We start from the raw sequence: 270979 nt of genomic DNA on the forward strand, positions 1-270979 counted from the left end.
TTGATTTAAAAATTCTCAATAATTTTGTTAAATACATACAATACAGGTGCCTCCAAAGTTATGCACACTATCGCTAAAAATTAAGACTCTGATCTGGGATCGCAATAGGCCTTAATGATCTAGGCGTGGCCTTTTTGATCTGCCAGCATAACCTAACCTAATGTTTGTATGTTTAATAATATTCATACTACAAATATGAGATGTCCAAATCTATTATGATTTCAAAGTTCTCTCAGTCTGAAATAAATCTAACCCCATGTAATGGAAATTAATATCTCAAATGATTTAACACAACCTGGAGAACAAATACTGTGAACTAATAACTGACGATTATTAAGTGTTTATATAATTAAAAGTGCATTTAATCCTATTAGTTTTAATAACTTTTAAGCAATTCGTATAAATTGGTTTAGTTAATAATATTATTGAATATTTAAAAAAACATTTTACAGTAAAACATTATTTAAATATCCCCATAGCATTCTTGGGTTCTGTTCCTTTCCTTTCTGTTTAATTTTTTATGTCGCATTTCAGTGCGGTGTCATTTTACTTAGCAGTTAAAAACTCAATGAAAATAAATATCTTTGATTTCATTGATTAAATGAAACTCAATTTTACTTATAAGATGGCTTAACCACATTGAAGTTCAGCTACAAAAGTCAACGCAACACTTTCAACCAAACGAGTTTTCATCCAAACCAAAAGATGAATAGAAATCCAAAAATAAAAACCCAGTTTCGACCTTTTTCCTTTATTTTCTCTTTTATGAGTAAAAGTTTAACAATTACAATAACCGCTGAGATAAAAACGATTTTCGTAGATATTCCGGACAATATTGACCAGACAATTTTCCGTAATTTATTGGCAAGTAAACAACATTAAAAGTGAACCAAAGGCACATGTGGTTCGAAGAGATTATCTCTCGCCGATCTAACATTGTTTTGATTGTTTGGTTTGCTGGATTCTTGGATTGTTGCTATGCTTTTGATGTTGATAAGTGAAGATATTTTAAAGAAACCGGTAAATTAGAACCTTGAAAGAGATGCAAGTAAAGTGAAAAAGAAACTTTGAAGAAATTAGTTTGAATGGAAAAGAACAAACAAACAGGAAATAAAAAATTGGAATATATTTTCTGTGCTGCTTAGATACAAAGCAGCAAGAACTTGTGAAAAAGATATTGGAGCGTGGAATGCAACTGCAAGCGAAGATTGGTGGCCTGCATTAAGATGCACTCATTGTTTTCTTTTCATACCACATACCGGTAACTTGATATTATACAATAAAGGAAGGCTACAATTTTTATATAATGGTCAGCAATGAAGTAACAAATTAAAAAGTTTTTAAGGTCAGTCTTATAGACATGAGTTTTTATTTTATTTAATTCTATAAAAAATTATCTAATAATAAATATTTATTTATATATACAGTCAAACTTCTATAACTCGAAGTACCATATTGCAAAGAAAAGGTTCTACAAAAGGAAAAAAGGAGACTTCGAGTTAAAGAATTTTTTATTTTTTTTTTAAATTTTAAAATCTAGAATTACAAAATCTAGAATTTACAGATTTATTTATTTATTTGAAATAAAATACAGCACAGAAGTTATAGTGAAGTTAAACATTCAGGAATTAGGGTTTGGGACTTGGGAATTTTTTTTCTTAATTTCAGAAAAAAGAGATCCCAATTTATTTCAAACTTTACAATGATCCTCAGTTGTAGTATCATTCGTTTACAAATAAAAATTAAGAATTTTGAATAAGTCTTCTACTTCATTCTTGGAAGGTTGATAAACAATTTCATACACCGAACCCCCATCATTACTTTCCGTTGGGCTTAGAATCGAATCAATTAATTTAGAGATATAATGCTCAATAATATCGTGATCTGTAGAAAAGCTTGATGTACAAATTTCATTGTCATTGGCTTGATGTACAAATTTCATTGTCAAGTACAATATAATCGTTAGAGTAGCATTGAAAGTTATTTTATATACTTTAAACCATGCTTAATAGTTTTGTTCCACCAATTCACGGTTTTCATTAATGTTATTCAAAAAAACTAAAGGAATGTAGTCCTGTTCGTTCCATGTAGAAAATTGGCCAAATCTAGCTTTTTTAGAACAGTGAGCTATCGTTTTACTACTTACATTAATATCTCAAGCTTTTGTTACATGATTTACGCAATCCATAAGTGCAATATCTTACTTTTTGTTTGCTTCTATACGCTTTAGTGCTTCTTCTACCAAAATACCGGCATATCACATTCGTGAAGCATGCAACTCAATTTTTTAAACATTTTAAGACCATAGTCAAGGCAAAATGTGACCTTTATTCACATCGAGCTACAGTGAATTGATTCTCAGATTTTGATTATATTCACCAATATTTGTAATATGAATCAATAAGAAATAATTTTACACAAAAAAGGATAGATAACTTTTCAATCGCTTAACCTTGTGCTATATCTTTTTTACAAACGATTTGTCATGAACTGTGAAATGAACTTTAAATGAATGCTTACTTCACCCAAGTAAAACCACTTACTTCTACTAACAAATAATTCTTCAAAAAATTTATTATATTTTATTGGAATAAAAGGAAGTCTTCGAAAATAAAGTAAGCAATTAGGATAAAGTATCTTATTAATATCACATTTGTGAGGTTCGTATCCTATCGGCATAATAACTGGAAACTGATTGCTCAGTTTTTAGGCAAGTTTAGGTAACTGGTTTCAGTTAGTCCAACTAAAAGGAATATTTTTCCCAATTATAAACAATTATAAACAAAAAAAGCGTCTACTCGAATAACCTCTGTTTGCTGCTGCTGCTTTACATTTATACGCAACTATCGGACTATAAGTTTTGATTGGAATCATTGTCGCAGATCAGAGTCTCGACAAATAAATAGCATTGGCTCAGTGTATTTTCTAAAAATATTATTATTGTCTTGAGTTCTAAGAAAACAACGGTAAAGTGTCGTTAAGATATTAGTTTGGTTAACTTAGCGCCAGTTTTAAATATTGCACTTGTCTAATGATTTTGCTGCCATGTAGATTTTCTAGAAAGTGCACAATACCCACGCAATGTACGTAGCTACTCAATAATTTACTCAGATAACAGAAGACATTGCGTTTCGTATCTGGAATAGAAGAGTTAAAAACGCTGTGCACACAATTGCATTATTTAGCATAATTTATGAAATATTTTATTTTATATTTCTCTAAATGTCTATAATTCTTTTTGTAATTCCTCTTTTTCGTTTTTTTTTTTGTGTTTTTCAGAATCTATTGTTTATTTATATAGTCACGGTAGGCAGCGAATGTACAATACAATAGCGGCAATGGTTGTTAAAATATCAAAAATAACTCACATCTAAATACCTCGAGGCGAATGTATCTAGAGCAAAACGTAGAATCAACAACAAGATACTTCAAATCTTTCTATCGTTTATTTGCATCTTAGGAATATTACTAACACGTTTTTGTTTTTTTTTGTTGTATTGAAGTACAAGTAGCGGGCGCACTATTTATGTAAACAATGAAGAGGTAAAACGGACACTGAGCGCACGTCATCCTACAGTCGACTGATTTGCAGTACCTGCTGGCGTTGCATGTCTGGATGAAAGTATCTTTGCTTGTTTGTCTGTTTGTTCTCTTGTTGTTTGTGTGTCAGTCTCAATGCAGTTAGCTGCAAATATTTGTATAAATTTATTTACGTTATAGTTACAAATATGCAAGTGCACAGTTTCAAAGTTAGACAAACTCGCAGATACTCGTACCTAATTGCCTTTGAATGTTGTGGCTATTTTTAGTCGTGTCGACCTTAGAAGGTTTAACATTGAATTCACTGTTCGTACAGAAGTCTTTTGAATTCCTCCTCTGAAAGTGATTTTGTGACAGAAATGGAAATTTATTTTGTTAAGGTTTAAAACGTTGCATAAATTTAAAAATACTTTAAGAGTCCTGCACTCGTAAGATTTACAAATTTTTCTTACTTAATTATTTTTCTGTAAATGTTTCCTAGTTATTCTCTACAAGTAGCGGTATAAAAATATTTCGATGATAATATACTCAATTACAGATTATTTGAAAAATTATCTGCTAAACCAAAATTATTACTTTTTTGCTCAAAAATCATTGCCAGGTTTCTGCTTAAGGCTAGCATTAACTTCAAATTCGAATAAAAAGTTGATATAAAATGCCTTATAAGAAAATGTTCCACAAAATTGGGATATTGCACAAATTTTTTTATACTAATTTTTTTATACAACAAAGAACTATTTTCCATGCACCTATATGTACATTAACCCATTAGGTACCAGGTAATTTCAGACTTGAAATGTTACGGTAAGATTTCTATAGTAAATAGGAAAATAACACAAGTTTAAGCATATGAAAAAAGTTTAATATTTATTTAAGTTTACTCTCACCTTCTTTTTACCTAAAATATATAAAATATTCTTACAATAATAAAAAATATTCAGAACTAGCCGTTGTCCGAAATGGGCTAAAAGCACATTCATCAATTGTGCTAATATAATAGCATAATATTTTGATAATATTAGTACCCTCCAAGCAAGCTAAACACTAGACTAACTATATTTTAGCTAACAAATGACTTACATAGAAACTCATGATGCGATTCTAATATCTTTAAATATCAGGTATGAAAAAAGATATAAAGAAAGGGTAGCAACAAAAAGTTGTCTAAACTCATATTTAAGTATATAGTTATCATCCTAACAATTTTTATTCTTAATATAATGCATGCTTTTTATATATGAGCATTTTAAAATAAAACTCAAAAAATATTAAAATAATTGCACATAAAATAATTATTTTATGTTCCTTTTATTTTTTCGCGCAAAAATAACTCTTAAAATTCTGCTTTTTATTTTAAAACGCATAAATAACTGCTATTTTTGCATTATAAATAAAAAAATCATGAATAACTGGCAATTTCTGCCGAATACTTTTAAAACGAAAATATAAAATGCATAATAATAATATTTATAAGGTGATTTTTATTTTTATTTTTTGTGATAACTGTTGCGGCCCCTGCTAAATGTATAAAAATTAGCAACATTATACCAGAAAAAGTTTTATAAAATAACACAAATATTAGACAGTAAATAAATGAGAATAATTTTTAAAAAGTAAAAACCATAAACAGTACGAAACTTTAAAAAAGCAATTATTTTTATTAATATTATAACAAATTTTTCAAATTTTGGGTTCACATATCCCAATCATATATATCATTTCGAAATTATTATAGGAATGCGGAAATGAAGCAAAGTTGTAAACTTGCAAATTATTTACATGCTATTTCTATAATCTAGCAACTAAAATATTCAGGTTGAAGAATCCGGCACTTTGTTCAAGTTTAATAAATTTTATAAAAATAATACATTCATTGAGATAACAAAATAAAGTAACAATCTTGATTTAAAATAAAACCTTCTCACAGGAACTAGAACTAAAACTCAAGCGTGGAGCAAAACCGGTACCGGAATCGAACTGATATATAATTTTTTAATTGAATCAGCACCAAAACATTTTAAGTTCCAAACTCTTCCTACTTATCCTATCTCTTCGAACGACAAAACGATTTAGTTAACATATACGCCCACCTATGTTAACTGGTCCAGTTGAGAACCAATTGTATTCAAAATCACAATATAAATGACGATAACAGTAGTAGCGACGAATGCTCAGAAGACACATCTTTAAATCGATTATTTAGAAACATTTTCGAGGATTTTAATATATCTTCTTTTACGACGTTTATTATTTAAATTAACATAAAATAATTATACAGTAAAAACAAAACTATTTCAAATTAAAAACAGTAAACATATTTTTATCTCGCCGCTTATAATAAGATTTACGGATTTATTTAAGATATTATATATTTTCTATTTTGTCCGGAATAAACAAAAATAAAAATTATTCATATTCATGCGTAGACATGTTTATAAATTATGTTCACCAATCGTTTGGGCTTAACGTAGAACTAGAAAGCTTGTAGCATTATAGCAGTATTTATACATCAATATACAATATATAATAAATTCAAAGGAATTGTGAAATTAATCTTTTGATAATAATTAGATCACTAATAACAGAAAAGATCTTGTTCGAAAGTAAGTTAACTGACACAGTTGGTAGCAATGCAGGAGTTAAGGCCAATAAAAGCAATTCTTGCGTTTAGTGAAACTACAGGAGAATCACTCCTCATCAGTCATAACTATGAGTCCAAACAGCTGATTTTGATCAAAACAACTTTGCTGCGCTACACACATTCCAAGCGATCCAGTAAAAATTTAGAGATTTTTATTGATCGAGCAAAAGTTGAGTAAAGTTCGGCATATTTACTTTTCAGAACTGTATGGATTATTGTATGTAGGTATATTCTAATTCCTGCAAAACTCTCTTTCTGATATACATAAAATCGATATTGGAAAAAACCTTAGAAAAGCATTGGAATTTTATGAAAAGAAATAATGATTCCATTCGAAATGTTGCCAAAATCGGTCCAGAAATAGACAATATTTTGATTAATTCTTTTTTTCTTACTTTTTATTTATTTGTAAATCTTCTATCTTCTAAAATTAGATACTACTTTTAATACATTCTCATAACAAGTTATTGTTTATATAAAGAAATAACTAGAAATAATTTACTATATAATAAGTAATTATTAGAAAAATATTTGAGATAATTGATTTTTGTGAGGAGCACAGATAATGAAATAGTAAGGCCACTGAAATAGTTTTTGTCCACTGACGCATCTGAACTTTCTGAAACGAAGAGAACTGTTGTTATAGCAATTTTTCTAAGTTATTGACGTGATCATTTAGATTTTAAATAATTTTTTTTAATTTTAATTTAATTATGTAAAAATATTTGCAGATATTTTTGTTAAAGTTGTGAACCGAATAAACATTCGTAGTGTTTCCGTGCAGTGTTCGATATTTTCAGTTATTAGTTTTGTACAAAAATTAGTATTCGTACTAGTGGTTTGGTTCCAACATGGTCTTGCTCAAAATATAGTCGGAGAAGGTGTTTTACAAGTTATGTTTTTTTAAATAAGGTTTCACAAATTGCAATATGTCGGTTCTTGGTTTGGTTCACATAACATAGATTATTAAGTCCCAAATTCCTACTCACGATTCTGTTTTTCATTTTGATACGCAAAAGATACTTTAATCTTTGTATTTATCATATATAATAAAAGTCTTTACGAAATAAGTTAAAGAAGATTTCGAAAAAAAAAATGTGTTTAACTTTTCTAAAAGATTTTTAACTGCATGGATATTATTTAAATATAATTTGCGGTCATTCATTAAACTAAGAGTTAGTTAACAAATGTGAATATCCGGATTTATCTACCTATATTCTAGAATAAGCAATAAAGGAATATTGAAATTTCTTACGAGCACTGAATATCAATACTGTTAAGGCAGTTTTTTAGTCAACTAAACATCAAATAATATTTTCGTATGCGTTTTATCCAAATAAATAGTAAAATAGAGTTAAATATCTAAATCGATTGTCTTCTTCACAAATATTTTAAACTGAAAAATGCTTTAGTGTTTTGATTTTTAAATATTTCACATTTTTTTGTAATTTTTTTCATTTTACTTTTTTTTTGGTTTAATTTTTTTTTTATTGCTTAAGTATTGTATTGGTTTTGTTTTTGTTTATAGTTATCATTAATATAATTTAATTTGAATATTAGTAAAAATATATTAATTTCAATGAACTAATCACTTTGCTAATATTGGACGCATAATTTTCTACATTTTAAATTTTAATTGAATATTGATTCACCGTAATCTCCTCAGCGCAGTTGCCCCGGTGCTGTTGCTCCAAAGATACTATTGTGTCCAATATAAAGAAACTATGTTAAATTAAAGCGGCAAAAAAAAAAATACATTTATTATGTTTATATAATACTAACCTATATTCGGGAAATCATTAAATTTTTCAGATACTCCGCGTCTTCGGAATCAACAGCCAAATCGAAAAGCATTGGTCAAAATGTTGGACACTGAACTTGGGGGTAGAGATTCAAAAATAAAGAATCAGTTATGTTTAGTAAAAAGACAAAAATTAATAACAAGAACTTATAAATTGCATTCGTTTATTTGTTACACGCTTTTAAGTTGAAAGCTGGGTAAGTTAAATCTAGAGTGGTGAACAGCCTAGTTACAAAAAAAATAAATATACCAGATTGAGAGATATGAAGTTATATAAAATGATATCTTGCCCAACAGTTTCTTGATTTCAGAAAAGAAATCTCAGGAAGATCATGCATGTACTTAGTCCGAACTGATTTAAGAAAGTTTTTAAAAATTTTTTGATTGCATATTATAAATTCTTTCAGATATTATACCTTAGAGACGAAGTTTTTTTTCGTGATGTGTTTTAAATGCCAATAATATAGACAGAAAACCTAATGTATAAATTGTTTACTTCATAAGGTTTTAGGTCCCTCTATATTAATATCCTACTCGTGTAGTATTAGTATTAGTACATTAAGACCGAAAAGTTTTCGGAAATTCTCATTTAAAATTCGCGCGCTGTATATTTTCCGATATTTTAAGTTTATGTAGTTTGGCAGCACTGTCCTTAATTACTATGCCAAAAATGAGCGCGATCTGTCAGACAGTTCGTTTACGGCAGCTGTTGAAACCAGTTCACCTCAGTAGGGCGTTGCGAAAAAAACAATGGAAAAAAATATTGAACAAAGAGTTTGCATCAAATTTTGTGTTTCGAACGAAATTTCGTGTGCAGAATCGTTGCGAATGCTACAAAAGGCTTATGGGGAATCAGTTTTATCGAAAACTCAAGTTTATGAGTGGTACAAAGCCTTCCAGGACGGTCGTACGACCGTCGAAGACATTTCGCAACGCACTACTGAGGTGAACTGGTTTCAACAGCTGCCGTAAACGAACTGTCTGACAGATCGAGCTCATTTTTGGCATAGTAATTAAGGACAGTGCTGCCAAACTACATAAACTTAAAATATCGAAAAATATACAGCGCGCGAATTTTAAATGAGAATTTCCGAAAACTTTTCAGTCTTAATGTATACTATTATCTAGCCGTGTCTTCTATATTACTTCAGATTTGAAGGAAAAATTAGATAAAATGTTAGAAGAATATAGATAAAATGTTAGAAGAATATGGATCAGAAATTCTACCGCATTGTACTTACATTGAAATTTCCTTTAAGTCAAGCAATGTGATTCATGTGATTTATATTTGATTAAATCTCTTAACCTGCAAAAATAATTAAGAAACCATTAAACAAATAGTCTGTGAAATCTTTTTTCATTATTAATATAGGTCTAGCGAGAAACAGAGAGCAATTGAGCTTATAGAAGAAATGGCAAATACTGATAGTCGAGTTGGTATGTTAAAAAGAAAATATGACTTACTTAAAAAATTTTCTGAATAAAAGGATATTGAATTGCATTCTTGAAACGTTTTTTAATTACTATTAATTTTAATTATCGTTTTTAATCCGTATTTAAATTTACGGATTAAAATAAGTAAAATTTATTTTAAAATGAAAATATTTTCGGATACTCAAAAGTTACTATCTTGATTTTTTAATTATCATAATTTTACTTATGTATGTATCAAACCTTCAGGTATATTAAACATCTATCACACCCACAGATATGTAGGGCTGGAAGTTATTAAAGAACTTCTCTACAACATTTGTCAGTTTTCTTTATTGACAAGTTTATGCTAATGTCACAATTTTTTTAATTCAAAATAATAATTTGTTCGACTGTTATATTCTGATAACTTAATTATTAATATTATGTATACCAGTTAGATATTTCATATTTTCACTATTTCTCAATAAATATATGATATTAAGTCTTGAGGTTAAGGCCTTTATATCAATTAAACGAGATCATATTTTCTAATTCGTAATTATTGACTTATTTAAAACATCTAAAAACACTTCAAAAATTATTCTAACAATATTTTTTAATATATTAAGACAGTTTAATTAATGTATGTAAATTACATTGTTAAAAATTTCAGTAACTTTAATGTATATTAAACTGTAGTATTCGCCTTTAAATCACTACACTTTGGTTCGAAAGGCCTGTTTTACTGGAAAAAATAATTTTCTTTATATCATAAATAATTTAATTTTAAAGACAACTTATTGACCTCATGAGTTCCGATTTGTCTGAAATTTTTTTTATGAGCTCCTTTTATAAAATAAGAAGACCCGTATCTCGGGAAAAAATCTTGTGATTTTTTTCCTAGGAGAAATGGACCCATGTGGTTTTGAGAATTGGCATAGTAGACACATTTTCAAATGGCTATATCTCAAATTCTATAAAAGGTAGAAACCTTTTATTTAAATTTACAGCGTTTCAAAGATAATTGATTGAACTTTTATGAAATTTTTTAAACAAACAAATTGTTAATATTTAATTACTAATATTAACCGTTAAATTTCAAAAAAAAAAATTTTCTTAAAATACGTTCCCATTTTTTATATTTTATTTGGATTCAGTTTTAAATTTTACTATGAAATTTTCAATATACCATCTTTTCTTGAAATTTTTTAATATTTTTTTTTTGCTCCCGCAAAACACATGAAACACATGCGGACTACATTTCCATTGAATGAATTTTCAAAGACTATACTACATATATTCTTATATAATATTTTTGATTTCGATTAGTAATAAAATTCTACATAAAACCCAAAAATATCAGAACGATGTTGTAATTAGAAGTACTTTTAAAAATTTATTTATCCTTCATATCACACCAAACACATACACACGATTTTTCAGTAAAAAAAAAAGGCATATATCACAAAAACTTTTTTTTTTATTTTTGATTCAAATTAATATACAAATTCTACTTCAAAAATAAATATTTCTACTGTGATACTCATTTGAGAAGTAATTAAAAAAAATTAATTAATCAGGTGTCCTTCGCGTTACTCATACGCACCAAAGTACCATGAAATCAATTTTCGAAGGAAAACGATACAAAAACTTTTACTTTTTATTTCTAAAATAAATGTATACATAAAACATAACATTTTAAATTAGTTCCGCATTATTTCTGTTTTTAAATTATGAATTTTAACAGATGAATTAAAAAGTTAATTAGTTTCATACTAGCCGATCTACCTAGAAAACTGCAGCACATAATCACACCTACCTTTTTCGGTAAAGTGTTTTTTTGCTACAGTTGGAAAAATACTCTACACAGATAAGAAATTTTCAAAAAAAGATGGTATCTCGAAAATTTTTATTTAAAACTAAATCTAAATAAATTATAAAAAATAAAAATTTAGGTTAAAGTTTTGAGAAAAATTTTTTTTTTAAATTTATCGATTAATATTAGTACTTATATATAAACAATTTTAATTGTTTAAAAAATTTCATAAAAGTACAATCAATTATCTTTTAACCCTGTAAATTTCAAGTTTCTAATTTTTATGGAATTTGAGATATACCCATTTGAAAATGTGCCTACAATCCCAATTCTCAAAACCCCATGGGTCCATATCTCCTAGGAAAAATATCACAAAATTTTTTCCCGAGATACGGGTCTTCTTATTTTATAAAAGGAGAACATAAAAAAAATTTCAGCCAAATCGGAGATCATGAGGTCAAAAAGGTGTCCGGGTTGTAAAGAAATGACCCATAAACAGTATTTCAAATCGCTTATAAATGATTAATAAATGAGGGGTTAGCATTCGTTTACAAAACAATCACAAAATAATTTATGCAAAAATAATGAATTACATCACACTAGAAAAAAATCGTTTTAATAATATTTCAGACGTATTGAATGAAATCATGGCCGCAACCAAACCTCTTAGAGATTTTCGATCCGGAACCGAAACCGGAACTATAACGTAAACTAGAAACCGAAGCGAAAACCGGACCCAAAGGATTAATTAAACCTGAATCAATAATCTTCAGTTCGTGACCTTGCCCTCTTATCTTATTTTTTCGAGATAATGGATTTGTTGAATGATAAAGATAATGTAACTACCAGTTCAGAACCGTTTGTAGGACAAAATGAATGTATGTACATACGATAATGGTACCCACGAATGTGCAGAAGATATAGCTTTCAATCCATCGTTTGTAAACATTTTAGAGGATAGAAATTTAACTGCTCTTATAACTTTTAGCAGTCTTATTAAAATGGACCTACTGTACATCAAAGAAAACCAAATTAAAAATAAATCTTGAAACAGAACTTCACATTTAACACCGTGAAAAATTTATTTAAACATATGTTTACCCGACCGCTGGTAGAAACTTATTGATTTGGTTGAAATGTTATTAATTGTCCATTTTATCTGGAATATAGCAATAAAAAGTGTTCTTAAACATGTGTGGCTATGTTCAATTTTCAACATATACCTAATAGACTTGTCATAGCTGCAACTACCTAGAAGAAATTGCAATTGTTTTACATTTTCTCTGGGCAAATCGCGTTTCAATAATTTTGGAGACCTTGCCGTCAATAAAATTAACGCCCTACACAGGTTCTTAAATTGCATGGACTAGATTTAACCAAACTGCCTACACAACCAACCGATTTAACTTTATCCAAAAGCCATGTATTTTTTTGATAAAAATGGGACATCATTTAAAGTTTAAATACTAATTCTATGAATTTTAATTATCTATGTTACTACTGTAGTAAATATATTTATTTTTGATGCAAACAACGTTTTTCATCTGTGTTTTACTCTATTATATATTATTACCAAAACAAAACAAAATTTATTATGATTTACTTTCCTGAGAGAAGTTTCATTAATTGTCTAGTGCAAGTCGAAACACATATAAATAACAATTATTTTTTACTGCAATAATTCATCATTTTTATTAAACACCAATAAATTTATAATCGGAAATATGTTTTAAAAATTATACAAAAATATATATAACTCGATACCGATTGTCTGCTATACCAGAAGTAATATTTCGAACACTTTAAATCAATTACATTAATAATATTAATGATCTGTAATTATGCAATGTCGAATATAGGATCTAATTTCGCAATTTGCTCTTACATGAAAACGACTGATCACAACAATTTACCCATCCCCAATCCACCCTCTCCCAAATAATCTACCCTCTCAGAGAATCATTATTAACCTTCATCCTAGACCATGTATTCGTCTGTAATGCCTTTCACGTTATTTGCGTTACAGATAACCATGGACTACAACAACAACATTAAAACCATATGCTATTTTATACATTGAGAGTCTCGACCATAAATCAGCAAAACTGATTTTCAATTCTTTTGTTGGTTCTTGTAGAATCTTAAAGATAACTTCTACTAGCCGATCGTGTTACTACCACAGTCATGTGTTCATAACATTTAGAAATATTGTTAGAATGGAGCCAACATTTATAATAAGAAAAATAATATTAATTCATTTGGTCATCCATACATAAATACATCAATAAGTCTCAAATACATCAACAAGTCTCAATCAGCATTAGGTTAGGTTATGTTTGAGTAGCGTCCTTGAACACTAAAGCCCATTTGAGCTTAAATAATTGCCTTTTTTGATACAGCTGTCGAAGTTTAATATATAAATGTTAGTAGAACCTATTCAATGCTACTAACATGATACTGCGACGATGGTGAGTTCTGGCCTGAATCACCAGCAGGAGATACTTTACTGAAAGAAGGTAATGGTAAAGTCAACTCTGTTCTAGAGGTTTTTGAGAGTAAACAAAAAACTTACTCCAAGTACATTAACCGGAACTGAAAATCGTTATTTACTTTCAGGGAGAAATAAACAAATAAAAGAAACTATTAAATAAAATATTAATTTTCGTACACTTTCTCTTCAATTGAAGCTGATGATTTTTTGTATAAATGTTAGGAGCAAAAGCGTCTGTAACAAACTCCAGTCGCTTTATTATTTGTATGGATAGTAAATTGTCATCACTGAAGTTGTAAAATTAAATATATATTAAATAAAATTATATATTTGCTTTTGAAAGCAAATTTTATTATAATACTTCATGGTATTATAATAAAATGTTATTTGTAACTCGAAAAAGCTACACCCGTAAAATTCTACTCAACACGGTTTATTCACGTTTGCTTCCAAATTTCATCATATAAACATTAACCAAGAATGATAAATTTAAAAACCCATCTACAATACACTATTCTCAATATTATATCCAAAAATTTTAACCAAAACTTTTTACGCGTCTGCATTTAAAATGCGAACAATCCTTAAGCCAGTGTTTCAATATGAAAACGAATAGAAGCATATTTGTAAAGTTTCTTAAAGGCAAAATAGAATTTCCAGAAACACTGTTAAATTTTTAATTTAAAACGAATAAGTATTTCTATTATTAAATCAAAAATACTTATACGGCCGTGTGCGAGTTCAAGTAAATTGAGGTAAAGTTAATTGAAATTTCCTAGGGATTTTTTGCACTGCACTTACGCAAATATTTATTCATTTATTTATTGCAATAATTTATTATTTTTGGTTAAAAGTTTTCAAATTAGTTTATTTATTTATTAAACATCTTATAACATTTTCACAATGGGAACACCTAATTTACCTAATTTTTATCTAATTTACCTTACTCGAAATTCTGGTAAATACCAACATTCGTTACCATACCGACATAATTTACTATTTCCTTTACTATTAACATCACAAAATAATTTTAACTTAACAGAATACAAAAATTGCTATCTACAATTCAACTAATATTAAGTATTTAAATAACTTTTAGTTATCGTTAATTCATAAATACTTTATGATCTATGTATTCACGCGCTTAGTACTAGACGCATCATAGATACTTCACTAGGCATTATAATCATCCAATTAAAACACACAGTTCTAAACTGCTTAACAGTAAAGAGTGATAATAAGAGGGATTTTTCTTCTTTCCGATAAGTGAAAAGCATCGAAAGCCACATTGTGAGTCTTGAACTCACTTAAACCACTTCATAGTAATGCGGAATAAACAAATTTTACCCGTTGGACCGTTAAGTTCAAGAGACGAAACCTAACCTCAGTAATCAAAGGAAAGGCAGACATTACAATACAGAAGACTTAGTATTTAACAGCAAATCAATCCAAGTCAAATTTGTGAATTAGGGAAAAAACGAAGAAATTATGTTTCGCTATTTAGTAATTGTTAAGAGTAAAATCTGTGCTAGTGGTTGTTGTAATTACGATTGTAGAGTCGGATTATAGCAGAAACGCTAAATATCCAATCGTAAGGTCCAACCAACCGTAATACCTGACACTTGACTTGAATGACATTACCCATGTCTCGCTTTTAAACTTGCTCTGTAATTGTAGTTATAATTAATCTTTATACTAAATTTACTCTTATATTGAGCCATATGGTATAGCTTCTGACCTAACTTTATCCAACTTTCCTTCTCTTTTGCTAGACTACTTATTTGGTGTTTAATTTGTTTGTGTTACCACACCTTAAAGTCGTTCTTGCTGCACTTTCAAGATATGGTTTTAGTGGACTTAAATCTTTAATTAGGGCTTTTAATAATACCACTTACCGAAAAAAATAGTTTTAAAAGACTGATTTACAATGCTCATCTAAGTACTGTTGTCACACTTAAGTATTGATTTCACACTTAAGTGACGTTATTGGAATTTTCTGCGGCATTTTAATACGCAGTATTGAAAACATATGCTAGGGTTACTTAAATGAAGTAAGCATTATAAAACCTACCATAAAAATTAATTTTTTTAATTTTTTATTTTATTTATATTTAATTAATGTTTTTTTTTCTTCTGCACTATAATGACTTTTTTTGCTAGTTTTAATTAATTAAATATTAATGTTTATATATTTTTATATTATAATACATATAAAATAATTTATAAATATTTATGTGAAATTGTTATACGCAAGAAAATTTTGTGTAATGATATAAATTTAATGCAGCACTATAAATACACAAAACTTGGATAATTACACAATTTTATACTCATTCTCTCTTTTAGTTTAAGTATACACTTTTTACCATAGCAAGAAACGGACATCAATGATTACGTACATATGTTTCTACTGTTTCGTAGCATGTTGATGCAACATGTTGCTAACGTTTTTTTTTTGCTAACGTTTACGTGAGTAGAATTATATTAATAAATAAGTATAGTTTGTAATGCATATTTACTTCTACTACAAATTATCATGCATATTGTTTATCAATAATTAAAATGTTTTGTTAATATATATTTATTTTATTTATTTTCTTGAACAATAAATAAACAGCTACATGTTCTTAGCTCTCTAATATTAATTAAAAATAAATTATCTATTAACACATATAAAATAAATAAATGTCTAAAATATGATTTAAATAATTATTTAATAATAAATTCTCCACATTAATTAAAATTTTTGCAGTTGTGTGTGTTATATATTTTTTTTTGTGTTTTTGATATTGTTACGTACTATCATTTTGAAAAATTAAATAAAAATTAAATTCGGTTGAATTTTAAGCCGTTATGTGAAGAAAACATATTTTTTTAATTTAAAATTTAATGAATAATTTAATATAATTTAATTTAATGATTCCATACAAACATTTAAAACATCCACTCGAAATTCGAAGAGTTAACGTATAAAACAGAATTCATCGATAAAAGAGTATCCTTAAACACTGATGATGACAATAATGTTGGTTATGAATATATTAGTGATAATTTTTAAAAGTAATAACAACAACGACGATAATAATGATGTACATGAACACGATAACTAGAAGATCTCCTAGTATAAATATGTAGCATAATATATATCGGCGCTGAATAAAGAGGTAAGTAGTTTAAAAGAAGGACTTCCTTACTTAGACTAATCCCTATATTAATTTAATTAGTTTCTACAAATACAGTGAATTTTTAAAGTATGAATTATGTCTTAAAAACAAGACCAGGGCATCGAACAGGAATTTTTTCCGTTCCGTTTCAAGAGATATGAAATAAATCGGTTCGGTTCTGATTTTCGTTCCAGCAACATTATCGGTTTTTTTCGGTTTTCGGTTCGGTTCCGGTTCGATGCCCTGGTTTGCACTTCAGAAACCAATACGCTAGATGCGCAGAAGTCAAAAAGTACTAAGTACAATAAAAGTGATAAAATAAATATATAAGATAAGATACTGAAGCCTACTTAACAGTATACATGTACCAACCTTTCAACATGATTTGATATGAATAACTTCTAAACTTATGTGCTAAGCTGTTTATAATTTCTATTGAAGGAAATTACTTTATATTCAATTAAAATTTTGATTAAAAATTTTTAATGCGATTTATTTAATTTTTAACGATATATGCCAGTGTAGTGGTTGAGTCATTGTTATATAAATATTACCACTGGCTTCCTTTTAAGTATCCCCTCTCACCATCTTCTCTTGATAAAACCGCTACTGCTTTTCTTTTCTATTAACTGCTCCTATTCTTACTGAAATTTGCTCCAGATAAACACTCACATCCAAAGAGTAACGATGGTAGATATTTGATAACCAAAACAGCTTTATGAAACCATCAATTGGTCCAAAGACTTGTGATGATGGACATGTCGTTTTATCTGAAAAAGTTGCACAATCAGACCATGAATTGCCTTTATAAAAATATACAAAAATTTTTGCTTTTAATAATTTTTTTAATATTGCACAATTTTTTGTTAGAAATAAATTTCCTGTGACAGGACAAAAATAGTTCTTAATTAAAATTATTTAATTAAATTTCAATTCTAATTGATTAAACTCTACTCTGTAATAATATCTTTAATTATTTTATTAGTCGACAGTACTTTTTCTAATACTAATTCCGTTTTTGATTGGTGAATTTGGTTTCAATATTGATTTACTCTTGATCTGTGAAATTTTGTTGCTCTATCGAACATTTTTAGAGTAATCAAACATTTTTGTAGAAGTGTTAGTACATATTTATATTTTTAATAAATAGATATGTATATATCTATTCGTGCTACTGTGGCAACATATGAAAAGTGTTATAAATTTATCTCGAGTGTTATACATTAATCTCGAGATTTACTAATCGAAAATGAAAATTGCACTTAGAGTAAATCTCGATTTAGAAAGAGTTATCGAAAACCGCATAAGGATCAATTTTACCATGTACACTTAACAATCGATTTGCTAGAATTTTAAGTATTCCTTTAGGAGCTAATATCAAACCCTTAAGTTTTTCTTCACTAGTTATTAACATTATAAATTTAATTTTTGTTTTGCTTTAAGCAAATTGTATTGTACTAACATTTGGAGGAAGGAAGACGGAGATATTGCTAAAATTAGCATCCAACTTGGTACAACTTTATTGATTCAAATTGATAAAACTCTAACTAATACTAGATTCATATGAGAGTTTTATTTTTAATTCTGTCAAAAATTATCAGTGAAAGCAACAACAATTAACACATAAAATTACAAACAAAACTCTCATAAGAATCCAGTATCAAATAATGTATATTAACTGTACCCTGGCTTTGTGTGAACGTGTGAGTCCATAGGTTCCATTCTTGACACATGCATTCCAGAAATTATATACAGATAATTTTATCAATAGATGTTTTCAAAGTCCATTGATAATGGATACTTGCGATATCCGAAACAGCTGTTCGATTAGATCCGTTTATAAAAAATAATTTCGGATTTGCAAATTCTCTCGCTACTCACTCTCACGTTTTTCTAATAGAAACAGATTTCTGGCTATAGAACAAAATTTTAAATTAAAAGTAAAGTATTTAACTAATTTAAATATTTCATCACAATATTGCACAATGTTTCTGAGGCTTCTTCACGTTCTTCATTGGGTGCTGATTTTACGTGACGGATGCCAAACCCAAAATTAAAAACTTTAGGATAGAAGTCACTATACCCACTATTAATTTTTCACGCAGCAAATGCCAAGATCCCATTTATGGATGCCACATAAAACCTTCTGCGACAACTTGAATTAATTTTTGTGCAGAAATGCACGTTTCTCGATAGCTAATGTTACTAACGGGTTATCTATTTCTTTAGTGCGAACATTTGTTTAACCTTAATATAGACACTATCAAGAGGGGCGCTAAGGTCAGATGTTTATTTCCATCAGAAAACGGAAACTACTCGATGAAAGTCTTTCTAGCCTTAATAGAGCAGGTAAGAATATTGGCTATAAGAAATAAAATTAAAATTAGAAGCGGAATTTTAAAGAAAGAAAGATATCCCATAATTCAAGTCGCCGTTTATCAGTTTTTTTTTAAATATTTTGACTTATTTTAAAAATTTATTATATATTTTTGAGAATTTATTTTAATAATATTTTATCATTTCACATTAAAAAATTTGCCACATTTAAAGTTGAAGTTTTTGGCAATAGTTTTCTGATAATTACGTTCAGTACAGTAAAAAAATTTGAATGTAAGAGCACGTAGTGTGGGTACTATCTAATATTTTTGAAAGACGAATTGGTATTTTGCAAATATTTAAGATATAATTTTTCACAATTCTATAATTAATCATTTCAATTCTATATAATTTTAAACAAATTTTTTTTTAATAAAACTAAGTTTAGCAGTAATTACCTTAAAGGATTGCGTACCCTGCAGTCGTCCTCCTGTACAATGCTATAGTGCGGCTTAATGTTGTGCCAGAACAGATGATGAAGATTTCTTATATAAGCATTCTTGTTATGCTCCTCATAGGTGTTCTTCATACACATTCTCATATACAGCATCATATACAACATGCTACAGCCCTTTCAGATTTTTTCTTAAAATACTTCAATATAAAGGATGGAGAATTTTTAGGAATGCGTTGCCAAAGTTCTTCATAAAAATATACTTCAACACCATCATTCTATACAACAGCTCATTACAGTGGTATTGTTCTTGTAAACTCTTCCGCCAAATATATATACTAGGGTATATGATGAAGGATTGTTATGCAAGTGTTTTGTTATTGTTCTCCACATAAGGTTCCTCTGTAACCATTTCACTATACAATATTAATTAGAGTACTGCTGTTATTGCAGACATTTCCTAAAAACATACCAGGTTTCATGATGAAGATATCTTATGAAAGCGTTACTGTTTTCCTCGATATTAGTATCTTTCAACACAATTCGTTCATACAAAATCTCCGTATAGCGCTATTGCGCTTGCAGACCTCTTCTCCAAATATACTAGTGTAGATAATGAATATCGCCATTGTCCTGGATATAAGTATGCTACATTACCATTCTCGCTTCAAAACATTTATATATTAGTATCCTCCAACACCATCCTCTTTTGCTGCATCTTGGTAAAGAGTTGCTATTGTTGCAAATCTTTACCCAAACATGCCAATGTGAATGTAAAAGTATTCTTATATGAGTATTACCATTGTCTTCTGTGTAAGTAAGCTTCTTCACCACCTTCCCTTTACAGTACCTGTGTATAGTGTTGCTATATTTACAGACCTTTACTCCAAATAAACCAGTGTAGTTGTGTTAAGCCTCCCATAACATTTTCCACAGTAAGCAGTAAGTATATAACACATCTCTATATGGCTCTTCATCAGATGTCCGGTATTTACCTAGTGAAACCTGGAATTTTGAAATAAAACTGATTGGCTCTTGCATGCGCTTGTAATAATTAACATAATTATAATTTTTATTGTATATTATTTTTAGTTTTATATATTCTTCTCGAATGTATATAATTAATATTAGTTAAAATTTGTTTAATTATTAGAATTATTATTAATTTTTTTTTGTTTTATTTAAATATTAAAGTAGAAAAAAACAAAAGTGCAAATATTGCATTGCCTACATCGTTTCATCCCAAATTTTACTCATATTATACTCATTACACAAACACTGTGTAATATTACTGAACTCTCTGTTGTGCTCTCTTGCGCGCTCTCATATTTGTTTATTTTCTTGTTTTTGCCGCTTGGCTGCTTGCACGATCCGGTAAGCAATTGCATTTGTTGACCAAAACAAACAGTTCTAGTTGTTAGAGTGTAGCGTGTGGTTGGGTTTTGTTTTGTCGCACAAAGACTTAAATTGCCCGACTTTTAAAGAAATAGAAAAGTTTACGTGCACTCAATATAAAAATTATTTTTAAGTTCAAAATTAAATTAACGAAATTTTAAAAAATATTTGACGAATACGTTAATGAATTTATTGTTTAAAGCGTATTTGGAATTAAATATAAATATAAAATTTATTTAATACGAAACGAAAGTAAAAGTGCAGCTCAAATACAAAAATTTCAATAAAAATTTCAACAAAAATAAAATTAAAAAAATTCGATTTTATTAAAACTAAACAAATTTGCTTATATCAAAATATGTTCATCTATTTTTTTAACAATAATTTAAATTTAATTTTAACAATAATTTAAAAAAGGAGAAACATTTTTTATAAAACAAAGTTGCTAAGCATGCTTCAAATCTGTTTTCCATTGATGCGCCTGTGCAGTGTTTTTCTTAACATTAACAAACAAAAGCAACAACAAACCGTATAAAAGGGAACACAAAAACGTGCAAAAGCAAATTCCCTTTAACCGAATCAAAGTCAGCGATTAAAAAGTGTACATCTGTGCTGTGGCTTGTGTAAGTGTGTGTATGTGTTGTGTGGGGAAGTTGATTGCGGCTGTTGGTAACTTGTTGCGCAACTGCTGTTGTCAATAAAAGCAAGATCGTTGCAGAATCTCACAAACTGGAGCCGCAACATAACAAAATAATTGCAATAAAAAAAATATTATTTGTGAACATTTGTGAAACTAAACATAAAAAGCCAAAGTGGATTAACTAAAGGAATAAAGTCGACAAAGTACGCGTTACTGTGTTGAGTTTATGCTTCAAAGGTGAAAAACAAAAAGTGCAACAACACAACTGCTGCATAATTGGTACGCTTATCTTATGTCTTCTAATTACCCCTTCCCCTACCCCCTTCAGTGTTATCATACTGTAGCCTGTAACAAGACTAGAGTTTAACTTCTTTTATGCTTTATATCGCAAAACGACCTTGTGTGTTATTAAGAAAAATAAATTCAATTAAAAGAAAAAATCCCATAAGTCATATGAAAAGTTGTTGTTGGCTGCCACTTACCTGTGTGTGCAACGGTATGAACATAGCGGAACAAGCAACAACAACAACAACAAAGCGTGCACGGAGTTCATAACAATTAAACAGAATCGTTGGAATAAAGAATCAAGAATTAAGAAAATTATTGAAAGAGTTAACTGGAATCTAATTAAAATAATAAAAAAAATTTACTGGAATCTTAACATACATAATTAAAGTTATTTAAATTTTGCAATAAAGTTTAATTGAAATTCTGTTGATTTGCATTTACGATAAAAATTATTTTGTTCTGATTACCAAAACAACAACAACAGCGTTCAGTGGATTTCATTCCTGTTTTTATTTGTGGATTATTATTGTTACCAAAAGGCTTACAAGGTGAGTTTTAGTTGTAAGAAAAAATGATCAATAAACCTAATTTTAACTCAACTCATGTGAGCCCTGTATATTAATTAACACTCTACGAACATTATCTGATTTATCACCAAGTCAATCCTTGGGCCCATCTTACGGCTGTTTCGGATATTACCAAATATCAGTTATCATAATCCTTCAATACAATCCTCTAATCTAATTCTTTTCTTTTCGGAATATGCCAGTGCATATGTTGGAGGAATCTTACAAAAGTTTTGTCGTTTTCATTCACATTTGAGTCCTCCAATACCATCCTACTCTTACATATCTCGGTAGAACGCTGCTATCCTTGCATATCATTATCCAAATATTGCAGTTTAGATGTTGAGAGAGCATTACCATTGTCCTCCATTTCAGTACCTTCTCTCACCACCTTCTTTTTACAACACCTCTGTATACTGCTGTTATTCTTGCACATATTTTCCACAAATATACCGAAACCGCTGTACAGAACCATTAAATTGGTCCAAAGACTAATTGTAATTAAAGCAACAGTACGGTTAGACCATGAATAATGAATAGACCATGATAATGGCAATGATGATAATGATATATTGCTAATATATTGCTGTATTGACAATATATTGAAATTGATAAAAATATAAAAAATGTTTGGTTTCGAAGTAGGTTACTGTTGTATGATTTTTAATTATAAGTATATAATTAAATTTTAATTCCAATTGAATAAAGTTTATTTTGTAATAATATCTGTAATAATTTTATTAGTGGGTAGTACTCCTTTAGCTACTAAACGTTTAATAAAATCTCAAATTTAACTTTTGTTCTCCTTTAAGCGCATTTAATAAAAGTTTTTGTGCCTAAAAATAGCTTCATTGTGCTTTTTGCATGTACAATTTCGATAACATAAGGTGGGCCGGGCCTTTCGACCTTACACAATACTTTTTGAAAGTAGGAAATTAAAGTTAAGCCATCTATTTGGAATCACATATGTCGTTAGGATAAACTTTTCACAAAGAGACTGTATTAACATTAGGAGAAAGAAGGATGGAGTTGTTGGTACAACTCTATCGATTCGAACTAATAAAACTCTAAATTTAAGTAACGCATATTAACTGTATTTAAGCTTTGTGTGTGAACACATCAGTCCACTGTTAAGATTTGAATAGCCAAACCCAGCAATAACATCATGGAATCAAACTTTTTTAAGAAAATTTTTAAAGAAATTGTTTCTGTTCTAATATTTTGGTATTTTCACTGAATAAAACTATATTTAAATTAATTTCCTGATTTTTAACTCCACATAGAATTTTTATCAGTTATAATTGGTAAGCTATCCATCCAAACCAATCGCATGTGTTGTAGAAAGTGGTTCATCTCAGATTCATTTTCCATATAATGAAAATACTCGTATTTTTTAATTTTGTTTTTGTTCTTAATTATAGTCTGAGAGAAGTTGTTTTTCTTCTCTTTTTCGCTACTATGTGATTTTAATAATCGTTCTGAGTATTGGAATTCGATTCAAATAAAAACTGCAATGATTCACAAATAACAATTAGAAAATAATTAAAAAATTGCCGCTTGTCTTGCCGGTTTTTCTTTTTTGAAATATGAAAGTTAAACAAAATTTACCAAGAAAATAATTGAAAACTTTTTTGCTTTTAGATTATTTGTTCTTTTTTTGTTTAAAAGAAAATTTTTGCTAAAAGAAAAAATAAATTTCAACTCAAATTATTAGTTACATAAAATTTTTAGTGTGTAAAGCATTAATAAACATTTTATAAAAATTACGTTTAAAAATTTATTAAAAAAGAAAATTAAAAAATTAAGAAAAAAAAAATTTGTCACAAAAAAATTATAAAAATAAAAATTTAATAAAAAGTTGAAAAAAAAAAATTACATAAAAAAATTATTAAAAAAGATATTGACAAAAAAAGTTAACAAAAGAAAACTAACAAGAAATTAGCAAAAACAAAAATAAAAAAATTTAAATATATATGTATGTATATATATATATATATATATAATATATATATATATATATATATAAATTAGTAAGATACCTATATACTTAAATTAACGAGTATTTCGTAAAAATGTTTTTTTTTTAATTAATTGAGTTTATTATAATTTTTTTTATTAAGTTTTAATTCTTTAAATTCGTAAAATTGATTGAAATATTATCTAATAGTACCTAATATGAATATTTATAATACGAGTAATATATTTCAGAATTTATTGCATCTACTCAGTTCCTATTATTTAAAATTATTGTATATAAAAACTTCATTATGTATGACTTTAATTAGTTAGAAACAATCAATTTTACAAGTCTTATATGGAACTCATATTGACATTACCAATCATCAAAAGCGAACCAGAAAGGTGCTAAGAGTATTCGTAAAAGTCGGTTGTTTGGGAATTAATGCAAACTAGTTTTATTAAATTGATTTAATATTTCAATTTTAAAAAGTATTCGTACATCTCTTGATTATATAAAATATTTTCTACATTTTTAACAAATAATTATTCTTTTTTTTAAATTTACTTGAACTATATACTAAATATCGGCATTTGGAATTTATTGATAAATTAAAGACAAAATTGCTGAAAAGAAATAAAAAAAAATTAGAACTAAGTTATAAAAACATATATAATTACTCACAAAACGAAGAAATGTACGTTATTATAAGTGATAATAATAATTGTACTTTTCTAATTGTGTTAAATAGGGGTATTGTCTTTGACTTTTGTCAAGTTCTGGTCGGTTGCGGTAAAGAGGCGTGGCGTGAAGCAGGCATTATCCTCTTTATCAGTTATACGCTTGATGTCAGCGAGAACACTCTCAAAATCACAAACTGATAAATCGCTTTTTGCTATAGTATCCATATTGGTACGCGCTACAAAAAAAATATGTAACTATATTAACAAATTAGTCTAATGTTATATAAAGAATATAGATTATCTGTAGTAATATACTAATTAATAAAAAAAAATTTTATATACATATATAGTGAAAGCTTTCACAAGTGAATATCTGGCTTAATCGTATAATGTCAATTAGATCCAAATTTTTATTTTTCATTAAAAGTATGGTTCTTGAAATAAAGACGTTTCGTTACCACGTAGAATTGCTGGTCCCGCTAGTCTTTGTTATTAAGAACTTTTACTATATAAATATTATGTACTGTGTGTTTGGTTAATAATTTTACTTAAAAAAGTTTAATTATCTTTTCTACTATATATATTCTTATAATGACTGTTGTTAGGAGTGTAGGGTTTTTAAATTTATTTTAAATCTTGTTTCTAAGTTTAATTACAAAATTCCTTGAACGTCGTACATATATTTTAAATATTATTTTAATGTTTTTTTGATAGTTTTAATAAAATCAAAAATCTTATGTATTTTAAAAGATCACCTGCTACTGTTTTCATAGCTTTCATATTCAAAGTGTTTTGCAGTAATTTGGTGGGATGAAAAAATTAACATATTTCAACAAAAATTCATTCATAAAGCACAAAATTTTTATTTAAATAAAAACAACTCAATAAGCCAAAAGATAAAGATAAAAAAGATAAAAAGGCATATAAAATGCCAAAATTGTTGAATGAAATTTTTTGTGTCTATGTCAAGTAGACTTGACTAACTGCTTTAATAGTAAATTGTCACCGCTTTTATGCCCTCTAAAAATTATGCTAATATATGCAATTTTAAATATGAAATTTACTTTGTCTTTATCGAAAATATTTTTAAATAGTTAAAAGTTAAAAAATATATACGTTAATATGTTTTACGTGCCATTAATATTGCTACTAAATGAGTGTCATTTAAAGGAATAGAGCTATTTTTAATTATGAAACTTAATTTTACAGTAAAATTAACAAAAATTCATTGACTGATGAGTTCAGAATATTTACAAAATCATTAATATCCGGTAAATATTCGTTATGCAATAAGTAAAAATCTAAAATCTCATTGATGAATAAGATTACAAAACCTTAAAGTGGGCTATGTAATCAATATATTTTTGTAATATTTATATTTTTATAATACATGCCATAATGTATGAGTAATGTTTGATTTATATTACATTACTCATAGCTTCTTTAGAAACGAATATGAACATCTTATCACAGAAATTTATCTAAGTCAATCGTTGCCAAAATAAAAAAGAAAAATCAATTTCCAACACATATTATTAAAATTAGAAACCTATGGATTTTTTTTAGTATTATAGCTATTGATGTTAATGTCCTCCCAAATTACCCTTTTTTTAGTTCAGAAAGTTGTGTCTATCCTTTTAGTGACCATTACTTCCCATTGAGCTATTGCAATAAATAAAAGTATCGTAATATACCAAAATATGTGTTCAAAGCTAACCATTTTAATTAATTAATTAACGAAAAGTCAAAAATTGTTTCTGTCACAAAAAAAGCTTTTTATATAATTATAGATCTCTTAAATATTTTCGCTAAGTGTACTCAGTATTTGATTCTCACAAACTTCAAATAGAATCCCGTGTTTTAAAGCGGTACATCCATTATTGCAATAGAAAACAACAATTATTGACAACAATTATTATTTCTATTTGTCTTTCAATAAATGTCATATACTGGAATTAATGCCATTAATTTTAAATTATTTTGCAGCTTGATTGGGCAATTGGGTGTCTTTCTGTAATAAGCCGTTTATATATTAACTTTTATATACACCAAAAATTTTTATGGAGATATTGATATTTATATTTAAATATAAACTTCTTATTATTTTACTTACTAGCAGTTCTTTAGGTTTCTTATAATTGCAATTTTTCACTTAATATCACAAAAAAATATATATAATCACGGTTTATATGAACCCAATAACGAAGTAATCTTTCTTCAGAGACGAATGTTCTTAAGTGACGTGTGAGTTTAATGATTGCCATGCATTAAAAATATTAGGACCCACCCTTGTTTTTACTCAAGGCTTGCCAAAGTTTTTGCAAAATTTTTATCTACATGTATATTTATATAAAGTGGAGGCTTTTGTATTTCTTTGAGATGTGAATACATTTACAATTGAATTTATTTTCATAGTATTCACACTTTCATACTATCTATAATTGAGTTATATCTAGAGTAGTATTTAGAATTATACCAGTACTTGAAAGGATAAATTAAACATGTAATAATGTAAACTATATACTGGTACATATTATTGCAATTACTATATTTCAGGTGTGATGATCCAGAATTAGAAATATTATATATATATATATATACATTATTTCACTATTTATTATTTCAAGTACTGGTATAACTCTAAATACTACTCTACGTCAGATATAAGCCATATATATATAAACTGGTGCGTGGCGTTCAAATGTTCTCTTTTTATAAAACCTTATGGTAACTAAAAATGAAGTAGAATAAACATAAAATAGTTGAAAAAATATATGCTTAATATTTCTAAATACTACTCTAGATATAAGCCATATATATATAAACTGGTGCGTGGCGTTCAAATGTTCTCTTTTTATAAAACCTTATGGTAACTAAAAATGAAGTAGAATAAACATAAAATAGTTGAAAAAATATATGCTTAATATTTTTTAACTAAATTAAATTTGTCATAAATTAATTAAATTCATTGTTTCATTATTATTTTTTGTCATTATTAGTACAGTGGTCGTCCAGTATAACGAACGCTCGATATTACGAATTTTCGATATAACGAACACCCAAAATATTTACATTGATTGTTCTATATAACGAACGAAAAAAAAAATTCTGCTCCATATTACGAACAAAAAATTTTTTTTTTCTTATTCGTTTTTGTTTTATACAAATTATGCTTTTGAATATAATTTTACTATAAAACCAGCATTATTCAGCTTAGAATATGCATGTAATTGTTCGTTTTTTTTTTTCTGAGAAAAATGCCTATATATGGCAAAATGCATATATGCAGGCGCCACTGATCTGTTGTTCACAAATTCAGTTTATCATATACGAAATACTATCTAGACATACATATAATATCCTATATCATATTTTCAATTTTATTGTTAGTGTGACATTAGTACATACGAAGTTAATAAATGGAATAATGCTGATAATACCATCGATGTCTCGGACGAGGATGATGGATCTGATGACGAAAATATAGAAGAAAATAATTTAGAAATTATTAAACATAAAGATGCCATAAATCATTTCGAAAAATGCATAAAGTGGGCGATTAACAATAATGAAACTTCAAAATTAGCTGTACTAAGAGAACTACAAGAAAAAGCTGTTCAGAAAAATTTTGAGTGTAGTAAAAAACAAACAAAAATTAATGATTTTTTTTACTCTACACTATGATTGACAACCGAATAAAAAATACTTTTAAATAAATATATACTCGTACGTGTTTATAAGTTAATTTATGAACTCAAATATATGAAATCTCCTAAAAATAACGATATTGGTAGGTAAATGTATAACATTCGATATTACGAATTTTTCGATATAACGAACAAGGGGTGCAACATAAAATTCGTTATATTGGACGTCCACTGTACTTGATAGACAACTCGTTCAGGATACCCTACCTAAACATTTTTGAATATTTTTGATTTTATAATATTAATTTTATAATATTAATTTTATAATATTATTTTATAATATTATTTTATAATATTAATAATAACTCATGTATATGATTTATTAGATGCCAATTAATTAATTAATTGATAAGTTCATTGTACTAAGATTAAGCAAATCATAGCATTGATATAATATATATTCTATTATTTATTATATAGTATACTATAGTATATATACTATCAATATGTAATATGTATTTGATTGAGCAAAAATCAAACTAATATTAGTTTCATTATATAAGATTGCTCTAAAAAGATCGAGAGTATAATATAATATTATTTCTTAACACTATCGATATATTGCGATCGATATTAAAACTTATTGAATACGTCAGCAAATATGTATCTATCCACAGACCTATATGCAACTTAGCGAGATATGAAATTTTTATCCACTGATAAATGATATCTAGCAAGTCATCATGAGAGAGCATTCTTTGTTTTTATATGAGAAATTGGAAGACAAGTGAAAAATAGTAATAAATATTAATATAAAAAAAATTAAAAAAACTATTTAAAAATTGAAAAATAATGTATATAAAAATAAAGTGTTGATCGATCTGTTGATTTCCAGAGGAAATAAAAGCTAATCAAAGGCGAGTTTTATTAATAATAATAAAAGAACTAAGAGTTAGTTCTTATGGTAATTAGTTAGATATTTAAATTTATCTATTGTGTTGTGTGAATCGTCGTTGTTAAATTGAATAATATAAGTTATTATATATCTGCTTTTACCTTATACGGCTCTATATCGATTTTAACATGTTTTCACTGTACCAACTTCTACATTACGTGTCGATTTACAAATGTTTTATTTTACTCATTGACCACTGATTATAATTTATAGTTTTATATATTTTTATATTAAAATCTTTAGCAAATAATATGAAATCAAACTTGTTTATTAATCCATTTATATAATTTTAAACTTATATATTTATATATTTTATATATTATATGTTACATATATATTTACAGTATATATCTTATGTTATAGGAAATATTCACACGTTTTGTCATAATAACAAAGAAAATGTTGAAAATTTAAATTATGTTAATAGATATAAGCTGAAGTTATGGGCATTAAGATATTTCAATTGCTTATAAACTCATAAATTAAAAAAAATAATATGAACATAATGTATACATATATACGTATCTATTTGCAAATTCCTATTTGAGTTTAAGGTTGTTTTAGTGGCACGTTTGATTATCGATATCTTAGATATTGCAAGTACAAATAATAACACATTTGTTTTTATAATTTATTGAATTCGGGTAATCTAAAAAGATTCAAATCTTTCCAAAATGGATTATAGATCTATAGTATTGAGTTATTGGAAAAATGTTGAGCTAATTATAAACAACTAATCTTGTCCCGTTTCTTTTAAAAAATAAATAATAAATAATATAAAAAATAAATAAATATATAGGTTTGTAAGATAGCTCATAATTGCAAGATAGTTCGACTACCTTATCTAGAACAGCGGTTGGCACAGAAATTAATCAAAAGTGTCGAAATGACAGCATCAACAAAAAACACAAAATCATATTTGCATCATTGCATATTTAAATTCTGCATTACTGAGAGCAAATTCATATATGCTACATATGCTTTTTTCATTTTTTTTTTCGGACCTAAATTTAAGCAAAAGTTGCTTTTGTATTTTCTTAGTACTTGTCGATGAGCAATCGTTCGCATGTTGCATATAACATACTGCTTGCCTATGCATACTGATAAACATTTTTTTTTTATTGAATGTCCATATTTAGTGTATCTGAACAGGGAGTTGCTGGAAGTCGAATAACAAATAACATTACCAAAATAATGGTTTAGTGATTTTAGTGATTTTAGTGATTTTCAAACAAAAAAGATTGAACCATTCTGTGCTCATCGCATATGTTGATGACATGACATACTACAAAGATTTTCAACTTGATCGAAAACTAAACTTGATCTCACTTTTCTTTCGCACATATTAATTTTTCTTTATTGAATGATAACTCATCAAAAAGTTGCAATAAAACTTTTCATGTTTATCTTGAAAGTTAGTTAGTTATAGTTATATTTATCAGTGAGGAACTTATTGATGATATTTGACTTATATTCTCATCTAATATACATACTGTGTTCAAAAAAAAAATTATTTCAATACTTTTTTCAACACATCTAGCTACATCTAGTTCTATTCAATATAACAAATGATCTTACAATCCTGAGTAAGCCTTCACACACTTCAAATTGGCCTCGTGAACTCTTTGGGTTAAGGTAACCAAAATTGCTTCTTACTGTTCTAAAAGTACACAATTAGTATTCAATTAATACTTAGTGATTATTAAATTTTATTAATTTTTTTTTAAAACTGTGATATCTCGTAAGTATAATCTCTTTGGTTTAATAAATTTGTTTGAACTTTTTGTATTATAGCTCAGATTGTTGAAAATAATTTACTATAACTTAGTTATTATATTTTGATCCTAAGAAATACTGGTAGTTCTGGAACATTTATTCTATATAACATTGATGATAATATGTAGATCCCTATTTATTATGTATAAAATCATGTTTTGAAAAATATTTATTTTATGCCATAGCTATGTACATAAGTAGATAGCATGCACATATGTTTGTATGTAATATGTATCTTTTTATATAGTTACGTATATGAAGTATCTAAAATAATTTTATTCGAAATGGTCAATAAAAAACAATGACCTTGTGTTTAAGAACTGTGAGCTCATTTGTAATTATGATTTACGTATTCCATATACAATTTTCTTACCAAATGACGATTCTTTTTCTGTTGTTTAGTGGATTGTTTTTGGGAACGGTGTATTTTTAATATTTTTTCAAATTAAAAAATTAAATACTGGAAATTGCTAACAGACGGAGAGACAGACAGATAAATATGTTAATTAAAATAAAAATAATAAAAACTAAACGCATTTCTTAAAACAATGGTAGATCCAACAATTTAACATTACGTTCAAAGCCTTCTGCCCTGCGACTACCGACTAGTGTAGCCTTCTGGCCTCAGAGCAAATATTTGAAATTTAAACTTGAACGCTAAGTCTAAGTCTAAGTCTAAGTTTAAGTTAACTTTCAACTATAATAAAATCTGAACTTAACTGCTTTAATGTTACTAAATTCACTATTGTTACTGTGACTGTATCTGCAGTTGTGACTGTATTTAAAACCGTGTGATGTTTTTTTGTATCTAATTTAATTTCAGTTTTAATTTTATTTTGTTTTCACTGAACTATAGCTTTTGCCATGCTTTACAGCATTTAAATGTCATTAATTATAATCAATTTTTTTATTTTTCGTTTGTTTAGCTTGGACAATGATAAAACGATTTTCTTATGAATACCAAATGAGTGTGAATATATATTTTTAAGAAAATTGCACATAACAACAACCTTAGGCAAAAATCTTTGAAACAAATATTTGCGCTGATATCATTAAAATATTTCAACTCAGATACATTTTATTGCAACTCTTATATTTTTGGCAATTTTTTTATGTTGATTTTTTTTTTGGTTTTAATGACAAGCCATGTCTAAGAGAAATTTTTAAAATATTCATATATATTATTAATAAATAGTAAGATTTATTGAAACACATAGCTTTAATTTCAATGCATACGTAAAGTGTTAATAATTTTGAAATATTATTCCTTATCAACTGTAATTGGTCTCTAATATTCTGTCATAAAATAATATTATGTTCACTTCCTTTTCTTTAAAACGAAAACTTTCAAGAATTTGTTGTTAACCATAAATCCAATAATATAGATTTTTCCAAACCAACAATTATGCTAAGTCGCCATTGACTTTCAAATATCTTTCCAATAATCAATCAATTTTATGCTCAATAATAAATTTATTTGCATATGTAAAAGCATCATAAAGTTTATAAATTACTGCTTCACTACTGTCATTTGTTTATAATACCATAAGGTCTGTATAGCCTGTACTTCACAGTTCCTGACACACCTATTCTTATGGTTTTTTTTCTTGCTTTTACGGTGTGGTTAAAGCCGTCTTGTGTTGCCTTACGCCCTGTTCCGGAACAATTACCGTCATATTTTCACGTTGGTTTCTGCTTTGACTTAACTGTTCGATAATAAATTTGACTTTGGTAAATTCTTTAAAATATGAAAATAAAATAATTTTTTGTCATAAATTGTGACAAAAATTGTAAAAAGAAAATTTTTTAAATCTTTTGTTATGCATAATTAAGCAGAAAAAATTAACATAAAATTTTTTGTCGTACGGATTTTTTGGCACGCTTTAATTTTTATCCAAATGATTTTAAATAATTCTTAATATTTAAATATGTTTAATTCCGTATTCTGATTGACATTTAAATAAAAATTTAAAATAAAATAAAAATTTAAATGTCAATGCAGAATTTTGAATAATATTTTATATACATATATACCTATGTATGTACCTATATAAAAAACAAAAGCATAATATTTTCACATTATGATTTATAGTTTCCGTTCTTTAAAAACTATATTTTATTATAAAGTTATGCAGAATATTTTTATATTTAATATATAAGAATATCCTACATAATAATCAATTTTAAATATAATTTTTTGTGCATTCGGCATTTCAGTATTCCATGGAGGGCAATCAGTGGGGCAACAGAGAAAGGGAAAGGAATATTTTTTGCAATTAAATAAATGAAATTAGTTTGTTTTGTGTATAATTGCAACAATTCATTTAAAAAGATATTTTAAAATTGCGTCTGTTGAAAGCTATAAGATCATTTACTACATATATAAATAATTAGGCCAGCACTACTGTACGGATGTGTTACATACAGCAAAGCCTCAAATACTGCCATAAAGCAATTACAGATAGCACAAAATCTGGCTATAAGAAGATTATTTAAGATTTCATGGTATATTAGAACAACAGACATGCACAGAGATCTAAGGATCGGTTCAGTGAAAAAATATAACAGGGACAGAGCCCTAAATTATTCACAAAAGTTGATGCGTTACCCAACCCCGCCCTAACAATCCTCAAGACTATCACAGGACCTACAGTAAGATATGCTAATCTACTATCCGTCATCAAGTAAAATAAAAAGAATCGATATGAATTCCAGTATAGTTAAAGCTTAGTGTGGGGCAGGGATAAGCCCCCTAGCCACAAAAGAATAAAAGTGTACAATAGTACTAACTCAAAAAACCACAACAACAATATACACACGTCATTATAAATTAAATTAAATTATATTTATTTCAACTTATTTTGTTTAATTTCAATTTTAATTCTTTATTTTATTTAAAAACGTCTTCAAAAACAAAATTATTTTCCTTAACTAAATCGTAAAACAGTTAAATATTTTAGCTCGTAAACAATTTTGTTTTGCTTTTAATAGTTAATTATTTTAAATTAATTAATATCTAATAAATTATATATATTTGCACATTTTGTTCATATATAACTAAGACGAAACTCAAGATTCTGTTTTCAACTGCTGTACAAGACACCATCAGATGATGGTGGAAGCACCATGTCTCCAAAGGTTGCCATTATTTTAATAATCTAGAATACGCAGTAATATTAGAAAAACAAATTATACCTATAAAAACTTAACCCCATACTGAATTATTGACTGCTAATATTATAATTATTGATTTTCTTTTACAATAAACATTTATAGTATCTTAGTTCCTAACGTTACCAACTTTTGTTGCTCAGACACTCTCAGAATTGTCATGGCAATTTTATGCTCTTCTTGATCATGATCCAAACACATTCTTTGCTACTATCCGTACTTGTGTATGGGTGCGAAACATGAAGGTTTACTAGATCCATTAATTCGCTAATAGAAGTTTAAATAAACAAGTGTCTAAGATGCAGCTTCAAAATAGGGTGGCCGGAACGCATCTTTAACGCGGAATTGTGGAAAAAGGCAAACATACAAAGCGTCGCGAGTAAAATCATAGAACGAAAATGGCAATGGATCGGACGTACGTTACGCAAGTCAAATTTATGCATCGCTAAGCAAGCCCTAAAGTGGAACCCGCAAGACAGTCGCCGGTCTGGAGCTACTTCAAGGCTATGGCGAAGAACAATAGGTGCCGAACTAACATCAGCGCGCTACGCATGGAACGACATCTGCTCGGCAGCTCCAAATAGAATGAATTGTTGAGGTTCTATGCTCCTCTGGGAGTTAATGGAACAAAGAAGAGGAAGACCACATAAATATTTAGTTCTTATAGGCGCAAACTCTGTCATTTATAACTAAGTAACATTGTTTTTTTTTAATGTGACGGGGCATAGGAAAGCCTAGTTAAACCTAGTCTCAATTTTATGATTTTCATTGAAAACAACATAACAACGTTAGAAGCCATATCCCAAATCTGTCGTATTTTTTTTTTGTTCAATAAAATTATCTTTCTGAGTATAATTGTACTTCCATATACTTTCATTCATCAATTATATGCTATATATAAACTAATGACTTTTCCTTCTATTTAACCAAACACCTGTTGTTAACACGGCTAACTAGAAAGACATTGGTACAAAATTAAATAACGAAAAAGTATCTTTATTAATATATGCATATGAAAGTCATTGATACGACTAACTTTTACGTCACTGGTATTTACCCATAATATTTATATAATGAAGATTATATATATTAAAGATATTTTTATATGAATTGATCACACTTTTAATATGCGTTAATTGAGAATGCAAAATAAATTAATAAATAATTTAATGCTAAATGTTATTCACATTAACCAACTTTTGCTTTTTACAACGAAAAAAAGTCTGAATCAGCATTTTTCGTGTTAAAAATAAATAAGAAAAAACCTGTAAGCAAAAAATGTTGCTAACAAGTTAAAGCCACAAAAATCCGTCAACGACTTGGTATGCCGATTGCTGTTTTATTGACTACTTGACGCTTGTTTTGCATGGCTAATAAGTTTAAAAAATGTGCTTTGCAAATGCTGGAGTAAGGCCGAATGGGGCCTAGTTTGCGGGGAGTACAAAACGCTTAAGACTCATTAGCACCTTTACGACTTGTGAAATAGTTTGTAAAATATGAACATGAGTAAGTAGCGCTCAGATAAAATATCTATAAAAAAATCTGTTGACTGCTGCTACTCTTGCTGTCATTCTAGCTGCTGTTGCTGCTACTACAGAAGTGTGAAATTGTGCTACTGACAGTGTGATAACTTCAAAGTAAATACTCGTATGTTTTAGTACTCATAATATTTGGTGATAAAAACGTGTTTAAATATATTCCCGGAATTTATTATCTAACATTAGCTGTAACGAGATATATGTAAAAGATCTGTTTCTAGTTAGCATTTTGTATGTCAATTTATTATCTAACATTAGCTGTTACGAGATATATGTAAAAGATCTGTTTCTAGTTAGCATTTTGTAAATCAAACATGCACGGAAGATGGTCACAATTTATGGCCAATCTTCAACGACTTTTCTGACCTGACAGTTTTAAGAGTTTTTGCCCTATACTTAAAACTATCTTGATGATAGATATATGCTAAAAATTTACTGCATCACTGATAGTAATAAATAGGAACTTATTTTAAGTACTATCAGGTATCTGCATTTTTAATTTATGCAGAGTATTATAGCACATTGGGAAGTAGTAAAGAGATTCTAAAAATAAAATTATGTAGGTCAGATAAAATTAACACATATTTTGTATAAAGAAGCTGTAGTTTGAAAAAAAAAATAAAAATAAATGTTGGCACTGGCACTCATATATCGATTTGTCATGACTCATGAATAACTTTAAGCTGACAATGATTTTCGAATTCGTTGTGTTGGACTCTACTGATGATAATTCAGAACCCTTTTATCTAAACTTAATGTTAAGAAATTTTAAATAATCAAAATACACTGAAATCTCCTAATGTAAATTACAAAAATATAGTTTGTTAACAAAAAACTGTATAAAGCAAAAAATATGCTTTATAGGTTGGAATGTGATACAGTTCGTAACAGAATGATTTATTCTTATTTATTGTATTTTGTTATAGTCTCAGAATGATTGAGTTAATCCGTTTTCTCTAAATAATACCTCTAAAATTACGGTAAACCTATAAATTACTAAACGTGAAAACTTAAGAATACATATTATAAACCTTTCACTTTTAAATATTTTAACTGGTGAAAAAAAATATAAAATATTATTTAAGTCTTTTATTAAATCATAAATCGTTTAAATATGCTAAGCAAAAAGTTCTAAATTAACAATATTTGCGAAGCTAATTGCTTCCTTTCAAAACTTTTATAAATCAAATATTTTTTGGAATAAAAAAATGCTCTTTGCTTTTAAACGAATTATGAATGAAGTATTTGAATAATTTTGAAAGTTCCATTTCCAAATCGATTTATTATGTAAATTTTCAAGCTTATAGAAAAATTTATTACATAGATTCTAAAATGAATAGATACATTTAATGTAGCAAAATTAAAAAAAAGTTAACGTGAAAAAAAAGTATTTGTAGAATTCAATATTTTTCCTAATAAATTATGTTATTTATTTTTAATATAAAATGCTTTTCTAATACAGAATACAAGATTGAAATATTTTAAAATAAATAAGCTACATAAAAATAATTATTAAAATATACCATAAATGTAAAATAAAATGATAATCAAACTTTATTTCAAAAATAATTAAAATATGGTAAAACTAAATAAATAATAATTAAATCATTTAAAACATTATATTATACTAATATTTAAATAATATAAATATTAATTAAAAATAAAAAAAATATAATTAAGTGATAGTGAAATTATAATAAAATAATTATCAAAACATGCAAAAATAAAAATAAAATTATAATAAAACAATAATTAAACCTTAATAAACTAATAATTAAAATATGTAAAATAATCAATCAAACTAAATAAAAATGTATAATTCAATAATAAATTGGCTTTTTTAAACTTATAATAAAAATATATTATTATTATTGAAATATAATAAAAAAATAAAATTATATAATAAGTAAATTATAATACAATAATTAAGATATTATAATAATTAAATAATTAATTATTTAAATATTAATTAAATGTAAAAAATATATATAATTAAATAATAATTAAACTTTACTAAACTTATAACTAAATCTTTTTAAAACAATGATTGAAATATAAACGAAGTATATAAATAAAAAAATCAATTAAACTATAATAAAACAATTCTTAAAATATATCAAACCAATTAAAATATATTAAAATAATAATAATGATTGAACAATAATTAAACTTTAAAGAAAAAGTGATATAACTATAAAAAATAAAATATTTTTAAATAGTAATTAAAATATTATAAAGATATATTATTAAATAATAATTTGACTAATAAATATAACTTTATAACTAAGTCTATAATAAAATTATAATAAAATATTTACTGAAATATAATTAAAATATATTATAAAAAAAATAATCAAGATATAATAAAATAATAAATAATATATATTAAAATAATAATTAAATAATTATTATATAAAAATAAATTAAAAACAATTTTCATATAAAACTGCCAATTTTAGAGATTTTGTCATTATGTTTAGGTTTTAAGTATGACTTCGAACTGAAACTGAACTGAAATTGGACCACTATTGAACCGGTACGCAAATTAGACAGAAATAAATTTCAGATAATTTTAATGTTATAGTTTCTTCACTTGACTATAAATCAGCATTTTATTATAATTATTACAATTCAATTTAGTTAATAATAAATTAAATCTGTCTTGGGTTTCTTTTATATATCAGGTTTTCTATATATAAGCATTTTTCCCAACTGTAACTAATAGATATATATCTAGAGCTGAACAAATAATCTTCTTAAGATATATTCTGAAACCAAAAAATCTATTGAATTGTCTTACAAAAAAATATAATTATAGTTTATTAGACATATATATTAAAGTGTTGACCCGCCCAAATTCAAATAAACATTAAATTTTAAGGACAGCATTTTGAGGGGATCTAAAAGACTTGCCGACGAATTCACAACACAAAATTTTTTTTCAAGTTTAATTAGTTAAAAGCTTCAAAATATTAATAAGTATATGTGAACAGATGTATATATAATATATAATGTTATATTAGTATGTGGACTTTATTCGGTAGCAAACGGCATGACACGAAATTAGAACCATGCCTTATGCCAAAATAATATAAAAAATGTATCTACAGACAAAATTCAAAGAATAGCTATCATAACACAAAGAGAAGGATATAAAACACTTCTTAAAATTATTTTAAGAGCCAAGAACGGCAAAGAAGAGCTGCACAAGTTATAAGCAGTGTAGTACGTTCAAAAATTAATAAGTAGATTATGCCAAAAAAAAGATATCAGAGTCGAGCAAGTAACTGTGTATATATGGTATAGCAAGCATGGCACACATTTTCTTAGAACTATCAATAATAAACGTTAATAAGTTTGCCAAAACTAAATGCTTATTGTAAGTTTTATAATTAAAAAAAATATGCCGCGGGTATATATGTTAGTATGTATGCGTGAATTTCCAAGAAACTGCAATATTTGAAGCTTTATGCACACTTCGTCGTTCGCCTACAATGTTTAATTACAGATAAGTTTGCTGACAATGAATTCGACTGCTACTGCATTGTGTGCGGTACCGCTTTAAATTCAAAGTCAAAGATATAAATAAAAATAGCTACTGCAGTGCTTTTGAGATACATTTTTGTTTCTGTTTTTGTTTCTGTTTTTGTTTTTGTGTTTGTATTTACTGGCGCGATACTTACACATGAGTTCTTGTGAAGATAAGCAAATCATGCGCTTGAAAATAATATAATAATTCATAGCAATTGTGTAAATAAATGTAAACATTTACTTGGTCAGTGAAACGAAGAGGCTGCCCATGTTATATTAGTAGATAAATAAACTTACAGCTATCTTTTTGTATTTAAATACCATTAAATATATTTAAGATTTAATAGCAAAATCGTTTCATTTGTAATTACACAAAAAAAAAAAAAGATTTGAGAATTACAATAATCGTATATTGGATTTGTTATCAAAGGTTTTTAAATAAATATAAATAACTTTTAAAAATTAAATATTTCATTATATCACAAAAGCCCCAGTTCAAATATTGGCTCTTATTTTCATTACACATTTTCCATCGTTGTCAACAATTAATTGATCTCCTCAAGCATTAATAATATTCAGTTAGTTCTTTTTAATTTTTTTTCTGTAAATAAATTAAAAAATCATTGAAATGCTTACAAAAGAATATTAAAAATCACCACTTGTTCCAATTTTGTTAAAATGATAAATATTTAAAAAAAAATGCGACAGTTTTTTAATTCGTCTGAATTGTGTTTCGTGTATGTGCCACGGAAGTGCAAACAATAGCATCAAAAAGATACAAATTCAAATTGAAACTAAAAATAAATGAATCGATAACAAAAATACATAGTAGAGGAAAATTATAAAAGCCGATATTTGCCAATTCATTGGACATTTACAATTCACTCAAACAATACGTGAGTGACTTTTTTTACCTTTGTTTGTATACAAACAAACAAAAAGTATGCAAACAATGTATCTGCACTTGTTTTTACTTACTAATGTTACTTTGTTTGTACACACACAAAAAGGTGGGAAATATGTAAGTTAGATACATTTTCGGGTATTGTGTTTATTGAAAATTTAACTGCAAATATACAATTCAAGTTTATATCCCATTAAACGATTAGTTAGAATTGTGTGATATTGCTATCAAATCTAATCGTATGTAAAATTAGTAACATAAATGTGAGAATAAGTATTTATTGATTTAAGTATGTTATGTAGTAGTAGTAGTATTCTACTATATATATTAGTAAAAGTTTAATAAAGTATAAGTATATATAGTAGTAAAACCTAACTAAATTGACATAGATAGTTTCTAATTTTTCCTTGTACGGTTATGGCTTTCACCGTCAATCGGAGGTTTGGATTTGTAGTTGTTGCTTTTTCTTCATTGCAGTAATTGTCATATAAGTGACACATTGAGAACTTCAGTCATAGGTGTTAAAATACTTCTAATATAATATTTTCTTTATAACGAATTGCCGTTTTCACATAGATCGATAAGATATGCCAGTTTTCACCATTTAACGTTTGTTTTCCAAAATAATGTACTGACATTAATTAGTAATGACATTAGTAATGACATTTACTAAGAAAATGTATTACATCTTTCTTTTCTCCAGTATTGCATAGTGTGCATCTAGGGTCTGACGAGTTCATATATGAAGCGCAGTAGAGCTTTAATAGTTCTCCTCCAGTTTTCAAAATATATCCAATTGTTTCAGCACTGAAGCGTTCGGCGAAGTAATTGTTGTTGCCTAAGTCAAAATTAAGTTGTCTGTGTAAAACACGAGTTAAGCTTTGCCGACTTTCTGCTACGAACTTTTCTCTATATATTTTGCTGCCACTGCTTCCACGATTTAAGTATGTTGCCTTGCTTTGCGGTGCTTCATACGGATTGAGCTATATAAGATGAGTGATAGTGCAGAAGCTCAGGGGACCATGTTCTTTTTGGAAGTTTCGTGACATATGGACTGGTCGATTAAACTAACCGGTGGAAGAGCAAATTACTCCTAATATCTTTATATACTATCTATTTTGAGTTCTATTTTTAATAGACAGTAAGTAATAGTGTGTAAATTTGCATAATTCAAATATTTTTAATCAAGTGAATTCTTGGACTGAACATACTGCCCTGACTATACAGAATACCACCAAATATTAGCTTACTTGTCTTAGTATAGTTTTTGAGCTAAAAAGTGATAATTGTTTTATCTGGGAAAGTTACTCTCTGCAGTTGACAAATAAAATAAGTGCTCGTATTTTTACTTGTAGGGAAAAAGTAAATATATCTCAAAGCGTTTCATTACAAGCATCGTATGTAAATAAAAATTTTTTGTGTGCTTTTTCCTGCAATAAATTAATGTTTATCTTTTGCCAGTTATTGCATATTAATTAAGTTTTCAAGTTTCAATTATATTTTTAGCCTTTTTATTTTTCAAAAAAAGTTTTTCATATTGCATTGAATAATAAACACACACTTTTCAATCTCATGTTTAATTAAATTTAATAACTCAAATACAAAAAATAAACTCATTTTTTTTCAAATAATAAAAAATTTAATTTCAACTAAAGCAATTCATGTCAGCTTATTCATTAATTTTGTATCTTTATTTTCATGGCTGCACGGTAACCTGAAATTATTTTTCATTCCTTTGAATTTCATTGTATTTTATTGCAGTTACTGCAGTTACTTGCACCTGAGTTAATGTAAATGACAAATTCAATTTGCGTAAAAATGTAGATAAAATTGTTCAACAAAAAAGAAAAAAACTGAAAAACTGAAAAACTGAAAAACTACACAAAATGTATAGATGCTGGTATAAGGAATTTTCTTCACTTTATAGATAGAACAACAACAAAAACTAGCTATAAAAATGTAAAGGAAATGACTTTGTGAAATATACTTCTGCATTGTAAATATATAGTGGGAAATTGACAAAGATTTTCAATTTTTTATATTTGTTTTTTTTTTTACAATAATAGCAATAAATAAATCGAATTCTTTTCATTTCAGTACTATTGAGTATAGTAACTTAAATGGTTAATATTATTTAAATTTCAAAGGAAGTGATTAACAGAAACTAATTATTGAACGGCATTGTTGAGATATAAATGATTAGTGAGTTTTATTCACACGATTTTCTAAAGAATTTATACACTATATGAGACATATAAGTTTTATAAAAAATATATTAGAAAATATATAACTAAAAACACTAAATAATGTTTGAATATTTTCTTATGACTTAGTGAGTTTAAGATTTTGGCTCAAACATTAAAATAGTCTGATTTTTGAATAGCGCGAATAATATTTGAAACTCTATTATTAACAATAATAATAGTCACTTATGTTCACGTAGAAGCTACAAACGATTATAACTTCCCGTTTTACGTAATATGAACTAAAACCTTTTTGTAATTCTTAAGTCTCAAAAAAAAAAATCTATGGTATATGATAAAAAGCTTAGCTTGTAAATTTTCTTTTTAACCATATAACTGGTGCAATCCTCCTCTGAGATTGTTAGCAAGTTATCTGATGGGTCATCTTGATATACGTTATCATCTCAACAAGATGGGTCTGTCTGAAGAGCCAAAATAGCGTCTCTGCTTGAAGGTGGATAAGACCTTTAATAACATTCCCTGTCACTGTTAGGTTTTCTTTTGGACCAGAAATAGATTTCTTACTCTAGAGTCGCTATCCTTGTCTAAAATTATGATATCTTCCACATCTCAAATTTTACTTTTCATCTAAAAAGCGTAATATATTCTGTTCAGATCAGTAGGTGATATAAAAAATGATGTTCGGCACTTTGGAAGCCAACAGCCAGTTTATTTTCTATTCTATTGTCCATAACATCGTTTACGATTTTATATTTTTTCAATAGATCGGTTTGTCTTAGTTTAAGTGTGCTTTCAAGTTTTTTTGCTATTATTATTATAACAAATCTATAAGTCAAATATCATTTTTGACGTTTTTCATCTACAAGCTTTTCTATACCAATTAATACCGATAATGTTAGTATGTTGGTATGTTGGTATATTTCTAGCAGAAAGAAGAATACGAGAAACGAGTAGTTTGTAAATATTTAAAATGTTTAGTGACAGGTCAGCGAATATCTTTCTGCTGTTCATAAAAACTGCTTTTCCGCTGTTTAATCCAAAAGTTTAGCTCTGAAAGAAATCGAGTTGTATAGATAATAGATAATAAACAGAGCTTTATAATCAAAATTGATTAAAAAACCATTTATGTTGCAACTCGTTCGAAACATCCTCTTCCTCTTCCTCTAGTCATCTCCTTTTCTTTCTATTTCTTAGTGACTTTCTCCATTATTCTTAAATGGTTTTTAGCTCTATCAATCTAACACGTACTTAGTGGTTTCGTTTTGCTTGTTCCCAGGATTTCACAATTGACTTCTTTCTGCTACTTTCTTTTGTTAGGCATACTGATTATGTGCCCCAGTCCAATGGTGCCTTCACACATAGTACACATAAATGCATGAAATAATGAAGAAACATTACTAAGATATGCTTATAAATTAATTTTTTTTATTATTTGTATTTCAATACTTTTTTATTTTAAACTCATATAATTAATTGTATACAATCACAAATTAATAACATTTGTTTTTAAGTTTCCTCACAAACAAATTAGTTTTTTTTGTTTGCTTTGACTTTAGTGCAGTTGAAAAAACCATAATTAGTCATAAAGTATGCATAAGAAAAATTTATATCCGCTAAAACCAAATAGTCAAACCAATAAAAACTACAACAGTGGAGTCGTACTAATGCTTGTTTTATCACAGAAATTACAAGAAAAAAAAAAATAAAAATAAACCAAAAAAAAATAATTAAAAATAATAAAACAAAAAAACTAAAAAAAAACTAAAAATTCATGTATTTAAAAAATGCAGAAAATTTATCTTGGCGCCTTAGGCATTTCCGATTAAACCGACAAATTTCCTAGGGTGCCTACTCCTAATGCCTATTACGTACAAACTCATTTACAATTGTATCTTTGTACGCTGGCGACCTTTAAGCATATTAAAAAAGTTGCTTTTATGATTGTTATATAAAAAAGAGAAAAATACTTAACCCAAAGTGAAAAGTATTTAAATTGTTTGAAGTCGAATTATTACAGCAACTGGAACAATCACTGAGCAGTCTATCACTCTGTCACTCTGTCAGTCCGTCAGTCTGTTTGTCAAAGTTTCGGTCCGACGGTTCCGGCGTTGCTTTATCTACATGCTTTTCTACACATGCGGCACATGATTACTTCATATTGACATGTTGAACTTCATAAATGTTTGTCGCTTGTTTGTTGTGAAGATACATTTTGTTGCGATATGCAACACAAACAATAATTTGTTTGTTGCAGTTGTTTCTATTTTTTTATTATTTTTATTATCACTTTTTTTTGTTATATTTTTAATTATTGTATATTTGTATCTTATGCGCTTTACTGCCTGCTGTCTGTATTGTGTGCAACTAATCGACACTTTGAATAAAAATTAATCTTATTCAAAATTGTTGCACTTAATATACTTCCAGTCCCCCCTTATTTGCTGTTGCGTCGCAAATGAAAAATTTTCATTTAATGCAAAGTATTTTTGAGATAAATTTCATTTACGTTTTAATGAAAGCAATTCATATTTTCATTAATATTTATTAAAACATTCACAGGCACTCGTACTAGTACTCGTACTCGTACTGGATGGTGATGGTATGTTTGTTTGTAACTGTTGTGTTCATGCACTAATGCCAAAGCGGATTATGTTATTTATGAGTCCACATTAACCAAACCCATTTATAGGCCCTTCGTACGTAATTATTATTGCAACTTTGTGCTGCCTGCTGCCTGCTTTCTGCACACAAATATGCTGCATTTATATGCCACTTAATTCGAGTAGTCGAAATATTATTACTGGCGCAAATATTATAAAGTGATTTATTTCAAATCTATGAAACAGCTGTTAAATTATTCGTATGAAATTGTATAGTGTATACTTCGATATGAACTTAACAGATGCGAGTGTTTGTGTGAAAATACTGCTAAGGTTGAGATACTAGAAATGCTTTAGACCATAATATATTTTATTAATGTTTAAATCAGTGACTGTTTAAATTGTCATGTGTTGCATATTGTATAAGTTATTGTGAGCAATTAACAATTAAGTCACTTTCTTCTACGTCCTGAGATATGAAAAACTCGAAGGCTAATTGCTTATTGCCTCACTAAATAGGGAACCAAATATAACCAAATTGTAGTTTGAAGAAGGTGCGCATCATAGAAAAAGTCTCAACTAAAGCATAATTAAGGGAAGTGTAAAATATAAATACCGATACATTAAGATGTCTTACATTATTCAAGACATTCGTATAGTTCTTACGTTGAACAGAGAGAATATTAAAATTTTTACTGAGTTGTCGACAAGGCTTCGCAGACTGAGTTAGTATCTTAACAAAACATATATATATTTACGTGTGACTTAAATATACTTTTACAAGTTACAATTATAATATACTTCTATAATGGAAAAGGTTATTATTGCTTTTCTACAAATTGAGGTTTTCTGTATAAATTATCTTTTAACACTAAATAAATAAATTTCAAATTTTATTACATAATTAATAAAAAGCAAAGAGAATATATGAAATTTATTTAAATTTGTTTACCTACAGTACGTTGACTTCGGAGTTGTAGCTACAGCATATTCAATATTTTAATAAAAATATTATTTAATTAAGATATACTTTGTGGTGCATTGTTTAGAATACAGATTTCAATGCATAGATTCGAATGCACGTACATATTTGCGTGTAGAGCTACGTACAATACTCGTATAACTTATGCGCTTCATAGATTCTATAAATACCACATATTCCCCATTGATTTACAGCGAATTCCGTTGAATATTTGGTGTCTTGTGTCGCCTGATAACATGCGAACAAAATCGTTTTTAATATTAAAACAAAAATTATCACAAAACAATGTAAAAATAGAAAAACCATGTCTTTTCCGTTCCTCACAAAAAGTATTGCAGTGAATTTTTTAAAATCCATTCGAAGTCTTCAATTTTTGTTTTATTATCTGTAGTTTTTTATGTACTTTCATACTTTATATTGCATTAATTTCCTGTACACGTTTAATACCGCTTAGTACCGCTTGCTGCACTGTAGTTCCCTTTTCCATAAACATTTTTCCACAATTTCAATTGTTTCTGAATGCTTGATCACGCTGATCACGTTCCGGTTTAACGCAACATTTTCAATTTGTTGTTTATAGAACGTTATGAATTTTAAGCACACTCATGGCAAAGAAAACTCAAAATGAGAAAATTACACAATAAAACCACACAGAATAGATTTTATTGAAGAAAAATGCTTTTCCCACCTGTTTACGGTTGGCTAATTAGAAATCAGGAAGTGTCCACAATAGCATTGATCTGTGTAAATTACCAAAGGACACGCTGTGCTATACTCCAATAATAGTTGCTTCTATGAAATGACAACAAAAATATCAATACATTAGATTGTCAAGAAACTAACTAGGAATAAGAAGGATCAAAATTATGTACAGGTACATTCTTGTACTACATTTCTGGCCAATGAAATTATTGACAACATTTTGCCAATAGCAGTAGTCGATATCTTAGCGCCGACAGGTACTCACTTTAGGATATCTTTTTATCTGTTCTCTGATGTGTTCTTAACCTGCATGCGTACTTAAGTGCGTTACGTGCTTAGACATTCCCAGGTTGCACTTGTCTTTAATCCTTGTATTGTATATTAATTCTGTCTTATATTATATATAATCTGGGTATTTTAGAACGTGAGTGCTTTACAATTTAAAACAGGATTTGAGGTTGACTCAATTCGTTATGCGGAACACGTTTTGTGTACACGATAATCGAACATTTATGTTTGAAAATTTCATTAAAGAGAATCTATTTTCGATTATCTGTTATCGACGGTTAAAGACAGATAGCTTTAATTTATGTTAATAACTGAAAATAGAGTTGCATTAAAAAAATTTTTGCATATTTAGTCGTTTGCAGGGATTTAAAAATATAAATCTTTAATTTAAATGTGGAATTATGACAATACGTTGAAAGATTTTAATGGTGTGCAATGTAATTAATGGACTTGTGTGCTTGTCTGAAACATACTAATTAACGAAAGTATTACCATCGAAGAGATTAGAATATATATTGGGTAAAAAAAGTGACTGTAGAGGTAACTGTAACCATTGAATAGATTGGAATATATAATGGACTACGCATACAAACTACATTCTGTTAGAAAAAGAACAATAAAATGTTATAAAAATGAATGACTATACATGAAATATTTATTGGATAAAAAAAAGAGTGTATATATTGTAGGATGTTGGAACAACGCACCGTCTAACAAGTGGTCCCACTGAAGTGAAGGATTAGTCAAGGTAAATCTAGACCATGAAACGACTTAGGCCCTTTATCGTTCTTTGAATTTTCTGATGTGGTTATTGAGTTAAAGCTAAAGTGGATTCTGTTCCCATAACTACATCTCTTGTTATTGCAAGCAGCTTATTTAGCTTGAGATTGCCTGCGAAATCATCACCAACCCAATGGTGTCCCAAGACTGTCATCCTCCTGAAGAGATAAAGAGTACGTTCCAGTCTATTCAAAGGTTTTGTCTCTTATTGTCAACATTTTCTTATTTTTCAGACATACATTTTAGTTTATTTCATTAAGTAATTTATTTTATTAAGTAAAGAACCGTGTCTTCCATATTGTAACAATTGTTTTAACAATTATTTTAATTGATTATTGGGTTTTTAATGAAGAATGTGAGCACCTTTAACGGCTCTGTATTATTCCATATGTTAAAAGAAGTGATAAATCTGATTTCCGACGCCTAAGTAACGAGTATCGTATAAAAAGTTTTTAAATAATATATCATAGTACAATACAATTGTATGAAGCTTCGTATCTACCACTCATATGTGGTATGATCTGTACTTTACTACGCTTTCGGGATATGAAAAATAATGCAAAAAAGCTTTTGCAAGAAATGTGACCTTACTGCATTAGTAATATTTGTGATATCTGTGTGAATATCAACAATTAAACATCTCCACCTATGAAAGTTTATAAGCTTCCTTATATGTCCTTTAGCTTATAGAAACCTTTAACCTTTAAGATGGAAACCACAAGGTAGTTGTAATCCCTTGTTTTATAAGCCTAACCACTTTTCAAAGTCTTCATAAATGATGCTATATATAATGATGCATTTATTTGCTGTCCGAAAGTGTCATACGTGTTAAATCTATGGACTGCACCGATATGCAGCAGTACGTTAGAACCCTATACAGCAAAACTAATTGCTCTATTAAGTACACTTCGTTTAATAAACACGTCAGTAGAGTATAGTTTCTAAATTTTTATTTAAGCTGATGGAACAGCTATAAATAAAATTAAATTAAGACTGAGTTTATACGTTTTTAGTTTTCAGTTTTTAGTTTTAAAAAGCTTTCGTTCCCAGTAACAAATTTTATTTTAGTTGTTCAAAATTAAATTAAACTATTTAAATCTTAATGCATTTTAACTAAAACTAAAACCAAAATAAAATTGGTTGCTTTTCCTGCTGTAGTTAAATTGCATTCATACCAATTTTTATCTAAATCGAGTTAAATTTATTTTAATTAATATAATTTAATTATGTGTATTTCGGTTTTGTGCGGCAGCACAATATGACTATTCCACTCAAGCCAATAAATTTATATATAATTGGTATGCTCTCTTAAATCGCCATAAAATATTCAAATTTGTATTTGAATATTACATCTTTCTGACCATTATGGTGTTTAACCGCTTTTGTTGTTGTAACGCATCTCTTTTTTTTTTGTAGTTGTGCTAGATTTTTTTCGAAACTATCTGTATCTGCATCTGCATTTGCATCTGCATCTACATCTGCATCTGTTGAGAAAAACAACTTGCTTTGATTTGTTTTTTTCTCTTTTTATATTTGTTTTTTTTCTTGAGGTTCATGGAAGTTTGAAACTTCTTAATGCTTGTATATATTGCGTATAGAATGCTAGATACATATATATATATACATATATTTACGTAAATGTTTTTGAGTTGGTGTAGGATATTGTTGACATCAAATAGGTGGGTGATTTTATTTCTTTAATTTACTTATGAATTTTAAGTGGTAAAAAATTGGAACTCATAACTTACTGTGGTTTTTGATTCTTTTTATATATATATTTTTTTTTAAGTTTATTTTATTTTATTTTAGTTTATTGTCATCATTGTCGCATTATAAATTTCTTGTTTAAGTGCATACTTCGATTTTATTTTACGTCATTGCCTCTAAAGCTGGTTGTGAAATGTGTAGGTGTTATACATTTTACTCCTTAGTTCATACAATTGGAAGAAACTCATAATTTGCATAAAATTTACATTAAAATGAAACATTTGCTATTATTTGTTTGTTTTAAAAAGTGTGCCAAAAGTCATTTTAAAAGCTTAACTACCCACAGCAGATACAGACATCTGAACTCTGTGGTTTATATATGTATATTTACATAAAAGTGCACAAATTCATTATGTCAAATGCTCATATTTTATTATACCTGAGCGCGTATCTACTTTTTTCATACTACATATATAAATATACCTATGTATATATATATTATGTACAATATTATATACGTTGTATGATGTATGAACTTCTGTATATGTATATCTATGAACTTTTATATTAAAGATATGTGTTTCAGTGCTTTAATTTTTAAATAAATTTACTTTATATAATTGTGTTTCTTAAATAAATTTTTTAATGTGTATTCCGATGCACAAAATAGTTTGTCAAATAGTTTATTCGCGAAATTTATAAAAGAAACAGAAATCACTTCAGCACCCAATAATTCGTCCGTCACTTCTATATGGTTGTGTAACGTTTAGCAAAGCTTCAAAAACTACTATTCACCAGCTACAAATTGCACAAAGTTAGAATCTGAGAAGATTTTTCAAAGTACCATGGTACATTAGGACGAATGACATCCTCAGGGACCTCAAGACTGATCCCATCAAAAAATACATAAAGAACATAGCCCTAAAATTATTTGCGAAAACTGACAGACTCACCAACACCGCGTTATCAAATCTCAGAATGTTTACAGGTTCCTCGGGGAGGTATGCAGATCTGAGGTCAATTATTGCTTAGTCTGATGAAGTGATAAACAATAATCCAGTCAAGGCGTAAAGAGGGGTTTTAAAAATACCTCGAGTTAAGAAAGAGTAAAAATGCTCAAGTGCACTGGCTCAAAGAGCTTCAACATAATATTAATTAATAAATATGTCTTTCAACTATTAATTCTTGCTCGTCTCCAATCTCCATTTTTCATACGACGTGTATAACATAGCACACCGAAACAAATAGTCGCTTGTTTTTTCGGAAAAACTGGTCATGTGTGGTCCGTATGGTATACAACCATTTGATATAACTAACCGAAAGTCTTCAGTCAAATACAGAAGACAAATAAGAGGTATCGTAACATTTTCCATCTTCATCAAGACTACGACTATTTGAACATTAAAAAAATGATACATGGAATTGATGGGTCATTCGCCTGATTTGGTACAGTCCTGATTTGGCACTGATTTGGTACAAACGTCAAGAATAAACTGCTTAGACAACGATTTTTGTTGAGAATATTTCGAGAAACAATAAAGCAATTTTCAACAAGTTTGTATTTTTTCATTATTGGGCTCAAAATATAAATAGTGACCCTCGTATCTCCTAAATAGTTAACATTTTGCAAGAGGGTTTTTATTAGATTATTTTAGCTTAATTCTTTCAATTCTTTCCTCAAATAATATAATTTCTAAGGAGTTAACATTTTGTAGAAAAATGTTCGATGTATAATATTTTTGGTTTCTTTTGATTTTAATCTACTACATTATCAAAATAATCGTATCTTCCTTCTAATTCTTATTTCTAATTTCGAACTAAATGCGCATGTAGAACAAGTGTATTTAGTGTGAGTGTATTTAGTGCCAGCAAATTTAGTGTGAGTGTATTTAGTGCCAGCGCATTTAGTGTGAGCGCAGATAGATGGCAAAGGAATATATAAATTCTACTTATGTTTTAACAACGAAAACTGTAATTTTTGATTTGTTTATTAATCAAACGACTCCAATTGCTCAAATCGCATCGAGTAAGTTCCATTCGTTTGATCGCTGCTCCGCCTGTTCCCCAACGAAACCTAATTCTAATATAAATTTAAAGTATAACACAACATACTATAAACATTATCCTTGATTTTTTTGTCCTCATCAATTATCACTCGCTGCAACCTATTAAAGTAATACAATCTTTTACTTACGATTGAACTTTTTATTTAACAGATAATAGGTTGTTTGAATATGGAACACCACAATCACCTGACATACTTTTGTGCAAAGTGGAAATACTATGAGCGCCAAATTTTCATGATGCGGAAGTGAATTTCATACATTTGTAGACTTTATTGATAATACTGTGTCCTTATCAGTGTGCTTAAATCCTCTTGCCACACCAATGCGAATATATTTCACACGCCGTTCTTCTTTTAGGAAACCATTAAAATTCCTTTATGTGTTTGCTGTTCAATCTAACGTTTATGACCGCTACTTTGCATAAAATTGCTAACCCTTTTTAAGTGCCAGAAAGCCAGGTTATGTGCACGTATAAAACTAGGTTAAAGAGGGTCATAAGAGGGTCAATTTGGAATGTAATCGATATTTTCACTTGCAAAATAAACTTTTTGTATAATTTTTGGGTGCCGGGCACCAACGTTAACTTGCAGGTTTTACACTCAATTTAAGCCCAAACATTTAACCAACCCGACTGCTGCAATTTTTAGATACAACAAACACTTTTATTTGCAACATTTTGTAGATATTTTTTCATGAATTTAATTTTTGCTTGGTGTGCTTAATAAGGCTTGGCAGTGGCGCTACTTGGTTGCAACTTCTTGTTAATGATAATTTTTGCTTAATTTTTTTTTTTTGTATTTTTTGAACTTAACACTTTTGCTGAATTTTTTATTGGATAATTTTAAATTTTTTCATCTGACAATACGTCTGCAAGCGGCTTCCTTAAAACACTTTAAAATATTACAATGTATATTTGTTATAAGTAAGCCGGAAAAAGGGACAATATCTGTGCAATAAAGTCAAGGTAGGGGGGGTCATAAAAGAAGTAAAAATAATTTCATTAAGTAATGTGTTCAAAAAAATATTTACTCATATTAAAAATGTTTTTTTTTTTTCACAAGCATTTTTTTGTATTTCATTTAAAATTAACTTAAATCGCTGCACCCTTCAGTTGAAGGAGTGACAGGTTGACAGTGTTGCAATGTTGTGGAAATAAACGCATAAAAAAGTTGTGAAACATGCTGTGCAGGAGTAGAGTTGCCACTGCGATTACGACTATCAACATTGTTGTTGTTGTTGTTACTGCACTTGTTTAATTGAGCGCAAATAAATGCTGTGTGAATATCCTGATTAAAGTTTTCATATATTTTTTCATAATTCTTTTATTATTTTTTTTTGTGTTGTTTTTAAATTATTTTAATTCCAACAACATGATTTTTTAATGATTCACTTTGATTATGTGGCAACTTTTGCATGCATATAACTTTTTTGATTATATATTTTTTTTTTTAGTTTATTTTAATTTTTTATCCTTTAACGTCGTTTGGTGGAACACTAGTTTATAAGCTCGTTGAATGCGATATGCATTTGACTGTTTTAAGTTTAAAGAAATTTGTGCATTTTGAAATTCTTGTACTATACATTCTGATGAATGAATATAACTATCACTACTTGATTGGATGGTTTTTCTGAGATGCACAGCTTCCTCTCATAGACCCCGTTTTATCATCGCACCGGATATGACTGTCTAGTTTTCAAACTTATCTAGCTTGAATGATATGGTCGTACAGTTTACGTATCCATAAGTCAAACATCATCTGTTTAGTTTAATACATTCTCCTATGCTAACATTGAAGGACACTTTTTCCCATACTTAGAAATCAAGTCTGTGAAATCTTCTTTCTTTCACTAGTACGACCGTCTCAAGTATTTCTTTTTGCTGATTTGGAATTTCAAATTCTTCATACAAAGAAGAAATTATTGGTTAAATATATTTGGTTGTACACTGCATTAGATTGGACAACCAAACATTATTGAAGGGACAATTATTTCGTCAAGGTAATCAATCAATCTAATTATTTAAATCCTACTGAACTTTAACTACCAATTAAAAAACACCAGTTAAATGCGACTTTATAGAGTCTCAATTGACTGTCACCAAAAGTGATCAAATTTTGTGAGGCTACTTATGGCCTCACGAATGTCTATATTTTCGTATGACCTCACGATCAATTTTTTTATTTGCTAATTATTTAATTAGAATAATTATTTTCATTAGAAACCACAATATTTTCTACTGGGCCGCATTCGTGTTAGATAGAAAGTTGTTCTTTTTGAAACTTTACTTTGAAATGGTTTTTATTGCATAGTTGTTCTCGATATGTTTAGCTGAAGAGCTATTTGTCGAGTCTTATTTTTCTGAAGCAATTCATCACAGATACGTTTGTTTTTTCGGAACACCTCTGCAATAGACTGCTATACTGCTAGGTTTGATAAGACACGTTAGTTTGGTACATTATATGGTGTTCTTAGGAGTGTTCTAAGAAAAACTACTTGTGGTTTTCAGTTTGAGATACAAGAAACTTATTCATATTAAGATGTTGGAAGGTTCTAGTAATAACTCTGTTGTCATTAGACGAAACATGCATGCAGTGCTGCCATCAGTTCGAAAGTTATAGCAGTTCAAAGTTGGTTGCAGTTCAGTTTGGTCACTATATTTATAACATTTTTCATTTAAAATGTCTAAATGTTGATATTTCAAGTTACTACATAATGAAAACGGTGTCTACGCTTGAGATATTAAATTTCAATTAAAGCATTAGTTTTTAGTTTAATAAATATGACTTTCCTTCTACAAGATAATGTCTATTTGTTGTAAATTTTTTGGTATATTTTGGTATATAAAATATTTTGGTATAAAATATTTAAACAAAATTTTTCAAATTTTCAAGAACCTGTTTTTAACATTTAACTTTTACCTACGTTAATTATTATAATTACAAACTATAAATTTCACTTTTTTAACCTAAGCACAAAAATTAAATAAAAATAAAAATAAAAATAAAAATTATTTAAATAGCAAGAAAAATAACTTTTATTTTCATATTTGTGGTTGTAACTAGTCACTGCCCAATAATGTATTGTTAAATGCTTAAATAGCTTGATTAATGCTTCTTTCTGAGTTTTTGAATAAATTGTGTTTTGTATCTTAACTCTTGCAATCCAATTATGAGTCAAAAATTTTAAGGAGAAAATTTTAAATTAGTAACAAGTAATTAAATAATTATCTTTAATGTTTAATGAAAGCGTACGTCAGTCACAAAAATTAAAATGAAAGGAATACAAAAATATTAAATTAAATAAACATTAAATAAATTAACAAAAATTCAAAATATAATTTATATTTGTCAAATTAGTTTTTTCTCCACTTTTTTGAGCAACTATTTATGGAATATTAACCTTAACTTAAGAAATTTATACTTTTTGATCGCAGAAGTAATGGACAGTGTTGCCCTTCTATAAATGTGAAGTATCTATTGCATGAATCCTATCGAAGTTCTGGAGATTATATAGTCTTAGATTGAATTTTATGTAGTTTTGTTAATTTTATGTTGAATTACCTATCTTTGACTTTTTTAAATAATCTTTTGTAATTAGTTTATCTTGAATTTTATTTTTAAAATTTTTCCACTGCTGTTACTCTTTAACATCTGATGCTCTGATGAATTTTTAGTCAAGTCTAATTTTTATTCAAATTTTGAATTTTCTAATTTTAAAATTCCAATTTAAATACATAATCAACAAATCTTAAGCCTCCGTTTGTTTATATAACAAGTTTATTTATTTTAAATTTTTTAATAAATTCAGTTGAATTGTGGAAAACTGTTGTAGGGAATTGGTAGAAGAAACTTAATTGCTTTCCCAGACAAAATTTCAATAAAACGTTTAAATAAATGCTTTTCTTATTAAGCGATTTTATTTATTTATTTCTTAATTCATTTTATTTGAGTTTTAGGTTATTCCTAAAAAAATTTATGAAAAATTGAAAAATGTTTTTATTGTCAAAATGTTTATTTTGATTTTCGTTTTGTTGTTTTACAACTTGAAAATAAAAGCACTAATTTTTTTCTTATTGACCAAATTGAGAACTCAACATGATAGCGAAGTTTTATTACAAAAACAGCTTGACGAACGGAGAACCATATAAATTTATCTATTTATTTCTAATAAGAGGGAAAAAAATTAAGAAAAATTTCAAGTCTAAATATTTGTACAGCTACATTTTTCTTGACCATTTTTTGTTTCATATTTTGTTTAATTTTTATGAACTTTAGATAGAATATTTTCTTTTTTGTTGAAAATTAGCGTTAAAAAAACAAAACTGGAGATTTACTACAACTAAAAAAGAAAAAAAAACAGACACAAAACAACAACTAAAACAAGCACAACAATAACAATAATAATAATCATAACAGCCATAATAATAAGTTAAATAAGCAGGCACTAGAACCCAAAAAAACTCGGAAAAATATCTAAAAAATGTTAATGATGTTTGCACAGTAGCTTTTGCCCAAGAGTAAGAAACCAAACCAAACGAAAAAGTAACCACAAAAGCAAAAAAAAATTATTATATTAATCGCTACCAAGTCAAGAATTCCCAAAAAATGATGATTTTAATATATGGTTAAGAGCAAAACGATTATAGTAATCAAGATTTCTGAATGGTAGGGTGCATTGAGTAAGTTGAACTTATGAAATTAAAGTTGCTTACTTTTAACAATGGAAATATCTTCAATAATATTAAAATAGTACGTGTTATAGTCTTTCTATAAGCGAAATCTCAAAACTGCACCCAACTCACCATCCTATCCAACGCAATGATGACAAAATGGCTGTAGAGCATCTGAATTACCTATAAGGCATTCCCTTAAAAAGTAACTTAGGCTTTAGTAAAGATTCAAAATAGTTTTAAACCCTTCTAATTTTATAAGGCAACACAATGGGAGATTATGCCTAATTGAGTTTCTGAAATTACGTTGATAAATTAAAACAAACATTTAAATCAAAAACTCATCTATCGAAAATAATAGCACAAAAGTTATTCGAATCTGATTTTTTTATACAAACCAAAAATATTTAAAGAAAAATTTATATATAATATGTTCTCCATAAATCAAAATTATACTCGCAATAAACTACAATTAAAAGCTATATTGTTAAATACATAAAACAATTTATTTATTTTTTTCTCAAATTTTTGTCCCATTAGGGATTAGGGATAGTCCTGTTAGGGAAAATTTTATCCAAATACATATTTCATCTTGATATTTTATATCTTAAATACTCTATTTTGCGACATCGCCGTAAATGGAACTTCTCTTTCTTGACTTACTCTAGTCGTAGTTACTAACGACTTTAAGATAAGTAAAAATTATTAATATTTTAGAATACTCTGAAATATTCAAGATTTAATTGTTTATCGTTTTTATTTCAAATTGAAATTTCTATACACTAAAGTTAACCAAATTTAAAATATTTAATACAGTATTGGTAGTGTTAAATACTAAAATATGCAGATAGTTATGCCTCTCTGCATTTATATGTACATATACATGACAATATAACTATATATACCTATACATATATATATATATATATAATATACGTATATAGTAGCTGCATGTGTACATTTTATGATACAATTAATCCAAAATGAAAGTGTAGTCAATTTCTTTATCATAAACCACCTATTCTCATAAATGTTGTGATTTCTGTTATTAGACATAAAAACTGCTTATTAGGTTAAAATATCAAAACTTACTTTCGGAGACAATTATTGACCATAGAGATGTTCCCAAAGTTACCCTGAAAAGGAGAGCCAAACTAAACCGTTGGTTTCAATACAGCTTCTTATTAACCCAAACCATTCGGCTTTTCAGTTGTAGCCTTTAAAATCCAATGAGTTTTCTTTAGTTATCTTAGACTGGTCTGTAAAGAAACACTCTTTATATAAGATCCACCTTTTCTGCAGTTTCAGGCAAAGATAAAGAAAATATTTGAAAGATTTTACTTCCTTTTAGAAAGTGTCTTTAATCTGATATACTATTTTAACTTTCTTTTATGTAAGATTGTACAGTAAAACTGTACAGGCTAGGTTACACTGTACAACACTATAAAACTAATATTAAATTATTTGTTTAAGAGTTACTACATTATTGATACTTTAAATCTAACTAAACCTTAATATTAAAACATTTATCTCAAAATATGTATGCCAAACATTATATTGCCGTAAGTCTACCCAAAAATGTAGCGCCGCATATACAGAATATGAGAGGCAGGCGGCCTGACAACATGCCTGCTTACCCATAAACAAGCGTTTCCTTCATTAGATACAAATTATTTGTTGATTATTGTTGAAACAACAAAATTAAACTTTGCTTGCCGGCGTACCGGCCTACCGGTCTGCCGGCCTGCCTGCCTGCCCATTACACAAATTCCTCCACTTAGCCATCAGTGAGGTTTAAAGGCAATTCTTTACGGTTGACTGTTTCTTTTTCTTTGTTTTTAACTAACGTCCATTACTTACGGGATTTAAACCAGTTTAGAATAAATTTCCTCAGAATTAAATTAAAATATGAGAAAAATAAAAATAAATTTTATACAATATAATATAATATATTATATTCCTTATATAAACATATTACGTATAACTTTTTAGGTAATATAATAAATTTTTAATTATGGTAAAAATTATGGTAAAAACCAAAAATAATGTTAATTATAACTAGTTCTTATATAAAATAACTTCGCTTAAATGTATAACAACTCGAAACCATAATTAAAATGAAATTAAATAAAATAAAAAATTAAAACAGGCTCACACATGGTTAAATCATAATTAACACCCTGCGGAAAATTAATTTGCGCAGATTAAAAATTAAAAAAGCACAGCAATTAAATCAACACCAAAAACTGTTTCCTATACTTTTAAGTCTTAATTTGATGAGAGAAGGTTGAATTGCTAGCCAAAAGATACAAAATTAATATTTTCTAGAAATATTGATAATTAATTTTGCACAAATTAAAAGCAAATTAAAAGCTGAGCTAGTCCGCTTTTATGTGTAGCAAAGTGTTAAGGTTAATTGTCAAATTTGCACTGAAATTATTCGTATTTAGTCAAAATTAAAGCAAAATTAAAGCAAAATTAATCAATTAATCAAATCACGCCAAGTGCAAAAAGGTTTAAAATTTCAGTTGTGGTTTTACTCGATTTTAAATGTGTCTTTAATTACTATCAACGCCAAATACGCCAAATATTAAATGCGGTGATTTCCCATAAAAATAAAATACACATAAAACATTTTTGGTGAAAAAAATTCGCCAAAAAACATTAAACATTAAATATCGCATATAATTTAAATCCAAAAAGATTGCTTATATGTATTTTATATATAAATATTAAATTCATGCATACTCGTACAATCTGTATGTATGTCTGTATTATTTTCTTAATATGTATTTTCCTGCTTCTCCATATAGAATTTTTAGCGCCTATAAATCATTTTGTTTTTAGTATTTTATTTTATTCATATGGACTCAAGTGTATAATACGAGTATTATTTATTTTTTATGTATATTATTTATGAACTTTTAAAACTTACCGGCACTTTAGCTTCAGCTATGGTAGCATGAATCTTTTGTTATATATGTAAAAAAAAAGAAAAGAAAAATTTAATTTTTAGTATATAAAATTACAGCAAAGATTTAATAAATTTACATAATTTTATTTTAAATATAAAATTAATATATTTCCGTAATAATATTTCTTCTTCCTTATATACAGGACACCTAAAAACTTATTTGCGCCCTCTTAATACTATAATAACATTATAATCTATAATAACACTTTTAACTTCCTTCTAAAGTTAGAAAAATTTTTCATTTGATAATGTGTGGTGACTTAAATGGTTGGTCTATCGACACTGACAACACCATAGCAAAAACATAGCATTCTATGTTTTTGACCATAGTTAAAGTTCTTTTAAGCAGGCGTTTCTAACAGAAGTGTCGAGTTTCTTATGAAAAAAAGATAACTGGGGATTAGCAACAAAGCACGGTTATGAGAGTTATCTGATTATAAGAGCGTCAGTGTAACAGAGATTTTCACTTCAGCATTCTATGAGGTTGCGTTAGGTTACAGTGACAGCTTTGTGCACCACTTTAAGCGCAAATAATGACCGAATCTGAAGTCTCAATATATCTCAATATATATATATATATATATATCTCAATATATATACAGTTGTGTTTTAAATCCAATGAGTTTTCTTTGGTTTTCTTAGACAGGTCTGTAAAGAAACAGTTTTTTAGCTATAAGAGCCACCTTTTCTGCAGTTCCAGGCAAAGATAAAGAAAATATTTGAAAGATTTGAAAGACGTCTATCAACTTAGGGACTTGGCTACTTCCCAAAATTTTAAAGGATATTCAATAAAAATAATATGCCTATTACTACTTGCTAAACTAAAAGCAATGCGAGATTTTTTATTTAAAACAATTTTGCTCACAATTTAGTTGAAAATTATTTGTTTCAAGTGAGACCAATTAATAGTGGTTTTTTATAGAATAAAGATATCCTTTTTATATACCTATATGGGATATATATATATATATATATATATATGTATGTGTAGGGAAAAAAGCCATTTTTTTGGCAATAGCACGTACTCGTGTTGACTCAATTTGTAACTAGAATATTATTAATTTTTCTTTGTAATTTTCTTTAAAACTAGAAAAAAATAACATAGCATCATCATATATGCATAATATAAGAAGTTTGTGCCATAGACAATTTTTAATAACATAAAAATCCAAGTTTATGGCTTTTACATACTTCTGGTCTAATAGTATTAACATACAATCCAAACCAAGTTTTTGCTGCCTTAACTTTCCTTCTTCTATAAAGATCTATTAATTGCTTTAACAAATCTGCCTATTTCACATATATGGTACATTCATTTAAAGGATGGACGCCAGCCTCTTCCTAACATTGGTAGAGGCTGGTGTGAGATAGTTTGCCTTGCACCCAATTTATTTAAATTGATTTTCATAAATATGAAATCCTATCATATAAAAAAATTTATTATTGTTTTAGTTAGCAAGTTTTTATTTCAAAATTACTACATTATTTATACATTATTTATATGCAAAGCTGCAATTACACATTATAAAAAAATTCAAATTTATTGCCTATTTTTTTTAAACTAATTTTAAAATTCATAACAATTTCAATAAGTTTTGTTTCATTCTCTTGCATATTTCATCTCATTTGTATATTTTAAATAGGTTTTAATATGAATGTAATAAAAATATATTGGTTGGAATAATATTTGTACACTAAAAAAATATCATCATTTATAATGCAACTATACTCGTATGGTATAGTTTGTGTTTTATTATACAATAAATACAAAAATTACTACAAAAAATAATGCATTTGGAAATCTTTAAAAATCATTTCATAATAGTACTAGCGCTATATGATATATTAAAACCACTAAACAATTAGTATATGTAACTGATAGAAAAAAAAAATTGGTGGTCCCCGCATATTTTGCTGCTGGAAATGAGTTTGCTGCCCGTATGCCTGTGAATGTGAGGTCCGTTATCGCATTTGAACGTTAGGTAACTTGAGGAGGATTACGGTTGGGGATATATTTAGTAAGACTTGTCGGAATCAACTAAGTTTTGATTGCACACCATACGAATAATCTCAGTAGTCGATTAAAGTACTGTGAAGCTTTCTTGTTAGCAATAAATATACGAAATAAATATCAACGACAAAGGAAAAAATTATCGAGTTGCTGTATTGGAAATATTATATTATATTTAATTATTTCATTCAAATAAATAATTTCATGAATTACAGTCGATGCCCTAACAACTAGTGCTTCCTTTATATTATGATAATTTAGCGATTAATCGCTTTATTTTCTTCTAAATAAATATATAGGTAGGTAGGTTGAAGTGGCGGCCTTATTTCCAAAAAGCCCACTTGAGCTTATATAATGGCCCATTCTAGTACCACAGGAATAGCATTGGTCTGTACATGAATTCAAATCAGTGTACAACCAACGTCGAAATAGGTAACGACTTCCCCATAAGGTAAAGGAAAAACAACATGAAAGTTCTATAAATTTGGCTAGGTCCTTAATATTACAGAATGACAGCTCGGTCAGGTCGGTGAGAAAAGGGGCCACAAAGATTTTTGATCTTCTCCTAGCTAAAAAAGGGTTAAAAGAAGGGTGACGTAGAGAAGCAGCACGGCCTAATAAATATATAAAAAAATTAGAATATGTGTTTTATATAAAACGAGTTTAAATATAAAGAATTATATATTTAATTATATATTAAATAGATCAGATTTATAAACTCAGCTTTAAAATGATTTAATTTTCACAGTGCCATTAAACCTATAGCACAAATATTCTAAGTATCTGTTATATTATTATGAATTTGAATTGTTCTTAGTAATACCCAGTAATATTAATATATAGTATCAGTAATATTGAATATATGGTATCAAATTTATGAATTGCATTTAGTCACATATGTATCTAAATTCGAATATACGTTAAATTAGTTTCGTGTAAAAAACAGTGCAACAAATTTAATTAATATTTGAAGGCTCAGTGGGCTCTCGTCTATTACATTGTCAAGTTTAGTCATTTAAAAATTTATTGCTACACTATCATGTTAAAGACTAATAGTGTATTTTGTAATGCATGTGAGTGATTTTAATTGAAAAAATTAAAACACACAACTTACAACATTTAGAAACCAAATGAATATTTAATTGAACACAAATATGTAATAATTTTATTAAAATAAAACTCTAACAATGAAATACACTTCAGCCAACACTGACTGCATTGCATTGTATATATGTAAGTAGTGATTTATTATATACACATATAGGGATGTATATATTATGGAGAGCATTTGAACAGTATTTAAGTTTAATGCGCTATTATTCATTTTAATTGGCATCAATTGTGTTCAATTTGTTGTAACTCAGATTTTTCTCTAATTTTCTTCATCTACGAAGTGAAGACAACTAAGATGCGATAAAGATCTTAAACGCTTGAGTGCCTATAATTAAAATTTAGTTACTGTTTTCTTCTCGTGTATACTATTCTGTATCTATCTAGCTTATCCAATAGTGGCCTTTAATTAATTGATAATAAAATAGAAGTTAAGTTGAAGAAACGAAAAAAATCTGAATTTATACAATTTTAACTGTTCCCAAGTGACCCACTGAGTAGCAGGGCAGTTAAAACAGAAGTTAGTTTCAAATTCTTGTTTATCTTTTTATTTGTTTATTTTTGTTTAATTATATACATCAAGATTTTATAAATTAAGTAAATAACAATCTCAGAATAAAATAGAATATTTCAAATGAAATTTAAAATAAAATAATACTTATGATTTGAGAAGAGGTGCTAAAATGATCTTTAAATCTTGTATAATCATACTTTTTAAATAGTTTTATAAAACAGCAACAATAATTGCAGTGAATTCTAATGACTCTTTAAGAAAATCGCAATGAACTGGAATAAAATATCACCAACGACGGCGAAGACAACTGCAATTCCCAAAGAATTAGCGGAAAGCTCTGGAAGTCTATAATATACAGAATAAGCTGAATAAATGCTATATTTTTTTTTGTTATTACTTATTATATAAACACAATCTGTAAAAGAAAATTCAGTATTACTTATGGATATAAGACAGAATAAAATGATATGTATAAAATGATATGCTATATATAAAATAAAATAAAACATTATGTACAGCTATTCGTTTTGTCAGTAACCTATACCGAAATTAGTTATAACATACAAGTTTCATAGTTTTTGTTCAATATTTTATTAAACATTTTGTACCATGTAGTAAGATCCTATTATGTGTACTATAAGTGGAGTACAGCATACAGAGCTATATAATTAGATGCATATAGTCAACATGACCAGATTTCTATTATATTATGAAATGTTCTGTTGCCTTCAAATGAGACCATTTCTAAGTAAAGGAATAAAGATTCCTTTGACTTTGACCCAGATTCTTTTTTAAAAACACTTACTGACAAATAAATAAATTGATCACAGAGCCACAGGTTACTGTAGTTTTAAATATCTTTAAATTATATTTAATTGTCGAGTTTCTGAAAATAGCTAATCAGTTTTTGAGTGTGTTTATTACAATGATTGATAATACTAGGCTCTTTCATAAAAGGAACCTAAAAGGAATAGTTATGAGTACATTGTAATAGATTGTGTTTGCATTCTCTCAACTGAAATGATAGTGATGTAACATTAATAGTAATTTCGTTGAGACGACCATTTGCGTACTGTTTCAAGTAAAACTAAAGAAAGTGGTTATTAACAGCACTAATTCTCAGAATCCCACTAAGCATTCACTATATCCTGCACATAAATTTTACTGACTGCTTTAGCAGTAATAAAACTCAATTTAATCTTACCAATACTTCACACTGAAAAATCGGCTGAAATAACACAGTAAAACACAATAACAACACTCTAGCAATTGTCAAAACAAAAAAAAAAAAATGTGTATATATATATATTGCCATAATAACAATAAGAAAATATAAAATATTAAAGCTGTAGGATATATTTAAGGCAAATGAAAAGATAACAGACACAAAAATGTTGACGAACAATAGCAACCAGTACAGACGTTAAGCAGCAGCAAAGCAAATTTTCGTTGTTGACAATAAAAGCAAATCAAGGGCTTAAGTCCATACATAAAACAGCGTGTAAAGCCAAACCAAATCTGAGGCAAACCAAGTTTATGTCAAGTAAATTCATCATCAACATCATCATACACATCATTGCCATCGTTGTCACCATCAACAACACCACCGTCGTCACCAACACCAACACCAACACCAACACCTTAAACTTTAACAAAATTACCAGCGGCAATGATAGGTAGCCTCTCTTTCAGCTTTAATCGAGACCAAAGCAACCAACCAACGACAGCCAACATATATGAGTACCTATAGGCAAAAGCTACGTCACAATTTGCTCCTACAACCAGAGTAACAGCACTTAAACGTATACTTCATAATACTTGTTATTGCTGTTACACTTGGCAAACAAATTGCAAGCGGCTTATACACACACTCACCATATACTATATAGTAACAATAGCAGTAACGAAATGCGGCTTGAAACAATCGGCAGCCAACCAAGTATAGGGCAAAAAGTATCTACCTTACCATCGTCTACTGAAAGTGGCAAATAACTTGTTGATTATTGTTGATTGCATTTTATTTTTTAATAATTTTGTTGCTGTTGCTGTTGCTGTTACTGGTGCTGGTGCTGTTACTACTGCTGTTGCTACTGTTGCTGCTACTGCAGTATTGAAATTGTATTGTTTATCTTCTTGTCTACTCGATTGGTTAGTCGATTTGCTTATTCTGTACAATTGCCCATACGTCTATTTGCTAATGCGCCGGTTAGTCTGAACGTCTTGGCATATTGCGAATCTTTTTTCTTTTTCGATTGTTCCTTTTTTCTTTAGATCGGATGCGGTATACTATATACGCTGTCATATAAATATGATACCAGCATGTGTTGTTGTGGTATGGCACAACAAGAAGAAAGGCTAATAATGAAATGTGCCGCATTTGTTGATGAGATTCATTAGTGAAGTGTTAATTAAGTAACGAAGTGCTAAGGGCATAAAAAAATGTACAAAAAAAAAAAAATATGTGAAATAAAATTCTTTGGTATTTCAAATATTTTTGCCCTTAACTAAAATGATTCCTTTTTTTGTGTAATATACGAGTAAAGTACATACTAAATTATGCGAATCCCAAACAGTTGTCAAAAACTTTTGAATGGTACTAATCCTTGAACCTCAGTTCATATAATTATTTGTCGAGAAGTGATTATTTTATGCACTATTTAATACTAATAAGCACTTATAGTAATATTATAACTTGGCTTGAATTGTGTAATAAATTTATACTAGAAATCAGTCAGGCTACCTAAAATTCAGATTGTATCTACAGCGATTTCTGACTGTTATACAGCTATGAAAGCTTATTGATGCAATGCAATATTGCTCTTCTGTGTATCTACACCATTAATCGGTCAAGCTGTTTTGAATTCAGCTCACATCTAGAGTGATTTCTAACTGTTTCGCATCTTTATTATAGATTTCGATGGAGTACAACATTTCTCTTTGATGGTATTAACGTTTACAAGGATATCTTAAACAATTACTAACCAAACCAAGTAATTAAAAGCGAAACTGACATGAAAAAATTTAAAAAATTAAACATACTAGAGATTGTTATGTCTAGAGTAACGTACAGAGCTACAGTATCTCTTCTTAGAGACCATTTTAGGTTTTATTAAAGGTTCGATACAGTTTATAATCTTACGGCCACATGCCTTAGTGAATCATTAAGATTACCATGATAAACTCATCTAACATAAAAACATAGGCTGTAAATATTTTACTAATAAAATAGTAAATAATAGAAAAGTTTTAATTTACCTTCCAAATCAAGTCGGTCGAACATGCTGTTTAATTTATATTATATATGCACACATTTTTTTCAATAGAGATTTGTATATAAGAGTGGATAAATTATATAATTTTTGTTTATAAATAAATATAAAATTTTTTTTATTTTATGTAAGATTATACTTTTCAGGATCTTATATGTATGTATTCAGTTTTTTTCGCTTCAAATGCAAACGTTTATAAATAATATATTAAAAAATATTTTTAATATATATTATAAATAAATATTAACAAGTTACATGGGTTGCTTTTCAACTTTTCACCTTAAGGCATTAAATTTTTACTTTACTTATTGCCTGTACAACTAGAAAATATTTACTTACTTAGTATATACTTACTTGCATTTAGATATTTTTCAGTTTAATTAAGCACATATCAGACATTACATTTTTTCTTTACTTTACTGTCCATGGTAACTCCTACAATTAGGTGCCTGCCTACCTTAAAATGATATACCAATTACCATTACTGCTCAATGTGGTAAGTCTCGAATGCCTTACATTGACACTTCAGTGCCACTAGGAAAATGGTCCAAAGTATTTGATTACAGAGTAACGAGCATTTACCAAAAATCACATTAATTTGGAATGTTGTGTTTTGTCAAGCAAATCATAGATACTTTATCTGGTTAACAGAATTCGTATTTTTCAGTCATTAACATTACAAGTAAATGATATTTTACTCAAATTTTATCCCTCAGTAGTCAACCTTTTTCTTTTGTTTTCCAAAAAAATAGAAAACACCTCACCTTTTCTCACACCCTACCATCTATGTTACTACATAACTACAATATAAGGATAAACGCATTTGGCCTGAAGAGAAAGAAAAAATAATAAATAAATATACGTAGATACATAATTCTGGAAAATATTATGGCTTAAAACAAGATTTTTTTTTGTTATTAGGTTTTGTAGGTGTGTCTCTGCTTGAAATATACATTTAAGTGGCAATCGAAAAATAAAGAAAAAAAAATGTGACTCTAAAGCTTGAGTAAACATTTTTAAAGACATAAATTTTCTATAATTCATTGAAAATTATTTTTCGATGTTTTTCTTGTAATATATTTAGTCACTAATCACTACAAATTAAATAAAACTACTAACAAAAATAATTCTAAAAACAAAGATACTAATTATCTTCACGAAGTTAATAATTAGAATAATTGTTTTATGATTATAAGGGAAGCAGTGAGTCTATAAAGAAGTTTTAGTAAGTTTAATAGATACAAATATAGTAGCGACTATTTTTTAGGCTATACATGTACAAAAGTTGAGTACTTTTTAAATAGATTCTGCTAACATGAACTACAGACGCCATCTAACGACATGTACAAACAGCGAATATAATAGACACGCTAACTAGCGCGTTGTTGCTAATTATATGAATGTAGCAGTTTCTAACTCTGAAGTCCAATATCTTGAAAACTAAGCTATGCTGACATGTAGCGCAGTGAAAAAGTAATTTAGAATATCTTACGTGGGGGGTTAGTCTGTTCCAAATGAGCTTACCCGAAATATCAGAATCTTGGAATTTAATTTGTTTTTTATTTAGTGCTTATACTTAACTGAATAAAAATTTACATAATATATATAACTTATATTATTCTATAAGTTTATAAGTGTCATAAGTTTCATATATGTTTTATATCAAAACAGAAGTTTATTGATTTATTCTATTTATTTTTTTTTGTGTTCTTATTTAATAATCTAAATAAATAAAAATTTATTTTACTCCACCTGAAATAGCGCTTATCTAGAACCAAGTTTTCACTTTTCTTAATACTCTGCTTAATTGCCTGTTGTATATATATACAGACTATAAACTTCAATTTCAAACATTTTTTCCCTTCTTAAAATAATTTTATTTTTATTTCTATTTCTATTTACCGGCATTCATTTTTTTATGTAGGCCGGAAATTAATTTTATTTCCATTTTCGTGAATGACCGAGATGCGCTATTTCTTCTTCAATAACAAACTCTGCTTATCAAAAAGATGTGCTACAAATCTTCGTATGCATATTTAAACATTTGTTTATGAGCTCATATGTGCACACAGTACATTAAGTCCATGTATTCTCATATGATTCGAAACTACACTTTAAGAAATTTTCACATATGTGGCACAGCTTAAACACGCTACCTGCTATCTCCCATGCTCATTTCTCTTCCAATGGTGCGATTTATCACTATACAATATGCACTGTTCAATGTGCAATGTGCAATGTGCAACCTTGCAACCTTGCAACCAATACCGCACACGGTATGCGCATATATCAGTGTAGGCACATCATATTCATATCCGTATTTTAGATCACAGCATGTGCAATAGATTTGCTGAAGATGCTGGAGTTAGCCTCATTTAGTTATTGACGAACAACAACAACCACCACTAATAACAGCAGGCAAACAAGCAAACACATTACCTTAATTTGGTTTGTTGATTTGTTGTTGAGATACATTTTCCCACACTTGACATAACTAACATCACTGCTGCTGCTGTTCCTGCTACTACTATCCTTACTGTTGCTGCTGTTGCTCTTCTCTGCTTCTGTGGCTGCCATATGCATACGAAATTTCACCAAAATTTGATTTCTACATATTTTCATTTTCACTATTCTGACGTACCACGTTGCCGTCACCAATGTATTCTACAGATACTCGTTGAATGCGATACGAGATGATTTCTCGCAACTAAAGCAATCATTTGCAGCTGCTATCCTTTTTACAATAGTTGTGGCTATAGTTATGCTCGTATTGCTTGCATGTAGCGGCTGTGTGGAATAAGGATTGCCACAGATATTTCTGAGTCTTCACTTACGGATGCCATATCTGTTGATATTTTTATGCATTTCGTGAAAATTCATTTCCACTTTGCATTTTCCTGCCACTTGCCGCATACACTTTACAAGCATTTCAAGTGAATATTATTGATGCTCGATTTTCCTTTCCCTTACACTATTTTATTTTATTATTATTATTACTTTTGGCAGATTTTAGTTGAATTTTTTTCCTTCTGATACAAATCGAAAATCAAAATTATATGCGCATCTGTCGTTGTCATTAGGTCTTCCTTGCTGGCTGATCCTTGTGAATACCAGTAAATTTGTAGGCGTGAGAAATTCAAAATTGCATATGTTCAAAAATTTTTTGTATTTTATTATCAGAATTTATTTTATTTATTTTTAATATATATATTAAAATTTATTTTTTTATAAAAATTTTGATACTTTTCAATTATAAGCCAATTGAACTATACTATAATTTTTAATGCTTCGAGGTTATTGAAATTTTTTTTTTCTTGAGGCTGACCTTGTTATTTCTGCTTCCCTGCTTTGATTTCTATAGACATTCTCATATTAATTTCTCAGACTGCAGATAGTATAGAGAAAAGAGAGAAGAAACAACTAGTAGGATATTTCATAGAACATAGAAATTCAAGGCTAGGAAAGACAGGCTCTATACTGTCTTTCATTACAGAAATCAAACTCGGAGAAACACTCTAATCTGACTAAGTGGCACAATAGATCATTTAGGTTGCAGTGTACTATCCCTTTTTCATAGTAATAATAATCATACTAACTTAGAGCAAAATAAGTACGTTTAGTGCTCGAAATGAAGCTTATGCGTCTGATTGTATAACTATGACATATGTTTTTAGAGTGTATTTGATAAAATTTGATACATTTTCTCATAGAATCCATGAGAATTATATCTTTTTCTTTACCCAAACATTCTTGTCCTAGTGTTTTGCGAATTTTGAACAATCAGTATACTATGTGTTTGTACTTTCTTTAAGAGAAGAAGTATAATCTAGATTGTTCAATTGTTTGTTTTACTTGATTACACCATAAATCAGTTTTCGAAGTAGAAGATCTTGAGGGTGTTATCCTGTGAACAGTTTATCTTCTTAGTTCCAGATTTTTACTAAAACATCAACTCTCAATCCAATACCTGCAAGAGTTTCTTTGGGTATAAGTCTAACAATATTTTTAACATTGCTATTGGACAGGCTTTTATTGCTCCAAGTATGTCAATACACTCTTATTCTTATAGTTATTTTAACTATATTTGAGTTGATGTTGAGTTCTGTCTTTTTCTGGTCCATAGGATAGCACACAATTTGATGGTCATTTTTATTTATAGTTTAAATCAAACTTACTTCTATGCAATAGAAGTAAGTAATATATCCTAAACAGTGTTAGAAGCGACGTCTTACTTATATTCTCATGTGTATATTTTAATCCGTATAGAAAAAAAATAACTCGTAATATATTTTGTTATGAAAATGCCTTTTAATATTATCATTAATTATATCACATAAGAAAGTAGTGTTCATTAGCTGTAATGTGGAGTTTTTTAAGACATAGTTTAATCGCTGGTTATGCATTCGACAAAAATTTCTCCAAAGTTTGGGAAGAGGAATTGTCATAGTTACATTTGTTTAATATTGTTTTTTGCTCTTTGTATTTCTAATTTCATAAAAAGTGAAGCCAAAAAACTAATATGGTTAGATACAATTAGCTTAATGGCAATACAATTTTCTCTTCGTAATTTGAATTTTTTGCTATTAATTTTTTCTATGTTTTAAGTAAATTTTTTGAAGATTTTATGTGATTTTGTTTTACATTTTAAAAACAAACTTTTTCTTTCTTTTTTCTCTTTATTTATTTTGAGTAATTTTAAAATTTAATAATTTTTGCATGATTTACACTTCCGTCAATTTCAAGTTGAAAGTTTAGTCAATTATGTTATTGTATCTTATATATATTTATATATAAAAAAAAATGTAATAAATCAAAGAAATATTTTAAATTTTTGTTTAATAATTTAATTGAAATAAAAAACATTCTATAACTGTAGTTTATAAAATTAATAAAAGTATTAATTTCAGTTTTCATATCTCTCAAACAAAATTTTCTCAACATCATAATCAACGCTGGTTTTACTATTTATATATTGTTTGATTTTGTTTAAATGATAAATCAAAATGTGTTTTATAAACTATTTTTTAATATTATATATATATATATATATATATATAATAATAACAACATTTAATTGTTTTTTTATTTGTGAGTTAATATTAAAATTTGCTGGTGGGATATTTAACGGGTCACCATGGAATGCGTTAACACCTTAAAAATATGTGTCTGTCCGAAGAGATGGAGTGTCGACTCTGCTTAGAAGCAGACGAGAGTTCCAGTTACATTCTCTGTGACTGCCCAGTCTTGATCTGGGCCAGGAGGAGGTTACTGGGAGGACATCTGCACTCCCCTTCTGACATTAAGAGATCCTCAACGGCCGACATTCTGGGTTTCATTTGGAAGGCGGAATGTCTTTTGTTCGGTAAAGGTCTGTTGCAGCACAAAAGATCAATCTGGTCGCAGTGCTCCGCTCCGCTGGGAGCTAGTAGCCCGTTCATTTCTATTTCTAACATTAAAATTAATTTTAAAGTTAATTAAGTATAAGGACTTGGAATAATAACGACGTAAAACTCGACATAAGAACGGCAAAGTCATATATTATATACACTGGATGCTAACATATTAGGACGGATTTGTTTTTTGTCTGTCAGTTCTTTCTAAAATATTCTAATTTCTGCTTTTGTTTTATTTTCTTTTAAAAATTAAGAAAATGCGAAAGTATTTTAAAAATGTTAATTTTAGTTGTAAATAATGTTTGTTTTGCGTTTAGTAATCCTTTATGATTGTTATTTTTAATTAATTTTCGATATAGCTATGTCATTATGTATTACTGAAAGATTGTTCATGTGATTTAGTTATTAAATTATTCGTACTTGAATGCAGTCATAGAAGAAAAAACAAATGGTGGTAGGGTGATTCCATGATTTTGTTAAGTTTGGGATTAACATACGTCTAAAAAACTATACAAACCGTATAAGAAACCGTTTTAATATTATAACCAGATTTTCTAATTATGACTATGAGTTCTCTAAAAGTTCTAATTTTAGAGCGTTCAATGTGTGACAAAATCAGACATTAGGTCTGTTCCATGAGCTACACGTAGTAAAACCACGTAAAATTTACACTCAGTGTTACTAACTCAGAGTTACTACGAGTAGCTCGTGGAACAGATCTTTTATTTTTTGAATATTTTAATTTTTAAGGCTACTAATTTCTAGGAATTCTAATTTTTAAGAGTTAATTTTTAAGCGTTTTAATTTTTAGATCTAATTTTTAAGACTTCAAATTTTTAAGCATTTGTATTATGTCTATACACCTCATTTTCTTTTAAAAAGATTTTCTAGACATATTATTGTCACAATAAACATTATATTTAGTATTTAGAAGCATATTTCTTATATTTCGAAATTAAATTATAAACAAAATATTCAAAATATATATTAAAGATCTATTTACGAGTATTTATTTAATATACATTCTTTTTTTTATTCAAACAAATCTAAAATATGTTCTTTTCTTTGTTTACTTTTAGGTAATTTTGAATGGCAATCGAACAGTAAATAACCATTGTTGTGCAATAAATATATGGAATTTTTTCCGCATATTTACCCTATACACGTATGTATCGTATGTATCGTATGTTTTATCTATTATGTTATGGTAGCAGTGGAAGGAAATAAAATTTTAAATTTGGTACAAATATTTGGATTTGTATCTACAACATAATTTTACTAAGAGCAAGGCAGCGTTAAGGCTTGTAATTTGATATATGCGGAACAGTTGTTCCTCGCTGACGCTCACGTCTTCTTACCAAAGGCAATACTTGAAAATGTGCTGCGAACGAACCCAACGTTCTAGTGGTTCTAGTGAATTCCTTTCAAAAGGGCACCAGCCTATGAGTTTGCATATACAAATAAATTTATAATAAGCAAAAGTAGGAATCTGAAGAAAAAAATGCGTAAACAAATAATAATTTAAATAAAATTAAAGCGGCAGTTTGTGCAGACCTTTTAAAGTACCAGTTTATGAGCATAAATATTTGTATTACAGCGGGCAACTACACTAGCAACCTAAGATAGTTTAAGGCATGTGTGGGCAAACGTGTTTAAAAGCGTGTTGTAAGGCTCAACACGCAAGGCATACTGAGATAGATTTTTATTACAATTCAAATAGAACCACGAGTATGAAAAAGTTTAAGTTGAGAAAAGCATTTTGTATTGCTTCGCTTCCAAGGAATCTTATAAAGCCAACCTTACTTTATTCCCGTTTCCGCATTGCTGTAAGCTGAACTCTTTTGCTCAACGTGTTAATAAAAATATACCATAAATATATATATATATATATACATATGTGTAACAATAAGAAAGACTTCAGTCGAAAATCGTTTAGTAGCACATTTGCCTCATTTTATTTCGATTTAATTTTATTGCAAATCCTCGATTTGTTTCGATTTGCTGGAACTCCAAATTCAATTGAATAAAATTTTTTCTCAATACTGCAATTTTCTTTCAATTTTCGTAATTGTTTGCTTTCATGCTAATTTAAAGCAAATAGAAACAATAAGTAAAATTATTAAACAACTGAAAATGTTATTATTAACAAGTGTATTTTTAATTTTGCATACAATTCTTTGCGGGCACGTAGCACGTACACGTGCTGCAAATACTGCAAATTTCAAATTGCAAAACGAAAATGAGATACTCAAAGTGCATTGCAAAACTTTTCATTTCATTTGCTATGCGATTGAGTCAAAGCATGAGTCTGAGACTGAGATAGAGATAGAGACTGAGACCGAGACCGAGACCGAAGCAAAAGTTACCACAATTTCTACGAAGAAACTACAAAAATGAAAAATTGTAGAAAGCTTATTCTGAAATAACTTTTAAAAATTGTGCAAATTTTAAATTATATTTAAAACTCATTAAATTCTAGAAATTCTAGAAATTCTCGACTTCTAGTGCATGTGAAGATTATTTGGCATTTAGCACCGACAGGCAGAGCGAGCACAAAGTGCTGCATATTTGCGTTGAGGTTGCAGTTTTATTTAATGAGTTCAACTTTTCGAACTGAGTTCATTAGTGCCAAAAAAGCGCGCACACTTAAAGGTTCTATGAGGAATGGAGTGCGCGACTCGCATCAAAAATTTACCACGTTTGTGAATAAAAAAAAATTATAAAAATCATAAAAATCATAAAATCTTAAAAGAAAATGCATATTTCTAAATTACGAAAATTTTTTTTTTTTTTGCAAACCAAAAGGATCACCTTTAAATAAAAGTTTTTTGCTTATATATTAAAAAATTAAAAATTATATCTTTTCGTCTAAATACCCTCAATGTCTACAATGAATCTCAAAAAGAAACACTTTATATCTCTGCTTAGATTCTGTATACCATAAAACTCAAGGATCTGATTTTATTATAAGAAGAACAGGTCGATCGGGTCGTTATACATATTGTCAGTGACTTCCACCTATCATCAGTACACCTTATATACTTTATATCTCTGCGTAGACTTCTATATTCTATATATATATATATATAGTGACGAGGACATTATCGTCGTCACTAAAACTCAAGGATCTGATTTTATTATAAGTAGAACAGATCGACTGAGTTATTATACATATTGTTAGTGACTTCCACCTATAATCAGTATAGGTAAATAATTTGTCTCTGAGAATTATCCAGGAAAACATAAGACAGTATACTTTGAGAAACATTCGTAGAAGCATCAAAGTGGATTAAAGCGTTTGATTTGTTATTCCCTTCAATGTTTCTATGATCTTGAACTCGGTTGAAACTGATGTCAGTAAGTTCATTTAGTCCGCTACCTTTGGTGTAGTACTAAAAGATTGAAGAGGTTTAACTTTCACGTGACTCTGATTTAACATTATCATTGCATTATTTATTAATCTGGTATACGATTAAGATTAAGATAAGATTTTAGTCTGAAATTTTATTTCTCTGAATGGCAAGAATACTTTTACATTAGGTGGTACACAATCAACAGCCAGTGGATCAAATTGTAATTAATTTGTAATTTATTATAAAATAATTCTGTTAATAAATGAATTGATATTTTTAAGTATAATTATTTTAAAATGTCAGAATCTTGAGCTTAGCCTCAGCTGGATATTACTTATAGCACATATAGTCAATATGACAAAATCATCAAAATTAATCAACTCAGCTATAAGTTTATTAAGCATTAACAAAATTAGTTTATTTTATGATAATACCTTAGTATGTCTGTAACCAAGATCAGAACCTTACGCGAAAACTAAGCTGGATATTACATAAAGCAGATATATAAGCAGTTGTCATGACAAAATAATTTTAACCGACTTTAAAAGTTTAAGTAAAATAAGAAAAATTACTTAAGTCTATGGCAACTAGCGTGAACCGAACATTATTGAATTATTGAATATTTAAATTTTCTTATTCAACTTTTGATTTGAATTGTATATAATTGTATGTAACTATTTGTCCGGAAAGGTATTTTGTTTTTTTTTTTTTTGTGTGGTGAGGAGGTGGAAGGCTTTATGTCATACCGACCGCCGTCGGATTGTGTGTTCAACCCCGTAACATTAATATGTAGTATACGGACTAAAACACTCTTAACATCCCTAACATTAATATGTAGTGTACGTACTAAAATACCCCAATTTTGGTACGACTTATTGCCCCTCGGAACCACTTTGGCATTACTTCGAGGAGGGTCTCTTTTATGTTGGCATTTCAAGCCACGCTCTTGTGATTTTCGATTTGCGTACAGACCATCACTTTTTAACCGCATTTTCTTAGTGTCTGCACTATTTATTATTCTAGTTTCTGGTTCTTCTTTCTTGGTCTAATATCTTCGTTTTAAGGAGAGGTGTAGCAACAGAGAAGTACGCTCACTTAGTAATACGAGTAAGAATATTTTCGATGTTTGATATAATCATAAAATCTGATATAATTTAAAAGTAGTACTTAAACGCAAATATATTATTTTAAATTGCGTCATTTAACTTACTATAATTTTACAAGTCTTCATCTCTAAAGACTTTCCTAAAATTTTTTTTTGGTTTTCTTTTCTATTTTCATGACCAAACTTTTCGCTTGCTTCCTACTTTCTACATAAATTATGTTTCTATCTTTTTTCGTTTTTAGAAACTTAAAAAACTTACATTAACTTAGCAAATATCGATTTTCAGTTTGTGAAATTATTTTACAAAATGCATATCTTTACATTGCTCTGCGTACAACCTACAACCTAACGTGTCCCAGCTCAACGCAGAGCAACGTACTGCAAGGAGCACAATTTTAGATCGCTTCTGCCTGTTTGCCTGCTTGTCTAGGAGACTGTGTATCTGACAGATTGCCTGCTCGCCTTATTGCTTGCTTGACTTCTAAGAAGGCTTAAAAGACTCCTTTGGCTTTTGGCTGCCGACGTATTCCGTTGGGTGTGCTGAGCAAGTCAAATACCTAAAAGCAACTGCGACAAATGCTAAATTTAAGAATTTTTTGCTGCCGATTTTACGCCTGGCGTACGCGGGTGAGTCGTGCTGCTGCACTGGAAACGAAACAACATGCTTCAAAATGTGCGGTACTTTACTTTATTGAAGTTCTAATATAATTTTTTCTTTCATTTGCTTCGTTTTTCACCCGTCGCCCTTCGCCTGTCACCCTTCGTCTTTTTGTTCAGACAAATAAACAAGCTTCTTGCTATACTATACTGTACTATACTATTTCAAGATGTATGAGGCAAGTTAAAAAATTGGCACTGCTCAGTTTGTCGCTTGCTGCTTTCAACATAATGAACTTTAGTTCTAAATTATACAGGCTTCAAGCTTCAGGCTTCAGTCAGTCATAAGGCAAATTGGTTTGGCACCGCACAGTACGCATTTGAAACAAAGTACAAAAGTGCAGAAAATTTAATTGAAATCAAATTTGCTCTGCCTTATTTATTTTTTCATTTGTGCTTCTCCAACCCCACATGGAAATGGATATTTACTTTCATTATGTTAATTTGATTTCTGCCACACCAAAAAAAAAATAAATTTAATAATATTTACGTTTAAGTATTTAAGTAACCTTCTTTGGAGCGCGATTTTTCAGGTTTCATTTTCTGGTGTTTTTGCTATTCCAACATTTGATTTAAATTAGAAACCTTCTTACTTTCTACTTTCTTTCAACGCCTTCATATCCCTAGAGCGCCTTTTACCGACGTATTCCGCTTGTGGAGTTTTGTGGCTTTATCAGTGCGTGATTATAGAACGTATTGAGGTGTGGCAAACTGCATTAATTTATTCCTGTTGTTTCCGTTACCACATTTCCTCAAAAAATTTTCGGCTCTTGGTGTGGCACAATTAGTTCACATGTGTTAGTTGAAGTTGAAAGGAAGTTAATGTTAATTTAAATTACGTTCAACATTTCCCATGATATACAAAAATTGATAGATGGGGCACATTTTGGCTGGTTTCAAAAATTCTAATATACATATTCGTTTATATGGTATGAAAAAATCAAAGAAATTATGTTGTAATTTTCCATATTGAAGTATAGTACAATTTAATGTATTTAGGTAGGTAGGTAGGTAGATAGGTAAAATGAAGATCTTTTCCTTCTCTATTACTTACAAATCATTTTATTATTCTACATATTTTCCAATTATGGGTATAGGGTTGAGTGTTTTACAAGCAACATTCGAACATATTGTTGAATACAAACAAAAAATCCATTTCGTGGTTCTAATTTCGCAAAACTGTGTCAGTGGCATATGTTAAACATAACTGTCACATAAGTCATCATATGTCACTAGTTAGTTAGTTAGTTAGTTAGTTAGTTACTTCTTTATTAATAATTTAAAAACATACAATCATTATCCATACTTTAAACATTATTTACTTAAAGCTTTGACTAATGTCGTCAGCTTTACCTAGCGATTGCCTACTCTTCTATTCCCTCTAATCTAGTAGTGAGTTTGATGTTATAATTAGTATATATTGTTGGTATGCATACATAAGTGCGGTTAAAAGATCTCATCTATAATTTGTTGCCTATATTTTATCGCTTGATTAATATACGCGCATAAATTCAGCCAGTTCATTCCATTAAGGATACCGTGCAATTCTGTTTGGCTCAAAGTCGTTTTCCCAAAATACTTGTATCTTATTTCCTTTAAAATTGGGCAAATTGCGAGAAAGTGTTTAACGTTTTCCGTTTCCTGTTTATTACATAGGCTGCAGACAGATAGTGCACCACTTACGTAGGGTAAATAATTGAGTTTGCTGAGTTCAGTACGAGATTTGAAAATTGTACGAATATTTTCCACAGTATATTTATCATTAAAATAATTCATTTTCCCCAGATTGTAAGTTAGTTCTCTGTATGTTTGTCTAGAGTAGCTTGTTTTGGCCTTAAAAACAAATCGGTCTCTATCACTTTGATCCTGTTCATATGTCACTATTAAGTTTTTTTTTCATTTTTTTTTTGTGACAAGGAGGAGTGAAATGCATACGCGCTGACCATAATCCGGCGCCCGACTCACACGGACTAAACCACTTCCCCTCATTCGTAGAGACCTTGTTCTACCCCGGAACTACGTTAGTATTACTTCGAGGTGGGGTTCCTATTAGTCATTTAAGACTTCCATCGGTGTGACCTGCGTTCAGGCCCCGTTACTGCTGCAGGTGATTAACCTTGCCCTTTATCTTGGTGTGATACATCTGTTTATTCCGGCTGTCTTCTGTCAAGGTCTACTTCTTTCAATCTCAGAATCTTTTCAGCAAACATTTTTGCCGTTGAACAATATTGATACCTCAAAACGTCTAACAATATTGATTTACTCCAAATAGGCATAAATTCTGAAATTTTTTTTTTATATATTTATTTTAAGAAATGCTTTAAGGATAAGAAACCCTTTTGTTGCATCATCTTAGAACTAATTTAAAAACTAACAAAAAGGAAATAAATATTATGTACACAATAAATAACAATTTACACATTATTAAATAATAAAGCAAAAAAGAGTATAAAACAAAAAATAAGAGAAAGAAAAAGAGAAGAAAAAAAAATTAAATTAAAAATTAAATTAAAAAATTTAATTAAAATAATATAAATTAAAAAAAAAAATTAAATTAATATTAAATTAAATTAAAAAGTAAAAAAAAAATTTTATTGAGGAGTACTGTTCTCACCGAAATGAAGAACTCGTAAACATGAGTAAATTTAAATCGAATCGAATGAGAGATCATTCTCAGTTTTTTAATTTATATTAAATACAAAAAATTTTAAATTTAATGGGATTATGACTTCCTAATAGATCAAGTTATCTGTTAAATTAACAATTAAGTTTTTATAGCGGTCTTGAACCGTATCAAAATATATATGGCTAAAGATACCTACTTACTTCTTCACATATCGAATATTGGGGTCCCTTAAGATGTTCACATTAGATGATTATTAATATAGTAGTGGTAGGGTGTTTTCAATATAATTCAATTATTTAGTAATGACTTTAGTAATTGATGTTATAATTTGTTAGAAATTATGCTACAAATATAAATCTTTGACTTTCTTAAATATTAAAATCTTAGTCGCTATTCTTAATTAGTCATGTTTATATCAAATATATAATTATATAGCATAACTATTATTATCATAAAAAAGAAGTGACTATTTCTTTAAGTGTTTGTTTTTATATAATTATTTACAGATAATATTTGTTTTTAAAATTTTTTTTTGTTATTGGTTAATTTTATATTTAAAGTATTAAAAGAGATGCATGTAGAAAACCTATCGTCTTTGTTAGGTGCAGCTTTTTATTGTATTGTATTAATTAAAAAAATATATCTTTTTGATGATTTTGGTCATTTCAAGTAAAATCTATATTTGTATCTAAATACTGAAAAGTTGTATTTAAGTTCAATAAATAATTCTTTTAAAACCCGTTGCATAATATGCATATAAAACTAATATCCGGTAGTTATGCATACTTCATTCTTTTCTTTTTCTTACTTATTTCCTTTCTGTCGTAATGTCATAACATTAAAGTTCTATGCTTTTTTTGTCTGACTGCAGGTTGCACCACCTGTGATCTGTGATTCCATGTGAAGCAATTTTGCAAATTCCTTTACTACGTTTAAGCCACTAAACCAGTTTAAAGTAATTTTATATGTGCTTTAGCCCAAAGTAAGTTATTTCACACATGTTGACAAGGCACACAACTGCATAGATACAAATATTTGCAAAAACACATTTACATACATATTTACTGACGTTCATGACGAAAATATCTGTGCAAGTAACTCATATTTAAATTAAACCATAACTGCAACTTAAACGCATGTGGTGCCTATGCCTTGCCGGATACGCAAACCAGTTCGTTATTGCTGTTCTCTGTTCTTGTAAAATGGAAAAAATCTCAATTACAGTTTTATGAACCACTAAGCTTAATCTTTAGGGTAGAATTCTCCTTACGTGAAGATTAGTGCAACAGCTCCTGCGGAATCTGCAAGAGTAGTGTCTAAAGATTATTAATTTTCTTTGGAACATAATTGTACGTTTTTATAATAATTTCTGTACTAATGAATCACATCTGTTTAAATCGGTATATTTGTTTTTACATCTTTTTATATTATTACTAGATAACCCGACAAACGTTGTTTTGCCTTAGAAATTATTTCTAGTTTCTAGATAAATTCTAGTGTAGACAAAAAGTAACTTACTTATTATAAGTGTGTAAGTATGTGGTATATGCATGAAATAGGCATGGAGCGCTATGAACGAAAAGGAAAATAAAAATAACAAACGCCAAACAATATTATTTTTAAGTTATTATAGTTTATTTATTAAATTGATAATTTAAAATCAATAGATTTGTATGATACCAAGTTCCCTGGCAACAACTGTTGTATCTTCAAATTTAAATTGTCTTGGATTGACTGTAAATAATAATAATGAAAATGGGCCGGTAACATTACCCAACAACAGTCGAAGATAAAAGCACTCAGTGTGTCTTGGATTAACTGTAAATAAGCGTTCGATTTAAATAAATTGAGACATGCATCAACTGGTGAAACTTGCTTGCGGGGCATCCATTTTTTTGTTTGAGCCCATGTGAAATAGCGTGGTACTTGTGAATAGAGTAATGTTCTTGCAAAGGCACCAAATCATCCGTACTATTACACAATTCAAAAAATGCAGTGAGTGTAGATTTAGGTGGATTTGTACCACGATCAATCAGTCTCGTTCGTGAAAATACACGCTGACCGTTTTCAAGATGGACGGCTAACTGAACAGCTGCTGGATCCGTTCATGAATTAGAAAACCGAAGATACGCCAAGCAGCTTCATTGGAGCTGATGTACCGACCAATTTGGTAAAGCGTAATTTCCACCGTTTTTGTTCATAGGAGGAGCATTTACATTAGTATTTTATACTCTAAACACAGTCATATCACTGCCTTTATGGACATACTTATATATTTGATGCTCTTCACAGAACTGCAAAACTCAACATTTATATGAGCATTGTATGTCTTGCTTAGCAGAGGCGAATACGGCACCACCCGCCATTGTCCCCCATTATCGGGATTTTTTCGACGATATATTGGATATCCGTCGGTATTTGTTATAGTATCATTAGTGAAATCTTTAGAAAAATTTTTAGTACATTTTCCATCTGCCATGCAAGGCGAAGACGAAGAAACGAAGTGGATGTAAATGCTCGATGTACTTGTTGGCGTAGTTACATAAAATATTAAGAAAAAAATTTTTCTTTTTCAAAAATATAAACAAAATTTATGTCAAAAAAATAAAAAATTTTTTCTTAAAGCAATAAGGATATTTTTGCTGGGTAGGGACACTTTAGCGGTATGAAAAATAGATAGTAGCCGATTCTCAGACCTTCTGAATACGCATATAAAATTTGGTAAAAATCGGTAAAGCCGTTTCGGAGGAGTACGGTAACTAACATTGTGACATGGAAATTTTATATATAAGACCGCAAACAGACATCCTTTGGCCTTGTGACTTATTGATGGTCTTTGCAAATGCCAATCTAATAGGAAATTGAACGCGTTTGAATTAAATTGGCTTGTCTGTGAGAATCATTGGAATTCGTGGCAATAAAACTTTTTCGTTTCGGAACTTGCCATTCAAAATGGTCGATAATGTTTTTCATCAATTTTTTAATTACCAATCGCGTACTATTGTACTATTGTATTGTATGTGTACATCTTGAAATACGCGGTCAATGAGAGCATTTTGGGAATCAACGATAGTGCAGAAATTAGGGGGCAGTTTTATGAATTCAGTTTTTTCATAGACAACAACTTTTCATATCATAGCAAGTTTTCTTTTTCAAAAATATAAAAAAATTTATGTCAAAAAAATTAAAAAAATTTTGTTAAAGCAATAAAGATATTTTTGCTGGGTAGGGACACCCTAATCACTTTAGCGGTATGAAATATAGATAGTAGCCGATTCTCAGACCTACTGAATACGCATATAAATTTTGGTAAAAATCGGTAAAGCCGTTTCGGAGGAGTACGGTAACTAACATTTTGACAATGTTAATTTTATATATAAGACTATATACTTATTAATTTTTTTGTTTACTTTATATATATATATATATATATATGAAATTCTCTAAATAAAACAAAATCTAATACTTGTAAATAACAACCACACCAAAAATATTTTATCTAAATAACGAACATTGCATTTACCTATAATCCACATAGGTACAGTCCTTAAAAGACCTAAATCTGTCATACGAGAGCCTCCATTCGAGCTGATTTATTTTTTTTTCTTTCCTTATTTTGTTGTTTTGGCTTAGCGTGTCATTAATTCCTCCATGTACCGATCGATTAATCGATTAATCCGAGAATAAATTTTTGACAAACACGTATTGGAAGACACAATTTTATGACTAATTTGACCTAAAGTTACCAAAAAAACCATGCGTCTAAAGTGAAATTTCAGTATGTTGGGCAAAAAGTATACAGCATTTTAAATCAATATGGAAACACTCTTTTTTTTTAATCTAAAAACGATTTCATTAAGCTTAAACATAACTGATAAAAAAATTACCAATTTATTCTTTATTTGGCAGAAAGTAGTTTATAATAGATCAGGGCTGTCCAAATCAGATGCGATCGCGGGCCAATACAAATCACTATACAAATTGGAGGGCCGCAGAAACAAATACATACGTTCATAGTTGTTTTCGCCAAAAATATGGTTATAATGATAAATTAAGGTTTATTTTTATATGAATTTAAATTCATTTATTTAGTATACCATAAAAATAAAATAATGTAGTTTTACCAGTATAGCAAATAAAAACTTGCGAAATTGTAGTAGATTAAAAACATGTCGCGGGCCGCACAAACATTAGTCGCGAGCCGCATGTGACCTACGGGCCGAACTTTCTACAGACTTGTAATAGATAGTACTCTTGCAGTCTCATCAGGCAAACATTATCACTCACAGTTTTGCCGTCGTAGTCTGCGAAATCTCAACTTTTTTTCACCGCAAACGTTTTCCTACAACATTATCGTATATAAATCACATTTTATCATTTGTTACCATACCCTTAAGAAATTACTCGATTTCTTTTAATTTCAGCGATTCACATATATAAAAATTTGATATATCACACTCTTTTCAGTGATTTCAAAAATAGAATTCTCTTTTCTAATTCATTTTATGCATATGCTTTAAAATATTATTCAACAATTGCCTTGATTGGTCATAACCACGATTTCTTGACAATTTTGTTGATGGTTTGTATTATGGAACTAACAAACCGATTAACATCCTCTACATTCATTTTTCCAAAATGAAAATGTGTGACATATTTAAAAGCCAATGCACTCCACTCCATTGAAATATTTTCACCATAGCTGATTAGTCCTTGTAGCTGCTGATCTTTCTCTTCTGTAGCAAGTAAGCACCATTTTAGATTTTGGAAATAGGTTTTATGTTCTAAATTAACCTCCGTTGATTTTTATTAGAAATACTTATAGTTGGTACGTCAGCCAGGTGCATTTGTTCGTTAACGTCTATTGTAGAATGCCTAGATTTTAACAAATCTGTCCATTTGTATAGAATATGTACAGTTCATATTTTTTAGTTCTGTGTTGCTAGTTAGCCAGTGATTCGTCAGCATCACAACGAATTTCTTCACATTAAGTTTAGGTCCTATAACATATAAACACATATCTCTAAAGACATCTATGAGTCATTGTTACCTTCTCTACTACGGCAGTAAAACTTGAAATATACTGAAATTTCTTTCGAAACAGTAGTCATCTTTAAATGTTGCAAGTATTTTTAAGACGAAATTAAATCTTAATGATCTCAATGATATAATGGTGTAATATATGTATGATATAATGATATGCCATCAACTTATCACATAACACAGTTTTCAATTGCAACTTACCATTTTAAAGGCATCGAACCTCAAAGTCAAGCAAACATAGAATTGAATAATACATTTTTGTCCAATCACTAACATTTGGTAGGTGCATGTGTTCTCAGCAACCGACCTTTTTCTATATTCTCCAGCCATCAAATTATTTTTTATCATTACCCTTACGCATATCTACTACTTCTATTTTTCATAAATAACGAATAGCGTGGCAATCGAGTTAGCGGAAATGTAAAAGTTCATTCTTCATTATTTGACTGTAATAAATATCATTGACATAACGTGTGATAAATATTTATAACCGTTAATGAGGGCGTTCTGCTTCCTTTACAGAAATTATTACAAAAACAACCAAAACTAAAATAATTTATAATTTGAATGCAAAGCCCAGAAAATAGAACCGCACCTCAAACGTGAATTAACCTCGACCGGAAGCAATGTTAAAAAAATTACGAGCGAATTGTCATAACAACTATTATATTGGCTGTGCTGGCAATAGTGCATATCATAACAACAAAAGTGATAGTTTTTGTTTGTGTAGTTGGGCGGTAAAACAATTGCTTACTTCCGAATAGTTGAGAACTAATGGCATTTACAGCATCCTTCCTATTGAAATAGCGGCTGCAGCAATGGCAACAGGCAAAAAATCATTTTTTTTTTATTAGAGTTGCTAGTTGGAAGCAATTTAAAGGCGACATACAAGAATGTTGCTTGTGCAACAAATACCAACACGCAAAGGAAGCTGCTTTATAGGCACTTCCTCTATGCCAGGCTTAAGATGGAAAATTGCTTCTTATGCACTAGTTGATGGTACGACGAAAGTTGCTGTCGCTGTAGCTGCGCTACTGCCTGGTGGTACCATCACTGATGTTGCTCGCTGTTAGTGATGTGATACGTGCAACATAAAGTGACACAACAAACTCATTAACTTACAGCATTAATGAGCACTTTGTGACTAACTTGCATGGTTCTAACGCAGCGCTAGTAACATTCACAAAGCTAGCAACTATGCGACTATGTGACTATACGAATGTTTGTGGTGGCTGCCGTAGGAGCAGTCACTGCAGCGGTGGTTGCACTTGATGAAACTTCTACTTCAACTACAGTAAACTGGTATTGTGGAGTGCTTATATTAAATCATGGAGCACAAAAACAAAAAGCAAGAAGTGCCGCATGCATGACAACTCATTGGTGTGTTTGCAATGGAACTACTTCTACTTCCTGCCACTTCCGCCACTTTATTATTATTTTAATTTTCTCCTTTACGCTGCGCTTCTCTACATGCAGTTATGTTATTCATTAAGTCGCATTATTTCATAGATAGCATATATGAAAATATACAACATTCGTGTGCACTTCTAACAGATACAGCAGTCGCTAGTCGGTAGTCGGTAGTCGGCAGTCGGTGCGTAGTTGCATAGTTCAACATAATAAAGTGCCGCCAGTAGCATCAATAAACGCTTTGTTATGTGGCATTTACTGTGATTTTCTAAAAGGCAAGCCATTCTCTATTATTCCATAGTATGCTCATGTATTTTTATTAAAATGATTCATGCGTTGCATTTAATGTTTTGTTACTTGTATGTCGCTGGGTAGGCTGAGATCTTATATATGGTAAAATTGTATGTACTTCCTTTCGTGCTCCTTAAGCTACAATTTAATCTAGCATACTTAAGATATTAGATAAGAGACAGTTGGATGGTACACTGTTATAGATTTGGAGATGCTGTAAGATATATGTAAGAGAAGAAGGTGGGTTAGGATGTTTACATAATTTATTATTAAGTAAGTAGAACTGGTATAGCAAGAGCTTTGCAGAGATATGAACAAGTAATTTAAGTCTTGTTAAATGAAAATTCCATGGAATGAAAATATTAATGAAAATATAGTACATTTTATACGGAGAACAATTTTAACACGTAGATTATTTATATATTTTTTAGTTATAGTAACAACGCAGAATTTATTAATAGAGAGAATTTTATTTATACATAAATACAATATGTTCAAATTTTAAATGAAACAATTTATCAATTTAATAATAATATTATAAAAATATATTTATTTGTTATTCTATTAACATTTGTAAGTTTTTTACACTTAATGAAATGTATATTTAGTTTGTCATTAATTAAAAGCGATATTCAATAAGTCATTAAATTTCTCACTTGCTTGCTTGCATACATATCTTTTAATATACCCTCACTAATATAAACTTTCACGAGAAAGCTTTCACTATATTCGAAATGTATTCGCTTCTTGCTATTCACAATTTATTTCAGTTTTTACATATTATGCAAGTGAAAACAATAATAAGATATATGTTATATAACACCTATATATAGTGAATAATAACTACTATTAGGTACAGTAAAAGCTCTACTATAGGAAGGCTTTCAAAAGCAGACATATCTCTTAATCATCTAATCTAGCCATTGCAAAATTTTTAGTAGTCATACAAAGTACACTCTTTAAAGAAGAAAGTGTTCTTTTAACTATACAGAATTGTTGGTGTTGAATTCCTCTAAATTAGATTGTTCACTGTATTATAACTTCTTTTTCACATATTCACTTATACAGAAACCATTCATTTGTTTGTTTTTCCACAAATGGAATACATTTATTTATTAATCATATTGTTGTGCTATGCAAATTGTTTATGTATTATTGAGTATTTGATGTACTCATATAATGCTTGAAATTCAGTTTAATCCATATGCTTCACAATCTATACGATTCACATTTTGGGAATTCATATCTGGACTTTAGTCAGTAGCCAGAATTTTGCTTTATAGAAGGGTGTTGTCAGCTAATTTCAATCATTTAAAATTTATGCGGTCTACAACGTTTCCTTCAAATCTATCTATATATCTATTTTATATTATTATAGTTTTCCAGTGGTTTTTATCTTGTGCTATTGCTCTCAACTCGTTAAACGATTTGCCCGTCTCCTGCTGAACTGTTCTTCAGATCATTCGTGGTCTGATATGTGATATGGGTAATTAATTGTAGACGGTTAAAACCATATTCAAAATTTATTGAAGAAAAAAAAATTTGTGTAGCTCTTCTGTGCTTTATATAGTAACAACTTAAACTAAAACTTATATATATAAAAAAAATGTTTTAATTTAGGTGAAGCTTTCAGTTTTATACTGAATGTATAATAATATATAGATTCTAACAAGATGTAGAATATATAACCACAGCTTTAACGCAAAAGAAGGTTACCAATACAAAACTGCTTACTTTATTAAAATTGTTATATTTTTAATAAAAGCAGATATTTTTAAATACATTACTATTTAAATAATTTATTTTTTAAAAATCTATGATACTTGTAGCTAATTTTACACATTAAAATAAATTAAAAAATTTGAAAAAATCACAAATGTTAGCCTTAGCTTAGCTCACATATCTTAAATTACTAAACAATCAAAATATTTTATTAAAATACAATTATGGAGCAAAACTACGCATACACCATACTGAGTTCAAGTAGTACGAGATAAAGGGACGAGATAAAGTATGTATCTTAAATGATATCGTTTCTCACAGGACTCTGAACGATAATACCACATGAAGCTGGGCTGAGTCTTCTCTATCGGAGAATTTATTGACCATGTTAGCTGGCGTTTGTGAGAGAGTCACCTGTATCACTATATATCTGTATCACAACACTAATACTAAGAGTTAATTAAATATCTTTCAACATTTTTATCTAAACAAGTTATCAAGAAATGGTAATGCCAATATAATGCATCAAACTTTTGCCATTCTGGTGTATTTCCAGAAATGGAAAATAAAAACCAATAATGAAACAACTAAGGCTCTGTCTATTACGCGTAAGTGGAAACAGAATTCCTCGAGGGTGAGAGTGGGTGATATGGTAATAAACTAGGAGGATAACGTTAAATATCTTGGTATCAGGCTGGACAAACGATACACATGGCTTAAACATGTTCGACTGAAAAGAATTAGTTGTGCCAAAATTCTTCACCACTTCCTCATCTCAATGCTGAGAACAAGAAACTGATATATAAACAAATAATTTGTCCGTCATTTTTATATGGTTGTGTAGCGTTTGGCAAAGCTTCAAACACTACTATTCGCCAGCTAGAAATTGCACAAAGTCTGGCTCTGAGAAGACTTTTCAAAGTACCATGGTATATTAGGACGAATGACATCCTCAGGGACCTCAAGATTGATCTCATCAAAAAATACATAAAAGATAAAGTCCTGAAATTATTTACGAAAACTGACAGATTTATCAACAGGCTTCTCGGGGAGGTGTGCAAATCTAAGGTCAATTATTGCTTAGTCTGATAAAGTGATAAACAATAATCCAGTCAAGGTGTAAAGAGGGGTTTTGAAGATACCTCAAGTTAAGAAAGAATAAAAGTGCTCAAGTGCACTGGCTAAAATAGAAATAAATAAATAAATTAATTAGTAAACGATGTCTATTCTCTAAAGGTTGATTTTTTTCACTAATTGCATACAAGTGAGCAAATTTAATATTATAGCTTTCTGTATGAGCTGTGCTTACTTTAACTATTGGAGTTAAAGTAAGTATAAAATATTTAAAACAATTTTTGACAGTTTTAATCTGCTTTTATTTTTTCAGAGCACATATGTATTATTATTTCACTCTACATTTACGTGTTATCATAAATCAAATGCAAACAATTACTTTACCACTCTTGAAAGAGTTAAGCATTTATTGTGAGATACTTCTTTTTGTGCTGCATACATTTCATACTTAAAATTATGTAGATTAATGTCATACTTTTTACTTTTAAATTATATATATAATCTATGGATCCATGTACTCATACATATAACAAAGAAGAATTATGAGTGTACATTTTCACCAGCAGAAACATTTCGGATGTGCGAATTCGCATTGCAGTGCATAACTCAAAATATGTACATATATACATGTGCGTATATGACTTATGGCATATATATTTAAATATTTATAAACCCAAAAGATATTCAAATATAAATTTATATACTGAAACATTTGCATTATTGTTTTAGATTAGTTATCTGTGCGGATGTGTTGCTTTTCTGTTGTGCGAGTTTCTTATTCGGGTATATGTACGGCGCGTGGAGTTGGCAACTTTAATGGCACATATGAAACGTGATTTGAATTAAATCATTAACAACAAAATACTTGAAATTTACACTGCACGTATCCTGTCTGTCTGTCTGTCTGTTACTTTGTCCGGCCACTAAAAACATTGTTTCACACATAAATACTACATAGGATTATTGCATTTTGCAATGTATTCTGCTTTCTGTGAAATAAATTGTTCATTGATCATTGTCCAAATATATCTGAATGGTGAATATGACAAATATGCAGAAATTAATTTAAATATATATACGAATGAGTTCGTCTCTTATGGATCTCCTTTAAACTATGTTATGAAATATTACTAATTTCAAATTTTTATATACATGTATATAATCCTTATTAATGCGTTAGAGCTGTTTAATCATATTTTTAAGATTGCTAAAATCTTATTGTTCGAAAGCCCTCTTCACAACTCAAGTTGTAATTACTGATCTGAGTAGAATTCTATGATGGACGAGCACATTTCCTAATAGTATTATGAAATCTTTAGTAGGTGGCATTTTGATCTTCATTTAAAGGTCAGCTCCATGTCTTCTGTTCAGTTAGGGTCAGTTTATAGCACGAAGATCTAAGATGGTTGCTTTACTTCGTTCTAAAAATGTATTTAAAATAGAATATTTTTTTTTTTTAATTTTTTCTTATTTTTTTATAATTTTTTCTATTTATTTTTATATAGTTTTCTATTTTTTTATTTTTCTTTATTTGTTTTTCATTATTATTTTTTTATTTTTTTTTACGTTATTTTATGTTATTTTTTATTTTATTTTATTTTTTTATTTTATTTTTTTATTTTATTTTACTTTTTTTTTGCTTAGTTTTTCTTTTTTTCCTTTATTATTATTCAATTTTATTTTGTGTATTTTTACGTTATTCATTTTATTTATTTTTTAACATCTTTTTTTTTTCAGCTGAATTTTAATGAACTTTTAATGCATTAAAATAAAATCTTTCTAATATTTTTTTAAAGTTAATTTTATTATATATTTATTTCTTGTCTATTGTTTTATACTTTATAATAAATTTGTGAGATTTGCTGTTTTTTATGTACATAATTTAGCTTTATTTGCTTAGTATTATATTATTTATTTTGTTATTTTTTCAAATGTAATTCATATTAGTTACTTTGTTTGATTTGATATATTTCAATAATGAATTTTGTCAATGAAGTTCCACAGCAAATTAACAAAACTTCAAAGTGCGAACATACAAGTCAAGTACGGCTTATGAACACTAACTGTGAGCTGCAAATTTGGCAGGGTACTAGTTCAACCCCTGGTACTTGCAGCCTTCAAAAAATTATTTACGAAGAATTAAATATGAGAAATAATTACAAGACCACTGATGATGGGTATTTGGCAATACTCGAAACAGCCGTATGGTCAGTCAATAATTCAATGAATTAAAATAATATAAAAGTAATTTTTGTTGTTGTAATTTACTACTACATCTCTATATTTTATAATATAATTTTATAAATAAGTTTTCTTTCCAATGCTTACACAAAAAAGAGTATCTGCTGACTACTGGCACATATGTTCGTCGCTCGGCTGCCGAACTGTTTACTGGCGACTATACTTTCAATGCTGTAAAGAATTTCTTTTATCTAAGCATTATCGTATTCAAAAAACAGTGATGTCAGTCTAAAAATCGGACAAGTAATTAATATTGCCAAAAAGACCGATAAACCGTACGTTTTATAAGTCGTTTATCTGTACTTTAGTACAGCGCAGACTTATAGACAATATTATAGAATGCTGAAATAGCATTGGTAGAATGATAGATATAAGGATTATTGATGCTCTATGAGTTGACGACGACTACGCATCAATTATAAATCAACTATGATCTATGCAAGTTTTATTATCCCATTGACATGATTCAGCAAATAATATTCATCAGGTTCGTTGCTTTGGTCACACCATGACCACAAAAAATGATACTTCAAGGAAAAAAAGGGAGAGGAAGACTGTGTCTCCAATAAAGTAATCAAGTCGTTTTAGCAGTATTGTGTCAGACATAAATTTTATAATGAATAAGTAGATCCAAGTATGTAAGTTTTTATATCTATTTTGAATGCTGTCAAATGTCCATTTCGATTGTCTTTGAAAGTCTCGTTGACTTAATTGATACTGTATATTATACTGAAAATTCCAGACAATAACTCCTTAGCTTTATTTGTTTTTATTTTGTATATTTACCTTATTTTATAATTTTTTATTATTATTAGTTTTTTATAATTTTATCTTATTATTACTTTTTATATCTTTCTTCTTATATGAATGCACATGTCATTCTTAAATCACATGTTTCTGTAAGAGACATACCTCATTCATACAGTAGTTATATTCCATATTATTCTATTCATGTTATGTTATGAACTATGACTTTTTAATATTAAATTACATATTTTCGGTAAAGTAATTCATTTAAAATGACTTGAAAATGAAGTCGTCCTTTTGAATTAAATTTAATCATTTTTTTTGTGGTTAAAAAATTGCTGATATTTTATTCTAAAACTTAATTCACAAGTGCATACATTAAACTGTTTTACAAATATTTTTATTGCATTTTTATTTATCTGTTTTTATGCTGTAATGCATATTTATAAAGTGGGGTGCAGACTATCATACTGGTGTGTCATACGAGTTGCGCTCTCTCTTGCTCAAATTTCTTCTAGCGACCGAATTTGAACAGGTATGACACACAAGAGTAGGCAAAATTTTTAAAGAGTGCTTTTGCGGGGAGTGCTGGGAAAATTTGTATGTTTAAAATAAAATTTTAAAATTGAAAAAATTGATAGTTAACGTATAGGTTGTGCTTTGCTTATAATTGATTATAATTTTGTATATTTTATATATGCCGCGTTTTTTTTTTGCGATCTTTATATTCACAGCTTTGGACATCCCACAAACAGCGATTACTTTTATTAACATTCGATGAAAGCATCTAAAAATGCTTTATCTGCATCCATATTCATATTTTTTTTAGGTTTATTGGTCATTAAGCACAGTAGTTAAAATGAAAAGATCAGTAAAGGACCGTAGTTAATTTCATTCACTACCTGTAAAGTTTCTTAAGAAATTTTTCATAAATAGATCATACAAATAATGTATATATATATATACATAAGAATGTATATATCTTCATTGTTTTTGAAGAAATTTGATCATTTCCATATATTTGTTAGTTAAAGGTTATTAACATTTAAAATTATTTTATTTTAATAACAAGTTTTAACAAAGAAAAGCATATTTAGAATACAAAGTATTATGTCTTAAATTTAGGTTATTAATTATTTGTTATTACGACCAATTTTCAATATGTTTTTTTATTACTGGGCTTAGATCATAAATTTAACGATGTTTATATTTAGATGTTTTTTTAAAAAAAATTTTACTTATAATCATCGTTTATAAATTAAAATAAAATAAAATAAAATATTTAATAAACTAAATAAAATATTTAATATATTACATAAAATATTTAATTGTATTTTAATTTTTTATAAGAATTTTATGTAAAAATTTATATTTTCTTTAACTAAGATACAATTAAATATTTAACACAAATTTATAAGTGTAATTTTAATAATAATAAATAATAATAATAATAAATACATTAATAATAAAATAATAAAAAAACATATTAAATTCATATTAAAATTTTACATATATCACCTGCTCACAATAAATTTGCAAGGCAAAAATGCTCTTGTATGACGTATGAATCGTTAGGGGTGACAGACTATCATACACAACACGTATGCGAGAGCTGTTCACCAAAATTTTGGTGAGCACGCCAACACGTTGGTAAAGGTGGCAGACTATCATACCTGTGTGTCATACGACGTTTTTCTCTCTCGTATGACATACCAGTATGATAGTCTGCACCCCACTTAAATCCTCCTCCCCTGCTCCGAACACAGAGAAAAGCGCAAAATTTATGACTGACCAAAAAATTTACATTTCAATGTAACCGCAACATAAAAGCTACTAACACATAAGCACATATTGGCCGCTATTGGCCGCGCATACAAAGACAAACAGCACCTAAAAATATGCTTCACTTTAATATATACATTAAAAATGTACATGGATTTATTTAGTTTTTAGTTATTTAGCTCTACCGACTAACAGTCAGACAAATACTTGGTATAAAATGTAACTGGCCAAGCTGGCAAAGGAAAAACAAATGTGTTTTTGAGCTAAAAAAACTTTGCACTGCATTTTAAGTAAATTTTATGTGACAACATTTGCAGTAAAAAACAAAAAAACCCACATTTTTACAAAAAATTGAAACCAAAATTACAAATTAAAAATAATTTAATTAAAAAATTGTGTAAACATAAACATTGCAAGCTTATTTAGCTTATTTAGTTGCAAAGAAAGGCAACACTAAGTGGGCTATTTTACTTTTTTACGAAATATTATAATTTCGTTGCTGTTATTACTCTTTCTGCTGCTGCTGTTGCCGTTGCTGTTGCTGTTGCTGTTGCTGGTGCTGTTAACAATGAAATTATCATCAAAAACATTGCAAGGATAGTGGTCGTCAACGTCAACAACTTTGCGCTGACATCGTCATCATTGTCATCAAGGGAGCAACATAAAGTCACTATTGCGATACTTTTTGGCTTGGATTTCTCGCCTTAAATTGATATGGCAGACGGCACATAATGTGGCGCTATTGTGTTGGCACGAGTTGTTAACATTTTTTATAATAAGCGTATAATGTAATAAGTGTTGGTGCCAGTTGTTGTTTGCTTAGCAAATGTTGTTGGCACTAACTTCTGTTGCTACTCCTCTTATCATCAAATGCATACTGTTTAACTTACGTGCGCGCCATATTTTTAGCCAATGCAATTTAGCTCATTTAATCACTAAAATTAGTATTAAAACTAGACAGTTTATCTCAGTGACAGTCACTGTTTTTTTATTAGAATAGCACAATGGCAAACAATTATTTTTATTATACTTTGCTTTATTATAAAGGGAAATAAATTCTATTTTGCAACCGTAAAAAATATAACTTGGAAAAATATTTACAAACAGTTCGCAGTACTAGATATTCTAGCTATATACAATGAATAATCTCAAGATTATTAAACGGTTACAATTAATTTTTAAAAAAATATCGTTTTCTAAAAAGAGTAAAGTGTCTGTTCAAGAGAAGTAATTTTTTTCCTTTATTTTTTTTTGTGGTTCACTACTGCTCGAAAACCTTTCTAGTTAAAAAATTGTTTCCTCCTCAGGTAATAATTTACTTTTTATTATATGTGTGTAGTTGTGAAAGTATGAATGTATAAAAATTAATCTTATAGCTTTAGGCGCTAAATAAATATTGAATATTGCAGATGAGTTTTATTTCCTTAATATTTATGTACCATTAATAGTAATTGTAAAGAGAAAAATAGAGAATTAGTTTAAAGGAAAAAACTTTTGAAAATTAAATTTAAGTTAGAAAAAATAATTTATATAAAAATTCATAAGCGAAGCTAATAAAAACTATCTTGTTATTCTTAAAATGTTTATTATAGCTAGCTGGTATTTATAACTTCAAACTTTAAATGAAAATGTTTATACGTTTTACACAAAATATACATTTAAAGCATTTTTGATAGATATACATAATCTGTAAATGTTGAACACATAAAATTTAAAATAATGTTCTTTCAATTCCTTTTAAATATTAATTAAAATTATATTAAATAAAAATATTTGAACTATTTTCCAACAAAAATGCATTGAAAGCGTGTTGCCATAAACTGCCCGCACCCTGTTCAGAAGACAAAAAAATGCAACCACTCTGATTTATTATGGCTATAAACTGTAGTTTTATATACCAATGAAGTTCTGAAAACAAAAAAATAACATTTAATTTAAACTTTGAATGCCATTTTATTCATTTTAATACTATTTTGTATATTTGTTGTTTTTAACTTTTTGACCACAGAGTATTTTTATTACGTTTCCTAATAAAATAAGCGCTCGTCTCAAAATGTTTTCGCTTGGAATTTTATTTTACATACTATTTCCTTCCATTTTATTTTTATTAATTTTTTTTATATTTTTTTTTTTTTTGTAACTCAACCATATAACTTTGGTTGAAACAAAAAATAGCAGTAAACTTTTGCGGTATTTGTGAGTTTAATACTTTTCTCACTTTTCACAACAGTACTGAAAAAGTAGTAAAAATATCCGACAGCGTACGGTGCAGGAGTATTCCGAAAAATAGGCAGGGATGGTTCAAAAACCAACCAAAAAAAGGACGGTAAACTACTGAAGAAATATTTTTTGCCGCAGGTGTGAAAATTAAATTTATTTATTTTTTTTTTGGTTTTTTTGTTACAATTAAATATAGTTGCATTATAATAGAATTGCTTAATAGAAGAAATTTTATTTTTAAATTTAATTATTTATTTTTAATAAAATTTCAAAAATAAAATAACATATTTCTGGTGCGCAATGTAGCACAATAATGCTATATTAAAACAGCAAAAATTATTGAAAATTTGAATTAATATGTAACCCCAAAAAAACATTAAATAGTTGTAATTCCATTTGTTTTGAATATTGATATATAATTTACGTTACGTGTAAATTATATACGTGTAAGCCCGAACGCTATTATATGAATTTAAAATAATTGTTATAATTAAAAATTATTTAAAAGTTAGACCGATTCGAATAGCAAAGAAAGGCAAAGACAAAAATTTTTTATTTAATTTATTGAAATTTGGCTGACCATGCAACGCTATTTCGAGTATTGCCAACTACTCTTCATCAGTGATCTTTGGAAATAATCGAATTTTATTTAATTAGTTTTTATAGTCCGTATATAATTTGTTTGGACTGCAACTGCCAGGCTAAGAACTCGTGCCTGTCAAATTAGAAGCGATGACTAATCGTGTTTATCCATAAATAGCCAAGGCTGCACAAACTTTCAATGCTCAAATTCCAGGTTTTATCACTTATTTTTATTTAATTAGTGATACCAAGCAAAGCACTTGTCGTGCTTTAAATTAGAACCCTGGCACTTGCAGTCCAAACAAATTATATACGGACTATAAACTAATTAAATATAATTCGATTATTTCCAAAGACCACTGATGAAGAGTACTTGGCAATACTCGAAACAGCGTTGTATGGTCAGCCAAATTTCAATAAATTAAATAAAAAATTTTTGTTTTGCCTTTCTTTGCTATTCGAATCGGTCTAACTTTTAAATAGTTTCTTTCGTCATAAAAAGACACGCCATTATCGGCAAAAAAAAGAAAAAAAATTTACCTTAAAAATTAGAATTATAGGAAATATGAACAATAATATTGTTCAGCTTTTCCTTAACGCGATTAGCGAACTTGTAGAGAAACATTTGCATAGCTTCTTTGTAAAATTGCACCCAAAAAAGGCGCTTTACATATAGTAAGTTAAAAAAATATGCATATCAGATGTCTCTACAAAAAGAATAGCTTTGAAACAAAAATAGGCAAGCTCAAAGATTAACTTTCAAATTGTTGAACTTGTGTTTCCAAATAAAGCTGTAGTTTATAAGCTCGTTCTAATTTAAAGCACGGCAAGTGCTTTGGTTGGTGTCACTAATTAAATAAAAATAAGTGTCAATAAAACCTGGAACTTGAGCATTGAATGTTTGTGCAGCCTTGGCTTCTTGTGGATAAAGACGATTAGTCATCGCTTCTAATTTGACAGGCACGAGTTCTAAGCCTGGCACTTGCAGTCCAAACAAATTATATACGGACTATAAACTAATTAAATAAAAATTCGATTATTTCCAAAGACCACTGATGAAGAGTACTTGGCAATACTCGAAACAGCGTTGTATGGTCAGCCAAATTTCAATAAATTAAATAAAAAACTTTTGTCTTTGCCTTTCTTTGCTATTCGAATCGGTCTAACTTTTAAATAGTTTCTTTCGTCATAAAAAGACACACCATTATCGGCAAAAAAAAAAAAAAAATTTACCTTAAAAATTAGAATTATAGGATATATGAACAATAATATTGTTCAGCTTTTCCTTAACGTGATTAGCGAACTTGTAGAGAAACATTTGCATAGCTTCTTTGTAAAATTGCACCCAAAAAAGGCGCTTTACATATAGTAAGTTAAAAAAATATGCATAACAGATGTCTCTACAAAAAGAATAGCTTTGAAACAAAAATAGGCAAGCTAAAAGATTAACTTTCAATTCGTTGAACTTGTGTTTCCAAATAAAGCTGTAGTTTATAAGCTCGTTCTAATTTAAAGCACGGCAAGTGCTTTGGTTGTGTCACTAATTAAATAAAAATAAGTGACAATAAAACCTGGAACTTGAGCATTGAAAGTTTGTGCAGCCTTGGCTTCTTGTGGATAAACACGATTAGTCATCGCTTCTAATTTGACAGGCACGAGTTCTAAGCCTGGCACTTGCAGTCCAACAAATTATATATCGGACTATAAACTAATTAAATAAATTCGATTATTTCCAAAGACCACTGATGAAGAGTACTTGCAATACTCGAAACAGCGTTGTATGGTCAGCCAAATTTCAATAAATTAAATAAAAAATTTTTGTCTTTGCCTTTCTTTGCTATTCGAATCGGTCTAACTTTTAAATAGTTTCTTTCGTCATAAAAAAAAAGACACGCCATTATCGGCAAGAAAAAATTTACCTTAAAAATTATTTATTCTTTTGCAATAAATACAGCGATGTGAATACAGTTCAATATAGCTGCTATTCTATTATTATAGAATGCAAAAAAAAAAATTTTTGGCTGAGATACATGGTAGGACATTAAAAATTTTATACCTAATACTTATTTAAAATTCTCAAAGTAAATAAATCTAATTGTACTACTGTTACTAATGAACCGGGACAACTGGTATATGATTTTAAAAGATATTGATAAATTTCAAACTACCTATCTCCATAACATAGATAGGTATATTGTTTAAATAGCCAATTTATTTACATTTTTTTTTTTAAAAGTCAAGTATTCGAACAGACATTATAGTTTAATAATATAACGGTTAATGTTTAAAAAGTAATTTTTTAAATTTAATCAAAGATTTTTATTTTACTATAAACTGATCGTGTTATCAAAAATGAAAGTTCAATAAAACATAATATTTTATTAAATTTTGAATTTATTTCTCGACCTGGTTTTAGTAATAATGTTTTTCATGTATTTTATATCCGGCTATAGGTTACTTTTTGTTAAAATTAAAATTAAAACTAAACGTTTGTTTAATATTTTTTAATATATTCTATATTTCGACTCAGGATCTAACAATGTACCTACAATATAGACAACGAAATCAAGAATATGACGTTTAGATATAGATTTTTTTATAATAATTTATGTTAGCTCTTGGTTATGATAATGACCTATAGACGGATGTAAAATATATAAAAAAAAATTATTATATTTTATTTTTATTAATTGCGTTTGAAAATATTTTTATTTTAAAATACTTGTATTAATATTTTAATATATACTTGTATTAAATATTTACTTGTATTAAAATATTAATATTTTAAAATACTTGTATCAAAAAAATTATAATGATTTGTTTATATAAATTGATTTAAATATAACTATTTTTGTTTATGTGATAATAAATAGACACTTCTCCTGTAAAAATAGGTAGGTCCTGTCCAGTTATCTGACATGACATTACAATTTGCGCTACCACAGCCGATTGTCTGGTGTTTGACAGGTGACAGTTGGTCTAAAAATTATGTGTTGGCCGTAGTGCTTCACACTTGAAATGACAATTCAGATCTCAGTAATTTATGTATATATCTGTGCTACTATATATTGCCATTTTTATTAGTGTTTTTTTTTCTACTACTAATGAACTACTTTTACATGCAGCTGGCACTCAGCACTTTAGTCAGTAAATTACAAATTGAATTAAATTATTGTTGTTATTTTAAATGCTTAAAAATATTGCCAAATCTGTGTTACATGTAAAATAAAATAATTTTAAAAAATAAATACAAGTGCACATTGAAGCATTGAATATTGTGTATTCTTTAAATACTTTTAAGACTTGTGGAAAAAACTTTTTTGACATTTAAATTAAATATTGTTGTGAAAGTTTTATGTAGCAGCAAAATGTTGCCAATTTCTGATTCCCGACGTTGTAGACATTTCGTATTATATTTTCTTCTTTTATATATATATACATATATATATATATTTTTGTTATATATTTTCTTCTGACATCATTCGCAAAATCTCATCATAGCGTCGCAAAACAAAAAAAACAACTTTAAAAAAATTAAATAAAATTCAACAAATTGAAACAAAAAGTCATAGTAAATAAGTTTTCCCGCCCATTTCTTGCCCTTTAAACATTGCAACCGGAAATGCAACACCATATTGTATGCCACAGATACGTATTTTTTGCATCACGATTTTTTCCTCTTTTTGTGTTGTACTTGATTTTTTTTATTTTTATTTTTTTTTGTTGTTTTGATTTAATTTTTTTAAAATTTTTTTTTAATTTTGATTTTTTTTTTAATTTTTTATTTTAATTTGTATGCTTTATAGCGTTTTTTTTGTGTACATAAAAGATTTAAATTGCTGCACACAACAACATGAAATTTTAATGCCGGTAAAATAACACCCAACATTACCGCCTCCGTGTAAGAGTTACTCTTGGGACACACGGCAAAGGCATAGCTGCACTTGCTGTCATACCCAGTTTGGACCAACCCAGCTGCCGCCTTACTTAATATCACTTACTACAGAAAAAAACAACTCTGCTTAACGTTTTTGTTTTCTTTTTGTGTGAATTGTTTTTATTTTGGCATAGAACTGTCTAGCATACGTAGTCTGTGTCTATTTGGTGCTTTTGAGTTTCCTCCTACGAGCTGACACTTTAATATAGTACTGACGAAATACAACAGTGGTTCTCGTGCTACTACTTTTGTGTCACTTAATGCACTTTTACCGCAATACTAAAACTGTAATGCACTTTTTGACAAATTTACTTTTGTAGGTTTTTTTTTAATGCTCGCATATATATTTTTTTTTTTTTGCTTTAATTTGTTTGCATTTAAACAAATTAAAAATGTTGGCAGCACTCAACTACTCTACTACTAATTGTTTTTTTTTCATGGTAGTAGAAAATTGACCTTTTACTCGCCCGGGCACGAGTTGTTGTTGCTGTTTAGTAATTTGACATATGTTTAGGTTGTTTTTTTTTTCAGTTCTGTTAGAAAGGTTGAATAAATAAATGTATAATATTTTATTTTTCTTCTTAATAAATATTTCGGTTGTCGTGCCGTGAAAAAAATTCATAAATAAATTTAATTTAAAATTATTGATGCGCATGGATGCAATAAAAAGTATATTAGCACATACTACTTTTTATTTTTCCCACTACTTTTTATTTTTATATGTAATGTAATTCACACTTTTTATTTTAGTTTGTTATACTTTTATTTTAATTTTTAAGATTTAAGATTTTTTTTTGTTTTGGTTTTTTTTAAGAATATAATGACATTTGCTAAAATACAAACAAAGTAAATCAAAATAATAAAGAATTTTTGTATTCAACAAGTTTTTCTTGAATTAGTTTTGTTGGTGCGCTATGGTTTGATGCATTTTCGAAAAGGGCGTCACGCATGGTTGCAATATATGAAAATAGAAAACATGAAAAAATTTTTTAATAAAAATCAGAAATGTTTTTTTAAAGAAAAAAGTAAACGCTTTAAGCTTGGGGTATTTTTTATTTAATATTTCAGCATTTGGTATTTTTCAAAAATTGTGGCAAAAGAAACTGCTTTAGGAATAAATACCGTAAGTGCAAAACGTAGTTTACTAGAACCCCAATATGATTTATCAATTGAAAAATAGTGCTAATAAAAATAAATGTTTGAGATATGGAAATTGAAGTATTTGGTACTATTCCCTGCCATGTGATCAATTATAAAAACTGGTATCCAAGCGTTTCAAGAACTGATAATTTTTATTGGATTGGGGTTATCAAAAAACAACTAAACAACAAAGTTGACTACGCGCTTAACAGACACCCTGTTCTAAATAAACTTATGGTCAAAAAAGTCAAAGTCCGGTTAAAATATCAGCTACTATCTAATAATACCTAGATTTACCAATGTTGACCGATGAACTCTTAAGTTCGAAAATATTGTTACTATTGGTCCTGTTAAAATTTGTTTCAATAAATCGAATGGAGTTTTTTTTTTTTAAGCTTACATTATTTTTACTCAACTAATTTTCAATATATTTTTTTCTTATAAAATTTTAATATATTTTTTTCTTATCTAATATCAACATAAGGTTATAAAACATAAGGTTAAAGCCGATAAAATGCTTTAGATTGATTTATCAATTTTTGTGCATTTTATTTACTTTTAATAAATTTTAATGGTTGCAGTTGGAGATCATTTTCATACGCTTAGTCTTTACATATAATTCTTCGAGTACATAGACGTTGGTTCAATGAGCAGTCCATAGAATGCTTGACACTGTTCTATAGACCTACATTTCGAAGGCCTCAATCTTCTGTCTGTCCAATTTTTTAATGGTCCATGTTTCGGCTGCATAGATTTTGTTATAGTTCTATCTTTCCATATTTTTATGTTTTGTTATTACAAGTCCTGCCATTGTTATACAATGAGCTATCGTATTCTTTGTTTCTTCAAAACTGCAGAGCTAGTGTTAGTTATGAGGGATCCTAAGTAGTTAAATTTATCTACTACCTTGACGCCTGCAAACGTCGTTACATTTGGCTGGTTGTTATATTGTAGGTCATGAATCCCAACTTTTGTTTTAAAAGTATTGATCCCTAGTTTATAGCGCCGATTAATGGATGTAAATTTTTTCATTAGTAGGATGAGCTCACTTTAATTGGATCCCAAAATGAGTGTGTCGTTCGCATAACGCAAGTTATTAAAATTACAACAATCTAAATAGCAAATTTAAAATAAACATTTATTTTATATAAACATATATAAACTATAATAACCGATTATAAAGTATATATACAATAAGTAAATACATGAATTAATCTATTAGTTATTTTTTTTTAACAGTTTTCCAAAATCAGTATTATTATCATAACTGTATCTGTAAGTAACAAGAGAACCCCTGTTTAGAGGCCAGTTTCCTTCTGTACGTTATTCGATAAATTCTATTTATTTATTTTTTATTTTATATGTTTTTTAATTTATTCATGCATTGTACACAGCAAATACAAAGTTTTCAAGAATTGTTTTTAGATTTTTTTTTTCTACGGAAGTTGTTCAAAGTTTTTATTATTTTTGAGTGTCTTTTTGCCAAACTCATTCATCATCAATCGTTTTTGTTATTTAAAATTTTGGGTTTTCAAGTAAAATTTATACTGAAAATTTTTGAAATTTATATACAAATTTGTTATTGTGTTTTATGTTTTATTTTTTATTTTTTATTTGTTTTTGTTTTTTGTTATATTTTGTCCCAGTCACAGTGTAGCCGTAGAGCCTCAATGATCATTCGACCAAAAATTTCTATATTTGATTTGTGCTTCAGTGGGTTATACTCGTATCTGTAAACATTTTCATGTGGGTACCTATGAATCTACAATAATACTCCCATCTACAATATGCACATGATAACATTTAGTTGTGTACTAGTACATTTGCATACAATGTTGTGGGAGATATTACAAGGGCAACGTACGTCACATGGCTGCTGACTGTGGCGAAATGAGTAATTTTGTAATTAAGTTAACTAATGTTTTTTACTTAAAAAAATTTTTTTTTGTTTTTTTTTTGGTATGTGGTAACCAAAATATGGTTTGTGATTTATAGTAATTATATTATTAGTTGAAGCGGACAAGTTAAATTGTTATAATTTTTCCTCAACTGTTTGAAATTTATTTTCTATAAATGATGTCCACAAACCTTTAGAGGGAACAAATTATATTATAAATATAAACCGAAAAATATAAATTATGTGAAAAGAAAAAATTAACAAAAATTTCATAAGCATTTAGTAAAGCTCTCCATAAACTGAATTTTTTTTAAGCAGTAATAAATAGTAATGAAATACAACAACAAAAATTCTTATTTTTAATTGAATTTACGAACTGTTCCGAATATACCATAAAATTGTTCCGAATATTGCCAAATAGCCACCATAATCAGTATTATCAATGGTATTTAAATAAATTTAGTACTTTAATTGTTTATATGCAAAAATATTTTCGACAAACAATAACGTTTTAATGTTAATTTTTTCTTACCGAGACTTGTTTTTATGACGAGAAGAGACTATTTAAAAGTTATACGGATTCGAATAGCAAAGAAAAGACAAGAACAAAAATTTATTCAATTTATTGAAATTTGACTGACCATAAAACTCTGTTTCGAGTATTGCCAAGTACTCGGCAATCGTCAGTGGTCTTAGGTAATATTCGAATTTCTTAATTAGTTGATTGTCCAAACAAATTATATACGGACTATTCTTTGCTAATTTAAAAGAAAACAACCATTTATAATAATGGAGTTAATTTATATAGCTCTAGTTTATGCGCTAGTATTGTAAATAGCAAAAGAAAGTGCATTTGTTGTACGTTATTTGTTTTGCTGTTTATTTGATGTGATCGTTCGTATATATGTAATTATTTGTCTTTAAGTAGCAATGGTTTAATTTGAATCTTTTCAAGACTCTCCATTTTAAGCAGCTAATCCAAATCCGTACTCAACCGTTCATTTCACTGTATCATATTTGACTTTTTTTTTATATATAGGTATTATATATTTAGTTTTCAACTTTAGCATTATCGCATTCAAAAATTAATTTGTTTTTTGTCTACAAAAAATAATCTTTTATCGCGAAAATTTGAACTTTTTCTTGCATTTTAAAAACGTTTAGCATATTTTGTCACATTTTCAACCAACCGGAAATTAAAAAAATTCAAACACTTCAGCTAAAACATACTCTTCATTGTTGCTGACTGCTGCGCAAGTTTGTTTGTTTGTAGTTTTAACTCTTCATAATGAAGGATACCACAAAACTCTTTTATTGTAGATACTTTTTAGCAGATACGTTTTTTATTCTTTTTTAGTAGCTTAAACTTTCGCACACAAAAATTAAAATTATGCATAAGTAAATTAAATGCATAATCGAGAATAAGCAGTTGTCATATACCACAGATTTGCATTTGACATCAGTTTATACGCCCACTACTTAAAATCGTACTTGCTTTGTATTTATGTGCAATGTGCAACAGCGTCTCATACATATTAAATAATTTAGTCACATAAAAGTACAGAATCTAAAAGGTTTGCTACAGTAAGCCAAGCTATGGTGAAATGAAGCAATGGGAGAGGGGCAAATGAATGGCGGCAAAAGATTTATGAAATCATAAAATGAACAATGAACACATGAGGAAGGATATAAATGACAGCTACGCACGTCTATGTTGCATTATGTCCAGTATTGCATGAAATTTATTTTCTAGCTGCAAGATATAAATATAATATCAATATAGTTAAATTAAATATATTTACTTGTGTCTGCACTTACTTGCAAAAGTGCATTTAAATATGTTAAAAATTTCATTTATGCTTAAGCTGAAATGAGAAGTTCAAGTTCTTGTTTTCCTATAGCAGCTAAAGATTAAGTCAGGCCACAATAAGAATGCTTAAAAAAATTGATAAAATGTATGGCAAAACTTTGTTCAGTGAAGCCTCTGTTAAAAAACTGAAGCTCACCTATATCACACCTCTTTTAATCTTGTAATATTGTTATAACACCGTTTTTATCTTTTTCACAATTACTGTGTTTAAATGGACAGCTCTTTTAATTGGAAAGAGTTTTTGAACACGTCTGTGTTCTCTTAAAAGAACCTTCTTATATAAACACAATTTTATATTATTATTTGAAAAGTAGTGTATTATTTAATGTTATTTTTTTTGGCGAAAGTGACGCATCTTATGACGAAAAGAAACTATTTAAAAGTAAGAAAGGTTCGAAGAGAACGGAAAAGACAACAACAAAAAATTTAGTTAGTTAGTTAATTAGTTAGCTATAGCTAGTTTGAATGTAGATTATATATTTGACAGGAATATTTGAGAACTTAAGAGCCATGTTATGTAGAGTGTCACGGACACGGAAAAATTGGCTCTTCCGTGCTATGACGAAAATGCATGTTATGTAGACTGCCACATCGATATTGCCAATTTCGTATTTTTAAGAAAAAAGAAAAAACTCATATACACTGTAACAATGATAATTTATTAATATATTATCTTATAATAATTGTTAACAGTACTTACAAAATTAGAAGCCTTTCCTTAAAATCGGAACCTGTAAGAATTAGATTATTAGCGGTTTATAAAATAGGTTTATGAAAAGAAGACGAATGACATCCTCAGGGACCTTAAGATTGATCCGATCAAAAAATACCTAAATGATAGAACCCTGAAATTATTTGCGAAAACTGACAGACTTAGTAAGACCACGCTATTGAATCTCAAAGCGGTTAACAAGCTCCTGGAGGAGGTATGCAGATCTGAGGTAAATTATTGCTTAGTCTGATGAAGACATAAATAATAATCCAGTCAAGGCGTAAGGAGGAGTTTTGAAGATGCTTCGAGTTAATAAAGAGTAAAAGTACTCTAGCGTACTGTCTCAAATAGTTTTAACTTAGAATACAACTCGCTGAGAAAACGTGTTCATAAAATAATTTCCATAGCAGAAATTACTGAAGATATGTGCTCACGGAATAGCTGCACTACTTAGATAAATCCTAACAGCAACAATCTTAGAGAAGCTAAAGACTTTACCATGCTCTACACGCCTACATATTTATTTATCCCTTGACATCCATTGAAAATATAGTCACACCTAAACTTGTGCAACTTTAAAATTAAATCGGAAAGCTCAAGAAAATTCTTTTCAATTTTACGACAAGGACACTTTAGTCTCATTTTAGCCTCAACAATTTAAGTTTTAACAATGAATTTCTTTTGTATGAAATTTTTGTACGAAATTGCATTACATTTTATATATATATATGTATTTTAATATATAAAAGAAATCACGATAAAAAGGGGCACAAAAAGGTTACAAAGGCCATTAACAAAGCCGCCAACAAATAATAAAAGAAATTGTATTACATTTTTCAGATTTGTATTCGTCTAGAATACAATGTTTGACGTTAACAATAACAAAACTTTGCTAATCGAGCTGCTGATTTAATAATTTGTCAAAAAAAAAGTAAAATAAACTTCTATAAACAAAATTTAAGTACAGCGAAGTATTAACATAAAATTTAAGTCCTAAAATGACGTCAAAGGATTCATACCAAAAAAAAGTTTCTATGTGTTTATAGGCAATTCACAAAGTTTTAAACTGCTTTAAATTTTTATCTCAAAATCCTTTTTACTTTTACATAAGAACTCAGATAAATCAACTGATTTCCCTACTGATTATTTTGAAATATTAACATAATAGTAATTTGGATTTATTTAAAAAAATAAAATAAAAATATTAAATAAAATTTTAAGGTTATTATAAATAGTATATAAATAAATAGTATTATACACAAAAAAAACAAAAACCGTCAAATTAAAGGTAAATAAAATAAAAAATAATAAATTCAAATACAAAATAAAAAATTAGCTATAAATTAAAATGAATTATTTAACTGGATTGAATGCATAATGCAGCTAACCATATCAATGTTATTAAAATATATAATATATTCATTATACTCAAAATTAAAATAAAAGCAATAAAAGCGCCGATTATTTTTTGCCCATCCTTATAACTCATTTAAAAGCAGTTATTTATAAAAAAAAAAATAAATAAATATAACTATAAAAAAATAGTCGAATACATAGGTTATTTTTAATTATGTTCATAATTTTATTTATTTGCCGTATGAAATTAGCTACACTTAGTTACTTACTTACTTAGTTGGCCATTACAGACATGAGTCGTCCTTGGCCGCATCGAGTAGTCTTCGCCAGTTGGTAGTACTGAGCGCCCCCAAATCGTTGGATACCTGGTCCTTCCACCGAAGAAGTGGACGTTTCCTGTCGTGTTTTCCACCGAATCAAACACCTATGATGATCAAGCTAGCGAAGCTGCTAGGTCTTTATGAGCTTTACTATGTTAATGTAGCGGTATAGCTCATGAAATTAGCTATACATAACTTAGCTATACAAAATAGCATAGAATAAAAACCATCAAAAATTTTATTAAAGAAAAGGAAATAAAATTATTAAAGCTTTAAAAAATACAGAAGAAAATGTTGTGAAATTTTAACATTGCGTTCATAAAGATATGTTTGTGTGATTCAAGTCACACTAATTTTAATAAAAAAATTAGTTAACAAATGGGTGCAGAAAGGTCACTGACATAGCATAAATCAATTTTATTTATTTTTGGTATAGTGGAATAGTTCAAGAAATTCATGTATAAAATTGTCTGAATATGCGTCCTCTTCTTGTCAGCTTTAATGGCCTTAAATGGCCTCATTAAATCTATGCATTAGAGTGTTTGATATAAATTTTACTTAAAAAATTATTTAATAAAAAATTTTTAGTTTTAAAGAATACGCATAGTATATATCAGAGCTGTCCAGACCAGATGCGATCGCGGGCCAAGAATAATTTCTATACAGATTGGAGGGCCGCAGACACAAATACATACATTCATAGCTGTTATTATAAATATATTATAACATTATAAATACGGTTGTAATGTTAAATTTAGTTTTCTTAATTTATCAAATTAAATTCATACATTTGGTAAACAGTAAAAATAAAATAATATAATTTTACCAGTAAACCAAAAGAAAATTTGCGAAATTGTAGTAGATTAAAAACATGCCGCGGGTCGCACAAACATTAGTCGCGAACCACATGCTGGCCGCAGACCGTTCTTTGGATAGCCCTGATATATATGATATAAGTGATAATTCAATACAAACTTATAACTAGATATAAGCTAAAAGCTAGCAGCTTGAAGAGTTTTCTATAAGTATTTCAACTGCGTTTGTTACTTATCTGCTTCAATTTAATCCATGTATGTTGTAATATAATGTTTTGTGAAAAAACTCATTCGCTTATAGCAACTTTTCTAATTTCATTTAATTGCAAAACATAAAAACTTTTAAGCTTTACATATTAGCACCACCAAATTTTATTTCTTCACAGCACATTACATATTTCTAGTCGGAGCGTTGCCTGATCAACTGTAGCGTTTCGCCTACTAATTTATTACAGTTTGCTTTAAATATTTTATCTTCTGCTGATATATTTATTACTTTCCGCTAAATTGCATGCGTCATTTTCACTTGCATACAACACACAACAAACGAGATCCAGCCATAGGAAATTTTGGAGTCGAGTTCTGCAATTTTCCATGGCACAACTTTAACTTTAACTTTCTTAATGCTGCCATTTGCAAAAAACATTCCCCATGGTCTTTTTTTAACATGTTCGGTGTCCTGTTTTTTTTTTGGTATTCAACATGGCAACGCCAATTCCTGCAAACACATAAAATTTAAAGTTTTCTACTAAATTTACATTCCTTACGCTTTTAGCCATGTTACACATTACACGTGAGTAGATACTATTATTTTATAACATATATATATAGATATATATATATACAGATAGATACGTTTGCACAAAATACAAGTACGACTTCTGAACGTTGAAAATGTGGTTTATTTTTCCCACCCCACACTGATTGTGAAAAATAGTGCAGTTGTAGTAGTGCAGATTATTGGTATATGTTTATATAGCAAAGTTCTAAAATTAGTCAAGATTTTATTTGATTAAAGTTTGAACTAATTGCACTCTAATTTTTAGAAAGTAAATAAAACAGGTACTCCTAAAAATGAGTTAATTTAGTAAAAAAAAATGGATATGGAGTTACTTATAAATATTTGAACTGTTGTGAAAGCCGTTTAGCATAGCATAGTATAAAAGTCAATATATGGTAGTCCTGGATTCTCATTGAAGTCAAACAAACACTGTGATTTTTTATGTTAGCAGTGGTTCGTTACTGAACAGAAGACAATATAGCTTTTTGTATGAAGTTTAGAATGCCTTCTAATATCAGCTTAGTATTCTGCCCCGAGCTGCTCCCAGCTTAGTATTATACTGCAAATCGAAAACAAGTCAATCAAATATTAGTGTTGAGGTAAATGGTGAGATGAGAATGGTCGTTGCTATTGTTCACTTGGGATATTATTATCCGTAAAGTACATTAATCTAACAATTCATGCATTTTTTGCAAATAAAACACTATTTCTATATTTCATTGCTCTAAACTGTTCCAATAGGTCGATATGAAATTAGTATTCGAGTTTTTCAAATCAGTGTCTTACATACGAGTATAATATAATATGGTTCAATCACAAAGCAACAATGGTTTGGTTCATAGTTATGTTAAAAATTGGGCGGGTTTACGCATTGTGTACCGTTAATATGAAACATGCTCCATGGCTTTTTAGATAACTTTTACAGAGGTTCGATTTGTCCATCTTTTTGCTAGAAGAATAAGTAGTAGGTAGTAGTAGGATAAAAATATAAATGTTAATCAAAATAGTAGTTTTTATTTTAAAGCCTTGTTTATTACACGTAAACACAGGCAACATCCATCGAGAGTAAGAGTTGGTGACATCCTGATTAATTGGGAGGATAGCATTAAATACTTAGGTATCACGTTTGATAAGCGATTTACTTGGCATAAGCATATACAAGTCAAAAGAAGCAGTTGCGCTAAAACACTGCAATGCGTACAACCACTTTTCAAACACAAAAACCTTAGTGTGAAGAATAGAAAACTGATCTATAGCCAGATAATTAGACCAGCATTACTTTATGGGTGTGTCGCGTATACCCCCAGCTATCAAAGAGTAAAAGTGCCCAGTTGCGCTTACTCGAAAAACAGGATCAACATATGTATAAATGGTGGTGAAATATTAAGAAATGCTATGCAAGCATTTTTTCTATTCGAATATGGAATCGATATAATCAGTAAGCTTTTAAACACTATTATGTTCAATGTTTATCTTTTGTATGCTTTCTCCGTCAAAACATACATATATTTATAGTTTCATAAAAATATCTGTTATCAAAAATACTAAAAATCTTTCACAAACGCTTAATATTATCTTGAAAGGTAATATGCTTGATTTGGAAAGTTCTTAAATCATTTTAAGAAGAATTAACAGCTTTTCAAAAAATTAAATTTAATCTTAACTATTTATATTGTATACGTGATTTTACTACAACTTCATCCATCCATTCATCCAACCGTATGTATACATCCCGTATGCGTACAGTAACAGAACACACAACATTTTGGATTAGTAACATTTTGGATCGTCTTCATTCAATTGGCGTGCGCCGGATGCGATGCTTTTCGTAATTAAAATTTGCATCCGGTATACAAACGCTTTAAGGTATAAATTTGTGCTTAAGCATAAAATCGCAAGGATAAGATTTTCTTTTACAAAATTGCATTTATGTGCAGATTGCACTTATAACAAAATGTTTTATTTATGAGTTTACTTATGAAAAAAATTTACTGAAATGTTTCAAAAGTGTACGAGACTCCAATGTGCGATGATTTAAGAGTGATGCAGAGCGAGGGGCTGAATTTTGTGGTATAATATTTTTAAAACACATTATGTATATGCAATTTTAGTTGCACTTAAGTCAAGTAAATGTGTAATTAAACGTCGGGATACTGTTTTTAATTACTCTGCCACTTTAAAGTCAAGGATACTAATTACATACTAAGAATAGCAGCAAATTACTAAAGTTCATAGTTAAACTTTCAAAATTTAGTAAAATTTTTCAAAAAATAATTAAAATGTGAAATAATTTTAAAAACGTAGTTGAGGTTTGTTATTATTACATACATAATTGCAAATTTACATACATATTATATTGTTATCATAAGTGTGTGATCCTTGCTTAACAAAACATCAACTATACGTCAGAAAGAACTTTATTATCAGCAAACTTTTCCTTAAAATAAATGAAATACAAAATTTTAAACATCCTACCTTCATATGCTTGTGCACTCATGATTGAACGTAATGAAAACTTCAGATAAATCCGATTTCACAGCACTTTCCAGAACTATAAAATTTGAAAAACAGAGTACATCATATACAGTCTTTTTCATTTGAATTAGAGCATATTTTACTTCTATTTTTTCTCCTTAATGAAATGAAGCAAGAAAATAAGGTGAAATTATAGCATGATGCTGTGACCTCATAGATGTTTCCTACTGCTTACAACTACTTAGGTCTAATAAAACTGTACCAAATATATATATATAAATAAAATTAATTTTCATTACCTCGAATACTTGCAATATAGATTGAATTGAATTGTTGTCGATATTTTAATGAGAACTCTTTAGCATGAACCCATAAACCTTGAATCTGTACCTTTCATGAAGTGAAAACAAATCTTTTAAATTTAAGAAGACGATTATTCAGTGATGGAAGTATATATCATTCGTGATTGTAATCAGTTTACATAATATCTATAGTTAAATTTTTAGAATTTCAACTGCTTTTGAGGCGGTTAGGTAGCTAATTAAAGTAAACCAATCACAGATTCTTAGAGTGCTATTTCTCTTACTCTGTTTTTTAGTACACACATAAGAGGTGTTTTTTGAGAGGTTTGATTTTTAACAGGAAATAAATTATTTAAAAATTTATGAAGAGGTTTTTCAAACAGTAGTGAACTACAGCAACAAAAATTATTTTATACTATTTTAATTAATTAAATTTTGGCTGCCCGTACAGCTGTTTCGAGTATTGCTAAATACCCATCATCAGTGGTCTTGGAAATAATTCTTGTATTTGATTATTCGTAAATAGTTATTTTTGAGACTGCAAGTACCAGGAATCGAACTCGGGTCCTGCCAAATGTGAAGCTCAGAATCAGCGGACCTTAACGAACTGATCCAAAGCCGTACTTGGATATTCTTGAATATCCTTAAAAATGATTTTAATGAAAGGATCAGTATATGCCGCTAATGTTCGAATACGATTTTGAGCAGATATCGAAAAAAACGCAATCTGAAAAACCGATATTAAAAGTGTAAAAGTCATATATCAGAAGTAACTCTGTCGTATTTAAAAATAATAGTGATATCACCGTACCAAAGTACACATATCTACATAAAATATACTCTAGAGGGTTAAAATCTCTGGATCATGTGCGTCAATTCATAGGTCAATTTTATAAAATATGCGCTAATAGAATGTTTAATGCAATAAAACTATTTAATTAGTTAATTTAATTAATTAATTTATAGCAGTCTTCGTTGACAGTAACTTTCTGGTAGGTACTTTTTACACGAACCCATGCAATAAACCAAAGTCAATTTATTTAAAACCGCAAAACATACTGAATATATATCTTCTGTTGATTGATAAAATTACATCAACTGGAAATAGTGTTACCAACTTAAAATTTAAATCACAAAAAAGCACCTTTTTCATCCAGCATAGCTTTGAACAAGGATTAATCCATCAAGATCTGGATCTCAATCAGTTAAATTCGACATATATGCAGCAAATGTTTCAATTTTTATACGAAATCCATATATGGTAAGTATATGTCAAAGAAGCTCGATGAGTCTAAGTGAAAATGCTTTTCAACATACCATTAGACGATGATGTTCCAAATTGAAAAGTACACTTCATATAAGTTATTCAAGTTTTGATTTTTTCACTTTGTATCCAAAAAAAAACAGCTGTGTTAGGTCTTTTTTGGGTTGCTAGTTAATTGTACCGATAACAAAAACATATTTTGAGCGCCGATGACGGCATTGTAAAGACCCACGTCACGTGTCTATTTGAAATAAATTGATTTTTATATAATATAGTATATTATATACTCCATAACATGAAAACCTAACAATCTTTTCTTTATAAAGTTTTTGTATAAAGTATTTGATTTGTTCAAGTTCTCTCATGAATTCTTCGTCTCTATTATTGGATTAAATTCTGTTTTGTTACAACAATTGAATTGGATATATTTATGTAAAATTATGATAAATCAAATGTTTCTGTGGTCGATCGGGTGATCTCTCTCTACCATTGCAGTCTTGGTCAGCCGCTGATTTTCCATTGTTTGAACATGCATATTCTACTTTTTCCATCATCGTCTACTCCATTTAATTATGTCCGATACCTCGTCATTGCGAACTGAGTCCCGACGAGTGAAGCTAGTTATCGAGCGCGGAGTATGCATTTAGTTTTGGATATGGCATGTACGGTGGTTTTCATATCGGCTGTTGTTTCAATAGCTTACGTTGATATATGTCTTATTTATTCGGTGTTTTCCTCTTACGCTTAGATATTTGTTTCCTACTGAATGTCCTGAATTCAATTGTTTTTATTAATTTTATTTTGCAATGCACAAATTCTTAACACCACTTTTGGGTAAGAATGAGACTTTTTTTCTCTCATTCTTATATTTTACTTTCAATTTTAGTTGCAAGAAACTTCAAATCTACAACAGTTGCTACATATCAAGGGATTCAGAAACGTTTATCAAGCACATAATTAAAAAAATGCCTGTGAAAATAAAAGAATGGTTTTATGGGGAAAAAAATATAATTTTTTGAATCTGTGCTTCTTCTTTTTACTTGTACTGCTTAATTCTTCAATACGGGTACACTCCTTTCTACTGCGCTCTTATCGCAAGCATGCAAAAGTAATACAAGCATGAAATCCATTATTTTTACTGTTTACCCAAGCCTATGTAAATTTTTTACAATTTTAATATAGTTTCGTCGGTCTTTTACACAATTTTTTTTTTGTTTTTTGAGACCAATAAGATAAGAGTTCCCACCCAAGTTATGCATGCATTGTCTTCGCTGACAATAATTCTAGCAAAACCAAATTCTCTCACTTACTACTCATGCCCACACGCTAGCAGACACACAGTCTTCTGCGAGGACTACATTGTAAGTGCACTTAGCTACGTAAGAGCGTACATATTTACAAATACAATAACTGCAATTATAACCGTTTCACACGATTAATTAGTCTGGCAATATAGCTGCAAAAGAACCAAAAAAATATCTTAAAAATATGTATATTTTTTTAATTTATATGTAATTTGTACATATAAACCCTTAAACACAATGCCAGACAGTTAAACATATGGATAGACAGCAAAAACTATAAACCCTGAAGACGTAGGGAGAATCTATCTACTGTACGGGCATAAGCAACTGCTCTACATATGCTTACATGAAAGTACACATATTATGCTTTGTATCTCGTATGTTGTGACTATCTGTGAGTGTGCTAAAGTTAATGTTTGTTAAGGGCTTAAGCTGCATTAAATAGAATACATGCAGCAAGCGTGCATATAAGAAATGTGTAAAAAATTCCAAGACTCAATTGTTGCTCCTGTTTCGAGGTTCATTTTTTTATCTTCTGATTTATCACATTCGCTAAAATTCATGTAAAACATTTCTTACGTTTGCAATTAATGCTTGAAATGAACATTTTTCTCAGCTGAATGAGTTTTTTTCTAAAGATTTTGATTTATTAATAGTGCAGCGGCGTGATAATTACCTTCAAAAGCAAAAAAAATAAGAAAAAAAAATATTCAAAATGCAACTATGCACAAAAATTGTAAGTAGATCACTTAATTACCAGCAAATAAAAGTACCTTTTGGCACGTAAATTTCAGTTACTCAACTACTTTCGAATTGAAAGGCAACTTAAACTATTGTCGATGGGTCTATGAATACGTCAGTCTATGCCGATGAGTACTTGTGCTCGAGATTCACACTCGTAAAATGGCAAAAGGTGATTAAATTAATTAATGCAATGCTGTGGGAATATTTTCAGTTTAATTAATTTTTTTATGCTACATACTTTTTATACTTTTCATACCTTACTTTTTTTTTCCGTACAATTTTTCGTAATACATTTTTTTGTCTTATCTTCCATTTTCATCTGTAATTTTATATAAAATTTTAATTTAAATTAACTTGCAAGTTTCGTTTTTTCATTATTTTCAGTAATTTGCACTGAATTCTTAATTTTGCTTCATCTTCTCCATCTACCCGTATACTTTTTTTACAGTCGCAAATGGCTTTTTGTGCGGATGGTCAACTTTGCGAATTGAAAGTTGAAAAGTCAATTTCTGTTTAGTGGAAATATGAAATACAGTGCAAACTCTGTTGAGTGGACATGGACATTTATCGGAAGCCAGCTCTTGTCCGTTCAAGCGCAGTGCCCAGCCTAAAGAAATGAAGTTCTTACGAAAAATTATGGGAAAACATTTCGTTTTAAAAAATTTTCCACCCAAGTGGAGTATCCTTTTAACAAGGGTGTCGGTTGAAGAGTTTTGATTGAGAAATTAAAAATATTATGAAAATGTTTAAAGCTCAATACACCGCGTACAAAAGTTTGTCATTATCAAAATTAACAAATTAAAATTCACAAATTAAAATTCACAAATTTGCTGAATAAATACTAAAAAACTTGATTAAAAAATAGCATTTATTAATGAATAAAAAATTTTATAAAATAATGCAAGAAGAATTTGTTTAATCGATTCATTCAGACAACACAAATCTTAGCAACTCTGAATTAAGTATATTAATTAATAAGCTACACTGACCTTTTAAATTAGCCATCAATTTTTTGTTTTTACAGAAATATTTTCTGATTTCCTAAATACAGTTTCTTGTCCTCACAGAATGAAAGTTATTATTGAATACAAAAAAAAGTGAATAAATATGACTCACTGAGAGCTTTATTATAAATAAATAGTAATTTTTTGTTCTAATTATAAGATAAAATTCAAACTAAGCAGCACTTTCTAAAAATATGTGTTTGTAGAGAGGACATTTATTGGCAGATATATGCATAGGTTAGATAGCACCTACTCTTTAGCATCAGCTATCTTTAATAGTGTGTTTTTGGAGGTTATTTGGTCAAATTTTCTTATAATTATAAAAAAATAAAAATCAAAATTAGTCTAAAGTCATCATAAAATCAAATCAGCTAACTTTGTGATACTCATTCTTATGCCTACCACACAGAAATACTGTAGTATAAGATGAAATCCAAAGTAAACAGCACTTTCTAAAAATATGTGTTTGTAGAGAGGACACTACCTAAATAGGTATTTGTATACGTATACGTTTATTGGCTATTACATGCATTGGTTAGATAGAACCTACTCTTTAACATCAGCACTCTGTTCAATAGCCATTTTTGTGCCGAAAAACACAAATATATTCTTAATTCCTTCATCTCCTTGTGGAGCATAGGGCCTCAACACAAACATATTGTCTTATCTTATGTTGAACCTTTTCCGAGTTAGTGCATCTTGGCACTTTTACTCTATGATGGCTGTGGGGTTTCTGCAGACTCCCACCCATCTCACTGATTAATTTGTGTATTCCTCATAAGCTTCATAAGCTTATTCAATGACTAGTCTAAGATCTGCGTACCGTCCCGTCCGGTTAGTGATTACTCTGAGATTAGATAGTGCTAAGTAGGGTAGCCTGTTGGTTTGCGCATTACAATAAGGCAGGAATATACATATATAGTAGTACAGTGGTCGGCATATGTCATCTGCTTCTCTTTATGCATTTCTTAATATTTATTAAAATATTTTGTGTTACTTTCTCTTGATTCTCTTAATTAGCAAGTAAGTTCTCTTGGTGGAGATATCGTTAAATATCCATTAAATATTAGCTTAATTGCGTGTTTTTTTGAATTTTTGAACTCTGCTAAATTTAAACTGTGAATTAGCGTGAAAACTCCTAAATACAATGTATACTTAAGAAAAAATAAATGAAATCCCCGAATTGAATAAACCCACTTCCACTTCCAAGAAACGAGTTTCTTGAACCAATCAAAGAAGTTATTGCACTTTAAATGAAACTCTTTGTGTATTGTCTAAATAAATTTGTAATATAATTATCTAAATTTAGATAACAGACTTTAAAACATCACACATCGATATATAGAATTTCTGTTATATAGAAATTTTTAGCAAATTTGAAGGAGTTCACCAGTTCCCCAAAAACAAAATTCAAATGTCAATAATATTTGTTACTACCGCAAATAAATTTGTATAATATATTGAATCCCAATATTGGCATGCCAAAATCGCTACATGATGTGAAGCTGCACTACGTGCTCTGATTAAGAAAACGTACACATACTTACTTGAGTAGCAAGTAAATTATTTTCGCATTCAATGTATCTAAGCAAATTGTACTGTGTATGTGCTCCTTCAACAATACACCGAATTCAATAGAATTTTTCCAGTAACATAAACTTCAAGCTCATCTCAACACATGCACACACATATCTGACTGCACTTCCGCTTCGATCCATGCAGTTCATGTGGTTTGAAATGCATATTTACCGTATGAGTAGCTGTGCACCTTAAAGAGTAGACACGCAGCGCCCTCTTGTTGCAGGAAATTGCTGTATTCAATCACTTAAAACTGCTTACCGATCTGTTAGTGCAACTGATAACAGTGGAAGCACTAACGCACATGCATATTGTTGACACACCCGTCGGTATGAGTACTCTGCGCTTGCAGTCATTAATTTCACGTAATCATTATTTTTTGAGAAGCTCACAAATTTGTTACTTTATTTCAACGAATTTCAACGAATTTTCATTAAAAATCTTCGGTTGAATGCTTGCCAATCTGAAACTGACTTTACAGACTTAACCGACTTTTTTAATATATTTTTATGTTTTCAATAGTTTTTGCATACTGCTACAGGTATTCCGGTATTCATGTTTTGACTACGAAAATTTTCCATCACAGCTTCTGTTCTATGTTCCAGCAGAGTTATAATTTTACCTATGGAACAATGGTCGATACCTTTCGCCTTTGCCGCTCGTGCTACTATTGTACCAGTCAAGCCAAGCCAAACCAAGCAAGCAGCATGTAATACAAAGGGCGGCAAGCTTGAATGGCAGCACTGCCAGAAACAGCACATGTGGCGGAACGAGGAACTATTTTTTATGTTACTACAATTTAATGTTTTTACATAAAAAGCAGACACCACACCAAAAACAAAATTAAAAGGAACCGAATTTTTCCTGCTATTCTTCCTTCATTAAAATATTATCTTTTTTCTGAAATGCGCTCCCCAGTTTTCAATTCGGAAATCAATGCAGGCAGTCATTCCATATATCACCAACGTTAAAACCGATGCGTTACACTGCGTAAGTACGTACTTATGCATGTAATTTTAATAGATTTGCGTACTCATAAGTATGTGAGGCTATATGCGATTGCCAGTGTATGAGGACAAGTATTTATATATATTGTTGGCTCCGTGCATATTTGATTGAATAAACCGGAAATTTCTTCTTCAATTTAAATTCTCTTTTATTTTGAACATCATATTCAATTGCTTGGAACAATGCAACCGCTTGATGTGATGCTGCCATTAAAATACATGTACATGTATGAACTAAAAAAACGAACCCAAATATATCTCAAAAATTTATTATAAAAAAAGTTTTACTATAAAAAACACTGATGAATCGAAGTAGCAATGAAAGGGTCACAAATGCTACAATTCCGGCAAACGAATCATGCTTCATCCATAAAGTACGTGTACACGAAAATAAGTGCATTTATTATGCCCCTCATCAACAATCGTCGATACTTGCTCTTAGCTGAAAGGTTTATAATATTTTAGTATAGCGTTCTTAGCACAACAAAATTCCAACTTAAAATTAATTTTAAGTAAATTTATATTTCGTATTGAACTTGACTGTTTTAAGTTTTTTAAGTTTTTATTTTATTTAAGTAAGATATTTCTGTAATTATACTCATCCTCTTTTCTTATCATCTTTTACAGATGCTCAAACACGTACAAATCTCGCCACTACGCAATCGTTCAGATTCAATTTCGCTGCGTTCAACCACATCGTGCGCTTCTTCAATGTGTGGTAGCCCAGAGCCACCAGCGGATTTGCAGCGTACACCCTCACGTGCTTCCAGCTATTCCAGCTTAAACGAACAATTGCCACAAGTGAGTCAACTAAAAATAGAATAACTTTCTATATATGTCAACAAAAAAATATCTATACTTGGGGTATAGATTGACAAAATTAATTATAAGTTCTCAAACTTTTTTTATATTAAATAAGAATATATAGAGCATATTTAGCTCTATATAACGCCAAATTAGTTAATATATACAACATATATATAACTATATATATACCCTATAAATATATGAAATATGTACTATATATTCAGGTTGAAAATTTTATTAAGTATACTCTTTATATAGTTCATATTTAGATTGAATATTTTGTTAAATATAAATATAAAATCTATATATTTATAAATATATATCGAAATCTATCTACCTATATATTAAAAATACATACAAAACTAAAGATTTAAATTGAAATGTGTGAAAATAAAAATTTTAAAATCACTACAATTGGTATATAATATATATGTATGTGTATATATCACATCATTTATCTTATCTTATCTTAGATATCACTTGTCCTGAATGGGCAGAAGTTGACTAATAATAAATAATATTTATGCAGTGCAATATCTCATTGAGTGGACACTCATTATCAGACAACTTTTGTCAATCCAAGAAAGATAAATTATACTAAAAATTGATGCAAAGTTTGGTTGTAGAGCAATAGTTCTCCGAAGAGTGATGCTTGTCTGAAAAATCTGAAATATGTATTGAAAAATTGATGGTATTCTGAGTAAATAAATAATATTTTTTATTTTCTTGTTGTGGTGAGGAGGTGCAATGTTTTATGTACCGTCAAACCGAGCGTTGTCGGAATGGTGTGCCCGACTTCCTAACATTAATATGTAGTCTACGGACTAAAACACACTCTCTTCAGCGATATAAATAGATAGATAATAATAATAACTATTGAATATATTGTCAATATTAAATTGTTATTATTAATTTATTGAATTGAATTAAAATTATTGTTAATTATAATATTATTATTATTCCATATACCTTATTATACTAACTTTTAATAAACGTGTTTCGTGAATGATCACTCGAAAATCTTCCAGCAATCTATACACTACTTTCAGTTAATATTTATTTCTATTGAAATATGGCTCCAAAAGTGACGTGTATCGTTATGGAGTCACTCGTCAAATTAAAACACCAAATCTTAAAAGCCAGTCTAAAAAGCGGAGCACAGTTATGACAATAAAAAACTTTGTAAACCTTATGAATGTATATAGTTACATTACTTCAATTTAGACGGCGAATATGCCATAGCTGTAAGCTTTATATATATAATATAGTTGTTATAAATTTATATCTAATACATGTTTAAAATGAAGTAAAATAAAGCTAAAACTACTACTATTATTTCAATTTAGAATATATATAACATACATATGTCGGGGGGATCAGTCATGTCAGGTTTTTGACACAAATGCCTCAATACTATTTGCGATCACCAATTGTATTATTCATATCATATGATTTGTGATATGTGATTTTTACATATGATTTTGTGAATTTTTGATTTCAATAACATTATTTGTATGTTATAAATATTAAAAATCATTATGAGTTATTTATGCTAAAAAACAATCTATTTGTACATAATATATGTGTATATATCTATAAATAATATAGGTATATATATATTAAACTATTTTTGTAGTATGTAACACTTAATTACTATAAAGTTATAATTTTTTAATTTCTTCCAGACAACAATCAAAATATTTACCAATTGCCTTAAAATTGATATAGAGTATAAAACGTTGGGTATACAATGGGACACCACAAGTAAAGAGGTTATAACACAGTTATTGAGAAGGTAAATTAATTAAAAAAAAAACCTCTATTTATAAAAGTTTAAGCCACATTTTTTGTTATTACTTCTCCAAAATAGATTAAAAATGCGTCATCGTGATCCACGTTTATTTTATCTAACAATGGAAGTTTTGGTACGTCGCGCGAATGTAAAAAACACACTGGTATTAGACGAAGATACTAGGCCAGCCATACTACAAGCTTGTCATCCAAAGGGCGAATCTAGGTTAGTTGTGAAAAAAATAAATTGAAATTCTTTTAAAATAATTTTAATACTAAAATCTCTTTCGGTACAGATTTTGTTTACAACTAAAACCAGGAGGACTAATACGTGTACATACATCAGCCTTGCAACCAACATCGCAATATAAATCACTGGTCATTTCGGAAGAGACTACGTCTGATGAACTATTGCAATTACTATTGTCATGCTATAATTCTATGGAACCTGTTGAACAGTTTTCCATATATGAGGTGAGTTTAATAAGTGTTCTGGATTATGAAGAGTCACCTTATGGGAATCTGAGTTTTTCATAATTTTAATATAAGATTTCATTATAGTTTATATTATTTTTCAAATCGTGAAAATAATACATTTAACATTTTATACATTTTTTTCTTAAAATTAATATGTTTCTTTGTTTTCAAACGATGAGAATAAGACATATAGTACATATATAGACGTAACGTTTTCTACTAAATTTTAAATTAATAACCTGCTAAATGTTGGATGATTATGGTGTCCTTTGTTTCTTAAACCTTTCCCATGTTACTTCCTATCTCCACGCTACTGATAATTAAAAATAGGCTCGAAATCAGATATTTACTATGAATGTTAAACCCAAACAGTCCCATGTGTTGCATATAAAAATTATTTTAATGAATTCATTTTGTAATAATTTGTAGCTGTAAATACAGTCACTCAGGTAATACTTTCAGATAATTGAAAATATGAAATTTGCTTTAATCAGTACTAAAATAAAAATCTTATTTATAACTTTTTTGGTACTTATTACGTTAGTTGTACTCTATTGCATTTTATCAACAAACCATAACTATAACTTCACGACTCTAACGAAACATAACTGCCCTAGCTCAAATTGAGACAAGTCTAAGTTAAACAGTCCTTTAACACGCATTAACGCATTTATTCATAATGTATTATATTCCTCAATCGATATTTTATTCCGTATAACAATAGCCCAACAGTACTACCAAACTGAAATCGATCGATTTTCAGCACATCCTTATTGATATAATAAGATTCCTGTACCTATACGCAAGATTCTCTTTAGTAAATATCTTCCAAATGATCTCATCTTCACATCCACATCTTCCTTGCGGATTATTATTATAACAACAGCAATATTAAAATTTTCTAGCACTTTCCTGTGTTTTTATTTTTAATTATTTTTGATATTTCTTGAAATATGAGTTTCTGAACATAAAAAACTTTAAATGAATTGTAGTTTAAAAATTAAGAAAAAAATATTTTCTCTGACTTAAATTTAATTTAAAGTCAAAAAAGTTTGGACTGAGTACTGGTTTCATGAGCAGTCGTGTCTACGTCTCGAAGCCACGAGGACCAATGGCTTCTGTCGCGGCGATCAATTGCAGCCCCATTCCCAATTGGGTTATAATAACACATTAAAGCAATACAACAACAAAATTTTATTCTTTTAATTAACCAGATTTTTAGCAGACCATACAACTGTCACACCAGTATTGTGAAATAGCCATCATCAGAGATCTTTGTAAATATTTCTTCTATTTAATTATTCGTGAATATTTTTTTCAGACTCAGAGTCATTAGTCTTTTTTATTATTCCATTAATATTACAACTATCATTATTTTTATTTTTTTTTTTGTAAAGAAAAGAATTAAACTTAATTTAATCTTTAATACGTTTTTTGTACCATGGTTCCAAGGCAGGGTCAGTCTTCTCATTTCCAAGTTTGTGTGCAGCAATTTAGATTTGTGAATAGCACTGCTTTTTTGAATTGTATCATGTATAGTAGGGATTTTCACGTCTTTGTGAATATCATCGTTTGTGATGTACTATCTAGCATATACTATTGCTCGCAGGATTTTTGATTGCAGTCTCGGAATATTATTTATATTTGTCTTACAGGTGGCTTCCCATATTTCAATTCCTTATTTCCAAATCGAAATAACAGTTTTTTTAAATTAGTAATTACTGTTACAGCAATTAATTACTGTTTTTTTTTTCATTCTAGGTTTGCCCTGGTCAGGAGTACCAGCGTAAATTGCATCCCGATGATATACCACTACGCGCACAAGTCGAACGCATGAAACGTGGTGAATCATGCCATTTTCTCGTGAGACGTAATCCGAACTATGCACGTCGCCGCCAATTGTTACCTACATTAAATGACGTAGTTCAAAATTATAGTACTTCAAGCACATCAAATAAGTCATTTGATGCTAATAGCACTTTGTCCTCATTAGATGACACAAATAGTTTACTTGATATGTCTATTGAATCTCTTTCGGATGATCTGCATAGTTTAACAGCTAGTGATGAAGATGAAGATTGTGCCTCCTCGACATCTGGTTCATCTGACACATCGTCAGAGGGCTCAACAACAGTGCGACGCATACCATCCCATTTGTCCATTGTACCAGTAAATGCAGCAACAAATATTTTACATGACAAATGCATGAAATGTCGCAACAATTACAAATCTTGCGAATTTTGTCATAAAAATTCAGCAGTGATGCAATGGCAGCGACAAGCCAAAGCGACAGCGACAGCAACTGCAGCAAGCAAACAATTGCTGCAAATGCGTTTACCAACGTATAATCCGGTTTATAATATACGTGAGATCCGTACAGTATCGCATTCGTTCTCATCGCTCGGCAATGATAAAAAATTGCTCGACATACAATTGAACGGTTGTTTCGATGCGGCAACAGCAACAATGCCCATGCCAGCCAAAGTTGCAACATCATCAAGTCCAACAACTACTCGTATTAGACCACAAAGTGTTTATATGGGTCGCACAACACAACAGGCCATGATTATGGATGATGTAAACAAAAATGTGAATATGAGTGACGTCAACGGCAACAATAATCCAAACACTATTACAAAATGCCTAGCGAAAGCAACAGGCCTGGCTCTAATGACTACAGTTGCCGGTGAAGCTGTTAATAATAATCCAGCAAAGGGTCTAGGACATTTTGTTTATTTATAAGTTCAATTATTCTCATAAGCATTTGATGATACACTGTAAAAATTTATTGTATATGTCCTTTGAAAAAAGATGCGTACTACAACATTTGTGTTATTGCAAATAGTTTCAACTTTAATTTAATAAAGAGAATTTAAATTCTTGCATATTAATAAGATCTAACTAATCCGAGAGATAAAACAGTAATTTATGGATTACTGTCATTTGTAAATGACTTCAAAGTGAATATAAAAAACTTTTTAAAATATTTGAGATTCGAATTCATTAAAATATCAATACCAATTACCAAAAATATAATTAAACCCCTATTAAAAAATTATACATACATACATATATATGTCTGTAAAATAATTTGTACATTTTGTTAGTAAGACTTATAAATTAAGTCTTTGTTGAATTACTTAATTGCAAACATTTAAAGTTTTTCTAATTTGTTGATAGCAAAATCGTTTCGATATTAAACGTTTCATAATTAAATTAAAAATTGAAATTACACAAGAAATTAACAAATTTTTACTCTCGAATATGTTGCAAATTTTTCTAAGAATTATATTCTATAATTAAATGATTTTATAACTTAAAGGAACTATTTCATAGACATCATAGTGATGATAATACTTGTAATAATCACATACAAAAAATTCCGAACTGTGTAGAAAATCATGTTCGAAACTCTTCAGCAATAATATTTAGTTTTTGTTTGATGATACACAAAAATATATATAATTTATAAATGAATATAAAATTAATATGAACCTATTTTTTTAAATAAACACTTACAACATATTGCTGTATCTCAGTAGTAACTTGGAAAGCACCGCCTAATGCATATGCTGAAAATTTTGGGTTTTTTAAATCCAAAATATATTATTTTAATTATTTTAATATGAATTAAGTAATTAAATTTTTTTTTTATTCATAATTAATTTTTATATTGCTTGTTCTCCGAAAGTTTATATAAAATTATAATATTATTGTAATATTTTCGGTCAAATATTTTGTTGCTCAATTATTTGTTTTGATTTTTTATATTAATTCGTTTAATTTATATAGCATATAATATTATTATAGAAAAAAGATTAAATAATTTTATTATATAAATTCACATTTTGTAGTGACAACCCAACCAAACCAAAGAGCTCTTAACACAAAATGACAATTAGTTGATACATTTTTTTTTATTTAATTGTAATTTTTTATTTACTTGGATAAATAGTTTTGGTTTAAATGCACTTTAAAAAACAAAAACATTTATTGCTTTAAAATATTTAATATGAAATATAATTATACTATAAATAAAGCATATATGTAATGCAAATTGCTTTTTGTAAAAAACTATCTTTATTTTGTTATTAAAAATTTATTGAATATTGCAAATTATCTTATATAAAATATCAGAAATGACGCGACGCATTCTTACTAAAAATACAAAGGCACTTACCACACAAGATTACGAATAAGTTATAATATATATATATGTATATATATATTTACATGTTTATAAATATATATATTTTTACTTAATTATATTTGAAATAATATTCTGCACGCTTTACATATATGTTTGCCTTAAATATGTCCACAAAATTGATTGAAAATATGTAATTGAAACTGTAAAGTATTTGTCAAAGCACAGACAGATAGTAAGCATAATTCCAGAGTCTATAGTTTGTAGTACATTTAATAATAATGCAAATTCCTTACACTTAAACAATTCAAAAATATTTAATAATATTTAATCTCTTATATATCTGGCCTAATTGCTGTGAAATTTCTTTCAACAATTTATATAAATGATTTTCAAGATAAATAAACTAACGATTTTCATAAACTGAAATTGTGTTTCTTTACTTTAATTATTTTTACAAAATAATTTTTATAAAATAATTGAAATTTAAATTTTAAACAAATGGTAAAATAAGTTTTAATAATTTTAACTTATTACAACAAATTGGCTTATATTTTAATCCAGTATTTTTACAAAAACAAAAATCACGCTCTACAAATGTCTTATCATGTTTGATCTGCTGTATGGTGCAGAGGCTTGGACAATTACCAACAGTGTTGAGAAGGCGTTTGGAGCATTCGAGAGAAAAATTCTTCGGAAGATCTATGGTCCCTTACGCGTTGGCGACGACTATCGAATTGGATGGAACGATAAGCTGTATAAGCTACACCAATTTAAATTAAATTATTGATAAAAGATTATAATAACACGCATCTTACTGTTCCAGAAACTGCTATAGATTCGCCACCGATAATGTTTCTTAAAAAGTTTTACTTTAAATGCTGCATAACATTAAAAATATTGGCAGCTATATCAGTGATCCCAACGACAAACCAGTGGCCATTAAGTACATTTTGGAGATTAAAAAATTATTTCAAATACACTTTTCAATATTCATAGAGAAGAATAGGTGTAACACCAAAGGAGGTCAAAATTCAAACTGATTTCCTTTGTTTTACAGGCAAAAATTTATTTCTAAAGCCTTCTCTCCATCCCATTTCAAAGTCCTGGGGAAGTTTATGGTGTAAATAAAAGTTTTCTAATAGAAAACTTAAAGATGATACAAAGATTATGTAAGGTAGTATTAAATAAAAAGAATAGCCGGCTCTTACTTGAAAACTTTGGAAACAGACAGAGTTAAGTCCTGTAAAAACTGTTAAGTTTAGAATTACAATGATTTCACATCTCAATATGTTATGTGACTGTTGTAGCCCTGAATGAACCTTTTGAAATCTTTCGGGGTTAAACTGTAACAGTAGTGTAACTGGATGGAAATTTTCACCTACATAAACATGCACTAAAGATAATAACAACACGAACTAAAACACATCAATACAATACAGATTTTTCATAAAACAATACATCTTTTTATATATTTACTAGATAACCCGACAAACGTTGTTTTGCCTTATAAATTATTTCTAGTTTCTAGATAAATTCTAGTGTAGACAAAAAGTAACTTACTTATTATAAGTGTGTAAGTATGTGGTATATGCATGACATAGGCATGGAGCGCTATGAACGAAAAGGAAAATAAAAATAACAAACGCTAAACAATATTATTTTTAAGTTATTATAGTTCATTTATTAAATTATTAATTTAAAATCAATAGATTTGTATGATACCAAGTTCCCTGGCAACACCTGTTGTATCTTCAAATTTAAATTGTCTTGGATTGACTGTAAATAATAATAATGATAATGCGCCAGTAACATAAACCAACAACAGTCGAAGATAAAAGCACTCAGTGTGTCTTGGATTAACTGTAAATAAGCGTTCGATTTAAATAAATTGAGACATTCATCAACTGGTGAAACTTGCTTGCGGGGCATCCATTTTTTTGTTTGAGCCCATGTGAAATAGCGTGGTACTTGTGAATAGAGTAATGTTCTTGCAAAGGCACCAAAATCATCCGTACTATTACACAATTCAAAAAATGCAGTGAGTGTAGATTTAGGTGGATTTGTACCACGATCAATCACTGTCTCGGTCGTGAAAAATTCACGCTGACCGTTTTCAAGATGGACGGCTAACTGAACAGCTGCTGGATCCCGTTCATGAATTAGAAAACCGAAGATATGCCAAGCAGCTTCATTGGAGCTGATGTACCGACCAATTTGGTAGAACGTAATTTCACCGTTTTTGTTCATTGGAGGAGCATTTACATTAGTATTTTCTACTCTAAACACAGCCATATCACTGCCTTTATGGACATACTTATATATTTGATGCTCTTCACAGAACTGCAAAACTCAACATTTATATGAGCATTGTATGTCTTGCTTAGCAGAGGCGAATACGGCACCACCCGCCATTGTTCCCCATAATCGGGATTTTTTCGACGATATATTGGATATCCGTCGGTATTTGTTATAGTATCATTAGTGAAATCTTTATATAAACAAAATTTATGTCAAAAAAACAAAAAATTTTTTGTTAAAGCAATAAGGATATTTTTGCTGGGTAGGGACACCCTAATCACTTTAGCGGTATGAAAAATAGATAGTAGCCGATTCTCAGACCTACTGAATACGCATATAAAATTTGGTAAAAATCGGTAAAGCCGTTTCGGAGGAGTACGGGAACTAACATTGTGACATGGAAATTTTATATATAAGACCGCAAACAGACATCGTTTGGCGTTGTGGCTTATTGATGGTCTTTGCAAATGCCAATCTAATAGGAAATTGAACTTGTTTGAATTAAATTGGCTTGTCTGTGAGAATCATTGGAATTCGTGGCAATAAAACTTTTACGTTTTGGAACTTGCCATTCAAAATGGTGGCTTCGATAATGTTTTTCATCAATTTTTTAATTACCAATCGTGTACTATTGCATAGCCGTGGTGGGTTCAAATTCCGAAGTAATATAATCGGTGACCCAACTTTCAGTCGTAAAATGTGTGGTGGCATGCCTGGCAAATCTAGTGAGTTTAAAAACTCTGCTGGATAGTTCACAACTTCGTTGGTATCACAAACTGTATCGATCGATTTGTATGATATTAAGTCGCCTGGCAATGTCTGTTTTATCTTGAAGTTTCATTCATCAACGTCCACGTTTTTTTGCTGCTAATGGCTCTTTCTGCCAGCCACCATGATTTATGTATTGTATGTGTACATCTGGAAATACGCGGTCAATGAGAGCATTTTGGGAATCAACGATAGTGCAGAAATTAGGGGGCAGTTTTATGAATTCAGTATTTTCATAGACAACAACTTTTCATATCATAGCAAGTTTTCTTTTTCAAAAATATAAAAAAATTTATGTCAAAAAAATAAAAAAATTTTTGTTAAAGCAATAAAGATATTTTTGCTGGATAGGGACACCCTAATCACTTTAGCGGTATGAAAAATAGATAGTAGCCGATTCCCAGACCTACTGAATACGCATATAAAATTTGGTAAAAATCGGTAAAGCCGTTTCGGAGGAGTACGGTAACTAACATTTTGACAATGTTAATTTTATATATAAGATATTTAAGTTTGAAAAAAGAACATTCACTGAGCAGAAGTACTCAGCGAAGGAATAATTATATGGAAGTACCAAGATACGAGAGGTCATTTAACGTCGACAATATCTGTTGTAATTCCCTATAGATAAACCAGAAACACAAGAGCCACCGAAGAAAGTCAAGCAATCCCGCACAAAGGATTTATATTTAGGACATCTCTATCTTTTATAAATAAATTCTTTAAATAACATACATATTTTGTTTTTGTTTACATGTTTGTTTCATTGTTTATAATAATATACGTAATTATACTTATATATATTATACTTAATTAACTTAATTAACTATACTTAATAAAGAAGTATAAATAAAAGAAATTTAAAAGGAAATGTAATTTTGAGTATTTTGGTCAAAATTCATAAATTTATTGTGACGATTTTGGAAAGGCTGACGATACGCTAGCACTAGCCGTTACAAGTGTAGCGAGGGAAATATCATGTACCGGACACCACTCGCAGATGGGCGCCAAATGCTTCTCAAGCTAAATAAAATTTTCTGAAAATTCAATTTTTTTTTAATCTATTACTGGAAAATGTATTTTAAAATAGCTCGACCTTCATGTCGAGGTTACCTTGATTGGGACTTTACTTCTTCCGTAGTATCAAGAGATCCGATTCTGTGTTGAGCAGAAATGAAGTTGACGTTCCCGAATCTTATACAGTGAAATAAGTTAGCGCTGTCTACTAATCGACTGGGCGTTGATTGAGACGTGCTAAGTTTCTTGCCTTTGCGATTTTTGTAAAGGCACATCGCTGGAGGAACTCACGAGCATGCACTCTAAACTGCAATGAAACCAGCAACAATCAGAGTGGGATAAGTTTTAAAAACTACTATCATAAGTTTGCGAAAATATTTAAATTTATCTCAAGTACAGATTACAGACAAATTACAGATACAGATAGTCAAAAAGCTGTAATAGTAATCGTATAATTAAAATTGGAAAACACTAACAATAATAATAAACACTAATAATGCTCACAGACCAGTTGCTTAGCACCACTTCTCTCTCGCCATATCATTGATACAGTACAATGTGCAGAGACATCTAACCAAGGATATAGATTATGCTGAATTCTAAGATGCTGCATATTTATGCCAAATGCTCTGGAAACTATAATACATATTCTGTAATGAATTTTATAATGAAGTCACATCTTAAGTTATCCTTCTACCCTTACAGCTTACAGCTATAAAAGAATGAAGCGAAATGATAGTTCCACGGTGAGGTTTTTGTGGGTGCCGTCAATTATTTCCGATGATGTAAATTTCTGTTTTCTCTTAAACTTCTTGTTATTGAATTTATCATTTATTATTAAAAACCTATTAACTTAATATCTGTTAATGAATATATTAAGTAGTGTTCTAATTTTTGTTTAATTTTTAGATGCTTAAAGTTCAAAAAAATACATGATTAAAAAACATATTTCTTATCAATAAAAAAGGTGTTTAAAAATTGCAGTTGTTTCATTCGATACTTCATTATCTGCTTCAAACGCAAGAAACCACGTGCGTTTCTTGAAAGTAGAATTTTAACGACCAATGAAACCTGAAACATTAATGGCAATGCTTGCGTCAGCCAAAATCAAGGAATGACATACATATGTCAAATGTATTTCAAAACTTTCCCAGGAAATTTTTATTTATTTATTTACTTGATTTATTATTATAAATACTACAAAACCCATTACTACTATATTAACATATTTTTTATGGCGACATATGTTAGGTGGGAAGTGACTGTAGCTCAGAAGCTTGATCAGTAATTTTGAGTTGAGTTCGGAGCGCGGAAGCTTAACAAGTGAAAAAATTTTTTTAAACTTTAATTTAACATCTTACATATAAATTGTAAATATTGTGATAAGTCGTAATTATGTTAATCATTGATAAGAAATAAATTATATTAGGTAGGTCGTGAAAATAACCTGTGAAAATTAACTTGCCTTCATCAAACCAATAATCTCTATTTGAACTAAAATATTGTTAGACATGTCATTCTAACCACATGACAAGTTGCACATAAATCTTGAAAATTTATGGTATATGTCGAAGCACGAACTGGTAAGAAAATACTATTTTAAATAACCCAATTAAAATCCTTAATACTCTATCGATCCTTAACATCACGCTCAAGTTCACATCGAAATCCATCGTTGACAAAATTAACATAAACCACTTGAGTAAAATGTTGAGCTACACCTTGTTAACTTATCCCTTAACTTTACTCACTATTCGCATTTACAACATTTTATATATTTTTTACACATATAGTATACTGTTGATAGATAATATGTATATTTCAAGTTGCTGATCAATTTTAGTAGCCTCGCAATTACTGATCTCGATATATGAAACTCGATTGTGTCGTGAAGTAAATACAAGTTTTGTTATTACTTTCATTTCGCATTAATCTGATAATATTCAAGTAAGAAAGCCGTTTACGTATCAATTACTTTAAAATGAATTGAAGTAACTGAGTTAATGATTTTATCATGAATACTTAATGTTTATTAGTCATCTATCATAATGGACTTATCTCCAACAACAACTGATGATCTTCCTACTGATTGTTCAACAAGTAAAGTGGAAATTTCATCAACTACACAAAATAATAACTCAACAATGTTGGAACCACCGTTTTATTGTTTCGAAACCAACTACGAAACCTTCCGAGAACACTTGAATGGTGAGCTGAATATTTCCACTTTATAGTATAGCAACTCCAGAAAGCTTAAACTGAGTGAATAAAACTTTTGGTTCTTTAAGGTACTTATCATTTAACAGGAGATCAGGATCTCATAACTTACACAGGATTACATGACACATTGACCCATTTTAGAAATACTAGAATCAACGAATCATTATCTTCATACTTAAGTAATATTTTGGAAGTAGCTGAAACCACAACTGTGAGTATTTTCTTGTAAATATTGGTTTCTTGCACAAATCGATTAATCCAATAACACTGGCTGACCAAAACATTTACAATACCAAGCATAAAATTCCTAATTCTTAACTAAATCCCATTTTTGAGATATATATAAAATCCATTGAAACCGACTGAACATTGAAAAAGATTTTAATCAGCTGTTGTGGATGAATTTTTAAACAAATCTTGATGAAAAACCCTTAATCTTAAGAGTTCTTAAAAGTTTAAACATTTTTAATTGGTTTGCAAAACTCTGAAGTAAATTTTCGAAATTTTACGAAAGGTTTTTCATTCTTCCTTCGGCTTAGGACATGTGAAGCAAAAACCACAGCAAACATGAATTTTACATTTGAGAATAATATTGAGAGAACAACACATACATATAAAAACATATTCTGCTAAATGAAATTGCAAATACCAAGGCTTTATTTTTTATAAATAAAGAAATTTTTAAATAAAATACTTCAATTTTACGTTCTGTTATTCTTCTTGGAGATTATGGTTCCTATATACTGGACTGAATTATACTGGTGTTTTCTTGTTTGGAGCACCCGAAGTCGTGCTTAAGTTTGTTTCTTTCGATATTGTGACTTTCTCTTGGTTCGGGAAAATATTTGTGGCTTGTTTGCATTTTTTATTTTTTATTATAAATAAATTATTTACAAAATTGATATTATAATTACTAATTATATTTACACGATATTTAACATTATACATTCAACATTGTATTATGTTATTATTATGCTTGTCAAAACTACGATGCTATGCTTCTTTTTCTATTTTGGTCGTTCTTCTATTAAGTTGGTTGTTGTGCCAATTGAAATTGTTTTTGATACTAGATGGCACTGGAGTAAGTGTTGCGGATTCGCCACAGTACTCCTCCCTTAGTAGCTAGACCAATGGACTTGCTTACTGATTGCTTAGTGGGCAACGCTACTCTAACTGGTCTTTTAACTCAAAAGTTACTTTCTTTGTTGCTCGGGTCAGTTGTTTTTTCTTCGTGGGTTCGCCGCTTACATCCATTTCGATGAAACTGACCTCACCATGGGCTAGAAGAATGCCGGTTTTAATCTGTTTATTGCTAGGTTTTCTAGGTTTTCGCGTACGTCAACTGTGAAAAGCATATGATTGATTCTTTTAATTATTTTGTATGGTCCAATATACGGTGGTTCTAATGGTTTCTTTAGATGATCTGCTCTTACAAACACATGGGACGCACTATCCAACACCATGTGAACGGAAACAGCTCTGATTGAATGAGTGGAAGTCGGAGTTGGTTTAACTTGTCGTATATGCTCACATAATGTTTTTAGGAATTTTTGTATAGGCGTCCGTTTATACGCATTCTTACGGTAGGCGCAGTGCTGTACCATACACTATTTCTGCTGCTGATGCGTTGATGTCTTCTTTGACACAGGATCGAAGTTCTAACAAAACTGATGGTAATAATCATATGCATGTGTTCTAATCTCGTGCCATGAGTGCTGTCTTCAAAGTGCGATGAAATCCCATTTGATTCCGAGTTCTACGGAGATATGCGTATTTTCTCTGTGTAAGCAGTTTGTTAACATGTTGAACAGCGTCGATTTAATTTGAGTTCCCTGGTCAGTTGTTACTGTTTTGGGAGACCCAAATTGCAATATCCAAGTTGCATAACAACTTTCTGCGACTGTGTCAGCGGTGATATCTTTGAATGGAATGATCTCTGGCTATCGTGTAAATCTGTCTATCATAATTAGTACATATCTATAACCATAGCACTCTGGAAGTATTATTAAATCCAAATGCACATGACCGAATCGTTGATCTAACTGCGGAGGGAGTTTGTTGTGTCTGCTTATATTTGTTTGTTAACAATTTTGGCATGATCGCACCCAGTTCGCAACATCTTTGCGGATTGACACCCACACATACTTACTACATAAAAATTCAGTTGCTGAATTCACACCTGCATGTGCTAAGAAGTGTACTGCATCAAATGCTTTGTAGAGCAATTTTTTTTTTATTTTTTATTACTACGACGAGTAGCTTGAATCTAATCAATACTATATGTTACAAGCATAAATAAGCAATTTTCTACACAAATTATTTTACATTCTAACTTAATGCCATGTCAGCGACATTTCGTCGTTTTAGTCGTCTTTGTTGTCCATACGAGGTTATGATGTTAACAGCTTCTGTGCTAACATGTTGCTGCAACCTCAGTTTATGACTTGTTGCTTTCTTTTTTATTTCTTCAGCGACTGTGGACAATTTTAAATCGCGGTGTATATCGCTGTTCCTAAATGTACCATGGCACTTTTAAAATGAACCTTGATCTGGAAACGTTGGGTTATTTCGATGTTACTTTGGCTAGCGCTCCCCCATAGTTCAGCGCCATATGACCATACAGATTTTAAAATTTGATTGTATAGCAGAATCTTGTTTTGCATAGTTAGTGTGGACTTGCTGCCAATCAGCCATTCCATTTTTCGCAACTTCGTATCAAGCTCGTCTTTTTTCTTTTTTATGTGTTCCTTCCAGCGAAGTTTTGCGTCCAATGTTATACCAAGATATTTTGCAGTGTTGGCATATGGTATCTGAATACCTTGAATCGAAATTGAAAAGTACTGTATTTTTTTATTTGTAAAATCCACATGAACCGATTTAGCAGAATTCAGTTTGGTACGCCATCTTTTTGTCCAATTGCCTAACGAATCTGTAGCTGTTTGTAATTTGATTATTGATTCTTCAACGGAGTCAGTAATCGCCAAAATAACAGAATCATCAGAAAATGTTGCAAATTTACTTTCAGTTGTTATTGGCAAGTCCACTGAGTAAAGCAGGTATAGTAGTGGACCGAGTACACTCGCCTGAGGTACACCAGCTTTTATCGCGGATAGATTTGAGTAACAGTTTTGATGTTTCACATAAAAAACCTCGTGGTAATGTAAGATTTCACAATCGCAAAACATGACGACGGCAAATATGTTTCTAGTTTATTCAGAAGACCTTTGTACCAGACTTTGTCGAAAGCCTGTGCGACATCGAAGAATACAACAGAACATACTTTTACCTTCAGCAGCCCTTTCAATTTCATCGATAATGCGGTGTACTTGATCTATAGTCCAATGCTTGCCATGAAAACCAAATTGGTAATTTGGTATTAGCTTTCCGGATTTTATTATAGGCATTACTCTTGTAGAATAACTTTTCAAAGAGCTTCGAAATGGTTGGTAAAATTGAAATTGGTCTATATGACGATATCCTAGCGGCTTGCCTACTTTTAGTAACATTTTCACCTCTGTGATCTTCTATAGGCTCGAAATATATTTAAGATTTATTACTGCATTGAATTGCATTAACAATTTGCGAACAGCTTTATCTGGTAACTGCTTTAAAACTTCGAATGTTATAAGGTCAAAGCCAGGCGCCTTTTTATTTTTCAAATCTTTTATTGCTGATTTTAATTCGCGCTTTGTTATTCGATCGATTTGCTGGTTTCTACTTTCTGTGGCAATCAGTAATTCATTACACTGTACATCATTAGGCTGAAATATGTTTGTCAGGTTATTTGCGAAAGCTTCGGTTTTTCCTCATTGCTTCTAGCCCATTTTCTATTGCTGTATTTGAATGTTGGTGTGAAGGTAATGGGTTTCTTTAAGTATTTTGTCGATTTTCCGATTTTTTGTCAACTCCAAGTGATGAAATATAATTTTTTACTGACTCATTTTTGATAAGACGAAGCTCAGTTTTTAAACGTTTAGTAACTTCTTAATAAAGAATGCATTTATCTAGAGGAGATCGAGTTTGATGCCATCTTTTTCTAAGTTTCCTCTTTTCATTTATTAGACTCATAATTTTCCTTGGATAGTTCTTCCCTACAGTTTTTCTTTTATATTCAAGGATACCGTTCCAAGCTCCTTTTTGAATTTGCTTAATGAACTGATCGTAGTGTCTTTCAAGTTCATCACAAGTGCTCAGTGGAGTTGAGAGGTTTACACTGTTTTTAAGCAATGCTTTAAAAAGGGTCCAATCTGTAGATTTATTAGTTAGTTATGGACCGGGATTTTTCGTTATGATCGTATCAATTTAAGTTAAATATATTGGCGAATGGTCGGAGTGCAGATTTAAGCCTAGCTTGATTTCCATGAAGTTTGATGATATTTTTTTTGTGAGAAACAAATCTATAAGGTCAAGCAATTTATTTGGATCGGTCGGTCAATAAGTTAGTTTTTCTGGTGATATGAATTCGCATCCCGTTTCTATTGCAGCCCTATACAGTTTTCTTCCCTTTGTTGTTGTGACAGTTGTTGTTTGAAACATTTAAGTACTACATTTGTTTTCGTTATAATGACCTATGCTTTTTCGAACAATTCTTGCGCAATGATGACGAAATATACGGTCTGATAATACCTGTGAACACGTCATAAAATGCTGGCATGTTAAGTTGTAACGAAAGTTTCTGCAACTGTAGTGCTGAATTTGATCCTCATAATTGTTTTAGCACTTTGTTTGTTTTTTGATCCTTGCTAATCGTCTCCCTCTCTAACATAGGGTTTTATGTTATTGGAGTTTTGTCATTCTTTGTTGAGCTTTTTGGAAGTTCATTTAGTGAAGTTTGCAATTTAGCTGATTGCGGAATGCACTTATGGTGATAATTAAAAATTCCTCGAAAATGCCGAATTTCTGAGCATTATTTAACCCGAAAGGCATTACTATAAATCCGAACAAACCAATGGGTGTGCTCACAGCGATTTTGCATTTGTTTTCAGCTAACATTGGTATGTGTAGTATGCTCTGTGGATGTTGATTTTTGAGAAGAATTTGCCGTTTGTAGGAATGTCGACAAAAATGTTATTTTGTCTGTATCGACATCAGTTTTTTCCGTAGCTAAAATATGCTTCGAATTTGATATTAAAATTATTAAATACGTTTACACGATATTTAATATTATACATTCAACATTATATTATGTTGTCATGATGCTTGTCAAAACCGCAATGCTATGCTTCTTCCTATATTTTGGAGACATAAGTTGGTTTTTGTGCCAACAGGATTTGTCCTTGATACTAGATGGCGCTGGAGTATGCGTGGTGGATTTGACACTTGTTCTTTGAATTATTATCAATCAAAATAATTTTATTTGCTTTGGCAATTTCAATTTTGAGCCCTTATTGATTTACCTGAAGATTTAATTGCGGATTGATAATTTAAGACAATCCAAGTCTTCTGAATTTAGCGTAATACATCCATTTAAGTAATTTTCACTAATGTAAGAATGCTGTGGTACAATTCCTTCACAATCGCTCTTACAATATTTTCACAATATATTTACAATATATTTACAATGAAAATAAGTTTTTAAAAGTACTCAAAACTTACACTGTGGCAACACCACACTTTCAATTTTTTACTTTCGTTAAGAACGTATAAGCTGTCTGTATTTGCCAACACAATTTTCGTTTTTATGCTTATTTTGTAAATTTGGAATTTAATTTGTTGAAATAAAAGTTTTTAAATTTATAAAGATTGTTTTTGGTGAGTTACCAAATTGTGTTTGAAATCTGGCATTAGCCCATACATTTCGTTTTAATCAATTCCAGCTCTATTAATTTGAATGAATAATTCAATTTGTAGATATACCGACAGAATACTGCAGATATAATCGTAGTTTTGTCCGCTAGAAATCCCACCATGCAGACAGCATCATTTTTTATTCAACCGGTTAATCTTTCCTTTTCCACATATCTGTTGTGTTATGGGACCTAGTTTTCGTCTCCAAGGAGTTATGGTTATTACAAATAAATTTTTTCCTGATGTTGATGTTTCAAATGAAAGGTTCATGCAATTCTTCGAACCACCTTCTCGTTCAAAGTCATGATTCTTGTCAAACATTTATCATTTTCTTGACGTTCGAGAAATTAGTCATAGAGAAAACTGCAATATTATTCCTGTAATAATATATACCATAAAACAAATTATACGAATGCGATTAGGTTAATCTCTAAGCGATTTCATGAATTTATATTTGGATGCTTGCATCAATCAATGTTTTTTTTGATTTTCATTAGCTTTAACTGATTATTAGCCAGAACTCGATTCATTTTTCACATCAAAATCTCCACAACAAAATCTTTCAATCCAATTTTGGCAGAAGTTCTCTATCAACACAACTTTTCCACATCTACAGAATAATTTTTTTTAATTTCAACATTTTTAGTTTTTCTTTTTTATAAAAGTATATTCGATGAAGAACGGTTGTGTAGTAATAAGGGTTAAGTGTCAAGTAGGTTACAGAAAAAGACATATAAGTGAAATTCTTTCTGCACTTACCTGATTTCATATTAAATTTTTGGATACGAATTAATGCTATAATATAAATGTTTATAAATAAAAATTAATTAAATATTTATTTATTAGATTCTGTCACAAAATTTAAAAATGAGACCATATCAGCAACATAACTTCTGTGGAAAATATTACAGAGAACGAATAAATTCTCGGAATAATAGAAGTCGTCCATATCAAACTCCTCGTTATAATAGAAACAACAATTATCACAGTTATTTTAACCAACTAGAGGATTATCAAAACAATCACTTTAATCGTGGTTATAATACTATGACAATTCGTCCACATATTCGAAATTATAACACTAGTTCAAATCAGAGATTCCATTATAATGGAAACTACATTAACAATAATAACTTCAGTTATAACAATCAATCCACAGTTAGTCATCAGTTAATGAGTTATCCTCATCGTGATTATAACACTGGTAATTTCAGTCAATATAACCAAAATTATAATATTAGTTCGAATAATGAAATTCAAAGGAGTTACCCACGGATTTGTTCCAATGATGAAAAACGTCACGACAAAAAAAAATCAATTATATCAGAGAGATATTCAAAAGATCTGCCAATCACAGTGCCTTATATACATTCGAAAGAAGAGTATGAATCACTGAAAAACAATAATATGAACATCGTGCATGATATAGGAGCTCCATTGAAATCCGATGATTTTTCTGCAAAGAGCTTAACTGGTGAATTAAGTAAGTTTACTGCCATTATAATTGTATTGAATATAGATTTAAAAGGTGTACTAAAAACGATTGCAGGTCAAAATCCAGAAATTGACGAAACATCGAAAGATGACAAAGACACAACTGAAATGAGCTTGTCAGATAGAGCAAGTAAAATGGGTAATAATTTTGCTCAATTTGAAAACCTCTCTTCGCAAGATAGCTGTCAACTCGTCATTGATATGACAGATGTAGTGGATAATTGTGTACACTGTAGCAAATCATTGCTCAACTATTGGTAAAAACACATACAAATGATAGTTTTCCATTGTTTTTATAAAAATAAGTTTGTTTGTAATTAAAGTGCTTCATTTGTCACTGAAAACATTTCCCTAACCCTCACACTTTTTATAGTTTTCACATTTTTCCAGAGTAACAGTGTCGTTAGTCTGGTCAATTTTATTTGCATTATAATTTCATGATATGTCTTAAGAATTACATACCATAAACATAAATATAAATATAAATATAAATATGAAGATAAATTAAAGATTTGTACTTAACTCTTAAATATCGCATGCCTTATATTAACACCAACCATTTGCAGCTTTTTTTAAATACGTAGGCTTATGCTGAGTTCTAGAGCTTGTTTTCACTGTTATTGTGAACTACAACAATAAAATGGAAAAAAATGACTCGTCTTCTGAAATACTGACATTCTCTTTCGTTTATAATCTGCTCTACGATTATCAGGAGCAAAATGCAGGTGAGCATTTAAATGTTTGTATTGAGTATATAACTGTTCGCCAATTTATATGGTATTCGTAACCGTGATTGAAAATTATCGACAGGAACATGCCCAACAAAATGGAGCATATGCTAATTAAAAAAAATCTTTTACAAGAAAAAAATTGTTACGATGTTCAATCTCAAACTTCCCTGACCAAGCAGAAGTAATATATTTGTTTGATTACTGCTTATAGGCATCACATCACTGCTGACAAGGCAGTTGCTTAGCACCACTTCTCTCTCGCCATATCATTGATACAGTACAATGTGCAGAGACATCTAACCAAGGATATAGACTATGCTGAATTCTAAGATGCTGCATATTTATGCCAAATGCTCTGGAAACTATAATATATATTCTGTAATGAATTTTATAATGAAGTCACATCTTAAGTTATCCTTCTACCCTTACAGCTTACAGCTATAAAAGAATGAAGCGAAATGATAGTTCCACGGTGAGGTTTTTGTGGGTGCCGTCAATTATTTCCGATGATTTTTTTGAAATTCTGTTTTCTCTTAAACTTCTTGTTATTGAATTTATCATTTATTATTAAAAACCTATTAACTTAATATCTTTTAATGAATATATTAAGTAGTGTTCTAATTTTTGTTTAATTTTTAGATGCTTAAAGTTCAAAAAAATACATGATTAAAAAACATATTTCTTATCAATAAAAAAGGTGTTTAAAAATTGCAGTTGTTTCATTCGATACTTCATTATCTGCTTCAAACGCAAGAAACCACGTGCGTTTCTTGAAAGTAGAATTTTAACGACCAATGAAACCTGAAACATTAATGGCAATGCTTGCGTCAGCCAAAATCAAGGAATGATATACATATGTCAAATGTATTTCAAAACTTTCCCAGAAAATTTTTATTTATTTATTTACTTGAACATGGGTTCTACTACTATATTAACATATTTTTTATGGCGACATATGTTTGGTGGAAAGTGACTGTAGCTGAGAAGCTTAATCGTTTCCAGAAGAATTCGTGGTACATACTTTTATACCCCATATTTCCCTATATAGCCTTTCAAATCATGTGAACATACCTTAATGATTAAGGTTTTCTTAAGAAGCTCTCTATTAATTGTATAATTATTCAGTATATTTATTCAGTATTAACTAAATGGATCTTTTTGATACACAAATATAATTATATACACAAATTGAATTATATAGTCTATTATTATATTTCTAACAATTTATCATTTAATATACAAAAATGTTATTTATTTAAGGTTTTAATTTTTAAATTAGAATTGAAGATGATTAATAAATTGATTTAATAATTCTTCAATACAAAAGTTCAGTCAGATATATAATAATCTAATCCATTGTGTAAATATTAGATGCTTTATTCTATTTTGAATCTAACATATCAAATAAACCTAAAGATATATCAAACGATCTTATCAATTACATTAAATTATATATCAGTTTATGTGATTAATTACATTAAACAAAAAATTATTTAACAAATATTTTTATGTAAATTATACTCAGTCAATAATATTATAGGAGTATTAATTATACTACTTTAGTTATTGAAACTAAGGTATTTTTAAAAACACGTGTTTTGAGTGACAATTAAGTGTTTCAATAAATATAAGCAAGTGATCGCCATTAAAACTTTGGTTTAGAGAAAATAATATGAAAACATGATTATTTGAACATGATTATTATTTATTAAAAATAAATAATTTAAACATTTTGCAGTACATAGACAATAACTTTAATTTTAGAAAGTAATATATGCTCAGTTTTAACCACATAAATTTGTAATCTTTAGTATAAATATTTAGGAAAATAAAAACCTCACATTTTCTTTTAGTTTATATTTTTAATACTTTATTTTAAATATTTGAAGAATATATATTTAATTAATTCAAATTAATTTCAGTTGAGTCACTTTAATTTAACATTAATAGTTATTATTATTAATTTAATAACTAGAGTAGTCGTCTCCCAGTATCTCCAATAAGGATCAATTTTAACGAATCACAGACCCCAGAATTGTACTGCAGCTGAAAATAAAAGTAGCTGAAGTTTTTGTACTCATTAATGGCAATAATTTGAATAATAAATTTGTTTAAATTATTGATAAAAGATTCTAATAACACGCATCTTACTGTTCCAGAAACTGCTATAGATTCGCCACCGATAATGTTTCTTAAAAAATTTATTTTAAATGCTGCATAATATTAAAAATATTGGCAGCTATATCAGTGATCCCAACGACAAACCAGTGGCCATTAAGTACATTTTGGAGATTAATAAATTATTTCAAATACACTTTTCAATATTCATAGAGAAGAATAGGTGTAACACCAAAGGAGGTCAAAATTCAAACTGATTTTGTTTTACAGGCAAAAATTTATTTCTAAAGCCTTCTCTCCATCCCATTTCAAAGTCCTGGGGAAGTTTATGGTGTAAATAAAAGTTTTCTAATAGTTAACTTAAAGATGATACAAAGATTATGTAAGGTAGTATTAAATAAAAAGAATAGCCGGCTCTTACTTGAAAACTTTGGAAACAGACAGAGTTAAGTCCTGTAAAAACTGTTAAGTTGAAAATCACGATGATTTCACATCTCAATATGTGCTCATGTGATCAATTTAACAGTGCAGTTCACTTCAAATCACAGTCAAGTTATTAGTACAATCGATCTTTGAAATCTAAATTAATTCTAATCCAGTTGATAAGAATGGTTGGTTTTTTAATGTATCAAGTCCGGGAGTTGTAAAGCAATGACTCATCACTGTTCAAATGATGTAAAAACAGGAAATGATTAGTTGAAAACTATATTCATAATGGAAAGAACTAAATTTTACCTAGTGACATCAAATGAATATAATATAACACAGTTTAAACCTATTTCGGTAACGCATCAATAGAGTTTTTTGTCAATTCCGGTTATTATTGCCAAATCCAGTTGAATTTAAAATGAGATTCCTGAACAATGATCATCACGATTTTTTATATATCTTTTAAAATAAGTAATTGGATTTTGAAAACTGATGAATAAAACACATTATTTTTTTATTCGTCTGTACTAGTTATGTATAGTTTAGTTGTAATTCCAGATTATATACAAACTGCAAATAAAGAAAACGTTAGACAATATATGACATGAATATGCGACAAATAATAACATAAATTAGTTATAATTAACTAACTAAATTTATTAAACTTTTTAAATAATTAAAAATTTAAAAATACGAAACTCTCAATTTTGATCTTTTTCTAATAAGTATTGAATCAGTTGAAAATATTTCTTTTTCTAAATTATTGTTGAGAAGCACGGATTTGAAATATATGACAAATATTTTCAGGGCTAAGAATTTTAAATGATTTGGCTCGGAAGTTCGAGGATCTCTGAATTCACCTACCAATTGTTTTATAGTCAACCTTTTGAAGAGTTTTTACTTTTTCAAACATCTTCTAGATATTAAATAGTAGTATAATGCAAATTACAATAAAGAAGTTATTACACATATTCAATAGTTTAATTTGATCTGTTGATATCAGGACATCAAATCGACACTAAACCGAAAATATTAAAAAACCGATATTTTTACAGGAACGAAAACCAGAACCCAACCGAAATTTTTTCCTTTTGAAGCGGAACGGAAACCGGAATGAAAAAATTCCGGCTCGTAGCCCTGATTGATCTAATACTTACCATATAGGTCACCATTCAGATTTTAAGCTGTAAAATGGTGTTTCATATATGCGTCTATAATACAAAAAAAAAACAAATAAAAGTTCTATTTAAACATGAAAACATAAATATACTTTCTTGCCTCATTCCAATATCATCCAATTAATAACGCAAGTACCAATTTATATATGTGTATATATAAGTACATATATTTATCAAATGTAACCATAAATTTAAATAATTGGGATTCTTTTGCGTTTCCTTAAACTAATAAATTTTGAATATTGTGTGCAACCAGAAAGAGAAAATTTTTGAACAAAAAAATATTTAATTATTTGGGATATCAAAATTTTTTGAATTTCAAAGCCGACATCTTTAAATTGGAAAATTTTACTTCATTTTACTTTGACAGGAAAACTTTGCTAACAAAAAAATCAATTTAATTTAGTAAATTGCACAATGACGCTTTACACCGGAGTGCCACATGTGTAAGCAACACCTTACAGGGAAATATAGACCTTAGGGTGGAATACTTCCAGGAATGGAAGATTTAAATTAACAATGACAAAACCAAGGCTATATTCATAACACGAAAGAGAAGGCAACATCCTCCAAGAGTGAGAGTCGGTGACACGGAGATACGGTTGAAGGAAAGCATAAAATACCTGGGGATCACTTTTGACAAACGGATCAATTGGTATAAACGTAAGAAATGCAAACAGAATAGCTGCTCTAAAACTCCACATTTTCTAAAGCCGCTGTTTAATAATAATCACTTTAACCTCAAAAACAGAAAGTTAGATTAGATTAGATTATGCTGGCAGGCCACAAAGGCCACGCGTAGACCACTAAGGTCCATTGCGATACCAGATCAGAGTCTTGTTTTAGCGATTGTAAGCATCACTTAAGATGCGCGTTTCATTAGCAAAATTTATTAAGATGCCAACAGAAACCTCAGGTATGTACTCCAGTGCTGCAAAACTGAAAGCTCCCAAGTATTTTTATCGAGTTCTCGAAAGAGCCGGGCAATTACACATCAGATGCTCTAGACAGAAAGTTAGTATATACTCAAATAATTAGGCTAGCACTACTGTAAGGATGTGTTATATATAGCAATGCCTCAAATACTCCCATAAAGCAATTACAGATAGCACAAAAGCTGGCTATAAGAAGAGTATTTAACATTTTATAGTATATTAGAACAACACACATACACAGAGATCTAGGGATCGACTCAGTGAAAATATATATCAGGGACAGAGGCTTAAAATTATTCACAAAAGTTGTTACGCTGCCCAACCCCGCCCTAACAAACCTCAAGTCCACCTCAGGACCCACAGGAAGATATGCGGACCTACAGTCTATCATCAATTAAAAGATAAATAAACGATACGAATTTCTGCACAGTTAAAGCCTAATGCGGGGCAGGGAGAAGCCCCCAGCCACAAAACTGTAAAAGTGCGCAATAGCACTAATTCAAGATACCACAACACATCAAATTGAACGAATCATTTGATTGAAATCAAATGAAAACGCAGAATTTTTACTTAAATTTTTATGAACTTAGATCAGTTTTTTATGGATTGAGTTCCTGTATTACGTTGCATTGTTAATGCAGGAAAACTTGAAGATTTATCGTGGTTTTATGGTAAGTGTTAAACATCTATATATAGTTTCTGTAGTTAAAGTCTTTGTTTATTCTCTTAGTCGAGAAGCGATAAAACTCACAACTTATACTATATGGAAATAATTTACTGGATGTTTAGTGAATTTGTGTTAATGTATAAATAAAGGTTTTCGGAATAAACAGACTAAGTTGATTTATTCCTAATCAATGTGTAAGTACCTAATAATCTAATAAGAGGTTATTGATATGTTAGTTGTTTCCTCTTCAACAATATGGTGACATAATTACTAATTGCTAGCTACTCTTATTTGGAAAATCCTATTGTTGCTCACTAAACACTTGTATATTGTATATTAAATATACTTGTAGTTGAATTTATTGTCATTTAGGGTATAAATACCATATAAATCTTTACCGAAACACTTAGATAACGGGATAGGTTTCAAGATTGATTTTTGTAAATATATTGAAGTTCACTGGAGTCAATATATTAAGTTTACAATCTTTTTATAATTTATTTACCATAGTAAGATGTTTAAGTTGAAAGAGTAATTTTTTTCACAACATAACTGTAACAGCCTTTAAATATAAACAAACTGTTTATTGGCAACTACTTTTGCAACAAAATCAGTGCTTTTGGCAGAGGAACTATTCAAGATTATTACTGATTATTATCAGTAATAAGTATGTATATTAAATTATAGGATCATTTGAAAGTTAAAAATGAGTGGTGACCAGATGATGTTTGCGATGCAATCCTTTTCAATAAAACACTTAGTCCATATAAATTTTGGTTTTAGAAAACAGTCTTCAAGTCCATAGCTAAATAAAACAAGAAAATGTACTGTTCAGTCTATGCTCCTTGGATTGTGCTATCAAAACAAGGTTGAAAAGTTGAAGTCTGATTTATTACTATTTTATTGTATTATATTAGAACTTCTGAACTGTTATTTTAATTTTTGAATAATCGTTCATTTCTTTTAGTTAATATAAGTGTTCTCTACCTTAATGGAGGAGATTAATCCTCCAGTAATCACATCACTCATGGTCCAGTGCCAGCTCACAGTGGGAGCAAAAGATGCCTCTCGACATAAATATGTTAAAGTTTCATCATTGTCTATAAAACTACTCCAATATACTATATGTACTGTAAATTAAGTTCTTGTATACCATATATATGCCGGTATTCATTCATTATCTATATTATTCAATTATATATGAAGCAGATGAAGTTGACCTGATGGAAAATTACATATATTGTGTATTACGTTGGATCATATTTGGAATTTTATTTTCCGTTGTTATTCATAACTATTTATAGTAAAAATTATTTCTTTCTAGAAGTTTCTTGTAAATACTGTAAAAGTAAATGTTTTTCTTTTGTGGTAATAATTAGTATATGAAAAAAATCACATATTTTTTTTTAGTTCTACGACAGGAAAAAATAGATCGAACTCGTTAACACGGTCACACGGTAACACGGAAAAATGATAAAATGTTATAGTCCTGATTGAGATTTTTGAAATCTTTCGGGATTAAGCTGTAAGTGAACATTTAAATTAATTGATTTTGTTGTTGCCTATTTTTTCATTTGAGAAATGTATGATAAACGTATCCACCTGATCGCATGCCGAATTGCGCCGTAGTCACGCCGACGCAAATAATCAATCAAATGTGAAATATATAGTAGGATAAATGGCATCTGACCAATTATTTAAGGTCAAAAATACATGCAAATTGTTGCATCTGAAGCTAACAAATGAAATATTAAAATTTTTACACAAAGTTACATTTAAAATTTGTAGTCACTAAATAGGACTTTGTTTATATATTATGAAGGCAACAAGTAAAAGCATATGTTCTCCTAATAAAAGAAGGGAGTTTTTGAAAACATAACTAAAGGTTTTTAATTTTGTAGAAATAGTTAAAGTCAATTCATAAGAGTTAAAATTTCATAAATTAAGGGTCGATTTCAGAGTCGTAACTAAAATCTTAACACTAATTTAAGAAATGCTAACGTCATCAACTTCCCTGAGTTAATTCATTCAATCAAGTTAGTTCTAACACTTAAGTTTCGATTGTAAACTCAGCCCTAATTAAATTTAATATAATATACGATTTATGATATATTATATTTTTTGTTCGCTAGTTTACATATATAAATATAAATATTTTTGCACAAGGTTTGACACAAGATCTAATTATTAAAAACGTGCTACAAGGCTAATCAATTTTCTTAGTATAGAGGCTAATTAAGAGTTTATCCAATAGCTGTACATCTCAACAGCTATTTTGGGATGTTGAGGCTACATGTCTACGCACTTCATTGCTACGTTTACAGACCCCGATCTTTAACTATGTTTTGATTACGGGTAGTCCACTTTGCAGTATAGTGTGAATATTGATGTATTAGTATTATGTATTAATAAAAGTTACTCTCTGATAATTGAACTATAACTTTTTGAATTTTGACAGTATTGCAAGTTTTCAATATTCAATATTTTTTTTTTTTTAATAACAATATATCTTTATGGAGTCGCTTTTATTTAACGCCTAACAAAAAGTTTTAGAATCTTAAAAACTACAATGAAATATGAGAATTTATTTGTAAATTATTTTTGCCGTGTCCGGGGCGCTCTCTATATCATAGCCCTTATTGATTTACTTGAAGATTTAATTGCGGATTGATAATTTAAGACAATCCAAGTCTTCTGAATTTAGCGTAATACATCCATTTAAGTAATTTTCACTAATGTAAGAATGCTGTGGTACAATTCCTTCACAATCGCTCATACAATATTTTCACAATATATTTACAATATATTTACAATGAAAATAAGTTTTTAAAAGTACTCGAAACTTACACTGTGGCAACACCACACTTTCAATTTTTTACTTTCGTTAAGAACGTATAAGCTGTCTGTATTAGCCAACACAATTTTCGTTTTTATGCTTATTTTGTAAATTTGGAATTTAATTTGTTGAAATAAAAGTTTTTAAATTTATAAAGATTGTTTTTGGTGAGTTACCAAATTGTGTTACCAAATCTCGCATTAGCCCATACATTTCGTTTTAATCAATTCCAGCTCTATTAATTTGAATAAATAATTCAATTTGTAGATATACCGACAGAATACTGCAGATATAATCGTAGTTTTGTCCGCTAGAAATCATGCCATGCAGACAGCATCATTTTTTATTCAACCGGTTCATCTTTCTTTTTCCACATATCTGTTGTGTTATGGGACCTAGTTTTCGTCTCCAAGGAGTTATGGTTATTACAAATAAATTTTTTCCTGATGTTGATGTTTCAAATGAAAGGTTCATGCAATTCTTCGAACCACCTTCTCGTTCAAAGTCATGATTCTTGTCAAACATTTATCATTTTCTTGACGTTCGAGAAATTAGTCATAGAGAAAACTGCAATATTATTCCCGCAATATTATATAAAACAAATTATACGAATGCGATAAGGTTAATCTCTAAGCGATTTCATGAATTTATATTTGGATGCTTGCATCAATCAATGTTTTTTTTGATTTTCATTAGCTTTAACTGATTATTAACCAGAACTCGATCCATTTTTCACATCAAAATCTCCACAACAAAATCTTTCAATCCAATTTTGGCAGAGGTTCTCTATCAACACAACTTTTCCACGTCTACAGAATAATTTTTTTTAATTTCAACATTTTTAGTTTTTCTTTTTTATAAAAATATATTCGATGAAGAACGGTTGTGTAGTAATAAGGGTTAAGTGTCAAGTAGGTTACAGAAAAAGACATATAAGTGAAATTCTTTCTGCACTTACCTGATTTCATATTAAATTTTTGGATACGAATTAATGCTATAATATAAATGTTTATAAATAAAAATTAATTAAATATTTATTTATTAGATTCTGTCACAAAATTTAAAAATGAGACCATATCAGCAACATAACTTCTGTGGAAAATATTACAGAGAACGAATAAATTCTCGGAATAATAGAAGTCGTCCATATCAAACTCCTCGTTATAATAGAAACAACAATTATCACAGTTATTTTAACCAACTAGAGGATTATCAAAACAATCACTTTAATCGTGGTTATAATACTATGACAATTCGTCCACATATTCGAAATTATAACACTAGTTCAAATCAGAGATTCCATTATAATGGAAACTACATTAACAATAATAACTTCAGTTATAACAATCAATCCACAGTTAGTCATCAGTTAATGAGTTATCCTCATCGTGATTATAACACTGGTAATTTCAGTCAATATAACCAAAATTATAATATTAGTTCGAATAATGAAATTCAAAGGAGTTACCCACGGATTTGTTCCAATGATGAAAAACGTCACGACAAAAAAAAATCAATTATATCAGAGAGATATTCAAAAGATCTGCCAATCACAGTGCCTTATATACATTCGAAAGAAGAGTATGAATCACTGAAAAACAATAATATGAACATCGTGCATGATATAGGAGCTCCATTGAAATCCGATGATTTTTCTGCAAAGAGCTTAACTGGTGAATTAAGTAAGTTTACTGCCATTATAATTGTATTGAATATAGATTTAAAAGGTGTACTAAAAACGATTGCAGGTCAAAATCCAGAAATTGACGAAACATCGAAAGATGACAAAGACACAACTGAAATGAGCTTGTCAGATAGAGCAAGTAAAATGGGTAATAATTTTGCTCAATTTGAAAACCTCTCTTCGCAAGATAGCTGTCAACTCGTCATTGATATGACAGATGTAGTGGATAATTGTGTACACTGTAGCAAATCATTGCTCAACTATTGGTAAAAACACATACAAATGATAGTTTTCCATTGTTTTTATAAAAATAAGTTTGTTTGTAATTAAAGTGCTTCATTTGTCACTGAAAACATTTCCCTAACCCTCACACTTTTTATAGTTTTCACATTTTTCCAGAGTAACAGTGTCGTTAGTCTGGTCAATTTTATTTGCATTATAATTTCATGATATGTCTTAAGAATTACATACCATAAACATAAATATAAATATAAATATGAAGATAAATTAAAGATTTGTACTTAACTCTTAAATATCGCATGCCTTATATTAACACCAACCATTTGCAGCTTTTTTTAAATACGTAGGCTTATGCTGAGTTCTAGAGCTTGTTTTCACTGTTATTGTGAACTACAACAATAAAATGGAAAAAAATGACTCGTCTTCTGAAATACTGACATTCTCTTTCGTTTATAATCTGCTCTACGATTATCAGGAGCAAAATGCAGGTGAGCATTTAAATGTTTGTATTGAGTATATAACTGTTCGCCAATTTATATGGTATTCGTAACCGTGATTGAAAATTATCGACAGGAACATGCCCAACAAAATGGAGCATATGCTAATTAAAAAAAATCTTTTACAAGAAAAAAATTGTTACGATGTTCAATCTCAAATATCCCTGACCAAGCAGAAGTAATATATTTGTTTGATTACTGCTTATAGGCATCACATCACTGCTGACAAGGCAGTTGCTTAGCACCACTTCTCTCTCGCCATATCATTGATACAGTACAATGTGCAGAGACATCTAACCAAGGATATAGACTATGCTGAATTCTAAGATGCTGCATATTTATGCCAAATGCTCTGGAAACTATAATATATATTCTGTAATGAATTTTAAAATGAAGTCACATCTTAAGTTATCCTTCTACCCCTACAGCTTACAGCTATAAAAGAATGAAGCGAAATGATAGTTCCACGGTGAGGTTTTTGTGGGTGCCGTCAATTATTTCCGATGATGTAAATTTCTGTTTTCTCTTAAACTTCTTGTTATTGAATTTATCATTTATTATTAAAAATCTATTAACTTAGTATCTTTTAATAAATATATTAAATAGTGTTCTAATTTTTGTTTAATTTTTAGATGCTTAAAGTTCAAAAAATACATGATTAGAAAACATATTTTTTATCAATAAAAAAGGTGTTTAAAAATTGCAGTTGTTTCATTCGATACTTCATTATCTGCTTCAAACGCAAGAAACCACGTGCGTTTCTTGAAAGTAGAATTTTAACGACCAATGAAACCTGAAACATTAATGGCAATGCTTGCGTCAGCCAAAATCAAGGAATGATATACATATGTCAAATGTATTTCAAAACTTTCCCAGAAAATTTTTATTTATTTATTTACTTGAACATGGGTTCTACTACTATATTAACATATTTTTTATGGCGACATATGTTTGGTGGAAAGTGACTGTAGCTGAGAAGCTTAATCGTTTCCAGAAGAATTCGTGGTACATACTTTTATACCCCATATTTCCCTATATAGCCTTTCAAATCATGTGAACATACCTTAATGATTAAGGTTTTCTTAAGAAGCTCTCTATTAATTGTATAATTATTCAGTATATTTATTCAGTATTAACTAAATGGATCTTTTTGATACACAAATATAATTATATACACAAATTGAATTATATAGTCTATTATTATATTTCTAACAATTTATCATTTAATATACAAAAATGTTATTTATTTAAGGTTTTAATTTTTAAATTAGAATTGAAGATGATTAATAAATTGATTTAATAATTCTTCAATACAAAAGTTCAGTCAGATATATAATAATCTAATCCATTGTGTAAATATTAGATGCTTTATTCTATTTTGAATCTAACATATCAAATAAACCTAAAGATATATCAAACGATCTTATCAATTACATTAAATTATATATCAGTTTATGTGATTAATTACATTAAACAAAAAATTATTTAACAAATATTTTTATGTAAATTATACTCAGTCAATAATATTATAGGAGTATTAATTATACTACTTTAGTTATTGAAACTAAGGTATTTTTAAAAACACGTATTTTGAGTGACAATTAAGTGTTTCAATAAATATAAGCAAGTGATCGCCATTAAAACTTTGGTTTAGAGAAAATAATATGAAAACATGATTATTTGAACATGATTATTATTTATTAAAAATAAATAATTTAAACATTTTGCAGTACATAGACAATAACTTTAATTTTAGAAAGTAATATATGCTCAGTTTTAACCACATAAATTTGTAATCTTTAGTATAAATATTTAGGAAAATAAAAACCTCACATTTTCTTTTAGTTTATATTTTTAATACTTTATTTTAAATATTTGAAGAATATATATTTAATTAATTGAAATTAATTTCAGTTGAGTCACTTTAATTTAACATTAATAGTTATTATTATTAATTTAATAACTAGAGTAGTCGTCTCCCAGTATCTCCAATAAGGATCAATTTTAACGAATCACAGACCCCAGAATTGTACTGCAGCTGAAAATAAAAGTAGCTGAAGTTTTTGTACTCATTAATGGCAATAATTTGAATAATAAATTTGTTTAAATTATTGATAAAAGATTCTAATAACACGCATCTTACTGTTCCAGAAACTGCTATAGATTCGCCACCGATAATGTTTCTTAAAAAATTTATTTTAAATGCTGCATAATATTAAAAATATTGGCAGCTATATCAGTGATCCCAACGACAAACCAGTGGCCATTAAGTACATTTTGGAGATTAATAAATTATTTCAAATACACTTTTCAATATTCATAGAGAAGAATAGGTGTAACACCAAAGGAGGTCAAAATTCAAACTGATTTCCTTTGTTTTACAGGCAAAAATTTATTTCTAAAGCCTTCTCTCCATCCCATTTCAAAGTCCTGGGGAAGTTTATGGTGTAAATAAAAGTTTTCTAATAGTTAACTTAAAGATGATACAAAGATTATGTAAGGTAGTATTAAATAAAAAGAATAGCCGGCTCTTACTTGAAAACTTTGGAAACAGACAGAGTTAAGTCCTGTAAAAACTGTTAAGTTGAAAATCACGATGATTTCACATCTCAATATGTGCTCATGTGATCAATTTAACAGTGCAGTTCACTTCAAATCACAGTCAAGTTATTAGTACAATCGATCTTTGAAATCTAAATTAATTCTAATCCAGTTGATAAGAATGGTTGGTTTTTTAATGTATCAAGTCCGGGAGTTGTAAAGCAATGACTCATCACTGTTCAAATGATGTAAAAACAGGAAATGATTAGTTGAAAACTATATTCATAATGGAAAGAACTAAATTTTACCTAGTGACATCAAATGAATATAATATAACACAGTTTAAACCTATTTCGGTAACGCATCAATAGAGTTTTTTGTCAATTCCGGTTATTATTGCCAAATCCAGTTGAATTTAAAATGAGATTCCTGAACAATGATCATCACGATTTTTTATATATCTTTTAAAATAAGTAATTGGATTTTGAAAACTGATGAATAAAACACATTATTTTTTTATTCGTCTGTACTAGTTATGTATAGTTTAGTTGTAATTCCAGATTATATACAAACTGCAAATAAAGAAAACGTTAGACAATATATGACATGAATATGCGACAAATAATAACATAAATTAGTTATAATTAACTAACTAAATTTATTAAACTTTTTAAATAATTAAAAATTTAAAAATACGAAACTCTCAATTTTGATCTTTTTCTAATAAGTATTGAATCAGTTGAAAATATTTCTTTTTCTAAATTATTGTTGAGAAGCACGGATTTGAAATATATGACAAATATTTTCAGGGCTAAGAATTTTAAATGATTTGGCTCGGAAGTTCGAGGATCTCTGAATTCACCTACCAATTGTTTTATAGTCAACCTTTTGAAGAGTTTTTACTTTTTCAAACATCTTCTAGATATTAAATAGTAGTATAATGCAAATTACAATAAAGAAGTTATTACACATATTCAATAGTTTAATTTGATCTGTTGATATCAGGACATCAAATCGACACTAAACCGAAAATATTAAAAAACCGATATTTTTACAGGAACGAAAACCAGAACCCAACCGAAATTTTTTCCTTTTGAAGCGGAACGGAAACCGGAATGAAAAAATTCCGGCTCGTAGCCCTGATTGATCTAATACTTACCATATAGGTCACCATTCAGATTTTAAGCTGTAAAATGGTGTTTCATATATGCGTCTATAATACAAAAAAAAAACAAATAAAAGTTCTATTTAAACATGAAAACATAAATATACTTTCTTGCCTCATTCCAATATCATCCAATTAATAACGCAAGTACCAATTTATATATGTGTATATATAAGTACATATATTTATCAAATGTAACCATAAATTTAAATAATTGGGATTCTTTTGCGTTTCCTTAAACTAATAAATTTTGAATATTGTGTGCAACCAGAAAGAGAAAATTTTTGAACAAAAAAATATTTAATTATTTGGGATATCAAAATTTTTTGAATTTCAAAGCCGACATCTTTAAATTGGAAAATTTTACTTCATTTTACTTTGACAGGAAAACTTTGCTAACAAAAAAATCAATTTAATTTAGTAAATTGCACAATGACGCTTTACACCGGAGTGCCACATGTGTAAGCAACACCTTACAGGGAAATATAGACCTTAGGGTGGAATACTTCCAGGAATGGAAGATTTAAATTAACAATGACAAAACCAAGGCTATATTCATAACACGAAAGAGAAGGCAACATCCTCCAAGAGTGAGAGTCGGTGACACGGAGATACGGTTGAAGGAAAGCATAAAATACCTGGGGATCACTTTTGACAAACGGATCAATTGGTATAAACGTAAGAAATGCAAACAGAATAGCTGCTCTAAAACTCCACATTTTCTAAAGCCGCTGTTTAATAATAATCACTTTAACCTCAAAAACAGAAAGTTAGATTAGATTAGATTATGCTGGCAGGCCACAAAGGCCACGCGTAGACCACTAAGGTCCATTGCGATACCAGATCAGAGTCTTGTTTTAGCGATTGTAAGCATCACTTAAGATGCGCGTTTCATTAGCAAAATTTATTAAGATGCCAACAGAAACCTCAGGTATGTACTCCAGTGCTGCAAAACTGAAAGCTCCCAAGTATTTTTATCGAGTTCTCGAAAGAGCCGGGCAATTACACATCAGATGCTCTAGACAGAAAGTTAGTATATACTCAAATAATTAGGCTAGCACTACTGTAAGGATGTGTTATATATAGCAATGCCTCAAATACTCCCATAAAGCAATTACAGATAGCACAAAAGCTGGCTATAAGAAGAGTATTTAACATTTTATAGTATATTAGAACAACACACATACACAGAGATCTAGGGATCGACTCAGTGAAAATATATATCAGGGACAGAGGCTTAAAATTATTCACAAAAGTTGTTACGCTGCCCAACCCCGCCCTAACAAACCTCAAGTCCACCTCAGGACCCACAGGAAGATATGCGGACCTACAGTCTATCATCAATTAAAAGATAAATAAACGATACGAATTTCTGCACAGTTAAAGCCTAATGCGGGGCAGGGAGAAGCCCCCAGCCACAAAACTGTAAAAGTGCGCAATAGCACTAATTCAAGATACCACAACACATCAAATTGAACGAATCATTTGATTGAAATCAAATGAAAACGCAGAATTTTTACTTAAATTTTTATGAACTTAGATCAGTTTTTTATGGATTGAGTTCCTGTATTACGTTGCATTGTTAATGCAGGAAAACTTGAAGATTTATCGTGGTTTTATGGTAAGTGTTAAACATCTATATATAGTTTCTGTAGTTAAAGTCTTTGTTTATTCTCTTAGTCGAGAAGCGATAAAACTCACAACTTATACTATATGGAAATAATTTACTGGATGTTTAGTGAATTTGTGTTAATGTATAAATAAAGGTTTTCGGAATAAACAGACTAAGTTGATTTATTCCTAATCAATGTGTAAGTACCTAATAATCTAATAAGAGGTTATTGATATGTTAGTTGTTTCCTCTTCAACAATATGGTGACATAATTACTAATTGCTAGCTACTCTTATTTGGAAAATCCTATTGTTGCTCACTAAACACTTGTATATTGTATATTAAATATACTTGTAGTTGAATTTATTGTCATTTAGGGTATAAATACCATATAAATCTTTACCGAAACACTTAGATAACGGGATAGGTTTCAAGATTGATTTTTGTAAATATATTGAAGTTCACTGGAGTCAATATATTAAGTTTACAATCTTTTTATAATTTATTTACCATAGTAAGATGTTTAAGTTGAAAGAGTAATTTTTTTCACAACATAACTGTAACAGCCTTTAAATATAAACAAACTGTTTATTGGCAACTACTTTTGCAACAAAATCAGTGCTTTTGGCAGAGGAACTATTCAAGATTATTACTGATTATTATCAGTAATAAGTATGTATATTAAATTATAGGATCATTTGAAAGTTAAAAATGAGTGGTGACCAGATGATGTTTGCGATGCAATCCTTTTCAATAAAACACTTAGTCCATATAAATTTTGGTTTTAGAAAACAGTCTTCAAGTCCATAGCTAAATAAAACAAGAAAATGTACTGTTCAGTCTATGCTCCTTGGATTGTGCTATCAAAACAAGGTTGAAAAGTTGAAGTCTGATTTATTACTATTTTATTGTATTATATTAGAACTTCTGAACTGTTATTTTAATTTTTGAATAATCGTTCATTTCTTTTAGTTAATATAAGTGTTCTCTACCTTAATGGAGGAGATTAATCCTCCAGTAATCACATCACTCATGGTCCAGTGCCAGCTCACAGTGGGAGCAAAAGATGCCTCTCGACATAAATATGTTAAAGTTTCATCATTGTCTATAAAACTACTCCAATATACTATATGTACTGTAAATTAAGTTCTTGTATACCATATATATGCCGGTATTCATTCATTATCTATATTATTCAATTATATATGAAGCAGATGAAGTTGACCTGATGGAAAATTACATATATTGTGTATTACGTTGGATCATATTTGGAATTTTATTTTCCGTTGTTATTCATAACTATTTATAGTAAAAATTATTTCTTTCTAGAAGTTTCTTGTAAATACTGTAAAAGTAAATGTTTTTCTTTTGTGGTAATAATTAGTATATGAAAAAAATCACATATTTTTTTTTAGTTCTACGACAGGAAAAAATAGATCGAACTCGTTAACACGGTCACACGGTAACACGGAAAAATGATAAAATGTTATAGTCCTGATTGAGATTTTTGAAATCTTTCGGGATTAAGCTGTAAGTGAACATTTAAATCAATTGATTTTGTTGTTGCCTATTTTTTCATTTGAGAAATGTATGATAAACGGATCCACCTGATCGCATGCCGAATTGCGCCGTAGTCACGCCGACGCAAATAATCAATCAAATGTGAAATATATAGTAGGATAAATGGCATCTGACCAATTATTTAAGGTCAAAAATACATGCAAATTGTTGCATCTGAAGCTAACAAATGAAATATTAAAATTTTTACACAAAGTTACATTTAAAATTTGTAGTCACTAAATAGGACTTTGTTTATATATTATGAAGGCAACAAGTAAAAGCATATGTTCTCCTAATAAAAGAAGGGAGTTTTTGAAAACATAACTAAAGGTTTTTAATTTTGTAGAAATAGTTAAAGTCAATTCATAAGAGTTAAAATTTCATAAATTAAGGGTCGATTTCAGAGTCGTAACTAAAATCTTAACACTAATTTAAGAAATGCTAACGTCATCAACTTCCCTGAGTTAATTCATTCAATCAAGTTAGTTCTAACACTTAAGTTTCGATTGTAAACTCAGCCCTAATTAAATTTAATATAATATACGATTTATGATATATTATATTTTTTGTTCGCTAGTTTACATATATAAATATAAATATTTTTGCACAAGGTTTGACACAAGATCTAATTATTAAAAACGTGCTACAAGGCTAATCAATTTTCTTAGTATAGAGGCTAATTAAGAGTTTATCCAATAGCTGTACATCTCAACAGCTATTTTGGGATGTTGAGGCTACATGTCTACGCACTTCATTGCTACGTTTACAGACCCCGATCTTTAACTATGTTTTGATTACGGGTAGTCCACTTTGCAGTATAGTGTGAATATTGATGTATTAGTATTATGTATTAATAAAAGTTACTCTCTGATAATTGAACTATAACTTTTTGAATTTTGACAGTATTGCAAGTTTTCAATATTCAATATTTTTTTTTTTTTAATAACAATATATCTTTATGGAGTCGCTTTTATTTAACGCCTAACAAAAAGTTTTAGAATCTTAAAAACTACAATGAAATATGAGAATTTATTTGTAAATTATTTTTGCCGTGTCCGGGGCGCTCTCTATATCATAGCCCTTATTGATTTACCTGAAGATTTAATTGCGGATTGATAATTTAAGACAATCCAAGTCTTCTGAATTTAGCGTAATACATCCATTTAAGTAATTTTCACTAATGTAAGAATGCTGTGGTACAATTCCTTCACAATCGCTCTTACAATATTTTCACAATATATTTACAATATATTTACAATGAAAATAAGTTTTTAAAAGTACTCGAAACTTACACTGTGGCAACACCACACTTTCAATTTTTTACTTTCGTTAAGAACGTATAAGCTGTCTGTATTAGCCAACACAATTTTCGTTTTTATGCTTATTTTGTAAATTAGGAATTTAATTTGTTGAAATAAAAGTTTTTAAATTTATAAAGATTGTTTTTGGTGAGTTACCAAATTGTGTTTGAAATCTGGCATTAGCCCATACATTTCGTTTTAATCAATTCCAGCTCTATTAATTTGAATGAATAATTCAATTTGTAGATATACCGACAGAATACTGCAGATATAATCGTAGTTTTGTCCGCTAGAAATCCCACCATGCAGACAGCATCATTTTTTATTCAACCGGTTCATCTTTCTTTTTCCACATATCTGTTGTGTTATGGGACCTAGTTTTCGTCTCCAAGGAGTTATGGTTATTACAAATAAATTTTTTCCTGATGTTGATGTTTCAAATGAAAGGTTCATGCAATTCTTCGAACCACCTTCTCGTTCAAAGTCATGATTCTTGTCAAACATTTATCATTTTCTTGACGTTCGAGAAATTAGTCATAGAGAAAACTGCAATATTATTCCTGCAATATTATATAAAACAAATTATACGAATGCGATTAGGTTAATCTCTAAGCGATTTCATGAATTTATATTTGGATGCTTGCATCAATCAATGTTTTTTTTGATTTTCATTAGCTTTAACTGATTATTAGCCAGAACTCGATTCATTTTTCACATCAAAATCTCCACAACAAAATCTTTCAATCCAATTTTGGCAGAAGTTCTCTATCAACACAACTTTTCCACATCTACAGAATAATTTTTTTTAATTTCAACATTTTTAGTTTTTCTTTTTTATAAAAGTATATTCGATGAAGAACGGTTGTGTAGTAATAAGGGTTAAGTGTCAAGTAGGTTACAGAAAAAGACATATAAGTGAAATTCTTTCTGCACTTACCTGATTTCATATTAAATTTTTGGATACGAATTAATGCTATAATATAAATGTTTATAAATAAAAATTAATTAAATATTTATTTATTAGATTCTGTCACAAAATTTAAAAATGAGACCATATCAGCAACATAACTTCTGTGGAAAATATTACAGAGAACGAATAAATTCTCGGAATAATAGAAGTCGTCCATATCAAACTCCTCGTTATAATAGAAACAACAATTATCACAGTTATTTTAACCAACTAGAGGATTATCAAAACAATCACTTTAATCGTGGTTATAATACTATGACAATTCGTCCACATATTCGAAATTATAACACTAGTTCAAATCAGAGATTCCATTATAATGGAAACTACATTAACAATAATAACTTCAGTTATAACAATCAATCCACAGTTAGTCATCAGTTAATGAGTTATCCTCATCGTGATTATAACACTGGTAATTTCAGTCAATATAACCAAAATTATAATATTAGTTCGAATAATGAAATTCAAAGGAGTGACCCACGGATTTGTTCCAATGATGAAAAACGTCACGACAAAAAAAAATCAATTATATCAGAGAGATATTCAAAAGATCTGCCAATTGCAGTGCCTTATATACATTCGAAAGAAGAGTATGAATCACTGAAAAACAATAATATGAACATCGTGCATGATATTGGAGCTCCATTGAAATGCGATGATTTTTCTGCAAAGAGCTTAACTGGTGAATTAAGTAAGTTTACTGGCATTATAATTGTATTGAATATAGATTTAAAAGGTGTACTAAAAACGATTGCAGGTCAAAATCCAGAAATTGACGAAACATCGAAAGATGACAAAAACACAACTGAAATGAGCTTGTCAGATAGAGCAAGTAAAATGGGTAATAATTTTGCTCAATTTGAAAACCTCTCTTCGGAAGATAGCTGTCAACTCGTCATTGATATGACAGATGTAGTGGATAATTGTGTACACTGTAGCAAATCATTGCTCAACTATTGGTAAAAACACATACAAATGATAGTTTTCCATTGTTTTTATAAAAATAAGTTTGTTTGTAATTAAAGTGCTTCATTTGTCACTGAAAACATTTCCCTAACCCTCACACTTTTTATAGTTTTCACATTTTTCCAGAGTAACAGTGTCGTTAGTCTGGTCAATTTTATTTGCATTATAATTTCATGATATGTCTTAAGAATTACATACCATAAACATAAATATAAATATAAATATAAATATGAAGATAAATTAAAGATTTGTACTTAACTCTTAAATATCGCATGCCTTATATTAACACCAACCATTTGCAGCTTTTTTTAAATACGTAGGCTTATGCTGAGTTCTAGAGCTTGTTTTCACTGTTATTGTGAACTACAACAATAAAATGGAAAAAAATGACTCGTCTTCTGAAATACTGACATTCTCTTTCGTTTATAATCTGCTCTACGATTATCAGGAGCAAAATGCAGGTGAGCATTTAAATGTTTGTATTGAGTATATAACTGTTCGCCAATTTATATGGTATTCGTAACCGTGATTGAAAATTATCGACAGGAACATGCCCAACAAAATGGAGCATATGCTAATTAAAAAAAATCTTTTACAAGAAAAAAATTGTTACGATGTTCAATCTCAAATATCCCTGACCAAGCAGAAGTAATATATTTGTTTGATTACTGCTTATAGGCATCACATCACTGCTGACAAGGCAGTTGCTTAGCACCACTTCTCTCTCGCCATATCATTAATACAGTACAATGTGCAGAGACATCTAACCAAGGATATAGACTATGCTGAATTCTAAGATGCTGCATATTTATGCCAAATGCTCTGGAAACTATAATATATATTCTGTAATGAATTTTATAATGAAGTCACATCTTAAGTTATCCTTCTACCCTTACAGCTTACAGCTATAAAAGAATGAAGCGAAATGATAGTTCCACGGTGAGGTTTTTGTGGGTGCCGTCAATTATTTCCGATGATGTAAATTTCTGTTTTCTCTTAAACTTCTTGTTATTGAATTTATCATTTATTATTAAAAACCTATTAACTTAGTATCTTTTAATAAATATATTAAATAGTGTTCTAATTTTTGTTTAATTTTTAGATGCTTAAAGTTCAAAAAATACATGATTAGAAAACATATTTTTTATCAATAAAAAAGGTGTTTAAAAATTGCAGTTGTTTCATTCGATACTTCATTATCTGCTTCAAACGCAAGAAACCACGTGCGTGTCTTGAAAGTAGAATTTTAACGACCAATGAAACCTGAAACATTAATGGCAATGCTTGCGTCAGCCAAAATCAAGGAATGACATACATATGTCAAATGTATTTCAAAACTTTCCCAGGAAATTTTTATTTATTTATTTACTTGATTTATTATTATAAATACTACAAAACCCATTACTACTATATTAACATATTTTTTATGGCGACATATGTTAGGTGGGAAGTGACTGTTGCTCAGAAGCTTGATCAGTAATTTTGAGTTGAGTTCGGAGCGCGGAAGCTTATCAAGTGAAAAAATTTAAACTTTAATTTAACATCTTACATATAAATTGTAAATATTGTGATAAATCGTAATTATGTTAATCATCGATAAGAAATAAATTATATTAGGTAGGCCGTGAAAATAACCTGTGAAAATTAAGTTGCCTTCATCAAACCAATAATCTCTATTTGAACTAAAATATTGTTAGACATGTCATTCTAACCACATGACAAGTTGCACATAAATCTTGAAAATTTATGGTATATGTCGAAGCACGAACTGGTAAGAAAATACTATTTTAAATAACCCAATTAAAATCCTTAATACTCTATCGATCCTTAACATCACGCTCAAGTTCACATCGAAATCCATCGTTGACAAAATTAACATAAACCACTTGAGTAAAATGTTGAGCTACACCTTGTTAACTTATCCCTTAACTTTACTCACTATTCGCATTTACAACATTTTATATATTTTTTACACATATAGTATACTGTTGATAGATAATATGTATATTTCAAGTTGCTGATCAATTTTAGTAGCCTCGCAATTACTGATCTCGATATATGAAACTCGATTGTGTCGTGAAGTAAATACAAGTTTTGTTATTACTTTCATTTCGCATTAATCTGATAATATTCAAGTAAGAAAGCCGTTTACGTATCAATTACTTTAAAATGAATTGAAGTAACTGAGTTAATGATTTTATCATGAATACTTAATGTTTATTAGTCATCTATCATAATGGACTTATCTCCAACAACAACTGATGATCTTCCTACTGATTGTTCAACAAGTAAAGTGGAAATTTCATCAACTACACAAAATAATAACTCAACAATGTTGGAACCACCGTTTTATTGTTTCGAAACCAACTACGAAACCTTCCGAGAACACTTGAATGGTGAGCTGAATATTTCCACTTTATAGTATAGCAACTCCAGAAAGCTTAAACTGAGTGAATAAAACTTTTGGTTCTTTAAGGTACTTATCATTTAACAGGAGATCAGGATCTCATAACTTACGCAGGATTACATGACACATTGACCCATTTTAGAAATACTAGAATCAACGAATCATTATCTTCATACTTAAGTAATATTTTGGAAGTAGCTGAAACCACAACTGTGAGTATTTTCTTGTAAATATTGGTTTCTTGCACAAATCGATTAATCCAATAACACGGGCTGACCAAAACATTTACAATACTAAGCATAAAATTCATAATTCTTAACTAAATCTCATTTTTGAGATATATATCAAATCCATTGAAACCGACTGAACATTGAAAAAGATTTTAATCAGCTGTTGTGGATGAATATTTAAACAAATCTTGATGAAAAACCCTTAATCTTAAGAGCCCTTAAAAGTATAAGTTTTTTTAATTGGTTTGCAAAACTCTGAAGTAAATTTGCAACAGCGTTCTTGGAGTTAGCAATGGTTTAATTTTATTAATTAGTCGTTTTATATGCTATGCAGTAAGCGAGCAACACAAATACTCGCACTTTATCAAAAAAATAATGATGGTATAATGTATTTGATCTGTTTTTGTCTCTACTTTCAATTTGTATAGATACTGACAATATTAACACATTTCATGGGTAACACCATTAGTTGTAGTTCTCAATGCCATACAGTACAACTGAATTCATGTTTAAATATAACATTTTCATTTTGGTATAGTAAAAAATATGGAAAACACTTTCCACAACTTTGCGGTTGGCACAAAGTCAATTTTAATGATTTAATTTGACTTTGATATGTTAACTTCAATGATATTACCATTTGATATCACAATGCTATCCAAATAGCAGAATATGTCAAATGATTGAATATCAGCATCACCAACTTTGAAGCAAACTCCCCAAATATTTCTTCCATATTGTACTGAAGAGGTTTTAAGTTTTGACTTTTTAGTCAGATTATTGGAATTTGTTGCTCAAGTTGGTAATGTTTTAGTTATTTAGATCTTAGTAAAAAGAGACATATATTTTAGAAACTCTTTTTAATTTACTTTAATAATATATGTAATATATGTATATATATGTAAGGTATTTATTAAGTTTATAATAAGTTAATAAAATAAAATTGTATAAATAATTAACAGCAAAACAAAAATTTAAGTGTTTAAAAAGGAAATGACTGCTTTGCCTGGTACCCTTTTACGTGTACATATCCTAAATACAATGGAACGCTTCATAATCGGATATTACCGTGACCAGCAGATCTGCATGGCTAAAACATTTGTTAGAAACGTTAAAAATGTGTTTTCTATGAAATCAAAAATTGGGTGACTAACAATATAGTGCAGTTAACATATAAAGAGAAGTTCGTTTATGAGAACGACCGTTTCACGTGTCTCTATCGTTCTGTGATTTATGAAATACACCATTACCAACTCAAATTATCTTCCCAAATATTTCATAAAATCACTTTTTTGGGTTTTATTATAAAAGCTCTTAAAAGTTATATTTGTCACTATTTTCTGCTAATAACATTCACCTTCAGATCAATATATTTCCTGGGCTTCTTCTTTGATTTCCATCAATTCGATGTTTTCGATATTTAGGGGAACTCGTACTTCTCAAATCTCTACTTATTGCAGATTATTTCATTTTAAATATAAAATAAAAGTTTTGTTTGAAATTATTTTCAGAATAACAGTAATCACGAGACACAGGATACAGACGAGAGCGATGATAGTGATGATAGTGATACCAGTTCGAGTGATGATAGCACAAGTGAAGAAGATTTTAATAAGGCCGAGAACACATTAAATACAACGGAAGTATTAAAAATTTCATATTGATAATAATTTTACAATTATAGTTATCTTTTCTTTTCATTGCAAACTTTTTACTTTATTATAGTTTTTTGGGAGTTTTTAAATCAAAAATTATCTATTTCCTATTGTTTCTTGAATAATCTTAAATGCAAAACTTATTTTGATTTTTTTAGAATGAATGTTATGACAAGACTCTGGATAATTTGAATTACATTGATAAAACTGAAGATGTTGAGGACGTTGAACTTATAGATGAAAGCAGCAAACAAAATTTTATGGATGGTGCGGAAAGTGCGAATGCTGAAAATAATGACGAAGAAGATTTTGGTGTAACAAAGCAACCACTGACTATATTAGAAACCACTAAGAAAGAACAATCTACAGTAGATGATGAAAATTCGCCACAGCTGGACATTATAAATGAAGATCTTTATTTCGAGGATGATGTCTCAAAAAAGTTTATAGAACAACAAAGTGAAATTTGTAAACCAAATCAAAGAAATGTGGAAATGGATCAAGTTGATTCATTTGTGCCAAAGGTTGATCATGCTGTATCAAATACTGACATTCATTTCTTAGACATCAACACATCATCATCCGAAAATTCTGAAAATATATATAGTTTAAAATACATTTATAAAGAGTTATACGGAGAGAAGGCACTACGTGCAAGATTAGCAATGGTAGCGAGAAATGAAGAAAAATCAAATTGTACTGAAACCTGTGAGCCGCCTCAGAAAAAGTTTGCTGCTGATCAAAATGAGGAGTGCTTGGAAGAAGCAATAGTTGATAATGCGGACACTTGTTCATCTCAAGATGAGGAACTCTCAAATTACAAATCAAATTTACCAATGATTGCTTGCGATGAAACGATGTCAGATAGTTGTTCCAGTGACGATGTCAGCATGAATACAATGCTAGATACTAATGATTGGAAATTTAGTTCTACAGACTCTGAATAATTTTGTTATAGTTATTAGTAAATCAGTAGATATTAGAGTAACAGAAAGCAGAAAAAAATAATTATTTTGTTACATACATATATTTAGTATAATATATAACCAAACGAATAATTAATTTTAAATTGAACTTACTCTCTAAGTAAGTGATTGTGTTACTTAATTGCAACTTAATAAGACATTTCTTGTATTAAATAATTTCACAAGAAGAAATCAATATGAAATTATAATTTTTTCCTGATATATTCTAAAGCTTAATAATAGCCCTCCTTGGAGGACTTATTACAATTAAAATTTTTTTAGAAAAATATTACGATTTTCTTTACATGTGTTTTTGATATTTTTAAAAGTCATCATGAAAAGAATTAGTTCTTTTCTTATTTTAAGGCATACTAGAGAGTCTATTAGAAAATAAACCATGATTTTATGGCTGGCAAGCGTTGTTTTTATTAAAATACATATAGCGTAAAATAAATATTTGTCAAACGTCGGGTGATTTTTTATGTGAAAATCGATTTGATACTTACAGATTATTCTATATACAAATATAGGGCACGTCATATTTAAATGTAATTTCCATTTGGAAAGATCACTGGATATTTGTTGTAAGAAAATACTTTTAATATATGTCAAAATTATAGTTGCAATCCACTATTTTCTTGCCTTAGCATTACTGAATTTAAAATAAATATTCGACTACAAAGATTGTTAAAATAATTTAGCAATTTAAAATTTAGAATTTTTTACTCTATATTCAATATTTTTCGTAAATCTAAGTCTGTTTAAGAGTAGCAATTTCATTCATGTGTGTGGTTGTTTGCTCGTTTGCTCGTTTGCTTGTTTCAAAAAACAATACAAAACACTTCCTGGTTTATACGAATTTCGGTCCTTTCGCAGGAAGGACCTTATCATTTGATTAGGATTTTAGTTTGCTATTCACGTAAGCAGCGACGAACAATGTTTTAATGAGTTTTGTATGTCCCAAATAACTGCTCGCTTCAAATGTTCCATTGGGTGTGTAGACATGATTGATAACTTATAACTTAGGAACTGATGCTTTTGTTGGAGCAACATGTCTAAGCAAATTGACCTAAATAAAAAATCTCTACCTTAAAAGTATTTCATTTCTCTTCAACTTTTTCCGTTGTATTCTTATCAAAAACATTAAATATTTCAAAAATGTGTTCGATTTAAAGATTTCCAGTCACGTTTTGAATGAAATTATTGTGTTGATTTTATATGCTAAGAACGAGAAACAATTTAACAACGATGAAATATTCCTTCCTATTCCTGGTATATAAGGATTATAGTTTATTTCACGATAATAAGGTATGAGTGTGCATGCGGTAGATTAGGCACCAAAATCTAATAATAATTTTGATGAATATTGCAGTATAGTATATCTAGTGTATTCACATCATTTTGTTATATATCTACGAAATTTTTTAGATAACTTTAAAGTTGTTTATTTTAAATGTATCCGTCATTATTCAATGTTTGTCGCAGATGAAAAGTTGCAAGTACGACAACATACGCAAAGTATTTGAACGATTTTATCTTGAAATAAAATATAATGAATATTTCGACTGTTCTTTAGCACATATTTATATATCTCATGATCCACTTAGTTTGAAGTTTATTTCTAAATTTGACATATTGTCCCAAACGACGTAAACATGACTGGGGATAATTAAGACCCAATATCACAAAATTGCATTTATTGAAATATATATATTGAAATATCTTTAAAAAAAAAATAATATTTAGCAAAAAACCAGGTAACAAAAAAAATTTTTTGGCTAATATTTATTCCACCCCAGTCGGTTCAAATTTGCATTTTGTAATAAATAAAGACGTTTGAACAACAATGAATATTGGCAATTAATATGACCTTTGTAATATTTAGTTTTATATAGTCTAATAATGTTTTTTTGTATATACAACACACATCTGTCACATATACCAAAATATAAATTTTTATATATTTTTCACTCAAAGGCTTATTGGCTTAAATTTAAAAGGCTTTATTCATAATTTTGTGGAGTAGCCTTTTTTAGATTTATATTATAGCCACATTTATCCGAGAGGTATTTGAAATAGAATCTTTGAGATGTTTGCCCAAAATAGTTAGTAACAATATTAAGCATATATGGGTCATTCTTTTATAACTCGGACTCGGACCGATTTGGCTTAAATTTTTTTTATGAGCTCCTTTCATAAAATAAGAAGACCCGTATCTCTGGAAAAAATTTTGAGATTTTTTTCTAGGAGACATGGACTCATGGGGTTTTGAGAATTGGCATAGTAGACACATTTTTATATGGCTATATCTCAAGTTCTATTAAAGGTAGAAACTTAAAATTTACAGCGTTTCAAAGATTGATTGATTGAACTTTTATGAAATTGTTTAAACAATTAAAATTGTTAATATTTAAGCACTAATATTAGCCGTTATATTAAAAAAAAAATTTTTCTTGTAATACGTCCGCATAGATTCCAGGTTTTATATTTTATTTAGATTTAGTTTCAAATTTCACTACGAAATAAAAATTTTCACGAAACCGTTATTTTTTTAAATATTTTAATTTTTTTTTTCTCCCGCAAAACACATCATGCACATGCATACTACATTTCCATTGAATGAATTTTCAAAGAATATATTACATATATTCCTATATAAAATTTTTAATTTCGATTAGTAATAAAATTCTACATAAAACCCAAAAATTTCAGGACGATATTGTAATTAGAAGTACTTTTAAAAATTTGTTTATCTTTCATATCACACCAAACACATACACACGATTTTTCAGTAAAAAAAAAAAGGCATATGTCACAAAAATTTCTTTTTTTTAGTTTTGATTCAAATTAATATATAAATTCTACTTCAGAAATAAATATTTCGACTGTGATATTCATTTTAGAAGTAATTAAAAAAAATTAATTAATCAGGTGACTTTCACGTTACTCATACGCACCATAGTACCATAAAATCAATTTTCGAAGAAAAACTATACAAAAATGTTTACTTTTTATTTCTAAAAAAAATGTATACATAAAATATTAACATTTTAAATTAGTTCCGCATCATTTCTGTTTATAAATTATGAATTTTAACAGATGAATTAAAAAGTTAATTAGTTTCATACTAGTCGAACTATCTAGATAACTGCAGCACATAATCACACCTACCTTTTTCGGTGAAGTGTTATTTTGCTAAAGTTGGAAAAATATTCTGCACAGGTAAGAAATGTTATCGCCATAAATAGGATGAACTTATACACTGAAAGAGTCTTAATGTCTTTTTATATCACTGTACACCTCAATTATTTTGAATCAATAAATCTGAAGTATACAACGAAGAAAATTTTTAAAATATTTAATGCTTATTAGTTGTAAATAAAATGGAAGCTTCAAATAATCATAGAATTTTAAATAAAAAACTGTATGCAATCTCTCTGGCAAAAAAGTTTTATTATAGATATATGTTACTTTTTTTTACAAAGAATTTTTTCAACTAAAAATTTGGCAGTGATTTTATCACTTACATTAATAATAGCATCATAACTTAAAAGATGCAAATATATTAACACGTATATCCTATACATAGGAGTTAGACAGTTGACAGATTCTGACATTAAAAAAACTTTCTAGTCAAATTTTTGTGTATGTAGCCTCTCAGATTAATTACTGTTAATCACTGTTAAATACGACTTCTGCATCTCTACAAAACAAATAAAAATATTTTTAATTCTGATATACTTACGTATATATATAGATACAACCTCATATATCCACGACGTATGGAAATCATGATCATGATCAGCACAAACATAGACCAATTTTCTTATAGATGGATCATAGAAGAGTAAGAACAATAGAGATATCCGTTCTCTGATAAATGTTTCTTTTGTTTTATTGTAAATTAAAATAATGCAAATATCACCTCAAATCTCAACAGCAACTCTTCTTAAATCCGCCGTTATATAGTGTGATTAATGCAACTTAGTAAGCATCTGCATAATAAGTTAAATTAACCATAACCTTTATTGGACAGGTGAATCCATACGATTGGTAGCTCAGGTTTGATCCTACATCCAATTTGATGTGTTGGACTGAAAAATACCTGACGGCATCCAATCTAAAACTTTGGTGAGAACTGTGTTAACCATGAAGGAATGCATTGAATCTTGCATACAACAGGAGAAAGTCTAGGCTGAAGGTCCAAGTTACTAAATAATAAAAAATGAAAAGGAAACAATATTGAATGAAAAAAGTTTTTACAACTTAACGTCAGTATATCAATAGTAACTAATATTTAACACTTATAATAAAACACGAATTATAATTGCTCAAACAAAGTATAATTTTGGACAGTATAATGTCCAAAAATTATATCAACACCAAAAATTGTTCCAAAAATATATGATTTCAAAAGATTGTAGATTGAACGAAAAAGATGTAATAGAAGCTCTAGACTTTAGGCTCACAGCTGTGTGCAGAATGGGTAACTCAATTGTTTAAAATACAACAACCACAACACTTTCAAATGAGACTTTATCGGGAATATCGAGAGCACTTTTAAAATAAATGACAGAGTTATGTTGTTTATGTATGGGTCAGATTTAAATATACTTACGGATCTAACGGATTCACGGTCTGAAGCGAGTTCGTATTAAAAGGTGTCAACGTCATGTTTTTTCGGATGCATAAGAAATTTTGTTGAGAGATTATCTCTAAACTGGTAAAGCAATAAACTCAGATTATCATTGCAACCATATCAAATATAGGTACATTCTTGAGAATTATCCGCTTCATGAAAGAATAATATCATTATGCATCAACGGAATGCATTTGCTAACGCAGAATAAAAATAATTATTAATGAAAAAGTATATATAAAATTATTAATAAATAATATATAATTGGCCATGGTTTTTAATAAACAAATATGATTTAAAATTTTATTTTGAAATACTTACATACTGATATACAGGCCATGTAACTCCTGACTATGTTTGACATTCCATTATATCAACGTCAAACGGAGGTTTGTAAAGGCACTACGTAAAGACACATTCAGTAAAGTCAAGTCCGGTGTAGTAAAGTTTAGGGTAATTATTAAAACGAGTTTTCCCTTTCCCTTTAATAATTATCGTAAACCTTGTTTGAAAGTCCTTTATGCAAATAAATGTATTTAAAAATAATAGCAACGAATATTTGTTTCAACTCACCGTGCAAAAAGGAAATCATCACATTTGGCGATTCATTTTTCTTAATATTACTTTTTAAAGTGCAAAAATATATTCAAAGTACAGACAATGAATACAAATTTTAACACAAATAAATTTTATCTGAACCATATAAGGAATTTCAAAAGTTTTGGCTACTCTTAGCATTTTTAATATTATTTTTTTTTACTTACAATTTTAAACTCTACCAAAACAAAAAAAAATATATGGAAAATTCATATTTGTATTGGGTATATAAACTTTTTAAAAAAACTCAATGAAGAACTGATTTTTAAAACAAAAAATCATTTGACAATAAAAAATAAATTATATTTTGTGATTCATAAATTATTTTTTTGTCTTTTTGTGTTCTGAATTTAATTAATGGGTAAAACACTAAGTGATTAGCGTGAAGAAATTTTCGTACCGTTCAGGTAAGTTTCGACACTGAATTTCAATAATAATTTTTTTTTAATTGAAACTATAAACCACCACAGTTGTCTTAATAATGAAAGAAAAGTAAATTTTATTTAAAACGATATGAAGTATTTTCTTTTTTTTGTGGTGATTAGTCTTGGTTTTTTTCAGCTTAGCTTTCACCAGATGCATATTTTATATATTTAATATTTCTGCTGAAAAGGCAACCTAGAAATGAAGTTTTTTACTTTTTCAAATGTTCTACTATTAGACCTTTTCTTTTTTAAGCATATCACAAAAGAACAACCGTTTATATTAAACATAACATATGTAACCTAAAAGTATTACCTAAAAGTAGGCAATAAATTAAATTAAAAAATTATAGTTAACAATAATTAATTTGATTTAATAAAATATCAAAGACAATCAATTATGTCAAAAATGAATCGCACACCACCGAACGTTCCAGCAGGTGTAAGTGTACCAACAGGCTGCGGTGCGAAAAGAATGTTAAAGGAAACATCGCCTGAACAAGAGGAAAGTATGGTACTCAAAAATTCAGTGGGTAATATGCAGCTGTCAGATCTAATGAGTGTATTATCAAACCTATTAGATGATAAACTACAAAATGTGGCCACAAAAAAAGATCTGGAAGATATAAAAGCAAAGATGGGCAATATAAATCATAAAGTTGAAAATCTAGCTAAGGAGAATAGCGAACTCAAGAAGGAACTAGAGAAATTAAAGCGCGAGAGGGAACATGAGCAATTAGAAATAGACCGCCTTATAAGCCAAAGTAAAAGAAAAAATGTAATATTTAAAGGTTTAGAAAAAGCTAACAGTCCAAAAAAAGCAGTCGAAATGGTTTGTAATCATATATTAAAACTATCGGAGGTAAAAATCGCGTCAGCAAGAATTATCTACACAAGAAATGAAAGAATAAGCGTAGTGGCAGAAATGGGTTCTGAAGACATGGCAACAGAAGTTTTTAAAAGTGTCAAAAATTTATCAGGACATAAAATAATAATAGAGAGGGACTTAGATAAGAAAAGACTAGAATGCAAGAAAGCCCTACTGCAGTTGAAAGCGGATATCCTGAACGTAGACCGTAAGTACAAAGTATATGTAAAAAACGATGCAATCAAGATAGGCGAAAACTGGTGCACATTCAATAAGGAGTTCATCTTAATGTGTGGGGTTCAAAAAGCCGAAGACATCCTTAAGCATAAGTATGGTGATAATATTAAGAAATTTACTTTAGACTTTAAGAACCAATTAGAAAAGTCAAAAAACTAGAATATAAAATAAGTAAAAAAATAAAAGAAATAGATAAGCATAGTTTAAGTATAGTATCGTATAATATCAACGGATTAGAAAATAAATTAATGTTTCCAGATTTTTTAAATACATTAAGCGTTTTGATATATTCTTCTTGTTAGAAACCCATGTGAATGAAAATAAAGCAGAAAGTCTGAGTAAATATTTTGGAGGTTACAATCTAACATGGAAATATGCAACAAGAATTAATAATTATGGCAGATATAGTGGAGACAATATTCATGGAAAATGAAATTAAAAATCTTATTGTGATTGGAGACCTGAATGTCAGAATTGGTAAAATGCAAAACTACTTGGAAGAGGAATATATAGCGAACTTTACGGCTGGATTCGAAGAAAGGGAATCTAAAGACGAAGTGGAAAACTCTCGTGGACATAGATTTATACATTTATGCTGTGACAACGGACTTGTAATAGCGAATGGAATGACAAAAGGTGATGAGGAAGGAGAAATTACATTCTGTAGTGGAGTTGGAATGTCAGTAAATGATATCTGTGCAGTCTCCCTAGAAATACTTGAATTTATCGATAAGTTTGAAGTCGGAAACACACACTGGTCTGACCATTTTCCTATAGTCTTAACGTTAAGATTGACAGATATAGAAACGGTAAGAACAAATACAAATTTACTTTCAAAATTGAAATGGAATAAACAGCAAGTTACAACATATAAACAGCGAATAAGTGAAACCTTATTAAATGTAAAACAGAATAAAGATCTGCTAACTCTGACGGATATAACTTATGTAATTAAATCAGCGCATAAAGAAACACAAATTAGGGAACACTCCTTCGAGAAAAAACAAAATTGGTTTAACTGGAGATGTCATAAAGCGAGACAGGAAACATTCAAAAGCCTAGAAAAATTTAGACAAGTAAGTAGCAGCCAGAACAAAGAGATTTACTTAAAAGATAATAAGCACTATAAAGTTATATGTGCAGAAGCCAAACAGAGATACTACCAACAATTGGATGCTAAGATACAAAATGTAAAGACAAACAAAGACTGGTGGAAAATTGCGAGAGAAATAAATGGAAATTCAAGTTCAACGATTACAATGGAGGCAGAAATGCTGAAATTATACTTTAGTAATTTACTAAACCAGTCACAGACATCATTAGATATACAATATGCTCACGGTCATATGGAAGTTTATGAGCTATACAAAACTATAACACCGTGCAACTATTGCGGAGTATCGTTTATGAATTGTATTGCAAAAATTATGATGGGTGTAGTAACAGACAGGCTAACAAATTGGACCGAAAGTAATAGAATAATAAACGAATTTCAGGCTGGGTTCCGGAAGAATTATTCTACAGTGGATAATATTTACAACTTGTCATCAATAGTACAGATAAATTTTAAAAACAATAATATAATATAATATGGCATACGTTTTGCCTTTTTTGTAGATTTTAAAGCAGCCTTCGATAAGGTCTCTCGAAAGGCGTTAATTTATAAGCTTCACGCAGCTGGAGTCTCAACCAAAATGGTCCGTTTTATTGCAAATGTGTACTCGAACACTAAATGTGCAGTATGGACTGGAAAAGACCTATCTAATGAATTCTCAGCTGTAAGCGGAGTGAAACAAGGTTGTATATTATCACCGCACTTGTTTGTTCTTTATCTCAATGACTTACATGATTTTTTGGGAGGAGGCATACAGATAGAAGAACTAAACATTCGAACTTTAATGTATGCCGACGACATTGTGATACTGGCTGACGATATAACGACGCTGCAAAAAATGATTTATAAGTTGGAATCACACTGCCATAGTTGGAATTTAGAAATCAATCTAAGTAAGTCCGCAATTATGGTTTTTCGAAAAGGAGGTAGTTTGGCAAATAAAGAAAAATGGTATCTCGGTGGAGAAGAAATAAGAATAGTGAATGAATACTGCTATCTAGGCGTGACATTGACTCCAACAATGAACTTTAGGAAGCATGTAGAGAGGAGAACTATTGCAGCTAAAAATAGTATAAATCTTACGTGGAACAACTTTCTTAGTAGGAACGGCATACCTATAAAAGCAAAATGGAATCAATTTCTAGCAATAAGTAGAGCAATACAATCATATGGTGCTCAAGTATGGGGCTGTACTCTGTTCGAAGAGGTGGATAAACTACAATTATACTTCTTAAAGAAAATATTGAGAATGCCACAATTTACGCCAACATATATTTTAATGTTAGAGACTGGGGCGGAAGATGGACATTTATATACCTTAAAATTGCACCTCAATTACATTTTCAGAACCATGTATATATATGGTACCGAAAGATTACCCAATCAATTGACCAAAAAATTGTTAAATCTTAACCTTTCTTGGGTGCAGGTTCTAAATGAGCTGGGAAATGTTTCCAGCATAAATTGGAATCAACAAACAGCATCGCGAAATCTTTGGAAGGCAAATAATGAACTGCTGTTGACATTTCTGAAAGCTGATTTGAGGGAAAAATATATAAGTAAATCTCAACAAACTAACCGATTATATAAAGACTTAACACCATCACTAGGAAAGGAATATATAGCTGACATAACACATATTAAAAATATCACCTGGATACTCAAAGCAAGAAGTAGCATGATACAGCTAAATGGAAACAGATTTGATATATATACGAGTAGATCTGCGCTCTGTAGTATATGTAATTTAGATGAGACTGAAGATATTGTGCATTTTCTTGGTCGTTGTCCTATTCTACAAGAGTTCCGATTGGCTTGCTTTGGTAAAGCTTTTCTATCTTATGAAGGCATTATAAATGTTTTAAACGGTTCGGAGGTACAATGGGTAAGAGTAGCAGAATATGTAAAAAATTGTATAGCATATCGGTATTATTTAATATCACAATATAATAATTAATATATAGTTTGTGGATCTTCTATTATTTATAATGTGTTTATACTAGTTTATTGTTATACTCACTATTGCACAACTACTTTTAATACTACTATTACAATATAAGTCGACGGACGACATTGTGTCACAGTCGCTATTTTAATTATATTTATTTTTATATTTATTTATATATTAATTTAAGATACATCATATTGTAAAAATGAAATTTAAAATGAAAATAAATATACATACATACATACATACATATGAAACAACAACATTGCTGGCTTATTTAGTCCAACTTTTTGAAACCGCCTAACTAATCGTTAGCTCAATTCGCCTGGTTGCCAAAACTAAAAATTCGTGTGAATGATTTTTGGAAGTACGTACATTTCCAGTTAACTATTTATTAATTATACTCAATTCTGGAAAAAATACTGAAAACACATATTTCATTAACTATCGTGTAAAAAATAAAATATTCTTTCCCATAATTTAGAGGAATTATTATTCATTTTCGAAATTATTATTACGTGTTTTGCATATATAAGCCTAACAAAATTTCCGATTCTTCCAGAGCTGCCACAAAATTAGTGTTTATTTTATGTTGTTCTGTCGCGATATGCTTACAAAAATGAAAAGACTAAATGTTATTTTAAGTATATAAGGCTTATGCTCCTAATGACACATTCACACTCTATCATTTTGACACTTGCTCATTAATATTAATGAGTGAACGTTCACATTATGATAACCTCATTTATGCATGTATTCTTTTGACATAAATGCTCCAATAGAAGAACTTTTATTGCATAAGAATAAATTGGTATCACTGCCTAAACCAGTAAACATATGATAAGCAAGAAAATTTCAAACTAATTTGCGGTTAAATTTTATAAAAAAGTTTTTTATACAATTCATTTAATTCATTCTTAATTTAATCCTAAAATATGCTAACAGTAACTTGATGAATAGAAAACTATTGTCTTCAAATAATTCACATAATTTTGTTGCGGGACTGTTAAATTCGCCACAGTTGTAAACAACAAATAGCTGACCGGAGTTTTCCATTTTCTTCTAAAAATTATTCACAATAGATCAGTTTTAAGATTTGCCATCATTCACATTTTATATGTAAAACATTTCACATATGTTTCAAATTTTGGTAATTTCTCTTGTGGAAATTTAGTTTTTAGAGTTGCATTCGAGATTTTTCGTCTCAAATGAGTTGATTTATTGATAATGAGCTCATTTATGTGAAAGCTCTTTGAATGGTAAATTATCTGCAGTAGTGACTAAATGAGCAAAACATGGTATTAACATAACTATCAAAAAACCCCACATTAGCAAGTACCAATTCTAAGATAATTCTGGATATGAAATATATATTTTGCATAATAAATAGTAATTAATAATTAGTTGTATAATTATTTTATGTTCACTAATATCTATCACTTTTATGAAATAGTTCTTAATAATAAGCTGTACAAATATATTATGTGCAATAATATCTAATAAAAATGAAGAAATAATATATTTTTTTAAAACTTTACGAATCTCTTCTCTTCTTCGTAATTAAGTCCGATTTGTTCTTTAAGTATATTTTGTAAGGAATATTGGTTTTTTGGAATATATGGTTTTTTTTTCTTTGCTTTTATCATAACTTGAAACTATAGTCGCCTTATTGAAATTTTTTCTCTTTGCATTATCTAAATCAATATAATTATTTTACTAAAAAAAAAGTACGCGCTTGTCTGATACATCTTTGCATTGATTTTGTATGAAATCTATAAGTCAAAAGTGACTAAACCCAAAAGACATTGTGATTAAAATGAATTAAGTAAAATAATCAAAATACACTTTAAAATTTTATTCAGTTTTGTACAGAATTACACATGGATTATAGTAACGCCAGATACCAAGCTATAGTTTGTTCAATAGTATTGCTAACGTTAATATATTCAAATGTCCAAGTATTATTATTAGTGCAATATGATGAATAGGTTTCTTCCCTTTTATACATTTAGTAAAAATTAAATAAAAGGTTACTTGAATATTATTTTTTTTCTGTTCCCGTACATAGAAACTCATAAGATGAAAAACTTTGTGAAAGTAAATTATTATTATTATAATTGAACCAAGAATTTGTATAAAAAATTATATATATATGAAAGAGTTATAGAATCCTCTTCTTCTTTTTCAAAATATTTATCAAAATATTTGCGGTCTAGTCGAAGAAAGTAATACGTTTGATATATAATATAAATATTCTGTAAATACTATAATATAAAATAGTTAATGCCTAAATATATATAATATTTATTCCACAAACTGTGATATTGAAAGAAATTTAATCCATTGTCATAATTAGGATATATACATTATAAGAAATATATATGAAATGTGAAGGTAATTACTTCTTCGTTGGGAATAAAAACATATAGGTAATTTGTTAAATTTTTACTTGAAAGCGTTTTCGTACTTTCTTAGTAATTTACTTTTCTCAAGAGGAAATATGATTTTATTCTCATTTTAAACTTATATATATTTAATGTTAAGATATTCATATTTAAACGCAAATAGGTATTATTTTCGATTATTTACTGGAATTAAATATGAAAAAGATGAGTGTGTGGAAAGATCTTGCCAATGTCTAACCAGTGCAGACGGATTGATTTTTTATAAAATATTCATTTATATGTGTTCAATTAAAAGTTTTTTTCATATCTTTGTATTTGTGAAATGAATATTTCTCTGTAACTGATTTAACTGATTTAACCGATTAACTCTATTAACCTATCCCTCCAGCAAGTCTTTTCACAAACACGTGTATGCAGCTAATGTGGAAGTAATTGCACGTGTAGTAATCAAAGTTGCTACCGATGTATTTTGCACCAAAATTTTACTTTAAGTAACCGTTTTAGTAAAGTCAGGATATAAAGTAATCGGCTAAATAAAACAAAGTGACATGTTCTTGCTTTCAATGCAAAATGAAGTGAGCTGTCCATGTCAAATTTTCAAAGAGTCACTGTCAAACAGTTCGTTTGTGCAGTATTCGGTTTTAAAAGTGCGCTTTGAACGAAAGTTGAAGTGCAGCTTCGCTATTAAACGGAATTCTAAAGAAGAAAATGGCGGAGGTAGAAGTTAATAAGTTATATCCAGAAGAGGGAAAACATTATGTTCTAGAAAAAGAAAACATAAAGATTTGGAAATGTTTAACACAAAACGTGTATGCATTAAATCTAAAGCTGCGGTCGCAGTATATTGAACGGTTCGTGGGTTTACTGAGTCCCATCATAATGAAATTAAATTGATAGTACATGAATCCACAGCTCTTATGATAATTGGTACATTATTAAAATTTATTGAAAAAGTTATGAAAGACAAAAATTATAAGTCAACGTTGTATTGCCATAGTTGGCGCTCAACAGAATATTAAATTTGCTGTGGAATAATTTTGACCATAATTGAAGATCAATTTGGTCCCAGTACATTTCATGCAACTTATCCGAATGTCAGTAACCCGAAATCCACATCTCTTACTGTAATACCTGCCGCTGCTACAAATGCACTTACCAATGCTAGCAAAATTTATTTGTCATTCATATTAGGTGCACAAATGTCTAGTCCAGTTGCGGTCATTTTATGGATAATATTCGGGCTGAAATGTTATCCAAAGGACATTCAAAGGCAAACATATCTGAAATGTGTCCTACACTTGGTGTGCTTTCCAAATACGGTGTGCTTAGTGGGAGCGTTGGTGCACCGCATACTAACGGTACACATACTGCAGTCGGCAGGTGCTTAAACATTCCAATGCTTAATAAGCAAACAGTCCCGACATCAACTGCAAGAGGTAATGACATATTAGGCGCCTACAATCAAGTGACCCACTCACCACAAATACATTCACCCGCCGCTTTGTTGAATTACAGCCGCCTTGATTTGGGTCCTGATGAATGCACTGGACAAGATGTTAAGACACAAACAATTAATTAAATATCGGACACAGCAAAAAATAAAAATAAATTTTGAAGTACAAATATTTTTAATGGAGCATATGTTCGTTTACACATTTTAGATTAAATAGATCTCCTTTAGAAGAGACCAGAAGAAAAACTTGAATTTGCAATTCATTCATTCAATTAATTCTATTAAATGTATTTATAAGAAATAATATATAAACATTTTAATAACACAAAATATTATTAATAAAGTCTATTACAATTTTTTTGTGTAATATAATTCTTTTTATATTATAATATATTTTAAATGCGAATTCTGGATACCTGCCGTCCTCCGGTTTTAGTTAGACTTCTCAAGATAAACGGGCTATTTCGTGGGTGACCTTTCAATACCGAATTTATTTAAATTTCTTATGGGAAAATCTAATAATAATTCAAATGAGTTTGATGTCACTCTGACGGTGAACGTTGTGACAAAAATTTTGCGATCTCCAATAAGGCGGCAGGAAATCATTGAAGTTATGTCTTCAAATTCCGAAGCCGCTGAATCTTGTGATTCCGACACCGGCTGTGTGATCTCACAAAAGTCCGGTCTAACTATCTCAAGAGCGGGACTTGAAATGCCAAAGCATTGCGAGGGGGAATAAGTCTCGCCGATGTGGGGATGTTTTCGTGCGTATACTACGTATTAATATTAGGGAGTCGGACACACCATTCCGACGACGGTCGGTTTGACGGTGCATAAAGCATTTTACCTCCTCACCACAAAAAAAAATGTATATGCATAAGTAATGTACAACTGTATACTTTGTATTACAAATTGAATACAAATATTTTAAGTAAACAAAAAAATTGGTGAAAATTCTTTTTAAAATATTAAGAAAATTTTTTGTATAAAATATGCTTTGTTTTGAAATGTAAATTGTGAATATATAATATACAATATAGTCTGAAAAAATAGTTTATGTCTAGTTATATGTATTTTTCCTAAACATTTAAAATTTGTGACGATATCTTTAATAATATTTTTAATATATATTTTTTTATAATAAATGTACTTTTATAAGGCATTTTCAACTTTCATAGATCCTAGAACTTAGGAATATGTCGTATTAGCTTGAATATTTAAGGTTTGCTAATATACTTATTTTAATCTAGTGTACCATTGAATGATATGGAAATGAAATTTCTGGTACTAGATCAGTTGAATTAATGTTCAAAAATTAAATAGTGCATAGAAAACGTCAATGTAAATACACGAAAATCAAAAATATTCTTCACAAAAGGATACAGTTTCCAATGCTATAAAAGTGGGGGTCAATTTAATATTATATAACTGACCTAATGGTATGCTAAGTTCAACTCAAAAAACTTCGAGCTCAAAGGTAAGGTGCCTCGAAAAAGTAGGGTGGCAAAATGTGATGGAATACATGTAAATACTTGGTTAGTTTGTCTGTGAAATCGTGACGATGCTCGGTCTTTGATTTGAAATTTACAGGGATAGGATCGACTTATCCCTGCCCAACAGCAAGATTTAACTGAAAAATTAAAAATTTGAAAATTATTCCCATAATCACAGCCTTTTTTTCGATGGCGGACATTAAAAATGTTTTCAATATGTTAGACAATTAGCTTAATAAAAAGATCAAATCAGTATTTCGAATATATTTTTTGAATAAATTCAGAAATGCCATGATTTGATTTCAATTGATTTTTAAACATCAGAAATATTGACAAAAATTTGACATTTTTGTTAGTATAAAATTACAAATTTTTTCTAAAAATTCTAAAAAGTTCTGCTAAGAGAATTTTTTAAAATATCTGTTTTATTCGTGCTTCGAATAGACGATTTAGTTAAAAGTGAGCGCGGAGTTGAGACACACTTGTGATAAGGATTAACTGTATAAACAACATACAGGTAAGAATAGTTGTAGAATTCATCTTATTAAACTCATTTAATAAGTCTAGCAAACTCATTTATTGGAAGATGCACAAAATGTACAAAATGTGCAATGGACAACCACAAAATACACGTACAAAGTTTTTTGCAATTGCTTGCAATCTTGCTATACCTATACCCATTAATAAATGCTTACAACGCAACAAAAAAGGTAAAAAAACAGATGTTTTGGCATCTATTGCTTCTGATGTGGGTGTGGTGTACTGCAAAAACAGCTGTTTCATTTGGTGTTGCAATTCTGTAACAAAAATGTTCTTGCACTCTAGCAATTTAGTATATCATTCTTGTATTTCGTGCACGCTGCAATGACTTTGCCAGACAGTGTAAATACTCCTATTGTAATTTATTAGCAATAACATGATTTGAGACTAAAAGGAATTTATTTATGTTTCTGAACTTATCTTGGTTTTTGAAGATACTTCCTTAAGTATTTGTAATTGAAGAAACGAAAATAGTGAATTAGGTTCTTTAGTTTGAAGTATTGTTTGTTTATCAGTGACGTGTAGAAGAGTTTGAGAACAAAATTTTTGTGAAGATCGTGTTATATAACGATGATTTATAATTTTTATTTGATATAGGAGTGCTAATCAAATAAATGACAATCTGACAAAAATTTGCAATACAAATGAATATTACGTTACACTAGAGTTCTGGGTTATTATTTACAAAAAAGTTTTTAAAACTGATTTATTCTTTAAAAAAAAAATGCTTTGCAATTATACAATTTTAAAAAATCGTTCAATTTTGGTGCATAACATTTAGAATTCTGAAACTTATTTTTAAAATTATATGGAAAAAAACTCTGGCAAATATTAACTTTTTGGTAAAAATTTTATTTTTTAGAAATGATATTGTAGAAAAAATGTTTAATGTTTTTAAAAGCGTATATAATATTTCGTCAGAAATCAAAGTCCACCCAATTGCTACGTTTCTTACTATTTCCATTTCTGTACGCATAATCGAATGTTTTCTCTTCCATAAGACATAACCGGTCAGCTTATTAATGGTACAACTTACTTAGCATAGAATGTTCTACGTTCACTATCTATACTTCAACTAATTCTGCTCTTATCAATATATCTCTCAAATTGTCAAATTTTATGTCACAGTATAGTATGGGTTGTAATACAGCGAGTGATTAATTTAACAAATGCTCTTATAAACAGGCAGCGCTCTTAATTGTACAATCTTATTAGTCCCCAGTTTCATTTTTTATGCAAAGCACGATATAAAGAATATATCTATTAATCCTTTTAAAAGAAAACAGATAGTTCTCTTAATAGAACAGAATTTCTAGCTTGTTGAAGCTTGTTCGAGCCTGCGTAAGAGAGCTTACTTAAGACACGATTATGTATGCGATTTATACATATGTCGAGATTGTGAAAACTATAAAATTTTATTATATGTACTCGTATTATTAAAATTAATTAATATTGATAATGAAGAGAATAAAATAAATTGTTTTTGATAGAAAAGGGCGGACAGCAACAAAAACATTTTATTTTTAATTAATTCAATTTTGGTTTCAACGATAAAGTTGTTTAATGTATCACCGAGTACCCCCAGATCAATTGTTTTTTGAACACTTTTATTTATGTATTTATTATACGTAATTAATTACAAAGTATAAAATCTTATAACTAAAATAGGAAAAAACTAGCACTGTCTGCCAGGACTTGCAGCTCGTTTTTTTTTAAATATATATTGTTGGATTAATCTTTTATTACTGTAAACATTTCGTAATAGCTTATCTGGTATATTTTCTTTGCTACTAGTAGAGATACTTGTTAACGTAATCACAACCTGTTTAAGTCAATGCATTTAAAGATTTTTTTTATTAATGATTCCGCGTATATCGGTAAATATTGAACATAAAGTTCACTTTCAGATGTTTTTCTTGTTTCTTAGACCTTAAAAAAAACCTTACAAGAGGTATGTAGGAAATATCCTGTTTAATAAAAAGTAATAACTTAAAATATATATTAATTTTTACATAAAAACATGTCTCAAAGTTTAAAAAAATTAAAAACCTAATCACATTTATTAAAGAATAAATATGAACTTAAACCTATATATAAGTTCTTCTGCTATCAAGCTATTTATTTATTTCTATTTATAAACGAATTTTCATATCTCTTTAGTATGAACTCAAGTACCAAGAAGAAGCGTTTAAGGAAGAGCAACACAAGAGAAAAGGGTACGCAGCATGAGAGCATAACTGAAACAGTTTATAAATGTTACAGTTTAAAGTACGAAGCGGATCAAATCCGGGACTATATAAAGCAAAATCCTCAATGGTTCCGCCGTGTGGGTGCCTTCTATGAACCTCTTCCTAGAATTTAAAAGGAACAATGAATTATCAACCAGCAAAATTACATACAAAGCTTTAATTTTTTTATTTTCGCTGTTTTATGAATTCAATTAAAATCTCTAGAGATATCTGCTACACTAACATGGCTTCAATTACTATTATATTTGAGTGAAATAATTTGTTTGAAAATGCAGCTAATATGTTATCTATGTAGCCAACCAAAGCAATGTAAAGATGCAGTAAGAAAGATGGTAACTCATTAGCAATGGTTGCAATATTCGCAATAAAGTGTAAATGTGCTACAAACGAACTTATATTGTGTAAAAAATATTTCAGTTTAATAAAATTTTAAGCCACAAAACATATTTGCACACCTGCATATTTATTATATTCAAGGTTACATTCCACAGGATTAGCTGCACTAGTAAAAATTTTATGAGATCGCATCGTCCTGTTTGGAAGCCATAAACATGCAGCATTTGAACGCTAAATTGTTTTTGCACCTGATTTACAGTCCTTGGGAAATTGGCCAAAACTTTTTCAATTTATAATATAAATCGAATAGAGAATGTTGCTATTACGTGCACCAAATATCCTTGCAGAGGATAGGATAGGAATAAATTTCGGTTGTTTTTGGTTTTAAAGTTTTTTTCAAAGTCTTACATTTATTGCTGCAATAATATAATATGTAGTTCAGATTTTTGTTTAAGTGAAGTACACAAAACTGAACATCTTTTCAGAATATTTATAGCACGAAGACCAGACTCTTAGTCGGGAAACTGTTAGTGACTAAACCAAAACTTTGTAAGGTCATGTGCTTCTATGGCTACGGCACTAAAAGTAGTGACTTTTTACGTAAAATTATCGTTCTCATTGTTTTCCTACTCATAAGAAATGACACTTTGGTTACTAAATATTACTCAACTTTTTTATAAGTTCTCAGACAGTATTTATTTCTGAAATTTTTACTTATTGATACATAAATGTAACATACATCCACATTTTTTTATGTTTTGAATATTAAATATAAATTATAAATACATAGGTATGTAGGTTAGTGTGTTAATCGACTACTTAAGATAGTAGCCGATGCACTTATATTAAGATGGGAACTTTTACACAGCGCCTTTGAAATATATTGTATATTACTTCCACGGCAACATCCACCGAGAGTGAGAGTTGGTGACATCGCAATTAATTGAGAAGATAGCATGAAATACATAGGAATCACGTTTGATAAGCAGTTCACTTGACACAAGTACATACAAGTCAAAAGAAGTAGTTGCTCAAAAATACTGCAATGGTTACAACCACTTTTCAAACAGAACAACCTTAATGCGAAGAACAGAAAGCTGATCTGCAGCCAAGCAATTAGACCAGCACTACTTTATGGGTGTGTCGCGTATACCAAAGCTGCCGACTTTACTATCCAGAAGCTACAAGTTGCTCAGTCAGGCTCTCCGAAGACTCTTCAAAGTACTTTGGTACATCCGCACGAATCAAAGATTCGAAATTCGAGGTCTCTGAAGCTATATGCGATAACCGACAGGCTACTTTACTATAATCTGACATTTTTGTAATAGTGTTAGCAGACATTTACATTTGCCATAAATACATATGTATGTCGAATGAGATGATACTTTACTTGTCAAGTCATATAAGACAGCCGTTAATTTCAGGATAATAAAATGACCCCAGATTTATCAATCGAAAACGCCTTAAGTGACAATTTGACTATGCCTATGCTTTCAGCTTTGTATTCCCTTTTATTATCGCTGTGTGTTCGAAACACCTTTTTCGAAATAGCTGTTTCGGGTACAGAAAAGAGTCGCACAGAACCATGGGTAATAAGTACGGTGCCCTGTCGTTGAGTTTTTTGCCAAAAACTTTTCTATAATGACGGCCTTATACTATTACAGAGCACTCACAATGATATTCGCAAAAACAGCTGATGTTATACAACAATATATGCCCAATTTTTAAATAAAATCTGGATACTTTTTACACGAAAGTCTCTTCGTTAAATCTTTGACGAAGATTAAATCTAAGTCATACGGGTAAATTAACATTTTTGAGTATACAAAAAAATATTATGCATATGTTTTGAAATATTAAACATTTGATTTTAGTTGTAATAACCAAAACGATTATTTCTAGTACAATAGTGCACTGCAGTCTATAAAATCTATCGTACTCTTCATATAGATATACTACTAGAAATTACTGGATGTGCTACTTGTATAAATGTTATGAGGTGTCCTTAACCCCTAACCACGTCTGGTTCAAACTTTTAAAACTATCTATATATAATATCTAGATTTAAGTAAGATTTCAATTTAGATGTTGCATAAATCAGATAACGGAATGTTTAGTTTCCTACTTTTACTTTCATACAGACCATGATATCACTAATATAAAACACTATATAATGTAATATATCTTTGACATATAATTAAGGCCTATAAATGTATATACCTTCCACTCCGAATTTTGTTGGTTGTTAACTACTCCTTAAGTAATAGACCTTTTTCAAAAATTCTTTTTTATGTTGGTACACCCTTTCTTGACATATGGTATAAATTTGAGCGCCATCTGTCAATTAGTTTGTTTACAGCAGCTGTTAATGTGAGACTACCTCAAGTGCATTTAGCGATTTTTACTATGGAAAATTCTTGTTGTACCACTGTCATCGCTCAGGCACCATATTCGCTAGATCTGGCGCCGTTCGACTTTTTCCTGTTCTCGATTTCCTGTTCAAATTGTCTCTTCGTGGTAAGCGTTTTGAGTCGATTGGATCGGTAAAAGAGAATGCGCTGAAGGAACTAAAACCCATACCTGCACGGGCCTACGAAAAGTGTATGGAAGATTGGGTTAACCGTTGACATATGTGTATTGCTTCAGAAGGAGCATATTTTGAAGGAGATAAAATAAATTTGTAATAAAATTTAAATATGTGTGTTTAATTTACAAAATCCGGGTACTTTTTGAGCTGGAGGCATGTACCTATGCATATGTATATTGACAGAATAATAATTTGAAATAATTTGTAAGGTTCAGAATATCAATAATTATTATTATTATTATCACATTTTTTTACAACATTGAACCACTTATTTCACCTTTCTTAAAATTTTTCAAAATTTCAAGAATGCACTTCAATTTCTTGCTACTACTCGTTACTCAAGTGCAAAGCTCATCGATTTAATGCTTCTTCGAAGTTTAACGCAATTTGGTTCTTCTGAACTCTAACGTCTTGCTTTTCTGTTGCAATTCCTTGCATATTTGTTCAATCTTTGAAATCCTTCGATAAGGAAAACGCTAAGGATATTGAATAAATGATTTTGTTGACGATAAGTGCATTGAAGGCAAGTAAAATGCAAAAGCTGTTGTCGTAACATAAGATTGATGATAATAATTCACTATTGCAAGGACACTTCAGGATAACAGCATGAATAGTTGACTAATAGATGAGCATTCGCATATATTTATAGTTCCTAAATGTCTGCATACAATTTTAAACTCATCCATTTATATGCACTCTCCTTAAACACGTGTAGCTAATGGTGTAGCATTTTTAAGAAATAATGAATATTATAGTTTGAAAAATAGAAGCAAAAATGACTACGCATTTTAAATATTCTTCATATATCTTAACACTAAAATTCAATTGATTTCAATTTAATTTTTAAAGTTAATTATCACAAAAGGAAACTGCTTTCAAATCTATCAAAACAAAGGTTTTATTTTTTAATCAACTGAAAGTTTTGGCTGGCTATACAGCTGTTTCGAGCATTCGCAAATATTCATCATTAGTGATCCCTGGAAATATTCATTGGTTTTTTAAGTCGGTATATAATTGTTGGATTGTAAATGCCAGCCTTAGAAATTTGTACCTGCAAAATTTGAAGCAATATTTAGACTTGTGTAACTTTTTAATTAGAAAAAGCTTATAAGTCACACCTTACAGATTTTGGACTACTATCAACTATTATTATACCTTCTGCTCAAAAAGGACCCGGATTTTGTAAATTAAATACACATATTTAAATTTTATTACAAATTTATTTTATCCCCTTCAAAATATGCTCCTACTGAAGCAATACACATATGGCAACGCTTAACCCAATCTTCCATACACTTTTCGTAGGCCCGTGCAGGTATGGCTTTTAGTGTCTTCAGCGCATTCTCTTTTACCGATTCAAGCGACTCAAAACGCTTACCACGAAGGGGCTATTTGAACAGGAAATCGGGAACAGGAAAAAGTTGCACGGCGCCAGATCTGGGAAATGTGGTGCCTGAGCGATGACAGTGGTGTCGTGTTTGGTCAAAAATCGCGTACAACAAGAATTTTCCATAGTAAAATCGCTAAATGCACTTGAGGTAGTCTCACATTAACAACTGCTGTAAACAAACTAATTGACAGATGGCGCTCAAATTTGTACCATATGTCAAGAAAGAGTGTACCAACATAACAAAAAAAAATTAAGGAGTAGTTAATAAACACAAAATCCGAATACTTTTTGAGCAAAAGGTGTCTTTAGTTTCTAAAGCTTCAATACTATTCTTTTTGTATAGACGTTATTTATTATATTTTTTTACATTCTGTTTTTCTGTACATAAATATCAGTTTTCAATTTTTCATGGAAAATGCTTTATATTAGTCTTGAAGATATTAGATCTTGATTATACAAAAGTAAATTAATTTTTAATATATAATAACATAATCACCAAAGTGATTAAAATGTGAATAACTATTCATAACAAATTCGAGCATTTAGATGAATTAGTCGCAAGCTTGTAATACTTTGCTTGCGTTATAGCTCACATATTCACACTATCTGATTTAGACATTTGCTCATTTATATTAATGAAGAAAAGTTCACATTATAATAAGCTCATTTATGCAGCTGACATAACTTTTATAAACTTTATAAACTTAATAAATCATACAAAAAAGTTAAATGTATAATTGTTATATTAAGTTATTTATATACATTTATATACATATTTAATTAATAAAAAAGATTTTATTAAATATTTACTTCAATGCCTTTGTTTACAGATCAGCTGTTGTTTGCTTACATTTCACATACGAACTATAGACAAATATTTCAACTTTTGCTAATTTCCCTTTTGGGAAATTAAAAGAGCAGATTTATTGATAATGACGTCATTTATATGAAAGATTTTTGTGTGGTAAATTATCCTCATTAGTGATCCTCATTATAATGTGCAAAACTGCCTTAATGAGACAGTGTGAAAGTGCTATTAATTAATTGTATTTGTCAGAATTATTTAAAGGAATGCAACGATGATATTCTATACCTACTGTTAGCTTTAGAAGTATTATAAGAAATGGGATTTCTATACTTTTTATTTGAATCAGGAATGTTATGAGAAATTCTTTATAAGCCTCATATATCAGGTTTATAATTTAGATATATTAAAATGTATTCATGCTGAGCTTTCCATAATTGATATTTAAATTAGACGTAAGAGAAATTCGTCGTTAACTATTCATACCTTGTTTTTAAATCAGATATACTTAGAAGTGTTCTTCATAACATTTATATACTTCGTATCTAAATTAAAGGTATTAAAGGAAATATTTTAAATTTCAAAAACGTGCGTTCATACATTAGTAGCAAATGTATTTTGAGTTAAAAATACGTAGACAAATTCATAGCAGTTTTTCTATATCATATGTTGAAGTTAAAAATTTAAAAACTGTTAATAGGATAAGTTAAAATATTCTACTATGACTAGACTAATTTTCATCTTATCATTCTTTCTTTAACATTGCCAAATAGGATTATATATATACTATATATACACTGGAATAATTTCATATATGATTGATAACATAACGTGTGGCACTGCGGTCTGGCAGATTTGGCTTTATCTGAAATTGTTTGTTATTGTTTGTTTGTTTGACTTCTTTATTTTATATATTACTGAATGATATTCTCGACATTGTCAACCAGCAACCTGTCCTTGACATCGCAAAAAATCTGTAGAAATGACGTACCCGGTAAACTGTAGTCTGTCTGTTTCGTATATGCATAATAGGATTTTGTTATTTAAGAGAGCTAAAGAAATATTAAATAATGTGTACCTTGGTTCACGATTAAATTTTTATATAAATCTTTGACATATTTTTTCAAATGTGGTCAACCGAAAGGTCTACAACGTCGGGAACCTTTCACTATATATTCGAGTATAATCTACTAACATTTATTGCTGTCTTTTGTAATTTTAGTTTTACGTTTTTGTTATTGCATATAATGGTACTGAGTCATAGTAATAGCCGTTATATTCGGTTTATACTTACAATCTCATATTTCTTTAAATATAAATACATAAAAATGGAAACACACTCCTTTATTTCCATTTTCAACGAAACAATGTTGTTAGTAAAAATAGCTGTCAATATTAAAATTTTATTCTACAGCACTATTTCCAAATATTTTCGCTGTAAATCATCTAGTAATGGTTGTAGCAAAATTTTTCGGCTATCGTATGAATGACATGAATATATATTAATTCTAACTAATTTCTAACTAATTTAAAAGAATTATTAATTATTACTATTAAAAATGCTCCTCTTATATTTCAAAAAAAAATAGTTATGAATAAAAGCAAAAATTCACATATAATTTTTTATTTAAAATTTTGTTCCTAAAACTATTTTTTTATATAAAAAACTTAATTCTAATAAATCATCACAGCAGGTAAATAGTCCAATAACCCCACCATGTCCTCCATGAACAAAATTAAGATACTTAATTAAAATTTCAATTGAGTCCAGCTACCAAAACAGGACACACTGCATGGAATTCGTATTAGGAAAAATATTGATCATCTACAATGATGCTTTTTTTTCGATTTTTCCCCCTAAATTTTAAATTTGATTTACTAGTTAATGACTAAATTTAAAAGTTACCATCTTTTCGAATTTTGGATTTAAAAATCGGGGACTTGAAGCACATTTCCCTTAAACTAGCAATGAGTTAACGTATCCAAATTCAAGTACACGGCTAACGCTTTCAATTCAATAACGTAGTCCTTTTAGTATTAGAACTCGGCTAACGTTTTCAATTCAACAACGTAGTCCTTTTAGTATTAGAACACGGCTAACGCATTCAAGTCATCAGCAAACCGCCTTCAGTTCCAAGTACTCGACAACAACGAAGTTCCTTAAGTATCAAGTATAAAGGTGGGATGTTAGACCTTTCGACATGTCCATTGGTATGTCAAATTAATTTTTGTCACATCTAGTAGTTGAAGAGCAAATAATTTTCACTAAATTGTTGGATAAAAAGATACATTTAGACGCCGAAATCATTTACTTAATTGCTTTTTAATTAAATATATATTATACCTCTTTCCATTATATCCCTTCAAGTATTTAAATCAAATGACGGAGATCTAAGAGAAAAGAAGGCATTTGATTTGTTTTAAATATTTTATATTAATTAATATATTAATATATTTTTATATTATGCAATATAATATTATTTTATATGCAATACATATGCACCAAAATTTAGTTATCCAAATTGACAGTTATCCAAATTGATTTAGCTTAATTTGGAAGATATCGGGTCTGAAAGTGGTAAATGCCTACAAAATTGCTTAGATTAAATTTAAGTATTAGTTGCCGCTAGTGTTGTTTGTATAATGTACATATTATCTTAGAAGAAAGATTTGCTCAGAATGGTTATAAAATTAAAGTGGGTAAGAAATCGTAAGCGATGAATATCGTTTGTGTATTGAGGTAACTTGATTGAATATGTGGAAAAAGAAACTATAGAACGAATAAAAGAATTAATCTTACCTTATATGTTATTTCGTATATAACAAGAGTCGACACCAAGCATATTTTCCAGCTGCGTTAAGTGTATAAGTCAGTGAATTCCGAAATATTCCTTGACTAAACCATGGGCCTTAACAATGCAATTTGTCTAATATAAAATAGTTTGATAAGACACGTTTATATGTGTATATCATGAAAAGAAAGAATTTTAATATTTCAATTGTTGGGTTTTTATTGGTACCTTACCAGTTTTCAAACTATTCTAGTTCTCGGATTTTGATTATACGGCAGTCTTTCACTCTTGATTTACTGAAAAGCAAATCACTTGATTTAATATTCACGATATAAGAAGTGGGACTTACCATCACATTAAAGTTGTTATGTAAGCAATTCTATCTTTACATTCATTTCCATTATTATGAATGTTAAAATTCGTAGTGAAAATTTTACATAATTTGCATGTATATTTAAAATTTTGATTATCCTAACCTAAATTCTTAACCTACATACTTAACCTAAATTCTTAACCTAATAAATTTTGTAAACTATATCTAGGCCAAAAAAAAATATATATGAAAAACTTAAGAAATTTATTAGGGATATCAAAATTATTTAAATTTCTTGGCCAACTTTATGTAAATTCAATAATTGTACTGTAAAATTTTTCATTTTGACATTTAAAAATAATTAAATCAAAATAATAATTAAAAAATTTTTTTTTAATATATGTATATATGTATAAAAAGGCTTTATGAGCTGCGATTGGTACCATTGAATGAGTTTTATATGAACTGAGAGTGATAATATGCCTGTCTTCACTCCATATTCAATGCAGAACAAAAGATATTAAAGGTTTGTAACTCAGCAGTACCAACACCATTTTTGGTGATCCGATGATTAAGATTTCATTCAGTCGGTAACTGAGGTATGTGAGATATCTGAGGCATCAGTGGCACATTACTTATAGATTTAGCAGCCAAAGAAAGGAATATAACATACGGTGAGTAAAATAAGCAGCATCAAAATACAACTTTAAATGATCTAGAAGTAAAACTACAAATTCAACAACTGTGGCAACAAAGATGGAATGCAGAAACAAAAGGAAGATGGACAGCAAGATTGATCCCAGATGTGGCGAAATGTTCAGACATGAAAACTGGCGAAGTAAATTCCTTTCTGGTCATGGATATTTTCAAAAATACCTTTTCCGCATTTGCAAAGCAAATGATCCAAAATGTATAACATATACGGAGATGCAGACGAAGACACCACTGAGCACACCATCTTCAAATACAAGAGATGGAAAACCGCAAGAATATCACTTAAAACAATAGTCGGTGAAATAAACGTCGAAAATATCACACCAATAATGATGCTATCTAAAGAAAACTGAACCATCATAGACCAATTTGTTACGACCATACTTAAACAACAAAAATAGGGCCAATTTTAAAAAAGAGAAAAACAAATAAACCTTAGTAAGGCCTGGACGCAGGCTAACGAAGAAAAAATTTTTAATGGAAAACCAACATAGGAACCCTATCTTGAAGTATTCTCGATGAAATTTCAGGATAGAAACAGTCTGATACATACAGGAATTATTTTTAGTCAGTGCAAACCGGCATACCACTATTGTGACGACATAGTGACGATGCGTTATGCATTTTTAAACCTCCTTTTCGCAAAAACAAAAGAAGAAAAGTATGTCCACGTAAAATTTTTAGGCTCCAATATTTTCGAATTTACTTATATATCGATTACGTGTTGTAATGTTCAGTAATCAACACTTTAAAAGGAAAATCGAAAAAAAATATTATCTTAAGTTTAGAAAGGTGTGCTATTGGAAATTATATCTGCGATCGAGTATATGTAGGGTATATAAGAATATAAGAATCTGAAGGGACCATTGAGGATATCAGCTATAGATTTTAGTTTTAACTTTCTCAGTCAAACTATTAATAAACTAAAATTTCAAATATTTAGTGTTGAAAGTTGTTTTTGTTAGAAATTCTTATGCTAAATATGCAATTTATTTATTTTATTTGTTATGTTATTATATTTCAATTTAAATACAAATATTTTCCTTTTAAACATTTTTTTTTTAAATTGTGTTGAGGCTATTTGAGTTAGTGCACTTGAGCATATTTAATCTATATTAACTACGAGGTTTCTTCATAACCCCTCTCTACACTTTGACTGGATTAACTGAATTATTGTTTATCACTTCTTCAGACTAAGCAATAATTGACCTCAGATCGATCTGCATACCTCCCCAAGGAGCCTGTAACCATTCTAAGATTTGATAACGCGTTGTTGGTAAGCCTGTCAGTTTTCGTAAATAATTTCTGGGCTCTATATTTTGTATACTTTGTGTACATAGAGTTGTATGTATTTTTTTATCTGATCAATCTTGAGGTCCCTGAGAACTAAGGGTTCCCAGATCCCTAAAAACTTAAGAGGCTATTAAAGCTAAAGAATCAAAAATTGCATTGATTTGATGGCACAAATACATATTGCATTAAGTTAAGAGAAAAACTAACAAAAGTGATAATTAATTAACTTAATAAGCTAAACAACGTTTAAATCTTTCATTTAAAAATTTAGTAACTTTTCTATAAGGTTTAAGAGGTTGTATAAGGTTGTATATAAGAGGTCTATAAGGTTTTATGTTATATTAAACATTCTTGAATTTTTTTTTATTTTAAAAATATATAAACACAGTTTCGTTAAAGCAATTTGAACGAGTGCAACACTTTACTTTATAGAAGTCTATTTATGATTTAACCCTACTTAAATAATGTGTAGTTATATCATTTTCTGTTTATACGTATATAGATTGAAAATATTACATGTATTGGGTTGATTATATTTTTAACTACAAACAGATCCTACATCTCTGTATATCTCTATATATAAAGGTTTTTTTTAAACATATTGGTATAGTTACATGTCCTTAAAATGTTTTTATTTTGCTATTTTCAAGTTCTAAATATTTTTAAATTTTTCAATAATTAATATTTTAATTGTTTTCAATTTTTTTATATTTGTTTTTAAATTTCCTTAAATCAGCAACAATCAAAATGCTTTGCTTTAATGCCGCCCTTCAAATGCTCAATTCGAAAATTTCCTTTAGTTCTAGAATTACTTCTGCTTGACTACATTTTTTGATTGATTGATTACCCTTTTAACTTAAGGATTCTTCATTCGATTGAGCGAATGTTTGGTCGCGGTCGCATACAGGAAAAAAGTTATGGTATGAAATATTTGTGGTTAATTAATCTGTTCTCACTCAAGGGACAACAATTCAACCCACGCATATTCATTATTATTGCTTTCGGAATGAAAGTCAAATAAATCATTTATAAAGCTTGAATTAAGTGCAAAATTATTTTTTAAACGAAAAGTCATCAATTTCGCTTAAAAGAAAAAACCTTTGCATCACTAAACAATTAAAAAAAAACAATTTTGTTTAAAAAATATGCAAAACAATTGAAAAATAAATTGACTTTGAAAGCTAATACAAAAAGATTTTTAATACTCAATGAACAAAAAAAATTTCTAGCATCAAATTCTAGCATTAAAGAACTCAAGTAGCAAGTAGCTTGTCCAAGAAAATGAGTTCTGAAAACATCAGGATTAAATTAATATTAAAATTTTAGCTTGAAACTGCTCGGGGTTCAACGCTAGTTGCAAAGAACACGAATTCAATTTTTTTAACAATACTAATACTTCCATTAAATAAATTTTGAAGCTCTTAATAAATCAATCGACCCTTATATCATTATCATCATTATCAATATCGTTGAAGTCCTTTCAAACCATAATAGTAATACAATATAAATACATACTTATACTGCCTCAATGAGTGCATCTATTACTGGGCTGTCCAGGCCAGATGCGATCGCAGAAGGGTCGCAGAAAGAAATACAACAAAAATAAAAATACGGTTATAATGTTAAATGTTGGTTTTATTAATTCATTAATTTAAATTTATTTCTTTCGTACACCATAAAAATAAAATAATGCAGTTTTATAAGTACGCAAAAAAAAGCTAATACAAAAAGATTTTTAATACTCAATGAACAAAAAAAATTTCTAGCATCAAATTCTAGCATTAAAGAACTCAAGTAGCAAGTAGCTTGTCCAAGAAAATGAGTTCTGAAAACATCAGGATTAAATTAATATTAAAATTTTAGCTTGAAACTGCTCGGGGTTCAACGCTAGTTGCAAAGAACACGAATTCAATTTTTTTAACAATACTAATACTTCCATTAAATAAATTTTGAAGCTCTTAATAAATCAATCGACCCTTATATCATTATCATCATTATCAATATCGTTGAAGTCCTTTCAAACCATAATAGTAATACAATATAAATACATACTTATACTGCCTCAATGAGTGCATCTATTACTGGGCTGTCCAGGCCAGATGCGATCGCAGAAGGGTCGCAGAAAGAAATACAACAAAAATAAAAATACGGTTATAATGTTAAATGTTGGTTTTATTAATTCATTAATTTAAATTTATTTCTTTCGTACACCATAAAAATAAAATAATGCAGTTTTATAAGTACGCAAAAAAAAATTTGCATATTTGTGTTAAATTAAAAACATGTCGTGGGCCGCACAAACATTATCCGCGGCCCGCCGGTCGTACTTTAGATAGCCCTGACTTAAAAGATAAAATATATAAATAGGTGTATTGAAATGCAAATTTCAATAAAATAAATATGCAATGAAAATAAACATATTTATTTGATTATTAGTATACATATAAGTGCAGTGACAACACGCAGTAATATAAAACATTTATACTCATTTCCAATTATAGTCCCTGTAGTTCTGTATATCACGAGAAAATAAAATTCATATTCAGCTCAAAAACGCACTCCGAAGACACAACCAGCTTAGCTGCAAAGTTAAGCTGCTCTGCTATAAGCAACTTATTCGCACCTTACACACCTACGCCTTACGCAATATCTTCCGCCCAAATGGAAAAAATTCGCTTGTTTGAGCGAAAACTTCGTCGGGATTGCACCAACTATATGCGCAAGTCTGACGGCAAGCACTTCCTCATCTCTGTCCTTTACGACAAAGCCAAGATATCAATCGAATTGACGACTACCTTTTGGCCCGTAGGTACATCACCTGGCTCCATGACCTCCCTCCTGACATCTCTATTCCAATTATCCTCCCTAAAGAACTTATTCTAGCCTTGCACTTTAAACCTTCCCAATACCTGTGCCATTACCTCGATGAGTGGGACCGTAACCTCCGTAAATTCGAAACTTTCATTTAACAATTTTACTTTAATAATGTAATCTTGTGTTTATTATTTATAACTTTTTTACTGTAGGGAAGTATTCACCTGGTTTCAATATAATTTCCAAAACCTTTTTTTGAATGCTCTTATTTGACTGAAATCAAACCTCAGATACTCCTATACAAAATCAACATACGAGTAAGAAACTAACAAATAAATTTATTCAAAAAGTGGAGTTAATTGTGAAACAATAACTTAATTAATGTTAAATGTGAAAACTTCAAAATTCTCAAAAAATGTACAAAAGTGAACGTAAATCCAAAATGTCAAGACAACAACTCATCCATATGCAAACTAGTCCTATATAAAGCATAAGTCAGCAATGAGAAGGAAACATACTCGTACACAGCACACAATGCAAACTGAAGTGTGACAGAGCGTATGAGATAAAAGATAAATTTGAAGAATCTTTTAGTTTCTAACAATTCTGTGCACCTGGTAGAATACGTTTTTCCATTTTTTCATAAATTGTTTGGTTTATATACAACCACACACTTACATTTTCTGTACATAGGTTTTCACCTAATGCATATTCGGAAGTCTTCATTTCACATTCATAAAGCAGATATGAATGCATTTGAGTAAATCTTACTTAAATAGAATTTTACTTATAACTCTGGACTATGCAATTTTACATTTCATCATGCTATAAACTTTTATGCATAGTTTTAAGTATTTAAATAATTAAAATTACGTACAGATGAAAACTTATATGAAAATATATGAAAATATATGAAAATATCTCAGCATAAAAAATTATCTCATTTACTTATTATAAATAAAAATAACTACAGGGGTAAAGAGGAGTTTTGAAGATACCACGCAGTTAATAAAAAGTAAAAGTGCTCAAGTGCTCAAGTGCACTGGCTCAAATAGCTTTAACATAATAGATATATGGATAGATCTATATCTTTCCACAAAATATGCACATATCACCTACACAATATTGACTATTAAGATAAATAAAATGTGCATTCTGGTAATTCTGAAGAAATACAACGAATAGTAAAACTCTAAGCCAATGGATAGACTGAGTAAAGGCCTAAGTTGCGAGCTACTGAGTTACGAGCCTAAGCTCCTGATTAACATAGAAGAATGTAAATCTTTTGCAAAAAATAAAGATAAGTATAAGAATATTGATCGGAAGATCATGAAGATGATGAAATGGCAATATAATAATATATGAGATATATTTAAGAGATCTATTACAAGTCCTGTGGGTCGTTTTTGTGACTTAACCACTCTGTTTTCTCGAACGATTTCTTCACTTTTGACAGTTATTCACTCGAAGTGTTAATGTAATTGTGGTGAATTTCTTCTCTTCTCATTTTTTTCCTACGAGTTTTTCCTTCGTTTTGATATAAAACGAATAAAAATAATAATACACACTTACATATACATATATAATAACTTAAAAATATATATTGTACATTAAGACTGAAAAGTTTTCGGAAATTCTCATTTAAAATTCGCGCGCTGTATATTTTTCGATATTTTTTAAGTTTATGTAGTTTGGCAGCACTGTCCTTAATTACTATGCCAAAAATGAGCGCGATCTGTTCAGACAGTTCGTTTACGGCAGCTGTTGAAACCAGTTCACCTCAGTAGTGCGTTGCGAAATGTCTTCGACGGTCGTACGACCGTCCTGAAAGGCTTTGTACCACTCATAAACTTGAGTTTTCGATAAAAACTGATTCCCCATAACCTTTTGTAGCATTCGCAACGATTCTGCACACGAATATTTTCGTTCGAAACACAAAATTTGATGCAAACTCTTTGTTCAAATATTTTTTTCCATTGTTTTTTTCGCAACGCACTACTGAGGTGAACTGGTTTCAACAGCTGCCGTAAACGAACTGTCTGACAGATCGCGCTCATTTTTGGCATAGTAATTGTCCTTAATTGCTGCCAAACTACATAAACTTAAAATATCGAAAAATATACAGCGCGCGAATTTTAAATGAGAATTTCCGAAAACTTTTCGGTCTTAATGTATTATTCATATTTAGTATATCATAATTAATTAATTAATAAAAAAATTATTATTATAAAAATAATTCCATGGAATCGAGTATTCTTCGTCCTTTATTTAAAACGGAAGTACTGCTATACAAATCTGCAGAATCAGATTCTGTTTATTTCTGTTGTTGTCTTGTATTTTCAGCATGGATAAGTTATGGATTTTTCTATAATTATGTAGAGAATCACAGATATTTACAGTAGATCCCCCTTAAGCAGGGGCAACCATCAGACTACGCTCAAATCACAAGCTTATGAAAATCTTTTAAGGAACTCCATTCAACCACTCAACCATGGTAGTTAAATATGAAAATACTATATAGACTAAACTGTGGGAGATAGAAAAAGGAACGGGTGTAGTATTTATACGATGAAATGCAAGTAGGGCGCTTATACCAGTTAACTGACACTTAAAGCGTTGTTAAGGTTGAAATATAATAAAATTCAATCTTTGAATATTAACATCTGAGTTGACAGTCAGTAATGAAAGCAATTGTACCTAGAATGATTAAACCGAAAATTGTCTTGAAATGTCGTGCTATATTACAACACATGAAGCTTGACAAAGTCTCTCCTTGTTGGGTTTCAGGACATATGTATATTAAAAGAAGCACACAAGCAAATTAATGGCAAAAGATGCCCTGAAACATAAATGAGATCATTATCTCATTAAAACATCAATTTCTGAACTCTTGCGGAGCAAAAGTAAATTCTGCTGTGATGTTTTATTGTGGACTACACAATATTTATTGATGTTTGCAATAGTAGGACAGCAAATATTCTTTCACGTCCCATAATTATCACATAGCTTCATATAGATCAGTAATCAGAAAGCACTACATAAAGACTTACCTTATTGACGAAGTTTCTTTTAATAGGTTCTTAAGATCTGGTCTTGTTATATGTAGAATAGGTTGATCAGAAAATTACACATGAATTTAGTGCCTTCCATTAACTATTACTTAGTCAGAGATACCATAGCGATATATTCTGCGAATCGTCAAGATGGGCCAAACTTCTATATAATCGTTTTTATTAAAGTCGTGAGTTTGGAAACCCAGATGCGAGTGATATCAGCTAGTTGATTAAGCTCATTAATTTCCACTACGCAATCTTTTACTAACTATTATTTGGAGGATTGAAAGTCTTTCATTACCGCTTGCTGTCAAGAAAATGGCAACACTGTTTATATTCTTGTTGTGTTTTGTAATTATCTGGCATACCATCCTGATCACTTAGAGTTCACCTTGAAAAATCGTGGCTTCATTAGGTTGCTAACCAAAATGATTTATGCCTTGCGCGTCTATATTTAAATCATCCGTAAAAATTGATGTGTCGCAGTTTATTTGTAAGCTTCTTCTTTCACATTAATTTTTTTAACCTGAAAAGGCTATTTCAAGTTTCAAAAAAGATTTCAAAGCATTTATTGTGGTCTGATCGCGAAGAATATGTGCTCATTAGGACTTTATAGCCCAGAATGTATAGGAAGTGTATCGAAGATCTTCTTCTTTTATACCAACCTGCAGTTCGTGTGCTTATTGGAATGCTAAGTTGACACTGCGCTATTACATCGAAGTTTAAATTGTAGCGTATTCTCTCAAACGAACTATGTAGGATGAAAAGAAACTAGAACTGATCAATTACTTGCTGTGTTTTTTTCCGTCATGGGAAATGAAGTGACTTTAGCTTTGAGCAGATCACTATGGAAAAGAAGTGCTTCCCGTAGAAGTGTTGGTATTTGTATTAGGACTTGTCCTTTTAACTGAACTGTAGATGAAGTTTAATAACGAAACTGAAAAAGAAAGTATGTATTAATAAATTAAATTAATTAATTAAAATTAAAGAAAAACATTATTTACCGTTCAAAATTGTTGAAATACTTATATTCCAGAAATTATTTTAATTAGTTGCTATTGAAAGCAAGTCGAAGAAATTAAATAATGGAAGAGACGAATCGTAATCATTCATTTCTCTTCTGGATAATTTGTTTGATTCAAGAGAATGTTGAGTAGCTACCTAAACTATATATGAAAATAATTCAATTTTCTTCATAAATAAAAGGTTGCTTCAATTGACGATATGCTTCTAGTTCCGTGTTAGAAGTTCAACAGTTCTTAAGGAAAACATAGGATTATTTTTGATAGTATCTTTTATATAATATTCCTATTTATTTGAAATTAATTACTTATTATCGATTTAGTTAGCGTGTAATTGCATGAAAATATTATTGTTGCTTCATTACTTCGACATTTAAATGAAATATTCCAGTAACTTTAATAAAAATTCTATAAAAATATTAGACAAAATAAAAAAAATGGAATTTGTGAACTTCACGAAAATAAAATGTAATATAAAATTAAATTGAAACTGCAAAATTTTTCTTCGAAGCCTCGGAACCACTTAAACAATCGATTAGAATAGCAAACTTGATATGTAAAAAACTCTCACCAATATGTGTGGAAAAAGGCTAGGGAGCCTTAGACGGGTATTATGTTACAACTACTCTATGCGAGTATACAGTATACACACTCGTTATCGTCTACTTACTTCCACGTCTTATTGGCCTGCTTAGACCCTGTTGGCTTGGAGTTACGAAAACATATTTCAACAACGGCAACATGAGCTGCTGGCTCAGGCAATATTGCTGCATGCCAATGTCAACCACGAAGGCAACAATTTTCGAAGCAATTGATATTATGACGCCAGCAACTGCTGTAGTTTCTGCGAGCTAACTAACGATATGAAATCGAATCGCTGCGCTTCTCTTACGGTTTTATAGCTATAAGTGCCACAGCTCACGGCATCTTTTCGTTTTACTACAATTACAAGTCGGCATGAGTGCCGACATTTAAATTCAATAGAATTAAATGTCATTCAGACGACTTCAGTTTTCGAACAGCATTAGTTAGTGTTAGTGTAGCTTTTAGGAAACCAATAGGTTGTAGTCAAAGCTAACTGAAGCTGTACATATTTTCATATACTAACATTAACACGGTCACAGTCGCATAAAAGACGGTAGCGGTTCATTTATGCTTGAGTCTTTCTCTTTAAACTTGAGTCTTTAAACTTGTACTATATGCTTTAAAATTGAATTTAATTGATCAAATACTGTTATTTAATTATACTTGATTTAACTATAGAAATAAATTTTTATCACAATTCTAGCGCCCCAGAAATTGCCAAAGATGCGCTCGTGCATAATATCTGCTGCCAATTTGAAGCAACAGCTTGACAAATATTCATATGCACATAAGCACATTTACGTACCCGTAAACCGCCGCAGGATTCGCTTATCGAGTTCCAACTCAAATGACTTGAACGAGAAGATGTGGCACACCACATCTGCAGCCAGGATATAAGGATATATGAATTTTCTTCGCCACAACAAGCCGATTATGGTGTGTTGTTTTGGTTAGTCTGTTATAGTTGTCAAATGAGCAAGAAAGAAAAACTTGAAGTAATATAAAAAAAAGGATTAAAGTTCACGAATTCAATAAATCTAACAATATTACAAACGATAACAATGAAAATTATGTGTTTTACAACTTTTAGGAAGATTTTGAATATAAAGTAAATAATCAAAGTAAATGTTTGGCCTTTTAGCTTTCTGTGGTTTCTTTAAAAAAATTGATTTTAAGATTTGCAGGTTCAAGCATTTACAGTATAAACTTTGAAATTGGACGTTTCTGCAAAAAGTTATAGAAGGTTATCATAATATAGAATTAAGTACAATATACGTAATTTTTAAATTTTTTTAGTACATAATTTTTCCTACGTAGTTTTACTTGCTTTGGCCACAGTAATTGTGGTATATTATATGCTTTTTATAGTTGTTCTTAAAAAATAGTAAATATATTGAGTTTTTACTTGAATACTCAATTAAACCACATTTCACATTTTAATACTTAAAACCTTTCAACAAGCCCCGCTACACAAGAGCGCTTCACTGCTCTTTATAATATTCTCAAATAAAGTACAGTTCATACTTTTAATTTGTTTTTTGTTTATGAACTAAATTAAATAAAGATATATAAATTATATATAACTTGTGAACATGCCTTCAGCGGCTGTCACTCCAATCCAGAATTCAAAAGAAGACGGTAATAGGAGCTTAGCATTTGTGGCTTCAAATTGATCTCAGCAAGGGGTGAGAACCCATGAGCGATAAGGTTAGGGACGATGGGTAATTGCCAAGGAAGATACCTAGGAGGCGGGACAACTAACGGTATACTTTATGGTGAGGATAACGATATCTACTTTTGTACAGCGGGATGTAGTGGGACGAGCGAGCCATCTAGTCGAAATAGACAACAAGTTATTGGAAAAGCAAAAGATATTGGAAATAGAGCTTGTGGAAGCTCAGAAGGAAATTGTTCGGAATGCAGAATATCAGGGACGGGATCAAGTATCCCTGCATGCCAGAAATAGTAGGTACTCGACGAGTCGGAATAAAGCCTATTGGGCTTGCGTCTGTAGTTGATATAGTTGCGGAGGATTTTCCTGCCAAGGACTCGTAAGCGTTCCATTTGGACCGAGGTTACCCCGGACCAAATGGTGAACGCATATATGCAGAGGGACAAATAAGCTGCTTATGATTTGGACTATGTAATACTGCATTAGATTATATTGTACAACGCGTATAAACCAGCGTTACCTCGTATGCAATTACATGAAGTTAATATTGTAAATATAACAGAGTTAAGGTTTAACGCTAGTGTGCACCAGCGTTAAAAGATCGATACTGATTATCAAGTGTTTTTTTGTAAATATTCTGGTTTAGTTATTCAGTCTAAACGTAAGAAACCACAGTCTAATGTCAAAGTCTAACCATAAAAAATCCGTAGTCTTTAGAAATATTTCAGTGGAATATTAGTTACCATTTAATATTTACTGATTGCAATTCCCAGAACTATAATTTCTAACACGCAGTATTTGTTGAAAAACAGGACTTTGACGCAATATAGACAAGCTCGGTTAACAAGCGATGTGACTACTTTAACAATTCGAGTGGTTCGGAGTTCTAAGTCCGGCATTTGCGTTTTATAAAAATTATAAACTAACAAAAAACTAAAGAAATATTTGGAAAAAACCACTGATGACAAAAAAACAAAAAAAAATATAGAGTAGTGAAACAATGTTTTCAATTGAGATAGTACTGTGTCAAAAATATCTTAACGTCTAAATATAAAGATTAATTCATAGCTAATATTATATACAAACACGGGGGAACTTATAAATTTCACCTACTATAGTCTTGCATTTTTAGCATCTTTAAACACTTTTTGAATGGTTTAGTTGAATAGTGAAAATAGTACATTTGATCAATAGCTATTTCTAGTACAAAGTGTTTTTAACGACTTTATATGGTATATCTAAACAACTTCACCAAAAAAAAAAAAAAGAAGAACAAAAAACTCACTAGACGAACTATATCAGTTCTGCGAAATACACTCATATTTATTTTTTTATATATATTAGAATCTATATATATCTATATATTGTAATTTGAATATATATATATATATATATATAAAAGACAATTTAATTAAAAACCGATTTGTTATTCTCTCTAATAAATTTTTATTTATTGCTTTATACGATGTAAGCCCAACTTCAACTGAGCTAGGTTCCAGCCCAATAATTAATACATTTACACTTTTGTACTAAAATTTCATGAAAGCTACAAGTTGTATTCTTAATTTATTGTTAATTATATTTCTTGAATGGTATTTATATAAATTATTTAATGTTTTAGGACATTAATAATAAGAAACTATGAAACAATACAGAAAACTATATTTCTGGATTTGAATTTTTTAGTTGCGAACAAATTTATTAGGGAATAGAATATTTAGATATTCCATAGCACTAGTTGCCTTCGGGGTGTGATCTCGGAAGCATATTAGTCACTGCAATGAACTATTCTATATCAATATACTAAAGAAAACTTGGGTAATCAATAAATAAAATGTTTAGTAAAAATAAAAGTTACGGGATGAGTGAAAAAGTTTTTGATTGTAAAGAACTGTATTAAATTGTGAATATGTTTAGGAATATAGGAGACAAAGGTATCTAGTTTTATGCTAATTGAAATTTTTATAAAAATACATATTCCAATTAAATATGGTATTTCATTTGCATCAGTGAGACTGGAAATTGAATATATATTGTCAACATTATTTCCATTCTAATTGTATACTAAATTTTATATTGATCTTATGTTATATTTTTTATATTAATTTTACTTCAGGTACGGAAAGAAACATTTCAAAATTAAAAATATTGAGTATATCTCTAGAGCAGAGATAACGTATCCCAGAAATATATCCAAATGATCTTATAAATTAATCTGTATGTTATTGTTAGTAATAAACTTGAATAATTTCATTGTCATACCATTGCTATCAACTGCACTAATGGAATTTATTGCAAAAGCAGTTGCCAACAAGATGTTTATATTCGATCAATCCGTAGACGCAGCTCGATTCAAATGCGCAAGTAATATTATATAGAAACCAGGGAAGAATTCCCAGAACTCGGGAAGACATTCGAGAGTGTCCAAATGGCCTAAATCACAGCAGTTCAGCTTCAAGAAAAATCGTGCGATACTTGAAGCAATCGAGAGGGTTGTCAAGATAGCAAGGGAGGCTACTTCAGGTATCAAATGGAGAAGTGGTTTGAAAGAATGCTGTGCAGTGGTCACACTTTGCGTGAAGAGCACATTCAACTCGACAAAGTGGTCACATATTGTATGTACCCTCACGGTTTTTGGGATTCCAAAGTACCTCATCGGGGTTGCGTGTAGCTACATTAAGGACCAAAATCTGGAATACATGACTGACCACGGAGTACATAAGTAAGGGCTCGGTATTGAGACCCACACTCTGGAACGTCATGTACAATAGTGTGTTGGTCAGTGTTGCCCGCATCACCAATTGCATTACCTTTAGTTTACCATAACTTTATATTACAAGCCTCCATTATATGCTCATAGGGAGTTTATGTTATCTGACCGTTTTCTATGTTTCTATGTTGCGTTCTTTAAATTTTGGCAGAAGTTTTTTATTTGTTCCTATTAATGTATCTATGTTTTTTAGTACTACAAAATCACCTTTTTTAAATTCAATAGCACTTTTTTGTGTTTGCTTACTTGGACTTCAGTTATATTCCTGCACTCTAGATGTACACTTTTTTGCAGATTTGCGAATAAGTTCCAAATTCCTTTTCTCCAAACCAGAAATGCACTCGTCTAGATATTCCGTCAGCTTATCGACAGTTTCACCTCTTTGGTTTACGCCAAAACCAAGCCAAGGCTTGGTTTGGAGTTATTCCTGTTGATCTGTTAATTGAATTATCTATCTATGCTTCTATGTGGTCTACTACAGTATTCAGAATATTTATTTAATGCAACTGTGACCTGTTTTGTACCAGTTGTTAGTGCTGGATAAAATTTGACATATTTTGTAAAGGCATCTAAAATTACCAGAATATACTTGCGTTTTGACTGAAGTGATGTTAGTGGACCTAAATGATCTAGATGTATGGTATGAAATAGTTTAGGGTGTTTGGGTGTGTTATGTAAGTTTCATTAAGTTTTTTCTGGGGCAGAATACATGATATATTTTATACAATTTTTCTTAACGTTGTCAATTTTTCTTTTCATGAGTGGAAACCAATAATTTCTTCTTATTTTATAATAGTATTTTTTCACGCCTTGATGCTCTAATTGTTCACTTACAGATCCAATTATTTCTTTTTCCAATCTTTAGGTGGATATAAAAATCCTATTTTTTTTTCTTTCCTGAAAACCACACCATTCTCCATTACAAACTTCTAGCTCTTCGTTTTCTAATCGGTTCCTTAAACCCATTATATCTTCATCTCTGGTCTGCATTACTTGCAACTGACAGTCTAAGTCTTCACTGGCAATAAATGCCACTAAGTTTTCATTTACTATTTCGCATCTGCTGAGAGCATCTATATGCGGCATTTTCTTGGCAGCACGGTGAAATATTGAATAATTAAGGTTTTCTAACTCTAAGGCCCATCTAGCAATTCTATTATTCATTAATTTCTTATTTAATTTTAATCTTAATGAATTGCAGTCGGTTATAATCTTGAATTCTATAACGTCTAGATATACACGGAACCTACGGAGTGTGTAAATTAGTGCTAAAGTTTCTTATTCAAAGATATAATAATTGCTATCTTCGTCGGAAGTTCTTTTTCAGAAATATGCAACTATGAAACTTTTTCTCATCTTGTTTTTGGAATTTAATGGTTGAAAAGCAATGAGAGCTGGCATCGCAATGTAACTGTGTTTCTCTATTGCCGTTGTAAATTGATAGTACCGAACATTTCACATTAAAATCAAATTTGGAATTTTTCTTAAGCAGGTCATGTAGTGGGCGAGCTACTATTAAAAATGATTGCATAAATTTTTTGAAATATGAACATAAACCGATAAATGACTGAAGTTGTCGCTGATTTTTGGGCCAAAAAAATTTTTTATAGATTCGACGTGGTTTTTTGAGGCTTTAATTTCTTTGCTGAAGCGATATATCCAAGGTATTCAATTTCCTTGTACGCAAACTTACATTTACTTAGTCTTATCTGAAATCCGAGTCGCTATGTCTAATGATTTTCTTATCGAGCCAGTCTTTAATTATATTATTTGCTTCTTTATTTTCGCCTAAAGACAACCGTCGTGGTGAACAGATTATTATTATCACAAATCCTAGAATATTTAGGTGATATGATAGCAGTTTTATGTTTTAATAAATTTATAGATTTTCTTAGATACAGTTTTTTTGGATACCTTCATTCGGACGGTATCTTTAACTGAGAGCTCGTTTTGCCATCAGCCGATACTCTTACTCTTATTTTTTTATTATGCAAACATGAAGGCCTAAATAAATTGAGGTTAATATATTTAATCCTTCGCAAAGCTGTTTAAATATAAAATATTTGAGTTCGAATATTTCCAATCAAGTTTTCATTGATAACTGAAATTTATTTAAATAAAAAATTGCTTTTCAAAAGAATTAAAATATCTTATTTATGAATATGTAATTTGTATCACTTAAAAGAGTGTTAACCATTTTAATTAAAAATTTTGGATATTTTTTGGCATTTTGCAAAATTCGAAATTCTAGTTTAATAAAAATATTTATTGATTGTAAATACTATTAACTGTATTGGTAATTGTTGATATAGTTGGACGCTTTGTTTAACATACCAATTTTAATAATTCGGCAAGTATCCTAAAAATTCGTAAAAGATGAGTAGAATGGTGTACAAAGTCATTAGGAATTAGGCAAACTGTTGAACATACCATATATTAAAAAAGCCTTAACCTTTGCAATCTGTTGTTTTGTTATTAAAGCTCGTGTTATATCAATCCAGCAAATAGTAAAACTGCAACGCAGGTGATACTGGTGTTTGCTGAACCCAAGGACTTGATCTGGCTGCTTCTGGAATTTCAGTAAGTAGATGTTGGTATGGATTGAGCACCTTAAAGTAATTAAATAATCAAAAATGTTGATTTGATTTTAAAACTATTCGCTGACCCATGACTGGGATTCCAACCCTCAAGTTGAAGTTTAATTGCCATTGATGCTATGACAATATAATTGATATGTGGTATTATTTGCTGTTGGCTTACAAACAAGTAATAGAAACGCAGGTGAAACAAGATTTTGTAAAGATGACTTTGTAAGTTTGATGCATATGTATCCTATTTGAGTGGTTTTAATTAAGATTGGTGCCTTTTATATGTTATCCCAATAGGATCCAAGCCTTATTTAACATTGGTACACGAGACAGGACTTTAAAGGAACTTCTCTTGAATAAACATATCTCGAACAAATTGTTTCGCTGCTTTATAATAATTTGTCTTTAAAAAGATAAATTGTTCGATCTAATTTATAGCGGATTTCGTGATGTGGATTAACAAATCATAATTTTTATAAATGAATTTTTTTTTGCCAATAAATTTAAAAATAATATAAAAGAGCCATGATTGTTTGTTTTTAAGACATTTTATTTGAAGACATATATTTTTAAGTATGCATTTATGTGGGTATGTATTTATAATGAATAAACATTCAAGAATAGTTTAAGTTCGATTCTAATCTTACAATTAATCTTAAATATTTTTACATATATAATAAAATCTGCTTTTAGAATTACATACACAAACATTCAGTTTTTAATAATTAATTTGAAATTTATGTTTTTGCTTTATATTTTAAAATTAATGCAAGTTTTCCTTAACAAGGATATACTACCTATAAGCTTTATAATCACATTGAAGTTAATTTGAAATTCTGTATATCTAGTAATTTTTACTACATATATATAGTGTAATATTTAAAAATTTATTTAAGACAAAAATACTAATTATTTAATATATACCATATGTAAACTAAATATAACTTAATTTATATATTCATTTTTTATAGATTAATTTCATTTTTGTTTTATATTGTTACTTATATTTATTTTCAATTTTAATTTTATTATATTATTTCTGTTGTCATCTTATAATTTTTTAACACATTTTTGATCAAATCTGAAACTACATTGTTTTACAAGTAAACTTACAAATATAAAAGCATAATCAATTAATAGCCAAACTAAGAAGTATCGGTTGTAAGCCATTCAATTTTCGTCAACATTTGTAATTCTCTAAATTCTCTAGGTGTGATTCTTAACGCTCCGAACGTTTCCCAAAATACTTGCAACACGTATTGAAAAAGGACCATCATAGCTGCTCATTACCGATATGTGTCGTGTCAGTAGGTAGGGAGTGAGTCTGCAAATACAGTAAGCAAAATTGGAAAAATGGAGAAAAAATTATAATATATAATTATATAAAATACTTTATATAATATGTATCTATATGTATATTATATATATATAATATTATAGGGATCTTTAAGAAATTTTCATTACAAATTTCTTTTAAAATATTTCAAAGATATTTGAACTGTTATATATGACTGTACTGTATATATGACTGTTCAACGAAACTATTGCAAGAGTCAGTAATTCTGATGGAATCTCATTTAAAACATGTAATTCGTTATTCATATTTAATATTTATTATTGGATTTGATTGAAGATCAAAATTCATAAGATGAGAGAGAATGTCAATTATACCATTTTACCAGTACAATCATACTAATAGTCCATTGTACTGATAGTGTGTAGTCCAAAGTGCTATGGGACTACAACTCAGTATATAACGATAAGATTTTAGTGAATTTTTGTTGAGTTGAGTGAGTTGGGCAAGCTTCGTAAATAACGTTACGGCTTAGTGAATTTATTACCTTTTTTAGATTGAAATTATTTAATAATATAAGTGTTATGTATATCACACACTGTATATTATGGAATATAATAACGTCGTTGGAAATGATCAAATAAGTGCAATGAATATGTTATCTCAAATAACTATAATGCCTTAGTAAAAGACCATTGAACAAGTATTAAAACACAGTCAACACAGTCAAGGTCATGTTATATATAAAGAGTACAGCGAAAGTAATTGTGATTCTCATTAAGTTTGCTCTAATTTTATTTAATAAGGTAAGTAAAGTGTGTTGAAAGTTGAATTCAATTTTACTTTAATATAAATAATTCACTACATTTCTTAATCCAGGGACCTGTCATAATATTTCGGTATAGAGAAAAATGCCATTATTTAAATTTATTTAAACATGTTTATTTTAAAAGTGATCACTGTAAAGTGATCGTGCCTCTTTTTGTAAGAGAGAAAAAAGTTTTTGTTAATGAAGATTAGAGTATTTATTTTGCATATAGCTTTATTGTTGAAATAACTTCAGTTTCAGTTGTTTTTTTTTTCTAAAATTTACATTTTAATCAAATTAAAATAAACTGATTTTCAAGACGTCAATTATCTTGCATTTCAAATAAATAATTCAGACATAGAATTTTTAAGAACCAGAAATATGGTATGGTTGGGTTTAAAATTGAACGTATATTTTAGACTTAATAGTTGCTTAATAGTTGATTGATTCAATATTAATACAAATTGATACTATATTATAATATTCCTGTCAAAAGAAATTATAGTTGTTAGAATATGACATTTCTCTTATTACAAATTGACAATTGTATTTAGTTTAATCAAAAAATCACAGAAATTGTGTTCTAATAAATAAAATTTAGATCTAAATTTTGGTGAAAATCAACCAAATTTCCTTCCTGAGTGTAGGATTACCATTATTACATGACGCCTTTCCACCAATGGTTTAGTGATTTCTACATAAAGAGACTTTCTGTAATGAGTATGTTATTTATTCAAGATGTGTCTGTCTTCAAAAAATTCATTTTTTTGAATTTTTCATAGTTCTGAATTAACAATTAACCTTCGAGAAGAAGTTAAGTAGTAAGAACTTTTCGACAAAAAGCAAAAAGTAACCACAAGGACGAAAAAAGCGCCTTGCTCCATGATATTACATGATATGGCTCCGTGATATTACATATCTACTGTACTGATTATAAGGCTATGATTTGAAGTTGCTTATACTATAAAATATTTATACTGTAATAAAACACCTATGTATTTAAAAACCAACTGCTGTTGTGAATTTCGAATCATTAATCAAAATTTTAATATTAAATGTACTTAAGTTCATATAATTTTTTAAAAACTTATCAAATAAATTCTAAATAAGTTTAAATTTTGTAAAAATAATAAAAGCAGTCGACTTCCAACAAACAATATTTTGGTGTAGCTTTCCACAAAAGTAATTAAGATCGCATTGGGAGGTGTGGCTAATAAATAGTCATACTACCAAGAAGCGCAATTTAATTAAAATTTTCATTGCATATTTTTGTCGAAAGCGTTGCGGAAGAATTTTATATGCGGCTTTAATAAAATGAATTTGGGTATATTTATAGTGCAATGAAATTACGGACCAACATAATATAAAATTCTACGTATACCCTTAAACCGGGGATCTACTGCATTCCAACTCAACTTAATGCCAAATGATAAATTTTTGGCGTTCTAATGGAAATTCCTGCATGGGTTTTGGATTTATGTCTGTCCGTAGTTTGATATTGCTACTGCATTTGCGTTGATTTATAATTTAACTTTGCAGTATGCAATAATATAAAAATGTTGTTGTTATCATTGACTGTTCTGCCTATTTAACTCACCTGCAAAGCAATGCGCTTGTGATGCATCGATGAATTTGACGAGGACTTGCTTTTGCCTTTTTTCCATGAGCACATGCACAGCTCCTTCATGCCTTTGCGAAAGTTCCGACTCAAAAATGCATACAACAATGGATTCACGCCGGAGTTGAAGTACGTGACGAGAAATGTAAGAGGTGTCAGGAGCGCATTGAAGTTGGAGTCTCCACGATATGAACGTGACCTATTGGTTTGTGCAATCCAATTTCGTGTTTGTTTAGTGGAAGAATCAACAAAAAATTTATTTTGAATTAGTTTAGTGGTAAAGAAAGATGGTTATAAATTAAGAACACTATGATGAAAAGAGAGTTATTTGTTAATTGATGATATTGCTATAATATATGGTATATAAATTATTTTGATATTTTTTATTTCGTTATATTATTTTTCAATTATGTGTTAGGTATTACCAATAGCGCTCTATGCGCCATTATTTTAACAACAGTTTCAAACAATACTGAATAAATCACAAAAGCTTAAATTTTAGGTATTAATAAGCAGGTTTGGCATTTTATTGTTCTTTCACTTAACTTATAATATTATATTCAAATGATAGCATATCACATTTCGAGTCTCATTGAGTGTCAAAAACATGATAAGCCACCTAAATGAGTTTTTCATACAGTATGATATATGGAAAGCCAAGCTTATATTTGAGTAAAAAATAAGTGCAGTTTAAAAAAAACACACAAAAACCATCAATCAATCAATCAACTTTTATTTTGTCACTTTCAAAGAATAACCCCATCGAATACAACGTAACTATACCAGCGCTAGAATAATTGAGGTATGGCCTTTAACTTCTTCAGATAATTTTTTTTCATTACCGCTGTAGACTCGAAGTGTCTTTTTCTTCATGATAATTTTTTCCCAAGGGGCCAAGTCAGATGAGTGAGGTTGATCAGATTTATTGAATTTTTTGCAAATAACTTTTACATATTGCTTATGCTTTATGCTTTATTGTAGCACAAAATCAATGGATGAATATTTTCGTGCAAATTCTCATTATCCCAAAAGAGTGTTTAATGTTGACTATGAAGTTTTGATTTATTATCGTGCATGAATACTTTCTATTATTTATCGTTTGTATTTTCGGATGGAATTTGAGCTGCAAAATAATATAGTAACCGTAAAAAACTGACAACATCATCTTGTTTTTCAAGCATCTTTAACGCGGTTCACTTTTTCGTTTAATATCTAAAATGTCTAATATATCTAGAATATTTGGAAATCATATTTTTAGCAATTTTTTACCGATATTATTTTTGTATTTTTAAAATATCAGTCATAATGTTTCTAAAGAACCTAAATGATATGCCAGCCTGCTGAGATTATGCTCTGAGATCCACGTAACAATTTTCAAGCGACGACTTTCTGATTTTGTTGATGTTTTTATCGTTCTTAATTCTTTAAGGTTTGCAATAATGGAACAAATCAACTACTACAATTTGACCTTCTTTAAATGTTTCCTGCCATTGATACACCTCTGAATGACAGTGCAGAAGATTTTAGTAAATTTTCAATTATTCGACACATGAGTAAATTCTTTGGTCAAATGAAGTTTCCATCGTGAACATTGCAGGGGTCTCAAATGCAAAAACATCTGATGTGAACATATCTGTTAATGGATCGAGTTCAAATTATCATGGTATCACGAAACCTTGTTACTGATTTGTAGAAAAACAGTTGTGGCGGTATTCCTTACCGAATTTCACTGTTCTAAAACTTCCATTTTTTAACTTTTTTTTACTTTATTTTAATACCTGTATTATTTCTATTTAATGTATGGTATTACGAAAAAGTTGAAAGTACTTTAAAAATTCAAAGTTTACATTATTTAAATGCTTTAATCACAATCATTTCTATAGAAAAGCAATGCATTTATATAAGTACTCAAGGAAGTTCCCGCCAATGTAAATATATCCTTCATATCCTTTGTTATCTTTACTTATTTACTACAGTCACTGAAATGTTCAATGCCAAACGCTCCATAAGCTTTCATCTGCTTGCTAAGCAAATTACTTCGCCGTTTCACGCAAATCCATTGGCATCAATTTTTAATATATTGATAATCTCTTCCAGAACAAAGTTCTGTTTAGCGCAAAGTGCATAGTAACAGGCATAGACTTCCATTGGATAATAAATTTATTATTAAATTTTACACAATAAGGAAAAGGATATGCGATAACAACAGCAATAAAAACAAATTTAATACTTTCTACTTATTTTCTCTATGCTTTGAAATGGCTTTCCCTCGTCTCGCAGGAAAATGTTTAATAAATATTCAGAATATAAGCTAGAGTTTCAAGCAGTTTAATCAAATTAACTTGTTTTTCCAGAAAAAATAAGTTTCTATTTTTTCCTTAGTATTTTTTTGAAGTTTTTCTGTGTGAAACAGAATTATTTTTCCACTTTTCCAAATAGAAGAATAATTTCACAACTGTCTGTTTTGCGAAAATATTTTTGCATAAACAAATGAGGCTACAATGTTTAAGTGAAGGAATCGTACGACTTTTTTGTTTCAAATTTTTTAGTCCTTTAGACTTTCTATCTATGTTTTGGTAAATATGTGGAGAACATAAAAACACAACACGTACCCAGGAAATTTTTTGCGAATAAACTTCGAACATGAAATGAAAATTATAAATGCAGAAGATATTTTCCGCAATGCGGTACCGTTGGAACACCGGTGTACTAAGTTCATTAGTGATAATCTAATTTCTTATATAATTTATTAAATTTATATTTATTTATATAGGACACATATATACAGTAAACATATAAGTAAGTTTTTATTAATAGATGCACTGTAAGTTTGCTGAGAAAGAGTTAAAATCATAATTTCTTCTTCAAGATTGCAGTTTACGAAGCGGCGGTATGCTTGGACAACTGATTTTGTTAAGATCGGATTTTCTGAACAACTTATTCCAGTATAGTCTCGTTCTCCAAAGCTAGCTTTGTTAAACTACAAATTTTTAAATTAGTTAAACAAATGTTCGCGCCATCTAGTACATAAAATATTTGGATTCATTGCAAACCCCAAAATTGGTTTCATTACACAAGCTAGACAAATGCTTTTGTGATGTTACTGATTTTTCATTTTAAAATTTACAGCTTAACAGCCCGATATTCAGTCTACTGTGCTATATCGATATATAGTGCCATGGGAAAAACTGTTCCCTTAACAAGTTTTAGATGAAAACATTAATTTTCAAAATTTATTTTGATTTTGTCATAAATGTCTTAAAATCAACGACAATAGACAAATACTTATATGCCAAACTGTTTATCAGAATAGTCTCTACAAAAGATTAGAACTTGTAGATAACAGGATTTTGGGAAACAATAAGAAAATGAATATTTAGAATAGTTCTACATAAATATTAAAGTGTGTCTAGGAAAGGGACTATACATTAATACATGATTATTTTATCATGTATAATTAATTACAGAATATAACGAAAATATTATCTTGCGATTTCTTCCACAAATACTTCTCTTTATGGATTTTATAAATGTTTTTGAAAGATTTCAAGAAACTATATATTTAGGATGAAGATTAGATTAAGCTCAGAAGCAAAAGAAAATGGTGGTGAAAATGCGACTTAAAAAAAAGATTTTGACAAAACTCCACACAAGTCTGTGAAAATCTTTTAAGTTATAAGGATTCTCATAACGTTTACCTCACACACATTATAGAGTGAAAAGGCAGGGAACAAAACTTTCTACTTAATGTCAATGTAACTTATATGGCGTTCACATTGGTTTCAAATGATTGATTTGGGTCAAACATGACAAATGAGAAGCAAATGAGTGATTTCTGCATACAAAATCTGATGCACAAATCAATGATTTTATACAAATGAGATCCACACTCGCGCAATGGAACTCGTTTTATATTTCCAATGAGTTCCAATGAGTTTTGAATGAGTGCCAAATGCAAATAAGTACATTAAACGTATACTTAATAAAAGTTTTTCATGGCATTTTGACAGTTTGAGCTGTTTTTGACATATTCATAAAAAAAGTTAAACAAATATTTGGTGGATGCAATTCTTTTTGGAACGTCTACTTTCCGAAAAGCACGCAATCCAAGCTAAAAAGAAGCTTCCAGTTTATATGAGCTTAGTTTTAGCAAACATGATCCGCTCAATTTTACATGCAAAGCAAAAACAATGGGTTGAACCAGCAATTGATCTGGTTCACATTCTGAATCAATATGGAATGTATGAAAAAAAATAAAAGTGGGACGTATTTTAATGCAAATGTAGTTGGCAACGCCATGCAACGGTGCAGTAAAAATATAAACAAATCTACATTAATGTTTATTTTTTATTGATTTTATTTATATATTATTTATTTTATTTACTTATTCATTTAATATGTCATTGTTATTTATTTCTTTGTTTAAAGTAATGTTTTAATTATTACACTAATTAAATTTATTTCTTAAATTATTCATGTTTTATTATTATTGAAAATTGTTGTTTGATAATTTATTAAAATAAAATAATTTGAAATGAATATATAAAAATTATGTTTCATTCTTCTATTTATTTAAAACAGAACAATACATAATTTACTTGTAGAATATGCTTTATTCTTTGCAATTCTTTATAACTCATTTGTAAAGATTTATTATGTCTTCCTCGTGGGTATACTCATTCTGAATGAATTCATTATGAACTGCATCATTTTGTGTACAACATATATTAAATTTATTTTTTAATGTGTTCTTTATTGTCCCATAAAATATAACAGTCGACGAAACCTTGTTTTCATACGATGACAATTCTTGTCTTCTATGACAATCCTTGCCTACGAATGCATTACATTCAGAACCGCATATATGCAGAATCTCCTAAAGGAAAAGAACAATCGGGGAATTTGTTTAGTGATGCCATAGTAAACAATTGTGATCTACGCAAACTCGGCTGTCGTGTAAGAAACGAGCCTGGTTCCAATATACACGTCTATAAAGAGACTATTGGCATCGTAAACTGTCTGAAAGATTAAGTCCTCTTGCCATGACGTGAAGCAATTATTTTAATATGTGTGCTGTTTTTGCAACCAATTACGACCGAAAATATTTTCGTGTCTTCCTCATTTGCTATATAAGAAAATGCTTCGGTTGCATTTGGCCACTTTATTGGCGAATTGATGCCCAATATATAAGAGTCAAGCACAAGCTCTTTCAATCTTTCTTCATGGAAAAGCTTTTGATATACCAAAAAAATACCAATTTCACGAGAGTATTTGAATTTGTATTTGCCATATACCACAAAAATATATAAAGACCCTGATCTCTCTGGTATTTTATATTTCTTGCTTGGAATTTATAAACAAATATATTGAAATCTATAAAATATAATTAATAAAAAGTAATCATATTTTCCATACACACATATACTTCAAATGATTTGTAGTACATAGTTCAAGTCTATAATTTTTTCGAGAAATCTTCATCGGAAAAACTATTAATTGTTTGCATATTTGCATAGAATTCTTAATATTTCCTTGCTGATGCACTTCATCCCTTGAGAATAATTATATAGTTAAGTAACAATAGTCAAAAAAACAATATTAAATTTAAATAAAATTTATAATTTCTTGAGGCTATGGAAGCTTATATGACCAACTTTAAAGTAAAATAAATTTTTAGTCATCCTATCCTTTTTCCACAAAAACATTTTTCGTAAATTTTTGCAGCTATTTGGAATTTCAATATTGGTCCTTTAACACATTCCACAGCAAAGATGACAGCTCCCATACATCAGGCAACACATTTTTCGCATGCAAATATTTCTACTGCATTTGTGTTAATTCATGCTGTTCCATTTTATTTAAGTTTATATCCTGGCTATAAATCATATCTGTTGCTAAAAGCTTGATGTAAAAATATATCAAAACATTTGATAGCATTTGACGTTCATGGCCAGCATGGGGATTGCCGAAGTAACGGATCGAAGGACTCAATACTTCCACTTGAGAAAGTAAATAAATAATACATTGACTTCCGCAAAATTTACTTTTGATAATTCTCACCCATTCTCCTCAGTCTCCTCACTTCATGGAAAACATTTCAGTTAATTTATTGTTTCCCTTCAATAAGGTATACAGCGACCGGCGCCGCCGCTGTCTATATCACAACCTGTAATCGTTTCTGTCCTACAAAAATGTATGACTTCTGTTGTATTTTCATTTGTATACAAGATGTTTGATATACGTGTCCCTAAACATTTCCTTAAACATTTCTAATTTATATATTTTTGTACGTTTGCTTTTCATTGATGTTAGAATTAAAAAGATAAAAAAAGATGGATATTTATTTCAATTTGTGCGAATTAACTGATTTAAATGATTTTTTTATATAAAATATATATAGTGTGCATTTCAGATATACAGTACTTAGTACAAATAAGCACAATAAAGAGTTTTTATAGCAAAATTGATTTATTTTATTAGCTGTAATTTTTGCTTTCAGAGTGGCAAAAAAATACTCGCAACTTACGAATGAAAGCATGTTAAGCAACAACAATACTCTTAAAATCTTCAGAGTACATTCAAGAAAACCTAAAACAGGAACCTGTTATCTGTGCTACATTCAGGATGAAAAACGGCATAGGAAGACTCGAAAATCGTGCAGCCAATGCAATAAACTAATTTCCTTGCAGCATTCTATTGAGACATCTATATGTGTACTATGATGTATGTATGTATGTATGTTGATCCTTTTTTCGAGTCAGCGCAACTGGACACTTTTACTCTTTGATAGCTGGGGGTACTACGGGTCTCATCCATCTCATTGACTAATTTATGTATTCCCTATAAGCTTCATGATTATTCAGTGATTGATCTAAGATCTGCGTACCTCCCCGTGCGGAGAGTGATTACTCTAAGATTAAATAGTGCTAAGTAGTACTATGATGTAAAACTGTTTAAAATTGATATAATAGGTATGTATATTATGAAATTAAAATAAATATTTATATGATAAGAATACAAAACTCCTGCTATTTGCTACAAATTATGGTAATTTCTGTATAAATGACAAGTGGATATACGGGTACCCTGGGTGTGTATTTAGGTAGGTGTCAACTTTGTAAGCTTTTAAATTTTAAAATTGCTCAGAATTTCTAAAATTTCCACAATCCGAAATTAGTAGTAGCATTACCGGTTTACATGATATAGTAGCGCAGAGTAGAAAGTGGATACAAGGGTACCTGGGGGTGTGTTGTAGGGCTAGTCATTCGTTAAAATCACATGAGCAGAACTAGTAACAAATTGCAATTAATCAAATCAATAAGATAAAAAATGTTCTTCTATTATTCATTTTGTTTTCTTTTATTTAAATTAATTTATTTTTAGTGTTTACAATACTTATATTTAACACTACACAAAAAAAAAACATGTGTCAAAAAAATGCATTTAACCAGACTTAATGCTGTTTTTTTTACAACTCGAAAAGAAAAGATTACGCCTATTCTTTAAACCCTATTCTGAATCAATAAGAAATTTAACACGGTTGTAAAACACGAGTTGAACATTTTGAATAAGCTTACAACCTTTTTAGATGACTTTTCACTCTTCTCAATGGCAATGATAACACTACAAGCCATTAAATTACATATATTAGTGCATTTTGGGCGTATGCCAAAGCTATTAACTTAAAATTTGTTGTTGTTGTAAGTGTGGGGAACTTTATAGCAGAAAAAATGAAAGAAAACTTAAATACGAACTCATGACAGGATACTTTGGAGTAAGAAGAACAAGGTATAATGATCTTGAATAATGGACGAAAGATTGGGAGGTCTACGTAACGGATATACTGTGTGAATACATGTGTGAAGTAGAAGCAACATCAATTAAGAAAATTCCGATCAACTTTTCGCTGAAGTCACAATGCAAACGAGGACAATGCGTCCAAAATAAAAATAATTGCGTCCAATAATTGAATCTAGGTAGATCCTAAGCCAAGCTGCCATGTGTGCATCAAATTTATATATATTAAATATATAATATAACGAACCTGAATACAGAGGAATATTAACAACGGACTTCTTTTGAATATTTGATTATTTTGTAAACCCTAGAATGATTTCTGATTATTATATGCAATTAGATCACTTTTAAAAATTTCTTTAACACAACAACTACTTTTGTGATCTCCAACAAAATCGCATATACATAGTTCCGCGTCTCTCTTTTAAATAAAAAATGATAAATTGTCGTAAGTTTCATTTATTAACAGAAATTAGTAGTTAACATTATAGACCTATATAGCTTTCTATATAATGTAATTGAAAAACTCGGCGAAAACCGTAGAATTTGCAACAAAGGAATCTGTGAAATTGATTTACTTCTCCATGTATTGTATATTTTATATGATAATATCGTTTGGAGAAACGTTTCAATATAGTAAGAATTTCTACCTTAGATACACTTAAATAGAGCAAACTTTACACAGTTTCATGAAAGAATTTGGCTCCTAGAATACAAAAAAAAATAACTGTTTGTTAAGTAGCAAAAATATTGAGTCTATATCGTTTTAAAGTATAAAATTTAATTAAAAAATTGCTGGAAAGCTTAGTTGCAATACCATCTCTAATGTATAAGTTCATATGCCCGCATAAGCCGGATCACCTTTCATTTAAGAGGTGAAGTGTACAAGAAAGAGGGTTTGCTGATTTTCTCGGCTTATCTGGTTTTTTTGAGTGAGAGCTTAAAAGATTGTGTATCAAATTTCCGGTGCATTTTCATTTGAAAAGTGCTACTATGACAGGGGCAGAATTTATGACAGAATCTATCCGGCATAAATTCTACCTGTCAAAAACGTAAACCAAACCTGAACCAAATTAAAATTGAAAAAGAATATCCTTTATAAAAAATTGCACCCCGACATAAAATAAAGTAGTCTCAAGAACTGGGATTAACTAACCATTTATTGCATAGACATTTTAGAGATTAACTATACAACATGACTAGTCTCATTAGTCTAGTTATCTAGAGATTAGTCATTAGTAAACCAAGTCAAGGTCTTGGTTGATTAACACTAGTCTCATAATGACTAATCTCATATTTTTATGAAAAAAGTATCATTAGCAATGAAACTCTTTTGGCTTGATACTGCGTAGTGCCAATGAAGCTAAGATCTTGTTAAATGGATTCGAGAATAAGAAGAAGAAGAATTTATCAAATTTAAAGTGTAGAAAACCCACATATGTAGGTGTGACATAGGTGTGTACTGGATGTGTAATTTGACCACATATTCTGGAAAATATAAATGAAAGCTCTCTGTAATGAATGTTATAAAGATATGACATGACTGTCTTTTTGTAGCAATAATTTAATGGTTTGGACTTGGATGTTAAAAGATTTCAACAAAATAATGCCACAAGTCATACATAGATGGATATATTAAATTTTTTAAGCAAGAAGACAACCACATATTAATCTTATTTGTTCATTCTACTAAATTCAAGTTAAATGAAATATGCTCTTTAAAACCTGGTCATCATGAAATTAAAATAAATTTTACTAAGCAAACTAACAACCCAAATACGCCTTTCATATAAAATTTCCTCTACGAAATTATAAATGTTGACCCATGAAAAGTTTTTATTTGATTTTACATAATTTCTGGTTACCTTTTAATTCTCCGCTCAAAGGAGTTCTCATTAAAATTTTGTGTATTAAAAAAAGCAATTATTAACAAAATTCTATAAACCAATATCTACGAAAAAAAGGGTTTTTTGGGACACAGAGATGGAAATGAAACTTTGGGTATTGAGAAATGTTTTGATTTTATTTTATTCGTGTCCCCTTATCTCCGCACTGAATTTTGATGGTAAGTCTTTTGATAATGTGAGAAGGATTTGTGGTTTAATTATTTAAAGTAAAACATGTTGGAATCAACAAAACTAATAACAGCACCGAAACAGCAAATATTTAAACAAATAAAGCAAAGTAGAAGGAAACATCAGATTTTGCAGTTGAAGTGCAAATGCATCCACTCAGCAAAGTTGGAACTTACACATTAAATATTAAAATGAAAAATAACAGAAAGGGTATTATGAGGAAAACCCTTTCAATGATTTTCATACCAGGACACATGCACGTATTCATATATCTGCAAGTGTTGGAATACGTTGCTAAAAATTAGTTAGCCGTATGGAAAAAAGCATATGAAATGTCAACAAACATGAAATAAACTGCATTAAATGTTCTTTAATGAGAACGAATTGACTTCAGAATATTTGAAGACTTTGGTGGTATGTGGTCTTCTGGATATCCCATGTTTGTGGGGTATGATGGTACGAACATTTTAGGAAAGACTAACGAATACTGAATTTCTAACAAAATATTTTTGATAAGCTCTCTGAAAATATATATAAAAAATAATTTGAAAGCGAATGTAAGACACGTTGTGTATTACTCAACGATACATGACCTCTTTCTAATATTCGTAATCACAGAAAAATAAAAGTAGTATTAAGTAAAACTTCTAAATTTAATCTAAATCTTTTTCTTAATATATTAATGAAAGAATCTACAATTTTCACTCTCCAGTGCTAAATGAATGTACGTTCCACATAGAGTTTGTCTGTTGGTTAGACCGATTCCATTGTAGTTGTAAGAACTTTCAAGCCAAACTCTACACTCAGTTAACAAAACACCAAGAAAATCAAAAAAGTTCTTCTTAACCTAATAGCTGGATATTTTAGATTCTCGAGTTAAAGGAAATAATGTTTATGACTTTTTTTTGATTAAGTACCCACAGGGAAAGCTTTAAACATTAAATTATTAAAAAGGTATTGTGGAAATTTTTTATAATATATATGAGAAGTAGAAAATTTTCGAACTTTTAATAATATATTGATGTTGTCAAAGTTTTTATTGACGGGAGCCATCGGATAGTATCTGGATCGTAGGTTAGTAAAATATGATATCATAAACACAATTGAGTCGTGATATCAATTATGTAGTATGACTGATATCATACCACTCTTATGTACTATAATACATTGCCATTCTCAGTTGCCTACTATATTCATAACTAGTGCCCTAACCAATAACAAGCATATATAAAATATGGATGATGCAGCCCGTGGGTGAAAATAAGGTCCGTTATAGTGAAATTAATTAACTCCGCGAATTTACAAACTAATTTAATCAATGATAATCAATGTTAATCACTCATCAATGTTAGTCTTCGAAATATCATAATGAACTGCAAGGATAATTTTACCTAAAAAGGTTTTCTGTTAAAAATTTGTTGCATGGACGCTCTCATAAATGGACATATATTCAATATACATTATATATATATATTATTTCATACTACAAGTGGTGGATTTTTCAAACGTACAATTCATTCAACCTTTCGATGTCCATTTAAAAATGCTTTAATTGCACTTCAAATTAAAAGAAGTCAATGGTCTAGTGGATGCTATAGTTATCTTGTTATAGGAAGTAGTTTGGTTAAGTAGTTTGGTTCGATTGCATCAAATAAAATATTGTTTTAAATGATTCAGCATTTATGAAAATGTACAAATAAAAAGCCTTGACAATGCAATATGACATTTATTCTTAATTATAATGACTAATTTTATTATACTTGTTCTTTTTCTTCTCCAACCTTTTGCTCTGGTGTGTTGGAATCCTGGTGTACACTTAGACTAGATTAAATATGGTATTAAATTTAAATTGAACATAGTTCCAATCTCTTTCTCTGCCGGTTTATGTGTTCTGGCACATAAAGTTCTTTGTACTGTGAATATGCCTTGTCTTTTCCAAGGATAAAATTTTATTAATACTTCATTTGCTTCATGTGTTTATAAATAATTTATTATTACCTTATGACAAAAACGTTTTCCAGAGGAATACTTGTCTGTCTGTTTGTCTGGCTATGTACAGGCAACGTGATTCCAGTATTTATGTTGACAATTTAATGATTGCTTTAAAATGTCTAATTAAGCTTGAAGCAAATAAGAGCAGAATTTTTATTTTTATTGCTTATTGCAGTACTCGCAATAAAAATTATATCTCACACACATTATAACAATAAACTTGAGAACGACTGCGAACACTTTATGGACTCAGGCCAATGTAATTATTTTTAATTACTTGTTGGTATGTATTGGAGAAGTGCCGGCAGTAAAATACAGAACAGGAACAAGCGTACTCGTAAAAGCTGAAATGTTATTTAATTAAATGACCATAAAAATTTGGTGTTAATACGCTTACGCTTTCCTAGTTCAAATCTAAACCCAGGAGGTCATGACAAATACGCAGCTTATTATAATTGATTGCGGAGGACATTAAGGACATATTTGCGAGCAATGAAGTTAAGGCACGATAATCCGATTTACTTGATTAATCATTCAGTGCAACTGCGATGTAAAAACATGAAAAAATAATTTCATACTTCGAATTAAGGATATTTAAAGTCATTACATACATTATTAAGTATATAATAAGCAATCAATCAAATTAGTTATGAAGAGATCCTCATCCACTTCCAAATTTTTATTCAAATTATAATTCAAATTGTAAAGTACACAAAGTAGACAAGGAATCTTTTTCTTAGAATGTAAGTATTAAGTATTTTTCTTCAATGAAATAAACACAGAAATATTTATACGTGCGCAAGGACCATTGACAAAAGCACTCATTATTTTCATAAATCAGTTATTTATTCATTTAATGTGAAGAGCTTTTAATTCTGATTTTTGTTATTCATTTGATGCCATGAATAATGCACAAAAATAACATTTCTGTTGACACTAAAAGTGTCTTAATTCAGAGTCGTACACTCAGAGTCGTGCAGATACGTAGCAACGCAACAGCAGCCACATCCTCGACATCCGTTTTGTATATATCTACTTTTGTCCTTACAAGTGCTTTCATCTTGCGGCCCCACTGGTGTCCGTAGAAGGAGTATTATTTTCATCTATTTATTTATTTATTTTCATTCTAGTCATTTGCTGGGGACATTAATTTTTGTAGGTGTACATTAACGGAAGTTGATACATTTATCGACAGTTGACGTATTAAGGCCTATGATTGCAAGTGTCATTTCTCTCTATCAATGTTTCGCTTCCGGTATTGATTTAGTTATTAATTTATGAAAGAAGTCGTAGACTTTTGGCTGCAGAGAAGGACAACATAAAAAGATGAATGTCAAGGAAATGATTGCAAATGACAATTTAGAGGTTTACTGTCAATTTGAGTGGGACTTAAGCATAACGAAATAAATAATTGCAATTTGTTAAAGTGTTCACAGAGCACCTGTGATGATGGCATAAAAGTAGCGTTAAATATGCCAGAAGTGCTGTGAATGGTAAAGAAAACGAAGCCGGAAAATATTTCGGATAGGTATTATTTCCGAAAAAAAATATGAATTTCAAAGAGCTTCAAAGTGATTTAAGAAACTCAATTTTGTTTATGGCATTCATTAATTCAAATACTCTTATTTGTAATTATTAATACATAATTAACACTTTCTTGTACTCAAAGGGGAATAAATTAAAATTTCCACTTGATGTCAACGTAGATATATAATAAGGGTTTAAATGTGTAGTCATAGATTTTTAAAGAAACATAAGTCAAAGGATGAATATTTAGAAGAAGTATATGTGTTGGAAAATATTACATAAAAAAGTCTTTGCAATTGAATTTTATAATATTAATCATTATTAAGATTAAATTCTTATTAAAGATTGCCCGCTTATTAATCACTTAATTGATATATTTGGTAAGGTTAGATTATAGTCACGAATGTAAGGATGCACTTAGCTGTATTAGTATATAGTGCTAGAGTAAAAAAATCAAAGTTTTTATACCATTTGCAACTTGTATTTAAGCACAGCTCCTTTAGCTGCCTTAGATTCTCGATAAAGTACATTCTTCACAACAACAAAAAATCCTTTTATCCCTAGGAAGTCGTCCACTTATCATTTAACTTTTACACTAATGTTAGAATCGGTTATAACAAATGAACCAACCAGCATAAGCTACTCATCTTAAATCTGAAGCATTTTAAAATTATGAAACGTCTTGGAAAGCCTAAGATGCTTAAGCTTTAGATATTTAAACTACCAGATGCATTTACTAGACACTGACAAAGTATGTGTAAAGCTATAGGAAGAGTCATTAAATGATTAAATCATTAGATTAAGTAATTAGATTTAATCTTTTAGCTTATCTACGTAGTATTAAAAATCACATATTTCTTTGTTTCTATCTAGATATCTGTGTTGTATCTGTTAGCGCTAGAAGACTTATTAATAATCTTAACATTTTCTTAAGTTAAATAAAAGTATTACTCTGTGCAGCTTAACAAATCTTACATATTATCGTGGCCTGATGTCTTTCCATAAAAATTGCAATTTGTATGAAAAATGAATTTTAAAAATATTTCCCTAAACTTTTTTCACTTCATTGACACTAAACTCCAGTATAAAGTTTGGTCGCTTAGAATATCTTCCACTACTGCGGATTCCAGTTGTCTACGTTATTTATTAGTTGTCAGTACATTTTACAAGACATAAAGGTCTATTGGCTTTATTTTATAGGTGTACCCTCCTCATGCTTTCCTTTGGCAGTAATTTTAATTTGAAATAAGTATATTTTCAATAATTAATGTATATGTATATATATATTTATTAATCTCTGAAGTCCTTGTTTATACTTATCGTGAATTTATAGTTATGATTATAAATGTTATTTTAAGTACGATAAGAATCTTATAGTAGTAGTATTATTAGCTTCATTTTTACTTCATTTTAAATATGTTGTATTACATAGAAATTAATAACAATTATATTATATATATAAAGCATACAGCTATGGCATTTTAGCCGTCTGCCGGAAATTTTGATTAATCTAATAACTAGATTTTATGAATATTAAATAAATATTATTACTTTAAGCTCAATATGAATATTAATTCAAATCACTGTACCAAAAATAATAGATTTCATATAAATTAATTTAAAAGTCTTCGTTAATAAGAGTCTTATATTTGTAGTATATATTGAGACCATAGATGTGATAGATGATATTGAAACATGATAAATTCTCTGTCAAGTCAATAGGAGTAAGTATTTGAAATCGGGAAAAACAATGACATTCAGTGAATTATTGTATATTTCTCAAATTGTATATCGAAAACTTGTTTAGATGTAAAAACCTTTACCAAAAATTATATGTATGTATATAACAGAAGCTAGTAGTTATCTTATCAGTTTTAGTGATTGAGTTCATAGTCACTGTTTCTAGTCGTCTCAAGCATGTTGCTTATCCTTGCTGAATAAAAATGAACCTTATGTGGATGGTTACTGGTTTTTATTTTTCAAATTTATTTTTATTTCAGCACAACAGTAAAAGCAATATCCTCATAACTAAACGTAATAACTTACAAACTGACGGTCATAACTATCGATGCTGCACATAGATAGTATTTTTGAAATATATACATATATCATATAAATATTATTGTTTTTTTTTTCAAAGGATTTAATACTTACCAATATTGCCACATTTTTCTGGCGTGATACGGCAAGTTGCATAACGCAAATGTCAACACAAAAATTATCAACATTCTCACAACTCCACGACGTGCTCGCAGGACATTACTGGATGGATAGGACATGTGTGCTACTCGCTGAGTGCCATGCCGCTGCTGATGTTGATGTGAGTGATGGTAGAAGCTTGTTTTGCGACAGGCGGATACAATGGGTCGTTCAGCATCCAGGGAGACCTTCAAGAAAGCACATCGAAAATTCATGTATCTTGATGTATGTGCATGTCATATTAAAGAGATTGCTCACATATTTAAGCGTATACGTATAAAATAAAATAAAATTGAAAAATATTTTTAATAAACATATTATTTACTTTAATAAAAACAGTACGGCTACCAACAATTTCATGAAAAGTATTTAATTATGGTACATTGCTTCACTTTCTTTTCTTAGCTATCTTTTGTTTACTTCAGCTAAAAAAACGCACCGATTTTTTATTTGTAATGTTGCTCGACAACGCCTAAGTGTCCTTTCTATACATAAACAACAGTTATAGTAGGAAAGGACATAGAGCCTGAATAAATTAAAACAAATAGACAACACTTATCGAAAGTTAATTGAGATATAACCTTTAAACAGTATAGTCAGCGTATGTCAACGATATTTATGTTGCAGATCTGAACAGCCGTTCTGTCTTCTGAATAGGACTTGTGTAAATAAGAGCCAAACAATATAATTTATGTCAGCAAAAAATTCCCTAAACATCTTGTGACTCACGTCACATCATTACTTATATAGAAACTAGCACAAACACCAAACATGACTGCGGTCTAGAGATGCAACGAAGAATCGCACTAGCCAATATATATTACTTCAATCAAGTAAACAATTGAAATATAAAATCCGTTCTCGTTAAAAAAAAATTACTTTCTAATAGGTTCTTATTATGCTATTGTACCTCTCTAGAAGTATTTGAAAATAAAGTTTTGTAAATTTATTATTGAAACAATGTTAAAAATTAAGTGCTTAAAAATTCAACACCTATACGGGATTGCTCATGTTGCACGAAAGAATGAAAGACTTTCGGAAAGAAAACGTGGAATAGGACTTTCGCATCATCGCTAGAAAAAATATGGGACCAATGCCATTAAGATATTCGGTACTACATGTAAGTAACTAAGTAATGGTTATTAATGACGAAATAAGAAATTTACAAGTTAAAAACTTAGTCTTCTTATAAAGATCTTACAGTAATTCCAGTCACGAAATAAAGTTAACAGTTTACTGAGAGAATTGTCTCAGTCCACTTTCCTCTGAATCAACTCCCAATAGATTTCGTCCGACAAGATATTAAACTCTTTCCATGAATTTTGTTTTCCGGTTAGAAATTGATTCAAACCGCTTTCATTGAAATAGTAATTCACAGTTAAGAAATAATAAGAATTTATATAGAGATTTGTCACGTGAGTATGGTGGTCAGTTAATTCATTGAGTACATCACCAAACACTTAATAGTAAATTGCAAAAGCAGCTAACTTTAATATATGGGTGGTTTATACAAAAGTCCATAATTAGTGTTAATGTGATACTATTATTATTATTAAGGCGCTATTATTTTATTATTATATTATTTATTCCTTACTCCGTTAGGAGCTGAAGGATACAACAAATGATCTCTAACTATCCCTATTTTGCGCAATCTGCCGAAGTTCGTTAAACGATTTACCAGGGAGCTATATAGGATATTAATCTAAGACTACACGCAAAAACAACATTGCTTTTCTGTCGAATAGCAAGAGTGCATTTCGGGCATTGCATTCAGCTATTACATCCTCTTACTAACTTGAAAATTTTAATACTGTACAATTTCTTGAACTGTAAAGATTGAAGTAAACCGAAATCGTCTATTGAATACAAGGACAGAGTCACCACTTAAACCAATCAATCACTAGTATTCGAATATATAAAGTGTTTAACCAATAAAGGTTTGAAAATATTTACAAGTGTTAAAAATTTTGCTTTATTTCTAGGGCTATGTCATAGATATTAAGGTAGTGAAGCATTGAGTTGTTTTAATAATTTATTTATTTATTATAATTAATTACAAAATATAAAATCTTATAACTTAGATAAGAAAAACGAGCGCTAGCTGCCAGGGCCTTCAGCTCGGATATTATAAATTAAATTTTATTTACTAAGTTACAGGCTTTAATATATTTATACATTAAAAGTATATTTTCAACAGTAATTGTTTTTAATAGGCTGGTAGGTAAGATATTAAGAAAGATATTACTACGAGTAGACTTAAAAGAAGGACAATCGTTAAGTATATGATCTATGGATGGTGTGCTATTACAGAATGGACAGCTTGGACAGTTTGATGGCTGATCGCCACTCAAAAGATGTTCATAAAAAAGATTTGAATGTCCCATTCGCAATCGGATAAAAATCTTACATTCTTGACGAGTGCATAATAGTGAATATATAGCTTTTAAACCACTGGTATTGATCGATTTGTAGCGATGGTTATACACTGACCATTCGTCTTCCATATGTTTGTTTATAAATTTTAAAACGTCTTTTTTTTCGGATGTCTTGAATAAGAACAAGGGAGAGCGAATGGCGGCAGGGGCAGCTTGATTTGCTAGTTCGTTTTCTTTAATTCCTGCGTGCCCAGTCAGTCTTTAACTTGTACTTATAGTGATCAAACTGGTTTTTTTTTTGTAAGTTGTTTTAAAAAATTAATTAATACAGGTGCTTGAGAAAGTGGTGCTATGTTTAATCAATGCTATTAGGAATGAAAGCATTCTTTGGTATATTAAACTTAAAGCAAATTTGGGTTTGTTTTTGTCAAGACGCAAGAAGTATGTGTGCAATAATGTGCTAGAAAATGTTATTCAGATATGTTATTATTATAAAGCAAAATCACTACTGAATCTAAGCCCAAGATATCAGCATCTCTACTAAAAATTCTGCTTTACAATAAAAATTATGGGAAATTACAAGAAAATTATAATTGTAAGAACATAGAGATGATAGTCTTATCGACTTCAGAATGCATGGAACCTAAAAACTGCACAGTGCAGGCAAATAATCTATGAAATTAGTGGTAGATTAAGTGTGAATTGCTGTAATTACTTATGATAGTGTACCCTTATCTGTGTACACAGTGCAGCTTTACTCTTACTTTTGTGTTTTTATTTCAAAAATTTATGTTGAATTATTGGTGGTATAACAAATTTGAAATTTTTAACCATAAAATGAATAATAAATTTATACAGAAAGTCGTTTATTGAAATTTTTCAAATACACTGTAAGCAATTTACTTGCAGTGTAAACAGCTTCGAGAAGTGCCAACATCTAACGTATGTCCGACATATGTCAACACAAAATTAACTTTTACTACAATGCTTTTCTGCTGAAGTACAGAGTATAGATAAAATATTTACATACTCGTAAAGTAGTACAGAAATTTATTATATAGATATTTTTATTTTTTTTCTTTAAATATTTCTACGATACGATATATACAAGCACATAAGTATACAAGATAGACAACGTTTGGCTTGTGATTCTTAAGATCGCTGTGCGTCGTCTTGACCAGTACTTTTTGCTTTAGTTTTATTAGATTTATTTTATTTTTTTTTTTGGAAAATTTGCATTTTATCTGCTTGAATATCATAAGATTAACAATTTAAGAGAAATTGCTTTGCAATTTTAGAATACTTAGAATATTTACTGCGGCAGACATCGCAGCACAGATTTAGTTTCTCTTCTCGTATTTTATTTATTTATTTTTATTCAATTTTACAAGCAAAACATCTCTTCTGCAGAGATGCTATTCACAGCAGCTTAGTACAAATTATTGTAAATATTATTCTTCCTCAAAGTTTATTTAAGTTAAATTTATGTATCTTCCTTTTTACACAATCGAAATTTTGACTACAATTCCGTTGGCTCAAATTCAAAAAAAGAGAAAAGAAAGAAAAAAGTTATTCAATGAAAAACTTGCATTCGGTCAGCGGAGTTCATATAGGTCCTTAGTCCTATTTTGCAGTCCTTGAATTGTGTTTATTAAAAGTTAAAGGACTTGAGCAATATAAAATGAGAAAGTTAACTCTTAAATTTATAAATTTTATGTTTATAAACAAAACCGCATTTTTAATAATCATAGATAAATGCTGCAGACAGGACGACTACTTATTATGCAAACTCTCGATATATGTTAATATTTGAACTTTTTGTTTGATTATCGTTAGAATTGTCGTTAAATGTTAATTAATTCTAGGTATGTAACACCCTCATCTCTCACAACTTTATTTATTGTTTGTCAGCTTATTTATAACCCCACTTTTTAGTGCACAGTTTTAACATCCATAGGTAAAAATGAATTTTATAAACACTACATAACTTACGACTCAATAAAATGGAAGCATGCAAAGTAGGCCTTATTAGCCATCTGTAATCGTACTTGGATGACTATCTACGTATCTTTCTTAGCGTTAAGCATTAATTCGATTTATGAAAGGTTTCAAAGTGTACATTACCTTCATCTTAAATCTTAAGGTTTCGTTTAATTATTTGTAAGCATCATATACAAAGTTTTAGAATAATTTATTCTAAGTCATACATTAACACCGTTTCTCTTTTTATGCACTACTTCTAGACCATGTCTTGCACGTCGTGCTATCAGAGATCTATATCGTACGCATACCTGTCGATTTTGACTAATACTCGTAGGTACAAAAAGGACTGAAGATTTCAGCGAAATACCTTTTGCAGTACTGGTATGAAATTTTAAATGGTAGACGTCGACTTCAAAGGCAAACTAACTAAGATTTAGTATAGAACGTTTTCTCAACACACAGAACCAATAGTAAACGAATTACGCGCGATTCTCTATAAAGAAGCTTTGTGAATGACTTCTATTGTATATACTTTCTTAATTCTTTTTTTGTTTTTATACACCTTCATAGGTGGATAATTATTATCTCAAGTAATAAATAATTCAATATAAAAAAAAAATAGTTGTATTATATACATTTATATTTGAACATAATTTGAAAAAAATTATAATAATTTTAAACCCACCTTGCAGTTATCATTCTTGGGTACATAGAATTCGTTGTCGAAATTTTATTTAAGAATAATATAATTTTGTATAGCCAGTATAAAAATTATTGATCATAATATTATCGTATTACGTTATGTTTTTTGTTTTTGTAGCATAATAAAAAATTAAATGTAAAATAGAAGAAAGATACAGAGAGAAAAAAGAAAGTAAATAGTTAAAATAAAACTTTGGATTCGTTTAAGATTATTTATATAAATTAAAGAATTACAGAATATTTTTACAAAAATTTATTTTTAAATTGCCATATTGTTTTGAAATGTATGGAACTTACAACTTAGAATTACGATTACTGGAACGCTGGTATTAATATGAGTATACGACACAGAGGACATTATTTATGTGTAGACAACTCCAACATTTAGTGAGATAATTATGATATACCTAAACACTATACGTATTATTTAGGGTTGCATATAAATAGGAGGATTTAATGATTAAATCACGTTCTTCCATTTCCCGGTACTTAGTTTATTATTGTCAAGAAATAAAAAACATGAGTAAAAAATTTTCATATCCTGAATACTATAAAAAGTTTTTTATTACGTTCTCTTTCTAAAATTCTCTATTTATTACTTTCAGTTTCTCTCTTTCATTCTCTTATAAAGTGAAATACAAAAGACATTTTAATGGATGATATGAATTACAAAAGTATCTGCTAATTAATTTATATAGAATATAAATTATTTAAATAAGTTAACGATTGGGAACATAGCTATTTGGCTATTTATGTGAAGAGATTTTTTTTACCTAGCTCGCGGCTAATATTTGAGCGGCCCGCGATATATTTCTAATCTATTACAATTACTTAAATTTTTTTTTAGTGTACTGGTAAAACCACATTATCTTATTTTCATAGTATACCAAATAAATGAATTTAAATTGATGGGTTAGTAAAACTAAATTTAACATTATAACCGTATTTTTATTTTTGTCGTCAACAACTATGAACGTATGTATTTCTTTCTGCGGCCCTTTAATCTGTACAGTGACTTTTATTCCCCGCGATCGCATCTGGTCTCGACTGCCCTGACCTACAGCATCGAAAGTATATGTGAGTGAGTGAGTTTAGCATATTAATCACATCTTCGTCGTCCGATCGCATAGAACATATCAGAATCAAGAAAAAGTGTTTCGTAGAGAGAATATAGTGAAGATATGTAGTAGTAAAAAAATGTATAAGTTTTTAACAACTTATTAATCCTTACTCCACCACAACTTACTAACAACTTATTAATGAGTGAGTTTAGCATATTAATCACATCTTCGTCGTCCGATCGCATAGAACATATCAGAATCAAGAAAAAGTATTTCGTAGAGAGAATATAGTGAAAATATGTATTAGCAAGAAAGTAGATTCATTTAGTAGTAAAAAAAATTTATAAGGTTTTAACAACTTATTAATGGTTCTAAGTTTGTAAGTCATTTTTTAAATTTAATTTTTCCGCATCAAATAAATGAAAAATACATTTTAAAAAGTTTTTTTATTCTATCTTACCAATCATCAAAAAATATTTGCTGTATAAAATGTTATATATTAAATTTGAGTACAAAAGGGCAATTTATTAAAATAATATTATTTATTATGAGGATAAATAGATATAAGTATGTATATATGAAAATCGAATGTATGTAGAAATCGCTAAAAATTGTTTAGGTGGAAGAAACATCTTAAGTTAATACAGTTTATTCAGTTATACAGTTTATTTAATGGAATAATATATTAAAGACATATATAATGAAATGATAAAATCCTCATTTTAGTAATCCTCATTTTTAAATTATACACAAGCTTAGTTTAGTTCATTGTAAATAGTAAATAGATAACACTTAATGGTAGTTGCTAAATATTAATAAGGACCATTATTTAATAAATATCTCTACTTTACATTAATATATAACTTATTGAATCAGAACGATAGGACAAGAGTCTCAGTTATTTGAATAAATGAAGGCGTTTCTAATATTGACGACGATCTCTTATGTTTATGAACTTAAAGACTGACTGATTGAATCAAAAATAACTTAAATAATATTAAAATATTTAATATGCCGATTCATATTAGTATATCAATTCCTTGAGACTTCAACAAAGTCTTTGCAAAAAAAAATTTAATTTATTATTAATAATTACACTAACTTCAGAAATAGGTAAAGAACCTTGGCTAGAAATTTTAATATTATGTGATCTTATATATAGGTTAGGTTAGGTTGAAGTGAGGCCGTCACTGTACTATGAAAGCCCACTTGAGCTCAAAATAATGATCCACATGTATGGCGTTGGTTCGTACTTAGACAAGGTGATCAGTATACGTCCAACGCCGAAAAAACCGACTCCCCCATTTAGGTGAAGAAGATCATATATATAGTTGCTTTTAATTTGCTTATATTCACAATTAAAATTGAAGGATTTACCATTCTAGGTCTGAAAAAAAAATTTCTTTATTATTTGTGCAGGAGTATTATATTCCCAACGATTATATTATTTTTATAGATTGTCTGTTTAATAATGCTCAAAAAACACAGCATTTTAACTAGATAAGGATTGTGTTTGTATAAGACACAATAAAGCTGTATTATAGCAACAAAATTATTGTGGTGACTAAACCTTTATATAAATTCATTTTAAATGTCTTTTAAGCGTATTTGATTATGATTAATAATTTTAATATATGATTTAAGTGGTGTTATTCACTAAATTGAATCAATATTTATTTAACACAAGTAGCATGAATTTGCAATATTATTTAAATGTTAAATGTTGTACAATGTTTCAAACACAAATTTATTAAAACAACCAATTCACGTTATGATATATCTATCAATTTACTAGCTAATATCTAATTAGTTCATTGCAGCCATATAGTAGTTCAGGCCACTATAACATCTGTACATTACATGATGATGAATTGAAATTTTTATTTTGGTTTTAAGGGGATATTATCTAATAGATGTTTACGGTTTAAGATCTGGAGATATACACAAACCATTATTATTTTTGCAGAAATATTATATTCTCAACAATCATATTTCTATTATAGATTGAATTAGAAAAGTGTCTGGTAACTGATTTAGTGAGATATAAATTATTTAAACTAGTTAATTATTGGAAGCACAAGTATTTGTGTAAAGAGATTTTTTTACCTAGAGGAGAGCTGCCTAAAGTACATTTAGGGCCATGTTATGAAAAGTTTTCAGGCTAGGCAACATTGGCTATTTCGGGGTATGACCAAAATACATGTTATGTAGACTGTCACTTCAGTGTTGCCAAATGGCCCCAAATGATGAAGAAGATAATGCCAATAGGTCGCAAATTGATGACATGCTTTTAAATGGGCACACTGTGTAGATTATATTTTAATTTATTCTCTTGTCTGAGCTATTCTCCACTCTGTATGCAAACTTCAAGAAGATACCTCCAAGAAAGAAATTTGAAAAAATGACCATTGAAGTAGTGACCCATTCAAAAGTTTTATGCTATATCTTTTTGTAGAAAGATATAGAAGTATTAGTAAATATTGGGTTCTTTAATGTCAGACTAAACACTTGTCTTCCGATCTGTTTTGTAATCATCTCAATTTTCAATTATTTGCAATTTCTATGTCCAATGACCGATTTACATCACTAAACTTAATTGTAAACTCACCAAAATTTCAAAAGTAAATAAGCCTAACAGCTTGTACTCCAGTATCAACCGTGTAACTACGCTAAATGTTTTCTGTTCTCTTAAAAAGACGCGAAAATTTTTGCAATAGATCTGAATAAGATTCACAGTGCAATAGATCTTTACAGTATGTCTGACTGCTGTGTTTGTTTTTGCATAGGATTTCCAAAAGATGGTAGTAGTGTGTTAAAGAATAAAATACTGTATTTAGATACTTTAACTAATTAATCAAAAACAAGAAACTGCTGGTTCTGTTTTATTTAATTTATAATAATTAATTTAGGATCAACTATGAAATAAAATTCTATGCATAAGTCTGTGCATGTTTAGCAAGTTTAGTTAAAGGTATGAATGTTGGAGCTCTGGTCCTATACGAATATAAGCTACGAATGGTTCCACACACCTCATCACTATTACTATTACTTGTCGGAAAAGCAGAAATATTCTAGCTTAGTAGTAGTTAAGTCTTCCAATTTGTGACATTGCATTATAGCAAATCAATTTATTTGCAATTTTTAAAAAGACGTAGATGTACGTAAGACATATTTTGGAATCCTTTGTATCTGGCATGTTGGAGTTCTCACAGGTGTTGTCATAAATCAAAGACATCTTGTTAGCGTATATACTTAAGAAATTGGTTTCTGTAAGTAAAGTATTGTTTTATTATCTGTAATTCTTTTGAGAGAGAATTGGTATAACATTGGAGAGGTTTTAATAGCGTTGATCAACCTTCTTTCAGGTGTTTATATTCAGGAATTTTTTGTCCTACCACAGAAAATATATTTCAAATAAGCTGTAGTGGGGACAATGAAGAAATTTTGAAATCCAATAGAAATTTTTTAAACAAGAAAATTCTTGGGCTGTTTCAGATATACAGCTGTTTCCGGGTATCACTAAATATTCATCATCTGTAATATGTAGACATATTACATATATGTCTATGGATAACCCATATCCCATAGATAACAAATGTATGGTACTTTGCCTGTTAATAGAATTTTGCAATACAAGTATATGATTATACATCTCTAAACTATAGTATTCTCGGACTATTTAAGGAAAACAAGGAAACAGAAATTAATTATATTTGTTTACACGGCACTTAGTTCTCATTCCTCGTAATTACGTGTTGTACTGTGTCCTTCAGTTTTGTAGGTGCACGACTGGTGTACATTTTAAAATTAACACTGTAATTACCAATCATGTGAAGAAGTTAAGGCACACAAAAGTCTGCTATAAAATTAATTTTCCGTAGCGCCACAAAGGACATCAATTTAAAGCAATTCAGTTCGGCTGGAAATTGACGCTGAGGTGTCATTATTTCTACACGAATCCGTTTTATGTCTTTTATGGTTATTGTGTGTCCTTGGTTAAGTTCAATTTATGCCTATTTTCCGACCTGCAGATGCGAAAGTGTGTCTGTGCGTGCTTGTATGCGGATATGCGCTTGTATATAGGTTCAATTTGCCGCTATGCGTCAGTGATTTTAATAGTACGTATGCAAGTGAGTCAGTATGTGAATAGGGTGTACGTATAAATTTCAAAAGGCAAGCTCAGCAAATGTTTGAGATATTTCCAAGTATTTGTATGTAGTGTGCAGTAATATTAAATTTTAGAGCAACACAAAAGATCGTTTCCTTTAAATCCTGTCCATGGAGCTGTGTGCGTGTCCTGTGCGGCAGTGTTGCTTTAGGCTCTGATGGGGGCGTTTAACGTTAAAATTTCACGCATACTCTGATAGCAGTTATTCTACTTTCAAACCGTTGGAAGTACGAAACATAAATATCTTAGGACATTTATATCCTTGAAAGCATGAAATATTTAAGAAATATTTGTTTAGGCAGCAACTTTAAGTTGCTTTTATTTCGCGTGATTGAAAGCTAAATAAGGATAAACATTTTTCGTGCGAAATGTCAGATTTTTTTTGTATTATTGACATTCAAAAAAAAATAATTCTGCTTTTCCTTCTAAGTAAACTGATTATTTTATTATATTGAAAGGAAATGAAATTATGTGGAAGGCTTTCAAATCTTTTGTAACAGCTATTGTTAATAAATAAAATTGAGCATTTGCTGTAAAAATAATTTTGTTTAGGATACGAAATTGGAATTTAAATTAGATTCAATTGTTTAAAAACGAAGAAAAAAATATACATATGTTAAGAAAAACTTAAGCATTAAGAAAAAAGTAATATTAAAATTGATGCTATCTAAACATATTTCAATTTTTTTTTATTGTACTAATTCTGAAACAAAATTTGTGGCACCCATCTAGGTTAAAGATCACGCTCAAAAAAAAAAACTACAAACTTGCAACAAAAACAATGTTTTCTTGTGTACTTTAGGAGTTTGTTTGTATTCACAAAATCCACTTAAGTAGAAGTTAAAAGTAAGCTGGCAACCTGGTGTTGCTGAGCAATATTATCTCGTTGTTAGCTCATTTTATGAAAAGCTGGAGCATTACCTGAAATTGTCTCGGTCTGTATACAATACGATAGATATTCGTGGTCACTTCCTGTGTAGTTCTCTAAGACTCTCCATAGGTTAAGCTTACTAGCTATTCTTTCCGATGTAAGTTAGATATTTGGAATAGTGCCTTAACATCCTTCTCATCCAAAAGTTGAGGTCGTACCCATATTTGCGACTTCATGACTTAGTCTGGCAGCCATCTCTAAAATTCGTCTTCCCCTTGACAGTTGTCAGCAACGGGGCACAGTGCCCTGTTAATACTACAATAGGTACACGAAGTGCAGGTTTGCTGAAAAGCTTTTATTTTATTATTTTTGTCCATACTTGGCTCTAAGGTTCTAGTGACCTCACAGTCTTTACAGCTAGCCCATAAATTGTAAGTCACCGTATTGGTGATTTCCTCTATAATCCTAAATAGTTCACATATCGGTGTTTATATTGAGCGGTCGGCCTCTCTTGTATGCTAGTTCATTCCCTTCAATATTGCTGTATCCTGGAACTCAGCAGAGACCTTGTGATGTTTGATGCTCATGTTTCGAGAAGATACCTGCTCCCGTACCGCTCTCCATCTCTGAGACAACTGTATAGATGGTAACTACAGAGTTACCTGTCACAGATCCAAGCTCCCGGCTATCTCTGGTTAGATAGAGAGTGGGAATCATAATATTGAAATCTAGCATTGGTGTCATGTAGTCTGTAGCAGAATCTAGACCCGTCTTGACTGAGCTACGACCCCTTCTTTTGATCTCTCTCAAAATTGAATAAACACTAATAGCAGTAGGAGAGGTAGTAATCCGTTTAAACCCTGATAAGACATACTATTGATTGCTCCGGTGATACCCAAGCAAGCCAATTTCCGTGTTTTTCCTATGCGGGTTAAATTGAATATTTTGTTCAACGCCTACCAGCAGACGAGCGAGGCATAGGTAATAATGGGCTTGATTATCGTCGTGTACATTCCGTAGACTACGTAGGGTGACAATCTCCATCACTTTCCAAAAGTTTTTTTGCAGACATAATATGCAGCTAATCCTTTCCTAGTTATCTCCTCAATATTCCATCTCCAATTTAGTTTAGAATCAAAGACGATGCCAACATATTTGGCCTCCGAGGAAAGATTTAGTGTAATTCCAACCAGTCTGGGTATGATGAAAATAGGTGTTTTGGTTTTCGTGAACAGAACAAGTTCTGACTTTGTATGATTATCCTCTAAGCTATTACTTTTAGCCCATCTGAAGATGTCACCAAGTGCCGATTCCATAATCGTTGACAAGTATTTGTCTGAGATTAAAATGGCAACGTCATTGGCGTAGGCAACAATTTTTGTTCTCCTAGCCCTTAAAGTTTGCAAGATTTAGTCTAATACCAAAAGCCCAGAAAAGGGGTTATAGTATCCCTTTCTTTCGAATGCTCTTGTAGTTCTCTTGGTTATGGAACCCGTTCCTCTTCCTATATTAGCATTGATGCCTCTGCTTGCAAGCATTGTGTCAATTCATGCTACTATGAAATCCTCTACTCTATTCTTTTTTAGCGCCTCTTGGATCGCGATCGTGTTTAAATTATTGAAAACTCCCTCGATGTCAAGGAATTCAGCAAAGGTATACTCCTTTAGTTCGAGTTACCTTTTAATACTGCCAACAACCTCGTGGAGAGCACTATCTGCCGACATACCTTTACGGTATGCGTGTTGCGCCATGTCAATTTTATGAATACTAGTCTTTTCTCTAATATACAAATAATCTCTCAAGTCTTTTCAAAATATAAAGAGGAGGAACTAATTGGCTTGTAATCTTTTGCAGTAGAGTGATTAAGCTTTCCCGGAGCAAAAACTACCCTAACTTCCCGCCAAGCCTTAGGTACATATCCATTCAATATGCATCTTGAAAAGATGTTCACTAGATGAGGAACCACGCTTTCAACAACTTGCAGTACTCAAGTGGTTTTTTTTACTAAGTTCCCAAGCTCTGGTCTTTCTATATCAAAGCCATGGTAACGTAACTGGCCTCTATTTAATAGTGGCAAACTGAGAATGGTAGAGCCAAGTACTTGTCTTAACGATTTCCAGGAAAACATAACATAAACGGTACATCTAGAGAAACATCTTAAATAGCACCTTAGACATATTTTTGGCTCTTATCTCCAGAAACTCAGATGAGAGTCGTGCAACTACCGTTTAAGGTTACAAATTTCCTTTGTACATTCTTTAACTTATAATGATTTTATGATGAAGAAATAAAGGGCTGCTTGAATCTGATAGTAAGTACAAAATAAAATTATCCCTACAATAACTTACAGTAATATTTTTGAAAAGTTATTTTTAAAAAAATAGTTTCTGAATTTGATAGACTAAAATCTATATTTAAAAACAGAAGTTAAAATATAAATTCTGTTGACTTTTTATTTTTATACAGTTTGAGTTCGACGACAGTGAGGTTATAATCTTTCTTTGCTTTTTTAAAAGGACTCTCATATCTTTGGGACAAAATGGGTAACAGTCTTTAGGCAAAAGCCTTTTGTGGACGACCATATTATTGTAAGCTTAGAAAAAGGTATTTATAATTAAAAAAAAATTATTTGTAATTTGTAAACTGTATTTTTAAGTATTTTTTTACTACTACAAAACATTTTCATTCGAAATACATTTTGGGGTGCTTGCGTTTTTTTTTTAGTAATGCGGGTTTATCACGTTAAGTCGTTAAAATTTCTTAAGCACGTATTACACATGAGATTTTGTTGCCAAACGTTTTTGTGAAATGCGAAATTTGTGCTTAATTTGATGTGTAACATTTGATGCAAAATTTGATGTGTTGACAAAAAAGTTTGATGGAAGTTAAAAAATTTTAATTATTCCTCAAAATGTTCGTGTTTATTTGTATACATTCGGATTTTTATCAACTTACATGTAAAATTTTATTCATTTCAAAGGATGAAAGTAAAAATATCGTATTTGTTGTTTTTTTTTGCTGGGGCGGGTTCAAAATAGTGTCGTCTGATTTGATGTGTAAAAGGAAATGACGACAAAAAAGTTTGACAAACAAATCTCATGTGTAATTCGCGCTTTAGGTTGGCCATGTCTTACAAAAACTGTACTTTGGAGGAAATCAGTCAGTCAGTCCTAGTAACGCCAGTAGAAACTTCAATAAAAAAGTACGTTCACTAAGTAATAAGGACATTTTCAAATTTTAATTACTTTAGCAAAAAATTTTATTTATTATTTTTTATGTTTTTCTTGACTGCTTTTTTAATTATGAAGCAATAAATCCAACTGCTTTTATTATCATTTCAAATATGATTTTTCTTCTCAAAATTATTATTACTTAAGCACACATAAATGAATTAATATTTATGACTTTGAAAACAGAAAAGAAACATTTTTTTATTTATTTAATGCTTTTTTTAGAATTTAATTTTGAACTTTATTAGTTTTCATAAAATGGAAGTGTCAATAAATATTGATAGAAAAAAAACAATCAAATATTTACAGCCAAAATGCGAGCTCAGAAGTCGAAGGAAGATTATGTTAGCAAACGACAGTATAAAACGAAAAACAAATATAAGCGCAAAAAAAAAATAAAATAAAAAAAGAAAACTGCAAAGGCACTGATTAAAAACACGCTAACTTTTCACACTCACTCAAAAACTAAACAAAATTACACTTACACTCACACTCCCACTTACGTCTTTACACAATACACAATTGCTTCACACTCTTCTGAAGCTAAACTACACAAAAACAATCAAGAAGTGCAATTGCGTTGATGGTGAAAATTGCGCTTTTCAAAGTAAATTTAGGGTTCGGTGTGTTTTGGAGGAAAGTTTGATAAATAAATGTGCGCTTATATGTGTGTGTATATACATATATGTGTGTATATACACATATATGTGCGTTTTTGCATCTAGTGCACTATGCTTTCCACATGAATTTGGTTTTTTTTTCTTTCACCGCATGTGTGGACACTGATCAACTTGATAACTTTGCGTCAATTGCAAGTGCTGCGCTTTAATGAAGGACACAAAAGCTGCTACCCATAACGCACGAGTCATAAAACTTTGCCATAGAACAGACGTTGGGCAAAAAAATTGCGGAGAAAATATTTTATGGAGGCTTATTCTCCAAATGGCAACACCTTTTCCTTTCAGCCAACAAAGTTAATAGCACAAAAAAAAACGAAAAACAAAAAAAAAATAAAAATAAAAAAGTCGTCTATGCGAAACTTTTAAAAATAGCAAAAATTGTGACCATTTTGTAAGCTTTGACGTATGTCATAAGTCATTACAACCGAAATGTTTATTGAAACTAAAAGGAAACCGAAAAGCATTTCACTTATTTTGGTGAAGTTGATATATAGCAGATGTCCACTTTGGTCAGACCAAATACAACAAAGCAGCCAAAAGTATTAAAGTTAGTTAGGTATATCAGAAAAAAAGTAATCAAGAGTCACAAATTCCAAAAAAATCTGTTTAATCAAGTCGCAGCAGACTCAAAGAATATCGTACTCTTCGTTGGGATATGCAAAACAAACACTATCCGAAATTTAATTTTTACAAATTCAGAAGTTAAATAAATTTTGGATCTTTTACTGTTCCGAAGAGTTAGTGAACACATCAAAAAACAAGCAAATAAGTTTTGCAAAATTTCTAAGATCAAAGAACATTTTTAAAAAAAGTGCCGGTAATAATATGATATTCAAAAAAACATTTATTTCATTATATAGCAATGAAATTGAAATATTAATACTATTGGACATTAGCTATAGAAAAATCAAATGAACCAAACAATTAGTGGTTTTGAAATATTTGAATAATATGATATTCAGACCTTAAAAGTTTTTAGACAAAGATATATGTAAGGTTAATCTTTTTCTTCACTTCTTTGACACTACTTCCTAACATAGAAAATGGATATTTTCAATGCTAATGATAAAATTGAGAGTAAAAGGAAAAACAATAGTTCGGTTCAAATTTCAGTATGAGAGCCGGGTTATTTGTGTACCGGCACTTTGACAAAGCTTTTTAGCAGCAAATTATTACAATTTCCACACGTTTTGAAGTGGCACAGCATATTTTATAAACCGCTAATACTTTTCGATTTTAAGGAAACGATTTAACATTATTACAGCTTCTATGAGTTAATTTCTTACTGGTTATTTTTAGTGTCAAATTGAAAGTAAGCATATCACCATCTCGTTTTATGTTTTGGCACAACCAAAAAGTACCAAAAAATACTAAAAATACGAAAGAGGCAATATTGATGTGACAGTTTAAAAAACATGCATTTTCGTTATAGCCCGAAAGAGTAAATTTTGCCATGCCCGAGACAATACTTAATATGGCGCTTAGCAATTGATTGAAGCACACAATTGATTCTACCGCACAAAGCAAAAGTACTACATCAAGCCAATATATCAAGCTGATGTATGATATTAGTATTATTAGAGAGTATGATATTAGTTGAAGATACAGAAAGATCTTGAAAAGCTGGGTGAAGCGAAAATGGCTCAAAAATTCTATCAAAAATCAAAACTCTGATAAATTAATATAAACGTGAAGTAAGTTCCTATAAATACAAAAGTGAAAGTCTGGTTAAAGGTGTCTAAAGTATATTCAGCAAATGGAAGGATCATTTCTCGAACCTACTTAACGCCGGTTATAGTGATATGATTGAAAGCGAATTTAATTCCATACATCAATCATTGATGATTGAAAAACTGTTCCGCCTCCTGACTATGGTTATATTAAAATAGCTATGACGCGGCTCAAAACTAACAAGGGTGCAGCTGCTGATGGTCGACTGGCTGAGCTGTTCAAAACTGGTGGCAAAAAGCTTTTTAAAACCACGCCTCAGGTATTTCGGAAACTGTAGAACAGTGGCGATATCTTATCTTTTTTGCTTTTTAATATTATACTCAGTATTTGAAAAAACAAATCAAGAAGAAATAATATAATAATATATTATATTGATTTGTCAACATAATGAAGTGCATATATAGACAAGTTTGTTGGGATAGCCAGATATGAAAAAGCGTCTTGAATTGCATGACAATAGTTGGAAGAAGTCATTAGACCAACAACGCATAAATTAAACATTATTAAAATTACGAACCTGAGCTAAGCAAATTGCTAATGTTGACGATCTGTCACTTAAAATAGTATAATATTTAGACGTTATACTTAATTCAGAAAAGATTTTTGATTGGCTACTGTGAGTACCTGTTAAGTAAAAGTATGCTTCGCTGCTTAAAGGAACGCAGTTATTAAGAAGGCAAAAAATTCGGATAAACTGAACTTTGATTAGATCAGTATTATAAATTAGTATAAAAAGTAATTGTCTTTTTTGTCACTAGATGGTGTTGGTATCCATTAATCGTCTAACACTATTCCGATAATTTTTTCCGAATATAGTTGAGTAATTCGTTACTTGTGTAAAATGTTAAATTAACTTGAACATGACCCTTTTTCATTATAAAAAAGGTGCTACTATTGCCAAAAACCAAATTTTTTCCGGTTTACGGTGAGGATGATGTGAGCAAATGTCGAACTCGAGAGTGGTTTACTCGATCGACGCACAACTTGTTAGAAGATAGTAGAGGTATGAGCAGCCGATGAAGATACGCATATTGATATGAATTCAGATGCATTAACTTGGAAAAGGCTCAACATAATGTTTTTTATAATAATATAATATAAAATAATAAAAACATTATGTTGAGTCTTTTCCGAGTTAGTGCATCTGGGCACTTTTACTCTTTGATAGCTGAAGGGTTTCTGCAGCGTCCCACTCATCTCACTGACTAATTTGTGTATTCCTCATAAGCTCCGTGATTATTCAATGACTGATCTAAGATCTGCGTACTGCCCCGTACAGTCAGTGATTACATTATAAAATTAATAAATTTACAAAAATAAATATGTTAAATATGTGAATATGTAAATATGTTCTTTTTAAAGTTAAAACCGGAGTATAAGTTAACACGCAATATGCCACTTTAAAATTTTAAGATTTTAATTTGTGCATTTACGTTAATTCGTGTCACTTTTAAGATTGTGAATGCTTAAAATGCAGAAAACAATAAAAATTTTTATAAAAACAGAAAAAATTATTTTCGCACTGCAATTTTATGCAGCACAAGCAACGATTTTAAAATTAATGCATACAATATGAATAATTTTCAGGGCGGTATATAATGGCTCTGGCTCCTTGAGGAACGTTACTGGCTCCTGCCTTGCGCTTCACACGTCGCTGCCTTTCACGAAGGATTAAAACGATTTAAACGATTTCACTTATGAGTGCACTACACACCTTGCTTAATTATTAAAAATTTTCGCATAAAGGCGAAGCCCTGCTCTTTTCAGCCGGCTTCATTACAGCGCTCTTATGTTCAGAAAACTTTTCATTTCCGTTCATGTGTTTCAACCGGAAGTTGTAGCTCTTGAAATGATTTATTTATTTCTTTTTATTTTAAAGCAAAAGCTTTTCGCTTATTCTTGCATTTGCTTTGTCTTACTTTGTTTTTTTTCTTTTTTTATTATTTTTTGCTTTGCTTTCATGCAGTTGGTGTGCTTCTCTTCCTCTTGTACAAATTGACTTAACTCAATGCGGTGTGTAAGTGAAGCTGTAATAAAAGGTGATTAAAAGCCAAGGAAAAATACCGCTTGCCGCTACAATAAATAAAAATTAAGCTTAAATGAGAGAAATTTCAAAAAAATGTCTTTAATTAGGCTTACGATGAGTGGCAACAGTCAAGAAAAATGGCCAATAAAGTTAATACCACAGATTATAAAAATTAATTGTGAAAGAGAATGTGCCACGATATTGAGAAAAAACACAACTTTCGGATACAAAACGAAAAAACCAAATGTGGACCTGATGGTTTTTATGAAGACATATATAATGTTTCGTACAAGGTTTTGACTCATAATTTTTGGGTTACTTGTACAATGTTGCATAACTTAAGGTAAATTAACATAACGTATTCAAAAAGGCAGGCATACATAAAATTTAATAGGTAGTTAGACGGGTAGGTTGAACTGCTTGGCGTCAAGATATCGCACATAACTATACGACTTCTCAACGATACCAGCAACAAACATAGTTTATAGCGTTATGACGCTATTAGAGGCTGCGTGTTAAACATGTGGTAGGATTCGTTAGAAGCCCCTTCGAATCAATACTATGTGAGATAAGCACTCCAAGAAAAATAATGTACGGTCTAGTTTTAGTAAAACAAACAAAAAAAATTAATTATGAAGTTGAAATTCTTTTTTTTTGAAGTATGAAGTAAATATAGTGAATAAGTCTAGATTAGTCAGGTATAGTTAAGTATTTATAAATTATAGCAGTAACAGAAAAATGAAATTTGCAGAAATGAAGTTGTAGGGCTTAAATAACCTAATTTAGAAAGCTCCCACAAATAGGTCAATAAAAAAAAAAAACGAATTACATAGGTAATATGAGGGTTAGGTGATAATGGTAATAGATATTTTGCCGTTTTGCTAACACATTCCTCGCAAGAACCTTAGTATAAAAGAGTGAAGACTAAATTAATAGTATCTAACAATCTAATAATTCAATAATATCTAATAATTTAATAATAATCAATGAAGTATTTTCCTAACAAACTATATCTTCTGAACACCAAAGTCGGGCATTCAAAAAGAAAATTATTATAGTTTCTTTCTCTACAACTACAGCAGTGAGGGTTATGGGGAATGCGCAGTTTCTCTGCGTGAGTTTCTACACACCAATAACCAGTAAGAACTGCAGTTACTAACAGGACTATGGACTGTAGAAAAAAGAAGAACATATAAAAAAAAAAGAAATGGCACGAATATTTTTTTGTGACATTTTCTCAGCTCCAAAGAACCCTACCCCAGAATCGGAGAGCATGTCGGGCTAGCCACCGTGCCATGAGCGGCTTCTGAGGACGTCAACACTAACAACAGGCAGACAGAAAAACAAGTTATATAATTCAAACTTTGTTGTCACTCGATTGTACCAGTTAGTATACAATAACAGCGCGTTGTCATCCCAACTTCAAATGCTAAAATTTATTTAATTATTGTTTTTTATTTTTTAGTACTCTGTCATTGAATATCAATAATTAAGTGGAGTTTTATTCGAATTTGGTTGAGAAGCCATTTGAAATTATATAACGAACTGTATATAGATACTGTCGCAAGGAGCTCCACACCTTTAAATCAGTCAGTTACTCCGGCGAAATTTACCATAGTTACTGTTTAGTACTGAAATTAGATTACGAATGTAAACCGATTTTAATGCCAACAAATTTGCAAATAATTCGCCATATCTAGTTTCTTAGTTCATCTACTACAATTAAAAGTAGTTAAATTGTTAAATTGTAGTAGTAAATTTTACTACTATTAGTATGTAAAAAAGTAAGGAGATGCGGAGAAGCAAAAACATAGCAGAGCAAAAATCTCACAGTTTCATAGGAGTAAACATTACGAAACAGTGTATGTGTTAGTGAAGCCTTTTATCAGGCTTTCACCATATGAGAACATTCAATGTTATGCAGGTGTCTTTATGCAAGCTGACTGCGTGCAAATTTTGACACTTTTATTGAGATGCCCCATAAAGGTATTAATCGGATGATAAGTTTGTTGATGGCTCACAGCCATCAGTCACTCCAGTCGCAGTTGTGGGGAGTACGATAATAGCACTCCACATCTGCTCTGTTACTGCCCAATGCATGCGCAGCCCAGATTAACTATTTTAGGGGTTCCCTTCTGTGAGGATTTTGGCAGGGTTCAGGACCTCTCTCTCATAAGGATTTCAGGCTTGACCAAAGCTTCAATGTAGTTTTTAAAACTTTTAGTTTCTTATATAGACCAATAAGACTAAGTGGATTCTTAGGATCGCAAATACAATAAAATCTAACCTACCGGTATTAGCCTTTGTACTTTTTTACTTTATTATTAAAGATACAACTGATTTCTGTTAGCATATTTATATAACATTTTAATAAATATACTCGTATTTTTTAAGGATTCAGAATTTTCAAGCAATGTTTGTGTGCTATGACCTCTTCCAACTGATCAATTGTAACTAAATTGTGTGTATTAAAGTGATACTTATATTTTATATATCTGAAGCTATAGCCCTTCTTCTACATAAGGGGATGCATTATACCGAAGGATTAGGTATAACAGTTGATTTGTAGCATACTAAGCATGACCCGGGAGAAAAAAGTTTTGGATGGCTAATTAAACTTTCGTTTGCGGTTTCTTGTAATGAAATTATAATTCAATTTTTACATGTCATTATCTTATAAACTATGGTATTTTAAATTTACTGAGACAGTGTTTATAAGTAATTTTTTAAAAAAATCAATAAAAAACTATAAATCTCTATGTTTCATGTCTTATATTGGAAATAAATATCATGGAAAGTTATATGTTTTATGTATTACTCTACTAGAACAACTCAGCAATAAATCAAAATGCCTTATTCTGTATTCAGAACAATGTCAGTGCTATTGGTTGATATATAAAAGCTATAAAAACATATTCAATACTTTCAAAGAAAACCATTGCGCTGAGTGGAACCTCAAGAAAAGTATACATACATACAGCATATTATAAATATAAACCATTATCGAGACTTTGAAGGAAGATCCAAAAAAATGGACGGGTATAATAACGTTCCTATAAAATCTAAGAAACATATATATCATATAGTGTCATTGAAAAACATATGGGGTGTCACTCTCTTCTTGATAACTTTCTTTAATAATAATAAGGTAGCCAATGGAGGAATATTCCCTTCAAATATGATTGTTCGATGGCTAAGATTCTGTGGAGCATTCTTACAGTAATTATGAGATACTTTTCAGATAATGATTGTTATTAAAACTTAATAAAGAAAAATACTAGAATTTTATAGTTATAAAGCGTGTCTATTTTCTACCTACGTCAATACGCGATAATAGCTAAAGACATGGTTGAAAGAGTTGTAGCTTTATTTTTGTTTCTGTACCCAATTGGCAACAGAATTGGATTGCCTTATCACTATTGTCATTCACTGATACCTTACGAAATGTGATAATATATTGCATTATATCGTATTAAATCCCTATAAGTATTTGAAAATGTGAAATATGTATACTTAATGCTTTAGTTAAGCATAAAAATATTATTATAGTAATAAATTTGATATATATACCCAAAAAAGGATAACTAGAAACTTATACCTTATATGATCTTGAAAGAAAGCAAAAAGAAAAGAATAAATGTTATAAAAACAAAAATTTATATACAATAGAGGTTTACATATTAGAACTCTCACAAATTCGAATTGTACAGAAATTAGAACCTAAAGATATTAATATTGAAAGTTTTAGAATCAGAATTTTTGGTTCTAATTTTTGAGCCACTATTGTGTTTCGATAAGCATGAAAAATATTATAAAACAACTTATGTGACTTGTTTTTACGTTATTCACACTTGTTATAATGCTTTAAAAGTGACTTCCAATCTTTTTCTAAGAGCCTTTTTAACATATCCAAGCGACTGTTAGCGAAATTTTGGATGAATATACCAATGAGAAACCTTATCAATCTTCTTATTGCAGTCAATAATATGTATACATTTCCGAAAAATTAAATGGTTTGTTATATGCAAATAAGCGATTGCCTCAGGTTTTTTTACTTCCGTCCACTTTAGCCTTCACAAGCAGTTATTTGTAGGTTCCGTTTGTTAAATATGATTAGTATATACCTTCTGCTCAAAAAGTACTCGGATTTTATAAATAAAAACACAAATTTAAATTTTATTCCAAGTTTATTTTATCTCCTGCAAAATATGCTCCTTCTGAAGCGATACACATATGCCAATGCTTAACTCAATGTCCCATACACTTTTCGTAGGCCCGTGCAGGTATGGCTTTAAGTTTCTTCAGTGCATTCTCTTTTACCGATTCAACCGACTCAAAACGCTTACCACGAAGAGACAATTTGAACAGGAAATCGGGAACAAGAAAAAGTCGCACGGCGCCAGATCTGGGAAATGTGGTGCCTGAGCGATACAACAAGAATTTTCCATTGTAAAAATCGCTAAATGCACTTGAGGTAGTCTCACATTAACAGCTGCTGTAAACAAACTAATTGACATATGGCGCTCAAATTTGTACCATATGTCAAGAAAGGGAGTACCAACATAACAAAAATAAAATTTTTGAGAAAGGTCTATTACTTAAGGAGTAGTTAACAAACAACAAAATCCGGATACTTTTTGAGCAGAAGGTATTACTATTTAAATATTATACTAATATTATATATTTACTAAATTCATTTAAATGTACAAAAAATGAATTAATAATAAACGACAAGACATGTTGAGAAAACAATTTAACAAAACAATTTGTAATAAAATCCTTAAGCGTATAAATTTGAATTTTTTCTGCAACAATTTGTTACAGATGTCCTTAAGAGCACTTTTTCATCCTTCTTTCCTTGAAGTTAAAATGTCAAAAAATCCACATTTTTCAACTGAAATCACCATACTCGTATTTACTTAAAGTCTTTTCACACTTTCTAAGTTGCCCTCATACAGGTTTGATTTCCGGATATTATAATTTTTTGACTTACTAGTTGCTCGAATTTGTCATTCCTCACCCCTAATCTTTCGCCCTGCATCCCGCATCCCGCATCCCTCACCCCTAAGCACATTAATGTGTTAACAGGTTTTCTTGAAGCATGTGAACTCGGCATCTTTGAAGATGCTTATAATGGTTTTCTGGCACTTAAACAATTTTTAGCACTACAAAGTACAAAAATTAAAGTAAAAACGCAAAGAAAAATATAGGTAGGTTCGGTGAGAAAAAAGGATGTTCATAACAGCATGCATAGTGAAAAGATTGAACATTGAAAGAAAAAGTTTAATGCAAGGTTAGACAAAGTTATACGCACATTTACCTGGCTTTCAGTGATGCTGACACCGCGTTTTTCGTACTTGCTGCTTTGTTTGCGTGACAACACACCCGCTGAACTGCCAGAAGTTGGTGTACCAGGCTGTAGTTGTTGCTGTTGTTGTTGTTGCTGTTGCTGTTGGTGCTGTTGCTGCTGGGTTTGCTGCTGTGGTTGATGCTGTTGTTGATGCTGTTGTATCTGATGAGTGTGATGATGATGACCATGATGATGGTGATGATGATGGTACATACTATTATGCATGCTCATGCTGTTGTCCTCCTGCTGTGCGACATGATGTGATAGACCGCGTGAGCTACGCCACAAAGCGATAGCAATTTTGCTGTAAAGCACCTGTGAGTCGAAAATGTATGTCAAAAAAGACCACACCGCAATCGAAAGGGGCATGAAGAAAAAAATTTTATAGCATTATGCAAAAATAGATATAAATCTGCGAAAGTGTTAGAGAGAACATTTAACGAAATTCATTTTCAACTGAACTTATTGTGATAAAAGCGTGAATTCGTTAACTGCTTACTGCGTGCCTTCCGTATTTTTGATATTACGAAAAGTTTTTCCCTCGCAAATTTTCTGACTTTAATTTGTTTACTTTTTGAGAACATTTTGTAACTTACCGTCATCACCAATAATGGTATTACATACAAGAGCACAAAGTTTATCATATCCAACAGTTTTGAATTAAACATTTTGCGATCGAGAACACATATTTCCTCCTCTTGTCCATCTTCGGTGTGAATGTTTTTAATGGTTTTACTAAATACGAATTTTGGTGTGGAATAAACCGCTGAAGTTATCCAAACTGTCAGAATGACCATCTGCAACACACATTAAATATTATGTTCAACTGAAATTAGCTGGCTCTACTTTAAAGCTTTAAGTAATTTCCTATTAACAGGACACAATCCCATTTAAGGAGTATTCCTGCAGAGAACGTTACTTACTAGTAACGTGCAAAACAATATTAGAACGAAAAATAATAATTTAATTTAACGAAATAAAATGAAATTTAGTGAATTAATTTATTTTTATTTTTTTTATTTTTATTCACTTTTTCGTATTAAACTTATGAAAAAAAGCATTTGTGGCGTATGAGTGTCGATATTTGATTATCCCTCAACTTCCCGAAGTTTTTTTCTGTTTATAAAAATCACTGGAGATAATTTCAAAATAAATGAGATCAACAAGCTTAACATTATATATTTAAATTTTCGATACTTCGATACTTAGTATACATATCAAATCTCAAAATGGTTACAGGCTCCTCGGGAAGGTATGCTGAGGTCAATTATTGCTTAGTCTGATAAAGTGATAAACAATTATATAGTCAAGGTGTAGAGAGGGGTTTTGAAGAAACCTCAAGTTAAAAAAGAGTATAAGTGCTTAAGTGCACTAGCTCAAAACAGCTTCAACATAATATTATATCAATATAATTTATACTAAGTCATTTTTGGTGTAATTGTGATGATTATTGAAATACTCTCTGTGACTTAATTGTTAGTTGCCTTATGGAAACTAGAGGGAACTAGAGGGTTATGTGCAATTTGCATTTGACGAAATATTAATTTTGAAATACAACATTAAAATTATTTGAGATATAATCACACCATGCAATAATAAACTCATTTGTAGAGTTTAGCTTTTATTAGGTAGCCTTCTCTCATGTTGGGTTTGCCCCTTCTTTGTAGCATCTCAAAATTTAGTGGTATTTAGTAGTATTTTAGCTTTACTTCTTTTCATTTTTAATTTGTTGTATTATATATATTATTAGTTGTAGAACTAGTATATTATATATATAAAACTATTATATATATAAAGTTATATAAGACTGAATTACAACAAAATCAATGTCTTTATGTCATAAAGAAAGATCAGAAATTAGCAAACAGTAAATATAATCATACAAATAATACAGGAGAGGCTCGAAAATTAGAAGCAATTGGTTTTTCGGGTAGTCTGAACTTTTTTATTTCCATAAAAAAATTATCAAAAAATTAAAACTCAATCTTTATTAAGCATTACAGCTTAAAACATTCAATTATATTTGTTTGATTTTTAAGGTTTAGTCAAATTTTTACAATGTTATCGTTACGGGAAATTAAAAGATTGGTCATATGATAAGTAGGATGGGTCATTATTTTCTCAATAATTTATTAAGATATTGACACTTTTAAACGCTCTAGAATGAAATACATTTGGTATGAGATTGAGAACATTATCTTCAATATTAGTTGAAGTGTCTTTATCGCATTTTGGGAATTACCTCCTTTATTTTTTTTTAAACAAAGTACGAACAAACCTTTTACAACCTTAATACAAACTTAAAAAAAAAACAGAGGAGATCTCATTCAAAAATTAGAACGAAAAGTTCCGCTTTTAGAGCTTTTAGTGCATACAATATGGTATATTGAAATTTTTTGGTTCTAATTTCTGAACAATTCGTATTTAACTGATGTATCGGAGCAGCAGTTAGATTCAGGAACTTTTAGCAGAAATAAATTCTTAACAATAAACTCCAGATAGGTAATCAATATCACTCAAAATAAAGTTATGTGACTCAATAGCTCAAGCAATTGTACACAATTTTACTTACCTAACATATCAAGCTTTATTTCAAATAATGGCAGCCGCCAACAGGACATACACAACAAACCTATAAAAGTTAAGCAGGGTTTTGGAATACCTAATAGATTATGGATATCTTTAAACATATCTTTTTCATAAAACAAGATTATCAACACCAACACTCGAGCTCAATTTATGTGCGTCAATTGAGGCTGAAATATCCATCCATATCATCCAATGGTGAAAAATTTCTGCAAGATTTCACCAATAGGAGTTTTGATCGCGTTTTCTTGTATTCTGGCCAAAGACGGTAGCAAATATTGAATTATGATTCAAAGGGTCATCATATGAATCACTAAAATTATAATGCCACAGAAATATAATTAGCTTGGTCATATTCTCCGTAGAGTTGCTGGATATAACACTAAAAAAATTTTTCAAATCAACAGAAGACTCGAGAGGAAAATCAATATACAACTTCATATATTAGCATTTGAATGAGTTCAATTGAGACTATTTATTACGAGCTTATATTCCTAACAGAAAAGAAAGTATGAAATATGTAAATTTATATCAGTGTTATAGGATATAAATTCTAATTCTACATCAGGGACATGTAATGTTGAAATAATATTGTATATTTTAACTGAGAACATAAAATAAATTTATCAACTAAGCTTAAAAAAGTAAGCTTAGTGGATAAATGCTTTTGTTTTTTTTAAATAAACTCAAATTATATATATAAAAAAATTATAAAAAATTAAAGAAATATCTTAATGAAAAGACTTAAATTGATAGCAATATTACGAGGAATTAACATTGCACGGATAGACAATAATTAAGACGTTTTCCGTCATTAAAGTAGGAAACAAAAACATGCAGTATATATTGTTTAATTGAAAACAATGAAGACACACATATAGACGACTACTTACTCTTAATCTGGCGGCGGTTAAAATCTGCTTACACGTAATCGGATGAACAATGGCAAAATATCGTTCCATGCAGATGACGACAAGTATGAAAATCGATGCAGTGTAGCTCAAGGAATGTACGAACTGGTACATGCGGCATAGGAACTCACCAAAAACCCAGCTGTAAGAAACAAACATTAAGTAAGAATAATAAAGATATTAAGCAGAAATATAGCAAATTAATTAAAATTTAATTTTTGCAGATTACGTAAATATTATAAATTTATACGTCTTTATAGCACGTACATTAAATAGGTTTAATTAAATGTGTATTTTATTATGTGGCGGAAGGAATAAGCCAAGGGCGATATTTTCATCTCAGCTCATCATGCATTTTGAATACAGCGAAATTATTAGTTTTAAAACATTTCATGTTAAGCGCATTGAATTAAGTTGGCTTAGCAGAAATTCCATTTGAATTAATAAGTCATTGTGCCCAAATCAAGTATTAATTTATAAATAAATTAAGAGATTTTGAAGTCACTTAAACCCGCGTGACTTTTGATACAGAATTTCGCAGAAGTGTCAAATTATATCGTGGGTGAAAAATGGAAATAAGCTTTTCAAGAAATTTATTGAGTGTATTAGGATATACATACTGCTAAGATAAGTTCATTGTACATAAAACAAATATTAATTTTTCTATTCATTTAAAAATAATGATATTAGCATACTTAGATTTCTAAACATGCCTTACTAGCATTTCGATAAGATAAAGTCAGATTCTTTTATGACGAACTGTCCAATAGGAAACACTGCTCTGAACTAAGAGTTTTAAAGATACCGATTTATTCTGTTTTTATTATATATATAGAATCTTTCTCTGTAACCAAAATTTTTCAAAGCCGCAAACAGAGTTCAGAGTTTATAAGGAGATATAGATAAATCTCCTATATTAATAAAAAACTTGTTCAAATGGAACATATTTACTCGATATAACACATTTGCGTTTATTACTTGGAACCCCAAAAAATTAATTTAAATATACAAAATAGGCTTTTCATGTTGAGATTATCACTTAGTTATTAAACTACACATAGTATATACCCTTGCATGAAATAGCTCAACTATGTTAAAATAAACGAGGATTACTTATAATACTTTGAATTGGAGCAGTAACCGAAAAAAAAATTTATATTATTCACATTCTTAAAACAAGATAGACAAGTAAGATCTATGGAGACATACACAGTGCCCATGTGGTGTCCTCCCGAGTAACGCTCTCTGATGATGCCGATTTGAAGGGAATTTTTTCGTTTTAGACTATACTTTTTTGTAGGCAAAGGATTGATCAATTACTAAAGAGTTGTCATCAAAAAATAACATATGCGTGGAATGCTATTAAGGATCACCCCTAGATTTTTCTTTTCGAAACAAATATGTAAGTCTACCTCTTTCTAACTAAGAAGTAGGAAGCTTTCGTTTATATGCTTTTTAATAAAGACAATGATTGTATTTTCTCTTTATTGAATTGTAATCATCTTGCAGATTAAGTCTAAGTTTAAGTCTATGATCAGAACACATGCGTCCTTAAATCTCTAATTCTGCAAATCAGCCAGAAAGGAGTCCATAACAAAGCAGCGCAGAAGAAAAAGCGTTCCTTCATGATGCTCTTTACAGTCTCTATCGTGATACTGTTATTACTTTCATCATCTGTAAGGAGGAATCCGTTTAATAGTCATATATGATTCTAATATATATAGTCCATTGCGTAGCATGGTGTGGCCCCACTATATTAATGGTCTGTTCTGTTTTATCTGTATATTATTCTTCACTTACAATTCACTTAGATTTTATATCATTGAACGATCTTATAGTTATAAATAATACATTAATTATACTTAGTGATACGATTGGCATAACCTTAGATTCGTAGATAGATGGATTAGATTCATAAATAGATTAAATTAATAAATTGATAGTACGAATTTTGATAGTAATTGTAAATTACTAATTGATAGTAGTAAATTGATAGTAGCCAATAGTACTAGTTTTTTGTCCGTTTTCTCCTCTAAACAACTTTGTTTTTAAATTACATAAACATGTGGCATATTTAAACCCGTTTTTTAAAAAAATCATTCCGGGACAAGTTTAGAACTAGGATAAAATTCTTGCTGAATTGTATTAATCTTTATGAGTATTATAACACCACTTACGTCTTTTGTATTCCGTATCAACATTATTGAATATGTAATATTTTATATAATTTAATAAAAGTAATATGTACTACTTTTAATTAAAAAAATAGTATTCTTCAGGTTGATTTTTTTTGTCGAATATTACGCGTCTTATGACGAAAAAAACACTATAAGGGACAGTAGTGAAGAAGCTTCAACAAAAATTTGATTAATTTTCTTGAATTTGGCTAACCATACGCTGTTTCGAGTATTGCCTAAGATCATCAGTGATCTTAGGAAATATTCGAATTTTTATTTAATTAGTTTATAATCCATACAAAAATTTTTGGACTTTAATATTTTTCGATAAAATGTCTCTTACTTGCAATGGAAAAATTGCAGATATAGCATTTAACAATCTCATATCGTCTTACTCATCAAAAAATAAATTCCAATTTATGGCATCAGTAGTTATGAAAATAACTTGAGCAACCCATTTTCACTCCAATCAATCTAAAACTTATGTTGTAAGAATTAATTTAGGTTGAATGGAAAATACGTTTATGCACAATTATCTGTTACGCTACAGTAAGAATTTTCAATTAGTATAAATTATGAGGCAGACATTTCCACACCGAAGCCAAACTTCATTGCTCATCATAAATTTTGCATACCAGACCGTGGATGTGTACACAAACCCACAAAATTATTACAAAATAATTTTCTAAATTTCAATCTTTAACAACTCCAACACGTTTAAGCGGATTTCCTGTCTCTAGTATTGCGGCATCCAAACCTCCTACGTCGTTCTTCACAAGCATTAGATGCCAAATTATCTGATAATAGCTGATAAATACGGAAAGGCAGGGGTTTACGGAAAATAACTACAAACAGCATTTTAGTATACCATAGATCAGTTGATTTGAATTCCTTTATGACTATTAATAATGTGAATTGCAAAATGGCTTGCAAAGTAATACCATAAAAGCATTTATCCAAATTACATTAATTGAAAATACGTAAGCTGTGGTTATTGAGCATTACTTCTAAGTACTTATATTTCCACCAAAAATACATCAGGATAACCGAATTTCATTATTAGACTTCTGGTATAAAAGTAAGCGAAAAACACTTGTAAATGTAGTAATGAATGAAAGTCATTACTAGAAAAGTTTTTAGTTAGTTTTGCACTCTATTAGGGAATTCAATTCATAATTTGATGCAATTTTAATGTAACTAAACTGTTAAGTTATTCAATAGAACTAAAAGCAGCAAAGCAATCAAAAACTTAGAATGCTGTTATAGGAATTCAAATGCTACCAGTTCAAAACTGTGCTTATGCGCTCTTTGAACAGAAGAGGAAGCTCAGCCGATGTTAATACCAACCAAACTATATTTTATAATAGTTAAAAAGAAAAAGATAAACGCTGTTATATGTAGACCACTACATACAACCTCTGTGATGCTTCGATAAGAAGATTTTTCGCTACTACCTCAATTAAAAACTATATCAATTATCAGCTACAATTGAAATTCTTTTCGTAACTGCTGAGATTACTAGAATCGTTAAGTATCTTTTGTCGCATGCACAAGGGTACTTCACTTCAAGCTATAATCTATCCTCTACTGGCTTTCAATCAAACATTTCTTTAGTGAACTGCATAAGGCATTTGAAAATAAGCAGTTACAGTTCTTGACTCAATATCTTTATGAGTTACCAGAATATCGTCCCACAATTCCGTTTTACAATTGCGGACTCAAGAACCCTCTTCATTGAGTATACTCCAGTACCACTGATTAATGAATTAGTGTGAACAGCATTCATTGATATCTATCAAGAATTAATTGTTCAGAACTATTTTTTGTGGATTCAAGTCCTAGAGTATTCTTTCTGATATTTTCCATCTATTAAATAAAGACGAAAACCTGAAGCAAGGTTTATAGTAAATTTGCTCAGATTCACAGTCATGCTAATCTAAATTTATTTTATAAAGCTTGAAAATTAGTTTTTATCTCTATTTTTATTTATATATTATCATCTACATAAATATCTTCGACTCCATTAAAACTCTAATGATAATACTCTGCCCTGAGAAAGAAGTCAAATAAACTTCGAAACGTAGACTATGTATTGCAAGTATATTATGACCACTAAAAAAATTAGAAATGTGATTCTATTGAGTGTGGTTTTTATGTACTATAGGTAATATGTATAAGGGTGCCATTAATTTTTGAAAGTTCGATTCGGTAAGTGAAAATGGCGCTTTGGGGCCACAAAGATTGGAAAATAACCATTTTTTCCGTAAAATTTATATTTGATTGCTTATATCTCCGACATGTTTAAATTTACATAAAAACTGTCTGCCCAAAAGTTATAGATCTATTTAAAATAAACAATTCATTCTTACAAAGTTTTTTTGTATTTCAAATAATTATTAATTTTCAAATTATTAAATAAAAGAAAAAATAAGCTGAAGTTACCTTACACCCAAATGGCACCCTAATATATATATACATGATGTATATATACATCAGCCGATGTTTTTTCCATTGAATGCAATTTGTAAATTATGCAGTTTTTAAAATCCTTAAGTAAAAATTTCGAACCCACTTTGATTTAAAATTTAAAAAAACAATTATTTTGACGTATGCGATTGCTTTATAAAGTCAACTTAATTTATATATTATTCACGATAAGTGTAGGGAAGCTTTGAGCTCATATATGCGATAAATAGCTTGGAAATAGCATAAAATATGATTTACAGTAGCAGCGAAGAAAATTTCTTTAAAGAGCTTTTCAAGCGGAAGAAAATCTCATGCGTTACTAACAATTTTTCTGAATTTTCTCCAGTTTCTTAGTGCAGGTTCTTATGGTATGACTGACTTATTTTCTCAATGTGCTTGACTTGATATAAAAAAATTTTTTTACGTGCACTTAAGGGCCATTTTCTGCTCTAGTTGTATTGTTCTTTTATAAGTCATATTTTTCTTTTCATTTTTAGCAGCATTTTGCTCTGTTTACAAGCAAAAAAGAAAATCACTTACGTGCTAGTAATCGATATTAAAAGACTTTTCCTTGAAAAGAATCGTCAAAGTACAAAACAGCTAATACGGCTAAAAGTTTCATTAGTTTTATGCTGAGGCTGTCTTTCCTCTGCTTGGTTAAGTTAAGATACTGCATGAAATAATTGTCTTTGTTTATATCAATATAATACGTCTCATCACTCATTACAGTCTTTAATCTGGCTAAGGAGGAAGATACTGGAACAGCAGATATTAACTATTGTGCAATACAGATGCTATTAATATTTTTTAAGCTAATGGGACTACTACTGTTATTTGTGAAATCATTTGTTAGTACAAAATTTTTATCATGAGGTATTGGACTTTTGTAATTTGAAACTCTTTGCTCCATCATTCACCAGTTTATAACATATTTTATTGGATTATGTTCACGATGATTTATTCTCTTTAAAATTGTTAGATATGTAGCCAATATAATAAATAATAAACTCTACATCATAGCTTTAGAAAACAAATAGAATCAAAAAAATATATAAACATAATAGCAACAAATCTCACCAATATTATAATCATTTTCAGTATCAACATTCTCATAATAGTTATAATCAGCATCGTACTCATGATAACCATCATCATTATCAGACCAGCATTTTAATTTCCAAGGATATTTGCCACTTCGTTAGAATAAGACGGAACTGATTATTCAAACGAAACAGCAAATACCCTCTGCAACTCGACGTCCAAGGTAATGAAATATCTGGGCATCGAACTGGACTCCAGGATGTCGTATTGGGCTCAGATAAACCATGCTGTCGAAAAAGCTTCAAAGACCTAAGCGTCCCTTAGCAAGCTGATGGAAAATGTTGGTGGCCCAACAGAAGGCAAGTGAAAACTACTAATGACAATGATCATACTTTCGAACTCTACGGTTCGGAAGTATGATCAAATACATTACTGTTTAATCAGAAGCGCAATACGCTCGAAAAAATCCAGAGAACAGCGGAGGTGGGCATAATTAAGACGCCAAAGTAACGACAACAACAGCGTGAGCACAAATTACCGGGAACACTCAATGCTAGAGTGGCAGAACCAGTGGAGCAACTGTACTAGTGGTACGTGGTCTTCAAGACTTATCCCTGAATTTGTCGCTTTGAAACTTTGGCGAGGTCAATTATTATCTAACGGAACTCCTCTCCGGGCACGGGTACTTCAGCAAGTATCTGTACCGGATGAACATTCGAGAACAGCATGGTTTATTGAGTGCAATCAATGGTCAACCGAGAGAGCCAGCCTGCAAGCACGGATTAGTGGCATATGGAGCCCGAAAAACGTAATACCCTTACTACTGGCAAGTGAAAGCAACTAGTTCGTGGTGGCGAGGCAAGTAAACGCAGTACTCCTTGCAAAAAGAGGCGCCTGGACGCAGGTACAACAGCAGTGTCGTAATGTTTTTTTCTAAATTCTACGAGTATTCGTCTCTCACAGCCGTGTCGACATTTTGTAGAGGTGCCTGTCAATAGTCGAACCGACGTACTTCTTCCTTTTTATGGGGATGAACAAATTTTTTTTTTAATTGATATGATTTATGATACGATCTTATCAACAATCAAAGAAGTGTTGTACGTACTCATAACTACATAATAACTGATGTCTTTACTGAACGTCCTTGTTTTTATGCATAAACAATCTGCGCATAGTGTTCAGAATGACAAATTTTATTTAGAGATATTTACTGTTGTCACAATTATAACTACAATTAGTTTACTCGTTAATTTCACTAAATGCCCTAACTGGCAAGACTGATGTATAAGATTGCATTCTTCGAAAATGGAATGACCAATTTCGATACTATATGAAGCAAGAAAAAGTTAATTGTTTAATTAAAATAATTTTTATTTATAATAAATTATAAAGATAGATAAATCAATGATAAAAATAGTTTTTTTAGACGATTACACATAAGTAGATTAGTTAGTTGTATCTTTAGAAGAGTCAGGCACAATGAAGCCTGTAGGCGTCAAATTTTTTTCCTTACCTTAAGGATGTATACGTATTTTAGGGCTCGTTGCATTAAGACAGTTTGCAATTAAACGTAATCTGCGTTTAAGTGTTTATGTCTTATATTAGTTTTTTAAATTTTGCATGGACTGTAGTGGTTTTTGGTACGTTTGAACTATTTTCATTGTATTTAAATCTGTAATGGTTTGATAGAGCGCCTCTAATTAATATCCCAATGTTGAAAATGAAATCGCTATCTATATGTATACAACTTCTGTTTTCACTGCTAATGGAATTTCGATTAGCTATTAAAGAATACATCAATGTATCAAGTGCATAAATGCTATTTATTACATTGAAGTCAACGACATTTCCTTCTATGCATCACAAAAATCTTGACAAGACAAATATATATTTTTTAATATTATTTATGTGAAGGTTAAAAAAATACTAAATTGGTCACATTTATTCAAATGGATAATAATTAAGACTAATTTATTTCTATTTAAAATGGAATAGAATGTAAAATTATGAGATACTCGATTTGTGGAATGAGAACACTACGGCCGTGATTGATTTTTTGTGTTCGTTTATAAAAATTTATTAAAAGGTTTATATCATTTTGTTTCTGTTTCTGTTTTTTTAAAAGAAAATTTATTAAATTCAACAATATCACGCAGTTAAAACTTATAGCAATTTTTTTATTAATCTTTATTCTAAAATTTTTTTCAGTGTAGAATTATGAAAAGAAAATTAATGCTGTTCAAAAGCACAGATGAACAATTTTGAAGTTTTTAAGTTATTTTTAATTAAAAAAAATAATATATAAGCTAAATCGAAACACTTTAATTGTTGTTAAGCTTATTGCATTAATATAGCTTGTATAGATTTGCATTCCCATAAACAATCGGTTTATTTTCGCACTCTCCGGAGTCATTAGAAAATATTTATGAATTGGGGAAAAGTAGAGTTGCTAGTTAAATGAATCTTTTACAAATAAATTCCTAAGTTGATATGTGTCCCAATATCTACTGAAATGTGTCCCAATAACTTGAATTCGCCAATCCTTACGGACTGTTCTGATGTGAGTCCAAGAAACAACATGATGGTGACTTTGTTACTATCTATAAAGAACCCCATTTGACTTGATATATTGTACGATATGCTGTAAATATATAATTAATGTATAATAATATATTAATTTTTGTTTGTTATCTGAAGAAAGCAAAAGGAATGATATTAAGAAGTAACTATAAGTATGTGAGAATCAATTTTTAATCAACTCAACATAACCGTACACTTCATAAACTCACTATTTTATATCAAGACATAATGGTACTCAGTGGTCATATATGAAAATAAGAAAATAACTAAACCTTCTCTTATATGTTAATATCAATAATATCTCAAGCATTGGCGTATACGAGTACCTGATTGAAGCAACTTTATTTACAAATTAAATTACTCAAAAAATACTCGGATTTTGCAAATAAAACACACAAATTTAAATTTTATTCCAAATTTATTAAATCTCCTTCAAAATATGCTCCTTCTGAAGCGATACACATATGCCAACACTTAATCCAATCTTCCATACACTTTTGGTAGGCCCGTGAAGGTATGGGTTTTAGTTCTTTCAGCGAATTTGATTTTCGGGAACAGGAAAAAGTCGCACGGATTCAGATCTGGCGAATATGGTGTCTGACCGATGACAGTGGCGCCGTGTTTGGACAAAAAATCGGGTACAACAAGAATTTTCCATAGTAAAAATCGCTAAATGCACTTGAGGTAGTCTCACATTAACAGCTGCTGTAAATAGACTAATTGACAGATGGCGCTCAAATTTTTACCACATGTCAATAAAGGTCTATTGAAAAAGGTCTATTGCTTAAGGATTAGTTAACAAATAACAAAATCCGGATACTTTTTGAGCAAAAGGTATTCTTTACATATAAATTCAAAATTTAGATTTTTTATAGATAAAATTTAATAAAGATTTTTTGAACGTCTTGGAAGTGACACCTTTTCAAAGTGTGATTGTAACACACGGGAACCTGGTTGTAAACTTCAGTCATAAAAACAAAGATCTATACTGTTAATATTAGTAACCAACTTCTCCATAAGTATTGTTCAGAGTATTAATAACATTGATTATGTCACACAAAATTCTATTGAATTAGTTATAACTAGTTACAATGATATGAAAATATATTTATATAAATATAGGCTTTTATATAGAATGAATAAACAGAAGAAAATAACACTAGGTAAAGTAGCTTCAATATTACAATTTATTAAAAAATGTGGACTCAGAGACGTACTCAATCTCTAGAAGGTATTTAATACAATTTCAGGCTGCAGTGAAAAACTGTCTCACTCAATAATAATATTAGTAATATTGTATTTTGGTTAAATTATGATTAATTTTTAAGATTCCGGCATTATTGAAGTCTATTTAGCATTACTATTTTATAAGACAACTAATTATAAATAAATAAGTATTTGTTAATATGAGTAATTAAAAAAATAGAAAATTTCTGGGAATTTTTTTATTGTAGGGCTCAATAATAAAGCAGACAATTCAGAATGTATTTAAATTTAATAGTTCATACTTACACGTGAAGTATTCACAATAAACATTTGTGAATACATGTTTGCATTCGAATTGTGGGACTGCCACGCCTACAAGAAAGAAATAATTGTGTAAGCATATAATTGATCTTTGCTTTTTGAAACTTACTGAGTCGGTAGAGACCGACTTGAACTTTATTCCGCAATAGGATATATAAATATATAGAAAATACGTATAAAAAATTCTTTCGACATTTACTTCTAGATTTATATAAGATTATTTATTTCCTTCTACTCTTAATACTTTTGTGATCAGTTTGAGAAGTCAGTAAAATGACGATCAAAGCTTAATAATTACATAAAATCATGTCACAACATGTCTTAGATACATACTATTACACAAATGTGCCCCCCATTGGACCTCAAAAAAGTTTCATTTGAAAATCGGACATGTGGTTCCTATATTTCGACATCGGATTCAATAAAGGTTAAGTCAAGAAAGCATCCTATGCACCAAAACTTAAATCGGGTGATGACACTTAAATGGATTTAAAAATGGAAATTAAACCATCAGAACTAAATGTGAAAGTTAGCGGTTTTCAAGCTAAAAATAATGGCCAAGTTACTATTAAATGTGTTACTTCGAAGAACCGTGAAAAAGTTAAGTGCCCAATATATTAACGAAACACACGCGCTTCAATACACCAAATTATTTATTTCGAGTATCAGTTAAAAGGTAGATAACGCAGAGCTAGTACTTGCAATTAAAAATTAGAACAATATTATGGTTCAACCCACAAAACATTTATGAAAGCCAAAAATTTCTAAATCTTCATTAACTTTTCATTAAACTGGAAGCTGAAAACATTAACTACTTATTAAGCAGGATCACAAATCACCTATTAATATTTTTTCTAATCAACGGCGTGGTATTAATGTGCTTCATTTTGATTCAAGAACCCTTTTTGAGCTATAATTAGACTATGTAGAAAGCGTTTCTGAAATCTCCAAATTAGATGTTATTTGAGTTTCTGAAACATGGTTTAATCACAACATTAGCAGTGTTTTTCTTTCTTTAAGTGGTTTTAAATTATTTAGGCCTGACAGGAAGCATAGATTAGATGGCGGGGTTGATATTTTATGTAAGTCACATTTAAAAAGTCAATTAGTGTCTGTCTCTATGGAAATTGAAATTGAATACATCTGTATGAATGTGCCAATAAGCAAGTACAAAAATTTGATAAATTGTGCCTATAACCCTAACAAAATATTATGGTGCGATCCCCTTTTTAATACCCTTGTACCTATTGCCCTTAACTTTGATTTCGTTGCAGTATTTGTCAATATTGATTTTCAGCTAAATTCTGCTAAAGCAGCTTAATGAAATGACCTATGTATGAACTAAGACGGATCTAAGTGTTGCAATTGCCCACTAGGTGTTGCAACAATGTACGACCAAATCAACTTGATTTAATTGCTGTCTCTGACTTAAATAAAGTCTTGTTATTCGAACTTTCGATTTCGTTTGTGTTTGACTACGACCTATCATTTGTATTTTTCGGTTATATTTCGATTAAAAAATGTACTCCCAGTTAGGTGTCTTTCTGGGACTTTAAATCTCTTGATACTCGCATTTTGTACAGTGAGCTGAATTAGTTGGACAGGAATGAGTGCTAGCTAAGTGCATCAGTCTATAAAAAATTGAAAGCTTTTTATATAAGATTAAAATCGAATTCGATTGGTTTTGATAAAATTCATTTGAAGTTCTTAAAATTTACGCTTCAAACAATTATTTCTCCTCTGATACATATAATTAAGCACTGTTTTACTACTTCAACATTTCCTAGTGCATGGAAAAAATCATTCCAATTAAAAAAAGGTTGAATGCATCGGTATGTTTTGAATATCGCTCATCTAGCATTCTTTCCTTTCTCTGGAAGGCATGTTATACCGTTTTCAGCTTCTCTTCCCTCTGAAATCTGAATTTAGGAAAGATAATAGCTTCACGATTTTTATGTTAAAAGTGCTTGAGTATGTTCGAAAAAGCTATGATAAAAACTTGTCCATGTCTATTTGATTTTTCTAAGGCTTTTATTCGCATTGATCATTCTTCGCAAAAACCTCTTTAACGACTTCTTATTTTCTAAGTCGGCGGCAAAGTTTATCTTTAGTTATTTACTGGAAGATCGCAATTTGTTGTGGTACCGACTGAGTTTCCGACTCTTAAAACTCTTCACACAGGAGTTCCTCAGGACCCCTGAGGAGTCAATTCTGTGTCCAGTCAGATATTTTATTTTTATTCGAGTTTTCCTAGAAAATTTAACTTTCCTGTCAAATAATTTTTTTAAATATTAGTATATTTATTTATGTGTTGTATTAAAAAAATATGTATAAAGAGTGAGTTTCCTAATTCACTCTTCGAAAAATTTACCTATTTTTCTGAAATCAGCAAAATTCAAAATTCTAGTTAAAATTGCAACTCTTCAAGGTCTGATGTGGGTCTAATATCTCACAACCGTACTGCTGCTGTTTGTTATCAATTCATTTAATGGTAATTTCTTAAGGCCCCGTAAGGTAAGGTTAATGAGTTTCAATAATTTCTTTGGAGACAAGAAATTATTTTAAAGAAATTTAATTAAAATTAAATTTCTTTTTAAGTGAATCTGACATTAAAGTAACATATAGGACAGATGCGCAAATGTTGGACAAGTCCCATCAATACATGAATGGATACTGAAGTTTTGATTATGAAATAATTTATTGTAGAATTGCGCAACACGCTTACTTGGTAAGTGAGAAGTTATATTCTATTTTCTCTATCTTTTTAAATTTCACCTCATATTGGAGTAGAAATAATAAATCGAATAATTTATAAACTTGGCATTAAGTTCATGAATCAATTGTTGTGAAGACGATCCAAAAAGCATATACAATGGCTGTAGATTTGTAAGTACATGAAATTTAATAACTTTAGTTATCCTTTCTGAATTCAAACTTTAGTAGTCTCTTGTTTATGGAAATAATGGAATCACACTCAAAAATAGTCGATTCATTAATAAACTTCATTTACGGTACATACCATACATGTATTTAAAAACAAACCGTTAACGAATAATGTTTTCATTAATTATTTAGATAATGTATCGAGGGTTGTAAGTAATTTGGACTTGGTTCACATTATCTTATGTACTTACCCAATTCTCACCATATCATAAAGTGCAAGTGGATGTTCAAGAAACGTGTCAAAAAGCATAGTTTGAGTATGTTATTTATAAGACTTCCTAAAAAATAAGCGATGAACTAGTTAATCCTATAATCCTATTTGCAGTGGGTGTCACTGTCAAGACCGGAGTCGGTATACGGGTACGTGAATAAATCTTATGACTTTGTAAGCCAAAACGAACAAAACATTCTGACACTTTTTCATTAGGAATATGACGTCATAAATAGCAGCAGGAAAAAGTCAAGGCTTTTTTAAATATTTGGTACTCATTTAGACGATAAAAATTCTGATATAAAAAATATATTTTTTACCATCGGCAATAAAATTTTAAATAGATTTAAAACAAATCTTTATACTTTTTTCTAATTGCGTTACTCTCTAATATATACTCTAATATATAAAATGATGATTGGTGTACTATCTTTTAAAGGTAAGTGCTAGATGGGATATTTTAAAATGGGGTATATGAAAGGAAAAAAATGTACTCCATCCCAATATTCAAACAAAATTGGATTTAATCGTAGAGTTATTGACATTAGGGCAAATTATATTATTAATAATAATTATTAATAATATTATTGATAATTAAATCAATACAAAATTATATATTTTTGAATAATATTAATAATAGATGAGCTTGAAATATTAATTAAATGTTTGGCTTAATGTTATAGAAAGGATACTAAATTAACCTTATATTTGCATATTATGGATAGGCTGTGCATGCACTGCGATCTCAAGGATCTATTGTGGAGATATTATTTTCACGATGCGTTAATGAATATAGTATTTGATTCCGCTGAACTTTGTATCGGTGATATTTTAAACACTATTCCTTCCATATTGCACTTCATGCTTTACCTGAAGGATATAAGCAAGAATCTTTTGACTTAATGTTTAATAAAAAATATTAATATTAATTATTATTATTATTAATTATATTCGAATTCCAGATATTAGTTTATATCTAGCGATGATATCATCCCTTATGTTGGATTTTATGCATTATCTAATTGCGGGCAAGTCTCTTAGATGTAAGTCTATTTTACAATAAAATGCCAAGGACTATGACTACATATTTCAGTAGTTGTGATATTCAGAGCAATATTTGGTTCCTATCGAAATAATCGTTTTGTGAATACTATACGTAGATTTTTTTTCTTTTAATATATCTATTTATTTATTAAATCTAAATTATTTTAGATTATTTTTAAATTTTATTAAATTATTTTATAACAAAAGTGTTCAACAAGTATTCAATTTTTAAAAACTGAAGCAAACAAAATTAACTGACAAACATAGTTATAGTTGATTGATATTATTAATATTATTATATTATTAATTGATATTGATATTTAAATTCAGAAAGTTATTTCATTAGTTTAAAAAGAAATGAGAAGAAATGAAAATATGAAAGTAAGATCATTGCGTTGGTACCTCTTTTTTGCGTAATCTTGAAGAACGCCGGGACAGCAGTAGATGCCTTACCAAGTGGTTCGGATGAATTTCAAGTTTTTGTTTGTATTTGCAA

At 29.4% G+C, this 270979-nt stretch overlaps 6 protein-coding genes and 6 long non-coding RNA genes across 13 annotated transcripts; 6 read left to right on the forward strand and 6 right to left on the reverse strand.

The window, feature by feature from the left end:
* The first annotated feature begins 22390 nt into the window (after positions 1 to 22390).
* On the forward strand, positions 22391 to 125315 carry LOC119689456. Its single transcript, XM_038104292.1, has 6 exons — positions 22391 to 22507; positions 119943 to 120116; positions 121808 to 121917; positions 121993 to 122139; positions 122210 to 122387; positions 124152 to 125315. Exons 2-6 carry the CDS (start codon positions 119943 to 119945, stop codon positions 125130 to 125132), a joined length of 1590 nt encoding a protein of 529 aa, XP_037960220.1. The 5' UTR covers positions 22391 to 22507; the 3' UTR covers positions 125133 to 125315.
* LOC119689457 lies at positions 25034 to 27387 on the reverse strand. The gene is made up of 3 exons (XR_005253431.1): positions 27279 to 27387; positions 25167 to 25401; positions 25034 to 25108 (listed from the first exon to the last, which is right to left on the reverse strand). It is a non-coding gene; the product is annotated as an uncharacterized LOC119689457 (long non-coding RNA).
* A 7350-nt stretch (positions 125316 to 132665) lies between the features above and the next one.
* LOC119688609 lies at positions 132666 to 133072 on the forward strand. The gene is made up of 2 exons (XM_038103282.1): positions 132666 to 132831; positions 132912 to 133072. The coding sequence occupies exons 1-2, from the start codon at positions 132672 to 132674 to the stop codon at positions 133070 to 133072; spliced, it is 321 nt and encodes a 106-aa protein (XP_037959210.1). The 5' UTR covers positions 132666 to 132671.
* A 6402-nt stretch (positions 133073 to 139474) lies between these two features.
* On the forward strand, positions 139475 to 140601 carry LOC119690249 (probable serine/threonine-protein kinase clkA). Its single transcript, XM_038105269.1, has 2 exons — positions 139475 to 140113; positions 140180 to 140601. Exons 1-2 carry the CDS (start codon positions 139498 to 139500, stop codon positions 140383 to 140385), a joined length of 822 nt encoding a protein of 273 aa, XP_037961197.1. The 5' UTR covers positions 139475 to 139497; the 3' UTR covers positions 140386 to 140601.
* A 2172-nt stretch (positions 140602 to 142773) lies between these two features.
* LOC119689175 lies at positions 142774 to 144793 on the reverse strand. Its single transcript, XR_005253377.1, has 6 exons — positions 144673 to 144793; positions 144560 to 144613; positions 143709 to 143972; positions 143395 to 143635; positions 143007 to 143332; positions 142774 to 142901 (listed from the first exon to the last, which is right to left on the reverse strand). It is a non-coding gene; the product is annotated as an uncharacterized LOC119689175 (long non-coding RNA).
* Positions 144794 to 150061: 5268 nt separating this feature from the next.
* On the forward strand, positions 150062 to 151191 carry LOC119690092 (probable serine/threonine-protein kinase clkA). Its single transcript, XM_038105083.1, has 2 exons — positions 150062 to 150700; positions 150767 to 151191. The coding sequence occupies exons 1-2, from the start codon at positions 150085 to 150087 to the stop codon at positions 150970 to 150972; spliced, it is 822 nt and encodes a 273-aa protein (XP_037961011.1). The 5' UTR covers positions 150062 to 150084; the 3' UTR covers positions 150973 to 151191.
* A 2162-nt stretch (positions 151192 to 153353) lies between these two features.
* Positions 153354 to 155373, reverse strand: LOC119689182. Its single transcript, XR_005253380.1, has 6 exons — positions 155253 to 155373; positions 155140 to 155193; positions 154289 to 154552; positions 153975 to 154215; positions 153583 to 153912; positions 153354 to 153477 (listed from the first exon to the last, which is right to left on the reverse strand). It is a non-coding gene; the product is annotated as an uncharacterized LOC119689182 (long non-coding RNA).
* An 8411-nt stretch (positions 155374 to 163784) lies between these two features.
* On the forward strand, positions 163785 to 166839 carry LOC119661830 (dentin sialophosphoprotein-like). Its single transcript, XM_038071332.1, has 4 exons — positions 163785 to 163950; positions 164031 to 164173; positions 165703 to 165834; positions 166005 to 166839. The coding sequence occupies exons 1-4, from the start codon at positions 163791 to 163793 to the stop codon at positions 166791 to 166793; spliced, it is 1224 nt and encodes a 407-aa protein (XP_037927260.1). The 5' UTR covers positions 163785 to 163790; the 3' UTR covers positions 166794 to 166839.
* Positions 166840 to 170269: 3430 nt separating this feature from the next.
* Positions 170270 to 172132, reverse strand: LOC119689023. The gene is made up of 6 exons (XR_005253330.1): positions 172024 to 172132; positions 171772 to 171966; positions 171430 to 171647; positions 170737 to 171022; positions 170576 to 170684; positions 170270 to 170514 (listed from the first exon to the last, which is right to left on the reverse strand). It is a non-coding gene; the product is annotated as an uncharacterized LOC119689023 (long non-coding RNA).
* Positions 172133 to 191502: 19370 nt separating this feature from the next.
* Positions 191503 to 193235, reverse strand: LOC119689263. Its single transcript, XR_005253390.1, has 6 exons — positions 193036 to 193235; positions 192920 to 192982; positions 192695 to 192821; positions 192239 to 192285; positions 191801 to 192159; positions 191503 to 191751 (listed from the first exon to the last, which is right to left on the reverse strand). It is a non-coding gene; the product is annotated as an uncharacterized LOC119689263 (long non-coding RNA).
* Positions 193236 to 210559: 17324 nt separating this feature from the next.
* On the reverse strand, positions 210560 to 229035 carry LOC119688610 (trissin receptor). The gene is made up of 3 exons (XM_038103283.1): positions 228776 to 229035; positions 213210 to 213429; positions 210560 to 210834 (listed from the first exon to the last, which is right to left on the reverse strand). Exons 1-3 carry the CDS (start codon positions 229033 to 229035, stop codon positions 210784 to 210786), a joined length of 531 nt encoding a protein of 176 aa, XP_037959211.1. The 3' UTR covers positions 210560 to 210783.
* Positions 229036 to 268602: 39567 nt separating this feature from the next.
* On the forward strand, positions 268603 to 269762 carry LOC119689673. Of its 2 annotated transcripts, none has more exons than XR_005253470.1 (6): positions 268603 to 268799; positions 268884 to 269013; positions 269076 to 269171; positions 269226 to 269296; positions 269361 to 269485; positions 269554 to 269762. It is a non-coding gene; the product is annotated as an uncharacterized LOC119689673 (long non-coding RNA). The 2 variants fall into 2 exon arrangements; XR_005253471.1 differs by having other exon boundaries at positions 269114 to 269171.
* The last annotated feature ends 1217 nt before the right edge of the window (positions 269763 to 270979 follow it).

The sequence above is a fragment of the Teleopsis dalmanni genome, chromosome X, assembly GCF_002237135.1.
Source record: "Teleopsis dalmanni isolate 2A chromosome X, ASM223713v2, whole genome shotgun sequence".
NCBI lineage: Eukaryota > Metazoa > Arthropoda > Insecta > Diptera > Diopsidae > Teleopsis > Teleopsis dalmanni.

Excerpts from the sequence above, each read along its gene's own strand:
- LOC119690249 (XM_038105269.1), top strand. The coding sequence starts at position 139,498 with ATGAGACCATATCAGCAACATAACTTCTGTGGAAAATATTACAGAGAA. Across the intron at positions 140,114-140,179 it reads GAGCTTAACTGGTGAATTAA|GTCAAAATCCAGAAATTGAC; the intron begins GTAAGTTTACTG and ends AAACGATTGCAG.
- LOC119688610 (XM_038103283.1), bottom strand. The coding sequence starts at position 229,035 with ATGAATTTTCGATGTGCTTTCTTGAAGGTCTCCCTGGATGCTGAACGA. Across the intron at positions 213,430-228,775 it reads AGAAAAATGTGGCAATATTG|GTCACGTTCATATCGTGGAG; the intron begins GTAAGTATTAAA and ends ACAAACCAATAG. Across the intron at positions 210,835-213,209 it reads ACAAGCGCATTGCTTTGCAG|ACTCACTCCCTACCTACTGA; the intron begins GTGAGTTAAATA and ends CTGTATTTGCAG.
- LOC119689456 (XM_038104292.1), top strand. The coding sequence starts at position 119,943 with ATGCTCAAACACGTACAAATCTCGCCACTACGCAATCGTTCAGATTCA. Across the intron at positions 121,918-121,992 it reads ATAACACAGTTATTGAGAAG|ATTAAAAATGCGTCATCGTG; the intron begins GTAAATTAATTA and ends TCTCCAAAATAG. Across the intron at positions 122,388-124,151 it reads AACAGTTTTCCATATATGAG|GTTTGCCCTGGTCAGGAGTA; the intron begins GTGAGTTTAATA and ends TTTTCATTCTAG.
- LOC119661830 (XM_038071332.1), top strand. The coding sequence starts at position 163,791 with ATGGACTTATCTCCAACAACAACTGATGATCTTCCTACTGATTGTTCA. Across the intron at positions 163,951-164,030 it reads CTTCCGAGAACACTTGAATG|GTACTTATCATTTAACAGGA; the intron begins GTGAGCTGAATA and ends TGGTTCTTTAAG. Across the intron at positions 165,835-166,004 it reads ACACATTAAATACAACGGAA|AATGAATGTTATGACAAGAC; the intron begins GTATTAAAAATT and ends TGATTTTTTTAG.
- LOC119690092 (XM_038105083.1), top strand. The coding sequence starts at position 150,085 with ATGAGACCATATCAGCAACATAACTTCTGTGGAAAATATTACAGAGAA. Across the intron at positions 150,701-150,766 it reads GAGCTTAACTGGTGAATTAA|GTCAAAATCCAGAAATTGAC; the intron begins GTAAGTTTACTG and ends AAACGATTGCAG.
- LOC119688609 (XM_038103282.1), top strand. The coding sequence starts at position 132,672 with ATGGACTTATCTCCAACAACAACTGATGATCTTCCTACTGATTGTTCA. Across the intron at positions 132,832-132,911 it reads CTTCCGAGAACACTTGAATG|GTACTTATCATTTAACAGGA; the intron begins GTGAGCTGAATA and ends TGGTTCTTTAAG.